The sequence below is a fragment of the Clarias gariepinus genome, chromosome 20 (genome assembly GCF_024256425.1).
Source record: "Clarias gariepinus isolate MV-2021 ecotype Netherlands chromosome 20, CGAR_prim_01v2, whole genome shotgun sequence".
NCBI classification, from domain to species: Eukaryota; Metazoa; Chordata; class Actinopteri; order Siluriformes; family Clariidae; genus Clarias; species Clarias gariepinus.
Genome location: NC_071119.1, coordinates 1,893,037 through 2,181,394, shown reverse-complemented (window position 1 = coordinate 2,181,394; position 288,358 = coordinate 1,893,037). Strand labels below are relative to the sequence as shown.

Below are 288,358 nucleotides of genomic sequence, written 5' to 3'. Positions count from 1 at the left end.
ATAAACTTTCAGCCAGTGTCTTCCTCTCAATTGCTTAAAAAAATATCTCAGATGAAACTCACATCTTGTCAATCTGATGTATTGCCAGGTTGTTTATTTAGAGAGGTTTTAGGCACAATTAGTCCCATTCTTTTAGCTATTGTAAACAGCTCTTTAATAAATGCGGCATTTCCTGAAAGTTTTAAACATGCTATTATTCAACCCTTATTGAAAGGCCCTCATCTTGACCCCGCAGTACATAACAACTATCGTCCTATTTCTAAACTTTCTGTCATCTTAAAGGTTTTGGAAAAAAGTTGTACTATCACAGTTTACTTCATACCTGGATACACATAATATTCTAGATCCGATCAATCTGGGTTTAGAGCACTGCATAGTACCGAGTCTGCATTGCTAAAGGTCACAAATGACATTCTGTTGTCCATTGATTCAGGATCTTCTGCTATCTTAATACTTCTGGACTTAAGTGCTGCATTTGATACGGTTGATTATAATATTCTTCTGAATCGACTTGAGTGTGTTATCGGGGTGCAGGGTTTATCCTTAGAGTGGTTTACCTTATACTTAAAGGGGAGAACTTTTTCTGTAAATATTGGATGTTTTACTTCTCCCGTTGCACCTATGCAGTGTGGTGTTCCACAGGGATCCATTCTTGGGCCTTTTTTGTTCTCCATTTATATGCTTCCTCTGGGTTCAATTCTTCGGAAACATAATATTAATTACCATTTTTACGCTGATGACCTCCAGTTATATTTTTCACTCAAATCGGGAAATGACTTTTCATTTGATCATCTTTTGTCATGTCTTAGTGAAGTCAAAACCTGCATGGCAAAAAAACTCTTTGCAATTTAATGAAAATAAAACCGAGGTGCTGCTATTGGGCCCTGCTGTTATTAATAACTCTACTCTATCAAAACACAGTTAGGTTCTCTAAGTAACAACCTAAACGACTACGTAAAGAATCTTGGAGTCCATCTTGATCCTTTTCTTCACTTTGACAATCATATAAATGCAGTTGCAAAGAGCAGTTTTTTCATCTCAGATCATTGGCTAAGGTGAAACACTTTTTATCCAGTAAAGACCTTGAAATTGTAATTCATCCAGATTCTTAACAGGTACTAAGAAAAGGGATCATATCACCCCAGTTCTTGCTTCATTGCACTGGCTTCCTATAAAATTCAGAGTTAATTTTAAGATTCTTCTTTTTGCATATAAGGCATTGCATAATTCTGCTCCAGACTATATCTGCAAACTTATCAAACCCTATGCAGCATCTAGGTCTTTAAGATCTAATGATCAGTTACTATTATCCGTCCCCCGTTCACGTTGTAAAACGAAGGGTGATTGGGCCTTTTCAGTAGTTGCCCCAAAACTCTGGAACAGTTTACCACTGCATATCAGAGTTTCTACATCATTGGATGTTTTTAAATCAAGCTTAAAGACACATTATTACTCATTAGCATTTGGGTGATGATGTGCATGTATTTTGCATAATAAATGTGTGTTTAATTGTTGTGTTGTGAATTTTCCTTTTATATTTGGTTTATTTTTTGCTGTTTATTTCTATTGTAAAGCACTTTGGATCAACTACGGTTGTGACTTGACTTGACTTGACTTGACTTCTTAGTTGTTCTGCTACTTTCCGGCCTATTTGGATCTTCCGTAGGTCCCCGAGAGTCCGCTCAAACTCGTTACTCTCCATCCCACTTCTGACACCAAATGTAGCCTTTTTACGCTAGAAAGATCTGGAGAGACGAGTGAGCTTAATTGCTGCCCAATGCAATGGCTGGGAGTACTTTATTTAACACAGCACTGTACAGCATGAGCAGCACATTCACACGAGAACCTACATCCAATTCAGCCTAAGCATGAACCGGAGCACATTCAACAGGTCACACCTTAATAGACACAAACATGGCCGAAACCACCAGCCCAAACAACCTTCCCCAACAGGGTGAACACATAGAGAACCCCCCCTTTCCGCACACATTTGTTAGTTTTTATAGTCTGGATGTTCATGCTACTCCGGGCTCATGGATCGTCAAGTCAGCCTCCCAGAGATAGTTCTGAAAACTGGGTGGGTGTCTTTACCCAGTTAATTCCCTCTTCAGTGATCACTTTTCTTGCAGCAGTGTGCTTCGGGTCATTGTCCTGGAAAAAACGGTAATGAATACCTAAGTTTTCCTTAATGTATGGGGCAGCGGTTCCTTTTATACTCGCCTCTTCGAAAAAAGACCTGTCCATTATTCCTTCAAAGATGGCAATAGGTCCTGGTCCAAGTCTAGAAATGGCTCCTCAAACATGAATTTTAACACGATGTTTCGGCTTGGGTTTGAACACTTGTCTCCCTGTTTTACGAAAAGACATCCAAAGCCACTGTAGTTTCATCAGTGAAAATGACATTGTGAAATTTTTCCTCTTCATCAAACCATGTTTGAGCTTGTTATCTCTGTATTTTTGTCACGGATCATGGGACAATGTAAAGTTTTCCTATATGTCCAACCAATGTTTTGCCTGATTCTCTGAATTGATCTCTCACTGATGTCCACTTCACTGTAACGCCACAATTGTTTTTTCACAGAGCTTGCAACCATTTCGTCATTTCGCCTAGTGATGGTTTCTATGGCTGCGACAACAGCTCTGTAAAATAAGTGCATAACATTAATTTACATATGTGACGTTTAAAGCTTAACAAACACATGACAATGTATACTTTGTAATAGTACAGTATCAGTATCAATTACAGTAGTAATTTTGCGAGGGTTGCGTTTGCGTGATGTCCGTTCTTTATAATGTCTTCTGATGGTGCTCAATGTTACGTCTACACCAACAGATTTCAGATGGCTGTATATTTCGCGACTGGGACTTCCAGCAGACTTTATTGTCCTGATGTCTTGAGAATGAAGCTTACTGATCTTGGTCATTTTAAAATGCCTCTACTGTACGTGTGGATGGACTGTATTTATTCAGGTTTTGTATGTCATAGTGATGTGGAAAGTGAAAATGGGTTGTGGATAATCTAGATTCCTCTATTTATTATAACGTTATTCTACCCTAAAAATCTGAACTAGGGTTTACTTAAAAAAAATTATGGCAACAAAGTGACACCTAACATATTTAAGTAAATTTTACTACTATAATAATGTAATGTAATGTAATGTAAGTAAGAAACATGGGATAAATTATTTAAATGTAAGACAAAATAGAAATTTAAATTGTAAATTAAATCATGTCAATATTTTAAACTAAACTAAATCATTTTAAAGAAAACAATTTTACCTTTACGGAAATTGCATGGCAGTAGAATTTAATCTTTTTAAATGAGTAAAATTTACAAAATTTCTTCAGTTGTGACATGGGAAGAAAATAATTATATAATTAAAATTCCCCCATTTTGTCTTAAATCAGCTTAATTTGACTCCAGAAGGCAGTTTGTAAATTTTATTATGCACTTGTCACTAATATTAATTTATCAATTGTTATTTAAGCCCAGTCCCACTTTTTACAGTGTAGTACTACAGTATTTACTAATGTTAAAATATTAAGGATGAAAATACTAATGTTAAAATAATATAATTATCATCTAGCTTAAACAGTAGAGCATGGTGCTGCCAAGGTCATGGGTTTGATTCCAAGGAAAAACAAGTACTTGTAAATAAAAACTTGTACCTTGAATACAGTGTTTGCTGCATTAGACAAAAGCATATACCAAATGAATACATAAATCTGAGTAATTTTTAAAAGAATTTTGATGTTTGGTCTAACCCTTTAAATACAAACTCAGCATTCATCATAGGATTTCCTGATACTGTAAAGGTGCAGAGTAATCTATGGAGTGTAGCCATCTCATGCCATGTTTTACAATGTTTTACTGATGCAAGATTATCGCTAAAGCAATTTAACGTAAGTTTAAAAATCTGTATAGGAAATGATGGTCATTTTTATCATCAATTATTTTTATTATTATTATTTTCTCTGTGATAATGAAGTCAACACTGGTTATTGAAGCAATTCTGATATTTTTCTGTTTCTCAAAATAATTCTTTATTTATTTTCTTGTAACTTTTATGCAGGAGGACAGACGAAGTAATGTCAGTTTGCACATTCTTAAAATCCTTGTCGTCCGTGCTGTCAAAGTGGAAAAACCGGTTGGTGTAACCATAATCCTTGAAGGAAAGGAAATTTTGCAAGAATGTAAATACTGCAAAGGCATGTTTACTGCTTATGGGAATGATTTATGCCCTTAACCTTGCATACGCCCGAGCATAGCGCTACACATTTGTGCTATTTCAGAAAGTTCTTTTAGAACTTGATGGGATTAAGCTATCACCAAAAGTGCAAGCTTTAAAGATGAAGTTATCATCTTAAAAAATTAGATATGGCTTGACTTAAAGTCCTTACATGTTCAGTGTTTACGTTTAGCTTAAAATCTTTTAATGCGTTAAGGTTTTAATGGCATACTTTTAAGTGCACTAGTCCAGAGTGCTGATTTGAATGTTGCAACTTCACTGCTTCAGAGGGCTATTAAGTTTTAAAGTTTATTCTACAGTTTAATGAATTTTCTTCTGTATTTTATTTCCAAATGAATGCTGTATTTTATTTATTTATTTATTTATTATTATCATTATTTTACAAATTTTTTTAAACAAGTATTTCAGGCCCTGGTGCCATACAGTTGTTCCTATGGATGCAAAATTTAGCTGAATGCACTTTTATTAAAAAGAACCTGTATCGAGACTGTGAATGTTATTTTTTCTTTCCAAAACATAAATTACCAATGTTTACATTATTATAGGGAGTAATATAAATTGATAGAACCAAGTAAGGGAAAATCTCACAAAACAAAATGATAGTAAGATTTACTTAATAATTTCATAAAATCAAGGTTCCTCCTAATGCAACAATAAATTAACTTTACTTGATTATTTTAAATAAATCTAACTTGTGCATTAAATATAATTATGTAACTTTTACTTGATTTCTTTTATTGTAAATTTAATTGTTAAGTAGATTTTACCTGACAATTACAGCTGAGTTTTACTTAATATTGGAACAATAAAATTTACTTAAAATCTATAGAGTAAATAAATATAGAATAAATAGAGTTACTGCATTATGTTTCAAGACATCCTTAATTTACAATTTTCTTCTAATTATATGTCCACAAATACTTTGACAACATACACTTATCAACTTATCCACATACACTTATAAACAGAAACTCTCTGTGCACGCACACACAATCTCTCCGCACGAAAACAACGCGAGTAGCCTATATACAGTACTGTACATGTATTTGTCTTTGGTGCATTTCTGGCCGAGAATGTCTGCATTTGTATCAATAAATTGTGCGTGATTAGCAGCCTTTTAAACAAAACGCTGCCCTTTGTAAAGTGGAAGTACGAGCCAAGGGTTTTCCGCACCACGATGGACAGCTTTATTTATTTATAAGATATGTTGGCATATTCACGAATCAGAACATTCGCATAGTTAACACTATCAGATTATAAGGTAGCCTACTATCAGGTAATTAAATTAATTTAACTTAAGACCATTTAAATCGAGGCAATGCCATCTTTTTAATTGTTTTGTCCCTGTTAAGACATTACAAAAACTAATATAAACTTACTATGAATTTCAAAGCACAAATTTGGGCATCTCATTTCATCATTATGAAAATAATATGAAGCACATATACACACGTTCATTATGAAATTGTAAAACAAAATATAATTTATGTTTGCTTCAACAGTGTTCAGCCGCGTTGTTACATACATAGCCACAAATACTTTTTATAAATTATTTATTCTTCTGATGATGGCAACACATTTTTACGTTTTAAATAAGATATGTTGGCAAATTCACGAATCAGGACATTCGTATAGTTAATACTATCAGATACCCTACTATCAGAAAATTAAATTAATTTCAATGTCATTTAAACCGAGGCATTGCCATGTCTTTCATTGATTTGTCCCTTGTAAGATATTACAAAAACTATACAGTATAAGAAACTTACTATGAATTTTAAAGCACGAATTTGGGCATCTCATTTCATCATTATGAAAATAATATGAAGCACATATACACACATCATGAAAGATCTACTGTAAAACAAAAATAAATCATGTTTGCTTCAGCATTGGATAAAATATTGTTTTAGGCTAACTAATTACAGTTTACACAATTCATCATTGTACTTGGTCCGGCTTTTAGATAAAGTCCCTTCATGCGCCATCTGGCGGATATTCAGTTGTAACGTTCAGATAAAACTATATTTATCCAAAGTTACACTAAAGGAGAGCTCTTTATCTTTGTGCCTGAGTGCTTTAAAAACCAGTGAGCAAGAATGATACACACAAGACCAATTCAACCAAACCAAAAGTGTATTATACAAAAAGGGAAACAAAAAGGTGCACCAAGCAAGAAAAACGACAAAGACAATAATATTTACAAAATATATACAATGAAAAATGGAGTGTAAGTGGATGTGTAAAATGTCTAAAGTCCAGGTTATTATATGTGTGAATAAAGGATATGGATCGGTCTCAACGGAAATGATGGGAAACCACCAGGAGGCCGATGACGGAGAGTGAGAACCGTAAAGAAGCAGTGTAGACGGCAGTAATCTAAATCAAGTGGAAATCCCACAAGGCATAGTCTTATTTGGTCTCCTTAAAACCTCCGATATACCCAATATGAAACAGCGTGCTGTAACTCCTTACTCCCTCCTCGAGTGCTTTGCCGGGCCGGCTTTTATTTCCGGGTCATGTGACCACGTGCGTCACTTTCTTCCTGTGCTAACCGGCATTGTAGTCTCGCGAGAGTAGGAGCGGGAACCAATACACATAATACATAGGCTCAAGTAAACCATTCGGAACATAATTATTAAATGCTGCAGCTTTCTTTACTTAATGCCGACTTATTTACATTAAAATAAAAATGCCCCTTATGTGGCTACATAGACCCCCCGCCCCCCCCCCAGCTTCCGGTGTATGAGGAGAGGTTTGTCTTAACACATCACAAAAAAACACATTATATTACAGGTTATGCGGGGGTTGCCCTATGACTGTGTAATTTATTGGCCCTTCTTATAATTTTTAATTGTTGCTGGTTCCCTCCACTTGGGCGCTGGTGTAGCAGAGAAACTTTGAGGTGCAGAGGAGAGTAAGAGCGTCGTAGGGCCAAACCAGTTCGCCTGGTAGTACCTGCGCTTTGTACCGCCGGGAAATGCTGGAACTGGCTTGTTTGACTTTCTGACGTCTTTGATGTTGTGAGTCTTCCTCCGCTGTATCTCATGGGGTTTGACAGAGAATACTTGCTGCTTGAGGATGATGTTCTTGATGTACTTGAGCAGGATGAGGTTTCTTCGGGACAGGAACAATGACAGACTCTTTAAAGCATTTGGGGATCACCGACTGATATAAACAGAGGCTGAATATCTCAGTGAACACAGGTGCTAGCTGGTCTGCGCAGGCTCTGAGGATACGACCTGAGATGCCGTCTGGTCCTGCTGCTTTCCTGGTGTTCACTCTCTTGAAGGCTCTCCTCACGTCATGCTCGGAGATAATGAACGTGCTTCCGATGTTGGCAGTGTCTTCCTGTCTGCAGCTGTTAGTGCCGCTAGCATTAGCCCCGCTAGCATTAGCATCGCTAGCGTCTTTAGCTGCAGCCTCGAAGCGAGCATAGAAAGTGTTCAGCTCGTCTGCCAGAGTTACGTCCGCGTTCATTATACCAGTTGTTGGTGTTTTATAGTCTGTTATTGTCCTTAGTCCCTGCCACAGGCTCCTAGAGTCACTCTGTTGGAGTTGTGACTCTAGTTTCCTCCCGTAGTGCTGCTTTGCCTCTTTCACCGGATGTTATATGACGCAGCCTTGTACGGGTCCATGTCCCCCGACACCAGTCCTGCGTTATAGGCTTCTGATTGGAAAATGTTCTGATAGTCTTTTTCTACACAGTATTATCCGCTAGTTTCCCAATGAATCCCACAACCGCTTCCGTAAACACGCTGATGTCATTATTGGAGCTGTTTCTGAACACGTCCCAGTCTGCGTCTTCAAGTACGTCCTGTACTTAAAGTGGGCCACCGATTGGTCCATCCAGCACGCAACCTCCCTCTGAACCGGATTTTCCTGTTTCAGCCTTTGTTTGTATTTTGGCATGAGGAAGATGGTGGCATGGTCAGATTTACCAAACGGTGGACGAGATTTTGTCTTGTAGCCATCCTTGACTGTAGTGTAGCAGTGGTCCAGTGTCCTTTCGCCCCTGGTGGGGCAGGTGATATGCTGGTGAAAGTTTGACGCTGCGTCCCGGTCTGGTGCTGTGTGAGTGCCTCATGCAGCTCGCATAAAGCGGTGTCCGTGTCCTCTTGTGGTGGAATATAAACTGCGCTGATTATGACCGATGTGAACTCCCGAGGTAGATAAAGAACAACACATGATGGACAGTAGTTCCAGGTTGGGTGTGCAGGAGCATGTAAGAGGAACAACGCTCGCACTGTTGCACCAGCTACTGTTCACCATTAAACACACGCCGCCTCCCCTTGACTTCCCCGAGTCCCGTGTCCTGTCCATGCGGTGAACCGAAAAGAACTCGGCTGACTGGATGGCGTGCAGCCATGGGTTCAGCCATGTCTTAGTGAAGCAGAGAAGATTCCAGTCCCGAATGTCGCTCTGGAACTTTACTCTGGTCCTGAGGTCATCGAGCTTGTTCTCCAGTGACTGGACGTTGGCGAGCAGGATGCTAGGCAGAGGTGTGCGGTGTGCACGGGCTCTTAGCCTGTTCCTGACGCCCGCTCGTTTCCCTCGGGCCCGCCGCTTCTCGTCACGTCCTTTGTTCTTCCTCTGCCAGGATCTCACTCAGCCAGCTCGGATCCGAAGTTAAAAACTTCAAATTGTGAGTACATTGTATACCAATAAAAACAAGAGTGTCTCTATCATACCTAAGGTACTTAATGGTGGTGATTTGACTGATTTTAAAATGCTAAAAACTAACTTAAATAACAAAAACAAAGAAAAGGTGGTTGGAGCAGTCGTGACGGCAGCCGACCTCACCGATGCCATCTTGGACAAAAAAATTCTTGTCCTAGTTCTTTGAACTACACAAAGCAGTGTCTTCCTACCTGGGAGTTTGTCCAGCATACTGTATATCAGATTGATGGACATAAGTCCTCATCTGTTAAATTTTTGAGGACAACAGTTTTTTCAGCCTAAATGTAATCGACAATATTTTTAAAAGTTTATTGTTCTTGTTTTAATTTTATTTTTAAGTAAATGAAACAGTAATAGCTAAAATAGTAAAATAGTTTAATGGATTAAATAGTTAAAATATTAAAAAGGGGAATGTTTAATGTTATGTGGGCATTATAAGATTTGTATTGAAAACTTTTAACAAAAAAGTGGCAGCTGGCAAGCCTAAAAATAGATACAGGATTATTTTTTATAGTCTAAATAAAAATGCTTTTCTAAACATGGGCTATTGTTGTTTACATCCTCCTTTTAATTTCCTACATAGTCTAATTAGCGCTTAACCGCACGCATGAAGATTTCTGGAGCGCGGGGGGAATTTTGTTGTACTAAATAATATTACATTATAATCAGGGCCTCTTACTTCTATTTATCCTGGGTTGTTGTTGTTTTAGTGTATGCACTTTACAATGTCAGACACATTCAAATGCAAATTATTCACCCTTCCTAGGTGTGAATCAGCTGTTATACAGCCTATACATTTAGAGAAACTGAAATGCACCCCTCCCCACTTTAAAAACCTCTTGGATCTGAGGCTCTTCTGAAGGCCTGCAGTGCTTCTGGATTCTAGATTCTAAAATTGACATTGTTACCGTTTTTAATCCCCGGAATGGAAGAAATTAAGATTTTCCTTATGATAATATAAATTGCATTGTTTTTAATCACTCTATACACAATAATTGTATTTAAAAAATATTAAAATTTTTATTTTATGAAAAAAAGACAAACTGGAATGGGGCTAAGAAACGTGCATCTCGGTTTATTAATTCTCGTGCCTAGTTTAGGTTTAGTATTCAGTGCGCACCGATTGCACATCTGTTATTTTACAACTATATTACTAAAAACTCAGAAGGACCTTTTATTTGGGGTAAAGTGACTGATGTGCCTAACTTTATTTAGCAGACCGTCCCTCTCCCAAGCACCGCAGCAATGAGCATTTATTTACATCTGAACTGAGTCGTTTACATAAATAACTGATCAATAGCTCATCATATCAATTTATACAATGTACTAATTATTAATGTACCTGTTTTACATGGAAACTTACAGGCTTGTTACTGAATGATTTACTCTATTGTTAATTGTTATATCTGTATTGTTGCTATTGTTTTTTACTTACATATTTTTTTATTTAATTTAAATGGGGTTTGGGCTCCGGGAAGTTGAGCTGTGATCCTCCTCTTTAGCCTCTTTAAATTTCCTACGTAGTCTAATCAGCGCTCAACGAATGCATAAAGTTTTCTTGAGAGTTTTCTGGCTATAAGTTAGTGTTACCTATGATATAAAGTCCAGATATAAAAGTATATATTTAATTCATGCAAACACAGTGAAACCTTGGATTGCGAATAACGCAGTTTGCAAATGTTCCGCAAGATTTTCTGCAAAGATGTTTAATAAATCTTGACTTGAAAAACGAGCAGGTCTTGGTTTACGAGTACCGAGTATCATGTATCACGCATGTGCTTCTTGTTTTTATGCCGAGCGTCACATGATCACAACTAAGTCAACAATTTTTCTCTCTCTTGCGCTGCAGAAGTGGGTAAGTGATGTTTTATTTTATAAAAGTGATAGCATTGTTAATTTTGCTGAATAAGGTAATAACCAATATTTAAAATAAAACAAACCAGGAAGTTGTTCAGTGTTCCATACATTAAAGTACTGTGTATAACTAAGTGCCCTAACAAACATATCTACAGTGTACAGACAAAGAGTGTGTGCGCTGGGGGGATTGAAGGTGAATGAGGATACTCATTTACAAGACAAAAGACGGTCAGAGGTGTGAATGCGCATTTCTTCAGGGTGTGTGTGTGTGTGTGTGTTTTGAGTCTGAATCTTTATAAATGTCAAATGTTTGAGAAAATGACAACAATTATTAAACACTTAATCATTTGCGTCTGTGCCATTTTGTGCTTAAGTGGCCCATATTTATTTTTTTCTTAGTTAAAAAAATGCTTTGGGTTTTAAGAACTTCATTAAAAGAACAAAGACGCTTTTAGGAGGAGTGGAATGTGACAAAGGTAAGGTGAGAAACCTCAATGGAGAAGGTACTGACTTCCGCCCACTACTGACTGTTAGATGGTGCTAAGATGGGTTTTTTCGACCGGCATGAAAATGTTTCTGTTAAAGCCAGCTCAGACAAACCTGACGAATGCAGGAGCACACACACACACACACACACTTGTGGCACTTTAGCCGTTAGTGCGTCAACGTTGTCTTGTAAATAGCTGATTAAACTATATGAACCCAGCTGTTCAAAAGAAATACTAATCATACACATGGTCTATTTTGTCCTCAAGTGAAATACATTAATACGTTAATAATTTACACTACGATAACATTAGTGCAGAAGGATCTAGAGACGTGACTTTGAGACGTTCACAGTATATTCGAACCGTAGACAGTGTTTATTTTGCATTACATAACATTAGTGCAGAAGTTTCTGAAGAGACTTGTCTCTTATACATCATGACTTTGAGACATTCACAGTATATTCGAACCATATTCAATTCAATTTTATTTGTATAGCGCTTTTAACAATTGTCATTGTCGCAAAGCAGCTTTACACAATACAAAAAAATTTAAGTCTGTATAGGGTCTTATATATAGGGTCTGTATAGGTATAGTCATACAGGGTCTGTATGGAATGTAAGTGTGCATGAATCAAGATGGCAGATTGTCCCTGGTGAGCAAGCCTAGGGCGACAGTGGCAAGGAAAAGCTCCCTGAGATGGTAATAGGAAGAAACCTTGAAAGGAACCAGACTCAACAAGAAACCCATCCTCATCTGGGTGAAACAGAGAGCAGGGATTGATCTGCATTCATACTGTGTGTTAGGTGGTAGGCAGTTCAGCTATAACAGTTGATGTTAATTGATGTAAATATGGAGTCCAGGTAGTTCTTGGAGTCAATTGACCATAGACAGTGTTTATTTTGCTGAGCATTACAAAACAGCCAAGTCCAATAAAACAGTGCTCTCTCTTACACATACATACACACACAAATAACACATGCAATCACATAAAACCAAATTAAACTACGGCAAAAAATATAAGCAGTGAAAAATACAGAAGTTCTCTGACGACTCTTAAGGATGATGACATCTCCGAGTACCAGTCTGTGGTGGATGACTTGGTTTTCTGGTGTGAGCGCAACCACCTTCAACTCAACATTGTTGAGTTGGTGGTCGACTTTGGGAAAGGTGGAACCCCCGTGACTTCTTTACCTGTTCAGGAAGAGACAGTGGACATCGTCTCTGAATACAAATACCTAGGAGTGCATCTGGATAACAAACTGGACTGGTCAGTTAACACAAGGCTCAGGTCTTTCAACATCTGTAATACCATTCTTTGGATGTTTTACAAATCTGTAGTGGTGAGTGTTGTCTTCTTTGCTGTGGTCTGCTGGGGCTGTAACATAAAAGCGGCAGACAGAGACAGACTGGACAAGGTCATTAGAAGGGCCGGATCTGTCCTCGGTTTGGATCTGGACTCTGTTGATGTCGTGGCAAGGAGGAGGATCCTGTCCAAAATACGCACAATCTTGAACAATCCTTCTCACCTGCTATACAGAGTTCTCACCGACCAGAGGAGCAACTTCAGCCAGAGACTAATTATGACCAGGTGTTCTACGGAGCGCCACAGGAGATCTTTTCTCCCTATGGCCATAAAATTATATAACTCTTCTCTGTAGCATTTTGACAGGGACTGTCAGTAGTTACTGGTTGATAACACTTTGACACTTATGTTCACACAACTCAATGTTCTAAGTGCAATATCTGATTATACAACACGTGTGCAATACTTCTTTTCACTTACACTACAGTTCTAGTGCAATATGTAACTTAATTATGTGCCATAGTAAATTCTATTCTGTTTTACTTTTACTTCTGTTTATTGTTATTTTTCTTCAATTTTTTTTGTTATTTTCCTGTCTAATATATATATATATATATATATATATAACTTTTCCTTGCTTTCTGGTAAATTAATCAGAGCAACTGTATAACCAACAGCAATTTCCCTCTGGGATTAATAAAAGTTCTTTGAATTTTAAATCTTTAATCCTGAATCCTGTAGGTGATTACTGTCCTTAAATTTAGTGTGTTTCAGCTGATCCAAGATCAGTCTCTCTTTTATTTATGGCTTTGATCATGTGACTTCTACAATGTAAATTTGATGTTAGATCAGTAACTAAAGATACACAGGAAGTAGCTTTAGCTGCAGGGTCTGAGAGATCACTGTGTGTGTGTGTGTGTGTTTCACACTAAGGTCACTAAGATCACTTCTTACCACAAGAACTTTCCATTTTTTATAATGTGTGTGTGTGTGTGTGTGTGTGTGTGTAATCATTCTCAGTTTCTCTGCTCCAACGAAACTGTTGATACAACCAAAGCACAGGAAGTGATCTGAAGTTCACTCACTGAGCTTCCTGTGTCTGAGAAGGAGGCGTTATGTGATGCATGATTCATCATAGTGTTGCACCTGCACTGGTTGATCTTTGACCTCTAGGCTCATAAATACAAGTGAAACATTTAAATTAAACGAATTCATAATCACAGTGCTAAAATTACAAACACTTATTGTCAGATTAATGTGCAAAAACAATATATATATATATATATATATATATATATATATATATATATATATAAAGTTATATAGCCTTTATAAGACTTTTATTTAAGTGCACTCATAATGATGACAAAACGTAAAATAAGGTGTGCTTTTCTGTAGTGTTTTGGATAAACTTGAGTGCTTCAGAAAATGAACCTTTTATATAAAATGTCTGCTTTTATACAGTAGGTGGACAACCAGAATGCCTATTACCGTCGCACTCACCGCCGTCGGAAAACGGCAGCAGCCAAAATAAATCAGTTGCATTTTAAAGTCATTCGTGAAATGACCGCCAGGTGGCGCAAAGTGACATTTTTTACTCTACGCAGTTTAAAATATAATTAAGTCAATAAAAAAGTCTTAACAATATGTTGTATAGAAGAAATACTACAGTGATTGTAATTTCCACATCTGAGAATTTTATACAACAAAAATGAAAAATCTGAACCAGATATATTGATATTTATTGTATAATAATGAGTCAAAAAACAAACATTGGTTAAATGTTGTTTTGACAGACGATCAAGTTCACTAGCTGATAATTTTATTTGTACAAAGAATGAACTGTTATATAGCCTATTCCTGTTTGTAACTGTTTATTGTTATGTTAAAAAATAAATTCAAAAATACATCAAACTTTAAATATAGAAATAACTGGTAAAATAGACTTTCAGAATAAAACATTACAATAACTCAAAAAAAAATGCACTAAAAATGCTGTGTTGTTTCTGTAAACACATCGTTGGGTGGTTTATGCTGGGTCAAAATTCTGGGTTATTTCGGGTACTTTAAACACATTGTTGTGTTGCTCATGTTGGGTCAGATGTAGTGAGTCATTTACAAATGAACACCTGGTTGGGTTATTTTGACCCAACAACTGGTTTATTCTTTATTCTCTGGCAGAGAGTGGCAGAACGGAGCACGCAGAGGCAGCGCGCCTGCACGGAGTGAAGGCGCCGCGAGAGCGCGAGGATCAAAGGGCGGACTTCCAGTGTCCTGTTTGAAGTCCCTGGACCGCGTCACATTGCCCTCGCATGCCACTCTGTCCTGCTCCACCGCATCACGTACTTCCCGGACTCAACTCCGCGCCTTGCCTTTATAATGCGGAGCCTGAGATCTTAAGGTTAATTATCGCCAGCCGGCCCAAATAGGCAGCTCCGTCCCTTTACATACCTGCCGCCTATCTAGGGAGCGTACGGAGTGAGCGAGAAGCGATAGTATATTTGGGCGCACGCCCATCATAGGCGCACGCTGTGACATATCGTGATCCACGTCTTTAACTTCGTAATCTACTCAGCGCTCAGCTGCAGGCATAAAGTAAAAAAAATGCGTTGGGGGAAAAACAGCAAGGAGACTCACCCTGACCATTTTAATAATTCACGTATACACAGAGTTTCGGTTCATTTTCTGACACGCTAAACGTGGGCCATTGTTGTTTATCTCCTCCTCTCCCACGCATAAAGTTTTCCCGAGCGCGGAGGAATTTTGTTGTAATATTTAATAATATCTATGCCGTTTAATCAGGGGCTCTTATTCCTATTTGTCCTGGGATGTTAGTGTTACTGTGTGTGCTTAACAATGGCAGGCAACGTTCAAATGCAAATTGTTCACCCTCCCCAGGTGTGAATCAGCTGTTCTCACCTATACATTTAGATAAATGAAATGCACCCCTCCACACTTTAAGACCTGGATTTTGAAGACCTGCAGTGATTCAGGCACCTTTTTAAATTTCTGCTAATTTTATCTTCTGGATTTTAGATTCTAAAATTGACATTATTACTGTTTTACTGGAATAGAAGAAATGGAGATTTTCTTTATCATAACATAAATTGTATTGGTTGTGATTACTCTATACACAATCATTTTCGTCATTGTGAGCGCACCTAAATAAAATTAGAGTCTTATAAAGGCTATGTAGCTTATATAGTTTTACTATATAGTTTTTGCACATTAATCTGACAATGTTTTAATTTTATGGTCGTTTATTTTCATTTATTTCAGTTAATAAATCTACTACAAATTTAAAGAACACAAAATATAAGATGACACAAGACCCTACACAAGACCCAGCTTTTCTAATTACACATAAAAATCTCTTTTTAAATTTGTTCTAGATTCTAAAATTGACATTATTACTGTTTTACTGGAATAGAAAAATGAAGATTTTCTTATCAGAACATAAATTGTATTGGTTGTAATCACTCTATACACAATAATTTTCTTGTATTTTTTAAATAAAATATTGAAAGTTAATATTTTATAGAAAATGAAAATAACAAAAAATATTCCATTTGTATTTCCCATCTCTAAAATAGATAAAAATTACGGGTTGTGTATAGAGTGATTAAAAACAATACAAGGCATGTTATAATGAGTAAACTTTCTATCTCTTCCATTCCAGCGTTTAAAAAACGGTAACAATTTCAATTTTAGAATCTGCAGGAGCTGAGTGGTCCGAGCACAACCTCTCGCAGGGGTGCTTTTCTCTGAATACGCTGTATTCGGGCTAAGAAACACGCATCTCGGTTTATTCATTTTACCTCCTTTTACATTTAGCCATTTGGTAGACGCTCTTATCCAGAGCCACTTAGATTTTTATTTGGGGTAAAGTGACTGACGTGCCTAACGTTTTTCAGCAAAGCCTACAGTATGTTTCAGTGAATAATCCACGACTTTTCATGAGTATGTAAGACCCTTTTGACACCTTTCTCTCTCTCACACACACACTCACACACAGCAGACACATTCAAATGCAAACAAATCACCCTCCCCAGGTGTGAATCAGCTGTTCTCACCTTTACACATTTGGAGAAACTATATAAAACAATATAAGGCTTGTTATGATAAGGAAACTTTCTATCTCTTCCATTCCAGTGATTAAAAAACGTCAATTTTGCAATCCACAGACGCTTATGGTCCGAGCACAACGTAATAATGTTTGTATGATAAAATGACTTGTGGCATGAATCTACACGAAGCTGAACTCAAACAGCAAAGAGAACATGGCGCGCGTGCGCTCTTTCCTGTTGAATTGAGAGATTTATAAGAGATTTATCTTTCCCAGAAATACGACAAACACACATCTATACGTGTTAAATAAGCGCTGTCGTTGCGGAGCTGTGCAAAACACACGCCGGTGTGAGCTGCTTTATTATATATTAACATATGTTTGCTTTGTAGTGGACCGCGCGCGCACAACCTCTCGCTGGCGAGCGTCTGAATACGACGTTTTTACGGGGTGGGGATAAGAAACACCGCACTGGCAGAACTAGACTAATGATTATGGATGCGTCGGGGAAAACAGCAAGGAAACTGACTGGCCATTTTAATAATTCATTGATAAGTTTACACACACAAACACACACTCACTCTCTCTCTCACACACACACACACACACACAGCAGACCAAATAGTCATTAGCACGTCCCTCCCCAAACAGCACAGCAATGAGATACATACATTTAAACAATTTATTTATACAGACGTACCTGTATGTGTGTGTGTATGTATGTGTGTGTGTGTATGTATGTGTATGTGATCCTGCTTCTGACGCGCTCAAGTTCACTGAAAACAATACAGAATAGCGCTCCCTGTTTACTTTCTTTATTTAACAAAATCATAAAGTTTTTTCGTCATTGTGAGCGCACCTAAATAAAATTAGAGTCTTATAAAGGCTGTGTAGCTTATATAGTTTTACTATATAGTTTTCACACATTAATCTGACAGTTTTAATTTTATGGTCGTTTAGTTTCATTTATTTCAGGTAATAAATCTACTACAAATTTAAAGAACACAAAATAAAAGATGACACAAGTGTCATGATCGGGGTGTTGTGGCAGGTGTTGATCGCCGTGGGCGGAAGGAGCAGGCATAGAGGCAAAGGGGTGGTGTAACCAAAAAAGAGTCTTTTTAATAATGAGTAAACACAAAGTATAAATAAAGATACAAACAAAGGAACAAACAAACTCAAACATACTTAACTTTGGGCTACCAGGGGCTCTCTGGCAAGACACAGACAGGGGAACAAACACACGCCCTGTGGCGAGACACAGGCAAAGGGAGACACGTAACACGCCCTGTGGCGAGACACAGGCAAAGGGAGACACGTAACACGCCCCTTTGGCGAGACACAGGCAAAGGGAAACACGTAACACGCCCCTTTGGCGAGACACAGGCAAAGGGAGACACGTAACACGCCCTGTGGCGAGACACAGGCAAAGGGAGACACAAAACACGTCCTGTGACGAGACACAGGCAGGGGGACAAACATAAAAGGACATAAACGAGGCGTGGAGCTGAAACTAGACACTAGAGAGAACGGGAGACACTAGAGAGAACGGGAGACACTAGAGACGAGAGACCAAGAGAGGGACTGGACGAGGGCTAAAGACATGGCAATCAGCTAGGCATGGCTTTTAGCTAAACATGGTTAAGCTAAGCTTAACCATGGCAGTCAGCTACACATACACCTAGCTAAGCATGTCTTTAGCCCCAACATGCACTAAGCTATACTTACCTAATAGCTTAAACACACTAGGGAATAGGGGCACAGAAACACAGACAAAGGATACCCAGTGGCTAGGCGAGGCAGCCCTCCAAGACTAAGCGAGGCGGCACTCACAAGCTAGTCGTTACTCCCCAGTCAGGAGGGACAGCACTCTAAAACTAGGCGCACTGGGACAATAGGGGGAGAGGAAACACAGGACAAGGGATACCCAGTGGCTAGGCCAGGCGACACGCAAAGGCTAGGCCAGGCGACACGCAAAGGCTAGGCCAGGCGACACTCAAAGGCTAGGCCAGGCGACACGCAAAGGCTAGGCCAGGCGACACTCAAAGGCTAGGCCAGGCGACACTCAAAGGCTAGGCCAGGCGACACTCAAAGGCTAGGCTCACTGGGCAACTAGGGAGGTAGGAAACACAGGACAGCTAGAGACACAGAGGGGCTATGGCTAGAAGCATGCTAGTACTGTAACTGTACTCTAACTCAACATAGACTTTAGCTAATCATGCTCCTAGCCACACACACACACCTAACTGCTTACCTGCTCTAGCTAACCACAAGAACACAGGAGGACAGGACTGAATCAGCTCCACAAACACACACACAAAACATACACAGAGACATTGCCAATAAGAGAGCCCACGTCAACACAACTAAAATCAAAGTACAAATTAAACAGATAACAAAACAAACCAAAATGCCCACCTAACTGACAGTGGTATTACCAAAAATGCTCGACCCAGTTTCCCAGTCTAAACAGCTATTTATAGATTGGTTGATGGCTACCTCGGTTCAGGTGTGCACTGCATCACCTGACCGAGGTGCCTGCTGGGAAACTGAGTCGGCCAACAAAAACTACAAAATAAAAACAGTGACCTCTAGTGGAGGACCCTTACAGTACCCCCCCCCCCCTTAAACCGCTCCTCCGGAGCGCTATTGGTGGTCCCAAGGCACTTCCCTGGTGTCCCTTCACCCGACCCCGACGGGCTAGCTCCCGTAGTCAACTGTGTGGCGGAGGCAGCACCGGATCGCTGTTGTAGGCCGGGCGGAGGGGGCAGCACTGTATTGCTCTGAGAAGTAGAGCCCCTGAAGACAGTGCTGTGTTGTCCCCCAATCCGGGCGGCCGATGCAGTACTGGCTTTTCCTCCGCCGTGCAGCGGTGGGTGCCCGACCTCGAAGCCGGGTGCTGGACGCTGTGCTGGGGTGTCGCTCCGAAGGCGGTGAGCCTTGAATAAGGGCTACTGGACGAAGGTGGGGGCCTCCACATGAGGCCTGCTGGTGTTTCTGGGACCTCCTCGAGGCGCTCGGCGGCTGCAGCGGTGGCCTCCCCGTGAGGCGCTCGGCGTGCTGCAGCGGTGGCCTCCCCGTGAGGCGCTCGGCGTGCTGCAGCGGTGGCCTCCCCGTGAGGCGCTCGGCGTGCTGCAGCGGTGGCCTCCCCGTGAGGCGCTCGGCGTGCTGCAGCGGTGGCCTCCCCGTGAGGCGCTCGGCGTGCTGCAGCGGTGGCCTCCCCGTGAGGCGCTCGGCGTGCTGCAGCGGTGGCCTCCCCGTGAGGCGCTCGGCGTGCTGCAGCGGTGGCCTCCCCGTGAGGCGCTCGGCGTGCTGCAGCTTTAAAGTCCCAGCCCCCTCTGCTATGCCTTGGTGGGTCGAGCATTCTGTCATGATCGGGGTGTTGTGGCAGGTGTTGAACGCCGTGGGCGGAAGGAGCAGGCAAATAAACATGGTTAAGCTAAGCTTAACCATGGCAGTCAGCTACACATACACCTAGCTAAGCATGTCTTTAGCCCCAACATGCACTAAGCTATACTTACCTAATAGCTTAAACACACTAGGGAATAGGGGCACAGAAACACAGACAAAGGATACCCAGTGGCTAGGCGAGGCAGCCCTCCAAGACTAAGCGAGGCGGCACTCACAAGCTAGTCGTTACTCCCCAGTCAGGAGGGACAGCACTCTAAAACTAGGCGCTTTGGGACAATAGGGGGAGAGGAAACACAGGACAAGGGATACCCAGTGGCTAGGCCAGGCGACACGCAAAGGCTAGGCCAGGGGACACTCAAAGGCTAGGCTAGGGGACACTCAAAGGCTAGGCTAGGGGACACTCAAAGGCTAGGCTAGGGGACACTCAAAGGCTAGGCTAGGGGACACTCAAAGGCTAGGCTAGGGGACACTCAAAGGCTAGGCTCACTGGGCAACTAGGGAGGTAGGAAACACAGGACAGCTAGAGACACAGAGGGGCTATGGCTAGAAGCATGCTAGTACTGTAACTGTACTCTAACTCAACATAGACTTTAGCTAATCATGCTCCTAGCCACACACACACCTAACTGCTTACCTGCTCTAGCTAACCACAAGAACACAGGAGGACAGGACTGAATCAGCTCCACAAACACACAAAACATACACAGAGACATTGCCAATAAGAGAGCCCACGTCAACACAACTAAAATCAAAGTACAAATTAAACAGATAACAAAACAAACCAAAATGCCCACCTAACTGACAGTGGTATTACCAAAAATGCTCGACCCAGTTTCCCAGTCTAAACAGCTATTTATAGATTGGTTGATGGCTACCTCGGTTCAGGTGTGCACTGCATCACCTGACCGAGGTGCCTGCTGGGAAACTGAGTCGGCCAACAAAAACTACAAAATAAAAACAGTGACCTCTAGTGGAGGACCCTTACAACAAGACCCTACACACGTAGTTTTTCTAATTACACATAAAATCTAAAGGCTCAGTGTGTTAACGTTTACGTTGCTTAAATTCAATCCTAAAAATATTTTTAAAATAATTGTAATTTTAAATTTGTACTGTAATGTTAATACTGTGATTATGAATTTGTTTGATTACAATGGTTCACTTGATTTTATCTGCAACTACATGCGACTATAGCCGAGCTGCGACTCATTAATCTTGGAGAGAATGAACTAAGGCCTGAGGAGTCAGTCTGTAGTTATATAGCGCCACTCAGCGGTAAAAGCCAGCAAACGCACAAACCCAAATGCAGTTGCCGTGCGCGGCGACGGTAAAAGTCGCATACTGCCTGTCCACCTACTGTATAAACTAATGGGAAATTAATTTTAGATTATGTAATTTGTATGAAATGTGAATATAGCATGCACTAAAGAGTCTGGAACGCAGAGTACAGGATGTGTCACACAGATACAATCTATTATACTATATACTAAGTGTATTATACCAAAGAATACCATTTAGTGCTCAGAGATTTATTAAAATAAAATAAATATATTGTTTTAACCACTACAGAGACATCAGAGCCAGGGGCAGGTATCAGAAGTTCTTTTCAAGATGAGGCTGTTGGACGCCTACATGAGTGCAGAGCACAAAAAAGTAATATTTTGAACATTGTGCAGGCTGACACAAAAATGTGTTTAAAGTACCCGAAATAACCCAGAATTTAGACCCAGCATGAACAACCCAACAATGTGTTTACAAAAACAACAGAGCATTTTTACTGTTTTCTTTGAGTTATTCTAATGTTTTATTCTTAAAGTCTATTTTTTCAGTTATTTTTATATTTAAAATTTGATGTCTTTAACTGTAACATTTTTTAAAATAATAACAATAAACAGATTTAAACACAGATAAGCATTCTTTCTACATTATTTAAATAAAAATAACAAATGACAAATGACAAATAAAATTGTCAGCTAGTAAACTGACATTGTACAGTAACTCATTATTGTACAGTAAATGTCAATAGCTCTGATTCTAAATTTACATGTTTGTCATAAATACAGGATCACTGTAGTATTTCTGGTATACAACATATTATGACTTTTTAAATCATTTAAGCTCTAATTACATTTTTACCAATAACTTTGAAAAAGGGATTTATTTTGGCCGCTGTCTTTTTGCAGTGGTGATGAGCACAGCGGTAATGGGCATTCTGGTTGACTACCTATTGTAGTGTGTTTTTTGTTGTTTGCTATGGAATGTATGTTGCTAGGTGATTTATAAACCCCCAGGATACATATATCTTCTGGTTACTATAAAACTTGATTAAATTGTGGCATGCACCTAAATCTCCTATTGCTCCTTGCTCACTCCAGAGTCCACTAGATAGGTGATCTCCCCTTGTGCAGGTGTGCATAATTATAATTGAATTACAAATGGTTTAGTCTCTCTCTCTCTCTTTTGATCTCGCACACACACACACACACACACACACACACTAAACTCTGAGAGTGTATATGCAGCCAAACAGGAAACCCGCATTGAGGCCCTGCAGCTCAGCATACCCACACACACACGTATACTGTACACACACACACACAAAGAATGGAACGTTCTTGTGGTTAGAAGCGGTCACTTCATGAACACAAAGAACTAAAACACCTTTGTGAGAAAAACACACACACACACACAAACATTTCCAATGACCTAAATTAATAAAAAAATAATATTTATTAAAATTAATAAAAATCAGTTAAATACAGATGACGCGACTTTAAAAACAGCTTTATACTGTAGAGTTTAAATCATGACATCCACTGTTCAGTCTGATCTGGAATCAGTTAATGGCTCATTAATTTACTGTGAAGTTTGAGTCCTAACACGGGTACAGAGAACAAGGACATATACAAACACTGTCAGTTAAAAGATGTTCCATTCGTTGTGCGTCTCCTGCGTGTCTATACAACTTACACAGTTTAAACGCAACCAATGAGCTGTTAGAGAGAAACGTTCCACTGAGGTGGACCAATCAGATTAAAGAACACACGCGCGCATGAAAGAGCTTCAGCAGCACGAGCCGCTCAGCACCAGTGTCTGAGATGGAGACATCAAGAGTCGCTCTCATCGCTCTCGTGTGTAAGTCACATTTCACTTTTACACACTTTATAAACTCTTCACACTTACTGTCAGCTTGTGTAGAAGTTTGTACACCCTCCTCAGTGTAATGTAAAGTGTGATGTGGTGTTACAGGTGTTGTGTTCTCCAGTCAAAAGAGGATCTCTGGAGCAGAAGTGGAGATGAGAGTCAGACGAGGAGACGACGTCACTCTCTACTCCGACTGTGTTTGGAAAAGTGGATTGAATCCAGTGTGGTTTAGAAACTGCTCACATCAGAATTGTTCTAGTGTCATATCGACTGCAGATATTATCCGTGGTGCTTTCCCACGCTACTCGTTTGTGTGGAATGCCTGTAACAGCGCACACGATCTGCTGATTAAAAACATCACAGAATCAGATCTGGGCCTGTACTACTGTGGTACACATGAGAAAAATTTCGCTAAGACTAATGACCAATTGTACTCTGATGTCTATCATTATGGAAACAGATTCACCCGACTCTCTTTACGTAGTAAGTTTGTCTAATAATTTTTTTATTTTGTACTTTTTGGCTAAAAAACTAATAGTTTTGGATAATTTTTTTTTTTTTTTTTGCTTTTTCAATCCAAGTCTGTTACAATTCCCCCCTTAACCCCATTCCACTAAGCGAATTGGCTACAGACCTCTCCCAACGTCTCTCAATCAAAAAAACGACTTTAAAGTCCTTTAGTCTCTACCAGTTTAGTTAATTTGTCAAGTGTTGCCCTAACTATAATATATATTTCTCTATATCCTAACTGTCAATATATTAAATAATTTAGTGTTTTGATCTACTGGTAAATTTTTAGCATTTCATTATGTTAATATTCCTTATTGTTACACTAACTGATACTAACTAATAATTAACAGGAAAAATATATTCACAATATCCAGAATAATATATTTTATTAATATATTAAAATAAATACATAAGAAATTGCTGATTTTTATATATTGAGAAATACATGTAAACATATTCAAATGTATAAATTAATACATTAATAAATATAAGCACTGGTATATGATTGTATTTACAATCACATTCCAGCCATTCGTGCTCAAATAATTATTTAATGCTGGAAACAAACAGCAAAATGAAAAGATGAGTATTATTAATAATGCAATTATTAATAATTATTATGAACAATAAAAAAAGCCTGATACAATATAATTTTATTTACAAAAACACTTGTAAAAAGATAAAAGTGATTGGCAAAGATGCACTCACGATGTTCTCTCTAAGTAAGGAAAAATAATATTAACACTTATAACAGTCACACGCAAAGCTGCACGTGATTACACCTGTGAGGAGTGATACAGGATTATCAATATAGCAAAATACATGTCAGTATTTACAGTAACATTAACATATTTGCATTGAGTTTAATCATGTGGCACTTTTAATATTCAGAAGACACTTAAAGGATTTGGGATCTTTATTTTTCATCTTCTCCTTTTCTGTCTTTCTTTTTTATCAACAATGATTCTCCTTTGACTGTGCTTTCTTCATTCATTATAATAATAATAATAATAATAATAATAATTATTATTATTATTATTAGTAAATAAATCTATTTCTGTTATTTTGGGACTTGATTCTGAGCATTGGCAGTGCGAGTGTATTCAGAAGCTGTTATACTGTATATTACACATAATATTGCGTGTGTCTTGTTGTATTCTCTCTTAATCAAATGTATTATCCCCTGAATGTTGTCTTTTTTTCAAAAAATTTATTTTAAATATTTTAGAAATAAAAATTATATGATAAATTTGTCATCAGACTTTATTAGAAGATTAACAGGAATTATAAAACCACAGACATTTTAGATTAAAACTACAGTATTTTATTGTGCAACATATAATATATCTTTCAATTGTGTTTAATCTTGACTGTTTTTCTTAAAATATCACTTTGTTAATTTTGTCATTACTTCCATCTGCATTTATTAAGAGAATTTTTGGCTGCTCAATGCTGCAAAAAAGTTAAGGAGGTGATAAAAACCAATAAGGACTCCATAAATGGGCATAAAATCAATAAGAAATCGATAACTGTGCAGGAATTAACAATGCGCCAATGTCGGGAAGGGGCAGACGAAATTTTTGATCATGCTCTAATTTTTTTCCTGACAATACCGACGCTGATGACCGCGTTAGAATTCAAACAGAGCCCAAAAGTTGCATTAGCCTATATTCAGGAAAATATTCGGCTCAGTTGAACGGGGGCCTAAGATAAAAAAAATATTTCTTAGAGTGTGTGTGTGTGCATAATATTATGGAAAAACATTTATTTTACTCCAGTTAAAAATTTAATAATAATTACTAAATTTAGTTATAATTAACATTTTTAATAACTTGTTATACCCTAAAATGTAATGCTTCGTATGTTTCTCAGAAGAATCCTGGGTTACTGTCTCTCCAAACACTCCGACCCAGTGTGTATCAGAGTGGAAGCTGGTGTTGAGTGTGTGTGCTGTGTGTGCTCTCCTCTCCCCTCTCCTCCATCTGTGTGTACTGCCTCTGCACACACACCACTAAAGGTACTCACACACTCGCTTTCATCAATAACAGTGTTAAACGCAGTGACAGACTTTTCCTTTTAATAAATCTTTAAAGACGTGTGAACATCTCATGCTGAAATTTTGTAAAATTTCATCCACAGCAGATATAAAACCTGATCAGGAAGGAAGTGACAAGAGACCGTGTGAAAGACGTGGCATGGTACACACATACACACACACACACACACGTGTAAATACTGCTCTCTGTACATCATAGGTCTAGCTTTTATCTTTTTATTCTCTGTAGGGTGAAGGTGAGGTTTGTTACGCATCACTGGACATCAAGAAGCTGAAGAAGGAAAGTAAGAAGAGAGTTCAGCCTTCTGACTTCAGCACGTATTCAGCAGTCAGAATTGAGAGAGAGAGAGCAGCTAAGGACGAGTGATTTTATTTGATAATTTCATATGCTTGCCAATCTTGCAAATAAATCATAATTTTATTAATAATTGTTTAGATTAGCAATTTATTTGGATGAAGAATAAATTTATTTAAAGTGTATTGATGGCAAAAATTATGTTACACTAAAAAACTCTCGCAAATAGTGTTTAGTAAAACTAGTATGGTGTTTAGTTACAAAATATATATACACACTTTTATTATTATTATTATTATTATTATTATTATCAGCATCAAACTGTTCGTGTAGGACTGTGGGCATGATGAAGGTGAGACATGGGCGCAGAGGGGATAAGGTGGCAAACGGTCTTTTAATTACAAGCCAAACCTGAACAAAGGAAGTTGGCTTTACTTTGGAGCGTGCTATAAACAGAACTCATAAAATACTTACATACAAAAACATACACAGACAAGGGACTACACAAACTAATATACAATACAGACAAGGGATACAAACCAGACAAGACAAGACATATCAAACAGGCTAGAGGACAAGGGGTTAAACACACTCAAGACAGGCTTGGCTAGGTCTACTAGCTGTTATGCACATTAACTGCTAAGCCAGATGGGACCTAAACAGACTAATTGCTAAACAGTCTAGTAGCCAGAGACCAAAGAGACAAACAGACTAGGTACACAGCAGACTAGGTATGAAACAGACTAAGAACTATAAAGGTTAGTGGCTAAACAGGTTAGTACCTAAACAGACTAGGAACTAAACATACTAGGAGACTGAACAAACTAAGATCTAAGCAGGTTAGTAGTGCACTGGTTAGTACTTATATAGACTAAGAACTAAACATCCAAGGGAGGTTACTTACACACGAGGGTAAATACACAAAGAGCTGAAATTAATGCTAGACCGAGTTTCCCAGAACAACCAGCTATTTATAAAGTAACTAATGAGCTACCTCGGTTCAGGTGAGCACCCGCATCACCTGACCGAGCTGCCTTCTGGGACACTCAGTCTACCAACAAAAACTACAAACCTAAAACAGTGCCCTCTAGTGGTGAACCCCCACAATTATACAGACTTTTAGTATGGCACTGCCTTCAGTAACCATACATAGGCAGTGCAATTGTGAGACACTGGGTCTCTGGGTTTATGTTTCAGGTTTACTAAATGATAAAGCTAACAGCCACAGTCCTAGCCACAGTTTTATGTTAATATTAATTTATACCATGTCTTTAAACAAACAAACTAACAACAACACCTTAAATTAAATCCTATCCAACAAGCCCTAAGGAAAAACCTGACCTCTACACTCTAGATGTGGCAGGTAGCCCTGAGAATGCAGTGGACAGTATTTTGTTATGTGTTAAAACAATGCCAGTCCATGTCCCAGCAATGATAAGACCTGGCCCAACAAGCCATGTTCTGTCTCAGTCATGCCTTGACTTGTCCCAGCAATTCACTGCTGTCGTAGGAATGACATTCTCTGTTTCAGCAATTCCATGTTTTGTCCCAGCAGTGCCATGCTCTGCCCAAGCCATGCTCCAGCACAGCCTGAGCCATGCCTTGCTCACCCTGAGCCTTAACCTGCCTTAATTGAAGTCAGTGAGGTGGCCTCAGACATCATGGCTCAAGAATAGCATGCCCTGTCCCAGCAATTCCATGCCTTGTCCGAACAAATCTAGCAATGCCAGATCATGTCAATAACATGAGCCATTTAATTCAATTTTATTTATATAACACTTTTAACAATGGTCATCACACCTGCTTCACAAAATAAAAAGAAAATTATATAAATGTGTATGAGCAAGTAAAAATGTGTATATATCATAATGATCAGAATGTCCCTGATAAGCAAGCCAAGGATGTTGGCGACGGTGGCAAGGAAAATCTCCTTGAGATGACAATATGAAGAAACCTTAAGAGGAACCAATAGGGAACCCATCCTCATTTGGGTGATGATAAATAACAGGTATTTATCTGCAGTCATACTGTTTGTTAGGATGCTAGAAGTTTAGTATAACAGAAGATGTCTAAGTTAACCAGGATGGCACCAGGGTGAGTCAGACAGGTGCAGAGGTCAAAGGGGGTCTGGATTAATGGGAGCTCGGGAGCAGTGTGAACCAAACCATCATGTAGCAGAATCCAGCTGGAGGTGGCACATAATTCATCCCATTACCTCATACTCCAGTACATATAAATGCACACTTTCATTTAAAGGGTGGGCCATTTATATAGATACACATTAATAAAATGGGAATGGTTGGTGATATTAACTTCTTGTTTGTGGCGCATTAGTATATGTGAGGGGGAAAACTTTTCAAGATGGGTGGTGACCATGGTGGCCATTTTGAAGTTGGCCATTTTGGATCCACCTTTTGTTTTTTTCAATAGGAAGAGGGTCATGTGACACATCAAACTTATTGGGAACTTCACAAGATAACAATGGGGTGCTTGGTTTTAATGTAACTTTATTCTTTCATGAGTTATTTACAAGTTTCTGACCACTTATAAAGCAGTTATGTTTTGTATTAAGGTGTTTTATTCATTCTATACAGGTGCTGTCACTCCAATCAATTAACATCCTCATTTAAGCTTCTTAATTTAAATTTCTTTTAATGTAGTGTAAAGACTCTTTGGTTCTTCTTGTGTATTTGCTAATGCTGAAAGCCAGAATCATAAAAAATAGCTTTGTGTTTATATTGATTTATATCAGATTAATTAATGATTTTTTTAAAGTTTTTTTTTTTTATGATTTCTTATTATGTATCGTTAATTAGCAAGTTTACAATATGTCCAGTGCCATCCGTGGTAATGAAACTAACTAAAATTAGCATATCTTCTCCTCCCATGGACCAATTGCAATGAAACCAAGCCTATATGTTAACCCAAGCTCAGCCAAATACACCTGTGAAAACCCCTTAAAAATTCAGTCAGTATTTTTTATGTGATGTGTGCACAGACAGACAGACAAACAAACAAAAAATCATGTTTGTAAAATCTTGATGTGTTCTATTACTCATCTTACGGCCCTCAAATTATTTTCTTTACTATCTTCAATGTCCAGACACACCAACTTTACAGGTTTATTTTATGTGTAGAAGATTCTTCTCTTCTCTTCTCTTCTCTTCTCTTCTCTTCTCTTCTCTTCTCTTCTCTTCTCTTCTATTAAGGTGGCACAGGAGCGTGGTGGCTAGCATTGTGGCTTTGCACCTCCAGGATCGATGATTTGTTTCCCGCCGCTGGTCTGTATGTGTTGAGTTTGCATGTGCTCCCTGTGCTTGGTGGATTTCCTCCCGGTCAGTTACCTCCCATTGTCCAAAAACATTGTACAACCCTGCCCAGGGTGTACCCCACCTCATGCCCAAAGTCTCCTAGGATAGAGTCCAGGCCTCTGGAAACCTGTACATGATAAGAGGCATAGACGATGAATGAGATATGACCATCCGGTTGTGATGAAATAGAGACTATACTGTATGTTACCTCAAACTTGGCCAAACACATCTGTCAAAACCCTATGAAAATTTGTTCAGTAGACAAAGTTCAGTAAACAGGCAAACATTCCAAAAGGCATCTTGATGTGTTCTATTACTCATATATAACATCTTATAAATTTTTTGAATATACAGACACGTCAAATTTACAGTTCTAAGAAACAGATCTAAAATCGGTTGGTGGTTGAAGTGTGTTTAATTCTCTTAATTTGTAAATAAGTCAGGATTGTGGCTTTTAATTAAGCCAGATGTCATCGTTACAGCTGTGCTGCTGTAACAGATCTACAGACTGTTGAGTCTTGAAAATTGTTGCTACCAATTCCATACTACAGGTGATTGTAAGTTGTAGTTTCAGCTGGTTGCTACGGTTAATATAATATTCTGGTTGTTGGTAAGGGTGTTTTTAAGTGGTGGCAAGGGTATTCCAGTTGTTTGCTAAGATGTTATAATACCATAGTCAATTCAATTCAATTCAATTTTATTTACAGTAGTTGATCAATTGGAATGGTTATTACCGTCGCGCTCACCGCCGCGTAAAAACGTCAGCGGCCAAAATAAATCAGTTGCATTTCAAAGTAATTCGTAAAATGGCCGCCAGGTGGCGCAAAGTGACATTTTCGCTCGTTGCCGTAAATACAACAGTGACCGTTATACAGCGTATCTCTGTATCGGTTTATTGTTATTTAAGTTCTGGATTATTTCAGGTACTTTAAACACATTGTTGGGTTGCTCATGTTGGCTCATATGAGATGTAGTTTACAAATGAACACCTGGTTGGGTTATTTTGACCCAACAACTGGTTTATTCATTATTCTTTCCTTTCTCCAAATATCAGCCTGCAGAATGTTTGAAATGTTACTGTGTATTGTGTTACAGGTGTAGTTTTTAGAGTTGTTTAGGCAGGAATGCGTGTGTATACAGCTCAAAACCTCCATCAGTTATTAAAGATAGCGGCTATTTAGAAAACATGCCCCAGTGATTTCTGAGCTTCAGGAAATCTCCCGGCGCTCTGCGCATAACACCGGGCCAACTCATGTCGGAAAGAATTTATAAACGGTTTCTAAACATGGGCTATTGTTTTTTTACTTATAATATTTGTTAATTTAATTTAAATGAGGTTTGGGCTCAGGACTTCGACTCGGCATCGTAATTCTCCTCTTTAATTTACTCCATAGTTTTAATCAGCGCTCAGCCGCATGCATGAAGTTTTCCAGAGCGCATCGGCAGAAGTAGACTAATGATTATGAACGCGTCGGGAAAACAGCAAGCAGACTGACTCTGACCATTTAAAAAAACGTTTGCGTTCATTTTCTGACGCGCTCAAGTTCACCAAAAACAATACAGAGCAGCGCAGCTTACAACACTTACAAAATCACAACACTTACAAAATCACAACGTTTTTTCGTTATTGTGAGTGCGCTTAAATAAAAGTTGAGTCTTATAAAGGCATGTAGTCTTATATAGTTTTATTATATAGTTTTTGCACATTAATCTGACACAGTTTTTTCAGCCTGTCACGGCGTGCGCCCAAATCAATATCGCTCCTCGCTCACTAGTTAGGTGGCCTCCCCTTCAGACATGCGAAGCAGCGGGACCGCAGAATTACACATGACTGGTGAGCTATCGTTGCTATCGTTGCCCGGGCTTGCACCCCGCGCTATAAAATACTCGGGGTTTGTTGGGTTAAAGTGGATTTTACTACGCGCTGTGTATGCAGCGCGCGTGCAACAACGCGGAAGTGCGGCATGCAAGCAGGGCAAATGGAACGCGCCCCGGGGACTTCAAAGGAGCGAGAAGTGGGAGGGGGGCGGTACGGCCATCCGCGGAGAGCAGAGTCAGCGCGAGCAGACGGATGGCCATTGCACTCACAGCGCGTAGTAAAATCCACTGTAACCCAACAAACCCCAATCATCACCAGCCGTGCCTTATTCTGTCATGTCATGTGGGCATTATAAGCTTTGTATTGAAAACTTCTAACTAAAAAGTGGCAGCTGGCACGCCTAAAAATAGACGCAGGTTATTTTTTTAATAGTCTAAATAAAAACCCTCCGATTTAATTTCCTATAGTCTAACCAGCGCTCAACCGCACGCATAGTTTTCCCGAGCGCGAGGAATTTTTTTGTGCTAAATAATGTTTATGCAGTATAAGAATTCCTATTAATCCTGGGTTGTTCTTTTAGTGTCACTATAGTGCTTTACAATGCCAGACAACATTTAAATACAAATTATTCACCCTCCCCAGGTGTGAATCGGCTGTTCTCCGTAGGCTCCCTGAATAGGCAGCAAATGGACGGAGCCGCCTATTTGTGCCGGCTGGCGATAATTAACGTTAATATGATCTCGGGCTTGCTCCGCGTGGAGGTTTGTCTGAGGTCTGGGAAGTACGTGATGTGATGGAGAATATAAAAAAAAGCATGTCAGTGGGGAGATGTGACGCCCAGGCGCTTTAAACAAGGACACTAGAATTCCGCCCTTTGATCTCCGCGCTGAGGACAGCGCGAGAAAGAGCTGCGCGAGCTCCCGCGGCATCTACACTCCCGCACCGTGCCCGCCCTCGCAGCCCCGCTGCCGAAGAGGAAAAGTGTGGTTAGGTTTTTGCGTCAGCGAGAACTCGCGCCGGCCATCGACAGCGGGAGAAGCGTCGTCACGAGGGAGCGTGCAGAAGTGCTGCCTCCGCGTGCTCAGTTCTGCCACTCCGTGCACCAACACTTAGCATCAGCTGTGTGCCCGCATGCCAGTGTGGCACAGCCCCTGGAACTGCACATGCACAACCGTTATCCCATTCTTTCCATTCTCCCTCCTTCAACACTTTCATTCCCCATTTTACCTAAATAAATTACCCTTTTCCCGTAAGACCTCGCCTCGTGTCCGTGCTTTATGGTGCCGCCCGTGCAACATGGGTCGAATCCGTTACAGATCATAACAGTCTACTGCATTTCATTCTTATAATAACGCAAAAACACAAGCGGGGCTGAAGGACCAACATCAGCTGACGCAGTAGAACGTCCTGACAATGTTATAATTTTTATGGTCATTTATTTTAGTTAATAAATCTACTATAAATTTAAAGAACACAAGATATAAGACGACACAAAACCCTACACGCGTCTTTTCTAATTACACGTGATAAATTTTAAAGGCTCACTGTGTTAACATTTATTGGATTAAATTTGATCCTAATAAGATTTAATTTAATTTAAATTCTACATTTGTATCGTCATTTTAGTTCTGTGATTATAAATTTGTTTAACTACAATGTTTTACTTGATTTTATCCGCTACTACCTGCAGTTCTAAAACTCTGTCTCATTAATCCAGCAGAGAATGAACTAAGGCATGAGGCGTCAGCCTGTAGTTATATAGCGCCACTCAACGGTAAAAGCCAGCAAACGCACAAAGCCAAACGGTACCGCCGAGCGCGGCGACGGTAGGACCTACATTCCGATTGATTAACCACTGTATATAGAGCTTTTAACAATGATCATTGTTTCAAAGCAGCTTCACAAACATGGAAAAAAAATGTAAAAAAGAAAATGTGTCTATATAATAATAAGATGAATGAATGAATGATGATTGAAATGTCTCTGATGAGCAGGCCAAGGGTGACGCGACAATGGCAAGGAAAAACTCCCTGAGATGGCAATAGGAAGAAACCTTGAGAGGAACCAGACTCAATCGGAGAACCCATCCTCATTTGGGTGATAACAGATAGAAATTATATAACATCATATGTGTTGTGCAGGTGAAAGTTCAATATAACAGAAGTTCTTTAAATTAACATAAAGTCCAGTTCAGCATAGGGATGAGTCAGTAGGTGCGAAGGGCAGATGAGGTTTGGATCTTTGGAAGCACAGGAGCAGCATGTGTAGCTCCAACCATCATAAAGCAGAATCCAGCTGGAGCTGGTCCTTCTCTGGATGCCTCAGAAACCTCGCAGGGTCCGCTTTTGTCTACTGAAGCTGGTACAATCTCCAGATGCCCCGGGATGGGTAGAAAAATACAGAACAGATGGAGAGAATAAGCATAATGCCATTCAGGATAGATGTACTGGAGTATGAGGTTATGGGATGAGTCACGCGTATGCCAGATTAAAGAGATGCGTCTTGAGTTTACTTTTGAATTGGGAAACTGTGTCAGCTCCCCGAACACTTTTTGGAAGGCTATTCCAAAGCTTTGGAACTAAATATGAAAATGCCCTACCCGCTTTTGTAGATTTTGAAATTCTGGGAACTACAAGAAGCCTGGAGTTTTGTGATCTTAAGGAACGTGGTGGATTGTAGCGTATCAGAAGACTGGTTAGGTATGTGGGAATTAAAAAGCCTTGTATGTAAGTAATACTATTTATTACTTAGTAGTTAATTCTAAACTGAACAGGTAGTCAGTGCAGGGATGATAATATTGGGGTTATATGATCATATTTTCTGAATCTAGTGTGAACCCTGGTGGCTGCATTTTGGACTAACTACAGCTTGTTTATTGAGGATGCAGGACAACCACCTAGTAATGCATTACAATAGTCTAGAGGTCATAAATGCATGAACTAGCTTTTCTCCATAAGATAGCTCCTACGTTTGGCAATATTTCTAAGATGGAAAAAGTTGTTTTTGTGATATATGAAATGTGATTTTCAAAGGACAAGTTACTGTCTAATATTATGCCCAGGTCTTTTACTGTCGAGCTGGTGGTAACAGTACATCCTTCTAAACACAGGCTGAATTGTAAAAGCTGTTGTGTGCTGGCTTTTGGGCCGATAAGTAATATCTCTGTCTTATCTGAATTTAGTTATTGGTCATACAATCTTTTTTGTCCTGGACATACTCAGTTAATCTAGACAACTTAGGTATTTTTTCTGGTTTTGTTGAGATATATAGTTGGGTATCATCAGCATAACAATGAAAACTAATCCCATGCCTTCTAATGATGTTACCCAAGGGAAGCATGTATATTGAGAACAGCAGAGGTCCTAAAACTGACCCTTGTGGCACCCCATATTTCACTGGCATTACATCAGACAGTACTCCATTTAGATCTACAAAATGGTATCGATCAGACAGGTATGATCTAAACCATTTTAATGCCAGTCCCTGAATACCTATATAATTTTGTAAGCAATCTATGAGAATATTATGATCTACAGTGTCGAATGCAGCACTAAGATCAAGTAAGACTAGAACTGAGGTGCAGCCTTGGTCCGAAGCTAAAAACAAGTCGTTTGCAATCTTAACTAGTGCAGGTTCTGTACTATGATGGGGCCTGAATCCTAACTAAAAGATTTTCAAGGATGTTGTTTTCCTGCAAGAATGTGCATATTCGAGCTGATACTACTTTTTCTAATATTTTTTATATAAACTGAAGCTTTGAAATAGGTTTGTAATTTGTTATTTCATTTTCGTCCAAAATAGATTTTTTAAAGAAGTGGCTTGATAACTGCCAACTTGAAAGGTTTAGGGACGTGACCTAGATATAATGAGGAATGAATAATGTTTAAAAGTGGCTCTCCAATCGTAAGCATCACTTCTATTAAAAATCTGGTTGGGATTGGGTCTAACAGGCACGTTGTTGATTTAAAGTAGCTGAGGTGATAAGTTTATACAGCTCATCCTGTCCTATGCCTGTAAAGCACTGAAAATCTAAATGTGAAGCTTTAGGCTGAACTGGATCGTGAGATGCTATTAGAGGTTAAACCTCCGTTATTTTCTTCCTAATACTATACCTTTTTTCATTAAAGAAGTCCATAAAGTCTTCACTTCTAAACTGTGATGGGATACTCTCTGTGGGCATCTTAGGTTTTGTTAGGTGAGCCACTGTACTAAATAAGAACCTGGGATTGTTTTGGTTTCTTGCTACCAGTTGGCTAGGATGCTCGGTCCTAGCAGTTTTTAGAGCTATAGCTGCTATAATGTAACTGTCTTTATACGCAATTCTAAAAACTTCTAATTCAATTTTCCCCCATTTTCGCTAGAGGTTATGGGTATCTCTCTGTAGGGCGCGAGTATGACTGTTGTACCATGGTGCAAGGGTTTTATCTCTGACATTTTTTAATCTGATGGAAGCAACAGTGTCTAATGTACTGGTAAAAATAGTGGCCATGCCCATGCCGGCGGATTACTTGTGAATCTGTCTTTAGTAGTCGGATTCATATTTCTAACAAATTGATGACGTGTGGAGACACAGCTAATCTGTTCTACGGGTAGAGGAACTCAGGATTTCCCGTACGGCGTAGATTGTTCCTTCCTCCATATCTAACGCCGGGCATGGTTCGTCTTCGGGACCAGGCTCTGTGGAAACAAGGAAAACGTCTCGGGTTACTTTGCTGTAACCCTGTTCCCTGAAAAAGCGGGAACGAGATGCTGCGCGAAAGCGCTATGGGAAACGATTTCTTTGCGACCGGTTGTGAAGCACGTGTGTGTCAAACACGCCAAATATTTTGGCATCTATAACCTCAGGCAGGTGACATCAACCGATGAGGTGCACCTGGAGGTTATAAATAGGCATGAACCGGAAACACCCTCACGTCAATTTTGTCTGAAGGATGTCCAGTCACGCATGCAGTGCTGCATTGTAGCGCAGCATCTCGTTCCCGCTTTTTCAGGGAACAGGGTTACAGCAAAGTAACCCGAGACGTTCCCTTTCAAAAGCTACACTCGATGCTGCGCGAAAGCGCTATGGGAACGAGAATACCCACTCCGCCGCACTGCAAGTGTCTGGACCCCCAGGGTTGTGTCGTGTGCGCACAGTACCCCCAAGGAGTCCTAGACCCCGCGAGCCTGGCATCCAACCATGACGCCTGACCGATGTCTTGCGGAAAGGCAGCCTGCCACATGCCATGTTTGGAAGCCCCTCTTGCCGGAGCAATAGATAAGGCAAGCTTCCTGGTCGAAAGGCCCTAATCACTAGAGGCGAAGTATGCCACGCGCCTCATAGACTAGAGCACTAGCATCTTTAACCCGACTCGTCTAATGGCGGCGGCCCTTGGGCCGCGGCCCCACGACATATGAAACCCTGCTCTAATTTACGGCCCTGGCTTAATGCAGAGGTGCGCTGTAAATTGAAGAGCATGAGCTGGACACAGCGAATGAAGACTTACTGCTCCGGAGCTAACGGCGGAGGACCGAAGGCTTCGACTGTGGGAGATAGTTGGGTAAGAATGCAGAACGGCTTTTTTTTTTTTTGCAGAAACTTCCAGCACTGTAACAGTTTGGCAGTGGACTGGGTCTACATGTTTTATGTCCTGGAATGTAAAAGATCCTGAAGGACAGAATTTGTCCTGTCCTCCTAGGCTAGGGCACTAGCATCTCCAACCCAACTCGTCTAATGGCGGCTGCCCTTCGGCCGTGCCCCCAAGACGTATGAAACCCTGCTCTGATTTACGCCACTGGCTAGTGCGGTGGTGTACTGTAAATCCTAAGGAGCATGAACTAGACGCAGTTAATGATGTCTTACTGCCCCGTAGCTGTAATGGCGGAGAACAGAAGCTTCGAAGACAACTGCAGAAGATAGTTGAGTGAGGATGCAGAATAGCTCTAGCTGGCCAATGGCAAAGCCTAAGCACAATAAAAAGGCTCATGAGGCCCGTAAATAAGCCTGCAACTAAGGGGTGCTTTCCACCAGCCCCATCAGTCAGTACGTAGGCGAGGAGCGGCTTCGTATGTTCTGAGTGCACTAGGGCAAAGCCTGAGGTCAACTTTCTTGCAGAAGCTCCAGAGCTGAAGCGGTTCGGCAGTGGACTGGGTCTGCATGTTGCGGTCGGATCTCACATGACACTCAATGTATGCTTTGTGTAGGAAAGACAACGCTTTCCGTGGCGTTGAGACTCGATCCTAAAGAAAACGAGGTGAGCTACGATGACATGTTGATGCCAAGGCGCTAGCTCCATGAAGAGGGTACGAAGCTCTCGGCGCGTAACCCTTGTTGCCTCTCAGTTGCTGGAGGTAGTATTTCAGGGCCAGAAATAGAGTCATCGTTTCGGAGCAATTAATGTGCCACACGAGAAGATGACCTCTCCAGCTCCCTTGGGCTGGGCGTCCATCTAAGGTCGCGCTCCGGCCCCTAAGGGAAAAACGTCTGCCGTTAGCACCTCGCAACGACAGCACGGACCTAGAGTGGGACCCAGAGTCAAGGACGAGGGTCTGAACCACATAGAAAGGGTACGAAGCTCCCGGCGCGTAACCCTTCTTGCTTCTGGGGATTGGCCCTTGGATGAAATCCCCCGGCACTAAGCCACCACTGAAACCACTCTGGGAGCGGTGACGTTACCACCTCGCCTAGCTTATACTCCTTTAGAGTATGCTTTAATGAGTTCAGCGCGCGCAGGAGACAGCTGTGCACGCGTTGCGCTCGGATTCCACATGACACTCAACCTTATACCTCGTGTAGGAAGGAGAACGCTTTATGGCGTTTATGGCTGACCCGCTGCCTGAAAAATCTTCTCCAACCAACGAAGATGTTAGTCTACACGCTTGGTAGGGAGGATGAGCTCCCAAGAGGATGAGCTCCAAGGGGAGAGATAGCCCGTGAGCGTCTCTCTGATCTGGGACATCATCATAAAGGACCGCGCTTCATCCATGACATTGGAACAAATCAAATGTCAATAGCACAAAAACACAGGATAAATATGGCTTATTCCATGAAAGAGTTAAATCATGGAGGTCGCCAGGAGGGGAGGGGCCATCATTGAGGCCCCTCCTCCTCCGGCTACCCGACAGACACCTGTCGGCTGACCGTGAGCGTTTGGGGGATTTATTTAATTAATTAAAAAAATTTTTACCGCGAATCGAGGTGTACGCGTTGGACCGCGCGTTACCACCTCTAACACAAACTAACACACCGGCTCATCACTAGAGGAGCGCTCTGGAGTGATAGTTTCCATCTCAGCAGGAGCAAGAGAGAAAGTTCTTCCCCCCTTCACCAGAAGCGCCGAAGCGCGCTGGAGAAGTGGCAGGTAAAAGACTCATAATCCGGCGAGAGAGCGAGAGAAAAGGGAAATCCTGTCTCGCGCACCTCGGCCAGATTGCATGCCAGAAATGCGCTGCGGGTCACGGCTTCACTTTAAGACGGCGAACCCGAGCGCTCGGGACTTTAATAGGGAGAAAATCACAATACTTACCTGCTCCCTGAAGCCCGAGATAGCGTGCTCCTCCCCCAAACACTCAAACAGAAACGCGAAGATCGCCCTCAGCGAGATATTCTTTTACACGGAGGGACGGACTCGTGTCTAACTTGGCCATCTTTCTGGTGAGTAGTAAGACACTTCTATTTTCGCTTTCTGTTAAAAATGCTTGCACACACGCACACACACAACATGGATCCTGAAGAGAAAATAATCTGAGGGTGTTTCCGGTTCATGCCTATTTATAACCTCCAGGTGCACCTCATCGGTTGACGTCACCTGCCTGAGGTTATAGATGCCAAAATATTTGGCGTGTTTGACACACACGTGCTTCACAACCGGTCACGAGGAATCGTTTCCCATAGCGCTTTCGCGTAGCATCAAGTGTAGCTTTTGAAAGGGAACAGGTGAGTGATAGGGTCTTAGGAGTGATACATGAAAGGTAGGTTGAATCTTGTAGGTGCGTGGTAAACTTAGCTTATAGGTGATGAGGTTGATCTGTGAATGGATGGTGAAGGGACCAATGAATCTGGGACTCTGCTTCTTGCAGGGCATTCGAAGACGGATGTCGCGAGTGTAGAGCCAGACTAGCTGTCCTGGATGAAAGGTTGGAGTATCTGCTCTCCTCAAATCGGCGACGATGCGTTGTCTTCAAAACTGCACGCTGTAGCGGTCGATGAGCTAAGTCCCAAACCCTTTCACTCTCCTGAAACCAGTAATTCACAGCTGGTACTTCAGATGGGGTTCCATTTCAAGGGAAGAGAGGAGGCTGATAGCCGAGTACGCATTGGAAGCGGGTGAGTCCTGTGGTGGGTTGGTGGAGTTCTGTGCATACTCGGCCCAGGCGATGAACTGGTTCCAGGAGTGCTGGCGATCGTGGCAGAAGGTACGGAGGTATCTGCCTATCTCCTGGATCTTACGTTTAGGTGATATCCAGAAGATAGGCTAATGGTCACACCTAGAAATTGGAAGAAGGCCTTTCAGAACTTGGAAACAAATTGAGGTCCTCGATCAGAGACAATGTCCTCAGGTATACCAAAAACCCCAAAAACCTGGTTAAACAGAATTTCGGCAGTTTATTTGGCTGAAGGGAGTCCTCGTAAAGCAACTAACCGGCACGACTAGGGAAATCAGTCAACTATGACTAGGATGCATGTGTGACCCTCAGAGCAGGGAAGATCAGTGACAAAGTCCACTCCTAGGTGTGACCAAGGATGCTGGGGAACTGGAAGGGGCAAGAGTTTTCCTGCTGGTAGGTGTCTGGAGGATTTGGTAGCGGCGCAGTCCCGGCATCCTCTCACATACCTTCTGACATGTTTGGCCATACTTTGGCCAACAGAAGCGTTCTTCTAGTAGTGAGAGGGTTTAATTGGTCCCAGGGTGACCAGTGCCCAGTGAGGTGTGTGTCTGATGGAGGAGGGCGTCTCGCTGTGAGGTAGGAACGAAAATCCGATTTGCCGGGCATTCAGGTGGATGGGGCTCAGTGATTGTGTCCTGCTGAATTTGCTCCTCCAATCCTCACTAAATCGGAGAGACAAACAAAGTGGATGGGAGAATGTTCTCAGGAGCTTCTTGTGTTTCATCCTATTCATGGAGACGGGAGAGAGCATCTGCTTTTATGTTCTTTGTCCCTGGTCTGTAAGAAATGGTAAAGTGGAACCTGGTGAAAAATAGCGCCCATCTGGCTTGCCGTGGGGTGAACCGTTTGGCCTCTCGTAGGTACTCCAGATTGCGGTGACTGGTTAAGACTATGAACGGATGTCGAGCCCCCTCCAACCAACGTCTCCATTCCTGCAGGGCGGCCACATGGAAGGTACTGAGGAGGAGTCCCTTGCTGCTGTGAGAGAACCCCTCCAACCCCAGATTGTGATGCATCTACCTCAATCAGGAAGGGCTTATTGGAATCTGGAAGAATGAGGATGGGAGAAGAGGTAAATGCCTTTTGGAGAGATTGCATGGCTTGGGTAGCGTCGGGGTTCCAGGAAATCATCTTGGGTTTACCTTTTAGGAGGTCTGTGAGTGGGGAGACAAGAGAACTGTAGCAACGAATGAACGTCCTATAGAAATTAGCGAACCCCAGGAAACGCTATAGTTGCTTGATGCTGTTAAGAACGTGCCAGGTTCGAATGGCTTCCACCTTCGTCTTGTCCATTTTGATGCCATTGTTACTAATGTGGTATCCCAAAAAATGGTAGAGGGTATAGAGGGCTGATGAAATGCTCATTTTTCGGCTTTCAGGAACAGCTGGTGGCAACAGAGTCTCCGACGAACCTCGGTTACATGTGGTGTTACAATTCGCTCTTGGAGTATACAAGAATTTCATCAATATACACCAAGACGAATTGGTTAAGCCGGGGCGAGAGGAAGGGGGTAACTATATTTAACAGTGATCTTGTTCAGGGCATGATAATCAATGCAGGGACGAAGGCTTTTTTTGACCACAAAGAAAAAGCTGGAAGCAGCAGGGGAGGTAGACTGTCAGGTATGTCCTAGGCGAAGGGCCTCCTCAATGTACTCTTTCATGGCTCGTTATTCAGGAATTGAAAGTGAATATATTTTTCCCTTGGGCACTGGTTCACCAGCAAGAAGGTCGAGCCAGCCTCCCCGCATGTGTAGGAGAGGGGTGATGTGACGGACCATACCCCTTTAGGAGGGGCTCCGGTGACACAGCAGATTTTAAATTGCGTGGAGTGGAGATGCAGGGGTATCATGAGTTGATGACACAAGGAGGCAGACTTGAAGTTGCCGGCTGACCTCGAATCCAGGAATACTGTAACAGAACCAAGCACAGGATTCAATTACAAAATTAGTGGTCAAGGGGGTCATGGTTTTACATAGGGAAGGAAGATTGCTCACCAGAGGATGAGGATGAAGTCGAGGACATGTCCCCTCTCGGCACAGTAAAGGCACAGCCCTTGGGTCAACCAGCGTTGTCTCTCAGCTGGAGTGAACCTGGAGAACGAGTGTTGGTCCACCTGCATTGGTTCTGGAGCGGATCTCACTTTGGAAGACCGGAAATCTGTGGGTGATCCTTGAACCACGGGTGCTTCCTCAGTGCATTCTCGCAGGCGGCCAGCCACTCGGTCATCCTGTGCCGCGAGTTGTAACCTGAGATGAGGGTTGAGTCCTTGACGAAATTTTGTCAATAATGCGGCTTTGTTCCATCAGTTTGGGGGCTGCCAAGGAACTGAAAGTCAAAACAGAGTCATTTATGTTGGTTTTACCTTGACTAAGTTTGAACAATTTCTCTCCAGAGGTGGACGCATCAGCCACTTGGGTAAAAACTTCCCGGAAGTAGTCGACAAAATCTTAGTAATTTTGTACCACACTGCCATTTTGCTGCCAAATGGCCTCGGCCCATTGCAGTGCTTTGTCTGTAAGGAGGGAAATGATGTAAGCGATTTTTGATCGATCGGTAGGAAATCTGAGCGGCTGCATTTCAAATGTAAGAGAGCACTGGAGCAGAAACCAGTTGCAGTTCTCCAGTTCGCCACCGTAATGCACTCATGATGGCAGAGTCGCTCCACCAGCTCGAGCACTGGTTCCGGGCCCGTTGGGTTGTATTATTGTGTAAACATCGATAGAAATTTGCGGAGTTCTGGAAGTGTTGGAGCTCACATCTGGATGATGGGGTTGACTGCCTTGATCTTGGCTGGGTCAATCTGGGTTACTGACGGGGAGATGAGTTAGTCCAGAAAGGAGGTGGATTGTTGGTTAAACTGACATTTCTTGGCTTTGCACGTGATTTTCTGAACACCAGCTTGAAGTCATAGTATTCGAAAGGGGGCTGAGAAAGACAATGGATCTTCTCTTTCTGAGGAGCTAGGTTTGTTCCTGAGGGAGGCAGAATGGAGATAGGAGAACAAACAGGTGGGCTCCATTTGAGGATGCTGTTCCTAGCCCAGTTGTTGTGGGGATTGTGCTTCTTGAGCCTTGGGAAACCAACTACAATTACTGGTGGCTGGGGGCTTTAGATAATCATGAGAAAGGTGGTTTCAGAATGATTACCAGAGAGCTGAGTGAAGCAAAGTGGTGAGTAATTGGTGGAAGTTTGCAGCCATCTAGTCAAAAACACTATAGCTGGCTAATTGAGTGGAATGGAATCTTGAGACAGCTGATGGTGAATGCTACTATTAAGTTTTGGTCGGCTCCAGAGACTATAAGGGTTTTTTTTGACATGGGATTGATTATCGTAGCTCAAGGTTATTGGGAACAGTGGGCGTGAATCTGGGAGAGGGTTGAGCGTGGGTCCCTCTTGTACTCCCAAAATTACCTGGGAAATAACCTTCTAATGCACGCTGCACACAGACCATCTATTATGGTTATGATGGTGATTCAGTTGTTTGCCAGAGTGTTGCCAAGTAATTACAGTGAATTATTTGATTATGAGTAACACGGTTTGTGAATGTTCCGCAATACGAGCAAAGATTTTTAATAAATTCTGAACATACAAGTTTAAAGTCTTGGTTTACGAGTACCGAGTATCATGTATCACGCAGAATGTGCATAGTCTAGTGTATACTGAAAAAAAACACTTTTTCACTCTCTTGTGCTGCGGAATTGTGGGTAATTATCTCCACTGCTGGGTCTTAGTGCGCGCCTCTCACTGGTATAATCAACATCCGTGCACATGTGTACTGTTTACTATAAAACTTTGACCATGTGTGTGTGTTAAAAATATTGTATTTATGTCTGTTTTATTTGTGTCTGTATGCTTGTGTACCGCGCGTGTGTAAAGCAAAAGCAAGTCTCATAATAAAGGTTAAAAATCCATTTTCTCTCTCTGTGGTCTATGTGTCTGTGTGTATGCGCGTGTCATTGGACGCACACAAACACACACACACACACACACACACACACACACACACACACACACACACACGCACACACACACCCACCTAACCCTCGTACTTTCGACTTCACAGATATATACAGACACACAAGGTGAAGTGCAGGTTAATTTGTTTTACTTTACAGTGATTCCGTTAGTGTGTTGCTCAATCAAGTGTCATTATAGAGCAAAAATAGTAAGGTATTCCAGTTGTTTGCAATGGTGTTGTCAAATGAGTACTATGGTACAGTATTCCAGTTTTTTGCAATGGTGTTGCTTAGGGGTTGCTATGGAATTCCAGTTGTGTTCTTGTGTACTGCTAAATAGTAACTAGAGTATTCCAGTTGTTTGCTAGGGTGTTGCCAAAAGGTTACTTTGGCATTCAAGTTGTTTGCTAAGGTGTTGACAAATGGTGGCTATGGTATTCCAGCTGGTTCCTCGGGTGTTGCTAAGCGGTGGCTAAGGTATTCCTGTTGGTTGCTTTGATTTTGCCAAGGAGTTACTATGGCATTCCAGTTGGTTGCTAAGGTGTTGTCTAGTGGTAGTCCAGTTGTTTACATGGGTTTGGCTAAATGGTTATTATGGTTTTTAATTTTTTTGCTAGGGTGTTGCTAAGTAGTGGGTGTAGTATTCCAGTTTGTTTCTAGGGTGTTTTGAAGTGGTTACTATGGCATTCCAGTTGTTTGCTAGTATGGTGCCAAATGGTAGCTATTGTATTTTAAATGGTTGCCAAGGTGTTTCAATATGGTGGCTATGGTATGCCAGTTGGTTGCTAGGGTGTTGCTAAGATGTAGCTATAGTTTTCCAGTTGGCTGGTAAGGGTCTGCTAGGCCATGACATTTCAGGTAGGTTCATTGCTATGACATTTCAGGTAGTTGTAAGTATGTGGCTAGGTGGTTGCTATGAAATGAAATGTTAGTTGACTGCTAGCATGTTAGCATGTTGGATTGCTAATATGACTAGTAAGCGAGTGGCTAAGGGGTTACTGGCTAAAAGAATGCTGTTTTATTTCTCTTTATGGTATCTGAATTAACACAACCTCATATCATGTAAAGCTTGAATGTACAACATTTATCTTATGTCCATTCACAATGGGAAAAAAGTACATAGTTTGAAGAGCTGCTATGTGGCAAACTATAATTTACATAGTTTGTCATCTGTGCCAAAACTATAAGCGCCTATTTATAATTACATTACCTTATGTAATTGGCTGTTCTGAGATTTGTGCTTCTATGTCAAAATTGTGACCCCAACTCTAATCCTAGGTACAAAATATTATTATTATTATTATTATTATTATTATTATTGAGTGCTTATCTTTATCTTTGCATATCTTATTTAGCGTAAAGCATCTCTGTTCAGGTCTTGTTGTGGTTCTTTCCTCTCTGTCTCTCTCACATGCACACACATGCACACAGTGTGAATTTATAAGCAGCAAAACAGGAAACCCACATTGAGATCCTCTCTCTCATCACACACACACACACACACACACACAAAGACACCCAGACACACATACCCCCCTCACACACACACACACACAAAGTAATGGAAACATTTGTGGTTAGAGATGGTCATCCAACAGACAAGACAGCAGGTTTAAGTTTCTGAGTAACCACACACACACACACACACACACACACACACACACACACACACATTTGTGAGTTTCATTTAACTAATATACTGTGTATATATAGTACACAGAATTTAAATAGTTACAATGTTGCTAAGGCTACGGCTAAACACAACCTTATCCTCATTAACCACAGAGTTTAACATTTTGGTAAATTTAATATTTTTTATTAATCATTTTTTAAATAAAAACTGTGATTTTTAGATAAGACAAATCCCACGGACACCAGCCAAACGTCCCCATTACGTAAATGATGTCAGGTCTTCTTGATACCTTTCATCTCACACACACAAACACACACACACAAACACACACAAACACACGCGCGCGCACACACACACACACACACACACACACACACACACACACACACACACACACACACACAGTTGGATTTAACTGCAGGTTAATACAGTTCAGGTCACTTCCTGTGAGCGTTAATTTACTGACCTGAAAACAGCTTCATACTGCAAAGTTTAAACCTGATCTGGAATCAGCTTACAGTTAATCATTCTACTGTCAAGTTTCTAGCATAAATACATTTGATAATTTTACGTCTTCATCGCATTTACACACCACGCATAAAAGATAAAAGCTGTCAGTTAACGCATGATAATAAGAAACAAAAGTGATCAGCTACTACACATCAAAGAGTAACCAAATAAGGTGTTTTTTCATCTTTCACTCGCCTAAACATCACAGTTTAACTGCAACCAATGAGCTGTTAGAGAGAAACGTTCCACTGAGGTGGACCAATCAGATTAAAGAACACACGCGCGCATGAAAGAGCTTCAGCAGCACGAGCCGCTCAGCACCAGTGTCTGAGATGGAGACATCAAGAGTCGCTCTCATCGCTCTCGTGTGTAAGTCACATTTCACTTTTACACACTTTATAAACTCTTTACACTTACTGTCAGCTTGTGTAGAAGTTTGTACACCCTCCTCAGTGTAATGTAAAGTGTGATGTGGTGTTACAGGTGTTGTGTTCTCCAGTCAGAAGAGGATCTCTGGAGCAGAAGTGGAGATGAGAGTCAGACGAGGAGACGACGTCACTCTCTACTGCAGATGTGTTTTGAATGTTGGATTAAACACAATCTGGTTTAGAAACTCCAAGACTGGAAATCAGTCTTGCTTTATGATCACGATAAGGGATATAATAAATAATACTTTTCCTCGTTACTCGTTTTTGCGTAATTCCATCACTAAATCTCACGATCTGCTGATTAAAAACGTCACAGAATCAGACCTGGGGCTGTACCACTGCGCTGTAGAGAAGAAAGACATTTCCGGTCACAGCTTTGATGTGCATAAGTGTCGAGCTCGAACATTTCAGCTTGGCCTTCTTGGTAAGTTTCTTAACTAGTTCTCAAATGTTAGATTAATACTATGCAGTGCAGTACGCAGGAAACAGAATTGAGCAATTTTTTCTCAATCACTCTTCTACTCCGACTTGTTCGTTCTTTTGTCACGTGACTCCCCTAGACGCTAGACTCGAAGATATGATGGTGAGCTACTCATTCTGCATTGTAATATTTTCATTACTGGAACTATAGCCAAAATTTGTGTATGTAGATGTTTTGGGGATCTGTTTATTGAAAATGCAAAATTTTATTTTATTTCTAATCAAAAGAACTAAATGAACCAAATCACTCAAAAATATTCGTTTATTTTAATAAAAGAGATTCAAAGAACCCAGTCACAAAAATTCAATTCAATTCAATTTATTTGTATAGCGCTTTTAACAAATTTCATTGTCGCAAAGCAGCTTCACACAATCAAAATAATTATTTAAGTCTGTATGGAATGTGAATTTGTATGAATCAAAATGGTCAGATAGTCCCTGATGATCAAGCCAAGGGCAACAATGGCAAGGAAAAACTCCCTGAGATGGTAATAGGAAGAAACCTTGAGAGGAACCAGACTTATCAGGGAACCCATCCTCATCTGGGTGAAACAGAAAGCAGGGATTGATCTGCATTCATATTGTGTGTTATGTGGCAACCAGTTCAGCTATAACGGATGATGTTAATTGATGTTAATATGGTTAAAATGATAAAAAAAATTCCCATCACTACTTTGTAGTGCCATTAAAACAGTTCTGGTCATTTGGGGTGTGACTCCACGTGGCCTCTGAGGGGTGCTGTGGTGTCTTGGACCAGGATGTTGGCAGCAGATAATTTAGGAGCTGTGTGTTGTAGCGACACCTTCGTAGATCTGACATTTTATTAATAATCTGGGTAGTTTGTCAGGTTACATTTTTTTACAGATTGCTGAACTGTTCAGCACCTTAGGAGCATCTGTAATGTATTTTTTGGGGGTCACATATCATTTATGAATCAAAAATGGAATCAGCACCATGGTCAGCAACTATCCTAATTTTATTTAGGACTGAAGCACTATGACATCAGCCCTATTATGTCATTGTGTGTGAAGGTCCCCATTGGACCCTGTTGTTTTTTTAAAGATTATTATTAGGGCCCAAGCACTATGACATCAGCCCATCACAGTGTTTGACAGGTTGGAATCAGCTGCCATTATGATTCTTGAGAGTCTAGGCTCTGGAAATAGCACAGGGCCTTCACAGGAGATTTTGCACATGTCATGGGGTCTACTCATCAGGAAGTCAGTTATTTTTGGTTGTTTGTACAATGCACCCAATATATAATTTATTATACTCCTAGGAAATTTATATTATTGTCACCAGACCAGAGCAGAGCATGATCTCAAGATGCTGGTGATGCAAAAAAAAAAAAAATAATAATATATATATTTTTTTTTAATATCTCAAATTCTCCAGTCAAAGGTAAACCTATGAAAAAAAGTGGCTTAAGCCTTTCTTAAAGGTCCTACACATTATATTTTTCATTAAATGTTAATATGATCTTTAGGGTCCTAATGAAAAGTTTGTATTATACGTTAATTAAAAATTCAAAAGGATTGTGTAAAAAAAACACTACTTTTACCTGGTAAAAACTAGCTCTGTTCTCAGCAACCTGTTTCAGTACATGCTAATTTAAATGCTCATGACCTCTGCTGAGCCCGCCCCCCCCCCCGTTCTGTGGGGCGTGACACGTAGGGTATAGCGACGGAAGTGTAGTCCAGTGCGGGCAATGCTTTGGACTGCATTACCCTCAAAGCATTGCCACAACGCAGTGCTTTGTGGGTAATGCAGTCCAAACTGGAAAACTACGGAATATGGAGCCCGAGTCTGTTTTCTTCAGTCGTTTTTGGTTTGATTTAAGTACGGAACCTACGCGGAAGTTTGTAATATCGCCTGACAACGCAGAAATTAAAAGAATGGACATGCATCGACTCGATTTGTCTTTCTCATCACTGCATGTGCATGAATTAACGGGCTGTTGCGCTGCCGCGAGCAACAACAAAAAAAAAAAGCGGAGAAACTTACTGAGAGAGATACGGACGCGATGTGTTTACTGATGTGTTTACATGACTTCTTAATCTTCGACAGACATCGTTATAAACCATCTAACGTTACAATGGTAAGCATAATATAGTTTTCCGACTACGTACACAGTTTGCAACTAGACAATCAGCTCAATGCATTGTTTATTATAAACGGGCGATTAGGGATTATATAGAGACGGATGTACACAGAGAAGAAGCCATAACCATGTTCTATGAGAGTATAAGTTAACTTACACTCCGCATTTATCGTGATTATTAGAAAAGGCGATCTGCAAAGAGTCATAGTAAAATAAATTACACTCACCGAGCCTGGTGAAGATGAAGCAGGAACACGAAGCGTTAGTACAGATCCGATTTTTAGGAGCAGCTTCCTAGTAAAACCTGCTTTATATTGACCCGCGTTTATAAAGCAGTCTGGTGAAAAATGATTATCGCAAACATGAACGCATTTAGGTAAATCAGCGGGGACGTTAGCTTTAAAAACTAAATTCAGCCACTGCGTCCTCAGTGGCTCAGATACCTAACCCTAGGTAGGTACCCTAGGTCACTAACCCTAGGTAGTGAATGACGACTGTTGTGTTCGCTATTACACCCAACTACTGTACACAACACTCGCTTAGGCGCCATTTTGCTCCAGCGGCGAAAAAACAATGGCCGACAGCGTCTTCTCACTCGGGGCGGGTCTTTGCTAAAACACCAGTGTCAATCAACTTGTGTAGGAACGCCCTCTTGTGGTGTGGCGTCACAAGGCAAGGCTTTTGCGATTGGCCTGATTTCAGAAGGGGGATGTTACTGTAATAAACGAAAAGAAAACCACTGGGCGGCTCTTTATCATCGTAGAGTGGTTGTGTACGCACTCTCCTAACACACAGTTTAGTCCAAACAGCTTAAAATAGTGCATGTAGTGCTGTATGACCCCTTTAAGTGTTTATAAAATCATACTGTAATTTTTTTTTCCAGCATCTGTGTTTTTTTGTTATTAACATGCTCAGAAAACACACCGTTCCGTGGTGCGCCCGGTCAGCAATGGCACAGGTGCTTGGGCCCGCTCATTGCTGCTTGCAACTATATTTGTAGTTTGAAGTCTACTGTAGCTCTCTCTCTCTCTCTCTCTCTCTCTCTCTCTCTCTTTCTCATCCCTTACATACACACACACAATATGAACAGTGTTTTTCATGAGTTTAGATGTCAAAGGTCAGCCAGTGTGGGAGTATGACACAACACGTCTCTTTCTCTCTCTCTGAGTCAAAGACACACAAAGAGCAGTGAGAGCACATGGGGTCACTTCCTGTGTGCTGTGGTTGTATCATTGGCTCATTGACAGCAGACAGACACACACACACAGACACACACACACACACACACACACACACACACACACACACACACACGCACTTAATAAAACCTCAAATAAAAATAGTGTGTGTGTTTCTGACAAAGATAAAAGTGAAATTAATCACATGACACCAAACAAGAAGGGGAATCAGCACCATTGACAGCAACTGTCCTTATTTTAATTAGGGCCCAAGCACTATGCCCAAGGCCCTATTATGTCATAGTGTGTCAAGGGCCCTACTGTTTTCCTAAAAAATATTATTAGAACCCAAGCACTATGACATCAGCATGATGACATCATAGCTATTATGTTATCGTCATCTTTATTACAGGGCTGATGTTTGATATTGTTGATGTCATAATGTGCGAGGGTCTTATTTTTTTCTAAGGATTATTATTTAGAAAAAAATAGGCATTTTGGGAGGTCTTGCCATGTTCAAAAAGTTATGACAATTAGCAAACAATTTGGAGTCTGAAGCCACTAGGATGCCTAAGAGTCTGGTCCCCGAGTAGCACACAGGTTCTTTACAGGAGATTTTGTTGCATAGCTCATACGTTCTTGCATGTGCATGCATGTGAGACACTTCTAGGTAATATTAAGCTAAACAATATTTACTATACATGTCATCGGCTCAACTAAAGGGACTTTGGTTTGTTTGCCAAAATGCACTCACTATAATTTAATCTACTCCTTCTAGGGGATTCATACCACCAAAGCTGGGCCCATGTGATCTCAAGACATTAAGGATTTTGGAAATAGTCTCGGGTTACTTTGCTGTAACCCTGATCCCTGCTCCGTGAAAACGTTATGAGAACGTTTCTTTGTTCCACCGGTTGTGAAGCACATGTGTGTCAAACACGCCAAAACTTAGGCTTATATAACCTCGTCAGGTGATGTCACCTGATGAGGTGCACCTGCAGGTTATAAATAGGACTGAACCAGAAACATACTCAGGTAAATTTTTGAACGCCAAGCATCTCGCAAGCGCAGCATCTCGTTCCCACTTTTTTAGGGAACAGGGTTACAGCAAAGTAACCCAAGACGTTTCCTTTCAAAAGCTACACTCTATGCTAGGTAAAAATGCTATGGAAATGAGAATACCAATGCCGCCGCACTGCAAGTGTCTGGACACCCAGGGTTGTGTAGTGTGTGCACAATAGCCAAAGAGGTCTCAGACATAACTTTGGGATGCTGACTCGAGGACCCGCGAGCCCGGAGTAGCATGGTCATCCAAACTATAAAATCTGACAAAATGTGTGCGGAGAGAACCAACCTGCCGCATCACACACTTGCTGAAAGGGGACATCTCTAGCTAGCGATATTGATGGGGCAATCCCCCTGGTCTGATGAGCCCTGATTCCTAAAGGTGAAATGTGACCATGCACCTCGTAGGCTAGGGCATTAGCATTTCTCACCCAATATGACAGTGTTTGTCTGGTGGCGACAGAGCTATCAGAGGAAATGCATAAAGACATAATCTGGGCCACGTATGGGCCATCGCATCCAGACCCAGGGGAGCTGAAGGAGTCAGAGAGTAGTAAAGGGGACATTGTGCTGTTTGAGGCAAAGAGGTCCACCTCTGCTACATAAAATCTCTCCCAGATTTAACTGACTACTTTGGGTTGGAGGTTCCATTCCTCACAGCTTGTCTCGGCATCAAGTCTGCTCCCACATTCATTTGCCCCGGAATGTAAATCACCCTGAGGTGGTGGAATGAGGACAGGAACTTGTCCTGCACCCAAAGCAGAACCTGGTGTGCTAGCTTGTTCAAGCAGCGCAAGTACAGACCACCCTGGCAATTTATGTACGAGACCACCGTAGTGTTGTCCACTCGCACTAGGACATGGTAGTCTCTCATCTGCTGAAGGAAGTATTTCAGGGCCAGATATAGAGCCATCATTTCGAGGCAATTGTTGTGCCATGCAAGAAGATGACCTCTCCAGATCCCTTGGGCTGGATGGCCATCTAAGACCGCACTCCAGACCTTAAGGGAAGCGTCTGTTGTTAGCATCTTGCCGGGGTCTGAACCACATAGAAAGGATACAAAGCCCCTGGCCATCATTCATATGGCCATAACCTTTATTTGCCTCTGGGGATTGGCCCTTAAATGAAATCCCCTGGTGCTTAGCCACAATTGAAAAGATCTCATGTGCAGAATGCCCAAGGGTATCACCGTGAATGCAGCTGCCATGAGACTTAAAAACACTGAAAGTAATGAACAGTCACTTTCTAGCTTAGCCTGATTTCCGGGCGAAGCGATCAAAATCCATATGACACCCAAATACGTTGTCCTCTGAACAGGAAAGAGAATGCCTCTCCTGGCATTGAGTCTCAATCCTAAAGAATCGAGGTGAGCTAGAAAGACATCTCGATGTCGAAGCGCTAGCTGCTTAGAATGAGCCAGAATCAGCCAGTCGTCTATGTAATTCAGGATACGGATGCCCTGGAATCATAGAACCAGGGCTGCATCCATGCATTTTATATATGTATGAGGGATGACAGGGCTAGGCCAAATGAAAGGACCCAATACTAGTAGGATTCACCCCTAAAGCAAACTTCAGGAACTTCCTGTGTTGTGGCAATATTTCGATATGAAAATATGTGTCCTTCAGGTCCATTGTCACAAACCAATTTGGACGCAACCCCCCGTCTCTCTTGGAAACCAAGAAATACTGACTGTAATAGCCTGACTCTCTGTCTGGCAGGGGAACATGCTCTATGGCCTCTTTTCCCAGCAAAGTCTGTAATTGCTGAGTGTAAATGAGCTCATGCCGATTTCATTGTAGTGGAGACCACGCCATTAAATCGCGGAGGATGATGTGCAAAATGAATCCTGTAGCCTTTCTCTACAGTGCTTTGTACCTAAAGAGACATACCTGGCAGTAGGTTCCCTTAGATGTTCAGCATCCTGAAACATGGCAGGAAGGAACCGAACACCTAACATTTTATTGGAGACCGCTGCTCCCCAAAACACCAGTGGTGGCGGAGATTGAACCATGGCCTCCTGAGGGTGCCAGGAAGGAGTCTATATTCCTTATTGGAATTTTTACGCGCCCCTCCCCGGGGGGAGACACTCCCATGGTCCTGGGCACATAAGCCTCAAGACTCCTTTGTAGAGGAGATGATGCTCCTCAGGTCCGGCCTCTTTGAGGTGGAATATGAAGCACGAAATTATCTCATTTGTTTATCAAGAAATAAACACACAAAAATGACAAATCACATATTTTCTTACTCTGTAGTGGACAGAGAAGCTGTTACAAATAAATATAATTTTAGATCTTCTCATGTTACAGCCTGCTGGAGCTAAATCTGTCAGAAACGCTTACCAGCACGTTATAGCGATGGAGTCACTAAGGGACCGTATAAAAAGTGCATGACCAAGACCCAATCGTTTGTTTACAGAAGAATACACAAGATTACAGAGGAATACCTCACAGGACGCTAAACATATTACACTGTTAGACTACAGTATGGATTTTCACTGTTAGGCTACAGTATGGACTTTCTTTCTTTATTTGTTTAATTGATTAATAATTATTTTAATATACATTTTAAAATAAATGATTACACAGACAATTCTTACAGAATATGAAACAGATAATTTGTTAAATGAGAGTTGGGGTGTTTTTTATTAGTAAAATAATAATAATAATTGTAAAGATAAGTATGAAAATGAATGCACTTTAGTACAGTCTATTATGAGTTGCAAAAAAATGACAATTAAATCAACAAAATTCAATAACCTTTTTGCTATTTAAATTAAAAATGTAAAACCAATTGTACTATAATGCACTCTATCCTTGCTAATAACTACAACCCTTCCATTTGCAATAATAAGTTTGATATTAATTCAGTTATGATTTTTTTACATAATTTTTGGGAAAAAAGAAAGGAAAAATTAAATTAAACTGAATGAGAAAAAGGTTGTAGTTATTAGCAATGATAGACTGAATTATAGTACAACTGGTTTTGCATGTGTAATCCACATAACGAAAAAACTATTACATTTTTTTTGTAATGTTATGCGCTAAAATGCCTCCCTGCCACGGATTGCCCCTCTACATAACCTCTATCGAATATTATATTAGAACATAAATTAATAGGTTTATGATTTACAAATTGCACCAAAGTAAATTGATTTTAAAATAAGCAATATAAAAAAGACATGTTGTATAAGGAAAAATATATAAATGATATATATTTTTCATATACGTGTATATTTTTTATATTGCTTGTTTATAATAAAAATCGTTTTTGTGTATTTTTTCATCATAAGCAATATTTATTTAGTGTAAACATTTTTGTATTACATTACAAACCCCTGCAAAAGAAATGTGCCACAAAATAATTGCATTATGTGTCTTAATTTTCATGTATTAATTTGTCACATGCCTAGGGTTGATTATAAGAGTAATAATATATTTGATAATACTAAAATAATATATTTAATAATAATAATAATATGAATTTTTGATTGTGATGTCCTAATATATTTGATAGAGATTTTGTGGGGGTGCAATAACTCCAACATTACCGCGATTCACCTCCATTGCTCAAATTTCCCCCTCTTGGTCGGCGACTGCGAGTGACGTCACCCCCCACACAATCCTGCCCAACAGTATAGACCTGCCCCTGACGCTGATTGACAGGTTTCTGTGTATTGTGTTGGAAATGCAATTACAAATGGATTAGCGATTGCGTTTGAATGGCTTGACGTGCAAAGCAGAGAAAGTGAAAAAGCGCACGTGGTCATTGATTTTACTATTTAAATATGACAGTCTCATGACTTGTAAGACATGGGAAATACAAATGCAAATGGACTTTTCTTTTTCATTTGAAATTTGGCAGTCAGTGTGCGTTCACGAAGGCGAAACAGCAAACGGTAATGTAAAGTTTGCAATTGTATTTAAATTATGGCACACTCTGTGCGTCCACATATGGGAAACGCAATTGCAAATGTAATTTGCAATTCCTTTTGAATATTGTCAGGGATATCGCTCCATACACTAGAGGCACTACGTGGCAAACACATCTGGGGGGAGGTGCGTGTGTGTGTTTAATATGATGTGATTGTTGGTTTCTGAAGTGTGTAAAAGACTTCAGTGTGACAACAGAACTCTCCGTTTACACTCCTCTCACACTGATGTACCTGAGAGAGAGAGAGAGAGAGAGAGAGAGAGAGGTATTAGTACAGCAGGTTAAAGACTAAATAAAGACGAGTGTGTGTGTATAAAGTACCTGAAAGTCATTTACAGTGAGCGGCTCTCCTCCTCTCTTTTCAGAACCTGAGGAGAAACAACAAAGAGCTCCATCATTTCATTTATTCATTTATTATTATTATTATTATTATTATTATTATTCAATATTTTTCTCTTTATTTTTAAAGGTGTTCTTCTTTGTTAGTGATGTACAAAGGATCAGTGATGAGAAGCTGAAAACAGTGAGACAGTGTTAGTGATTAGAGTGAGTGTGTGAGTACCTTTAGTGGTGTGTGTGCAGAGGCAGTACACACAGATGGAGGAGAGGAGTGAGGAGAGGAGAACACACACAGCACACACACTCAACACCAGAGTCCAGCTCATGTTTGGCTCTGATACACATGGGGTTGGGGTGATTGCAAAGACGGTGAAACATGAAGGATCCGTGTCTGACACACACACACACACACACACACACACACACACACAGACACACACACAGACACACACACACACAGACACACACACACACACGAAATACATTTACATTACATTACAATACATTACATAAAGGTAATTTAATAATCTACAGGCATTACTGTGTCAGCAAGGTATCTTCATCATGTGACACAACACTAAAACCATGAGAAGAGACAAAAGATGATCTTACCTTGCAGAGAGAGCCATGTTGATCGCTTTCCATAATGATAGACATCTCTGTAGTATTATGGCACTGCTATAGATTTTAAGTTTTCTCTCACGCAGAGCGCAGTAGTACAGGCCCTGGTCCGGTTCTGTCACCCTCTTAATCTGCAGAAAGCTAGACTTGCTAGAGTTATTCAACATAAACGAGTAACGCGGAAGAGCACCGTGCACCATAAATGGAGGAGCAGTACTGGAAGCAAGCTGATTCTCATGAGAACAGTTTCTAAACCACACCACTTCTAATCCACTTTCCCAAACGCAGTCACAGGAGAGAGTGACGTCGTCTCCTCGTCTGATTCTCATCAACTTTTCTTCTCCAGAGATCCTTTTCTGACTGGAGAACACAACACCTGTAACACCACATCACACTTTACATTACACTGAGGAGGGTGTACAAACTTCTACACACCCTCACACACCTACACCACATCACACTTTATATTACACTGAGGAGGGTGTACAAACTTCTACACAAGCTGACAGTAAGTGTGAAGAGTTTATAAAGTGTGTAAAAGTGAAATGTGACTTACACACGAGAGCGATGAGAGCGACTCTTGATGTCTCCATCTCAGACACTGGTGCTGAGCGGCTCGTGCTGCTGAAGCTCTTTCATGCACGCGTGTGTTCTTTAATCTGATTGGTCCACCTCAGTGGAACGTTTCTCTCTAACAGCTCATTGGTGATGGTTCAGTTATTACAGTTATAGAATAGAGACATGATGTAGACAGACCCTTTTACATGATTGGTCAAAGCCAATGGAACATTTTTTATCACTTTGGGCGTCTTGAATACGGGTTTGTGGTTAAGATACTATTTTCCCATTACAATCAAAAACACTACAGCAGTTTAAACCTGTCTGCAGTGTTTTATTATTTTTCCCTCTCATAACTTGATTAGGCTCAACAAGTTTTTTTTTTATCGTCTCAGGAAATATAACTAATATAACTTTAGGCAATGTAGTCAGTATAACTATCTGACTTTCGAAGTCATGTAAGCTTTAGATTACTTTTATATTTAAATCTAGATTTTTATAAAATCCATCATAAAATATATCAAAAATATCAGTCACATGGCAGAAATATATTTATTTATATGATATCAGATCAAATCAGTTTTATTTGTATAGCGATTTTAACAATAGTTATTATACAATGATATTGGATTAGAAGGTCATTTTTATTGCCGTGTGTCTGAGGATGTAACATACAGGGTGTAAAACAGATCTGAGATCAGTGACTGCAGGGGGTAAGTGTGTAGCCTGAGCTGTAGGGCCTCACTGTGGTTTCCTGTCTCATGGCACACACACACACACACACACACACACACACACACACACACACACACACACACACGTTTTACTAACATGTTGCCTGTTGTTTGTTCTGAAGAACCTTGGCCCTGTTAGCCTTGTTGAAGCCCCTGTTAGTTCTGATGAAAGCCCCGTTTGCTCTAACAACCCTGGATTATGATATTATAATAACCCTGTCTGCTGTCAACTGTCACCTCTGTTACTCTGTTGGAGGCCCTGTGTGCTCTAAAAACTACGAATACTTTGTTAACTTTGAACTTTCATGCCAATCTCAAAAACAATCTTTTAATTCCACAACCTGAAAACCCTTGAGATGCCTTCAGAGAGCCCAGCACCCTTTGATCCATTCCCTTCACCGCCTGAGTCACGTCCTGCACCATCTCCTGAATCGTGCCGGCCCTGTCTCAGCGATATAATCCACCCTTTCTGCCAAGTATACTGTAGCAGGTTTCCCTGGTTATGCTGCGGTTTTTGCCAGCAGGATTGGAGAGAGGTGGCCCACTGACACCACCTGGTTGCGAAGACATCATGCTCTCTCTGCCTGAGTTTGAGAATTTAATGCTTTGTGTTTAAAAATGTCATGCTTGCTTTAACCTTGTTCAGTCCAAGGGACTGCTTTTGTTACTTTATTTGTATCTTGTGTTGGTTAGCATTAACACTAGCCCTAGTTCCTAGCCATAGTCCTTGTATTCACATTTATTTATGTACATTGATGCGTTAAATAATGTTTAAATTCAACCTTAATACAACTCTGTATGCACTGGAATTCTGCCTCTCCTTGAAACACTCCATGACTGTTTTGATCACACTGACTGGCACATGTTCAAGGAGAACAGATCATTGGTGACTATTTACATAATCAAGTGCATTGATCATGTCAGAATAGATTAACTAACCTCACCTGTTTTCTTTTCTTACAGTTCATCTGGAGACACTCGGTTTAACCAAATTAAAGTATTTGTTTGTTAAACTAGATAATCTTAGAGAGGAATCTAAATTCAGTGTGTTTCAGCTGATCCACGGTCAGTTTCCCTGTTATTAATGCCTCAGATTATGTGACTTGTAAAGTCAATGTAACGCTGATATTAGATCAGTAACTAAAGAGACACAGGAAGTGGCTTTAGCTGGCAGGGGTTGAGAGATCACAGTAGATGCACAGAGGTGTGTGTGTGTGTGTTTTGGTTCTTTGTGCTCATGATGTGACCGCTACCACCCACAAAAAGTTTCCATCCTCTCTGTGTGTATGTGCGTATGTATGTATGTGCGTGTGTGTGTGTGTGTGGGTGAGTGTGTGCCTGTCTGTGTCCTGAGTGCAGGGCCGTACTGTGGGTTTCCTGTTATGTTGCTCACACACTTTTAGGGTTTAGGAAAACAGCAAAGATGCACAGCTTTAATAATCTGATGTGTAACTATTTTAATACGTAAGACTTGTGTGTGCAGAATGTGTGTGCAGAGTGTGTGTGTGTGTGTGGCCGGGGGGCTGGGGGGATGGTTGGGGTGCGGGGAGTGTGCGCATGCGCATGTGTGTGTGTGAGTTGTTTTGAACTTTCTGACTCCTATAGTCTTGCAGTGAGGGTATGGTCCAACAAGCAGTTACTTTATTTGAGTTTTTGTTGGTTCTGTAGATGTAACTAATTGTAAATACTAATTTATAATAAAGTTACATCACTATAGCGACTCTAAAAGCACTAGTGATTGAGATAAATGGTGTTTGTGTATCTCAATGGGCATCTCCTCAGGCAGGAACATCACCCCTGAGTTTACTGACCTGTCTGGTCCATCTTCTGCCCCAGCTTTTTTCCCCATAACCGAAGGCACAGATGTTAAACCTGCCCCTGCACCAAGTACCATAGGGGTAGTTTTTTCTCCCTCTCACCCCCAGAACATGAGGCTGTTAAAGAAATGTATTAAAAAGGATTCCTCACTTATGCACACTTCTAACAATTCATTATTGATGACCTCAGTGTACTCAACTGTCACTGATCCACAGGCCATAACTCCACTCCAGTACTTCTCTTTGCGTTCTAAGCTAATTACCACCGCACACATGAAACCAGACCAATATCCAATTTAAATAGACACCAAGAGCTGCAATATTTGCCAGACTATCTCCCAAGTGTGCCTTTGTTTTGTTTCTCTGGATGATTACTTTATGTGTACGAGCCTGTCTGTTTCTTAAATTCTAGAATTTAAGAATCATGTTCAATAAACTTGGCTTTGTATTTCAAATTTGAAATCTCTTGCTGCTGGATAACCTGGATAACCGGCTTGGCACTGTTTAACGGACTTTGACTTTTACTTTTGAGTTGAACTGGATATTTATTTTAAAGATAACCCAGCTATGACCCCATCTGACTTTTCTGTCACTGTCCTGAGTGTAGCCGTAGAAGTGAAAGGAAGGATCCAAGAGCAGAAAACAAAAGATAGTGTGCACTTACAATCTCTGTGAACGCGCGGAGGAGCTTCAGATGGTTCTGGGAGTGACGTCTGTAACCCAGACGTGCAGTAGCTCCACACATGCAGGAAATCCAAAACGCTAGGCAGTCTCGTGGTCGGTGCACAACGCGGAAGTCAAAAGCCGGTAATCCAAACGAGCAGTAATTCCAAATCTTTAGGCAGTCTCGTGGTCAGTGTACAACGCGGAAGTCAAAAGCCGGTGAACCAAACGTGCAGTAAGGACCAGGTCGATAACAAAATAGGGTCAATAACATGGTGAGCAAATAACAAAACAAACTCGGGAATATTGGCATGAACGGCAGAATAATCGTCCCGGGTTACTTTGCTGTAACCCTGTTCCCTGAAAAGGCGGGAACGAGATGCTGCGTGAAGACGCTATGGGAATATCTTTTCATGTTGCCGGTTGTGAAGCATGTGTGTACCAAACACGCCAAATTTTGGCTTATATACCCTCGGTCAGGTGACGTCATCTGATTAGATGCACCTGCAGGTTATAAATAGGAGTGAGCCGGCAACATTCCTCAGATTGATTGTCTGAACGGACGTCCGGTCACGTGGGCAGTGCGGCCTTGGGACGCAGCATCTCGTTCCCGCCTTTTCAGGGAACAGGGTTACAGCAAAGTAACCCGAGACGTTCCCTTTCAAAGGCTACACTCGATGCTGTGTGAAAACGCTATGGGAACCAGAGTACCAACGTTGCCGCACTGCAAGTGTCTGGACCCCGCATTGTGTAGCGTGTGCGCACAAGGCTAAGAGGTCTCAGAACTATGTCTGGGAAGCTGACTCAAGGACTCGTGAGCCCGGAGTGACAGGAACATCCAGACTATAAAATCTAATAAATGTGTGCGGAGAGGACCAGCCCACCACGTCACACACTTGTTGCAGGGGAATACCTCTTGCTAGTGCAATAGATAAAGCAATCCCCCTGGTTGAATGAGCCCTGATTCCTAGAGGCGAAGTGAGCCCACGCGCCTCATAGGAGAGAGCAATAGCATCTCTCACCCAATGTGCCATGGTCTGCGTAGTAGCGGCCGCCCCCCGGTTGCGGCCTCCATAGCATATAAAGAGCTGCTCTGATCTACGCCACTGGCAGGTGCGGTGGACGTAAATCCGAAGAGCACGTACTGGACATAATAGGTGAAGTTTCTCCTGCTCCGAAGCTGTAAAAGGCGGAGAAGAACAGAAGGCTTCAAGAACAACAGGGTGCATGTTTGAAAATGGAACTTTCGGAAGATAGTTCGGGTGAGGATGCAGAATGGGCCTGAAACAATTTGGCAGTGGACTGGGTCTACCTGCTTCGTCATGCACCAACTTTTGAAAACATTCCATTTGAGGGCATAAGCTTTCCTAGTGGAGGGAGCTCTAGCGGCTAGAATAGTGTCAATAACACTGGCTGGGAGACCAGCTTGACTTAGTTGGTCCCATTCAGGGGCCAAACGTGAAGGTTCCAAAGCTCGGGTCGGGGATGAAATATTGTCCCCTGCGCCTGAGACAGAAGATCCCTCCTCACTGGAATCATCCAAGGTGAGCCATCAAGGAGAGATATTAGATCCGAGAACCATACTCTGGCCGGCCAACGGGGCGCTATCAGTAAGAGGCGCAAACCGTGTTGACGGACCCTCGCCAGGACTCCCGGGAGCAGAGATATTGGCGGAAACGCATAAAGGCGTAAATTGGGCCACGTATGGGCCATCGCGTCCAGACCCAGGGGAGCTGGATGAGTCAGAGAGTAGTAGAGAGGACATTGTGCTGTCTCTTGGGAGGCAAAAAGGTCCACCTCTGCTGTAAAGAATCTTTCCCAGATTTGGCTGACTATGTCGGGGTGGAGTTTCCATTCCCCGTGTGTCACAGCTTGTCTGGACAGTAAATCTGCTCCCACATTCATGTGCCCTGGAATGTAAATCGCCCTGAGGGACAGGAACTTGTCCTGTGCCCAGAGCAGAACCTGATGCGCTAGCTCGTTCAAGCGGCACGAGTGCAGTCCGCCCTGGCGATTTATGTAGGAGACTACCGATGTATTGTCCACCCGCACTAGAACATGGTAGCCTCTCAGCTGCTGGAGGAAGTGCTGTAGGGCCAAAAATAGAGCCATCATTTCGAGGCAATTGATGTGCCATGCGAGAAGATGACCTCTCCAGCGCCCTTGAGCTGGACGGCCATCCAAGACCGCATCCCAGCCGGTAAGGGAAGCGTCTGTCCGACCTAGAGTGGGACCCAAGGTGAGAAACCGGGGTCTGAACCACATAGAAAGGGTACCACCGTGGATGCAGCTGCCATGAGGCCTAAACATTTTTGAAAGTGATAAATAGTCACTTCCTGGTCTAGTCTGATTTCCTTGAGGGCGCTGAGGATGGAGTCGACACGAGCGGGAGACAATTGTGCCCGCATAGTGATTGAATCCCATCTGACACCCAAGTATGTTGTCCTCTGAGCCGGAACGAGAACGCTTTTGGTAGCGTTGAGTCTCAATCCCAGCGAATGGAGATGAGCTAGGACGACATTGCGATGTCGGAGCGCTAGCTGCTGAGACTGGGCCAGGATTAGCCAGTCGTCTATGTAATTGAGAATACGGATGCCCTGGAGTCGCAAGGGAGCCAGGACAGCATCCATACATTTTGTATATGTGCGGGGTGACAGAGCTAGACCGAATGGAAGGACCCGATACTGGTAAGCTTCTCCCCCGAAAGCAAACCTCAGGAACTTCCTGTGTTCTGGCAAAACTTTTATGTGGAAGTATGCGTCCTTTAAATCTATCGGCACGAACCAATCTTCTGGTTGGATTTGCGAGACAATCATATTGATGGTTAACATCTTAAATCTGTACTTTTTGAGATAGCGGTTCAACCCGCGAAGATCCAAAATCGGACGCAGCCCCCCGCCTTTCTTGGGAACCAGAAAGTAACAACTGTAGTAGACTGACTCCCTGTCTGGAGGAGAAACCTGTTCTATGGCTCCCTTCTCCAGCAACGCCTGAAGTACTGAGTTTAGCAGATGCGCTCTCTTCGGTATCACAGAAGTGTAGACCACGCCGTTGAAACGGGGAGGGCGATGAGCAAACTGAATCCTGTAGCCTTTCTCTACAGTCTTTAGCACCCAGGGAGATATGCCTGGCAGTAGCTTCCACGCTGCCAGTTTCTCCGAAAGGGGTACAAGTTTTAGTGCGCGGGGGGTGTTAGTGGTTCGGCATCCTGAAATATAGCAGGATAAAACCGAGGCACTAACATATCTCTGGAGGTCGGTGAGGTCCGAAACACCAGAGGTGGCGAAAACTGAACACTGACCCCCCGGGGGTGTCCGGGGGGGCATGCTCTTATAGGAAAGAGCGTTGAGTGCCGTTCCCTGGGGGGGGGGATCACCAAGGAGGCTATGGAACGGCCGATTGCGCGGGCTGTCTGTAATTCATTGAATGCGTCATGATTCAGTGTGCCGCTCATGCTCAAATCTTTCAGCAGATCAGCCTGATACGCCTGCAAAACCGTCATGGTGTGCAAGGAAGCGCCGGCCTGACCTGCTGCTTGGAACGCTTTCCCTACCAGGGTAGAAGAAGTTCTACACGGCTTGGAGGGAAGTGTTGGTTTCTTTAATGAGGATGATGTTCCAGGAGAGAGATAGCCCGCAAGCGTCTCTTCTATCTGGGGCATCACCACATAACCTCGTGCTTTTGCATCAACGATGTTCAAATAAAACGAAGTCGATTGTACAAAAATACGGGAAGAAAAAGGATTTCTCCAAGAACGAGATAACTCGTTGTGGAGGTCATCAAAAAATGGGAGAGAGCGGTGTTTTGGCCCCATCTCCTGGCCACCCGACAGAAATCTGTCATCTAATTTAGATTGTTTTGGGTGAGCCTGCTCCTGTGGCCAGTCAATATGCAGTCGTTCGGCTGCACGCGTTATAACTTCGAGTAATTCCTCATATTCTCTCTCATCTTTTGAGGAGTGTTCTGAGGAAGCAACTTCCATTTCCACAGAAACAGGAGAACGAGTCTCTTCAACACACCCGCGAGAAGCACCGGAGTGCGCTCGTGAAGTGGAAGGAGAGACATCGGGATCGGGGGAGAGGGCGAGAGAAAGGAGGGACTCCGTCTCTCGCGCCTCGGCCAGATCTGCTTGTGATCCCCATGAGTGCAGCGCGGCTCGTGGTTCCCTAAAGAACGCGAGGCACGCGCGAAGCAGCTTCATGGGGAGAAGATCACAGTGCTCACACTCTCCATTAAGCCCTTCGAGAGCATGCTTCCCACCCAAACATTCAAAGCAGAATGTGTGCATATCGCCCTCCGAAAGGAAATTTTCACAAGGGGGGGGACATCTAACTCTTAACTCCGCCATATTATTTGGTGAGTTTTATGAGATTTAATTCTGCTTATTTTGTATTTTTGTTATGCTTTGCTGACACACACACGCACACAATGCGGTGAAGAAAAAGATCTGAGGAATGTTGCCGGCTCACTCCTATTTATAACCTGCAGGTGCACTTCATCAGATGACGTCACCTGACCGAGGTTATATAGGCCAAAATTTGGCGTGTTTGGTACACACATGCTTCACAACCAGAAACATGAAAAGATTTTCCCATAGCGTTTTCACGCAGCATCGAGTGTAGCCTTTGAAAGGGAACTGGCAGCGGGTGGGTGTCTTGCAGCGTCTTAAATAAGCGGATCTGATTAATCCAAATCGGCAACAGGTGAGCTTGCGCTGTGACTGAGGCAGCAAAAAACAAGAGGCGGCGCTGAGCTGGAACCGGAGTAATTCTGATTACTTTCGGAGGAGCTATGTTATGGCCGAAATCTGACGTACTGTGACATTTTCTACTCCTATGACCTCACAGTTCTCAACCTTCATTTTTTTCCATTGTTCATTTTCTCCTCATCTCTTGTGGTTAACAAACAGAGCATTTCATGGAAGGAAATTAATGTATAAATGTGTTCACTGTGGATGTGTTCACTGTCACTGTTCCCTGTATTTGATTTTTGTTATTTCTCTGCTGATTTCCCCTCGTTCTTCCCTTCTGAGTTTTTGGAACCCTCATCAATGTCAGTGACCTGTACATCTCTATGCCACAGGGAATTCCAGAGCCTCCTATAAGTATTTTATGCGGCCTATTTCATCTGTCTGATGAAATGTCTAAACTTTACCCTGCTCTTAAATCTGACATTGGGTTCACCCCCTACTCACCTGGTCATTCTTGCCCGTGACATGCTCTGGCCCTGATAAACCTAACAGATGGATCAGCTGACACGGTCAGTCATGCATCCAGGACCTTTAATATGCCTTTACCAACAAATCCTTCAGCAGGTTAGTCAGATAATCAGCAAACCTGTCCAATAACTGCAAGTACAGAGGTAAACACACACAGTAATTTGTGGAATATGCAGGGATGTACATAAAAGGAAATAATGCTTCATTTAAAAAAACAGGGAGAGCATTATATTTGACACAACACATATACACGCGCGCACACACACACACACACACACACACACGCACGCACGCAGATGATACATATCACTCTGGGTCATGATGCCTTTTTAACATTAGAAATAATTTTCTCATGTATTGCGCAGTAGTACAGGCCCTGATCTGACTCTGCCATGTTCTTAATCTGCAAATTGTGTGTGTTATTGGACTAAAGTATACAATATTTAGAAATTAGGATTATCTTTCTCTGAGCAATTTCTAAACCACATTGGATATAATTCACTTTCCCCAGTGCAGTCAGAGAAGAGAGTGACGTTGTTTCCTCGTCTGACTCTCATCTCCTCTTCTCTTTCATGCGCGCGTGTGTTCTTTAATCTGATTGGTCCAACTCAGTGGAACGTTTCTCTCTAACAGCTCATTGGTTGTGGTTAAACTGTGATGTTTAGCATTTAAAACAAAGTCTTTGATCTAGACAATCTTTTACATGATTGGTTAAAGTAAGTGGAACATTTCTTTTGTCACACTGCGGGTCGTGAATACAAGTCTGTGGTTAAGAAACTATTTTTCCATAACAAACAAAAAGCCATGACAGCAGTTTCAAACTGTCTGCAGTGTGATATAAAGATATTAAAAATAATATTTTCCATCTTTACTCAGGTTTCGGACAGACATTTTGTATCTCAGGAAATAGAACTTTTGAATTCTTGTAAATGTAAATTTGTAACAGTTAAAACTAAATACAGTATTTTAATTCCCGCAAAGAGTGCTTCTAACTTTTTTTCTGATCAAATTTATCAACAGTAAAATATCAGTCACATGACAGATCAGTAATATATTTACTCATATGATATAGGATTAAAAGGCTATTTTTACTGATCTGTGACTGGCAATGTAGCCTACGGAGAGTGAAATAGATACTGCAGAAAGTAAGTGTGCAGTCTGAACTCCAGGGCCTCACTGGGGTGGAACTTCAGGGACTCCTGTCCCATGGCACAGACAAACACACTCACTCACTTACACACTCACGCACACACACACACACCATCCCTCACCATCTCGCAGCATATGAATAAACTCTGGAGAGTCTTGAGTCTCCTTTTAGATTATTAAAATGTGTTTGCTTTTGTTAAATGGCACCATGTGGCTCTTAGCCAGAACCTTTAGCCCAGACAGTGATACAGTGGTTACCTAATCGTAATGTAGGTTCTACCGTCGCGGCGCTCGGCGGTACCGTTTGGCTTTGTGCGTTTGCTGGCTTTTACCGCGCTATACAACTACAGACTGACGCCTCATGCCTTAGTTCATTCTCTGCTGGATTAATGAGACACGGAGTTTTAGAACTGCACGTAGTAGCGGATAAAATCAAGTTAAACATTGTAGTTAAACAAATTCATAATCACAGAACTAAAATGACAGTACAAATGTAGAATTCAAATTAAATTAAATCTTATTAGGATCAAATTTAAACAAAATAAATGTTAACACAGTAAAAGCCTTTAGATTTTATCACGTGCAATTAGAAAAGACGCGTGTAGGGTTTTGTGTTGTGTTATATCTTGTGTTCTTTAAATTTACATTAGATTTATTAACTGGAATAAATGACCATAAAATTATAACATTGTCAGGACGTTCTACTGCGTCAGCTGATGTTGGTCATTCAGCCCCGCTTGTGTTTGTGCGTTATTATAAGAATGAAATGCAGTAGACTGTTATGATTTGTAACGGGTTCGACCCATGTTACCCAAACGACTCAGTTCAGGTGTAAGTAAATGGATAGAAAGTAAATGTCTGTGCTGTTTGGGGGAGGGACGTGCTAATGATTTGGTCGGCTCTGTGTGTGTGTGAGAGAGAGAGGGGGGTGTCTGAATGTATAGGTGAGAACAGCCGATTCACACCTGGGGAGGGTGAATAATTTGTATTTGAATGTTGTCTGGCATTGTAAAGCACTATAGTGACACTAAAAGAACAACCCAGGATCAATAGGAATTATTATACTGCATAAATATTTAGCACAAAAAAAATTCCTCGCGCTCAGGAGAACTATGCGTGCGGTTGAGCGCTGATTAGACTATATGAAATTAAAGCGGAGGGTTTTTATTTAGACTATAAAAAAATTAACCTGCTGTCACGAACGGGGTGTTATGGCAGGTGTTGAACGCCGTGGGCGGAAGGAGCAGGCATAGAGGCAGAGGGGTTGTGTAATCACAAAGAGTCTTTTAATGGTGGTACAACACAAAGTATAAATAAAGAGACAAACAAAGGAACAAACAAACTCAAACAATACTTAACTCTGTGCTCACAGGGGCTCTCTGGCAAGACACAGACAGAGGGAGACACATAACACGCCCTGTGGCGAGACACATAACACGCCCTGTGGCGAGACACATAACACGCCCTGTGGCGAGACACATAACACGCCCTGTGGCGAGACACATAACACGCCCTGTGGCGAGACACATAACACGCCCTGTGGCGAGACACATAACACGCCCTGTGGCGAGACACATAACACGCCCTGTGGCGAGACACATAACACGTAGTGTTAATTTCGTCACCTATTTTTAATTTAGTCTTAGTCTTAGTCTTGTGCCAAATGTCCTTGTTAGTTTTAGTCATATTTAGTCATTCACATATCTTTTTTTGTTAGTCAAGTTTTAGTCGACTAAAAGTCTCGTCATTTTAGTCTAGTTTTAGTCAAAAGAAAACTCAAGGTATCTTAGTCAAGTTTTAGTCGACTAAGGCCCAGTTTCACAGACGGAGCTTAGCTTAAGCCAGGACTAGGCATTAATTAAATTAAGATATTTAAGCAACTTTTGCAAAAATGCCTTATAAGAAAATATTACAGGTCTGCATCTTAACACAGAACATTGACACTGACACGTTTTAAAAATCGTCAGAGCAAGATATTTCCATCTGAGACAGAAAATAAAACTTTTTAAATAGCCAACTCAAAGTTTTTATTACAAATAAATGTTAATGAAAAAACATGCATTTACAGCACCCCCACTTTTCGCGCCCGTGATGTGAAGACCCACACATGCATGTGGCAAAATAAGTTAACATAAAATATATATAACCTGCTTAATGTGCTAAAACACCATAGCTAACTGTTTGATTTACAGCGTATATGCCTAAAATTTGCTTTTTGTCAGTACCATTGTACTTAAAATGCGACCAAATATCAAGCCTCTTCCTTCGACCTAGCATGTCGTCGTCGCTCGTCACTTGTGTTGAGTATGAGACCTGTAACTTGAGCCACAGCGCGAAGCCGCGAACTCTTTCTGAATATTTTAAAGCCGTAACAGCTGATGAAAAAGCAGATGCGATTGTAGACGAAAATGAAGAGAGATTTTATCTTAGTTTTTATTTTATGCAAAACATTTTCGTCTCGTCTTTTTTCGTCAACAATAATGCATGTTAATTTAGTCTTAGTCAGCGTTTTTGGACAGTGGTGCAGTCTTGTCATCGTCTCGTCTTAGTCATGAAAAAAAAGGTCGTTGACGAACATATTTCGTCTCGTCTCGTCTGACGAAATTAACACTAATAACACGCCCTGTGGCGAGACACATAACACGCCCTGTGGCGAGACACAGGCAGGGGGAGACACATAACACGCCCTGTGGCGAGACACAGGCAGGGGGAGACACATAACACGCCCTGTGGCGAGACACAGGCAGAGGGAGACACACGACACGCCCTGTGGCGAGACACAGGCAGAGGGAGACACACGACACGCCCTGTGGCGAGACACAGGCAGAGGGAGACACACGACACGCCCTGTGGCGAGACACAGGCAGAGGGAGACAAATGACATGTCCTGTGGCGAGACACAGGCAGGCGGACAAACAGATAACAGAACACACAGACTATGCGTGGAGCTGAGACTGGACAGTAGAGGGAGACACTAGAGAGAGGGGAGTCACTAGAGGGAGACACTAGAGAGAGGGGAGACACTAGAGGGAGACACGTAGAGATGCTAGAGGGAGACACGTAGAGACACTAGAGACGAGACGAGGGCTAAAGACATGGCAATCAGCTAGGCATGGCTTTTAGCTAAACATGGTTAAGCATTGCTTTTAGACACAGAGGGGCTATGGCTAGAAGCATGCTAGTTACTGTAACTCAACATAGATTTTAGCTAAACACGCTCCTAGCCAAACACACACCTAACTACTTACCTGACTCTAGCTAAACACACAAGAACACAGGAGGACAGGACTGAATCAGCTCTACTAACACAGACACACAAAACATACACAGAAACATTGCCAATAAGAGAGTCCAAGTCAACACAACTAAAATCAAAATAAACTAAACAAAGAACAAAAACAAGCTAAAACAAAATGCCCACACAAGTGACAGTGGTGATCCCAAAAATGCTCGACCCAGTTTCCCAGTCTAAACAGCTTTTTATAGATTGATTGATGGCTACCTCGGTTCAGGTGTGCACTCGCATCACCTGACCGAGGTGCCTGCTGGGAAACTGAGTCAGCCAACAAAAACTACAAAATAAAATCAGTGACCTCTAGTGGCCTCTAGTACCCCCCCCGTTAAACCGCTCCTCCGGAGCGCTATTGTTGGTCCCCGGGGCACTTCCCTGGTGTCCCGTGTCCTTTCACCCGACCCCGACGGGCTAGCTCCCGTAGTCGACTGTGTGGCGGAGGCAGCACCAGATCGCTGTTGTAGGCCGGGCGGAGGGGGCAGCACTGTATTGCTCTGAGAAGTAGAGCCCCTGAAGACAGTGCTGAGTTGTCCCCCAATCCGGGCGGCCGATGCAGTACTGGCTTTTCTTCCGCCGTGCAGCGGTGGGTGCCCGGCATCGAAGCCGGGTGCTGGATGCTGTGCTGGGGTGTCGCTCCGATGGCGGCGAACCTTGAATAAGGGTAACTGGACGAAGGTGGGGGGGGAAAGGTGGGGCCTCCACATGAGGCTCGAAGGATGCTGCAGCTGCGGCCGCCACGTGAGGCTCGAAGGATGCTGCAGCTGCGGCCGCCACGTGAGGCTCGAAGGATGCTGCAGCTGCGGCCGCCACGTGAGGCTCGAAGGATGCTGCAGCTGCGGCCGCCACGTGAGGCTCGAAGGATGCTGCAGCTGCGGCCGCCACGTGAGGCTCGAAGGATGCTGCAGCTGCGGCCGCCACGTGAGGCTCGAAGGATGCTGCAGCTGCGGCCGCCACGTGAGGCTCGAAGGATGCTGCAGCTGCGGCCGCCACGTGAGGCTCGAAGGATGCTGCAGCTGCGGCCGCCACGTGAGGCTCGAAGGATGCTGCAGCTGCGGCCGCCACGTGAGGCTCGAAGGATGCTGCAGCTGCGGCCGCCACGTGAGGCTCGAAGGATGCTGCTTTGAAGTCCCAGCCCCCTCTGCTATGCCTTGGGTGGTCGAGCATTCTGTCACGAACGGGGTTTTATGGCAGGTGTTGAACGCCGTGGGCGGAAGGAGCAGGCATAGAGGCATGTTCTAGTCATAGGACCGCATACAGCTAGGAGTAAAATTTTAGATCATACCGTAACTTTAGATGGCCTTTCTGTTCCATCAAATGCAACAGTGAAAGACCTTGGTGTGATTATTGATTCCAGCCTTTCATTTGAAGCACATGTAGATAATATTACCAGGATAGCATTCTTTCACCTCAGAAATATTGCCAGAATAAAAAATTTATTGTCGCTAAACGACGCAGAAAAACTAGTTCATGCTTTTATCACCTCTAGGTTGGACTATTGTAATGCCTTACTGTCTGGTTGTTCAGCTAGATGCATAAATAAGCTTCAGCTAGTCCAAAATGCAGCAGCGAGAGTCCTCACCAGAACCAGAAGATATGAGCACATCACCCCTATCTTATCTTCACTCCATTGGCTCCCTGTGAAATTTCGCATTGATTTTAAAATACTACTCTTGACATATAAAGCATTAAATGGTCTTGCGCCGCAGTACCTGAGCGAACTGCTAGTGTCTTACGATCCGCCACGCCTACTTCGATCAAAGGATGCAGGCTGCTTGTCAGTACCGCGTATTATGAAAAATACAGCTGGGGGCAGAGCTTTTTCTTACAAAGCCCCAAAGTTATGGAATAGTCTTCCAAATAGTGTTCGGGACTCAGACACAGTCTCAGTGTTTAAGTCCAGGCTAAAAACCTATTTATTTAGCCGAGCATTTTTATAAATAGATTTGCCATAGGTAAAGGAGCAGATCTGGGGGACTCATGGACGTAGAGTATTATGGTAAACTGGTATGTTTGGATGCTGTCTTCCTCACTCTCATTGATCACTCAGGTTTGCTGACGGTGAGGTGATTGTCTGCTTTACATGTCAGGAAGCCCTCATGTTTGTGTTTCCTTCTGGCTCCTCCCTTTTAGTTATGCTGTCATAGTTAGTCCTGCCGGAGTCTCTGCTTGCACGCTACAGTTAATATACATTCACATTATACATTGTGTGACTGTGACCATACCTAACTGCCATCTCTCCTCTTCTTCTCTTTCCCCCCCTCTTTCTTTTTCCTCTCTCCTCCTGTCCCCCCCTTTCACTCTTTCTCTCTCTCTCTGTCGAGCTACACATGTCGTTCCTGAGCTGCCAGTGATCCAGACTCCCTCTGCCCTCCGGACCTGTCTGACCCATCCTGGTGCCCCGCTTCTGGCTGAAGATCTCGTCACATGGATGCCCCGTGTGTCTCTCTGGGATGCGTCTGGTGTCTGGGAATGATTCTCTCTACCTAGAAAATGGTTCTGGCCTTGACTGGTGTTGGCAACTGTTTCTCTGGGGACTTGACAGTTCGATAGTTCATGACTGGAACTTCTTACAAGTCTACCTGGGTCTTCAATAACTACCTGGACTCCATATTAACATCAATTAACATCAGCTATTATAGCTGAACTGCCTCCCACCCTACACACTGTATAAATGCAGATCATTTACTGCTTTTTGTTTCTCCCAAATGAGGATGGGTTCCCTGTTGAGTCTGGTTCCTCTCAAGGTTTCTTCCTCTTACCATCTCAGGGAGTTTTTCCTTGCCACTGTCGCCCTCGGCTTGCTCACCAGGGACAAACTGACCATTTTGATTCATACAAATTCACATTTCATACAAACCTAAATAATTCTTTTGACTATGTAAAGCTGCTTTGCGGCAATGAAAATTGCTAAAAGCGCTATACAAATAAAATTGAATTGAATTGAATTGAATAGAGGGGTTGTGTAATCACAGAGTCTTTTAATGGTGGTTCAACACAAAGTATAAATAAACAGACAAACAAAGGAACAAACAAACTCAAACAATACTTAACTCTGTGCTCACAGGGGCTCTCTGGCAAGACACAGGCAGGGGAAGACACACGACACGCCCTGTGGCGAGACACAGGCAGGGGAAGACACACGACACGCCCTGTGGCGAGACACAGGCAGGGGGAGACACACGACACGCCCTGTGGCGAGACACAGGCAGGGGGAGACACACGACACGCCCTGTGGCGAGACACAGGCAGGGGGAGACACACGACACGCCCTGTGGCGAGACACAGGCAGGGGGAGACACACGACACGCCCTGTGGCGAGACACAGGCAGGGGGAGACACACGACACGCCCTGTGGCGAGACACAGGCAGGGGGAGACACACGACACGCCCTGTGGCGAGACACAGGCAGGGGGAGACACACGACACGCCCTGTGGCGAGACACAGGCAGGGGGAGACACACGACACGCCCTGTGGCGAGACACAGGCAGGGGGAGACACACGACACGCCCTGTGGCGAGACACAGGCAGGGGGAGACACACGACACGCCCTGTGGCGAGACACAGGCAGGGGGAGACACACGACACGCCCTGTGGCGAGACACAGGCAGGGGGAGACACACGACACGCCCTGTGGCGAGACACAGGCAGGGGGAGACACACGACACGCCCTGTGGCGAGACACAGGCAGGGGGAGACACACGACACGCCCTGTGGCGAGACACAGGCAGGGGGAGACACACGACACGCCCTGTGGCGAGACACAGGCAGGGGGAGACACACGACACGCCCTGTGGCGAGACACAGGCAGGGGGAGACACACGACACGCCCTGTGGCGAGACACAGGCAGGGGGAGACACACGACACGCCCTGTGGCGAGACACAGGCAGGGGGAGACACACGACACGCCCTGTGGCGAGACACAGGCAGGGGGAGACACACGACACGCCCTGTGGCGAGACACAGGCAGGGGGAGACACACGACACGCCCTGTGGCGAGACACAGGCAGGGGGAGACACACGACACGCCCTGTGGCGAGACACAGGCAGGGGGAGACACACGACACGCCCTGTGGCGAGACACAGGCAGGGGGAGACACACGACACGCCCTGTGGCGAGACACAGGCAGGGGGAGACACACGACACGCCCTGTGGCGAGACACAGGCAGGCGGACAAACAGATAACAGGACACACAGACTATGCGTGGAGCTGAGACTGGACACTAGAGGGAGACACTAGAGAGAGGGGAGACACTAGAGAGAGGGGAGACACTAGAGAGAGGGGAGACACTAGAGAGAGGGGAGACACTAGAGACGAGAGACGGGACGAGGGCTAAAGACATGGCAATCAGCTAGGCATGGCTTTTAGCTAAACATGGTTAAGCATTGCTTAACCATGGCAGGTAGCTACACATACACCTAGCTAAGCATGTCTTTAGCCCCAACATGCACTAAGCTACACTTACCTAATAGCTTAACACACACTAGGGAATGGGGGCACAGAAACACAGACAAGGGATACCCAGTGGCTAGGCTAGGGGACCCATCAAAGGCTAGGCTAGGGGACCCATCAAAGGCTAGGCTAGGGGACCCATCAAAGGCTAGGCTAGGGGACCCATCAAAGGCTAGGCTAGGGGACCCATCAAAGGCTAGGCTAGGGGACCCATCTAAGGCTAGGCTAGGGGACCCATCTAAGGCTAGGCTAGGGGACCCATCTAAGGCTAGGCTAGGGGACCCATCTAAGGCTAGGCTAGGGGACACATCTAAGGCTAGGCTAGGGGACACATCTAAGGCTAGGCTGAGGACACATCAAAAGCTAGGCACACTGGGCAACTAGGGAGGTAGGAAACACAGGACAGCTAGAGACACAGAGGGGCTATGGCTAGAAGCATGCTAGTTACTGTAACTTAACATAGATTTTAGCTAAACACGCTCCTAGCCAAACACACCCTAACTACTTACCTGACTCTAGCTAAACACACAAGAACACAGGAGGACAGGACTGAATCAGCTCCACTAACACAGACACACAAAACATACACAGAAACATTGCCAATAAGAGAGCCCAAGTCAACACAACTAAAATCAAAATAAACTAAACAAAGAACAAAAACAAACTAAAACAAAATGCCCACACAAGTGACAGTGGTGATCCCAAAAATGCTCGACCCAGTTTCCCAGTCTAAACAGCTTTTTATAGATTGATTGATGGCTACCTCGGTTCAGGTGTTGACCGAGGTGCCTGCTGGGAAACTGAGTCAGCCAACAAAAACTACAAAATAAAAACAGTGACCTCTAGTGGCGGACCCTTACACCTGCGTCTATTTTTAGGCGTGCCAGCTGCCACTTTTTAGTTAGAAGTTTTCAATACAAATCTTATAATGCCCACTTGACATGATGGAATAAGGCACGGCTGATGATGATTGGCGTTTGTTGGGTTACAGTGGATTTTACTACGCGGTGTGAGTGCAATGGCCATCCGTCCGCTCGCGCTGACTCTGCTCTCCGCGGATGGCCGTACCGCCCCCCTCCCGCCTCTCGCTCCTTTGAAGTCCCTGGCACACGTTCCATTTGCCCTGCTTGCATGCCGCACTTCCGCGTTGTTGCACGCGCGTTGCATACACAGCGTGTAGTAAAATCCACTGTTGTCAGATTAATGTGCAAAAACTATATAATACTACATGGCCTTTATAAGACTCAACTTTTATGAAAAAACTTAATGATTTTGTAAATGTATGAAAGCAAATAAGGTGCGCTGTTCTGTATTGTTTTTGGTGAACTTGAGCGCGTCAGAAAATGAACGCAAAGTTTTTTTTAAATGGTCAGAGTCAGTCTGCTTGCTGTTTTCCCGACGCGTTCATAATCATTAGTCTACTTCTGCCGGTACACAAAACTATGAAGTAAATTAAAGAGGAGAATCACGATGCCAAATCGAAGTCCTGAGCCCAAACCTCATTTAAATTAAATTAACAAATTTTATAAGTAAAAAACAATAGCCCACGTTTAGAAACCGTTTATAAATTCTTTCCGACATGAGTTGGCCCGGTGTTATGCGCAGAGCGCTGGGAGATTTCCTGAAGCTCCGAAATCACTGGGGCATGTTTTCTAAATAGACGTTATCTTTAATAACTGATGGAGGTTTTGAGTTGTATACACACACATTCCTGCCTAAACAACTCTTAAAACTACACCTGTGACACAATAACAGTAATATTTCGTACATTCTGCAGGCTGATATTTTAAGAAAAGAAAGAATAATGAATAAACCAGTTGTTAGGTCAAAATAACCCAACCAGGTGTTCATTTGTAAAAATCTCATATATGAGCCAACATGAGCAACTCAACAATGTGTTTAAAGTACCTAAAATAATCCAGAACTTAAATAACAATAAACAGATACAGAGATACGCTATATAACAGTCACTATTGTATTTACTGCAACGAGCGAAAATGTCACTTTGCGCCACCTGGCGGCCTTTTTTACGAATGACTTTGAAATGCAACTGATTTATTTTAGCCGAGTTCTAAGAAGTGCTCAAGGGTCATGGTCTGGTTGTAAAGGTGGCACCTAGGCATGCAGCTTGGATTTTAAATTGGTGTTATTTTGTTAATTGTCCTTACATTAATAATAATAACAATAATAATAATAATAATAATAATAATAATAATAGTAATAATGCTGTGGAAACGCATGCAGAGTTTGTACTCCTTACTTTCAGAAATATTCAGCTTTTACAGAGTGCTAAAGCTGCATTTTAAGAGCGGCTGTTGGGTGTTTTATAGCAAGCATAAATTAAACATGAATTGAGATTAGTAATCAGCACCATGGACAGCAACTGACTCTCTTAATGCAATCTGAAGACCAGTTCTTATGAACTTTACATTTACGAATGAACAAATCTGAACTCTATTGACAAAACTCCATCTTGAGATTTATTCTTTTGCAGTCTTATTCCTGTTGAAACAATTAATGCTACTATTTCTCCAGGACTGGAGATAAACTAAAGTGTGAGTTTAAGCACCAGATAGCATACACAGCTGCTTTATAATTCCACAGGCATTAACTTCAGTGCCAAATGAAGTTAAATTAACTGGTGCCGAAATCGTGCCTAATCCGATACTTTACAAAAGCCACAAAATGATAGTGGATGACTCAAAAATACATTTTATTGAACAAAAAATGTTATGCTTAAAATGAAACAATATATTAAAAGTTTAAAGTATATATGAAAATATAAGTAAGTTCCTCCACCTTCTCCTTAGTCAAATTAGTCTTCTTTGCAATGGTAAAAGAGGTCATTGTTGTAGTACTACTAGTACTAACTGGAAAACCATAATCATAAACAGAATCCATGTTACATTAGTATTTTACAGATACTTAGCATGGAGGCAATATTTGCATTTTCCAATTAACATTACATTAGCCTACTACTAACCTGCGGAAAGGCTGCTGTCGTCATCATAATCGGTGGACTCCTAGTTGGTATGACTGGGAATGGGGTCGTCCACACCGATAGTGCCAGCTGTTGTCCGCAAGCTGTCAAACACAGTGCATCCCTCTGCTTTTAACTTTATCCCTTGTGCTGTCAAATGTTTAATGAGATTTGACGTGTTTCCCTCTTTACATGCAACTGCTTAAAAACATTTACTGCATGTTGCGGTGTCAGAATCCTTTCTTGTGAAATATAGACACACTTTAGACACTTTAGGCATTTTAACGAAAGTCTCAAGATTTTTCTAATTAAGGAAATAATTTATTTTCCCGATCATTTATGACACCCGATGAATGCAGTATTTAACTGTGTCATCAACTGTGTCATCATAGCCCCAGAGAATAAATATTTAAATCGACAGTTCAGGCATTTAAGTGGCACCAAAATGAGGCACCGAAATCCGCGTTCTGTTTCGGTCCGGTACATACCGGTTATATAGGTACTACTCTTGACATATTAAATGGTCACAGTACCACACAGACACCACAGTATCTGACTGAACTGCTAGTGTCTTACGATTCGCCACGCACACTTCAATCAAAGGATGCAGGTTGCTTGTCAGTACCGCGTATTATGAAAACTACAGCTGGGGGCGGAGCTTTTTCTTACAAAGTCCCAAAGTTATGGAATAGCCTTCCAAACCTTCCAAATGTATTTAGCCAAGCATTTTTATAAATAGATTAGCCTTAGGTAAAGGAGCAGATCTGGGGGACTCATGGACGTAGAGTATTATGGTGAACTGGTATGTTTAGATGCTGTCCTCCCCACTCTCATTGATCACTCAGGTTTGTTGACGGTGAGGTGATTGGTTGCTGTACATCTCAGTTCCCCCTCATGTCTGTGTTTCCTTCTGGCTCTCCCTTTTAGTTATGCTGTTATAGTTAGTCCTGCCAGAGTCTCTGCTTGCACTTAATATACATTCACTTTATACATTGTTTGACTGTGACCAGACCTCACTTTTATCTCTCCTTCTCTTCTGCTCTCTACTCTCTCTCTCTCTCTCTTTCTCTCTCTTTCTCTTTTTTTCTTTCTCTCTTTTCTTCCTTCTACCTCTCTCTCTGGCGAGCTATACATGCCACTCCTGAGCTGCCAGTGACCCAGACCCCCTCTGCCCCCTGGACCTGTCTGACTTGTCCTGGTGTCCCGCTTCTGGTTGGAGATCTCGTCACATAGATGCCCCATGTGGTCTGCCTGGGATACCTGTGGTGACTGGGGACGGTTCCACTTTAGCATGAAGACAGTCCTGTTCTCTGCTAATGCAGACAGCTGTTCTTTGATGACTTGTGACTTCAGTTGCTCGATAGTTCAGGACTGGAATTTCTCACAAAGTATAACTGCAGATCAATCCATGCTATCCATTATCACCCAAATGAGGATGGGTTACCTGTTGAGTCTGGTTCCTCTTAAAGTTTCTTCCTATTACCATCTCAGGAAGTTTTTCCTTGCCAGTGTTGCCATCGTCCTTGATCTCCCTGGACAACAATCAGATCACTCCTTCACTCACTGGCCACAATCTTGCTAAAACTCTGGATTAAATGTCATTTTCTCCACACATTACTTATTTTACTTACTTATGTCAATTTATTCTTTACAATGTAAAAGGGCTGTTCAGTTTTTTCTTCTTTCAAAACTGAACTGCTGCAACTGACTCCTGGCAGGTCTGCTTCTGTCCACCATTTGTCCTCTGCAGCTGATCCAGAATGCAGCTGCACATCTTGTTTTCAATGTTTTCAGGGAGCTCTCTCTCTCTCTCTCTCTCTCTCTCTGTCTCTCTGCGCATGCGCAGTGTGGCAGGGAAGCGAGTGTGGCGTGTAGAGCGCGCGAGAGCGATTGTCGTTTTGCCAATTTTCTTCTTTTTTTGTGCATTTTTTCATTCGCCAATTATTACATCTTTTGGCTTTATATACTTTGTTGTGTGAGTGAGTGTGTAAGTGTGTGTGTGTGTGTAAATGTGTGAGAGTGTGTGTGTGTGTGTGTGTGTGTTGCTGGAGCATGGCGACTCCGGACACACAGCGGTATGAGAGTTTGACTCGCCGGCACGGTGTGCACGTGGTGTGCGCGGCGAGTTTAGAGGAGTGTGTGTTGGCGGTTGGTGATGTGGTGGGACATGAGATCATCGTCTCTGCTTCCCGAATGAACAGTGCTGTTGTTGTGTTTGTCAATAGTGTAGATAAAGCGATTAAAATTGTTAAAAACGGAATTACAGTTAATAACAAGCACATACTGGTCTATCCCCTGAGCTCCCCAGCTAAGAAAGTAGTCCTGTCTAATGTTCCCCCTTTTATATCTGACAGTGTGATAGCAGCAGAACTGTCCAGATACGGACGCCTGGTCTCCCCTATAAAGAAAATCCCCCTTGGCTGTAAATCCCCTCTGATAAAACACCTGGTATCTTTCAGGAGAGTTGTTTTTATGATTTTTAAAGAGGGTGTTGAAAAGCTAAACGTCATTTTCAAATTCAGAGTTGAAAACTTTATAACATATTCGCCTCCTCAGACACCGATATAAAATGTTTTAAATGTGGTGCAATAGGACATCTTGTCCGTGCCTGTCCTGAAAGACAGAGTGATCCTGATGCTCCGGGTCAAGACTCCACTGTGCCGGCCGTTCCCCCCGCGACCACGGCTCGGCCGCCCGCTGAGGGACCTGGAAATGCTGCCGAACCAGAGCCCAAAGTGAACGAATCCCAAGCCCAGCCTGCAATTCAAGAGTCAGCTGAAACAACATTGACACCAAAAGCAACATGCTCGACTAAACCGGACCAAGGGGAACCCAACGTGACCCAACCGGCACCGGCGAGGCCGAGCACGACTGATAAGGTCACAGAGGGCTCGGGTGCAGCGCTGGAGTCACCTGTCCTCTTGGTGATGGGTACAAAGGAGGAGGAAAAAAACTTCCCAAAAAAGACACAGAAACAGAATCAGACAGTGACGGTTACATATCAGACTCTGTGCTGATTCTCACCCCTGAGGAAGAAAGAATGCCAGTGGTTTACAGTGAGGAGTCCATACACAGCTTCTTAGAAAAGACAAAAGGAGGCTCAAAAATCAAACTGGAAGATCACTTCCCAAACAAGAGACAGTTCATTCACGACGTCAAATATTACAAAAAACACAAAGCCTTTATTGACCGGGAAATATTTAGACTAAAGAAATAGATCACTAAAATAAACAAAGAAGTCGCTGAGGAGGACTTCTTAAAGTGATTTTACCTCTCTGCTGGACACTGGTATGTTTTCTTTCTTATATATAAGACTGTTTTTTTATCTATACACCTTTTAATGAATGGAATAAACATTGCGAGCTTAATATTAATGGGGCAAGGACATATGAAAAAAGAGCTAAACTTTATGAACTATTAAAACAGAAACACATCGATGTGGCTCTACTGCAGGAGACACACAGCGACTCCCAAAACTCTGCGGACTGGTCAAAAGAGTGGGACGGGCTTGCAATTCTAAGCCACAATACACCACTGAGTGCTGGAGTCGCACTGCTCTTTGCTCTCAATTTTATACCGAACTCTTATACAGTAGAAGAACTTTTAAATGGGAGGATTTTAAAAGTGAGAACTTTTTATGAGAAGGAAGTCTTTGTTTTATTTGTGTGTACACTCCCACCAAGGCAGTAGAGAGGATGATGTTTTTAGACAAACTAAACAACGTCATTAATGACTGTAACTCTGCTGATATTTTAATTCTGGGTGGGATTTTAACTGCACAACCGACAATCTGGACAGAAACCACAAAGAACCTCACATGGCCTCCCGTAAACGCATGTGGGAGATGATGGAGGCCCAGGACTTAAGTGATATATGGAGAAAGTTAAACACAAAACAAAGACAGTACACCTGGGCCCATTCCATAGATAACACACTCTCTCTGGCTAGACTCGATAGATTTTATTGTTTTAAACATCAACTGTCTTATTTTACGAAATGTTTTATTACCCCAGTGGGCATCTCCGACCATAGCATGGTGCAGTGCACAGTCAGTAGGAAAAACCTAAAACCTAAGAGTGCCTACTGGCATTTTAATACTGTACTTTTAGAAGATGCCAATTTTATTGAGTCTTTTACTTATTTATGGACCAGTCTTAAATCACAAAAAGCTGATTTTAGCTCTCTACAGCAATGGTGGGACTTAGCTAAAGCACAAACAAAAGTTTTCTGTCAACAGTACACTCTCAATGTCACAAAAGATATTGTTAGATCAATGAGAGCTCTAGAGACCGAAATAGTGGAACTCCAGGGTTTGGAGACCACAGGAGATCGAGGAAATATTGAAACCCTCAAAAACTAAAAAACCATGATGAATGACCTGCTGGGCACTGCAGCACAGGGGGCGCTGGTCTGCTCACGTTTTAAACACGCTACGGAAATGGATGCTCCTTCCAAGTTCTTTTTTGGTCTGGAACAAAAAAAATGGACAGAAAAGAATCATACATGCTGTGCGATCAGAATCAGGGGATCTCGTATCAGAGCCCACTGAAATTCGCAAGCAGACAAACAGCTTCTACTCAAAGCTGTATAGTAGTGAGTGGTCGGAAGCACATGCAATGGAGGAGACCTTTTTAAAAAATCTGCCCAAGCTGTCAGAACAAACGGCCACAGACATGTCAACAGAACTGACACTGGCAGAGATTCAGGAGGCTCTCCAAGGTCTGAAGAACGGCAGGCGCTAGGTATAGACGGTCTCCCTTTAGAGTTCTACAAGACGTTTTGGTCAGTAATAGGACAGGATGTAGTAGAGGTGTTGCAGGACAGCGTGAAAGGAGGAAAGCTCCCGGTGAGCTGCAGGAGGGCTGTCCTGACCTTACTGCCAAAAAAGGGAGACCTGACGCACCTGGGAAACTGGCGCCCGGTATCACTGCTGTGCACTGACTACAAACTACTCTCAAAAGCATTAGCCTCAAGACTGACAAAGGTACTGGAGCAGATCATTCATCACGACCAGACGTACTGCGTGCCTGGTAGGTCTATCTTTGATAACATACATTTAATTCGCGATATTTTGGATGTCTCTAGACTTTTGGATTTAAAGACTGGTTTTATTTTGCTGGACCAGGAAAAGGCTTTTGACCGGGTTGAACACGAATATTTGTGGAAGGTGCTGGAAAGCTTTGGGTTCAACCCAGGTTTCACAGCCATGATCAAAACATTGTATAGTGACATTGAGAGTGTACTGAAGGTTAATGGTGGTTTATGTGTTCCTTTTAAAGTACACAGAGGCATTAGGCAGGGCTGCTCTCTATCAGGCATGCTATATTCCTTGGCAATCGAACCTCTTTTATGCAAACTGAGAGATCAGCTTTCTGGTTTTAATATACCTCATTTTAATATTTTAACCTGTCTTTCAGCTTATGCCGACGATCTAGCTGTAATGGTGAACACACAGACAGATGTGACTTTTTAAACTGACGTTTTAGAAGACTTTAAGATTTTATCATCGGCTAAAATCCACTGGAACAAAAGCGAAGCCATTTTAGTAGGAGAATGGGGAGGCGAGCAGCCCACACTACCAGGGAGTTTAACATGGAAAAAGAGCAGTTTTAAATAGTCGGGTGTCTACCTGGGTAGTGCTGAGTTTTTAAACAAAAACTGGGAGGGTATTGTTGAAGGCATAAAAGGCAGACTGAGCAGATGGAAGTGGTTGGCCCCAAAAATGTCTTACAGAGGACGAGTGCTGGTCATAAACAACCTAGCAGCATCGTCCCTGTGGCATAAACTGGCATGTATGGACCCACCACCAAACCTGCTAGCAAGCATACAGGCTCTACTGGTAGACTTCTTCTGGGACAAACTGCACTGGATTCCACAAAGCCTGCTTCACCTGCCTAAAGAGGTAGGAGGACAGGGCCTGGTGCAGCTAGCCAGCAGAACTGCAGCCTTCCGTCTGCAGTTCATCCAGAGACTCCTTACTGGAGCCAGTGACGAAGGATGGAGAGCAGCAGCCTTCACACTCCTACGCACGGTGGGAGGATTCAGACTGGACAGATCTCTGTTTTTAATGGACCCCACAGCACTGGAAATGACTGGATTACCAGTTTTTTATCAAAGACTTTTTAAAATTTGGAACTTTTTTAAAAAACAAGTCAAAGGAAACAGAACCTTACACTGGCTGCTGGAGGAGCCCCTAGACTGTGGAGGACATCTAGACATCTCTAGCGAAACCACCCCAGCACTATCCAAGACCCTGGTCTCCGCAGGGATCGTGACACTCCGGCAGCTGGTAAACATCACTGGAACAGACCTGTCTCGAGCAGAGGACTTGGCAGCACACATGGGACTCCGGTCTCAACGGGTCGCCAACCAACTCCTGCATCGATGGAGAACCACCCTAATGTCAGAGGAACGAGTTCAGCTGATGGAATATACAAGAAACGAGACCAGCTCTACAGAAGAGGAACCCTTTCCACAGCTGACCATAACTCCAGACCTAGAGGGATACGGCGGCCCCCTCCTGGAGCACAAGGGTAAGGACGAGATGAACTTTGAGACAGTGTCTGGTAAGGTTCTGTACAAAGCTTGTGTGAAGGTTTTAAACAAGAAAAAACTGAATGGGAGGGTGGACACCCCATGGCGCACTGAACTGGGTTTTAATAATGATATTAAACCAGAGTGGAGAGCACTGTATAAACCACCATTAACCAAAAAGTTTGCTGACCTCCAATGGAGGATTTTACACGGAATTGTCTCTGTGAACTCTTTTATCTCTATTTTAAATCCAGAAATAACACAAGAATGCCCCTTTTGTTCACAGAGAGAAACTGTTTTTCATGCTTTTATACATTGTTCCAGATTGTCGCCCTTGTTTAACCTTTTAAAATGCATTTTTTTACCACTGCATGTAGATTTTAATCACCAGTTTTTTATTCTTGGTTTTAAATATGTCCGGAGAAAGAGTTTTAGATGCCAGCTTATTAACTTTACCATTGGTCAAGCCAAAATGGCAATATATATAAGCAGAAAAAATAAGTTGGCACAAAGCACAGACTGTGACCCCCAAAAGATCTTCTTCAGACTTGTTAAATCAAGAATTTTAATTGATTTCAATTTCTACAAGAACATGAAGGACATAGACATGTTTAAAACAATATGGTGTTGTGGAGAGACCCTGTGTTCAGTAGAAGATAATGAACTAATCTTTACACCAAACTTAAACTGAAAAAAAAAAACAACAACAACAAAAAAAACACAATAACTATGTATGTTTAAAAGAATAAGTACAATGTCTAAAAATGTCTTATTTATTTATTTATTTATTTACACATTTTTAATCAATCTATCCTTATTCTATTTTTATACAACAAAATTTTTAAAATAAAGGATCGTAAAAGTCAAGTCTGCAGCTGATCCAGAATGCAGCTGCACATCTTGTTTTCAATGTTCTCAGGGAGCTCTCTCTCTCTCTCTCTCTCTTTCTCTCTCTCTCATAGATACAAAGTCTCACTTTGATTTACCTTAATTACTGATCTCAGGTCTGTTTTAATCTGTATACACTGACACAGAACTGGTTACAATGATCAAGGACCTGATTTAAACATTAGGTGGCGCTGGTGAGTGAACAGTGTTCTGGATTTGTTGCTGCCACAGAAGCACTGAGAGATCAGGAGTGATTTTAGGGGTCAAATGACAAACAATTCAGGTGTTAAACCTGGAGTAAAGAATAAACTTATGATGATGGACCAGGCATGACATAACACGTCTCTTTCTCTCTCTGACTCACACAGGAAGCTCAGTGAGAGAACATAAGGTCACTTCCTGTGCTGTGGTTGTATCACCAGTCTCATTGGAGCAGAGAAACTGAACATCACACACACACACACACACTGCTGCAAAGTAAAGCCTCACATAAGAGCAGACTGTGTGTGTGTGTTTCTGATGGAGATAAAAGTAAAACTAAAATAAGATGAGAACAGATTTGTCTTTAGTATTTATTACAAACACACACTGATCATCTACACACAGGTGTACATTAAAAAGCAAACGAGAAGCACACCAAAGTGTGTGTGTGTGTGTGTGTGTGTGTGTGTGTGTGTGTGTTTAATATGATGTGATTGTTGGTTTCTGAAGTGTGTAAAAGACTTCAGTGTGACAACAGAACTCTCCGTTTACACTCCTCTCACACTGATGTACCTGAGAGAGAGAGAGAGAGAGAGAGAGAGAGAGAGAGGTATTAGTACAGCAGGTTAAAGACTAAATAAAGACGAGTGTGTGTATAAAGTACCTGAAAGTCATTTACAGTGAGCGGCTCTCCTCCTCTCTTTTCAGAACCTGAGGAGAAACAACAAAGAGCTCCATCATTTCATTTATTCATTATTATTATTATTATTATTATTATGTCATGCCACGTCAAGCCACAGCCTCGCCATGATCACTGAAGCATTCCCGTTCCTTTTTCCCAACCACTCCTTCCAACTCACCACCTCACCTTCCGCTCTCTACACACCTGTCTCCTATCAGCAATCACCTCTTATGCTTATTTAAGCCACGCGCTGACACCACCACATCGCCAGTTTATTGTGTGCCTTCTCAGCCTCAATTTACCAGGGTTATCTCTCGTCTCAGCCTGCCAAGTATCGACCTCGCTTCGCCCTTTTGACTACGACTTCGCCTTTTCATTTTGGATTAGACACATTTGGAGATTTCCCGTTACTGACTGCCTACCTGCCACCGACCACGAATTAGGATCATGGACCTCTTCTCTTTTCTCAGGCTTCGACCCTCGCCCGCTCCAAGGCCCCCGATTTATCTTCTCCCCTCACCGGACTCACACTGCCATTTCGCGCCGGCTCTGCTCGTTCCTGCCTCCTGCCTTTAATGCTAATGTCACCTGCTGTTTAGCGATGTTTAGTCACGTAATTTAGTTTAAAGCTATTTCTTGTATTTTTAATCACACTTAAAACACCGAGGGTTATATGCGCGTGCTTAATCTGCGGTTCGGTTCTGGTTTCGGTCTGTTCTCATGAGTTGTGAAGCGAGAGGAACAAAGTATAAATATTGTTCATTTGATAAATTAAGTATCATGAATTTTAATTGAATCTATCTCTGTATTTTTCCACAGGAGTTTGTGAGTGAAAGTGTCCTGTCTGCGTCTGACTTCAGGAGTTTCCTGACCAACCGTCTCTAACGGTCATATTTAAAAGTCATAACGAACAGTTATAAAGTACAAAACGTTTCTGTTGGTGTTTAATTGTTTTTCTATGATTAATACTAATTTGTGGTGTTTTATGTTTTGTACATAATTTATATTTTGTACCTCAAGTTGCTGCTGGTGTAAAACACATTTTTTATTAAATATAAAATAATATCTCCGTTTTATCCCGTTTGTCTTATGATTCCTTCCTTTACAAAATTCTGTTAAACAGGGCTCTTCAACTCCAGCCAGTGTCCAGCAAAATCAGCCTGTCTATGTTTTGAAGATCTCTGCTGCTGATATTTTCACTTAAATTCGAAAAGATTTCCATAATTTTTGCATTGTAGTTGATCTTTGAATGAACTTAAATAAATTGAAAGAATTTCCATTCTATTTAATTGCTTTCTTTCAGCATTAAGCAATTCTGTCATGCCAACTAAATTTACTTAAGTTGGATCAACTTAATTTACCACTGAAAAATGTGTTGTATCAACGCTCTTCATTTATGTTAACAGTATTAAATTATGTTGGACGCAGCTGTAGTAAATAAGTTAAATGAACCTAATAAAATTAATTTGACTGAACCTAAAAACATTAGGTTGGGCCAACAAAATTGCTTAATGCTGAAAGAAAGCCATTTAATGGCAGAAATGTCCTTATTGTAATTTTTCTTATAAAATATCAAATGAAAGAAAGCATCACTAAACACACCTACCAAGAGATAATCGAGTAAGTGTGTTTCCATAGTTGTACACGTCGCTATAGGTCATGTTCTTTATTTTATTTCCATGCAGAGCGCAGTAGTACAGACCCAGATCTGATTATGTGACGTTCTTAAGTTCTGTGATGATCTTAATCTTGATCGTGTGCTTTGGTGGATGCATTAAACACAAACGAGTAAAAAAAAAAAAAAATGCTGCTCATAATATCTTTAGCTGATATGTTAAAGCGAGGATGATCCTTCTCTGAGCAGTTTCTAAACTACATCGGATATAATCCACTTTCCTCAACACAGTCGGAGTAGAGAGTGACGTCGTCTCCTCGTCTGACTCTCATCTCCACTTCTACTCCAGAGATCCTCTGGAGAACACAACACCTGTAACACCACATCACACTTTACATTACACTGAGAAGGGTGTACAAACTTCTACACAAGCTGACAGTAAGTGTGAAGAGTTTATAAAGTGTGTAAAAGTGAAATGTGACTTACACACGAGAGCGATGAGAGCGACTCTTGATGTCTCCATCTCAGACACTGGTGCTGAGCGGCTCGTGCTGCTGAAGCTCTTTCATGCGCGCGTGTGTTCTTTAATCTGATTGGTCCACCTCAGTAGGACGTTTCTCTCTAACAGCTTACAGGTTGCAGTTAAACTGTTGTTGATACACAATTCAGAGATGCACAACCCCAAACTATGACATTTTCATACCACGCCTTTGATGTAGCATGTGATTGGTCGAAGCCAGTGGAACATTTTTTGGGGGGTCGTGAGTACAGGCTTGTGGGTGAGAAAGATTTTTGAAACAAAAAGCCACTTCAGGGGTTCAAAACTTTCTGCAGTGCACTACTTATTTACAGTAGGAACAAAAAATATGCATTTTACTTTTACAATAGAATCAGGTTTAGCTGAGAACATTGTCTTTAAAAATGTTTTTTTTTTTTTTTACTTCTTATAGGCTTCAAGTTGATCAATTTCTGGAACGATAAATATGTTTTGTCTCTCTTGAAGTAGGCTTCTGGACAGTTTCCTTGTTTTACATACAAAAAATTTAAATTTAAAATTAATGTCAGATTAACGTAACAAGGTCAAGCACAGATCTGAGATCAGTCAGTGAAGGAGGCGAGTGTGCAACCTGAGGCCTGGGTTTCTTTTTTCAGTGAGACTGAACTTGCTTGTCTACGCCCACAACAAAAACTTATGCACTTACTGTACAGTTACACCATGTCAGAGGCTCATAACTGAAACTATAATTCAATTATCTATAGCATTGGAAACCCAGTGGTTAAAGTATCTGATTACTTATCAGGCTGCTGTGAGCTCAAATCCCCAATGCAGGTAGGTCCAGAATAAAGAAGTTGTATTTAGTCTCTAAAGAAACCTTGTCCAGCTAGAACAGCTTTCTGTTGTGGTTTACCTTTATTTCAAAATGTTACCTTTATTGTCATGTTATAAAGGGCAAGCTTGTTTTAAGTGCAGATGTAATCTTTAATATGCAAACACAAAAAAAAAAACAAAATCACAGCATAAACAGAGTAAATACAACAGCACAAAAATGCTACAGAACAAAAAGAACAAATGCAACACTTCCTAAACTGTGGAACTGAAATGTCAATGCAGAAACTGTAATAAACAACCATCTTAACATAACCTCTTTTTTAAAAAAAAAGGTATCTCTAAAAAAAGGTATCTTGCTGCCCTAAGTGCTATTTCAACTCTAGTAGTTTTCCTATAGATATTCACTGGGTTTTGATTTAGTTATTTTGCATTTACAGTCAGAGACCCCCTAGAACTGCTACATGTTGAAATACAGACCTAGATACATTAGGTGCCCTCTATTTCTGTCAGAAGTGCACATGCAAACAGTGAAACAACATATTGAGTATGTAGATAAAATCATGCAGACCAGCTTTCAGGGGGTCCAGGATAAATGATGTAAGTCCTACATTAAGTATTTTTATTTGATGTAGTCAGAAGTGTTCCAAACCTTGAACACCTCACTAAGTTTGCTCAGAACTCTAGTATACAATTTGAAAAATCTTCCGTTTTTAAGACAGGGCATTTGGTGGTTTGGTCAGGGTCCTATACTCATGGTTGATGGATCTGATTGTGTAAACACTCATGAAAGTTATTGAAAAATTTATGGGACCGATGCATCCAGGGTGGGTCATCCTTATCCTAAGAGCACATGTCAATCAAACACTGGACTAATCCTGCCTATTATCCTCAGTATGATATTGTATGATTTGGAGGATTTCTTTCTTGGTTCCTCAAATGTATCACCTGCAACATGTGTTGAGCTTCTTTTAAAAGCTGTGCAATTGGATGTTGTGCTGCTTGAGAGGGCACATGCTGCTTTACATTCATAACCAATCCCACCCCTTCTCTAAGGAACAGATTTCAATTGTGCTAGACTAGCTACATGATTCTTCTTAAATTCCTAGATGAATACAGGGTCCATAACATATCAAGTGAGAACCCAGATTTTGGCTCTGAGCCTCCTAATCCACCAACTGTTGCGTTCCACACAAATAGCAGCATGAGTCCAGATACATATTACAAATTATATGAATTTAATATCCTAGCACTATCACACTATGCAGATTAATCCAACCTTCCATGTCTCATGTGTAGAATCATGCTTGTCTAGTCTTTTTGGGACATCCACACAAGAATGGTCCTACTTATGAGACATGACAGGTTGATCTACATAGGAAGTACACCACCAGTTTTGCCCTCTTGAAGGTCTTAAAAGGTCCAAGAAACATAGTCCCAGTGTTTTGGACTTCAGCTGCAGTCAGAGGTCACTTATGGCTCATCGTAGATGCTGGCTTGTGCAAAAGGGTTAACTTTGGAGGTCTGCTTTGGATCCCATATGAATCCTTTCCTGAGCTCTGGTGCACTTTGTATTCCACTGCAGGAACCTCCTCTTGCTCTCCAAACATGGGTGGATGGTGACCAAACTGAAATAAAAAATTTTTATCATGCCCAGTCCCACAGGATATTTTGAGCATACTCCACCTATATCATATGTCATGGTTGAAAAATGCAGTGGGTTGCTCCTGCTAGTGTTGGTAGCTCCTGGGTTGACCACCTGCACTACCTTGAAAGGGTTCTGGACTACCTCTAAAAGATGACCCCAAGGAAGCGTCATCTGGGGCTGACCAAGACACAGTATCAGAGGCATTTCATTTAACAAGGCTTTATAAATCCCCTGGAGAAGAAGATAGAGGACAGATAGATAGACACCCACACCTAACCACAGCCCAGAAATAGGTGTGTGCCGGTGTCTGTTTGGGGGTTTGCATAATCTTACTGCTACTTTGTTTACTGGTTTACTGGTTTACCTGGTTTGCTGGGCTAAAGCCATGTTCCAACGGCTTAAGGAGGCCCACACTAGCTCTCCTGGGGAATAAGCACATTGACTAATAATAATGCATTTTATTTATGAGGCACTTTATATTTGAAAACAAATCCCAAAGTGCAAATTTTTTTTTAAGGTAATAAGTGGTTTAAGACCACATTTAAAAGCATCAACAGTCTGTGGCATCCTCAAATACTGTGGGAGAGCATTCCACAGTGGGAGATTCTTGCAGTTTATAGAGGAGCTAAAATACTATCTTGCCAGACATCATTTTGCACTTATAACAAACCATGTTCCACTACAGAGGACGGTAAGGGTTAAAAATACCAATGACATTAGTTCTGAGCAGATGTGGAGATGGGCACTGTGACAAAACCATGCTTCTTGCAGAGTCCCTGCTTAGTTGCTGAATGGAACAGAACTAATCTGCACTGCCAGACTTGTAACCTATTTTTTCTTGAGGGGTGTCTTTTCTGGCTGACCCTGCACTCTTACCCCAGCTTTCTAACAGGAATATGGTGGAAAAAAAACATTTCACTGTGCTGTAAGGTACATGTAACAAATAATTGAAACTCAGTCTTAAAATTGAAACAGGCGAAGAGAAAGGACCAACTAGCCTTCTGCATATAGGTGAGATTTTTATGGTTGATCTAAAATACAGTGCAACCTCAGATTGCGAGTAACCTGGATTGCAAGCATTCTGCAAGACGAGCAAATTATTATTATTATTTTTTTTTTACTTGAAAAATAAGCAAGTCTTGATATACGAGTACCAAAGTTAATCGAGTATCATGTGTCACACATGTGCTTCTTGTTTTGACACCTAGAGTCACATGATCACAAGAAGCATGTGCTTCTTGTTTTGACATCTAAGTCACATGAACACAATTAAGGCAATGGTTCTTCTCTCTCATGCTGTGAAATTGTGGGTAATCGTTTCCCATGCTTGGTCTCAGTGCGCGTGTTCTGTTCACTATAACCCTGTGACTATGTTTGTGCGCATACAGTAAAGTATCTTTTATTTTGTGTTTCTGTTTGTTTGTGTGTGTGTGGGTAGGATGACTTTCACACACACACAAACACACACACACAAACACACACACACACACACACACACACACACACACACACACACCAGTTTAAACGCGAGTGTTTAAAGTTTAAAGTAGAAAGTTGTCCTACACAGAATCCCCCATCCCCCCTTCCTCCTGTGTGTAAGTTTGCTTTATTTTTACTTTTACTTTATACTTTGCATTAATTATTTTTATGTGAATATTTTTGGGTTGTAAAATAAATCGTCTGAGTTTCCATTATTTCTTGTGGGGGAAATTCACCTTAATATAAAAGTATTTTGATATACAAGCACACTTCTGGAACGCCTTATGCTCACAATCCAAGGTTCCACTGTAGTTAAATAATTAGCATGCTTAGCATCTTCCAACTAGTGTTTTGGATTTGTGCTGTGCATTCTAATACACCCTGCATCACATAGCCCTGATTTCTCACTTTTACTTTAAATTAGTTTCTTAGGTGATTCAGTTTGAGATGTGAACAAAAGGTCCCACATGAGGTTTATTAGTTCAAAGGGGACACCATGTGGATAATGTAAGTAATATTGAAACTAAGTGGCATTCAAGTGCTTGTGTGAAACAGTAAGAATAAACTTTCAAGTAGAACATTAGTTGTCCTCTTGGCAAGGACACAAATAACAAAAAAATTTCTGCTTAATCACCCCAGTCTACACTGTAAACCCTAACCCAGTGCTCAATGTGTTTAAAGTAATTAAACATATTGAGCACTGTTAACTTAAATCATTACAATTAGTATTAATAGACCTTGATAAGTATTTAGAGCTGTTTGGTATTTTTGAGTTTATAGAAATAACACTTTTTTTTATTTCACACTGATATTTTAAGTACATAAGTAACAGTAACTGTCATTTTAAAGTTTTACCAAATTAAAATCTTACAGACGAGTGATTTTGTGTCTGACATCATCAGGGTAATAGGGCACTGATGGCTCAGTGGTACAGTAGGTGTTTTGCCTGCCATGCGAAAGGCCCTGGTTCTATTTCCGACAACTGAATGAAGTGCCTGTCCGAAGCCCAGATAAAATGGGAGGGTTGTGTCAGGAAGGGCATTTGGCGTAAAACCTGTGCCAAGCTTACGTGCGGACCGGAATGTCTGCTGTAGCGACCCATTGCTGGGAGCAGCCAAAAGACCAACAACAACTTATTTGGTTTGCAACAACTTTAAAAAAAAAAAAATAACAATTGCGATTAAATAGTATGAGTTAGGCTACTCAATAATGCAAGTAAAGAAAAATTAATATGAATAAGTCCAACAAACTCAAAAACTCATAGTTTCATATACTTAAAACTGGAAACATCATTGCTTTAAAAATTTTATGTAACTGAGTTTTGCCAACTTATTCGGGTTTAAAGTGTATATTTTAAGATCTGAGTATTTTTTAACCCAAACAAATGTTCAGAAAATTAACAAAGTCCCTCATTTGGAATGTCCCCTCTAAATACAATTGTAATTGATAGATCTCATATGGTTTATAGATCTCCTAGAACTTAACTGATTTTTTGTCCAATACACCTTTTCCCTTAATACACAGCTTCTCCACAGTCTGGCACAGAAATTAGTTCACATACATAGAATGAATCATTTGGAGAATTTATAAAGATAAATGATGGAGTGTCAAGTGTTTGCTCTGAATGACTGATCGAGGACGTAACCTAGGAAGGATAGTTGGAGATGTTTGGAAAGCCCATGCAAATGGCTGAGGCTCTGCCTGAAAGGGCACATCTGCGGTGAAAGACATAACACCATCTTAAACATGTAGTCAAACAATTTGCTAAAAATTATTTAAACCTGGGACTCCTGTGCTCTGGGGGGCCTCTGGATGTCTGGGGCCCGGGTCTCCGCCGTGTCTGCTCCATGCCTTGCGGGGTGGGACTGTGGTTCCCCACACACACTATTAAACATTTACATGGAGGAACCTTATAAACACAAGCGCGCTCACACACACAGGTGTGCACACAAACGTTCACACTGGTGTACAAACAGGTGCTCACACACACACTGTCTTTGCTGTTGCTTCAAAACAAAATGTTTATTTCAAAATATTTTTTTATTATGTGCGCGGCTCAACAGGTTTTAGGATTTATGATTTACTGCGAATCATACAGATGTTGGTTGTGGCTGCAATTTCTCTGCTGTTGTGTCCTTTGTTGTTTTCTTTTTTTTTTCTTCAGCAGGTACGGAAGCAGATTCTGACTATATTCTCTCCCACCCCCCCCCTTTTTTTTCTTTCTTTTTCCTTAAATGTTTGTTCTTTTGTCTATTTATTTATTTATTTTTATTTTTTTCTCTCTCTTCTCTTTTTTTGGTCTCCCGGTCTTGTCTGTCATAATATGGGAAACAAACAAACAAACAAACAAACAAACAAAAAGTTAATTAAAAGAAAAAATAAATAAAATAAAAAAAGACAAAATTAAAAAAAATTATAAAAAAATGGCTGTGAATGATGATAGCACAACTACATATACACTCTGTTATGTGTTATCTGTGTTACTGACAGGCCGGGAAAAAACACCATCTTAAACATGTAGTCAAACAATTTGCTAAAAATAATTTAAACCTGTCGCTCCAAAGCCACAATCCTTACTTAAGATAAAATGTCTAAATTATAATTAAAGAGATGTAATGTATAAGTACCTTTAGTGGTATGTGTGCAGAGGCAGTACACACAGATAGAGGAGAGAAAAGAGGTGAAACTAACACCATGCTCTGATACACATGGCTTACACACACTGCCAGAGCATTCTGTTAAAGAACAAAGATACACACAATGTAAAAAAACTTATTGTAATTTTTTTATCTATAAAATACCATCAAATGAAAGAAAGCATCACTAAACACACCTACCAAGAGAGAGTCGAGTAAGTCTGTTTCCATAGTTGTACACCTCGCTATAGGTTATGCCGCTGCTGTTGTTCTTTATTTTATTTCCACGCAGAGCGCAGTAGTACAGACCCAGATCTAATTCCACTGCCACATTTTCATCAGCATACTGTAACTCTTTTGTCTCGTGGACTCTGAGTCAGCCGTTTTAGAGCTCAATCGAGCGACTTTAACAAGCTGGGATTTGGGTTCAACACCAGGGACATGAGGTAGAGATGGGGTGTGGTCCTCCAAGATGGCGCCGAGTATGGCTGCCTCGTCGCGAGCTCCCTCAAGCAATAGTGGTTTTTGGTATCTAATTCTATTTTTATTTTATTTTATTACTAGTAACACGTTATGTCTTTTTGTTTACGACCGCCAAACATTACTGGATATAAGAGCAGGACTTTCTTACCGTTTTCCGGAGTTCAAGTTTTGGAACACAGATCCTCCATTCACAAATCCCCCATTCATCTCGTCCGAGACGCCTTTGTCCTGGATCCCTGGAACCTGCAAATGCCGGCGTAGAGGTAGAAGATCCGGCGTTTTTGGTTCGACTGAGACGGCGCAGTAACAGACCACCGCTCCCCAGCTTATTACTAGCAAACGTACAGTCTCTGGAGAACAAGCTTTGTGAACTTCGGGCACGAATCTCCTTCCAGCGGGAGACACGGGACTGCTGCGTGATCTGCCTTACAGAAACCTGGTTGTCGGACAAGATACCGGACTCCGCGATTCAGCTACCAGGATTCTCCGTGCACCGCGCAGACAGGTCGCGGGAGCTAACTGGGAAAAGCAAAGGCGGCGGCGTGTGCTTCATGATCAACAACTCCTGGTGTGATTATGCAAACGTGCACCCGATAAAGTCTTTTTGCTCACCGGACCTGGAGTTTCTGATGCTTATGTGCTGTCCATTTTGGCTACCGAGGAAATTTTCAGCAGTCATTATTACGGCTGTTTATATTCCCCCACAAGCCGACACTGACCGTGCACACGGGGAACTGTACAGCGCGATCAGCAGTCAGGAAACCGTGCACCCAGAGGCAGTGTTTATTACGACTGGAGACTTTAACAAAGCCAACTTAAGGAAAGTTTTACCAAAACTCCATCAACACATTCAGTTTAACACACGAGGAGAGCGGCTGCTCGACCACTGTTACACTTCCTTCCGGAATGCGTACAAAGCCCTCCCCCGCGCCCCTTTCGGCCAATCAGATCATCCCTCTATTCTGCTTCTGCCTGCCTATAGGCAGAAGCTGAAACAGGAAGCTCCAACCCTAAGGGCGGTGCACTGTTGGTCGGACCAATCAGATTCGATGTTACAGGACTGTTTTGATCACGTGGACTGGGAAATGTTTCGAATGGCTGCAGACAGCATTGATGAATACGCAGACTCAGTCTGTGGATTTATCAGGAAATGTGTAGATGACGTTGTTCCATCCAAAACAGTAAAAATTTATCCAAACCAGAAACCATGGATAAACAGTGATGTTCGCATGGCACTGGCTGCACGGAATTCTGCCTTTGCCTCTGCTAACACATTGGAATATAAACACGCCACCTATCAACTTCGGAAGACTATTAAGTCTGCGAAACGTGAGTACAGGGACAAAGTGGAACAACAATTTGATGATCCTAGAAGAATGTGGCAGGGACTGAATACAATTATGGACTTCAGAGAGAAAACCAGCACACCGCAGACCACGGCCTCTATGTGTGAGGATCTAAACGTATTTTACGCTAGATTCGACACAGGAAACAACACGAGACTGCCCAGCGAACGCATCATGGACACTTGACATATAAAGCATTAAATGGTCTCGCGCCGCAGTACCTGAGCGAACTGCTAGTGTCTTACGATCCGCCACGCCTACTTCGATCAAAGGATGCAGGCTGCTTGTCAGTACCGCGTATTATGAAAAATACAGCTGGGGGCAGAGCTTTTTCTTACAAAGCCCCAAAGTTATGGAATAGTCTTCCAAATAGTGTTCGGGACTCAGACACAGTCTCAGTGTTTAAGTCCAGGCTAAAAACCTATTTATTTAGCCGAGCATTTTTATAAATAGATTTGCCATAGGTAAAGGAGCAGATCTGGGGGACTCATGGACGTAGAGTATTATGGTAAACTGGTATGTTTGGATGCTGTCTTCCTCACTCACCATACCTAACTGCCATCTCTCCTCTTCTTCTCTTTCCCCCCCTCTTTCTTTTTCCTCTCTCCTCCTGTCCCCCCCTTTCACTCTTTCTCTCTCTCTCTGTCGAGCTACACATGTCGTTCCTGAGCTGCCAGTGATCCAGACTCCCTCTGCCCTCCGGACCTGTCTGACCCATCCTGGTGCCCCGCTTCTGGCTGAAGATCTCGTCACATGGATGCCCCGTGTGTCTCTCTGGGATGCGTCTGGTGTCTGGGAATGATTCTCTCTACCTAGAAAATGGTTCTGGCCTTGACTGGTGTTGGCAACTGTTTCTCTTGGGACTTGACAGTTCGATAGTTCATGACTGGAACTTCTTACAAGTCTACCTGGGTCTTCAATAACTACCTGGACTCCATATTAACATCAATTAACATCAGCTATTATAGCTGAACTGCCTCCCACCCTACACACTGTATAAATGCAGATCATTTACTGCTTTTTGTTTCACCCAAATGAGGATGGGTTCCCTGTTGAGTCTGGTTCCTCTCAAGGTTTCTTCCTCTTACCATCTCAGGGAGTTTTTCCTTGCCACTGTCGCCCTCGGCTTGCTCACCAGGGACAAACTGACCATTTTGATTCATACAAATTCACATTTCATACAAACCTAAATAATTCTTTTGACTATGTAAAGCTGCTTTGCGGCAATGAAAATTGCTAAAAGCGCTATACAAATAAAATTGAATTGAATTGAATTGAATTGGATGACGTAAGTGCGCACACGGTGTCTGAAGAGGATGTAAGGAAGTGCTTCAGACAGGTTAACGCACGCAAAGCCGCTGGTCCTGACGGAATCCCCGGCCGTGTCCTTAAATCATGCGCGGCTCAGCTGGCTGGAGTGTTCATGAACATCTTCAACATCTCCCTCTCTCTGTCTGTAGTCCCAGCCTGCTTCAAGATGGCCACCATCGTCCCTGTACCCAAATCCTCCACCATCACATCCCTGAACGACTGGCGACCAGTAGCCCTGAACCCCATCGTGAGCAAATGCTTCGAAAGGCTGGTCAGGAACTTCATCTGCTCTGCGCTGCCGGACTCACTGGACCCTCTACAATTTGCATACCGCCACAACAGGTCCACTGATGACGCCATAACCCTGACTCTACATACTGCCCTCACCCACCTGGAGAAAAAAGATACGTATGTGAGAATGCTGCTAGTAGATTATAGCTCTGCATTCAACACCATCGTTCCCTCAAAGCTGGACAGGAAACTACAAGATCTAGGATTGAGCAGCTCTCTCTGCAGCTGGGTTCTCAACTTCCTGTCCGACAGACGCCAGATGGTCAGACTGGGCAGTATCACCTCATCCCCCGTCACAATGAACACGGGTGCTCCACAAGGGTGTGTACTGAGTCCTCTACTGTACTCACTCTACACATACAACTGCACGGCCACTAGCAGCTCCAACATCGTTGTGAAGTTTGCGGACGACACAACAGTGGTGGGTCTTATCACCAACGGTGATGAGACGGCATACAGGGATGAGGTCAGTGCCCTGACACATTGGTGCCAGGAGAATCATCTCTCCCTCAATGTCGGAAAGACCAAAGAGTTGATAGTGGACTGCCGGAGGTGTAGGGGTGCACATTCCCCCATCATCATCAACGGCGCTGCTGTGAAGAGAGTGAGCAGCTTCCGCTTCCTGGGTGTCCAAATAGCAGAGGATCTCACATGGTCAGTTCATACTGACAAAACAGTGAAGAAGGCGCAGCAGCGACTCTTCTTTCTCAGGAGACTAAAAAGATTTGGCATGAGCCCCCGCATACTTAGGTCCTTCTACCGCTGTGCCATCGAGAGCATCCTCGCTGGATCCATCACGACCTGGTACGGCAACAGCACCGCCTACAACCGCAAAGCTCTGCAGAGAGTGGTGCGGTGTTCCGAAAGGATAATTGGAGGTGAGCTTCCCTCCCTCCAGGACATCTACAGGAAGCGGTGCCTGAGGAAAGCGAGGAGGATCATCAAAGACTCCAGCCACCCCAGTAACCACCTATTTAAACTGCTCCCGTCAGGCAGGAGGTATGGAAGCATCCGGTCCCGAACCAGCAGGCTGAGGGACAGCTTCTATCATCAGGCCATCAGACTACTGAACACTGACCAATAGGTCTCCACTTGTCACTTTCACAATGTCACTTTACAGTCACTAAGCCACTTTATGCACTCCACACTGCACATAATTGCCTTTTTGCACAACAATCATTGCGATCATTCCTTATACATTATACACAAGTAAACACTCCCACAATCGTGTGTGTATGGGTATATACATGTATGCATATGTGTGTATGTGCATATGTAGATATATGTATACATATGTCTGTGTGTATATATATACATAGACGTGTATATGTGTGTATATTCTGTATGTGTAGATGTGTATACTTATGCTCCCTTTTTTTTTTTTTTTTTTTTAAAATAACACTTGCACTATATTTTACTTCTGTATTATCCATATGCATATTTATTCTTATAATTGTACACCACTATTGCTTGTGTAGCTTGCACATAAGAATTTCACTCACGTGTACGGTACCAGTGTACCAGTACGTGATGTGACAATAAAAGCGACTTGACTTGACTTGACTAGAGTTTCCTTTAGTCTGGCTGGAAGTTAATGTGAGAACAGGGTTGAGCACACAACCCCGATTAAAACTGTTGGTAACAGGGTACGGCTCAGAAGGATCACTCAGGTGGCCTAATTGACCAGTCATTCCTTTGTGAAGGGCAAAGAGAAGGGACTCCAACACATCTCTGTATCGCTCCACATCACTGTGGCTTCTGCAATGTAAAGTTGATAGATCAGAAAATAAAGATGCACAGGAAGTGGTTTTAGCTGCCAGAGCCTGAGAGAACATGATATAGATTTCCTGTGTGCATGTACAGAGGTGTGTGTGTGTGTGTGTGTGTGTGTGTGTGTGTGTGTCGTGGCTGTCTGTTTCTAAGAAACTGAAAGATACTTTGGTTCTCTACATTCAAGTGCTGACCGTCTCTAACCGCACACGTTTCCATTCTCTCTCTCTCTCTCTCTCTCTCTCTCTCATGTGACACTTAATCACACAGTGATAAACACATTGGAAGCACCCGAAAGCTGTTTTACATGTGTTTAAACTGTGGGAGAAAAAAATGTATTATCCAGAGAAACCCTGCACATACAGGCAGGACTCGAACCTGAAGTGGTAAACTGTTTAGCAGTCAGGTGGTAGCTCCAGTTCCAGTTCCTGTAGACACCATCTGTTCTCTCTGTGTGTTTCTGAAGCTCTTCACTTAACAGCACCACGTCCTGGGTGATCCTGGGTCAATTTTAGCATTAACCAGTAGCAGAAATGAGATCTGTCTGTGTGTGTGTGTGTGTGTGTGTGTGTGTGTCCAGAGATTCAGGGCCTTACTGTGGGTTTTCTGTACTAAAGTTCAAACAATCTTGAGGTTTTAAACACAAAGGGGAGACCCTCGGCTTGTTTAATTTTCTTTTGATTCTGTAACGCTGCTTTGCAACAATTACCACTGTAAAAGTGATATATATATGAATATAACTGAATTGAGTTGAAGAGTATGATAGCTTAAATTAAACAATGTTATGGATGCTAATAACGGGTTCGACCGTTTGTGCAAGGGTGGCACCACAGACACACAAACACGAGACGAGGTCTTACGGGAAAAAGGGTAATTTTATTGAGGTGAAAATGGGAAGAAAAGAGTTAAAGGAGGGAGGCAGACTGGCACATGCTGAGGTGGAGCTCCTGCATGCTCCCATGACAATGACCTCTCTCATCGGCCCCTTCCTGCTATCTCTGGGCGCGGCCACAGACAGAAGTCTCTCCTAGACGTCCGTCGGCTGGGTGGCTTTGCCAGCTGAGATTAGGGGCCTTAAGGTAGTCCTTTCTGCGGCCTTTTAAAGGGCGGCATTCCCGTCTTCTCTTTAAAGTCTCTGGGGCTCTCAGCCACTCACTAAAACTCCACCGCAAGACTCTTAACTGTGCTTCTGGACCCTGAACTAAACTCCATTTATGTTCATTAATGTTACGTAATTATCAGCAGACGGCCCAACCTGAGCCTATGGACTGAGCAAGGAACGATGACGATTGAGGCGTACGCCCATCACAGAGCTTACTATTGTCTGTCCGTGAGTAAGACCTCAGCCTTGTTAGGTACTCAACCCAGTTTAATGGGTTCCACCCTTTGTGCACGGGTGGCACCACAGACACATGGACACAAGGTGAGGTCTTATGGAAAAAAGGGTAATTTTATTTAGGAGAAATGGGTTAGAAAAGGGTTAAAGAAGGGAGGATGGAAAGGAGGGGAAGGAAAAGACTGAAAGGTAGGCACATGCAGGTCCGGGAGCAGTGCCCAGCTGATATGCAGGCACATGGCTGGTGAAAGGCGGCGGTGGGCAGTAGCAGGATGGAGCACACAGACGTAGTGCTCCTGCACGCTCCCATGATGGTGACTCCTTCTGCTGAACACAAGCCAAGACCGTCCCTTCCCAGATCTCTCTGGGTGTGGCCACAGACGGGAGGCTCTCCAGGACGTCTGTTAGCTAGGTGCTTTCCCGGCTGGGATCAGGGGTCTTATCGCAGGCCTCGTAGCAGTCTTTTCCTCTTCGGTGGCGGGGATGTGAAGGCGGGCTTTGTACTGAAGTTAGGCACCACGGGAGCTCAAGCAGTTTTTTTCCACGCCGTCCTTCTCACAGAGATTAAACAGCTGCATTCTGGTCTCTTTTTAAAGTCTCTGGTGCATGTAACATCGCCCCACTCGCATACCACTTACTAACACTCCGCTGCGTGCCTCTTTGCTGTGCTTCCGGACTCAGGAATAAACTTTGCACTTTGTTTTTATAATGCAGAGTAAGACAGATGTTCATTAATGGTAATTATTGCCAACAGTAATGTTTGAGGCACATGGCCATCTGTCAGAGAGCTAACACATGGCAATCACACAAGATCCTAAAGAGAAATGTCATGAAACAGTTTGTAAGAGTTCCAGGTTGGAGCAGATAAGTCTAGCATCAAGAGTATCAAGAGCATCTGACCAGAAATAAGCAAAGAGGAACATGAAGCACAAGATGCAATTAAAACAAGTTTTGTAATGTTTATTTATAAAGATTTTTATAGACAATTTATCCAATGATGCAGCTGCTACTTCATATCTATTGACGCATCATCAGCATCTCCTCTGTGTCTCCTCAGTGTCTCCTCAGCATTTCTCAATTCTGACCTCTGAATATGTGCTGAAATCAGAGTCCTGAACCACCTGAATCTTCTTCTTCGTTGTTTTCCTCTTGAGGTTCTGGATCTCCAGTGAAGCGTAACAAACCTCATCTTCTACGACCTGTCGTGGGAAAAAACATTACTAGAATTCATTTGTTTCTGTAAAACTCACTAAAACACACCTGTACATACAGATGTTTAGACAGATTAGCCGTTCCTTGTGTGTGCCGTTACCTCATCGTGTCTCGGAGTCTTCCTTTCCTCACCTCCTGCTCTGATTTCTGCTGTAAATAAAACAATGTTCATCTTTAAGCCGCAGTCGAGCAATCTGTCTAAACCCACCGCCTTAATATAACTCCTACATGATCAATAGGGGGCGGAGTCTCCTGAACAGACAGGTGTCTCTGTTACAAACAAAAATGTATATTGTTTTTAATGCTGAGACAGTGTTAGTGATGAGAGCGAGTGTGTGAGTACCTTTAGTGGTGTGTGTGCAGAGGCAGTACACACAGATGGAGGAGAGGAGTGAGGAGAGGAGAACACACACAGCACACACACTCAACACCAGCGTCCAGCTCATGTTTGGCTCTGATACACACGGCTCACACACACCGGGGCAGGGTGCTGATGAGAAACACACACACACACACACACACACACACACACACATACACACAGGAGATGAATGAAATGAACAGTATTTGCTAGTTATACAAAAAACATTTCTTTTTATACAGAAATGCAACATAAATCAGGACAGCAGATGTAAATATTTTGAAACAAAACCACAGTTCTTTTAATTTGACAAACAGAATTAATTCCTGACTCTCTGTTACAGCTCTGCATTAGAAGTTTTTTCCATATTGCTATTCTTTTAATTTGAACATTTGAAAATAAAGTATTGTCAAATAATCACTGGAATTTATCGGCACGATTTACACACCTAGGACAAGACAGACAAGACCAGACGTAAAATTTAAAGGCGTCTCTGATCTTGGAAAAATTATCTTAATACTTCTGCATTTTATAAAATATATGTTTTACTTTTGACCAATATTCTTACCGAGTAGAGAGAGTCGAGTGGATTTGTTTCCATAACGATACACGTCACTGCTGATTATGGTGCCATTTTTATCCTTTGAAATGATTTTCTCCTGTATAGCGCAGTAGTACAGACCCTGATCTGACTCTGTCACGTTCTTAATCAACAGATTGTGTGTGCTAGTGGACTCATTAAACATAAGAGAGTAACGTGTAAAAGCACCGGCTCTTGTCTCAGTAACTTTCCAATCTGTAGTTGAGATCATTAATCGAGGATGATCTTTCTCTGAACAGTTTCTAAACCACACTGTATAAAATCCACTTTTCCAAACACAGTCGGAGTAGAGAGTGACGTCGTCTCCTCGTCTGACTCTCATCTCCACTTCTGCTCCAGAGATCCTCTTCTGACTGGAGAACACAACACCTGGAACACCACATCACACTTTACATTACACTGAGGAGGGTGTACAAACTTCTACACAAGCTGACAGTAAGTGTGAAGAGTTTATAAAGTGTGTAAAAGTGAAATGTGACTTACACACGAGAGCGATGAGAGCGACTCTTGATGTCTCCATCTCAGACACTGGTGCTGAGCGGCTCGTGCTGCTGAAGCTCTTTCATGCGCGCGTGTGTTCTTTAATCTGATTGGTCCACCTCAGTGGGACGTTTCTCTCTAACAGCTCATTGGTTGCGGTTGAACTGTGATGTTTAGTGTTTAAAATAAGGACATGACGGAGATATGATAGGTCAAAGCCAGTGGAAATTCTTTTTATCACCTTGGGGGTCTTGAAAAACAGGTTTGTGGTTAAGAAACTATTTTTCCATTACAAACAAAAAGCCACTACAGCAGTTTAAACCTGTCTGCAGTGTAATATTTAAATATTAAAAAGAATATTATTTTCATAAATTGATCAGGTTCGAATAGAAAATAGGAAATAGAAGTCACATGACTTGAATTCTTTTAATCAAGATTTTGATTTTATTATTAGCGAAATAACAGTCACATAACTGATCAGTAATTTATTTATATGAGGTAGCATTATAAGACCATTTCTTGTGTAAAACAGATCTGAGATCAGTGACTGCAGGAGGTAGGTGTGTATCCTGAGCTGCAGGGCTTCACTGTGGTTTTCCTGTTTTAGTGAGACTAAAGTTGCTCGCTCGTGCATGTACGTCTCTTCAATTCTCTTTAAATATTTTTATGTATATCTAGTTATCATTAGGGTTAGGGTAAGATCTGATCTCCTTTAGCTTTTATTCAGGATTTTATGAATACACAAATCTGACTGAGAATTGGTGGACACAGGAAAACCCAGGTGTGGACCAGGTGATGGACAAAAGCACAATAAGTAGGTGTTCACTGAGCAGGGTTTGTCAGACCAAGGCAATCCTGTTCTAGGCCTGATTCAGGAAGGGTGGGTGTACTATTTATACTTTTTTTTTTTCAATTTGAATATAATATTTAAATCAGGTCGGCTTGATCCCATTCTAGAGCTTTATTTGTGTAGTGTGCATAGTGTACAACAAATTTAAGGTCTAGGTGAAACTCTGTGCTGCAGGGCCTCACTGTGGTTTTCCTGTTTTTGTAACATATACACACAATGAGGGTCAAAAATAAATGCATTTATAAATGAGGTTTCATTGCAGGTCACAACTGAAACACATTGGTCACTGCAGTAATCAAATTACCACCTTTTACAGTAAACAGCTTCTTGTTTAAATCCAAATGATTACAAAGGGGTATTAAATAGCTTTAAGATTTAGAGGTAGATGCAGAGGAAAGGGTTAGATGACTCACTCTGGCAACCCCTAAAAGGGAATAGCTGAAAGACAAAGATAAAGAAGATGCACCACAGATCTGGTTGTTTCGCTGTACGCCCTCCCTCAGACACATTAAACTCTTGCAGTACAATTTTATATTGATGGTCTGGGCCATGGGGACGGATTCTCTTTGGACCATAACACGATTGTTGAAAAAGACAATGAGGGACCTGTCTTGCCTTTTGTTTGTGAAGGTGATGGCTCTTCCACTGTGACAGTTGTTGCTTTGTATCAGGGTCATACCTGTACACCCAAGTTTTATCACTGGAAATGATCCTTGACATGAAGGACAGGTCATCACTGGCACACTGACAGAGTTTGATGCGATGTTTCCTCTGCTGTTCTGAGTCAGCAGCCTGGAGATAAACTTGTCCGCCACACACAGTTAGGTTGAACTAGTCTTGCAAGTCTTCCTGACATCTTACCATCTTTCAGTGATGTTCTTCCACTCTTAAAGTTTGCGTGCCACTCAAAACACCTTGGTGGAAAAATGTGTGCAGGCATGTGATTGTGCATGCAACTTTGTGTTGCCATCTGTTGGCTTGTTACAAAACTAGCCTTGAAACGTTTGATATCACCTTGTACATGAGCTTCAAACACAGACTGTAAAAAAAGACCTGGATAAACCTTTAATGACATCACCCAGAGGTTTTCTGAAGAGCAGTTATGAAGCTCAGCTGTGGGAGCTCTGGTTGTTGCCAGCTTGGCAGGCTTGCTTTAGTACTTAAAACATGTACAAGCAAGTAGTAGATCATTTATTACTTTATATTATGTCTCATACAGAGTTCTCAGAAGAATCTTAGCCTCAGAAACTGAAATCTCAGACATGCCAAATGAACCCAACCTCATCACTGCACTGCCTTGATGCTGGATGTAACAGAATCTGACGGGACGTTCATGACCAACCCATTTCTCTTTCTCTCTCCCAGGAAAATCTGATTTCTCACGTTACTAAAATGCATAATACATACTTTAGTTTTGACTGAGCAATCTGATTGGATGAAAGGCATGGACAAGTGGTGATATACACTCTCCTAAAGGATTATTAGGAACACCTGTTAAATTTCTCATTAATGCAATTATCTGATCAACCAATCACATGGCGGGTGCTTCAATGCGTTTAGGGGTGTGGTCCTGGGGTGTGTTTCCCAAAAGCATCTTTAGGCAACTATGGTCGCAAGTTCCGTCGTTACCAACATAGTTCAACAATTCGGTGTTTCTCGAAACCATAGCTCAAACGAACATTCGCAAACCGCGTCGCAAACTTACGTGGTTGGAACTACAGCCTTCGACCTGTGGTTAGAAGCATAGTTCCTTGCCACGGCTGGGTGTGTTCTATTTACAGTTAACGACCCTAAGCCCAGTTTCTAAAATTTTTCCCAACCACTTTGAGCGATTTGGACAACTTAATGCTTTGGTGCTCAGATATTAGGTTATTCATTTTTCGGTTATTTTGATTACAATTTTACTTTGAAACGCTATAACAGCGATACCATCTGTCACGAACGGGGGGTTGTGGCAGGTGTTGAACGCCGTGGGCGGAAGGAGCGGGCATAGAGGCAGAGGGGTGGTGTAACTAAAAAGAGTCTTTTAATAAAGGTTAAACACAAAGTATAAATAAAGACAAAGGAACAAACTCAAACAATACTTAACTGTGTGCTAACAGGGGCTCTCTGGCAAGACACAGGCAGGGGGAGACACGTACCACGTCCTGTGGCGAGACACAGGCAGGGGGACAAACACATAACAGGACACAAACGATGCGTGGAGCTGAAACTGGACACACTAGAGAGACGGGAGACACTAGAGAGACGGGAGACACTAGAGAGACGGGAGACACTAGAGAGACGGGAGACACTAGAGAGACGGGAGACACTAGAGAGACGGGAGACACTAGAGAGACGGGAGACACTAGAGAGACGGGAGACACTAGAGAGACGGGAGACAAGAGACCAAGAGAGGGACGGGACGAGGGCTAAAGAGATGGCAATCAGCTAGGCATGGCTTTTAGCTAAACATGGTTAAGCAGTGCTTAACCATGGCAGTTAGCTACACATACACCTAGCTAAGCATGTCTTTAGCCCCAACATGCACTAAGCTACACTTACCTAATAGCTTAACACACACTAGGGAATGGGGGCACAGAAACATAGACAAAGGATACCCAGTGGCTAGGCGAGGCCGCCCTCCAAGACTAAGCGAGGCGGCACTAACAAGCTAGTCGGTACTCCAAAGGTAGGAGGGGCAGCACTCTAAAGCTAGGCGCACTGGGACACTGGGGGGGAGAGGAAACACAGGACAGCTAGAGACACAAAGGGGCTATGGCTAAAAGCATGCTAGTTACTGTAACTCAATATAGATCTTAGCTGAAAAAGGTTCCTAGCCAAACACACACCTAACTACTTACCTGCTCTAGCTAACCACAAGAACACAGGAGGACAGGACTGAATCAGCTCCACTAACACAGACACACACAAGATACACAGAAACATTGCCAATAAGAGAGCCCAAGTCAACACAACTAAAATCAAAGTACAAACTAAACAAATAACAAAACAGAACAAAACAAAATGCCCACACAAATGACAGCGGTGTTACCAAAAATGCTCGACCCAGTTTCCCAGTCTAAACAGCTATTTATAGATTGATTGATGGCCACCTCGGTTCAGGTGTGCACTGCCTCACCTGACCGAGGTGCCTGCTGGGAAACTGAGTCGGCCAACAAAAACTACAAAATAAAAACAGTGACCTCTAGTGGAGGACCCTTACACCATCGCAATTATTCTCCCTTCGAAGTGCCCTACGAAAGCATTATTTATGCCGGTTGGAACACAGCCTTGGTTTCGTTTGTGCGAAGAAAAGGAGTTTTTAAGTGAGTATCTTTGTTGTGCTCTCAGAAGTAGAAGTAGAATATGGACTATTCATAGGTTTAAAAAAATAAAAATTATATATATATATATATATATATATATATATATATATATATATATATATATATATATATCATCAGAAGTGTCATCTTCCCCATCCACAGCAGCACCAGAAAGAAAAAGCGGGAAATTTTCCTTGACTACAATGTTGTGAAGAATTGCAGTAACTACAATTACATAGCGGCTTTTGAAGGGGTTCAGTTTCAGGCCACCACTGGACTTGTTTGTTTGGTCACACTTGCAAAGTCCCTCCACTTGTTTCTGACTTCCTCTGGGCTTCTCTCATACGCATTTCCAGAAGCATTAATTTTTTGTGCGATTTCATTCCATTTTTTTTTTCAGAATTTGTACTGTAACTGTGTTTTTAAATTTGGAGAAAAGCAAGATTTGATTGTTTCCTACCTCCTCCAAAAGAACTGCAAGCTCTTTTGTAGTAAATTGTGGTTTTCGTGTCATTTTTTCACATCAACTTTCATTAAAAACATGGCTTTATGTAAAGGGACTTATATAGGAAATGATCTTGAGCAAAATAGGTAACAGGTGTTCACAACACAATCCCAGCATTTTCAAAACCCATAATTTATTTTTATTTTAATTGTACTTATGTATCAATACCAAATAAAAATGAGTTAAAATGAAATATAACTAACAGTTATAGACTTTGTTATTCGAAAAGAGCACATTTAAACTGTGTATGCCTATATATGTTTTATTGTACAAATAATTAATGTTGCGTTCGTGACATTATTACACCACTTCTACGTAACGTCACTGCAAAAGCGCATTGAATGGGAGCTGAAGAGAGAGAAAAAAAACACTTTACAGTAGGGGGCGATATGTGCTTATGGCACTACTCCGGCATTGTATCGAAGAAGAAGAAGAACGACAGATTAAACCAACATGGTTTTAACGATGGAAGTGCGACACAGGTACTATGGTGTTGGGAAACAGTCGTGACTAGTTAGTTATTTTCTTCAACGTTGCATCGTACAACGGTGGTTAAGCAAAGAGCTACATCGCACACATGCACACATGCATCTCTCAGCTAAAATCTCTCTTTCGGTTACCATCTCTCCAAACACCCCAACCTCGTGTGTATCAAGTCAAGTCAAGTCAAATTTATTTAAAGCACATTTAAAAACAACCAAAGCTGACCAAAGTGCTGTACAATGATAGAAATAAAATGACCAGAATTAAAGAGCATAAAATGAAAGCAAATTAAATTAAATATTACTATAATGATCAGTTAGTGACAATTAATAAAACAGAAATCAAATGAAATCATGCATAAATAATTTAATAAAAAATAAATAATCAATTTAAACTTAACTAAAAAGTAAAATAAAAAAATTAAAGAGAATAAAAGAGGGTCAAATGTCTTAACCAGGTGTAAAATCCAAGGAAAAGAAGTGAGCTTTCAGTATCAATTCAATTCAATTCAATTCAATTTTATTTGTATAGCGCTTTTAGCAATTTTCATTGCCGCAAAGCAGCTTTACACAATCAAAATTATTTAAGTTTGTATGAAATGTGAATTTGTATGAATCAAAATGGTCAGTTTGTCCCTGGTGAGCAAGCCGAGGGCGACAGTGGCAAGGAAAAACTCCCTGAGATGGTAAGAGGAAGAAACCTTGAGAGGAACCAGACTTAACAGGGAACCCATCCTCATCTGGGTGAAACAGAAAGCAGTAAATGATCTGCATTTATACAGTGTGTAGGGTGGGAGGCAGTTCAGCTATAATAGCTGATGTTAATTGATGTTAATATGGAGTCCAGGTAGTTATTGAAGACCCAGGTAGACTTGTAAGAAGTTCCAGTCATGAACTATCGAACTGTCAAGTCCCCAGAGAAACAGTTGCCAACACCAGTCAAGGCCAGAACCATTTTCTAGGTAGAGAGAATCATCCCCAGACACCAGACGCATCCCAGAGAGACACACGGGGCATCCATGTGACGAGATCTTCAGCCAGAAGCGGGGCACCAGGATGGGTCAGACAGGTCCGGAGGGCAGAGGGAGTCTGGATCACTGGCAGCTCAGGAACGACATGTGTAGCTCGACAGAGAGAGAGAGAAAGAGTGAAAGGGGGGGACAGGAGGAGAGAGGAAAAAGAAAGAGGGGGGGAAAGAGAAGAAGAGGAGAGATGGCAAGAAGATCAGTGTGCAGTGTGAGCTGGACGCTGGTGTTGAGTATGTGTGTGTGCACGTGTTTTTCAGATAAAACCTCTACTTCTGTTACTGTAAACACCACAACCCTGTGTGTATCAGAGTCGAGTGTGAGCTGGACACTGGTGTTGAGTGTGTGTGCTGTGTGTGTTCTCCTCTCCTCACTCCTCTCCTCCATCTGTGTGTACTGCCTCTGCACACACACCACTTAAGGTACTCACACACTTGCTCTCATCACTAACACTGTCTCACTGTTTTCAGCTTTTCATCACTGATAATAATAATAATAATAATAATAACAATAATAATAATAATGAATAAATGAAATGATGGAGCTCTTTGTTGTTTCTCCTCAGGTTCTGAAAAGAGAGGAGGAGAGCCGCTCACTGTAAATGACTTTCAGGTACTTTATACACACACACTCGTCTTTATTTAGTCTTTAACCTGCTGTACTAATACCTCTCTCTCTCTCTCTCTCTCTCTCTCTCTCAGGTACATCAGTGTGAGAGGAGTGTAAACGGAGAGTTCTGTTGTCACACTGAAGTCTTTTACACACTTCAGAAACCAACAATCACATCATATTAAACACACACACACACACACACACACACACACACACACACACACACACACACACACACACATATTTGTTAATGTACACCTGTGTGTGGATGATCAGTGTGTGTTTGTAATAAATACTAAAGGCAAATCTGTTCTCATTTTATTTTAATTTCACGTTTATCTCTGTCAGAAACACACACACACACATTCTGATCTTATGTGAGGTTTTATTCTGTGTGTGAATACTATAAAAATACTATGTGTGTGTGTGTGTGTGTGTGTGTGTGTGTGTGGTGTGTGTGGTGTGTGGGGTGTGTGGTGTGTGTGGTGTGTGGTGTGTGTGTGTGTGTGGTGTGTGGTGTGTGTGGTGTGTGTGGTGTGTGTGTGTGTGTTGATCTATTAGACTGATGATACATCCACAGCACAGGAAGTGATCTGAAGTTCTCTCACTGATCTTCCTGAGTCTGAGAAAGAGCCGTGTTGTGTCATGCATGATCCATCATCCTAATATTACCCACTACTCCAGGTGTTGCACCTGTATTGGTTGAACTTTGACCTCTAAAATCATCACTGCTCTCTCAGTGCTTCTGTAGCAGCAACAAATCCCAAACACTGTTCACTCATCAGCGCCACCTAATGTTTAAATCAGGTTTAGATCAGTCTAACCAGATATACAGATTATAACTGACCTGAGATCAGTGATTAAGGTACATCAGAGAGAGACTGTGTGTCCATGAGAGAGAGAGAGAGAGAGAGAGAGAGAGAGAGAGAGCTCCCTGGACAATAACCTGGACTACATCTGACTCCAGCAGACGTCTGAGTCTCAGACACTGCTGTACAGACCACTGCAATCTGCTCCAAGCAGCAGCAGATATCCTACCAGCATGCTTTAAGTACAACACCATCCCCCTCTGCAGCTAAGAAGTCTCTAATGTCTTGCCTTAACCCTTATCACCACATCACACTCGCACACACACCATCACTTACTGCTTTAACAGGTTTATCACGAGACACATCAAGACCCTGCTGCAGAGGATGGCTGAGGAGATCACAAGGGGGTCTCTTCTATCACCACCAGCATTGTTCACACACCTCTCACACACACCCTCATACACTCTTCTAGTATGCAAGTATGTAAACCATTTGGAATTCCATTTAGCTAAATTTAGAAGACGATAATGTGTTAATCTGCCTATTAACAGCACCTGTGAGACCTCAGCACATCTTCTTTTCTTGTTTTAATCTGTAATATTTCATTTAATTGTATTTTGTGTACAGGCCTAAATATCCCTTTTTTATTTATGGACAGTTGTATTATGTTTCCTCTCTTTTTAGAAGCGCTGCAATTTTCACTGGTTTGAAAACACACAACAAACTCCTTTTGTTTCTCTTTCATGAAGCTCAGCAAACCCACAGTGCAAAGAGATGAAAGAATAATAAATATCCAGTATCTGGAATTAGAGGCATTTTTTAAAGGCTACATTTAGCGATTAGCCTATATATTTGTGTTTGTTCCATTTTTGGGGAGTATGTCTGCATTTTTATCTACGCACACATTTATCAGCCTTTTGATCAAAACGTTACCTGTTGTAATGTGAAAGCACAGTGGGTTTATGTGGACATTTTACACTCGCTAAAAGGCCCCTTCACAACCACATTTTAGCCATTTACAGACAACGTGCATTGATTTTATGAGTGAAATAAAGCTGATCAGAACGACACTCACTTTCACTTTGCTAAAGGTAATGTTTATTTAGCGAGTATATATTTGTGTTTTGCTGCATTTCTGGGGATCTGTCATAATATACTCAGATCACAAGGACTGACTGTGTGCCCACTTTATTGTAGAGTAGCCACAGTCCCACAGTGTCTCTATTTGCCCAACTGTAGATTGTTGACTTTCTAAAGTCTTTGAAATCCCTTTGTAAAGCTTTACAACTTTATATCAATCAACAGAGATCCTCTAAAAGCTCTTGTTAGTTCACATGAGTCTATTCTTCTTTTGTGGAACTCAAAAAGTTTGAGTCATTTTTAATAGTCAAAATAGCTCTAGCACCCACCTCCAATAATTTATATGATTAATAATTCATATTATATATTTATATAATAATACTCTTAACTTAGATGAAGATCAGATAACATTGTACGACAAATTAATGCAGAAAACCATGAAATTCCAAAAAGTTCACATACTGGTTTGGTGAAAAAAAAAGAAGAAAAAAAAAAACTTTGCACTTGGTCCTACCCTTTTTTCATGAATGAGGGAAAATGTACTGATTCATGGTGTAATGTTTTTGTGGATGTTAATCTATATAATTAAAATGTTTGAACTCTAAATATTTGGAACTAAAAATATAAAGATGTTTGGTAAGAACTTTTTTACATTTGTATGTTAATATTGTTTTTATTTATTTGCATAGTTCATTCAAGTCATTTAATGCATTGGAGGTGCATTTAGCAACAAATCATTTCCCATTTGTTGATACAGAACAAACACGTGTAACAAAAGAATCTCTTTTGATATTTAACTGTCCACTTTATGAAAGGAAAAGTGAACCAGCACCGGACACAGTGTTATCTGATCTTTGTTTTTTTTTATTTTAAAAATCAGCAAGATAATGTGTTTATCTTATTCACCGGTATCCCTCTGTATCCCCAAAGGTGCCCATAAATGGCAGTTCCATATGGTGGCATACATAAAAAAAATTGCATGTACTATTCCCACCTGGCTACAGAAATTTAAGTATCTCAGTTCTTCACCCACTTGCGTCAGTATTTAAAAAAGAACCCAATATGATGTGTGAGTAAATTAAGCAATTTCCATGTAGGCCTTTGGCACGGTAACCAAAACCTAATATTAAATATATATTTTTCTGCCTTTAACAGGTCAATGCGTAGTTCAATTACATTATAAGCAAAACCTCAATCAAGAATTCTTGGGAAAGCGCTTGGAAGAATACTTTCTGAAATTCTTTTGCAAGTTAAATCTCTGGTAAACTCGTCAATGCTTCTTCCTTAAACTAAACTGTGTTACTCTGTTAATTTCATTCTCTGTTTTAACATTTTGTTTTTTTAGGACTGTGAATGTGACATACCCCAGATATCCATTGGGATTCTGATTGTGTTTTGCAGAAGACAGCATGGAACCTTTTACTTTTAGAACTTTTTTGAATTGTCAAAATTAAGTTTTGCATTAAACTGATGTTGATTGTTTTAAAAAGTCAACTTCAGTAAGTTTTAACTCAAAGATTGTGAAACAGTCATCGACAGTTTCTTTTATACAGCTGCACTGACATTGCATATATATTTTTTTCTTTTTACTCCTAAAAGTATTGTAGCGTTTTTACGCCGGTAAGGATTGTGGAGAGACGAGTGAGCTTATTTTGCTGCCCAATGCAAATGGCTGGGAGTATTTTATTTGCTCTGACACAACGGCACATTCAATAACAGTCACACAACACAAGACACACTTCTGATCCACACACACACACCCTGGCCGAAGCCACTACCCCAGACACCTTTCCCCAACACGGTGAACACATAACAGTCCCTCCCGCAAAGCATGATGGTCATTACTCAAACCCCACCCACGCCACACTGCCCCCACCCGAGCTGTGACCGTCCCCGGTCACCATGGCGAACTCAGTCTAGCAGGCGTGACGGTGGTCGGCGCTGGCGTTGTGAACGCCGGAGTCTTTTTGCGGGGGAAGGCGGGGCGCAGCCCTCTCCCTGAGGCGGACCGGCCTCCACAGAGCTCGATGTTCTGCTGACGTGGGGCTGGTAGGGAGCGAGCCGGTCCCGGTGGAGCACGACCAATCGCGAGCGCCCCGTTAACCGCACCCGGTAGACCACGTCGGAGAGCTGAGCAACGACCGTGCAGGGGCCCACCCAGTGCGACATAAGCTTAGGCGAGAGCCCCCTTTTTCTTCCGGGGGAATACACCCAAACCTGCTCCCCAGCAGCAAAGTCTCGCCCCCGGCTGTGAGTATCATACAAGCGGCGCTGCTTCACCCCGGCGTTCGCCAAGTGTCTACGCGCCAGCTCATGGACACGAAACAGTTTGTCTTTTAAAGAACAGAAGTAATCCATCCCCGGCTTCGCGGGTAAATCCACTTGTGGAGGAGGCCCGAACACAAGGTCCACGGGCGTGCGCAACTCGCGACCGAACATTAACGCAGCTGGCGTGAGCTGTGAGGACTCCTGCACCGCTGTGCGATAAGCCCAAAGCACGAGAGGCAAATGTTCGTCCCAGTCCTTTTGCCGGTCGCTGGTAAGCACGGCGAGTTGGGTGGTGAGCGTTCAATTAAAACGTTCCACAAGGCCGTCACTTTGCGGATGAAGGGGCGTGGTGCGGGTCTTTTTCACCCCGAGGCGCTCGCACACCGCTGCGAATACCTCCGCCTCGAAGTTACGCCCCTGGTCGCTGTGCAACTGCTCCGGGGCGCCGAATCGGCTGAACACCTCATCCACCAACACTCGGGCCGTGGTGGAAGCGCTCTGGTCAGGAACAGCAAACGCCTCCGGCCACTTGGTGAAATAATCCATGGCTACCAGCACATACCGGTTCCCGCGATCGGAGATGGGAAAAGGCCCAAGAATGTCCACGCCCATACGCTCCATGGGTGCCCCCACCCGAAAGTCTTGCAAAGGTGCTCGCGAGCGCTGGGTAGGGCCCTTCTTTGCCGTGCAGACGTCGCATCTGTGAACAAAGAGTTCACTATCAGTGTGACAGCCCGGCCAGTAGAAGTGGGCGCGCAACCGCTGCAGCGTTTTGATGACTCCGAAGTGTCCAGCACCCGCATGCCCGTGAATCATTCCCAACACCCGTGCCCGCAGAGTCCGCGGCACCAGCAGCTGAAAAGATTCGCCAGCGCCACACGGCCGTTCCCAGTGGCGGTAGAGTAAACCCCCCCGCAACGCTAGTCGATTAAACTGGTAGTGGAGAGCTTTTTCCTCTTGTCCCAAGTGAGCAACCGCGGCATAATCCGGTCTCTGGCCCGCGTTAACCCAACCCAGTACCCGTTGCAGCGCCGGATCCTTCTCCTGCTCGGCAATGAGCTGATCACGGTCCATCTGTGGCACAGGCGGAACGACTACAGGCGATGCTTTAGGCGACGCGGTAACTCGGCTGCACGCTGGCTCGGACGGCGGATTACCGACGGAGACTCCGGAGGATTGCGCAGGGAGAATGTTCCGATTCACGGGGGTCGGGGAGTGTTCGATGTCGCGACCACGCACGCGCTCTTCAACCCGCTCGCAGTGCCGACAACGCTCTTTGCTACACGGCCGGCGGGATAAAGCGTCCGCGTTACCATGCAGTTTTCCAGCTCGGTGCTGGACGGTAAAGTCGTAGTCCTGCAACCGCTCTAACCAGCGCGCCAACTGCCCCTCGGGCTCTTTAAAACTAAGTAGCCACACCAGCGAAGCATGATCGGTCCGCAGCGAGAAGGATTGCCCGTATAAATATGGCCTAAAATGTTTTAGAGCCGCGACGACCGCTAACAGCTCGCGCCGCATGACGCAGTAATTTTTCTCAGGTCCAGACATTGGCGGCTGAAGTAAGCGATAACACACTCTTTACCCTCGGACACCTGAGACAGGACAGCCCCCAGCCCTACATCGCTCGCGTCCGTGTCAAGGATAAACATACGAGACGCGTCAGGGTATCCGAGAACGGGCGACGTGACCAGAGCTTCCCGTAACCGAGTAAAAGCACGCGCGTGCGCTCTGTCCCAGCGGAACGGCTGATTCTTTTTCGTGAGGCCGTGCAGCGGACTGGCGATCGTGGCAAAATCCTTCACGAACCGGCGATAGTAAGAAGCTAACCCGAGGAAGGTGCGTAGCTGGGACACATTTAGCGGTTCAGGCCAATTCTGTACCGCCGCTATTTTTGTTGGATCGGTGGCAATCCCTTTAGCACTAATTACATGTCCTAGGAAGCCGGTCTCTCGCCGCTGCAGCTGACACTTTTTAGGGTTGAGTCGCAAATTCGCCCGCCGGATAGCCAGAAATACTTCCCGTAGGTTAGCTAGAGCGACCTCAAACTCCCTGCCGTGCACCAGTAAATCGTCCAGGTAAACGACACAACGGTTGCGAGGAATATCGGCTAATACCTTCTCCATCAACCGTTCGAACGTAGCTGGAGCGTTACATAGGCCGAACGGCATGCGCCGGAATTGCCATAGCCCTTGCCCGATCGAGAACGCAGTTTTAGGTCGCGCTTCCGGGGCGAGCTCTACTTGCCAGTACCCACTTCGCAGATCTAACGAGCTAAACCACGCCGAGCCCGCAACGTGTTCCAGCGCATCATCTATACGCGGCAACGGATAGGAATCTTTGCGCGTTACCTCGTTTAACCGCCGGTAATCGACACAAAACCGCCACGATTCGTCCTTTTTGCGCACCAACACAACCGGTGAAGACCACAGTCCGGACGCTGGCTCTATGACGCCCGAGTCGGCCATCTCACGTAGCTTTTGTTCGGCGATAGCTCGTTTAGCTAAGGGAAGACGTCTCGGATGTAACCGAACAGGAGCCGCGTTACCCGTATTAATCGTGTGCTGCACCAAATTGGTATGTGTGCATTCGCTCTCATCAGCCGCGAAAATGTCTGCGAACTCGTGTAGCAGGGATTTCACGGTGTCGGCCTGTGTCTGACTGAGCCCTACGCTGCTACGCTGCATAAGCTCGGCCATTATTCTCGTTCGGTCTGCTACCGGATGTTTACATGGCGCGCCCGCCGGAAGTTCCGCCCCCCTGGTGTGCTCCACTAACATGTCCGGCTGCGCTTTGGGCACTAGCAACCTGGCTAACCCAAAGCTACCACGCAACGTTCCGTCAACGAGATTAAGTACTGCACCCCACCTTCCCAAAATATCCAACCCCAAGATACAATCATCCTCAATGTCGGCCACCAAGAATGGATGAAAAAGAATGATTGCACCTACTTGTATGCGCACTGTGCGACAGGCCCGTATCTCTAGATAGCTCCCCGACACGGTGCGAATGCTCACGGCTGGGGCCGGCAGCATACAACCGCGATCGCCTTGTCCTAGTACTCCCCAGCGCAGCAGCGAAACTGTGGAGCCAGTGTCCACGAGCGCACGCAGTAAAACGTTGTCCAGGCCACAGTTAACGTAGACCCCCGAGCGATTTCCTGCACGTCCTGACCGGAGGTTGAACCCGGTAGTTGGGGAAACAAAGAAGGCTGTGGGAGCCGGCTTCACCTCGGCGCCCCCCGAAGCTAGTTTTAACGGCTGCTGGGGTACGTTGTCCTCAGGCCTGAGAACACTGCAGCGGTAATCCGGCGGTCCCTGGCCTTGGCGACGTAGCGGAATCTCGGAAGCTGGGTCGGGGCCTAGCCGCGACGGGTTGCCCTGTCCCCGGCTAGGTTCACCTACCGAGCGGCCCTGAGTCACGGGAGGTCGCTCGGCTCTTTCGCCGTGGCGTTCTGCCATGATGGGTTCGGCGCGCTCAGCCTCGCGCAGCGCCTCAGCCAAGGAGGCCGATGCCGCTAACCGGATGTGCTCGTGCAGCCGCCACGGCCGGATTCCCCGCAGGAACACACGGCGCGCTAGCTCCTCCTGCTGGACGGACCCGAACTCCGGGTAGCCTCTGCGCGCGAGAGACCTCAGGTCCATGGCGAACGCCCCCAGTGGCTCGGAGGCGCTCCGCACGCGGGTTGCCAGCTCCTCGCACGCGGCCTCCTTACGGTCACCTGCGCTGAACCGGAAACGGAGCGACTCCCGCAGCTTCGCCCAGTCCTTCCGCTCATCAGCCCGGAGGTCTTCCAACGCCCGCAGCGGGTCACCCTCCAACGAGAGGGCCACCCGGACGGCTGTTGTGTCAGAGCGAATTTTATTCGCTCTGACACAACGGCACATTTAATAACAGTCACACAACACAAGACACACTTCTGATCCACACACACACACCCTGGCCGAAGCCACTACCCCAGACACCTTTCCCCAACACGGTGAACACATAACAGTCCCTCCCGCAAAGCATGATGGTCATTACTCAAACCCCACCCACGCCACAGTATTATTACTATGTTTAAAAACTGTGTTTAGAATTTGATGTACTTACTATAGAGAATAAAACATGTTTTGTTAAAGTTGTATCAGTTTTTGCTTTTCGTCCCTACCTAATGTGGTACAGTTCAGCTTCTTGTAGTTTGGTTTCCTAATATGTTCCTAATAACATGAACACTAATAAAAAGTTACCAAAACTTATTAGTTTTAGTTAACAGTACTTTTGTATACTTTATTAATAAAAAAGTTTTCTTTTTTAAGATAATCCAACATAAAATGAATACATAACTTTACTTAGAGATTTTAAGGCAATCAGTTTCCTAATTTTTTTTTAAGTTAAGTCAACTTATTACATTTTACATTGCAGAGACAGTAATGAAGGCTGGTCAATCACCAGATTCCTGCTCTTTATCCCCTAATTTAAACAGCCTACCTAAGTAATTACTATGGTATTCCAATTGGTCGCTAGTGTGTTGCTACAGTAAGTGGTGGCTATGGTATTGGTGTTGGTTGCTAGGGTGATGCTATATGGTAATTATGGTATATTTGTAGTTTGGAATCCTGTTCTCGCTCTCTTTCTCTTTCTCTATTTATCTATCTATCTATCTATCTATCTCTCATCCCTCACATACACACACATTCTTTTTTAATGTACATTATTGTTCTACTCTGCACACAGATGGATCATGAATTACATAACACGTCTCTTTTTCTCTCTTTCTCTCTCTCTGACTCAAAGACACAGGAAGCTTAGTACAATAGAAAGGAAAGAAGTGAAGTGTGTGTGTGTGTGTGTGTGTGTGTGTGTGTGTGTGTGTGTGTGTGTGTGTTTAGTATGATGTGATTGTTGGTTTCTAAAGTGTGTAAAAGACTTCAGTGTGACAACAGAACTCTCCGTTTACACTCCTCTCACACTGATGTACCTGAGAGAGAGAGAGAGAGAGGGGTATTAGTATAGCAGGTTAAAAACTAAATAAAGATGAGTGTGTGTGTATAAAGTACGTAAGTCATTTACAGTGAGCGGCTCTCCTCCTCTCTTTTCAGAACCTGAGGAGAAACAACAAAGAGCTCCATCATTTCATTTATTCATTATTATTATTATTATTATTATTATTATTAGTGTGTATTATCATAAATTAAAATAGTATTATTATTAGACAGTGTTAGTGATGAGAGCGAGTGTGTGAGTACCTAGGGGTGTGGGTGCAGTGGCAGTACACACAGATGGGGGAGAGGATAACACACACAGCACACTCACTGAACTCTGGCATACAGCTCACACTGCACTCTGATACACACGGAGTCTGGGTGTTAGACATAACTGTAAGAGAGACAGTAACTGAAAGAGAGCTTTTATCTGAGATACACACACACACACACACACACACACACACACACACACACATTTTTTATGTCACCACATCGTCTAATTTTATCTGCATAATCTTCAAGATTTGTTGATTTAACAAAACATCAGTAAAGTGATAGAAGATAAAAAAAATCTTTAGACAAACTTACTGAGTAGAGAGAGTCGAATGGATCTGTTTCCGTAACGATACACATCAGTGCTGATGATGACGCCATCATTAACATCTGTAACCTCTCTCTTGTGTAGAGAGCAGTAGTAGATCCCCAGATCTGATTCTGTGACATTCTTTATCGGTAGACCATGTGCCTTGGTGGACTCATTCCACACAGATAAATAATAGGGAAAAACATCACAAACTAATATCTGACTTGACATCATTAAGTATGGGGGTAGAAACCTTTGTGATAATCATAGTGTTGAAGGGGTGGGTGGGGATAGTTAAATAAAGCAAAGCCGAGTTGGCGGACATGTGTGGTCGTCTTTATTTCTTTGGATTCATATGTCTCCGCTTTCTAAATGCAACCAAATGAACATGGTGTCAGAAGTTCAGCAACTTGCTGTAATCTGCGACAAAATAATGCCACAAGCGGTAGTTTAGCGCGCAAAGTTCGGCAGGAAAAGAGGACAGGCTGAAAATGTATAGAACTCCAAAGTGTTCAGAATTAAATGAATAAATAGGACATGATGAAATAAATAACTCTATGAATAAATAAGACACATTCATATAATATGAGAAAGATATTGTGAAATAATGGAACATATTTTGAAAAAAAGCTTATTATTGTGAAATATATTGCATTCTGCAAATTATTTTTTCCAATAACAGAGATTATTGCAGAGGCATTTTATTTAATTCATGCTGTTTTTATTTCAAATTAAGATTTATTTATTTCATCATGTCCTATTAATTTATTTAATTTTGAACACTTTGGAGTTCCATAAAATGCGGGTAGCGCGCATGAGGCAGACTGTCAACATGGCTCAGTTTCAAGTTTTACCACCAGAAAAGTTTACTTTTAAAGCTGATGAGTGGATTAAGAGATTTAAAAGATTTCGCACTGCGTCTGTATTAGAAACGCAAGCTAAAAAAATCAAGTGAATGCACTGATCTACACTATGGGTGAAGAAGCTGAAGATATCCTGGTTTCTTTACTCTTAAGCGCTGTGGAAGCGAGTGAGTATGGCGCTGTTAAAAGTAAACTAGAGGCTCACTTTGTAGCTCGAAGATATACAGTATAATTTTTGAGAGAGCTAAATTTAACCAGAGGCAAGCAGCAGTGTTCATGCAAAGAGAAGCGGCAAGACACAAGGCCGGCATCCAGTTAAGAAACCACAGAAGGGAAAACAAACACAATGTAAGACATGTGGTGATATTAGAGGACATAACTATTAACAATGCCAAATAACTATTAACAATTACAAAAGAGGCAGTATGCAATCATTGCAGAAAACAAGGTCACTATGCAAGGGTTTAAAAAACAAAAAAAAGCAGGGGAAGCTAATGTGGCTACAGTGACTGAAGACAGTGATGATGGGGTGGCATTCCTGGGTGCTCTGTCAGAAGACACCAAAGGCAGTGCATGGATAACAGAAATAAAAGTGGAAAATCACAAGGCATTGTTCAAAGCTGGAGCTGATGTCACAGCTATTCTGGCAACAGTCAGGGCAATTCGGAAAACTGTCAAAAGCAACTAAGATTTTGTATGGGTCAGGAGGGGCACTGCTAAAAGTTAAATGCAAGTTCAGAACCACCCTTTATAAGAATAACAGAAGCAGAAAAGATGATATTTATTTTGTGGACGGGCTGCACACACCATTGCTAGGAGGGCTAGCTGCCATGGCACTGAAGATCATAGCCAGACTGGACAGTATCAGCTTGGATTCTAAAGAAACAGTAACAAGTGAGTTCCCAAAGCATTTTGTGCTGCTGAAGCTCTTTAATGCATGAGTGTGTTCTTTAATCTGATTGGTCCACCTCAGTGGAACGTTGTGGATCAGTTATGATAGTTATAAAATAGAGACATGATGTAGACAGACCCTTTTACATGATTGGTCAAAGTCAGTGGAACATTTTTTTATCACCGTGGCCGTCTTGAATACAGGTAATGTAGTAATGTATTTTACTTTTCAAATGTTATTTGTCACATACACAGTCATACACAGTACAATATGCAGTAAATGCTTACAGTATACGACCGCCCATGACCTTAAACATTTAGAAACAATTAACAAGAAATAAGAAATAAATAGTTAAAACTATAAGAAAATAGAACAAAATATCAGAGAAATATATAAGAAATATAAAAACCTATATGTACAAAAGACAAAATAGCAGTTTAAGTGAAAATAAAAATGGAAATAAATGAAAATGTCCAGAAATGTCCAGAAGTGTGCAAATGTGCATGCGCAAATATACAATGTACTGTATGTGCAAATGTGCAATGTCCAGAAATGGAAATGTCCAGAAAGTGTGCAGATGTGCATGTATGTGCAAATGTGCAATGTCCATGAGTGTCCAGTTTACAGCATACGTGCTTGAGTGAACATATGTATTACAGCATATGTGCATCTGTGCATGAGTGAACAGATGAATGATGTCCATAAGTGTCCAACATTTATTTTGCGGTGTGCAAAAAACCCAGAGATGATTAGTCCGGTGTATTTGGTTGAGAGACTGTATTACCCTTGAGAAAGAAGCTCCTCCTCAGTCTCTCTGTATTGGCCTTCAGGGAGCGAAAACGTATTCCTGACAGCAATAGAGAGAACAGTCCATTGCTGGGGTTGCTAAGGTCCTTCACGATCTTCCTGGATTTGGCCCAGCATCACTTTCTGTAGAATAAGTGCAGGTCAGGTCGCTCAGCTGAACGCAGGTGCTGTTCCCGATCCAAGTTGTGATGTTTCCTGTCAGCATGCCCTCTATGGGGCAGGAGTAAAAGTTCCTGAGCACCTTGGAGGGCAGTCTAAAGTCTCTTAAGCACCTGAGGTGGTAGAGACACTGCCAGGCCTTTTTCACCACGGTGTTGATGTGACAGGACCATGACAGGTCCTACATGGTGTGAATGAGGTATCTAAAGCTGTTCACTCTCTCCACTGGGCTTTTTGTTGATGACTGGGGTCTGGTAGTTTTTCTCCTGCTTAGTGCTGAGGTCCACTATCAACTCTTTGCCTTTTGACAAAAACTTTGTCTTACTGACGTTTAGAACCAGGTTGTTCCTCTGGCACAAACCTCCTTCAGATAGGCAGACACATTGTTGTCAGAGATCAGGTCCACCACAACGGTGTCATCAGCAAACTTAATGATTGTGGTGGAGCTGGTAATGGCCACACAGTCATGCGTGTATGAAGAGTACTGCAGGGGGCTCAGAACACAACCCTAGGGGGCTTCAGTGCTGAGAGTGAGGGAGGCTAAGACATGACCGCCCATCCTTACTGCCTGTGGTCTGCCAGTTAGAAAATTAGGGATCAACTGACACAAAGATGAGTCCCAGGTGCTCCAGCTTGGTAGTGAGTGTGGAGGGAATTATGGTATTAAATGCTGAGCTGTAGTCAATGAAGAGCATTTTAACATAATTCCCCCTTTTAGTGTCCAGGTGGGTGAGTGATGTGTGGAGGAGGTGAGAGATGGCATCATCTGTAAAACGGTTTGGACAGTAGGCAAATTGTAGTGGATTAAGTGTGCCCGGTAGTGAAGAGATGATGAAGTCTCTGACCAGCCGAAAGTCAGGGCGAAAGTCATTGAGGCAAGGGGGATCACCGACTGAGATAAAGAGAGGTTGGATATCTCTGAACACAGGTGCTAGCTGGTCTGCACAGGCTCTGAGGACTTGACCTGAGATGCCGTCTGGTCCTGCTGCTTTCCTGGTGTTCACTCTTCTGAAGGCTCTTCTCACGTCATGCTTGGAAATGATGAACGTGTTTCCGGTGCTGGCAGTGTCTTCTTGTCTGCAGCCATTAGCACCACTAGCATTAGCACCACTAGCATTAGCATTGCTAGCGTCTTTAGCTGCAGCCTCGAAGCAAGCATAGAAGGTGTTTAGCTTGTCTGCCAGAGACACGTCTTTGTTTGTCATACCAGATGTCGGTGCTTTATAGTCCGTTATTGTCCTTAGTCCCTGCCACAGGCTCCTAGAGTCACTCCGTTGGAGCTGTGACTCTGGTTTTCTCCCGTAGCGCTGCTTAATTTCTTTCATATGATGCAGCCTTGTACGGATCCATGTCACCCGATGCAAGTCCCGCGTTGTAGGCAGCGGTGTGAGAACTTAGAGCCTTGAGGATGGTTTTATCCACCCACAGCTTCTGGTTGGGAAACGTTCTGATAGTCGTTTTTTCCACGGTATCATCCGCTAGTTTCCCGATGTATCCCACAACCGTTTCCGTGAACACGCTGATGTCATTGGAGCTGTTTCGGAACATGTCCCAGTCTGCATCATCAAGTGCGTCCTGTAATGCGGCCACTGATTGGTCCATCCAGCGTGCGACCTCCTTCTGAACCGAAACTTCCTGTTTGAGCCTTTGTTTGTATTTTGGCATGAGGGAAATGGCGGCGTGGTCGACGTGAGGGCGAGATTGTGCCTTGTAGCCATCCTTGACTGTTGTATTAAAATTATCCAGTGTCCTTTCACCCCGGGTGGGGCAGGTAAAGTGTTGATAAAAATTCAACACTGCGCGTTTGAGGTTGACATGGTGGAAATCACCCGCACAATAAGCGCAGCATCCTGGTGCTGTGTGAGTGCCTCATGCAGCTCGCATAAGGCAGTGTCCATGTCCGCTTGTGGTGAAATATAAATGGCGCTAATTATGACTGATGTAAACTGCAGAAGTGGATGAAATGGATGACATTTGATGGTCAGTAGTTCCAGGTTGGGTGTGCAGGAGCATGTACAGTGGTTACTCAAGCGGAATGTCTATGACTGCCGCGCACTCTGTAGAGGCCAAACAGCAACAGCCAAAATAAATCAGTCGCAATTCAAAGTAATTTGTGAAATGACCGCCAGGTGGCGCAAAGGGACATTTTGCAAAACAGCTCAAATTCAAATTCAAATTTTATTTGTCACATACACAAACATACACAGTACGAAATGTAGTGAAATGTATTATACGACTGCCATTGACCCTAAAAGAGAGTTAAATTTTACAAATAAGAAATAAATATGAATAAAAGAAATACGATAGAAAATTAAATTACAAAATTAAATTAAACTAGGAAAAATAGAACTAAAAATAAAAATAGAAATGTGCTATGAAAAAATAGAACTAAAAATAAAAATAGAAATAGGATGTACAAAAAAGAAATATACTGTGCAAATTGAAATATACTTTACGGTGTGTGCAAATATGCATGGAACAAAGTGTCTTAGTGCAGAGGTTATTAAAGTGTCTTTGTGCACTGGTCCAGGATGTAAACGTAAAACTGTAAAATGTAGTGTAGTTGTGAAGGTAGGTGTGCAAAGTTATTAAAGTGTCTTTGTGCAATGGTCCAGGATGTAACGTACGACATGTAGTGTATATATGAAGGAAGGTGAGCGTGTAATTGTCCATAGTGTTCATGGATGTAAGAAGATTGATAGATTTGACCAATTATGAAAATATTGTGTAGTTCTACATAGTGGTGTGGTTGTGGTTGAGAGACCTTATCGCCTGCGGGAAGAAGCTCCTCCTCAGTCTCTCTGTGTTGGCCTTCAAGGAGCGGAATCGCTTCCCAGACCGCAACAGAGTAAACAGTCCGTTATTGGGGTGTCTGAGGTCCTTCACGATCTTCCTGGCCTTGGTCAAGCACCGCTTGTTGTAGATCGAGTGCAGGTCAGGGAGCTCGATGCGGATGATGCGCTCAGCTGATCGCACCACCCTCTGTAGAGCTCGTCTGTCCTGCATGGTGCTGTTCCCGAACCAGGTCGTGATATTTCCCGTCAGGATGCTCTCGATGGTGCAGGAGTAGAAATTCCTGAGCACCTTGGAGGGCAGTCTAAAGTCTCTCAAGCGTCTGAGGTGGTAGAGACGCTGCCGGGCCTTTTTTACCACGGTGTTGATGTGACAGGACCATGCCAGGTCCTGCGTGATGTGAACACCGAGGTATCTGAAGCTGTCCACTCTCTCCACTGGGCTCCTGTTGATGACGGGGGTCTGGTAGTTCCTCACCTGCTTTGTACTAAAGTCCACTATCAGCTCCTTTGTCTTACTGACGTTCAGGAGGAGATTGTTCCTCTGGCACCAGTTCTCCAGATTTCCAACCTCCTCCAGGTAGGCCGTCTCATCATTGTTCGTGATCAGGCCCACCACAACAGTGTCGTCAGCAAACTTGATGATGGTGGTGGAGCTGGTAGTGGCCACGCAGTCGTGGGTGTACAGAGAGTACAGCAGGGGGCTCAGAACACAACCCTGGGGGGCTCCAGTGCTGAGAGTGAGAGGGGCTGAGACATGTCCGCCCATCCTTACTGCCTGTGGTCTGCCAGTTAGGAAGTTGGAGATCCACTGACACATAGATGAGCTGAGTCCCAGGTGCTCCAGCTTGGTGGTCAGTGTGGAGGGAATTATGGTATTAAATGCAGAACTGTAGTCGATGAAGAGCATTTTCACATAATTCCCCCTCCGAGTGTCCAGGTGAGTGAGAGATGTATGGAGGAGATGAGAGATTGCATCGTCCGTGGAACGGTTTGGACGATAAGCAAACTGTAGTGGGTCGAGTGTGTTTGGTAGTGAAGAGATGATGAAGTCTCTGACCAGGCGTTCAAAGCACTTCATCACTACTGAAGTGAGGGCTACAGGGCGATAATCATTGAGGGAAGCAGGATGAGGTTTCTTTGGGACAGGAATGATGATGGACTCTTTGAAGCATGTGGGGATCACCGACTGAGATAAAGAGATGTTGAATATCTCAGTGAACACAGGTGCTAGCTGGTCTGCGCAGGCTCTGAGGAGATGGCCTGAGATGCCGTCTGGTCCTGCTGCTTTCCTGGTGTTCACTCTCTTGAAGGCTCTCCTCACGTCATGCTCGGTGATGATGAACGCGCTTCCGGTGCTGGCAGTGACTTCCTGTCTGCAGCCGTTAGCGCCGCTAGCATTAGCATCGCTAGCGTCCTTGGCTGCAGCCTCGAAGCGAGCATAGAAAGTGTTCAGCTCATCTGCCAGAGACACGTCTGCGTTTATCATACCGGATGTTGGTGCTTTATAATCCGTTATTGTTCTCAATCCCTGCCACAGGCTCCTAGAGTCACTCTGTTGGAGTTGTGACTCTAGTTTTCTCCCGTAGCGCTGCTTCGCCTCTTTCACCGCCTTCCGGACGCTGTATGACGCAGCCTTGTATGGTTCCATGTCCCCCGACGCGAGTCCCGTGTTGTAGGCAGCGGTGCGAGATCTCAGAGCATCGCGGATGGTTTTATCCACCCACGGCTTCTGGTTGGGAAACGTTTTAATAGTCTTTTTTTCTACGGTATCGTCCGCTAATTTCCCGATGAATCCCACAACCGCTTCCGTAAACACGCTGACGTCACCATCGGAGCTGTTTCTGAACATGTCCCAGTCTGCGTCATCGAGTGCGTCCTGTAACGCGGCCACCGATTGGTCCGTCCAGCGCGCGACCTCCCTCTGAACCGGAACTTCCTGTTTCAGCCTTTGTTTGTATTTTGGCATGAGGAAGATGGCGGCGTGGTCGGATTTACCAAACGGTGGACAAGATTGTGCCTTGTAGCCGTCCTTGACCGTTGTATAGCAGTGGTCCAGTGTCCTTTCGCCCCTGGTGGGGCAAGTGATGTGCTGATAAAAGTTTGGCGCTGCACGTTTGAGGTTGGCACTATTAAAGTCCCCCGCCACAATAAGCGCAGCGTCCCGGTGTTGTGTTTGTTGCTGTGTGAGTGCCTCATGCAGCTCGCATAAGGCAGTGTCCGTGTCCGCTTGTGGTGGAATATAAACGGCGCTGATTATGACCGATGTAAACTCCCGAGGAAGGTAAAAAGGACGACACATGATGGACAGTAGTTCCAGGTTTGGTGTGCAGGAGCGTGTGAGAGGAACAACGCTCGCGCTGTTGCACCAGCTGCTGTTCACCATTAAACACACGCCGCCTCCCCTTGACTTCCCCGAGTCCCGCGTCCTGTCCATGCGGTGAACCGAGAAGAACTCGGCCGGCTGGATGGCATGGTCCGGCACCGCTGGGTTCAGCCATGTCTCGGTGAAGCAGAGGAGATTGCAGTCCCGAATGTCTCTCTGGAACTTTATCCTGGCCCTGAGGTCATCGAGCTTGTTTTCCAGTGACTGGACGTTGGCGAGCAGGATGCTAGGCAGAGGTGTGCGGTGTGCACGGGCTCTCAGCCTGTTCCTGACGCCGGCTCGTTTCCCTCGAGGCCGCCGCTTCGCGTCGCGTCCTTTGTTGTCCCTCAGGATCTCACTCGGCCAGCTCGGATCCGGAGTTAAAAACGTCGAATTGTGAGTACATTGTATACCAATAGAAACAAGAGTGTCTCTATCATAACTAATGTACCCCATGGTGGTAATTTTGCCGGTTTTAAAACGCTGTAAACTAACTTAAAGAACAAAAACAAAGAAAAGGTGGTCGGAGCAGTCGTGACGGCAGCCGACCTCACCGGCGCCATCTTGGAATCTTGGAAGCTGCAATTGATTTTGTTTAGACAGACTTTGTTTCTATCTGTCTATTGTTATTATTAAATAAAACAGCACAAACAACAGCTCAAGGGCTTTTAAAAACATTTTTATTTTGTTTAAAAATGTCAATTTTGGAGTCTGTGGTCCAAGCACAACGTAATAATCTTTGTATAATAAAATGACTCGTGACATGAATACATGAAGAGCTTTAATTATCAATAAATAAAGCTGCTCACATCGCACGCGCTTTCATTGCAGTGTTTAAACAGCAAGTATATGTAGCCTTTGTTTATGATAGAGGAATATTATGACTGAAATAAAGCTGCTCGTGTCGGCTCATATCGGGAGCATTTTGGTCAAAGGGGAGATTAGAAGGGGAAAAGTAAAAGTGTCTACGAACAACATAGCACAATGCATTTGTGTCAATGGCCGAAATGTGGTTGTGGATAAATCTTTTGGTGAATGTAAAAATGTTCGCGTGAATGCGCGCGCCGATATGAGAGATTTATAAGAGATTTCTCTTTTCCAGAAATATACCAAACACACATTTATACGTGTTAAATAAGCGCTGTCTTTGCGGCACTGTGCGAAATGCACACCGATGTGAGCCGCTGTATCTCAGTCATAATATACAAAAATGTTTTTGCTGTGTAGTGGACCGCGCGCGCACAACCTCTCGTGGGCGAGCCTCTGAATACGCCGTTTTAACGGGGGTGGGGATAAGAAACACCGCACCAGCAGAAGTAGACTAATGATTATAAATGCGTCGGGGAAAACAGCAAGGAAACGTCTCTAGGGTTACGTCCGTAACCCCAGTTCCCTGAGGGGGAACGAGACGCCGCGTCACGAAGTGACAGCTATGGGGATTGCTTTCAGAAATCGCGTCTTGAAGACATATCTAATCAACTTCATATATATGGCACGCGGAAGAGTATAAATAGGTGTCAGACAAACCTACTACAGCTTCCGAAAGCTCACAAGCGCCCAGGCGCATATAAGTATGGCAACGTGACGCGGCGTCTTGTTCCCCCTCAGGGAACTGGGGTTACGGACGTAACCCTAGAGACGTTCCCTTTCAGGGGAACTTCGAGCCGCGTCACGAAGTGACAGCTATGGGGACGAGAATGCCCACTCCGCCATGCTTATAGGTGCCTGGCCTGAGCCGAGAGCACCTGAGAGGACGGAGTTGGGTCGAGGTCGACAGCGTAAAATTTAACAAATGTGTGCGGGGTGGACCACCCGGCGGCGTCGCAGACCTCTTGAGGTGTCGCCCCCGCAGCCAGAGCCTTGGAGGCCGCCATACCTCTGGTGGAGTGCGCCCGGACTGAGAGCGGAGAGGCTTCACCAACTGCACCATAAGCCATGGAGATGGCCTCCACAATCCACCTACTGAGCGTATGCTTGGTCGCTGGTAAACCCCTCTTTTGGGGGCCGAAGCACACGAATAGCTGGTCAGACCGACTCCACGCTGAGGAGACGTGGACATAGTGACGGAGAGCTCTAACCGGGCAGATAAGGTTTAGCCTCTCCTGTTCCGGCGTCAGGAAGGGTGGAGGACTGAAGGCCTTGAGCACCACTGGCCTGGTCACTCTAGTAGGGACCTTGGGAATATATCCAGGTCTTGGATGTAGAAATGCCTTGACTAGCCCATTGCGGAAATGGCGGCCACATAAACCTTTAAAGTAAACGGGGCTGACCCAGCAGAGAACTGCTCCTGCAGGAAGTCCAGTACGGTCCCGACAGGGCACTGAGCGGGATCCAACAGCCGGTTCCTGCACCATGAGGTGAAAACCCCCCATTTGGCAGTGTACAATTTTCTCGTGGACGGGGCTCAAGAGCTAAGTATGGTGCTGACTACTTCCTGGGAAAAGCCAGCGTCTATGAGGTGCGCCCCTTCAGAGGCCACGCCCATAGATTCCACAGCTCGGGTCTTGGATGGAGAATTGATCCATGAGCTTGGGACAATAGATTCCTCCTGATCGGCAACTGGAGAGGCTGTCCGTCCAGGAGAGACACTAAGTCTGAGAACCATATCCGGGTGGGACTCCCCTTGACTTCCCCAAGTTCTATGTCCTGTCCATGCAGTGAACTGAGGAGCACTTGGCCAGCTGGATGGCATGGTCCGGCACCGCTGGGTTTAGCCATGTCTCAGTGAAGCAGAGAAGATTGCAGTCCCGGTTATCTCTCTGAAACTTTACCCTGGCCCTGAGGTCATCGAGCTTGTTTTCCAGTGACTGGACGTTGGCAAGCAGGATGCTAGGCAGAGGTGTGCGGGAGCTCTCAGCCTGTTCCTGATGCCGGCTCGTTTTTCAATTCAATTCAATTCAATTCAATTTTATTTATATAGCGCTTTTAACAATGGTCATTGTCCCAAAGCAGCTTCACAAAAAAAAAAAATTAAAGATTTTTTTTTTTTTTTTTTTTTAGAAAAGAAAAGAAAATATTTGGAAGTGTGTATGTGTATGTTTCCCTCAGGGCCGCCGCTTTGCGTCGCGTCCTTTGTTCTGCCTCAGGATCTCACTCGGAAACAAGAGTGTCTCTATCATTCTTAATGCACTCAATGGTGATGAATTTGCCTGTTTAAAGTTACTGAAAATTAACTTAAAAGACAAAAACAAAGAAACATAGGTCCGAGCAGTCGTGACAGCAGCCATCTCAGAACTGATTCAGATCAAATAAATTTTATTTGTATAGCACTTTTAACAATCGTCATTACACAACAGTATTGGATTAAACAGCCATTTTTATTGCTGTGTGGCTGAGGATGTAAAATACAAGGTGTAAAACAAAAGATCTGATATCAGAGACTGCAGGGGGTAAGTGAGTTGGCCTGAGCTGCAGGGCCTCACTGTGATGTCTCATAGCACACACACACACACACACACACACACACACACACACACACACACACACACACACACACACACAGGGTTAAAGAGAAATATACAGCTTTATTTTATTCATTTTACTGACGTTCACTAGCTGCAGGTCACTGCACCATTTTGCGGCTTGTTTTCAGAGTTTGTCCCTCTTAGCACTGTTAGTGCAGTTAGCCCTGCTGGCACTGTTTGCCTGTTTGATATGTTTGTTCTGAAGAATTTTTGCCCTGTTAGCCTTGTTGAAGCCCCCATTAGTTCTGATGAAAACCCTGTTTGCTCTGATAACCTTGGATTATGATATAATTCTCCTGTCTGCCCTGTCACTTCTGTTACTCTGTTGAAGGCTCTACTGTACATGCTCTGAAAACCATGAACGCTATGAGAACTTTGACAGTTTGACTGCCACTACCTGATTGTGGAGTCATCACACTTTCTCTGCCTCCTAAGTTTGAGAATTTAATGCTTTTTCCGCCTTATGGGTTTGAAGTCTTTGGGTCTGCTACACCTCTAATATTTAAGGACCTGGGGCCTCATGTATTAACGCTGCGTACGCACAAAAACTTTGCTTACACCAGTTTTCACGCTCATGGTCGGATTAACTAACAGTGAAATTAACGTGAGAATGTGCGTTCTTCCACGCCAACTTCATGTCTGGCATACGTGTATTTCTTGTGTGTGTTTGTTTTATTTCCGTTGGCGACTCCTAGAGGCAATTATGTTAAATTGCACACTACAAAGTATCTTTGCACCAACACATGTTAAAAACATTGCTATTAATTTATAATTGATAAAATGGGTTAAGTGACACAATATTTTTCTACTAATTATGTGATTTAGAACATATAAAAGCATTTGCAAATGTATACAACCCTTATTCTATGGCAATGGCAGTGTTGGCCTTATTAGAGGACATTGTCAGTCGCAGAATCCAAAGGGAATGCGTTTTTAGGGATCACAGTGATTTTCTGGGCCACGATGATGACTGGCTTATTAGCCATTTCAGATTTCCAAGAGCTATCCTCTTGGAGCTCTGTGCTGAGTTAGGTCCAAATTTGGAAAGAGAGACAGCGAGGAGCCACGCATTACCAACGCTTGGTTTCCTGGCAACTGGTTCTTTCCAGAGGGAACTGGGAGACCGCTCGGGGTTAAGCCAGTCGTCTTTGAGCCGTGCAATTCCAGCTGTATGGGACGGGATCATCCGCATGTCTAGCAGGTAGCCTATATAAGGTTTCCATACCATGCAGTTGACCAGCCAAACATTAAAGCGCAATTTGCAGCGATCGCCGGTTTTCCTAATGTAATCGGAGCGATCGACTGCACGCACATTGCTATAAAGGCGCCATCTGAAGACGAATTTGCATATGTGAATCGGTAACATTTCCAATTAATAAATGTGCAAATAATATGTGATGCTCAAATGCGCCTAACAAATATTGTGGCAAGGTGGCCTGGAACAACCCATGGTTCATTCGTCCTCACAAACAGCATGGTTGGGATGAGGCTCCAGGGTGGCAGGGTGCGCGATGGGTGGCTTCTTGGTGAGTGATGTATTTAAAGATATTATTCCAGCTAAGTTTTTTTTTATTTTGTTATTAATTCCGGAGGACAAACTTGCAAAAAACACAGTTTTTCTCCGGTCTACCTCCGATAAGAGCACCTCCAATTCACATTCTGTGAAGTTTCTCTTCTTGCTTGTTTTTGCCATTGCTTTTTCATTTGGTTTTGCCAAAGTGGAGTCATTAACATATTTATACAGAGGAGGAGGCAGGGAGGGGTTTTGCGCTCGTGCACGTGCGCTCAATTTCCCGTTAATTCGGATGTACAAAAAGAATATGCATGGGATTCCGCGTACGCAGTGTTTCATACATCAGTTTTTTTTACTGCGTACGCACATTTACAGCTTTGTCCGTACGCAATGTTTTAGTATGAATACAACGCAAGTCTTTGTACATGAGGCCCCTGGTGTCTGCTACACCTTTAAGATTTAAGGACTTGTGTTTAAAAAGTTCATGCTTGCTTAACCCTTGTTCAGCCCAAGGGACTAAGGGACTAGTTTTGTTACTTTGTTGTGTTGGTTATTATTAGTGTTTGCACTATCCCTAGTTCCTAGCCAAAGTCCCTGTATTTAAATTTATGTCATTTAATCAATTAAATAATAATTAAAGACAACTTTAATAAAATTTTGTCTGCACTGGAATCCTGCTTCTCCTCCAAATGTGACACACCCCATGACTTTTTTAGTCACACCGACTGGTACATGTGCAGAAAGGACAGACTATTAGTGACTAGTTACGTCAGCAAGTGCATTGATCATGTCAGAATGGTTTTTGGGCCGATGAGTAATATCTGTCTTGTCTGAGTTTAGTAAAAGAAAGTTATCGGTCATCCAATCTTTTATGTCCTGGACACACTCGGTTAATCTAGACAACTTAGGTATTTTGTCTGGTTTTGTTGAGATGTATAATTGTGTATCATCAGCATAACAATGGAAACTAATCCCATGTCTTCTAATGATGTTACCCAAGGGAAGCATGTATACTGAGAACAGCAGAGGTCCTAAAACTGACCCTTGTGGGACCCCATATTTCACTGGCATTACACCAGACAGTTCTTCATTTAGATCTACAAAATGGTATCGATCAGACAGGTATGATCTAAACTATTTTAATGCCTGTCCCTGAATACCCATGTGATTTTGTAAGCGATCTATGAGAATATTATGATCTATGGTGTCAAATGCAGCACTAAGATCAAGCAAGACTAGTATTGAGATGCAGCCTTGGTCTGAAGCTAAAAACAAGTCGTTTGTAATCTTAACTAGTGCAGTTTCTGTACTATGATGGGGCCTGAAACCTGACGGAAATTCTTCAAGGATGTTGTTTTCCTGCAAGAATGTGCATACACTACTTTTTTCTAAAAATTTTTATATAAAGGGGAGGTTTAAAATTGGTCTATAATTTGTTATTTTATTTGCGTCCAAATAAGATTTTTTAAGAAGCGGCTTAATAACTGCCAACTTGAAAGGTTTAGGGACGTGACCTAGATATAATGAGGAATTAATAATGTTTAAAAGTGGCTCTCCAATCGTATGCATCACTTCTTTCTAAAATCTGGTTGGGATTGGGTCTAACAGGCACGTTGTTGAATTAGCTGAGGTGATAAGTTTATAAAACTCTCCCTGTCCTACACCTGTAAAGCACTGAAAAACTAAATGTAAAACTTTAGGCTGAACTAGATCATGAGATGCTATTAGAGGTTGAACCTCCGTTATTTTCTTCCTTATGCTATTGATTTTTTTCATTAAAGAAGTCCATAAAGTCTTCACTACTAATATGTTGTGGAGTACTCTCTACAGGCATATTAGGTTTTGTTAGGTGAGCCACTGTACTAAATAAGAACTTGGGATTGTTTTGTTTTTTTGCTATCACTTGACTAAGATGCTCGGTCCTAGCAGTTTTTAGAGCCTGTCTATAGCTGCACATACTGTCTTTAAACGCAATTCGAGAAACTCCTAATTTAGTTTTTATCCATTTTTGCTCAAGGTTAAGGGTTGCTCTCTTTAGGGCGCGAGTATGACTATTGTACCAAGGAGCAAGTGTTTTATCTCTAACTTTATTATCTAACTTTTTTTAATCTGATGGGAGCAACAGTGTCTAATGTACTGGTAACAATAGTGGCCATGCTGCTAGTCACTTCATCTAGATCATCTGCATTTAGGGGTCTAATAACTAATTGGGATAAATCCGGCAGATTACTTGTGAATAGTCTTTAGTAGTCGGATTCATATTTCTAACAAATCGATAATGTTGGAAGACACAGCTAATCTGTTCTATGGGTAGAGTATATATCAGGAGGTGATGATCTGTGATACCATCACTTTGAGGTAAAATCTCTATATTAGAGACATCTATACCATGGGATATAATTAAATCTAGCGTATGATTACAGCGGTGAGCTGCTCCATTTATATTTTGTTTAACCCCAAAGGAATTTTGGATATTTTTAAATATCCTTAATAAAAAAATATTTAAGGAAATAGGATTAAGTATTGGATAAACAGTAAGCAAAAACAAGGTCTGTAGCATGGTGGTCTGAAGGCCTTAAGTAGGGTTGCCTGGAGGACCAATCATCTGGGAGCAGGCGGGACTAACAAAGGACAGGCAGAGCAACAGCCAATAGATTTCTGGCAATGGCAGAAGTGGGCGGAACCTGCAAAGACAAGGAAGACACAAGCCCAATCCCCCCCACCAGCAGAGACATAGCAGAAATAAAGCAAGCATCACCAGACACACAAAACAAACAAATCCAATATCGTAACAAAGAAGAACATGGATGCACAGCTTTAATAATAAGATGTGTAACAAATTTAATACATAAAACATCAGACTTGTTTGAGCAGTTTCAGTGTTTATATATGTATAAGTGTGTGTATGTGTCTGTGAGTGGGTATGCTTTGGTGTGTGTGTGTGTGTGTGTGTGTGTGTGTGTGTGTGACATGTTTTAAACTTACTGAGCCCCATAGTCTCACAGTGAGGACATAATCCAACAAGCAGTTACTTTATTTAGAGGTTTTGTTGGTTCTGTAGATGTTATTATTTGTAAATACTAATTTAGAATGAAGTAACATCAGTTTAAAGTTGTTGAATCATGATACCCAAACCTAGATGGAAGATGAATAGAACACTCTCCTCAATAAGGTCTAGTGATTGAGTTAAATGGTGTTTGTGTAACACCATAGGTGTCTTCTCAGACAGGAACATCACCCCTGAATTTACTGGTTTCTCTGGTCCATCTTCTGCCTCAGCTTTTTTCCCATAACTAAAGTCACAGATGTTGCCCTTCATAGGCCTTTTGCCTGTGCCATTAACTTGCCCCTGCCCCAGATCACCAAGTATCCTATGGGTAGTTTTTGCTCCCCGTCACCCCAGAACACAAAGTTGTTAAAAAAAAATGACAAAGTGTGCCTTTGTCTTGTTTCACCGGATAATTCCTTTCTGCGTATGACCCTGTCTGTTTCCCGGATTCTGTCTCTCCCTTTTGCTCTTTGCGTTACTACATTTGTCTTAAACGACCTCTGTACTTGACCTCACTTGAATCATGTTTTATAAATTGACCTTGTATTTCTAACTTAAAATATCTCGCTACTAACTTGGTAACAGCTTCGCACTGTTTAATAGACTTTGACTTTTGGGTGTCGTTTGGCCCAATGGAGCTCCAACTGATGTTGGAGTCCAAGAAACGGGGAGAACATCAAATAACAGCTCACTCACTCACTCACACACAGACACACACACGCGCGTGTTTTCCTTTTTGCAGTCTTATTCCTGTTAATATTTATTAAAACAATTAAAGCTACTATTTTTCCTGCACTGAAAATAGACAGAATTGTAAGTTTAAGCACCAGATATTATACACAGCTGATTTAAAATTCAACAGGCATTAACTTCAATGCCACTCAAGCTGGACATAAGTAAAAGAAAAAATAATTATATATTTTTATGGTACAGTAGGTACTCAATCGGAATGTTGATTTTACCACCGCAACGCACAGTGGCAGCATTTGGGTTTGTGTGTTTGCTGGTTTTTACCGCTGAGTGGCGCTATATAACTATAGACTGATGCCTCAGGCCGCCGACTCCGGCGGACTAACTGTTGGGCCAACGGTACCTAACCACCAGTTCTTGGTGTTCGAACATCGAAGGCTGTAAACCGTGGCATACCTCAAATGGGCTAAGGTTCATGGCAGATGAGACGTGGAGGTTGAGTGATAGCTCTGCCCAGATGAGATAGCGGGCCCAGGAGCGCTGGCGAACGGCGACGAAGCATCTCAGGTAGCACTCCAGTTGTTGGTTGGTCCTCTCCGTCTGACCGTTAGTCTGGGGGTGGTATCCGGAGGATAGACTGCAGGTTGAATCGATCAGATGGCAGAAGGCCCTCCAGAACCGGGCAGTGAACTGGGGCCCCCTGTCCGAGACAATGTCCTTCGGGAACCCATGCAGGCGGACTACGTGTTTTAGTATTAGCTTGGCTGTTTTCTTGGGTGACGGGAGTTCGGCGAGGGCCACCAGGTGCACCGCCTTGGAAAACCGATCGACGATAGTCAGAACGGTGTTCTTTCCCTCGGAGGCTGGCAGGCCCATGATAAAGTCTATGGCTATGTGCGTCCAGGGCCGGCGAGGGACAGGGAAATTATAATGTTCAAAAAATAGGGCCCACCATGCCTGTCTGGGATTGAGTTGTTTTATATTCCGGATAGTGATTAGATTTTGGTGATCGGTCCAGACGATGAACAGCTCCCTGGCACCCTGGAGCTAGTGACGCCATTCCTCCAAAGCCCACTTTATGGGCAGCAGCTCGCTACTCTGTATCGCTGCTGAGTGGGGTCAAATTTTTTGGAGAAGAAACTATGTGGGTGTAGTTTCTGATCTGGACCTTGCTGGGAGAGAATGGCCCTGGTGCCCACATTTGAGGCGTCCCACCACAATGAATGGTTTACTTGCATCTGGATGGAGAAGAATTGGTGCGGTGGTGAATCGGTGACAGAGTTCGTGGAAGGCAGAGATGGCTGCAGGGTTAAGGGTAAAGTGGTGAGATGAGGGTTGGGTCAAGGCGGTCAAGGGCGCTGCAACTGTACTGTAGTCCCGGATAAAGCGACGATAGAAATTCGCAAACCCGAGAAACCGTTGAAGCTGCTTGAGGGTCTTGGGTAGGGGCCAATGACGCACAGCCAGCGGTGTCAAAAGTATTCACATTTATTACCTGAGTAGAAGTATGGATACTAGGGTTTAGAAAGACTTCTTTAGAAGTTGAAGTATCAACTCAAGCTTTTTACTCAAGTAAAAGTGTAAAAAGTACTGGTTTCAAAACTACTTAAAGTGTAAAAGTAAAAGTAACGTCAGGGGGAAAACAGCATTAGGGATAAAAGCTTAGGCTGTGCCACGGGCCTATATACTGCAGTAACACCTCATTAAAAAAAAAGAAAAATGTGTTGTTTTTTTGTTGTATTTTTTAACGGCCATAGTAATTTGGGATACTGTATATGGCAATTGAAAAATAATGCATTTTAGTACAATGCAAATACATTAAAGAACCATATATGTGTACTACTGAGCATTAACATGTTTCATGGAGAAGAAGATATGATAACTAGTTGCCTATAAGTATTTTAATGGTGCAAAAAGTCAAACTTCAGAGGCATGTCATCGGTAACCTTTATTGGAATGTAAATGTACATCCAAACTTAGCTGCAGCTGTGAGGGAAACATACAAGAAAATTAGTGTACCCAGGGCAGGCTTAGTAACAATTACCCTTGTATGGTTGTCTACAATAAACATTAGTGCTGTCAGAATGAATGATTAATTCAAGTGATTAATCAATATATATATATATATCATTCCTGTTACCTTCCTGGTGCTGTTACCTTCCTCGCTGGTGCTTGGTTGTGACATTTCGCTCGAATCTTGAGTCTCTATCACGGACATCTTCGTCTACTTATCACAACCTTATACCCCTATCTCACCTATGCGGTTTGACTTACGGTGAGATGCGATGTTAGGCACCGTGAGCTGCCGCAATTGCCTGCCGACGTTCCGCTAATGTTCTGCGAAGTTCTGCAAGGTCTGGAAGCTTCCACGAGGACCGCCAAAAAAATTAAAACGTTGAATTTTTCATGCGAAAAGATGGAAATGTAATCACAGCGCAAAAACTTGCGGTGAATCATGATGAACCCTACTTACGGCCACTGCGCGAAACCATGTAGGTGATATAGGGATATAACACCGCATCTCACAGCGAGTCAAACCGAATAGGTGAGATAGGGGTATTATCAACCGAAAATGCTATTTTATTCAAACGTCCTTGCTGGAGTGTGTGACGTGACGTACCAACCAATAGGGTGTCGGAATGGTATGTTTATACTTCTCATCCAACCACAATCAAATTCGCTCCATCCGGATGGCGCGATTTATCCGGATCTTTTTTTGTTTGTTTTTTGAATGACAAGCTGAAATAAAATAGGAGTAACAAGGCTATTTTTAAAATGTAAGGACTAGAAAGTACAGATAATTGCGTGAAAATGTAAGGAGTAGAAGTAAAAAGTCGGCTGAAAAATAATTACTTCAGTAAAGTATAGATACCCAAAATTTCTTCTTAAGTAAGGAAACGAAGTATTTGTACTTCGTTACTTGACACCTCTGCGCACAGCTTCCAGTTTCTGCAGGTCCATGGCCACACCCTGGGACGAGATGACAAAACCCAGGAATGTAGTGGAGCGCTCGTGAAAAGCGCATTTCTCCAACGTACAATACAGCTGATGGGCAAGCAATCTCTTGAGGACCGCCCTGACATGTTCGACGTGCTCGTCGACTGCGCGTAAGTAGATGAGTATATTGTCCAGATAAACAAACACCCACCGGCCTAACATGTTTTGGAGGACATCGTTAAAAAATTGTTGGAAGGCGGCAGGTGTATTGCAGAGTCCGAATGGAATGACTAAACTTTCATAGTGTCCCGTGGGGGTAATGAAGGTCGTCTTCCACTAATCACAATTTCTGATGCGCACCAAGTTGTAGGTGCTCCGAAGGTCCAACTTGGTAAAAATGGTGGCACCAGAGAGGGCGTCCAAGGTTGAGTTACTAAGAGGCAAGGGGTCTCGATTATTGATGCTGATGTTGTTGAGCTCCCGATAGTCGACACATGAGCGAAGTTCGGCACCTTTTTTCTTCACGAAGAAGAACCCCGCAGCGGTGAGTGAGGAGAAGGGCCGGATGGTGCCTTGGCGAAGGGCATTAGATACATACTCCTCCATCGCCTGCATCTCAACTACGCGATTTATTATTAGAACTCTCTTACAATGAGTTTACACAATTAAACTTGTGTTCTAGCAACACACACTCCATCAGAAAGAAAACCCAAAGTGGTGAGTACTCAAAAAATACCTGGTGAGGCGTCAGAAACGGCATGGGCAGACTCAGTGACTGAGCGATGTGAAGCGCCATCTTGTCTCCTTTTATGCCTCCTGAAACGCGACTGTACTACTCCCGGGACCTAGCGCCGGTCGCGGAGGGGGTGTGTATGACAGGTCCCTGGCTGTGAGTCTAAAGAGGTGCTACCCCCAGGGATGCCCTCCACATTTGGTCTGTTACTATTGAAACTAAGGGCTAGCTATTGGGTTGGGGAATAGGGAGAGGGTGCCGGACCACCACCTGTTTTTTTTGTTCCACCTTTTTTTAGTGGCTGTTTTAAACAATGAAACACATTGATTTTCCAGTGTCTTTAAAAGAAAATGAATATATAAAAAAGGATACCATTTTGTAAGATGTTCTTGTACTTCACTTTTACTTGTTTCCATGTTCGCATGGGTCCACTGCTGGCTCTGACATTAAAACTGACAAAAAGAGCAATTAATACAAATAGGATTTGATATATATATATATGTATATATATAGTAGCGTTTTTCACTGCTACGAAGGAACTTGGAGAGACGAGTGAGCTTCCTTGCTGCCCAATGCAAATGGCTGGGAGTATTTTATTCAGCACGGCACGATAGTCACATAAACAGCACATTAACCAATCACACACGATCAACAGAACACACTTCTAACACACACACACACACACACACACCTGGCCGAAGCCACCAACCCAAACACCCTTCCCCAACAGGGTGAACACTCAACAACCCCTCCTGCAGAGCATGATGGTTACTAGTCGAAACCCCGCCCACGCCACACTGCCCCCAACCGAGCTGTGACCATCCCCGGTCACGATGGCGAACTCAGTCCGGTAGACTTTATCAGAGAGCTGGGCAATTACCGTACAGGGGGCCACCCAGTGAGACATAAGCTTAGGCGAGATCCCCCTTTTCCTTCCGGGGGAATACACCCAAACCTGCTCCCCAGTAGCAAAGTCTCGCCCTCGGCTGTGAGTATCATACACGTGGCGCTGCTTAACACCGGCGTCCGCCAAGTGTCTACGCGCCAACTCATGGACACGGAACAGTTTGTCTTTGAGGGAACAAAAATAATCCAACCCAGCGCACCGAACATTAACGCAGCTGGCGTCAGCTGTGATGACTCCTGCACTGCTGTGCGATAGGACCAAAGCACGAGAGGCAAATGGTCGTCCCAATCCTTCTGCCAGTCGCTGGTCAGCACGGCGAGTTGGGTGGTGAGCGTCCGATTGAAACGCTCCATGAGACCATCACTTTGTGGATGAAGGGACGTGGTGCGGGTCTTTTTCACCCCGAGGCGCTCGCACACCGCCGCAAACACTTCCGCCGTGAAGTTACGCCCCTGATCGCTGTGTAACTGCTCCGGGGCGCCGAATGGGCGGCACCAGCAGCTGAAAAGATTCGCCAGCACCGCACAGCCGTTCCCAGTGGCGGTAGAGTAAACCCCCCCGCAACGCTAGTCGGTTAAACTGCGAGTGGAGAGCTTTTTCCTCTGGTCCCAGGTGAGCAACCGTGGCATAATCCGGTCTCTGGCCCGCGTTAACCCAACCTAGTACCCGCTGCTGCGCCGGATCCTTCTTCTGCTCGACAATTAGCTGATCACAGTCCATCTGTGGCACAGGCGAAACGACTACAGGCGATGGTTTAGGCGACGCAGTAACTCGGCTGCACGCCGGCTCGGACGGCTGATTACCCATGGGGGCTCCGGAGGACTGCGCAGGGAGAATGTTCAGATTCACGGGGTTCAGAGAGTGTTCGATGCCGCAACCACCCACGCGCTCTTCAACCCGCTCGCAGTACTGACAACGCTCTTTGCTACACGGCCGGCGGGATAAAGCATCGGCGTTAGCATGCAGTTTTCCCGCTCGGTGCTGAACGGTAAAATTATAATCCTGCAACCGCTCGAGCCAGCGCGCTAACTGTTCCTCGCAGCAAGAAGGATTGCCCGTATAAATACGGCCTAAAATGTTTAAGGGCCGCGACGACCGCTAGGACAGCCCCTAGCCCTACATCGCTTGCGTCCGTGCAGCGGACTGGCGATCGTGGCAAAATCCTTCACGAACCGGCGATAGTACGAGGCTAACCCGAGAAAGGTGCGTAGCTGCGACACATTTAACAGTTCAGGCCAATTCTGTACCGCAGCAATTTTGGCTGGATTGGTGGCAATCCCTTGAGCGCTAATCACGTGTCCCAGAAATACGGTCTCTTGCCGCAACAGCTGGCACTTTTTCAGATTGAGCCGCAAATTCGCCCGCCGGATAGCTAGAAATATCTCCCGTAGGTTAGCTAGCGCTACCTCAAACTCCTTGCCGTGCACCAATAAATCGTCTAAGTAAACGACACAACGGTTGCGAGGAATATCTGCCAACACTTTCTCCATCAACCGTTCAAATGTCGCTGGAGCGTTACAGAGGCCGAATGGCATGCGTCAAAATTGCCATAGCCCTTGCCCGATCGAAACGCGGTTTTAGGTCATGCTTCCGGGGCGAGCTCTACTTGCCAATACCCGCTACGCAAATTCAACGTAGCGGGCAAAATTGCCATAGCCCATGCCCGATCGAAAACGCGGTTTTAGGTCATGCTTCCGGGGCGAGCTCTACTTGCCAATACCCACTATGCAAATTCAACGAGCTAAACCACGCCGAGCCCGCAACGTGTACCAGCACATCATCTATTCGCGGTAACGGATAAGAATCTTTGCGCGTCACCTCGTTTAACCGCCGGTAGTTCACACACAACCCCCACGATTCATCCTTTTTACGCACAAGTACAACCGGTGAAGACGGTCCGGACGCTGGTTCTATGACGCCCGAGTCCACGAGCGCCCGTAGCGAAACGTTGTCCAGGCCACAGTTCACGTAGAGCCCCGCGCGATTTCCTATACGTCCTGACCGGAAGTTGAACCCGGCAGTTGGGGAAACAAAGACGGCCGTGGGAGGCGGCTTCCCCTCGGCGCCCCCCGAAGCTAGTTTAACGGCTGCTGGGGTATGTTGTCCTCAGGCCTGAGAACGTTGCAGCGGTAGTCCGGCAGTCCCTGGCCTCGGCGTCGTCGTGAAATCTCGGAGCTGAGTCGAGGCCTAGCCGCGATGGGTAGCCCTGTCCCCGGCTAGGTTCACCTACCGAGCGTCCCCGAGCCACGGGATTACATTATTCAGGGCAGATGGCAGACAGCGTGTGTGGCGTCGTGTGGGTAAGCGCTTTGCTGAAGTCAATTTTGTGGATCAAGTGGCCCATGGTGGTGGTGGGGTTATGGTATGGGCAGGCATCTGTTATGGACGAAGAACACAGGTACATTTTATTGATGGCATTTTGAATGCACAGAGATACCGTGATGAGATCCTGAGGCCCATTGTTGTGCCATACATCCATGAACATCACCTCATGTTTCAGCAAGATAATGCATGGCCCCATGTTGCAAGGATCTGTACACAGTTCTTGGAAGCTGAAAATGTCCCAGTTCTTGCATGGCCTGCATACTCACCGGACATGTCACCCGTTGAGCACGTTTGGGATGTGCTTGACCGGCGTATACGACAGCGTGTACCAGTTCCCACTAATATCCAACAACTTCGCACAGCCATTGAAGAGGAGTGGACCAACATTCCACAGGCCACAATTGACAATCTGGTAAACTCTATGCGAAGAAGATGTGTTGCACTGCATGAGGCAAATGGTGGTCACTCCAGATACTGACCGGTTCTAAGTCCCCAGACTCCTAATAAAGCAAAAAACTGCACATTCCAGGGTGGCCTTTTATTGTGGGCAGTATAAGGTGCACCTGTGCACTACTCATGATGTCAGATCAGCATCTTGATGTGGCACACCTGTGAGGTGGGATGGATTATCTCAGCAAAGCAGAAGTGCTCACTATCACACATTTAGACTGATTTGTGAACAATGTTTGAGAGAAATGGTAATATTGTGTATCTGGAATGAATTTTAGATCTTTACGTCCATCTTATGAAAAATCGGAGCAGAAACAAAGGTGTTGCGTTTATTTTTTTGTTCAGTATATATATACACGCATACACATATAAATAAAATAACATATCAAGGAACATGTAACAGGGGCAGCTCTCACACATTTAATTTGTTCGCTACTTTTTGCCAGCCCTCTCTCGTGGCTTTTGCAGCATTTGCCTTTAGTAAAGTTTGAAATTCTCCATAACCATCCAATAAAAGCTCTTGCTCCACTTGAGAAAAAAATTGAGCCGCTCTTTTGCCATTCGTCAACTAATCGAAGGGATTGTGATCGGTGTTTCTACTGTCGATGCATATCACCTTTTAAACAAACGCACGGACGCGCAATAATCCTAGACATCTTAATCCAGCCATACTAATCATCAACAACAGGTGTGCTCGAAGAACTAGCCACATCATGTGTCAATTCATTTTGGATGTGTCAAGCGACGTATGATGAACTCCTGGTTACACTGATCAAGGTCCTGATTTGAACATTAGATGGCGTTGGTGAGTAAACAGTGTTTGGGATTTGTTGCTGCTACTGAAGCACCAAGAGAGCAGGATTGATTTCAGAGATCAAATGTCACACAATGCAGGTGTAACACCTGGAGTAAAGGATAAAATTATGATGGATCAGGCGTGACATAACACGTCTGTTTCTCTCTGTTTTTCTCTCTGACTCAAAGACACAGGAAGCTCAGTGAGCGAACATAAGGTCACTTCCTGTGCTGTGGTTGTATCATGCTGCAAAGCCTCACATAATACCAGACAGCCTCACATAATACCAGACAGTGTGTTTTTGACAGAGATGAAAGTGAAGTTAAAATGAGATGAGAAAAGATGTGTCCTTAGTATTTATTACAAACACACACTGATCATCTACACACACATATACATTAACAAGCAAACAAGTGTAGCATGTCAAGTTTGTATGTGTGTGTGTGTGTGTGTGTGTGTGTGTGTGTGTGTGTATGTGTGTCTGTGTGTGTTTAGTACGATGTGATTGTTGGTTTCTGAAGTGTGTAAAAGACTTCAGTGTGACAACAGAACTCTCCGTTTACACTCCTCTCACACTGATGTACCTAAGAAAGAGAGAGAGAGAGAGAGAGAGAAAAATATTAGTACAGCAGGTTATACCCCTATCTCACCTATGCAGTTTGACTCACGGTGAGATGCGGAGTTAGGCATCGTGAGTCGCCGCGATTGCCCGCCGGCATTCTGCTGGCGTTCCGCGGAGTTCTGTAAGGACCGCAAGCTTCCGCAAGTACCGGCAAAAAAATTACACGTTTAATTATTTTTTTTTCAAAATAACACCACATCACACTTTACATTACACAGAAGAGGGTGTACAAACTTCTACACAAGCTGACAGTAAGTGTGGAGAGTTTATAAAGTGTGTAAAAGTGAAATGTGACTTACACACGAGAGCGATGAGAGCGACTCTTGATGTCTCCATCTCAGACACTGGTGCTGAGCGGCTCGTGCTGCTGAAGCTCTTTCATGCACGCGTGTGTTCTTTAATCTGATTGGTCCACCTCAGTGGAACGTTTCTCTCTAACAGCTCATTGGTGGCGTTTAAACTGTGATGTTTGAGTGAGAGAGAGATGAACAAACCTCACTGTCTTTTTTGACAGTTTTTAACAAACCACAACAGTTTTTCTGTTTCTTCCTCCACTTTGATGTTTCTTACACCTCGTTGGTCAGATGGTCAGGTGTTTTGTCTGAAAATACTCGGTTTAGCCGAATTACTGTAATTGTTTGTTAGACTCATAAGATACAATAATCTAAAAGAGGAATTTAAATTCAGTGTGTTTAAGCTGATCCAAGGTCAGTGTCTCGGTTATTCATGGCTTTGATCATGTGACTTCTACAATGTAAAGCTGTTAAAACATGTTTAATTTTTCATGCGGAAAGAAGCGTACTCACAGCGCCAAAAACTCGCGGTGAATCATGATGAACCGTACTTATAGCCACCGCGCGAAACCACGTAGGTGAGATAGGGGTATTAAAGACTAAATAAAGATGAGTGTGTGTATAAAGTACCTGAAAGTCATTTACAGTGAGCGGCTCTCCTCCTCTCTTTTCAGAACCTGAGAAGAAACAACAAAGAGCTCCATCATTTTATTTATTTATTTATTTATTTATTTATTATTATTATTATAATTATTATTATTAAAGATGTTCTTTATTAGTGACATACAAAGGATCAGTGATGAGAAGCTAAAAACAGTGAGACAGTGTTAGTGATGAGAGCGAGTGTGTGAGTACCTTTAGTGGTGTGTGTGCAGAGGCAGTACACACAGATGGAGGAGAGGAGTGAGGACAGGAGGACACACACAGCACACACACTCAACACCGGCATCCAGCTCACACTCGGCTCTGATACACACGGCTCACACACACTCCAAGAGGCTTCTGCTGGGAAACAGACACACACACGCACACATACACACACACTTTGAACCATTTTTTATGTATTTTCATAATTTCAGACTGACAATGCCAACAGGATTTTTTTTTGACTAAAAGTTTAAAAATAAAAGAATTATCAGACAAACTTACTACGTAAAGAGAGTCGGGTGAATCTGTTTCCATAATGATAGACATCGGAGTACAATTGGTCCTTCTTTGTAAAATTTTTCTCATGTGTACCACAGTAGTACAGGCCCAGATCTGATTCTGTGATGTTTTTAATCAGCAGATCGTGTGCGCTGTTACAGGCATTCCACACAAACGAGTAGCGTGGAAAAGCACCACGGATAATATCTGCAGCCGATATGACACTAGAACATTTCTGATGTGAGCAGTTTCTAAACCACACTGGATTCAATCCACTTTTCCAAACACAGTCGGAGTAGAGAGTGACGTCGTCTCCTCGTCTGACTCTCATCTCCACTTCTGCTCCAGAGATCCTCTTCTGACTGGAGAACACAACACCTGTAACACCACATCACACTTTACATTACACTGAGGAGGGTGTACAAACTTCTACACAAGCTGACAGTAAGTGTGAAGAGTTTATAAAGTGTGTAAAAGTAAAATGTGACTTACACACGAGAGCGATGAGAGCGACTCTTGATGTCTCCATCTCAGACACTGGTGCTGAGCGGCTCGTGCTGCTGAAGCTCTTTCATGCGCGTGTGTTCTTTAATCTGATTGGTCCACCTCAGTGGAACGTTTCTCTCTAACAGCTCATTGGTGGCGTTTAAACTGTGATGTTTAAGCGAGTTAGAGATGAACAAACCTCACTGTCTTCTAACAGTTTTTCTGTTTCTTTCTCCACTTTGATGTTTCTTACACCTCGTTGGTCAGAAGGTCAGGTGTTTTGTCTGAAAATACTCAGTTTAGCCGAATTACTGTAATTGTTTGTTAGACTCATAAGGTTAAATAATCTAAGAGAGGAATTTAAATTCAGTGTGTTTCAGCTGATCCAAGATCAGTGTCTCTGTTATTAATGGCTTTGATCATGTGACTTCTACAATGTAAAGCTGATGTTAGATCAGTAACTAAAGATACACAGGAAGTGGCTTTAGCTGCCAGGGTCTGAGAGATCATGACATAGATTTCCTATGTGCATGTGCAGTGTGTACGTGTGTGGGTGTCCTGAGTGCAGGGCCTCACTGTGGGTTTCCTGTTTTGTTGCTCACACACTTAGACTCATGGTTTAAGAGAAGAGCAAAGATGCACAGCTTTAATAATTTGACGTGTTTACTAACTGTTTTAGTAAGTCATGTCACTTGTTTATATAATGCTAGTGTTTGTAAACATATAAGACGTGTGTGTGTATGTGTGTGTGTTTATGACATATTGTAGCGTTTTACCACCGGAAAGGATGTTAGAGAAACGAGTGAGTTTATTTGCTGCCCAATGCAATGGCTGGGAGTACTTTATTTTACACACAGTGTGTATAGCATGAGCAGCACATTCACACAAAAACCTGCAACCAATTCAGCCTCAGCATGAACCAGCGCACATTCAACAGGTCACACCCACACACAAACAGGGCCAAAGCCACTACCCCAAACACCCTTCCCCAACAGGGTGAACACACAGAACCCCCCGCAAGGCATGCTGGTCGTCAGCCGCCGCTCCGCCCACGCCATAATATTTTGTACTTTTTGACCCCCATAGTTTCACTGTCAGGGTAAAATCCCACAAGCAATTAATTTGTTACTTTAGTTTATACAAAAGTTACTCTATTTGAAGCTTTTGTTGGTTTGTAGATGTAACTAATTGTAAATACTAACTACTAAATAATGCACATGCCTACATCATGGATGGATGGATGGATAGGTGAATAGATGAACAAACAGACAGACAGACAGACAGACAGACAGACAGACAGACAGACAGATAGATAGATAGATAGATAGATAGATAGATAGATAGATAGATAGATAGATAGATAGATAGATCACTGGAAGCACAGGAGCAGCAGGTGTACTGTAGCTCCAACTATCATAAAGCAGAATCCAGCTGGACCTGGTCCTTCTCTGGATGCCTCAGGAACCTCGCAGGGTTGCCCTTTGTCTACTGACGCTGGCACAATCTCCAGATGCCTCGGGATGGGTAGAAAAATAGAGAACAGAAGGAGAGAATTAGCGTAGTTGCCATTCAGGATAGATGTACTGGAGTATGAGATTATGGGATGAGTATGTATGTGTTGATGTCTCTGATTATTGATGGAATGGTGTTCCATTCCTGAGAAGCTTTGACAGAGAAAACTGACTGACTAAAAGCACTTTTTCTTTGGATGTTCTGAGACTGACAAATTCACTAAGAGGATATGGGGCCATCCCATGTAAGATTTTATATGTCTGACTTTATATTGTACCAACTTAGAAGACTGTGTTTTGATAAAATGGAGCAATGAGTATATTGTTTTGGTTTCTTTTCAAGTCCTTTGATTGTCTGCTTGTATAAGGACTGTAAAGTTGTCAAGATGGTAAAATCAGTCTGGGACCAGCTTATTAAACAATAAGTAAAATGAGAAAAAATCATTGAGTGCATGAATGTTTTGGCGGCCTGGACAGAGATGGAATTTCTGATAAATCAAAGGTTAGCTAGGTTAAATTTAACTTTTTTACAAGTTTGTCCAGGTGGATGCCCAAGTATTTGAATTCTTGGACAATTTGTATTTTTTCTCCTGACACTATAATGTCTGCATCTTTGACTACTTTATGTGATTTAGTGAAACACAAACCTACAGTTTTGGAAACATTAGGTTATAGACAGCATTTATTTAACCAGTTTGTGGCTTTACCCATTGCATTTGTGAGTTTAACAGCTACTTCGGTTTTTGAAGACCCGTGTTGTCATGCACACTCGGTCCGTGACCGGCACTAGGACGCGAAAGTTAAGCAGTCGCAAACCAGGAAGCATAAAAGGAGTAAACAAACCATAGCACATCGCTCAGTCATTGAGTTTGCCCATGCCATTTCGGAATCGTTCGTCAAATCATGAGTACTCACTTTCTTGGCTTTGCTTTCTGATTGAGTGTGGGTCAAATGGGGAGCAAGGGAAAGACACGGGTTAGATTGTGTCTTTCCCTTGCTCCTCATTTGTGAGAGTCCTTAGACTAAATAGCGTGATTATCCTGCCTACTAGTGTTCTTCCGCGTTTGGGTTTACCATTCATGCAACAAAGGGCTTACCGCTTAAGCTACGTCTTCTGGTCACCTAAGGTTAGTTCTTGACAGAATGACAGAGCCATCCACACGAACCCCCCTCCCCTCCTTCTGATGTATTTCTGGCACTTCCAGATAAATGGGATGGCACGGACGGGAAGTGTAGTGTGTTTTTGACATTGCTTGATCTGGTGTTCGAGTTCAATTCCACCAAGTACTCCACTGATCGGCTATGCATCACTCTCCTGGTTTCGTTGCTATCCAGGCAGGCAGCTAAGTGGGCCATGGCAGTTCTATGGGCAGATACAGACACCGGCCACTCCTACAACGAATTCACCTGCCAACTTAAACTCACTTTCGAACACCCAGCAGGCGAGGTGGAAATCTTTAATATTTTCAGCTGGTCCCAGACTATCTTTGGGTTACCTCTTGCCTCACTGATTATGGACAGAAAAAATTTGCCCTAGATTTTCTTATAGTTCTTACAGTATTCCTTAGCATAACAAAATGCTGTTTGTCATGGGACAGTTATGTCTTAATGGCCCTCTTTAATGCAAGATCACGCTCTTTCATTTTTTTTTTTAGGACATCTATTGTTATTCATGGGAGGCTACTTCTTTTTTTTTCCTGTGTGTAAACCTACAGGTAACTTCTTTAATAATACACTGTAGTTTACTTAAAAGTATATATATATGAAAGTATATATACATATATATTGTCACGGCGTGCGTCTGTGATAGGCGTGCGCCCAAATTTATATCGCTCCTCACTCACTACAAAGCTCACTAGCTGGTGCGTGAAGGAGTAGGCCCACGGAATTAAGCACGGCTGGTGAGCTATTGCCGCTAATGATCCCCGACTTCTCCCTGCGCTATAAAACACAGCGGGGAGAGTAGCTCACGGTCTGACTGTTGGGAAGCTGGACTTTTGTTACACGGTGGATTTTATGAAAGACAGTGGCACAGGAGCGGGGCAATGTGATGCGCCCCTGAGACTTTAAAAGCGGAATGCAGCTGTTTGATCTCCACGAGAGAACGGCGCGTGAACGAGCTGCGTGAGTTCCTGCAGCACCTTCACTTCTGCGTAGAGCCTGTCTTCGCATCCCCGCCACCTAAAGGGAAATGGCTGCCGAGAGGACTGCGTTAGGGCCCCTGATCCCAGCCGGGAAAGCCGCCCAGCCAACGGACGTCCAGGAGAGACTCCTGCCTGTGGCCAGGCCCAGAGAGAGCTGGGAGGGGCCGGTCTAGGCACGCGTTCAGCGGGAGAGGTCGCCGTCACCGGCAGCGTGCAGGAGCGCTACCTCTGCGTGCTCCAAAGCTGCCACTCTGCCTGCCACCAGCGCTCACCAGCCTGTGCCCGCAGGCCAGAGGGGCACTGCCAACCAGACCAGCACGTGCATCATCATTACAAGCTTTTCTTCCCCTTTTATTCCGTCCTTCCTCCTTTAACCCTTTTTTTCCCCTCATTTTTCTAAATAAATTACCCTTTTTTCTTATAAGACCTCGCCTCGTGTCCGTGTTTCATGGTGTCGCCTGTGCACTTAGGGTCGAACCCGTTACAAAATATATATATATATACATATATATATATATATATTGTCCCCTGCACCTGAGACAGAAGATCCCTCCTCACTGGAATCACCCATGGTGAGCGGTCGAGGAGAGATATTAGGTCAGAGAACCACACTCTGGTCACCAACAGGGCGCTATCAATAAGAGGCGCAAACGCTGTTGACGGACCCTCGCCAGGACTCCCGGGAGCAGAGCTATCGGAGAAAGCACATAAAGGTGTAATTTGGGCCACATATGGGCCAGAGAGTACACTGAAAAAAAGGGATAAGGGGGGTTGTATACATTACAAATGTGCAGCTTATATATGTTACATAATCGATTTATGTTCTCCTTCTAATCATGTATCAGTCTTTTAAAATTCCTTCAATTTAGGCGGATGTGGAATCAACAAATGTCAGTCATGTTAACAACACTGAAAATAGTTATATTTTGTCTGGAAACTCCGCCCCCATCGACTGAAAACTGGAGGGAAAGCTACAGCAGTGGATTATCGCATGCCCGCCATCTTTTCATTCGCACGCTTATTTCTACTGTTCTCTCCGAGGTGAAGGTAATTAAAACAGAAAAATAAAGAAAAAAAAACTGTCAGACTGAAAGGTAGTTATACTCAGAATATATAAATAGTTAGCTGGGGGTTATCACTGTAAATAGTGAATTTGAATGCTATATAACAGTCATTGTTAACGCTGATGTTAGCTTCCCTAACGTACAATTTAGCTAATCACGGTATAATTTTATGGGCCACTATATCTTGTGTTTTCGAAGGTTTTGAGAAGTAACATAGCTAGAGCTACCGTATATTGTAACCCAAGTTTAGACTGCAATAAGTAGAGTAACTTATCACTAGCTAGCGCGGGGAATGTGTGCATGGTTAAAAGACAAAATATAGCACAAACATGTCAGGACATGTGTAATGCAAACTTTTACCACACAGTTTAAAAATGTGTTGCGGTGTGATAAAATTAAATAGTAACATAACATAAACAGGCCGTTTGAAATTGTGGGCCGTTACTGTAAGTAGTTAACTGTTCCGCATTTTATTATGAATGGCTTAATAACCACTTTCCAACAACATGGCCGGCTACTTTCGTGGACTTTCACTATATATATAAATGAATGTGGAATTATTTGAGAACATAGTGGTGCTAGTGTCTTATGCTTTTCTAGGAATTCCGGTTCTGACCAGGTGTTGTGTAGAAGTTGGTTCTTCCATCAAGATACGTTTCCTTAGTCCCACCTCCGTGAAAATGGCGCAGGGAGTGTGTATTTAGGGTAAGGCTCGGCCGCAATAGGTTTAGCGTGTACCACCGAGCTTCTACGGAGCGCGGTAAATGGAATCTCCCTGCGCTGTTTTCACGGGCGTGGGGATAAGAAAACGTATCTTGATGGGAGAACCAACTTCTACACAACACCGGTTCTAAATAAGTTTGGACCAGAAGCATTTCTTTGTCACTTTGGCAACAGTGAGTAACAAGAAGTTGTTTACTGTCCGTGTGTGGCCGAATCAGCTTGATAGATAATAGGTCTGCCTTGACCAATAATTGTGTGTGGCAATACACACACACTTATTGCTACTAAAGTAGTTAATTTTAAATGTAATGTTTTATTGCATAGGTATTTGGTGTTTGTCCTGTGGACGACTGAACTCCACTTTGTTGTGAGGGGTTTGTTTACAAAAGCTCTGTAGTGGTGAGTATTCAGATGCATTTGTTGGTGTACTTGACATGTCTAAACGTATCTCTACATAATAAACTTGTAACTGACTGTATTCAGGTGATAATAAAGAATAAGGAATGTTTAGAATGATTTATTTACTCTGAGGATGTTTTACATTGACTGACCCAGCACCCTTTGTGTGTTTTCTCTTTTTCCCCCAGTCAATGTGGAAGTGTAAAGGGTGCTCAACTGTAGTTGCAAGTAGGTCTGAAGTACTTAACCATTACAAACGCAAACATCCATATTTTGGTCGCACCAGCCGATATCCATGTGCATATTCTGAATGCCCGTGCACATTTAAGACATGGAATGCTTTGATAGTACATCACAGTAGGGTGCATTCCACACAGACTCAAAAACAGTTAGCAATATTTAGTTGTCACTTATGTCCATGCAAGAATCTAGCTAATGAAAGAGAGTATTTTGTTCATATAAATTTACATCGGAAAAGAAATGAAAATGTGTCTTGCATGTTTGTTGGCTGTTCTTTTGAAACCTGTATTTATGGAACTTTTAAATCTCATAAGAGTCGTCAACACACACCTTACAGCCTAACTGATTTTAAACCTGGTATTGTGAGAACAACTACAGTAGCATTTCCACCATTAGATGAGTCAGAATTTGCAGAAGGCCAGGACAAGGAGTGTGTAGAACAGGAAGCGCCCAGTACATCCCTAGATTGGAGAGGTCAACACAAGGAACTCCCAGATCTAATTGAGAAGCAGCTTGCAGTAGCCTTATTGAGGTTGGAATGTTTAATCCACGTGCCAGGTACAGCTGTTGACGAATTTTTGCAAGAACCTAACTACTTGCTATGCTCTTTATCAATCCTATTATCTAAAGGTATTGTTAGTGATATTCTTCACTGTCACAATGTCCAAGTTGATGAATCTGTAGTTACAGAAATCACTACAGCAGTTTGCTCGTCTAACCTGATTTCAAAGGCAATTGCCAAAGGTGGTCCTCTTAGCAGCTCCTATCAACGTAAACAATATTACACAGAGCAATTCTGTGTTGTGGAACCAGTTACCTACATACTTGATCATAAATACAAGCGCACCTTTCAGTATGTCCTGATCTTAAAATCCCTGCAGCAAATTTTAAATAGCAAAACAATTGTTGATAAGGTTAATGAAAATCACAGAGGACAGCAGGATACTAAAATTGACTCATCCTATGAATTAAGGGGACCTGAAGATGGTTTGCATTATAAAGAAAGTAGCTTTTTGAATGGCAAAGAGTTAAGAATAACATTGCGTCTTTACATTGATGATTTTGAGACCTGCAATCCCCTAGGCACTTCACGGAAGAAACATAAGCTTTGTGGTGTTTATTGGACACTGGGTAATTTGCCACCAGGTTCTCACTCATCTTTATCATCTATTTATCTTGCAGTACTTTGCAAAAGTGATGATGTAAAAGTGTACGGTTATGACAAAGTTTTAGAACCTCTCCTGCAAGATCTTCAAATACTGGAGGATCATAGTGTTTATGTGTCTTTAGTAGGTACATTTCTTAAAGGAACAGTGCAGTGTGTTGTGGCTGATAACTTGGGAGCACACAGTATTGCTGGTTTTAATGTGAATTTTTCAGGTGATTTCTTCTGCCGGTTTTGCATTGCAAAAAGATGTGATATTGGCTTTCACTGTGTTGCATCTGGTGCTTTCAGCCTGAGATCTAAAGAGGTCCATGCAGATCATGTAAGAGCAGCTATTGAGAATAATGCCCATTGTTTTGGAGTTAAGCAAGAATGTGTTCTTACCAAGGATTTGTCTTATTTTGATGTTTTTTCTGGTTTTCCTCCTGATGTTGCTCATGATATATTCGAGGGTATTGTGCCAGTTGAGCTGGCCTACTGCTTGGTATCACTAATATCAAAGAAATTATTTACATTAAATGACCTCAATCAGGCTATATTATCTTTCCCATATAAATGGTCAGACAAAACAAATAAACCACGTCGTGCCACAAGAGTTTATTTGGTCGAAAAACTATTGGGGGCAATGCCCATGAAAATTGGAGTTTGCTGAGGTTTCTACCATTTTTGATTGGACATTTTGTGCCAGAGAAAGCGCCAGCATGGCTTGTGTTGATGGATTTAAAAGATATTGTTGAGTTAGTGGTTGCTCCAGTGCATAATGATGAATCCATTTTGTATCTTGAAAGCAAAATAATTGAGCACAGACAGAGGTACCAAGAACTGTTCCCTGATGCCAGGCTTTTACCTAAGCACCACTATCTTGAACACTATCCTCAGATGATAAGGTTTTTTGGCCCTCTGGTGATACTATGGACAATGCGATTTGAAGCAAAACATAGTTTCTTTAAGCAGATTGTAAAACACACCAGCTGCTTTAAGAACATACCTCTGACATTGGCTTCAAAACATCAGCTGTTGATCGCTTTCCACATAAACTCATCATCTTATGGTAAATCAAGCCTAGATGTATCTAATGTATCCACAGTCCCACTTGATGTTTTAAAAGAGGAGGTGGTTCAGGCTGTTAGGTCAAAATACCCCAACACATCTGAAGTGCACTTGGCTAAGGCTGCCTTAAGTAATGGCATAGCCTACAGCAAAGATATGGTGGTTGCTTATGGATCAGTAGGTGGACTACCAGAATTTGCTGAAATCAAACATGTGTGTGTTATAAGTGAGAAGTTGTTCCTCATTGTGCAAATGCTGTGTGGGTGGTACACTGAACATTACAGAGCTTTTGAACTAAGCTCATCACCAGCAAGAGAATTAAAGCTTGTGGCAGTCACTGAACTCAGTGACAGCTATCCATTGGCTGATTATATGGTTGGAGCAAACCGCATGGTGACCTTAAAAAGGCATATCCTGGTAAAAGGTTAGTTTACCATGAGACTTAAGATTAACAGCTCAACAACAACTATGGCTGAATTCTAATTCTTTCTGATTGTGAGTATGTACAGTATATGGCAAAAATGTCTTTACTAAGTACTATGCAAGATCCAATTTATTTCCTTCTCCATCCTCTTTACAGAGATATAGAAGAATGAATTCCCCAGTGATTCTCAAAGCACTGCTGAGTGACAACAGCAGCCAAAGGTTGACTTTTAAAAATGGACTTTCTAGATCTGTTATTGAACTTGTTAATGAGGTGCAAAGACAGTGCGGCCTTAAGTCTAACTTCAAACTTCAGTTTATGGATGCACTATTTGGAAATGAGTTTATGAACCTCACCTCAATGGATGAAGTACAAGATAGAGGAACAATCAGAGTAATCCCCATTGCTGAACCTTTAACTCCTCTGTCTGATGATGGTCCTTCCACGTCCTCATCTGCTGTGCTGTGCTGCTGTCCTTTTGTTGCAAGAACTGTTTTGTTTGTCGTGTTATTGTGCTGTTACACATTTTGGTCGAGTCATCTTAGAGTTAAAACAAAATATGCTGCTGATTTCAACTTTATAGTGTAAGACGTGATTGACCTAGATAGGTTTACCCTATCTATAGATAGACACCCAGTAGTGTTTTTTTTCTTTATATGTTGCGTGTACTTTTTTCATACTAAACCACTGTTGTTTTAATATATGGTAAATAAATACACATAATGACAGCTGGGATCGGCTCCAACCCCTGATACCCTGAACAGGATAAGCAGTTCAGATAGTGGATGAATGGATGAAAATATTAGATTAACAAGAAAGTCATGTTTGTTTAACATAAATTTTTAAAAAATATTTAGCTTAAATCTTGTTGTTTATATTAACATAAAAAAACATGTATGTTTAGTTAATAAAAACTTAGTACATTTATCAAACATTAATCATTTGAAGCATACATAACTTTAATATGTGCAACCGATGTACAAATTTTTTTCATATAAATCCAACAGATTTTTTTTTTCAGTGTAGTAGAGGGGAAGTCTCTTGGGAGGCAAAGAGGTCCACCTCTGCTGCAATGAATCTTTCCCAGGGTTGTGTTCTGAGCCCCCTGCTGTACTCTCTGTACACCTCTGACTGCGTGGCCACTACCAACTCCACCACCGTCATCAAGTTTGCTGACGACACTGTCATGGTGGGCCTGATCACCAACAACGATGAGACGGCCTACCTGGAGGAGGTTGGAAATCTGGAGAACTGGTGCCAGAGAAACAATCTCCTCCTGAACGTCAGCAAGACAAAGGAGCTGATAGTGGACTTCAGTACAAAGCAGGTAAGGAACTACCAGACCCCCATCATCAACAGGAGTCCAGTGGAGAGAGTGGACAGCTTCAGATACCTTGGTGTTCACATCACGCAGGACCTGACATGGTCCTGTCACATCAACACCGTGGTAAAAAAGGCCCGGCAGCGTCTGTACCACCTCAGACGCTTGAGAGACTTTAGACTGCCCTCCAAGGTGGTCAGAAATTTCTACTCCTGCACCATAGAGAGCATCCTGACGGGAAACATCACGACCTGGTTCGGGAACAGCACCATGCAGGACAGACGAGCTCTACAGAGGGTGGTGCGATCAGCTGAGCGCATCATTCGCACCGAGCTCCCTGACCTGCACTCAATCTACACCAAGCGGTGCTGGACCAAGGCCAGGAAGGTCGTGAAGAACCTCAGCCAGACCCAACAATGGACTGTTCACTCTGTTGCGGTCCGGGAAGCGATTCCGCTCCCTGAGGGCCAACACAGAGAGACTGAGGAGGAGCTTCTTCCCGCAGGCGATAAGGTCTCTCAACCACACCACTATGCAAAACTAACACAATATTTTCACAATTCTCACAATCAATCAATCAATCTTTATACATCCATGGACACTATGGACAACTCCACGCACATCACATCTACACTCCATGTTTACGTTTACATTCTGGACCATTGCACAAAGACACTTTAATAACCATTGCACAAAGTCACTTTTTCTATGCATATTTGCACACCATTATAGTTCTATGTGTACAGTATTACTATTTTCAGGTTCTATTTTTTCTAGTTAAATTTTATTTTATTTTATTTTTTTTATTTTATTTCTTCTATTGATATTTATTACTTATTATAAGTTTTAATTCTCTTTTTAAGGTCACTGGCGGTTGTGTAAGCATTTCACTACATTTCGTACTGTGTATAACTGTGTATGTGACAAATAAAATTTGAATTTGATTTTTGATTTGAAATAAAGAAATGCAAGAAATACAGTTAAGTACAGTAAAGTACAAGAAATGCTACAAATAAATATACTGCATGATGTAAAATTTAACAAATAGCCTAGATACATATAATAAATATCTAATCATGTACTTCTGTTCTCCCCAGGATCACTTGGGTCCAAGAGAGGTCAGGTGTGTGATGGCAGCATGTCCTTGTGACCTGGGGAGACCAGGAATGGCTGCCAAACGTTCCTATCAAGAAGACAACATTCCTATAAGAGAGATGCTTGTGTCCTTGTTTGCCTTCCCCAGTAAAAAAAAAAATACACTTTAGTGTATTACAAATATATTGAAATCCTCGAAAGTACATTGCAAATATACTAACAAAAAATTGTACCATCAGTTAATATATAAAAAGTATACTAACATCATGCTTTTACCAAATTTTGTAATTAAATTTTTAATATACTTAAAAATAATTGTATTATAGTACACTTTTCAAAAATATATTATTGGAAAATATACTTTAAGTGAAAGATTGGTCTAATTTCCAAAGTATACTTATTTAAACTTGTTTTTCAATGTATTTTTGGTATATTTTTTAAAAATATGCTCGAAATAATCATTGTACAAACGTACAGAAAGTATACATTAGAAAACATTTTTTAATATTCGGTAGTCTCAGTATATTATCAGTTAAACTTAAATGTACTTATATTTAGTGCACTACTCTCTCGTGCTTTTAAATCTCTCTCTCTCGCACGCGCGATGTTAAACTCGTTTTTGTGCGCTGAAAATCATTTTTTCCTGTTCAAGATCATTTAAGTTTGCACTCTCTCACTCTTCTGTGCGCTCACAGAATAAAGTGACACTGCAGCAGTGTGATATCTTTGTATCTATTCCAGCAACCCATAGACTAGTATTCGGCGCCCCACCAGACAATCAGAGATTGTAGGCGGGCAGATTCGGAAAGTCCGCTCTCTGATTGGCTCCTCAGTCCTCCACTTCTAGTTTAAATTAACGGCTGGAAGCTGCAACATCGCGTGCGTTAGTTCGTATTGTTATTATTTTATTTTCATTGGCATAAGGTACATTTAACGGTTTTTATTAGGTAATTTGTACTTAAGTACATACTTTAAACTATAGAATGTATTGTCTAATGTGTTGTTGCTAAATCTCATGTATTTTGCTTGTGGTATAATGGCTCCGTAGCTCTCGGCCTGTTTTCAGTCTCTGTGTAACAGCTAGAATCAACACACCAGGTTTAAACTAATACTGTACCCGTACACTCTAATACTGACGTCTGTCTGTGTTCACACACCAGGTTTAAACTAATACTGTACTTGTATACTCTAATACTGATGTCTGTCTGTGTCCACGCACCGGCTTTAAACTAACACTGTACCTGTATACTCTAATACTGACGTCTCTCTGTGTCCACGCACCGGCTTTAAACTAACACTGTACCCGTACACTCTAATACTGACGTCTCTCTGTGTCCACGCACCGGCTTTAAACTAACACTGTACCTGTATACTCTAATACTGACGTTTCTCTGTGTCCACGCACCGGCTTTAAACTAACACTGTACCTGTACACTCTAATACTGACGTCTCTCTGTGTCCACGCACCGGCTTTAAACTAACACTGTACCTGTACACTCTAATACTGACGTCTCTCTGTGTCCACGCACCGGCTTTAAACTAACACTGTACCCGTATACTCTAATACTGACGTCTCTCTGTGTCCACGCACCGGGTTTAAACTAACACTGTACCCGTACACTCTAATACTGACGTCTGTCTGTGTCCACGCACCGGCTTTAAACTAACACTGTACCCGTACACTCTTATACCGACGTCTGTCTGTGTCCACGCACCGGCTTTAAACTAACACTGTACCCGTACACTCTAATACCGACGTCTGTCTGTGTCCACGCACCGGCTTTAAACTAACACTGTACCCGTACACTCTAATACCGACGTCTGTCTGTGTCCACGCACCGGCTTTAAACTAACACTGTACCCGTACACTCTAATACCGACGTCTGTCTGTGTCCACGCACCGGGTTTAAACTAACACTGTACCCGTACACTCTAATACCGACGTCTGTCTGTGTCCACGCACCGGGTTTAAACTAACACTGTACCCGTACACTCTAATACTGACGTCTGTCTGTGTCCACGCACCGGGTTTAAACTAACACTGTACCCGTACACTCTAATACTGACGTCTCTCTGTGTCCACGCACCGGCTTTAAACTAACACTGTACCCGTACACTCTAATACTGACGTCTCTCTGTGTCCACGCACCGGCTTTAAACTAACACTGTACCCGTATACTCTAATACTGACGTCTCTCTGTGTCCACGCACCGGCTTTAAACTAACACTGTACCCGTATACTCTAATACTGACGTCTCTCTGTGTCCACGCACCGGCTTTAAACTAACACTGTACCCGTATACTCTAATACTGACGTCTCTCTGTGTCCACGCACCGGCTTTAAACTAACACTGTACGCGTATACTCTAATACTGACGTCTCTCTGTGTCCACGCACCGGCTTTAAACTAACACTGTACCCGTATACTCTAATACTGACGTCTCTCTGTGTCCACGCACCGGCTTTAAACTAACACTGTACCCGTATACTCTAATACTGACGTCTCTCTGTGTCCACGCACCGGCTTTAAACTAACACTGTACCCGTATACTCTAATACTGACGTCTCTCTGTGTCCACGCACCGGCTTTAAACTAACACTGTACCCGTATACTCTAATACTGACGTCTCTCTGTGTCCACGCACCGGCTTTAAACTAACACTGTACCCGTATACTCTAATACTGACGTCTCTCTGTGTCCACGCACCGGCTTTAAACTAACACTGTACCCGTATACTCTAATACTGACGTCTCTCTGTGTCCACGCACCGGCTTTAAACTAACACTGTTCCCGTATACTCTAATACTGACGTCTCTCTGTGTCCACGCACCGGCTTTAAACTAACACTGTTCCCGTATACTCTAATACTGACGTCTCTCTGTGTCCACGCACCGGCTTTAAACTAACACTGTACCCGTATACTCTAATACTGACGTCTCTCTGTGTCCACGCACCGGCTTTAAACTAACACTGTACCCGTATACTCTAATACTGACGTCTCTCTGTGTCCACGCACCGGCTTTAAACTAACACTGTACCCGTATACTCTAATACTGACGTCTCTCTGTGTCCACGCACCGGCTTTAAACTAACACTGTACCCGTATACTCTAATACTGACGTCTCTCTGTGTCCACGCACCGGCTTTAAACTAACACTGTACCCGTATACTCTAATACTGACGTCTCTCTGTGTCCACGCACCGGCTTTAAACTAACACTGTACCCGTATACTCTAATACTGACGTCTCTCTGTGTCCACGCACCGGCTTTAAACTAACACTGTACCCGTATACTCTAATACTGACGTCTCTCTGTGTCCACGCACCGGCTTTAAACTAACACTGTACCCGTATACTCTAATACTGACGTCTCTCTGTGTCCACGCACCGGCTTTAAACTAACACTGTACCCGTATACTCTAATACTGACGTCTCTCTGTGTCCACGCACCGGCTTTAAACTAACACTGTACCCGTATACTCTAATACTGACGTCTCTCTGTGTCCACGCACCGGCTTTAAACTAACACTGTACCCGTACACTCTAATACTGACGTCTCTCTGTGTCCACGCACCGGCTTTAAACTAACACTGTACCCGTACACTCTAATACTGACGTCTCTCTGTGTCCACGCACCGGCTTTAAACTAACACTGTACCCGTACACTCTAATACTGACGTCTCTCTGTGTCCACGCACCGGCTTTAAACTAACACTGTACCCGTACACTCTAATACTGACGTCTCTCTGTGTCCACGCACCGGCTTTAAACTAACACTGTACCCGTACACTCTAATACTGACGTCTCTCTGTGTCCACGCACCGGCTTTAAACTAACACTGTACCCGTACACTCTAATACTGACGTCTCTCTGTGTCCACGCACCGGCTTTAAACTAACACTGTACCCGTACACTCTAATACTGACGTCTCTCTGTGTCCACGCACCGGCTTTAAACTAACACTGTACCCGTACACTCTAATACTGACGTCTCTCTGTGTCCACGCACCGGCTTTAAACTAACACTGTACCCGTACACTCTAATACTGACGTCTCTCTGTGTCCACGCACCGGCTTTAAACTAACACTGTACCCGTACACTCTAATACTGACGTCTGTCTGTGTCCACGCACCGGCTTTAAACTAACACTGTACCCGTACACTCTAATACTGACGTCTCTCTGTGTCCACGCACCGGCTTTAAACTAACACTGTACCCGTATACTCTAATACTGACGTCTCTCTGTGTCCACGCACCGGCTTTAAACTAACACTGTACCCGTATACTCTAATACTGACGTCTCTCTGTGTCCACGCACCGGCTTTAAACTAACACTGTACCCGTATACTCTAATACTGACGTCTCTCTGTGTCCACGCACCGGCTTTAAACTAACACTGTACGCGTATACTCTAATACTGACGTCTCTCTGTGTCCACGCACCGGCTTTAAACTAACACTGTACCCGTATACTCTAATACTGACGTCTCTCTGTGTCCACGCACCGGCTTTAAACTAACACTGTACCCGTATACTCTAATACTGACGTCTCTCTGTGTCCACGCACCGGCTTTAAACTAACACTGTACCCGTATACTCTAATACTGACGTCTCTCTGTGTCCACGCACCGGCTTTAAACTAACACTGTACCCGTATACTCTAATACTGACGTCTCTCTGTGTCCACGCACCGGCTTTAAACTAACACTGTACCCGTATACTCTAATACTGACGTCTCTCTGTGTCCACGCACCGGCTTTAAACTAACACTGTACCCGTATACTCTAATACTGACGTCTCTCTGTGTCCACGCACCGGCTTTAAACTAACACTGTTCCCGTATACTCTAATACTGACGTCTCTCTGTGTCCACGCACCGGCTTTAAACTAACACTGTTCCCGTATACTCTAATACTGACGTCTCTCTGTGTCCACGCACCGGCTTTAAACTAACACTGTACCCGTATACTCTAATACTGACGTCTCTCTGTGTCCACGCACCGGCTTTAAACTAACACTGTACCCGTATACTCTAATACTGACGTCTCTCTGTGTCCACGCACCGGCTTTAAACTAACACTGTACCCGTATACTCTAATACTGACGTCTCTCTGTGTCCACGCACCGGCTTTAAACTAACACTGTACCCGTATACTCTAATACTGACGTCTCTCTGTGTCCACGCACCGGCTTTAAACTAACACTGTACCCGTATACTCTAATACTGACGTCTCTCTGTGTCCACGCACCGGCTTTAAACTAACACTGTACCCGTATACTCTAATACTGACGTCTCTCTGTGTCCACGCACCGGCTTTAAACTAACACTGTACCCGTATACTCTAATACTGACGTCTCTCTGTGTCCACGCACCGGCTTTAAACTAACACTGTACCCGTATACTCTAATACTGACGTCTCTCTGTGTCCACGCACCGGCTTTAAACTAACACTGTACCCGTATACTCTAATACTGACGTCTCTCTGTGTCCACGCACCGGCTTTAAACTAACACTGTACCCGTATACTCTAATACTGACGTCTCTCTGTGTCCACGCACCGGCTTTAAACTAACACTGTACCCGTACACTCTAATACTGACGTCTCTCTGTGTCCACGCACCGGCTTTAAACTAACACTGTACCCGTACACTCTAATACTGACGTCTCTCTGTGTCCACGCACCGGCTTTAAACTAACACTGTACCCGTACACTCTAATACTGACGTCTCTCTGTGTCCACGCACCGGCTTTAAACTAACACTGTACCCGTACACTCTAATACTGACGTCTCTCTGTGTCCACGCACCGGCTTTAAACTAACACTGTACCCGTACACTCTAATACTGACGTCTCTCTGTGTCCACGCACCGGCTTTAAACTAACACTGTACCCGTACACTCTAATACTGACGTCTCTCTGTGTCCACGCACCGGCTTTAAACTAACACTGTACCCGTACACTCTAATACTGACGTCTCTCTGTGTCCACGCACCGGCTTTAAACTAACACTGTACCCGTACACTCTAATACTGACGTCTCTCTGTGTCCACGCACCGGCTTTAAACTAACACTGTACCCGTACACTCTAATACTGACGTCTCTCTGTGTCCACGCACCGGCTTTAAACTAACACTGTACCCGTACACTCTAATACTGACGTCTCTCTGTGTCCACGCACCGGCTTTAAACTAACACTGTACCCGTACACTCTAATACTGACGTCTCTCTGTGTCCACGCACCGGCTTTAAACTAACACTGTACCCGTACACTCTAATACTGACGTCTGTCTGTGTCCACGCACCGGCTTTAAACTAACACTGTACCCGTACACTCTAATACTGACGTCTGTCTGTGTCCACGCACCGGCTTTAAACTAACACTGTACCCGTACACTCTAATACTGACGTCTGTCTGTGTCCACGCACCGGCTTTAAACTAACACTGTACCCGTACACTCTAATACTGACGTCTGTCTGTGTCCACGCACCGGCTTTAAACTAACACTGTACCCGTACACTCTAATACTGACGTCTGTCTGTGTCCACGCACCGGCTTTAAACTAACACTGTACCCGTACACTCTAATACTGACGTCTGTCTGTGTCCACGCACCGGCTTTAAACTAATACTGTACCCGATACTCTAATACTGACGTCTGTCTGTGTCCACGCACCGGCTTTAAACTAATACTGTACCCGTATACTCTAATACTGACGTCTGTCTGTGTCCACGCACCGGGTTTAAACTAATACTGTACCCGTATACTCTAATACTGACGTCTGTCTGTGTCCACGCACCGGGTTTAAACTAATACTGTACCCGTATACTCTAATACTGACGTCTGTCTGTGTCCACGCACCGGGTTTAAACTAATACTGTACCCGTATACTCTAATACTGACGTCTGTCTGTGTCCACGCACCGGGTTTAAACTAATACTGTACCCGTATACTCTAATACTGACGTCTGTCTGTGTCCACGCACCGGGTTTAAACTAACACTGTACCCGTACACTCTAATACTGACGTCTGTCTGTGTCCACGCACCGGGTTTAAACTAACACTGTACCCGTACACTCTTATACCGACGTCTGTCTGTGTCCACGCACCGGCTTTAAACTAACACTGTACCCGTACACTCTAATACCGACGTCTGTCTGTGTCCACGCACCGGCTTTAAACTAACACTGTACCCGTACACTCTAATACCGACGTCTGTCTGTGTCCACGCACCGGCTTTAAACTAACACTGTACCCGTACACTCTAATACCGACGTCTGTCTGTGTCCACGCACCGGGTTTAAACTAACACTGTACCCGTACACTCTAATACCGACGTCTGTCTGTGTCCACGCACCGGGTTTAAACTAACACTGTACCCGTACACTCTAATACCGACGTCTGTCTGTGTCCACGCACCGGGTTTAAACTAACACTGTACCCGTACACTCTAATACTGACGTCTCTCTGTGTCCACGCACCGGGTTTAAACTAACACTGTACCCGTACACTCTAATACTGACGTCTCTCTGTGTCCACGCACCGGCTTTAAACTAACACTGTACCCGTATACTCTAATACTGACGTCTCTCTGTGTCCACGCACCGGCTTTAAACTAACACTGTACCCGTATACTCTAATACTGACGTCTCTCTGTGTCCACGCACCGGCTTTAAACTAACACTGTACCCGTATACTCTAATACTGACGTCTCTCTGTGTCCACGCACCGGCTTTAAACTAACACTGTACGCGTATACTCTAATACTGACGTCTCTCTGTGTCCACGCACCGGCTTTAAACTAACACTGTACCCGTATACTCTAATACTGACGTCTCTCTGTGTCCACGCACCGGCTTTAAACTAACACTGTACCCGTATACTCTAATACTGACGTCTCTCTGTGTCCACGCACCGGCTTTAAACTAACACTGTACCCGTATACTCTAATACTGACATCTCTCTGTGTCCACGCACCGGCTTTAAACTAACACTGTACCCGTATACTCTAATACTGACGTCTCTCTGTGTCCACGCACCGGCTTTAAACTAACACTGTACCCGTATACTCTAATACTGACGTCTCTCTGTGTCCACGCACCGGCTTTAAACTAACACTGTACCCGTATACTCTAATACTGACGTCTCTCTGTGTCCACGCACCGGCTTTAAACTAACACTGTTCCCGTATACTCTAATACTGACGTCTCTCTGTGTCCACGCACCGGCTTTAAACTAACACTGTTCCCGTATACTCTAATACTGACGTCTCTCTGTGTCCACGCACCGGCTTTAAACTAACACTGTACCCGTATACTCTAATACTGACGTCTCTCTGTGTCCACGCACCGGCTTTAAACTAACACTGTACCCGTATACTCTAATACTGACGTCTCTCTGTGTCCACGCACCGGCTTTAAACTAACACTGTACCCGTATACTCTAATACTGACGTCTCTCTGTGTCCACGCACCGGCTTTAAACTAACACTGTACCCGTATACTCTAATACTGACGTCTCTCTGTGTCCACGCACCGGCTTTAAACTAACACTGTACCCGTATACTCTAATACTGACGTCTCTCTGTGTCCACGCACCGGCTTTAAACTAACACTGTACCCGTATACTCTAATACTGACGTCTCTCTGTGTCCACGCACCGGCTTTAAACTAACACTGTACCCGTATACTCTAATACTGACGTCTCTCTGTGTCCACGCACCGGCTTTAAACTAACACTGTACCCGTATACTCTAATACTGACGTCTCTCTGTGTCCACGCACCGGCTTTAAACTAACACTGTACCCGTATACTCTAATACTGACGTCTCTCTGTGTCCACGCACCGGCTTTAAACTAACACTGTACCCGTATACTCTAATACTGACGTCTCTCTGTGTCCACGCACCGGCTTTAAACTAACACTGTACCCGTACACTCTAATACTGACGTCTCTCTGTGTCCACGCACCGGCTTTAAACTAACACTGTACCCGTACACTCTAATACTGACGTCTCTCTGTGTCCACGCACCGGCTTTAAACTAACACTGTACCCGTACACTCTAATACTGACGTCTCTCTGTGTCCACGCACCGGCTTTAAACTAACACTGTACCCGTACACTCTAATACTGACGTCTCTCTGTGTCCACGCACCGGCTTTAAACTAACACTGTACCCGTACACTCTAATACTGACGTCTCTCTGTGTCCACGCACCGGCTTTAAACTAACACTGTACCCGTACACTCTAATACTGACGTCTCTCTGTGTCCACGCACCGGCTTTAAACTAACACTGTACCCGTACACTCTAATACTGACGTCTCTCTGTGTCCACGCACCGGCTTTAAACTAACACTGTACCCGTACACTCTAATACTGACGTCTCTCTGTGTCCACGCACCGGCTTTAAACTAACACTGTACCCGTACACTCTAATACTGACGTCTCTCTGTGTCCACGCACCGGCTTTAAACTAACACTGTACCCGTACACTCTAATACTGACGTCTCTCTGTGTCCACGCACCGGCTTTAAACTAACACTGTACCCGTACACTCTAATACTGACGTCTCTCTGTGTCCACGCACCGGCTTTAAACTAACACTGTACCCGTACACTCTAATACTGACGTCTGTCTGTGTCCACGCACCGGCTTTAAACTAACACTGTACCCGTACACTCTAATACTGACGTCTGTCTGTGTCCACGCACCGGCTTTAAACTAACACTGTACCCGTACACTCTAATACTGACGTCTGTCTGTGTCCACGCACCGGCTTTAAACTAACACTGTACCCGTACACTCTAATACTGACGTCTGTCTGTGTCCACGCACCGGCTTTAAACTAACACTGTACCCGTACACTCTAATACTGACGTCTGTCTGTGTCCACGCACCGGCTTTAAACTAACACTGTACCCGTACACTCTAATACTGACGTCTGTCTGTGTCCACGCACCGGCTTTAAACTAATACTGTACCCGTACACTCTAATACTGACGTCTGTCTGTGTCCACGCACCGGCTTTAAACTAATACTGTACCCGATACTCTAATACTGACGTCTGTCTGTGTCCACGCACCGGCTTTAAACTAATACTGTACCCGTATACTCTAATACTGACGTCTGCCTGTGTCCACGCACCGGGTTTAAACTAATACTGTACCCGTATACTCTAATACTGACGTCTGTCTGTGTCCACGCACCGGGTTTAAACTAATACTGTACCCGTATACTCTAATACTGACGTCTGTCTGTGTCCACGCACCGGGTTTAAACTAATACTGTACCTGTATACTCTAATACTAATGTCTGTCTGTGTCCACCCACCAGGTTTAAACTAATACTGTACCTGTATACTCTAACTTTATACTCTAATACTGATGTCTGTCTGTGTCCACACACCAGGTTTAAACTAATACTGTACCTGTATACTCTAATACTAATGTCTGTCTGTGTCCACACACCAGGTTTAAACTAATACTTTACCTGTATACTCTAATACTAATGTCTGTCTGTGTCCACACACCTTGTGCAAATTAAATCTGTTGAACTCATGAATAAAACCTCCCTCATAATTACTGTACTAATGTAATGTGTTTCAAAAACATGTTATAGTGTAGAAAATACATTCAGCATTTGTAAATTATCCTAAACACCTTTAGTGTACTGGTAATACATTTGCAATACTGTAATATAGAAGGTTTTATGTACTGTATGATACAATAAAGTATATTTGTATTAACCACAAAGTGTACTTATTTAGTATTTGTAATTGACAAGAAGTATAACAGCTACTGCTGTAATAAAAATATATACTCATAGTATATTAATCATAAATTTGTAACACAGTAAAAATAGCTGTAATGTACTTATAATATATTAAATATATACTTAAATTGTATTAATTACTGTCAGGTATGTACGTTAGTACAAACACAGGCATATACTTTAAGTGTACTAAGTATACTTAAAGTTGTTCCACTTTAGCATACAAAAGTATACTTAATACACTTCAAATTGTACTTTTATACAATTTAATTACAACTTAAATACACTTAGTACAAAATTAGTTGTTCCAAAATAGCAAACTTTAAGTATACTAGTCATTAGCCTGACTGCAAGTACATTTAAGTATGCTTTGGCATGCTAGGATTTAATATACTTAGCATACTTTTTTTTTTACTAGGGTTACCTTGTTGAGTTTAGCTTTTCAAACTAAGCTGATGTGCTGAAACTATTGAACCTGAAACCTCACCATGCGTCATTGTTTTGTGTTTAACATGTTTTGTGTGTTTATACTGTATTTTAAAAAAAATAAATGTATACTGTAAAATCCGAGATGAGTGAGTGATTTGAAACAGACAGAATATTGTTTAGAGTGCAAAATGTTTTATTAAAATATTCAAATGAAATATAATTCAAGCAAGGGCTGTAACATAAAAGTAGCTGTCAAAAATAAGAAAAATGTAAACATTAAAATGTATCGTAATTTCTATATTAATTGTACTTGCACAGCAAGAGGGTGTGTTACTAAAATTAGGACAATGGCACTATAAAATTAAACAGTTTTAAATGAACTTCTCAGTATATAAAGTATATTGTCAAGTGCATTTGCAAAATCCGTCAAGCACCATAATGAAACTGGCTCTCATGAAGGCCATCCCAGGAGGGCGAGACCAAAACCTACCTCTGCTGCAAACGAGAAGTTCGTTTGAAACCACAGTGAGCACCTCTGTTAATCTAAATCACAGGCTGGCTGGCAAAGGGGGCCATAGCGCATGTTCCCCTCCCAGACGAAGCCATCCGGCGCCAACACGTCGCCCTAGCTCACCTATCTTTTTCTTTAGGGCGGAGTTTTAACGCCCAAAAGCGTTCTCCTTCCTGCACGAGATATGAGCTTGAGTGTCATGCGGAATCCGAGCGCAATGCCGGCACAGCTGTTTCCTGCGTGCGCCGAATTCCCTACAGCACTCCAAAAGAGTATAAGCTAGGCCAGGTGGTAACATTACTGCTCCCAGAGTGGTTTCTGCGGTGGCTAAGTGCCTGGGGATTTCATCCAAGGGCCAATCCCCAGAGGTAATAAGGGTTACGCGCCGGGAGCTTCGTACCCTTTTTTATGTGGTTCAGACCCTCGTCCTTGACCCTGGGTCCCACTCTAGGTCCGTCCTGTCCTCGCAAGTTGCTAACGGCAGACGTTTTTCCCTTAGGGGCCGGAGTGCGGCCTTAAATGGCCGCCCAGCCCAAGGGATCTGGAGAGGTCATCTGCTTGTGTGGCACATCAATTGCCCCGAAACGATGACTCTATTTCTGGCCCTGAAATACTCCCTCCAGCAGTCAGGAGGTTAACATGTCCTATGGCGAAACATGCAGACCCAGTCCACTGCCGAACCGCTTCAGTGCTGGAGCTTCTGCAAGAAAGTTGACCTCAGGCTTTTGTCCTAGTGCCCTAGTGCACTCAGAACATACGTAGCCGCTCCTCGCCTACGTCCTGACTGATGGGGCTGGTGGAAAGCACCCCTTAGTTGCAGGCTTATCCAGCCTTTCTATTGTGCTTAGGCTTTGCCATTGGCTAGCTAGAGCTATTCTGCATCCTCACCCAACTATCTTCTGCAGTTGTCTTCGAAGATTCTGTTCTCCGCCGTTACAGTTACGGGGCAGTAAGACTTCATTAACTGTGTCTAGTTCATGCTCCTTAGGATTTACAGTACACCACCGCACTAGCCAGTAGCGTAAATCAGAGCAGATTTCATATCTCTTGGGGCCGCAGCCGGAGGGCAGCCGCCATTAGACGAGTCGGGTTAGAGATGCTAGTGCCCTAGCCTAGGAGGACAGGAGAAATTCTGTCCCTCGGGATCCTTTACATTCCAGCCCAACTATCTTCCACAGTCGAAGCCTTCTGTCCTCCGCCGTTAGCTCCGGAGCAGTAAAGACTTCATTCGCTGTGTCCAGCTCATGCTCTTCAATTTACAGCGCACCTCTGCATTAAGCCAGGGCCGTAAATTAGAGCAGGGTTTTATACGTCTTAGGGCCGCGGCCGAAGGGCAGCTGCTATTACACGAGTCGGGCTATAAATACTAGTGCCCAAGCCTAGGAGGCGCGTTGCACACTTCGCCTCTAGTGATTAGGGCCCATTCGACCAGGAAGCTTGCCTCATCAACTGCTCTGGCAAGAGGGGCTTCCAGTACGTCATGCGGCAGGTTACCTTTCCGCAAGACATCTGTCAGGCTTCATGGTTGGATGCCAGGCTCACTGGGCCTCGAGTCAGAATCCCAGAATGATGTCTAAGACTCCTTGGGGGTACTGTGCGCACACTACACAACCCCGGGGGTCCAGACACTTGCAGTGCGGCGGAGTGGGTATTCTCGTTCCCATAGCGCTTTCGCGCAGCATCGAGTGTAGCTTTTGAAAGGGAACGTCTCGGGTTACTTTGCTGTAACCCTCTTCCCTGAAAAAGCGGGAACGAGATGCTGCGCTACAATTCCGCACTGCATGCGTGACTGGACATCCTTCAGACAAAATTGACCTGAGGGTGTTTCCGGTTTATGCCTATTTATAACCTCCAGGTGCACCTCATCGGTTGACGTCACCTGCCTGAGGTTATACATGCCAAAATATTTGGCGTGTTTGACACACGCGTGCTTCACAACCGGTCACGAGGAATCGTTTCCCATAGCGCTTTCTCTGGGTCCCACTCTAAGTTCGTCTTGTCGCCGCAGATGCTAACGACAGACGCTTCCCTCATGGGCTGGGGTGCGGTCTTAAATGACCGTCCAGCCCAAGGGAGCTGGAGAGGCCATCTTTTTGCGCGGCACATCAATTGCCTCAAAATCATGGCTCTATTTCAGACCCTAAAGCCCTTCTTCCAGCAGTTGAGACTACCATGTCCTAGTGCGGGTGGACAACACTATGGCAGTCTCATATATTAATCGCCAGGGCGGACTGTGCTCGCGCCGCTAAATAGCTAGCACACCAGATTCCTGTCCCTCAGGGCGATTTACATTCTGGGAAAATTTTATGTAGCGTAGGTGGACCTCTTTGCCTCGCAAGATCAGCAAATGTCCCCTTTACTACTCTCTGACTCTAAGTCAAGCTGGTCTTTCAGCCAGCGTAATTAAGACTATTCTAAGTACTAGGACTGCCTCCCCTCAAATAGAATGTATTTGAAAGTTGGTGCATGACGAAGCAGGTAGACCCAGTCCACTGCCGAATTGTTTCAGTGCTGGAGTTTCTGCAGAAAAAATTTGTCCTCTGGCTTGTGCCCCTTGTTGAACCACTAGAGTCAGCGCCTCAGGTTTCTGACCCTTAAGATGGTTTTTCTAAATGGTGTTACCTCTCTAAGAGGATCGGACAGCTATTGCCCTCTCCTATGAGGCGCGTGGGCTCACTTCACCTCTAGGAATCAGGGCTCATTCAACCAGGGGAATCGCCTCATCAATTGCACTAGCAAGAGGTATTCCCTTGCAGCAAGTATGTGACGCAGAGGGTTGGTCCTCTCCGCACACATTTGCCAACATGCATTCTATTGTTTTAAAGCCTTCTGTCCTCCGCCTTTACAGCTTCGGAGCAGGAGAGACATCACTTACTGTGTCCAGTACGTGCTCTTCAGATTTACGTCCACCGCATTAGCCAGTGGCGTAAGTCAGAGCAGCTTTTACAGGTTTTAAAGCCGCAAGCTGCGTGAGAGATGCTATTGCCCTCTCCTATGAGGCGCGTGGGTTCACTTCGCCTCTAGGAATCAGGGTTCATTCAACCAGGGGAATCGCCTCATCAATTGCACTAGCAAGAGGTATTCCTTTGCAGCAAGTCTGTGATGCGGAGGGTTGGTCCTCTCCGCACACATTTGCCAATATGCATCCTATTGTTTTGAAGCCTTCTGTCCTCCGCCTTTACAGCTTCGGAGCAGGAGAGACTTCACTTACTGTGTCCAGTACGTGCTCTTCAGATTTACGTCCACCGCATTAGCCAGTGGCGTAAGTCAGAGCAGTTTTTACATGTTTTGAAGCCGCAAGCTGCGTGAGAGATGCTATTGCCCTCTCCTATGAGGCGCGTGGGTTCACTTCGCCTCTAGGAATCTGGGTTCATTCAACCAGGGGAATCGCCTCATTAATTGCACTAGCAAGAGGTATTCCTTTGCAGCAAGTCTGTGATGCGGAGGGTTGGTCCTCTCCGCACACATTTGCCAATATGCATCCTATTGTTTTGAAGCCTTCTGTCCTCCGCCTTTACAGCTTCGGAGCAGGAGAGACTTCACTTACTGTGTCCAGTACGTGCTCTTCAGATTTACGTCCACCGCATTAGCCAGTGGCGTAAGTCAGAGCAGCTTTTACATGTTTTGAAGCCGCAAGCGGCGTGAGAGATGCTATTGCCCTCTCCTATGAGGCGCGTGGGCTCACTTCGCCTCTAGGAATCAGGGTTCATTCAACCAGGGGAATCGCCTCATCAATTGCACTAGCAAGAGGTATTCCCTTGCAGCAAGTCTGGGACGCGGAGGGTTGGTCCTCTCCGCACACATTTTCCAATATGCATCCTATTGTTTTGAAGCCTTCTGTCCTCCGCCTTTACAGCTTCGGAGCAGGAAAGACTTCACTTACTTTGTCCAGTACGTGCTCTTCAGATTTACGTCCACCGCATCAGCTACTGGCGTAAGTCAAAGCAGCTTTTACATGGTCTGGGGCCGCAACGGGGGGTGGCCCCCACTACACTGGGCTATTGCCCTCTCCTATGAGGCGCGTGGGCTCACTTCGCCTCTAGGAATCAGGGCTCATTCAACCAGGAGGATCGCCTCATCTATTGCACTAGCAAGAGGTATTCCCCTGCAGCAAGTGTGTGACACGGAGGGTTGTCCTCTCCGCACACATTTATTACATTTATAGTTCGGATGTTCATGCTACTCCGGGCCCACGGGTCCTCGAGTCAGCTACCCAGACATAGTTCTGAGACCTTCTCGGCCTTGTGCACACACGCTACACAACCTTGGAGTCCAGACACTTGCAGTGCGGCGGCGTTGGCACTCGCCCATAGCGTTTTCACGCAGCATCGAGTGTAGCCTTTGAAAGGGAACGTCTCGGGTTACTTTGCTGTAACCTTGTTCCCTGAAAAGGCGGGAACGAGATGCTGCGTCCCAATGCCGCACTGGCTATGTGACCGGACGTCCGTTCAGACAAATCAATCTGAGGAATGTTTCCGGTTCACTCCTATTTATAACCTGCAGGTGCGTCCTATCAGATGACGTCACCTGACCGAGGTTATAAAAGCCAAAAATTTGGCGTGTTTGGTACACATGGGCTTCACAACCGGCAACATGACAAGATGTTCCCATAGCGTTTTCACGCAGCATCTCAACAGGGTTACAGCAAAGTAACCCGAGACGTTTCATTGCTGTTTTTCCCGAAGCATTCATAATCATTACTCTACTTCTGCCGCATGCGCTCTGGAAAACTTTACGCGCGCTGATGCAGGATCACATACACAAATACACACACACACACAGACACACACGCATACATACACACACACATACAGGTACGTCTGTATGAATAAATTGTTTAAATGTATGTATCTCATTGCTGTGCTGTTTGGCAGTAAGAGTAAAATCTTTCCGTGCCACGGGCATATGCCACTCCACATGTCACTGCTACGTGCGCATGGCACTGGCAGCTGCCACTCCACATGTCACCGTTCCGTGCGCATGGCACTCCACATGTCACCTCTACGTGCGCATGACACTGGCAGCTGCCACTCCACATGTCACCGCTACGTGTGCATGGCACTCCACATGTTACCGCTACGTGCGCATGGCACTGGCAGCTGCCACTCCACATGTCACCGCTACGTGCGCATGGCACTCCACATGTTACCGCTACGTGCGCATGCCACTCCACATGTCACCGCTACGTGCGCATGCCACTCTACATGTTACCGCTACGTGCGCATGCCACTCCACATGTTACCGCTACGTGCGCATGCCACTCCACATGTTACCGCTGTGTGCGCATGGCACTCCACATGTCACCGCTGTGTGCGCATGCCACTCCACATGTTACCGCTACGTGCGCATGGCACTGGCAGCTGCCACTCCACATGTCACCGCTACGTGCGCATGGCACTCCACATGTCACCGCTACGTGCGCATGGCACTCCACATTTTACCGCTACGTGCGCATGCCACTCCACATGTTACCGCTACGTGCGCATGCCACTCCACATGTTACCGCTGTGTGCGCATGGCACTCCACATGTCACCGCTACGTGCGCATGCCGCTCCACATGTTACCGCTACGTGCGTATGCCACTCGACATGTTACCGCTACGTGCGCATGCCACTCCACATGTTACCGCTGTGTGCGCATGGCACTCCACATGTTACCGCTGTGTGCGCATGCCACTCCACATGTTACCGCTGTGTGCGCATGCCACTCCACATGTTACCACTGTGTGCGCATGGCACTCCACATGTTACCACTGTGTGCGCATGCCACTCCACATGTTACCACTGTGTGCACATAGCATTCATAATCATTACTCTACTTCTGCCGCATGCGCTCTGGAAAACTTTACGCGCGCTGATGCAGGATCACATACACAAATACACACACACACACAGACACACACGCATACATACACACACACATACAGGTACGTCTGTATGAATAAATTGTTTAAATGTATGTATCTCATTGCTGTGCTGTTTGGCAGTAAGAGTAAAATCTTTCCGTGCCACGGGCATATGCCACTCCACATGTCACTGCTACGTGCGCATGGCACTGGCAGCTGCCACTCCACATGTCACCGTTCCGTGCGCATGGCACTCCACATGTCACCTCTACGTGCGCATGACACTGGCAGCTGCCACTCCACATGTCACCGCTACGTGCGCATGGCACTCCACATGTTACCGCTACGTGCGCATGGCACTGGCAGCTGCCACTCCACATGTCACCGCTACGTGCGCATGGCACTCCACATGTTACCGCTACGTGCGCATGCCACTCCACATGTCACCGCTACGTGCGCATGCCACTCTACATGTTACCGCTACGTGCGCATGCCACTCCACATGTTACCGCTACGTGCGCATGCCACTCCACATGTTACCGCTGTGTGCGCATGGCACTCCACATGTCACCGCTGTGTGCGCATGCCACTCCACATGTTACCGCTACGTGCGCATGGCACTGGCAGCTGCCACTCCACATGTCACCGCTACGTGCGCATGGCACTCCACATGTCACCGCTACGTGCGCATGGCACTCCACATTTTACCGCTACGTGCGCATGCCACTCCACATGTTACCGCTACGTGCGCATGCCACTCCACATGTTACCGCTGTGTGCGCATGGCACTCCACATGTCACCGCTACGTGCGCATGCCGCTCCACATGTTACCGCTACGTGCGTATGCCACTCGACATGTTACCGCTACGTGCGCATGCCACTCCACATGTTACCGCTGTGTGCGCATGGCACTCCACATGTTACCGCTGTGTGCGCATGCCACTCCACATGTTACCGCTGTGTGCGCATGCCACTCCACATGTTACCACTGTGTGCGCATGGCACTCCACATGTTACCACTGTGTGCGCATGCCACTCCACATGTTACCACTGTGTGCACATGGCACTCCACATGTTACCACTGTGTGCGCATGGCACTGGCAGCTGCCACTCCACATGAGCATGACACTCGATCTTTCATTGTTATATGCGCATGGCAACCAACCCGGCACAGCCATGCACGCATTTCTCACGACCCGACACGGCCATAGGAACCTGTCACTCGACATGGTGTCTTCACATATTGGCTATCATTCGACCTGTCACCACTACGTGCGACTGTCACTACTTAAAGCTTGGTTTATACTCGCAGAGGTGCGCGCGGCGAAAATGACTGCGTGGTGGGTCAGTTTGCATGGTGGTGGGCACGGTATCTTTTGTAACTTCAGAGGTTAGCAGAGAATTAGCAGGGATGCGCTTTCAGAGGACTTGTAAATTACCCAATATTGTCGGAGATTATATAAAAACATCCGTTTTTCTATGTATTTTTGTCGAGATGGGAATTCACACGCATGTTATCTTTGACATTTGTTTATGTCCTTGAGTATTGTTTGTTTTTGGTCACATTTCAATACATTGTTTTATGTAGTTACACCAACTATTTGCAAATCTGCATAACGTTTAAATTGTTTCTCACCGATTTGTCTGTTCATACTTTAAGCACCAGTGTTTGATCAAATTTTACAAATTCAGAGGCCTATAGCGACCCCATTTCCTACACCGTTTATTTGTACACTAGTCACTTGATCTGGTATTCTCTGTATGCACCTGTCACAGCATTCTGTCAAATTACTATTAAACAACCAAAGGAGATCAAGAAAATTAAAATTGTCATTAATATTAAGACTACTGTCAAGGCTAAATTAAGCAATATGTTTCAATCTAAACTGTAATACTATATTGCTTTTAATATATAGTAACAGCAACCTGACAGAAATAAAGTGAAAAGAAACACTATATATATAGTATATATATATAAATAATCACACCAATCACTTCCTTTAATAAGACCTCTACAATGTTCCCTATTTACATTTCTTTGATCAAAAATAAATGACATTTACTTAATTTATGCATTAACATGCAAATAAATAAATACTTAACAATTTTTACATACATTCTTGAATGTCAGTGAAATTATTTAACTTCAACCACTGGGAATTTAAAAAGAAGTTGGGGACAGGGCCTAGAGTTTTGTTTTTGTTTTTAAACAGTGGGCCTCCTCCTCTTGGTCCGAAATGTATACTGTACTGAGTAAAGTTGTTGTGTGCCTCCATTATCACACAGGACAACATTTCTGGTTAAAACCATTTTGGGTTTGAACATTTTACGCTTTAAAAAAGAAACAGGACACATGTTCTACTCCAGAACAGTGTTTGATTGTAAAGCCATTTCTGCCTGGAATCTGTGAAATCCCTCTGTCATGTGCAGAATTATGAATGTAAGCTTTAAAAGAAGGAGACAGTTATGAGCAGTATGCACAGTGCATTTATTGATATTGTCTCATGTCCTGTATCAAAGTTTCTGTATATCTACCTCAGGGGTCAAAACTTCAAGAATGTAGGTCGTGCTTTCCAGGGAAACTCTAGGCAATTGTGTAACCGTGTATATCCTTTTAATGATCCTGTCTGTCTGTATACAGTATATATATATTTATATACAGCAAATTAAACAAACACAAACTTATTCAAAGTATATACATTTGTAGACAAGGCAAATAATATAAATGAATATGAATCTACCTGTTCTTCGTCAAAAAAACAAAACTTTTCACTGAGTTTCATTTTCAACTTTGGAAAAAATGTGGGATTTTTGAATAAAAACATCCTGTTGGATCTTATTGTGCCATTTTCCAAGCCTTTGTGTAAGTTCTGAAATGTTATATACAAACTGGATTCCAAAAAAGTTGGGACACTATACAAATCGTGAATAAAAACTGAATGCAATGATGTGGAGGTGCCAACTTCTAATATTTTATTCAGAATAGAACATAAATCACGGAACAAAAGTTTAAACTGAGAAAATGTATCATTTTATGGGAAAAATATGTTGATTCAAAATTTCATGGTGTCAACAAATCTCAAAAAAGTTGGGACAAGGCCATTTTCACCACTGTGTGGCATCTCCCCTTCTTCTTACAACACTCAGACATCTGGGGCCTGAGGAGACCAGTTTCTCAAGTTTAGAAATAGGAATGCTCTTCCATTCTTGTCTAATACAGGCCTCTAACTGTTTAATCGTCTTGGGCCTTCTTTGTCGCACCTTCCTCTTTATGATGCGCCAAATGTTCTCTATAGGTGAAAGATCTAGACTGCAGACTGGCCATTTCAGTACCCGGATCCTTCTCCTATGCAGCCATGATGTTGTGATTGATGCAGAATGTGGTCTGGTATCCTGCAGCCTTTTTGAATCATTGATTGCATGTTCAAGTTTTATTTTAATTTTGCTCAGCATACCAGGGCCGGTTCTAGACCAGACCATTTGGGGGAGCAGTCAGAAATGTGAAGGGGCATCATGTGTACACGTCATGATCGAGCACTCTTTTTTTCCCCCTGTGCTTATAGTAACAGTATTGTCTTTGCTGAATTGTGTTGTTAGCTGCGTCCAAAGCCTGAAGAAGTGGATTGCACTTTGTCAGGCCTCTACCTTCAGACCTGTCCAACTTGGGTGTCCCACTTGAAGACTAAGCTCCTGCTGGTATAGCTCTTAAGGTCACTGAGGCACGCAAACCCCCTGACCACAATAAGGTGGCAATCCCTTAGGGGGAAACTAAAAACTAAAAATTAAATAAATGAAACAAAATAAAATAAAATATCCTTAATCCAGATTTTATTAATCAACAACATAACATTTATCTTAGCTGGATGGTCTAATTCTCAAAAACGTTTAACCTAAGGTAAGACTTAAGACAGTATAAAATATAACTTACTACTATAGGGGCCAAAATAGAACTTTATTCAAATAAAAGTAAATACATAAATAAATTGTATAATTAAAAAATTACAATTGTAGCTCTACAGCAAAAAAAAAAAAAAAAAATACAAAAAAAAATTATACTTTAAATAAAACATTTATAATAAATAAAATAAAAATAAAAAACAATAATAAACTAAAGTAAAATCAACACTGTCATCTGCTGGAGCTTTCCAATGTTCAAAATTTACAAAGGCACACTTCTTGCCTTCTTTCTTGAGGCAAAGTCGTAAATGAGCTCTTCATATGATAAAGCCTTTGCTAATTCAGAGTTGATGCTGACAGTTGCCAGACCACTCATGCGCTCTTGTGCCATAGATGAGCGCAAGTACGTTTTGATGAGCTTCATTTAAAAAAGAATCACTCAGCAGAGGTAACAGTTACAGGGAGCGTCGCTGAATCATATTAAGAAATATGCGTTAGTCGTGAAATTATTACCGACATTAAAACACATTATTAACGTCGACAGAATAAAATAATAATATAAATTTTCACAGGATTATTAACGTACCTGAAAGTGTAAACATATAAAAACCCCATCTTTGCTGTTAATAAACAGAGACCTTTCTGACGGACAACGTGTGTTGTCCGTCAGAAAAGCTTACCAAAAGCACAGCGGACGGACCGAGCAACTCGCTTCTTCTACTACGCAACTTTAGAAAAACTTTACACACAATGAGTCCCGTAACCGGCTTATACAGCTGTCATGTGACCAACTTATTTAACCGTGAGGAGTCCAGTGGCGTATACAGACGTGAATAGTCGCGTCGAGACCGATGACAGACGGACATATCAGTGGCAGCTGCTGTACTGGTAGCGTGCAAGTGACAGCTGCCAGTGCAATGCGCAAGTAGCGGTGACATGTGGAGTGGGAGCTGCCAGTGCCATGCGCGCACAGCGGTGACATGTGGAATAACAGCTGCCAGTGACATGCGCGCACAGCGGTGACATGTGGAGTGGCATATGCCCGTGGCACGGAAAGATTTTACTCCCTCTTGGAGAACGAGCGCGGTGCGCCTCGCGGGGTCTCCTCCGAGAAGGCGGAAGTGTTCTAGTGCAGCGGCGGGAGCGCGTCACTAACCGTGGAACGAAGAGCTTGAATTGGCGTCTTTTGCCAGGTAAGGGGAAGATCCAGCCGCGTGGGCGAACAAATCCAAATGCACAACAATGAATGCAGAAATTTACCCAAAATACTGACTGTTCAGTGCATCCACTTAAGCACAGGTTATCTTGAGGCAGACTTCTCACGAGTCATACTTTAAACATTTCTCAATATATCTGTTGACATTCAACATAAACAACATTAGCCACTAACATCCAACAATATTTCTAACACACTCTTGAACCTTGCTAACAAAATATTTCGATGCAACAGGCACACGTTACAGCATATTTACCTGATAAAACGAAAAATTTAATTCCAAAAAGTTCACATACTGTTTTTATCATGTACTATAATAAATTATATATAAAAAATTCTTGGGAAAGCGCTTGGAAGAATACTTTCTGAAATTCTTTTGCAAGTTAAATCTCTGGTAAACTTGTCAATGCTTCTTCCTTAAACTAAACTGTGTTACTGTGTTAATTTCATTCTCTGTTTTAACATTTTGTTTTTTTTTAGGACTGTGAATGTGACATACCCCAGATATCCATTGGGATTCTGATTGTGTTTTGCAGAAGACAGCATGGAACCTTTTATTTTTAGAACTTTTTTGATTTGTCAAAATTAAGTTTTGCTTTAAGCTGATTTTGATTGTTTTAAAAAGTCAACTTCAGTAAGTTTCAACTCAAAGATTGTGAAACAGTCATCAACAGTTTATTTTATATAGCTGCACTGACATTGCATATATATATATATTTTATATACCTAAAAGTATTATTACAATGTTTAAAAACTGTGTTTAGAATTTAATGTACTTACTATAGAGAATAAAACATGTTTTGTTACAGTTGTATCAGTTTTTGCTTTTCGTCCCTACCTAATGTGGTACAGTTCAGCTTTTTGCAGTTTGGTTTCCTAATATGTTCCTGATAACATGAACACCAATAAGAAGTTACCAAAACTTATTAGTTCTAGTTAACAGTACTTTTGTATACTTTATTAATTAAAAAGTTATCTTTTTTTAAGATAATCCAACATAAAATGAATACATAATTTTACATAGAGATGTTAAGGCAATCCGTTTCCTCACTTTTTTAAGTAAAGTCAACTTATTACATTTTACATTGCAGAGACAGTAATGAAGGCTGGTCAATCACCGGATTCCTGCTCTTTATCCCCTAATTTAAACAGCCCACCTAAGGAATTACTATGGAATTCCGCGGTACATTGCTCAGTCATTGCGTTCGCCCATGTTGTGTCTGACGCTTCACCAGCCGTTTCGTGAGTACCCACTTTCTTGGATTTCATTCCAGATTGAGAGTGTGTCAATAGGACGCGGGTTAAATTGTGTTTTTCCTTTGCTCCCCATATGAGAGTCCTTAAAACAAACGCGTGGTTATCCTGCCTACTCGTGTTGTTTCCGCATTTGGGTTCACCATCCACGCTACAAAGGGCGAACCGCTAACGCTACGTCTTCTGGTCTACTCGGGTTAGTTCTTGACAGAATGACGAGCACCAGCGGAACACGCGCACCTCTGCAATGTGGTGAACCAGCATGCCGGGCTAATTGATAAGCTAATCAGAAAGATCGTGACTCCAAGACGTCGCGGCCTTGCGCCGTGAGGTGGCGGCGCTTCAGCAGGAAAATGCGGCCCTCCGCAAGGCTTTCACTAGCGCGGCTAGCTGGCCTAACGTCGCGGCGGCCGCAGTACCGCAACCCTCCCCCACCTTCTGATGTTTTTCTCTCCTTACCTGATAAATGGAATGGCACGGATAGGAGGTGTAGTGTTTTTCTAACTGCACCAGATCTGGTGTTCGAGTTTCGCGGTTCTTATTTGTGAAGAAGAAAGGGGGCGAACTTTGCCCGTGTGTCGACTATCGGGGGCTCAATAAGATCACCATTAAGAATCAACACCCGTTGCCGCTCACCAACTCAGCCCTGGTTGTCCTCTTTGGTTCCATCGTGTTCGCAAAGTTGGACCTCCGGAGCGCCTACAATTTGGTGCGTATCAGAGAGGGCGATGAGTTGAAGACGGCTTTCATCACTCCCACCGGACATTATGAGAGCATGGTCATCCCATTTGGACTCTGTAATGCACGCTCAGCCTTCCAACAATTTATCAATGATGTTCTGAGAGACATGCTAGGCCAATGGGTGTTCTATTCACGTAACACCGAAGAACATATCCAACACGTCTGGGCTGTTCTCAAGAAATTGCTCGCCCACCAACTGTACTGTAAGTTAGAGAAATGTGCTTTTCAGAAGCACTCCACCACGTTCCTGGGTTTTGTTATCTTGCCCCAGGGTGTGGCCATGGACCCGCGGAAGCTAGAGGTTGTGCGTCATTGGCCTCTACCCAAGACCCTTAAGCAGCTTCAACGGTTTCTCGGGTTTGCGAACTTCTGTCGTCGCTTTATCCGAGGCTACAGTACAGTTGCGGCACCTCTAACCACCCTGACTCGGCCATCATCTCATCCATTTCAACTTAACCCAGCCACCATCTCTGCATTGTGAGGACTTTGTCACTGCTTTACCACCGCTTCCATTCTTCTCCATCCAAATGTCAGCAAACCATTCGTTGTGGAGGTTAACGCGTCGGACGTGGGAGCTGGCGCTGTCCTCTCTAAACGAGGCCCAGAGCAGAAGCTACACCCCTGTAGCTTCTTCTCAAAGAAATTTGACCCCACTCAGCAGCGATACGGGGTAGGGGACTGTGAGCTGTTGGGCATAAAGTGGACCATGGAGGAATGTCGTCACTGTCTTCAGGGGTCCAGCAAGCTGTTCATTGTCTGGACCGATCATACCCCATGCCTGTTATCCCACCATACCAGATCATCGCACCCCTCCACTGGGACTTAGAGACTAGGGTTCGCCAGGATAAGCGGTAGGTCAGATCTGCCAAATGCCTAAATGTAAAATGTACTCACACACTCGCTCTCACTCACTCCATAGATGATGTAGTGAAGGGTTTTAATTGAGATGTATGGAATATTGGATGAATCCTGAGCGCCGCAGGCAGCTGGAGCCGGTAGGTGACAGGGTTGATCCGTAGGGTGATGCAGTATGTGCAGATAAACCTGGGTGAAAGTTTTCGGGATTCGGTGTGCAGACGCAGGTTTTTTGTTGCCATACCTTGTCACCCACTTTATATAACTGTCCCGGAAGGTGTTGACAGCAATGCTGGGCGACGTAGCTGGTGTTGGCACGTTGGATGCAAGGCTGGCCTCGTTCCACAGCCACCAACACCTACAGACCAACTGTTGGGCCGATGGTACATCAACCTCAGGTTCTTAATGGTCAAACATCGGAGGTTGGAAAGCATGGCATAACTTAAATGGGCTCCCCGATCCCTGAGAGACGGTGGGATGAGGGGAGCAGTGCTGGAGGATCGGAGGGAACTAGGTGCAGTATGTGGTGTGATTAGAGCAGAGAGGTAAGTGGGTGCCGGACCATTTTTAGCTTTGTAGGCAAGCTTCAGCGTTTTGAATTTGATGCGGGCAGCTATAGGAAGCCAGTGCAGAGAGCGGAAGAGTGGTGTCGTGTGGGAGAACTTGGGAAGGTTAAAAACGAGACATGCTGCTGCATTCTGAATCAGTTGCAGAGAACGAATCGTGACCAGAGGCAGGCCTGCCAGGAGTGAGTTGCAGGAGTCCAGTCTTGAATTAACAAGAGACTGAACAAGCACCTGAGTAGTCTGTGAAGAAAGAAATTGGCGAATTCTTCCCATATTGTAAAGAAGAAATCTACAAGAGCGAGTAGGGTTAGCGATGTGTGGGGAAAATGACAGATGATTGTACACGGTCACCCCAAGATTGCGGGCGGTGGTTGAAGGAGTGATTTGGTTGTTGTCCAGGGATATCACAAGGTCTTGACATGGGGATGAGTCACAAGGGATAAACAACAATTCGGTTTTACTGAGATTGAGCAGCCATCCAGGATGAGATGTCTGCCAGACATGCTGAGATCCGGGTGGAAACCTGAGTGTCAGAGGGAGGAAAGGAGAAAGTAAGTTGGGTGTCATATGCATAACAATGGTATGAAAATCCATGCGACCGGGTATAGAGGGAGAACAGAAGAGGACCAAGTACTGAGCCCTGTGGGACACCAGTAGATCCCCTCCATGTTACCTCATATGACCTATCTGACATTAGTTAAATTACCCAATTAACCTATCACAAGTCACTTTAAATATGTCACTTTCAAGCATATTTGCACACCCTCTGGACGTTCTGTTACCTGGATGCACAAGTCACTTTAAACACTATATGTGGCATTTATGTTTATATTCAATTTATATTCCACTTCATTCCCACAAAATTCCATAAACTCTATATCTCTGTATTGCACAACTGTTTCTTTCTTTTTTTTTTTTACACTTTTTCATTTTTCATAAATGTTTCTTATATTGTGTACTGTATAGTGTTATTTTATTCTTACTTAGTCAAATTTACCTTCTGTTTTCCTTTATATTTATTTTCTATTCATTGTCTATATTTTAAGGTCACGGGCATTTCACTGCATATCGTGCTGTGTATGACTGTGTATGTGACAAATAAAATTTAAATTTGAATCTGTGAGTACCTTTAGTGGTGTGTGTGCAGTGGCAGTACACACAGATGGGAAAAAGGAGAACACACACAGCATACACACTGAACTCTGGCACACAGCTCACACTGCACTCTGATACACACGGGGTCTGGGTGTTTGGAGAGACAGTATCTGAAAGAGAGCTTTTATCTAAGCGATATATACACACGCACATTTTTTATGTCACCACATCGTCTAATTTCATCTGCATAATCTTCAAGATTTGGTGATTTAACAAAACATCAGTAAAGTGATAGAAAAAAAATTAAATAAAACTTTAGACAAACTTATTGAGTAGAGAGAGTCGAATTAATCTGTTTCCGTAACGATACACATCAGTGCTGATGATAAGGCCGTCTTTAACATCTGTAACCTCTCTCTTGTGTAGAGAGCAGAAGTAGATCCCCAGATCTAAAGCTGTGACTTTCTTTATCAGTAGATCATGTGCCTTGGTGGACTCATTCCACACAGATGAATATCGGGGAAAAAGATCATGAACTAATATCTGACTTGACATCATTAAGTATGGGGCATTAATATGGGACGAAAATGTGTGGTTGTCTCTAATCTTTTAAATACATATGTCTCCGCTATATAAATGCGGCCAACTGAACTTGGTGTCAGAAGTTCAACAACTTGCTGTAATACAGTAGGTAGACAACCAGAATGCCTATTACCGTCCCGCTCACCGCCGTGGGAAAACGGCAGCAGCCAAAATAAATCAGTTGCATTTTAAAGTCATTCGTTAAATGACCACCAGGTGCGCAAAGTGACATTTTTCACTCTATGCTGTTTTAAATATAATTAAGTCATAAAGTCTTAACAATATGTTGTATTGTAGAAATACTACAGTGATTGTAATTTCATACTTTATACAACACAAATGAAAAATCTGATCCAGAGATATTGATATGTATTGTATAATAATGAGTCAAAAAAACAAACATTGGTTAAATGCTGTTTAGACAGATGATCAAGTTCACTAGCTGATAATTTTATTTGTACAAAGAATGAACTGTTATATAGCCTATTCCTGTTTGTATCAGTTTATTGTTATTTTAAAAAATAAATGTAAAAATACATCAAACTTTAAATATAAAAATAACTGGTAAAATAGACTTTCAGAATAAAACATTACAATAACTAAAAAAGACGCACTAAAAATGCTGTGTTGTTTCTGTAAACACATCGTTGGGTGGTTTATGCTGGGTCAAAATTCTGGGTTATTTCGGGTACTTTAAACACATTGTTGTGTTGCTCATTTTGGGTCATATAAGATGTAGTGAGTCATTTACAAATGAACACCTGGTTGGGTTATTTTGACCCAACAACTGGTTTATTCATTATTCTCTGGTTTCTCCAAACGGCAGCCTGCAAAATGTTTAAAATATTACTGTTCTTGTGTCACAATTGTAGTTTTCGGAGATTTGAGCTTCAGGAAATCTCCTAGCACTCTGCGCATAACACCAGCCCAACGCAGACTCAGAAAGAATTTCTAAACGTGGGCTATTGTTGTTTACTTACAGTATTTGTTGATTTAATTTAAATGAGGTTTGGGCTCGGGATTTTGATTTGGTATCTGTAACAGGTTCGAGCCTATTTGCACGGGAGGCACCATAAAGCACAGACACGAATCAAGGTCTTACAGGAAAAGGGATAATTTATTTAGGTAAAATAAGGTAGGAAATGGGTTAAAGGAGGAAGGATGGAAAGAAAGCAGAAAGGATGAAGTGCCGGCCTGAATAGGGAGCCTACGGAGTGATCGAGGAGCGATAGTAGATTGGGGTGCCCGCCCATCACGTGCGCACGCCGTGACATACTGTTCGTGACAGCTGCTCGCATAAAGGTAAAAATTGCTTGGGGGGAAAAACAGCAAGCAGACTGACTGACCATTTTAATAATTCATTGATAAATTAGTGATTCCTTTGATTTCGGCTGTAGTGATGAAGCTAATCTTGTATTCTCGTCGTCTCCGCAGCAGTGAATGCGCACATAATTTACTTTCCATACGAATTAGATGATCTAAAATGTAAGTTTAAAAGCAGATATTTCGCTTTCTATAAGTATATATTTTTCACGTCTGTGAGGCGAGTATACGCGGTGTTTCGGTTCATTATCTGACGCACTCAAGTTCACTGAAAACAATACAGAATAGCGCCCCCTGTTTACTTTAATTATTTTACAAAACCATAAAGTTTTTTCGTCATTGTGACGCCTAAAATAGATCCAGGATTATTTTATATAGTCTAAATAAAACTGCTTTTCTAAACGTGGGCTATTGTTGTTTATCTCCTCCTCTTTAATGTCCTACAAAGTCTAATCAGCGCTTACCCACACGCATAAAGTTTTCCCACACACAGAGGAATTTTGTTGTAATATTTAATAATATTTATGCCGTATAATCAGGGGCTCTTATTCCTATTTGTCCTGGGATGTTGTTCTTTTAGTGTTACTGTGTATGCTTTACAATAGCAGACAACATTCAAATGCAAGTTATTCAGCCTCCCCAGGTGTAAATCAGCTGTTCTCACCTATACATTCAGATAAACTGAAATGCACCCCTCCCCACTTTAAGACCTGGATTCTGAAGACCTGCAGTGATTCGGGCCTCTTTGAATTTTTTTGCAAATTTCATCTTCTGGATTCTAGATTCTAAAATTGACAATATTACTGTTTTACTGGAATAGAAGAAATGGAGATTTTCCTTATCATAACATAAATTGTATTGGTTGTAATCACTCTATACACCATTATTTTCTTTGGCATTTTTTATAAAATATTGAAAGTTAATTTAAATTTTTTTTTAAATTAAATAAAAAACAAAAAAACGATTCCATTTGTATTTTCCATCTCTCTTCCATCATAAAAATCACGGGTTGTGTATAGAGTGATTAAAAGTAATACAAGTCATGTTATAATGAGGAAACTTTATATCTCTTCTATTCCAGTGATTAAAAAACGGTAACAATGTCAATTTTAGAATCCGCAGGAGCTCAGTGGTCCGAGCACAACCTCTCGTGGGCGCGCTTTTCTCTGTATACGCTGTGTTCACGGGGGTGGGGCTAAGAAACACACATCTCGGTTTATTCATTTTACCCCCTTTTATTTGGTGTAAAGTGACTAATGTCCCTAACTTTTTTCAGCAGAGCTTATGTTTCACTGAATAATCCTCTTAACACACACAGACACAAACACACACACAAAGAAAGCAGACCAAACGTCAGCACGTCCTCCCCCAAACAGCACAGCAATGAGCATTTACTTCTATCTAAACTGAGTCGTTCACATAAATCACTGATCAATAGCTCATGATACATACATTTAAACAATTTATTAATACAGATGTACCTGTATTACATGGAAAGTTACAGGCTTGTTACTGAATGATTTACTCCGATAAAGAGCCATATAAGAACTGTGGAAGCGGACACACCTAAAAATAAATGCAGGATTATTTTTTATTGTCTAAATAAAAAGGCTTTTATAAATGTGGGCTATTGTTATCTACTTCAAATATTTGTTAATTTAGTTTAAATTAGGGTTGGGCTCGGGATGTTGAGCGTTGTGATCCTGCGCTTTAATTTACGTAGTCTAATCAGCGCTCAACCGCACGCATGAAGTTTTCCAGACGCACCGGCAGAAGTAGACTAATGATTATGAATGCTTCGGGAAACCACCAGTAAACACGTTCTGACCATTTTAATAATTATTTAATAATTTAGTGATTTATTTGGTTTCGGCTGTGCTAAAGGTGATCATGTCAACTTGTCGTTTCTGCACAAGTGGACGCGCCTATAATTTCCTTTTCATACGAATTACATAATCTAAAAAATATTTTTTCATTATTTTATATAAAAGCAGATATTTCGCTTTCTATAAGTATATATTTTTCACGTCTGTGAGGCGAGTATACACAGTGTTTCGGTTCATTTTCTGACGCGCTCAAGTTCACAGAAATCAAGACAGAAGAGCGCACCCTGTTTACTTTAATTATTTAACAAAATCATAAGGTTTTTTCATCATTGTAAGCGCACCTAATAAAAGTAGAGTCTTATAAAGGCTTTGTAGCTTATAGAGTTTTACTATATAGTTTTTGCATATTAATCTGACAATGTTTTAATTTTATGGTCATTAAGTTCATTTATTTCAGTTAATAAATCTACTACAAATTTAAAGAACACAAAATATAAGATAACACAAAAACCTACACTGTAGTTTACATAATAAAATCTAAAGGCTCACTGTGTTAACATTTACGTTGCTTAAATTCGATCCTAAAAATATTAAATTTAGTTTGAATTATAAATTTGTACTGTAATGTTACTACTGTGATAATAAATTTGAATATGTTTCGCTTGATTTTATCTGCAACTACGTGCGGCTCTAGACGAGCTGCGGCTCATTAATCCTGGAGAGAACGAACTGATGCCTGAGGAGTCAGTCTATAGTTATATAGCGCCACTCAGCGGTAAAAGCCAGCAAACGCACAAACCCAAATCCTGTCGCCATACGCCGCGGCGGTAAAAGTAGCATACCGCTTGTCCACCTACTGTATGATGTTTCAGAGGATCAATTTAGTTGCATATCCCCAAGCTTTTCTTTACACCATGTGACTCGATCCCACTTTCCAGTTCTCAGGTCTACAATGGTCTTGTGAAACTTTTTAAATGATGATGCCCCAGCGTTTAGGGTGAGTTTTGTGTTGGTCTGATTCCATAATCAGTGGGGCATTCAGTACTGAGTTAACTGGGAAGGTTGCAGCCCAGAGGAAGGCTCTTGGGTTCCAAGTTAAAACATTCTGTCATATCAGATTTCCACAGGTACAATGCATATGGTTTAGGTACGTTAGGATTCTTTCCTGGAAGGGTGGATAATGTAAGAGCACAGGTGCCTTCAAAGACTTTCACAACACCTTTGGACAGGTAACTGACAAGAACACACAACACTTGATACTCAAACTTGTTTATAAAACTTCATACACCAAAATAATTCCTGTGCAACTTTTCGATAAATTTCATGTGACTTAAGATTTAAATTGCATGTAAAAGAAAGATGTGTTGAGTAAAAGCAAAGCTGAAAATCGGAAAATGATACCAAAGACAATAACAATAATAAAGTTTATCTTTTAAAAGTGTATTCATTGTGTTTCCATCAGAGTATAACTATAAGCAAAAATATAACAATAAGGTCATTTAATATTAATGAAGTTTTAATGGTTTAATACCTTCACTACTGTAATTCATATTCAAAAACAGTAAATCAGACAATAGCAATAAAACCATGAAGCACGAACAGCAATCATGTATAATTCATCTGACTCTCTGTGAAAACTGTCACTAAAGATGTACAAACAGTTTAATAAAATAATAAACTGTATGATGTAATATAAATTTGAGAATTCATTAGCGCCTCCTCAGCAGTTCTCAGTTCTGACCTCTGAATACGTGCTGAACTCAGAGTGCTGAACCGTCATCTTCCTCTTCATCTTCTTCTTCTCGAGGTTCTGGATGTCCAGTGAGGCGTAACAGACCTCACCTTCTCCAACCTCATTATGTCCCCGAGTCGTCCTTTTGTCTCTTCCTGTTACATCAGCTTTCACTTTTGCTGTGGATGAAATTAAGTCGTTTTAAAGTACAAAAGAAACTGTTCGTTAAAGATTATTTAAAGCTGTCAGTCTGAAGCCACGTCCACATATTTAAAAATATTCACGGTGAAAGAAGACAAAATTCCTGTTGTACTGAATGCTGAGACAGTGTTACATTTAGGCATTTGTCAGATGCTCTTATCCAGAGCGACTTACTTTTTTTTTTTTTTTTTTCATTACACATCTGAGCAGTTGAGGGTTAAGGGCCTTGCTCAAGAGCCCAACAGTGGCAACTTGGTGGTTGTGGGGTTTGAACCTGGGATCCTCCGAACCGTAGTCCAATGCCTTAACCACTGAGCTACCCCTGACCCACAGGGGTTAGTGATGAGAGCGAGTGTGTGAGTACCTTTAGTGGTGTGTGTGCAGAGGCAGTACACACAGATGGAGGAGAGGAGTGAGGAGAGGAGAACACACACAGCACACACACTCAACACCAGCGTCCAGCTCACACTCGGCTCTGATACACACGGGGTTGTGGCGTTTGGGGATACAGTAACTGAAAAAGAGCTTTTATCTGAATAACACATGCGCGCACACACACACACACACACACGCATACATATAAACACACACACACGCATACATACATACACACACACACGCACACATTTTTTATATAACCACAGCATCCAATTTTATCTGCATAATGTTTAAGATTTGTTTATTTAACAAAACATCAGTAAAGTGATACAAATAAAAAACAAATCTTTAGACAAACTTACTGAGCAGAGAGAGTCGAATGGATCTGTTTCCGTAACGATACACATCAGTGCTGCTGATGACGCCGCCTTTCTCATCTGTAACCTCTCTGTTGTGTATAGAGCAGTAGTAGATCCCCAGATCTGATTCTGTGACATTCTTTATCAGTAGATCATGTGCCTTGGTGGACTCATTCCACACAAATGAATAACGGGGAAAAACATCACGAACTAATCCCTGAAATGACATCATTAAACGAGGTTGATGCTGATGTGAGCAGTTTCTAAACCACACTGTATTTAATCCACTTTTCCAAACGCAGTCGGAGTAGAGAGTGACGTCGTCTCCTCGTCTGACTCTCATCTCCACTTCTTCTCCAGAGATCCTCTTCTGACTGGAGAACACAACACCTGTAACACCACATCACACTTTACATTACACTGAGGAGGGTGTACAAACTTCTACACAAGCTGACAGTAAGTGTGAAGAGTTTATAAAGTGTGTAAAAGTGAAATGTGACTTACACACGAGAGCGATGAGAGCGACTCTTGATGTCTCCATCTCAGACACTGGTGCTGAGCGGCTCGTGCTGCTGAAGCTCTTTCATGCGCGCGTGTGTTCTTTAATCTGATTGGTCCACCTCAGTGGGACGTTTCTCTCTAACAGCTCATTGGTGATGGTTCAGTTATTACAGTTATAGACTAGAGACATGATGTAGACAGACCCTTTTACATGATTGGTCAAAGCCAATGGAACATTTTTATCACTTTGGGCGTCTTGTATGTGGTTAAGATACTATTTTTCCATTACAAACAAACAACACTACAGCAGTTTAAACCTGTCTGCAGTGTTTTATTATTTTTCCCTCTAATAACTTGATCAGGCTTAGCAAGTTTTTTTATCGTCTCAGGAAATATAACAAATATAACTCTAGGTAATGTAGTCAATATAACTATCTGACTTTCGAAGTCATGTAAGCTTCAGATTTTTTTATATTTAAATCTAGATTTTGATAAAAATCCATCATAAAATATATTAAAAATATCAGTCACATGGCAAAAATATATTTATTCATATATCAGTTAAAATCAGTTTTATTTGTATAGCGATTTTAACAATAGTTATTATACAATGATATTGGATTAGAAGGTCATTTTTATTGCCGTGTGTCTGAGGATGTAACATACAGGGTGTAAAACAGATCTGAGATCAGTGACTGCAGGGGGTAAGTGTGTAGCCTGAGCTGTAGGGCCTCACTGTGGTTTCCTGTCTCATGGCACACACACACACACACACACACACACACGTTTTACTAACATGTTCACTAGCAGTTCACTACATGGTTTTGCGCCTTGTTTTCAGAGTTTGTCCCTCTTAGCACTGTTAGTGCAGTTAGCCCTGCTGGCACTGTTTGCCTGTTAGATATGTTTGTTCTAAAGAACCTTGGCCCTGTTAGCGTTTTTGAAGCCCCTGTGAGTTCTGATAAAGCCCCGTTTGCTCTAATACCCCTGGATTATGATATTATAATAACCCTGTCTGCTGTCAACTGTCACCTCTGTTACTCTGTTGGAGGCCCTGTGTGCTCTGAAAACTATGAATACTTTCTGAACTTTAAACTTTCATGCTAGCCTTAAAAACAATCTTTTAATTCCACACAGCCTGAAAACCCTTGAGATGCCTTCAGAGAACCCAGCACCCTTTGATCCATTTCCTTCACCGCCTGAGTCACGTCCTGCACCATCTCCTGAATCGTGCCGGCCCTGTCTCAGCGATATAATCCACCCTTTCTGCCAAGTATAGCAGGTTTCCCTGGCACCGAGGTTATGCTGTGGTTTTTGCCAGCAGGATTGGAGAGAGGTGGCCCAGTGAGACCACCTGGTTGCGGAGACATCATGCTCTCTCTGCCTGAGTTTGAGAATTTAATGCTTTGTGTTTAAAAATGTCATCCCTGCTTTAACCTTGTTTAGTCTAAGGGACTGGTTTTGTTACTTTATTTGTATCTTGTGTTGGTTAGCATTAACACTAGCCCTAGTTCCTAGCCATAGTCCCTGTATTCACATTTATGTATGTACATTAATGCATTAAATAATGTTTAAATTCAACCTTAATACAACTCTGTATGCACTGGAATTCTGCCTCTCCTTGAGACACTCCATGACTGTTTTGATCACACTGACTGGCACATGTTCAGGGAGAACAGATCATTAGTGACTATTTACATCATCAAGTGCATTGATCATGTCAGAATAGATTAACTAACCTCACCTGTTTTCTTTTCTTACAGCTCATCGGTCAGAACAACAGATGTTTTGTCTGGAGACACTCGGTTTAACCAAAAGAAAATATTTGTTTGTAAAACTAGATAATCTAAGAGAGGAATTTAAATTCAGTGTGTTTCAGCTGATCCATGGTCAGTTTCCCTGTTATTAATGCCTCTGATTATGTGACCTGTAAAGTAAATGTAACGCTGATATTAGATCAGTAACTAAAGAGACACAGGAAGTGGCTTTAGCTGGCAGGGGTTGAGAGATCACAGTAGATGCACAGAGGTGTGTTGCACATGATGTGACTGCTACCAACCACAAGAACTTTCCATTCTCTGTGTGTGTGTGTGTGTGTATATGCGTATGTATGTGCGTGTGTGTGTGTGGGTGAGTGTGTGCCTGTCTGTGTCCTGAGTGCAGGGCCGTACTGTGGGTTTCCTGTTATGTTGCTCACACACTTTAAGGGTTTAGGAAAACAGCAAAGATGCACAGCTTTAATAATCTGATGTGTAAATATTTTAATACGTAAGACTTGTGTGTGCAGAGTGTGTGTGTGTGTGTGTGGCGGGGAGGGGGTTGGGGTGGGGGGGTTTGTGCGCATGCGTGTGTGTGTGTGTGAGTTGTTTTGAACTTTCTGACTCCTATAGTCTTGCAGTGAGGCTGTGGTCCAACAAGCAGTTACTTTATTTGAGTTTTTGTTGGTTCTGTAGATGTATACTAATTGTAAATACTAATTTATAATAAAGTTACATCACAAATTTACCCTGCTTAAATCTGACATTGGGTTCACCCCCTACTCACCTGGTTCTTTCTTGCCTGTGACATGCTCTGGCCCTAATAAACCCAACAGATGGATCAGCTAACACGGTCAGTCATCCATCCAGGACCCTCAATATGCCTTTACCAACAAATCCTTCAGCAGGTTAGTCAGATAATCAGCAAACCTGTCCAATAACTGCAAGTACAGAGGTAAACACACACAGTAATTTGTGGAATATGCAGGGATGTACATAAAAGGAAATGATGCTTGATTTAAAAAAACAGGGAGAGCATTATATTTGACACAACACATATACACGCACGCACACACACATGCGCGCACGCAGATATAGAGAGAGTCGAGTGGATCTGTTTCCATAATGATACATATCACTCTGGGTCATGATGCCTTTTTAACATTAGAAATAATTTTCTCCCTCCTCTTCTCTTTTATGCGCGCGTGTGTTCTTTAATCTGATTGGTCCAACTCAGTGGAACGTTTCTTTCTAACAGATCATTGGTTGTGGTTAAACTGTGATGTTTAGCATTTAAAACAAAGTCTTTGATCTAGACAATCTTCTACATGATTGGTTAAAGTAAGTGGAACATTTCTTTTGTCACACTGCGGGTTGTGAATACAAGTCTGTGGTTAAAAAACAATTTTTCCATTACAAACAAAAAGCCATGACGGCAGTTTCAAACTGTCTGCAGTGTGATATAAAGATATTTAAAATAATATTTTCCATATTTACTCTGGTTTAGAATAGAAATTTTGTATCTCAGGAAATACACCGTGTTCCAAATTATTACGCAAATGATATCTTTCTCTGATTTTTATAATTAATCAATGCAAATACTGTAACAGTCATTATAATTATAAAGTCAACCATTAGGGTATAATAAAAATTTTATTGAACTAACCTCCTAATGATAACAATATATTTAAAAAAAAATTAAAAACTGAAAACACACTGTTCCAAATTATTATGCACAACAGAGTTAGAACATTTTATAGGTCGTAAAAAACTGAAAATAGGCTTTCGTTGAATTTGCAGCTTTAAGAGGTCATATTTACTGAAATCAAAGCTATTTAAATCAAAAACATCCTAAAAGGGCATGTTACATCTTAACATAGGACCCCTTCTTTGATATCACCTTCCCAATTCTTGCACCCATTGAACTTGTGAGTTTTTGGACAGTTTCTCAGCTCCTTCCGGAGCTGCTGTTTTGATGTGAACCGGCCTCCTATCCTAGATTTTTTGCTTTAGGATGCTCCAAAGGTTCTCAATGGGGTTGAGGTCAGGGGAGGATGGTGGCCACACAATGATTTTTTTATCTTTTATGCCCATAGCAGGCAATGGCACAGAGGTATTCTTTGCAGAATGAGATGGTGCATTGTCATGCATGAAGATGATTTTGCTACGAATGGCACGGTTCTTCTTTTTGTACCATGGAAGAAGGTCAAAAACTCTATATACTTTACCGAGGTCATTTTCACACCTTTAAGGACCCTCAAGGGGCCTACCAGCTCTCTCCCTATGATTCCGGCCCAAAACTTGACTCACCAAATTGTTGACGTTGCAGCCTTGTTAAACATGGTGGCCTTCCACCAACCATCCACTACTCCATCCATCTGGACCATTCAGGGTTGCATGACACTCATCAGTAAACAAAACTAGTCTTCATGTATGCCTGGGCCCACTGCAACCGTTTCTGCTTGTGAGCATTGGTTAAAAATGGCCGAATAGTGGGTTTATGCACAACTGCAAGCCTTTAAAGGATCCTACACCTTGAGGTTCGCGGGACTCCAGAGGCACCAGCAGCTTCAAATACCTGTTTGCTGCTTTGTAATGGCATTTCAGCAGCTGCTTTCTTAATCCGATGAATTTGTCTGGCAGAAACCTTCCTCATTCTGCCTTTATCTGCATGAACCCGTCTGTGCTCTGAATCAGTCACGAATGTCTTCACAGTACGACGATCACGCTAAGTTTATATTAAGTTTTCATGAAATATCTAATGTTTTCATACCTCGTCCAAGGCATTGCACTATTTGACGCTTTTCGGCAACAGAGAGATCCTTTTTCTTTCTCATATTTGTTAAAATCTGTGGCCTGCATAATAATGTGGAACAACCTTTTTCAGTACTTTTCCTCTAATTGGGCTCATCTGGCAAACTAAAATTATGACAGGTGTCTGAGATTAATTTCAATGATCCTAGAGCTCTGAGACACAATACCATTGATGAGTTTAATTTAAAAACCAAACATTTAATGTTTATGACATTTAAATCCAATTTGCATAATAATTTGGAACGCAGTGTAGAACTTTTGAATTCTTGTAAATGTAGATTTGTAACAGTTAAAACTAAATACAGTATTTTCTTTCCCCCAAAGAGTGCTTCTGAGTTAGCTTTTTCTGATCAAATTCATCAACAGTAAAATATCAGTCACATGACAGATCAGTAATATATTTACTCATATGATATAGGATTAAAAGGCTATTTCTATTGATCTGTGACTGGCGATGTAGCCTACAACGGGTGAAATAGATGCTGCAGAAAGTAAGTGTGCAGTCTGAACTCCAGGGCCTCACTGGGATGGAACTTCAGGGACTCCTGTCCCATGGCACAGACAAACACACTCACTCACTTACACACTTACTCACACACACACGCACACACACACACCATTCACCCTCACCATCTCGCAGCATATGAATAAACTATGGAGAGTCTTGAGTCTCCTTTCAGATTATTAAATTGTGTTTGCTTTTGTTAAATGGCACCATGTGGCTCTTAGCCAGAACCTTCAGTCCAGACAGTGATAGCACAGAGAGCTGCCCAGCTGACAGGTTTCAATTGCAGTAAGCTTCGAGAAATGGCCAACACATAGAGCAGAAGAAACAAGATTTAAAATGAAGATCACAGCAACTTTGTAGATATTCCTATATGTAGATCTCTTCATCATAAGCAAACTAGAAGTGAAAAATAAACGTGAAGAGGAACCAGACTCAGATGGAAGCTGTACAATGCACAGCATGTGAGTCAGCACCACAGACTATACCCAAGTATGGTGCAGGAAATAGTGCTTTGTTATTTTCTATATACGGTCAATAGTAGAGGGACTGATGATTCATGAAAAGTGAAGGAGCTTAAAGAAGTGCTCAAGGGTGATGGTCTGGTTGGAAAGGTGGCATCTAGGCATGCAGCTTGGATTTTAAATTGGTATTATTTTGTTAATTGTCCTTACATTACTAATAATAACAATAATAATGATAATAATTATAATAGTAATAATGCTGTGGAAACACATGCAGAGTTTGTACTCCTTACTTTCAGAAATATTTAGCTTTTACAGAGTACTAAAGCTGCATCTTAGGAGCGTCTGTTGGGTGATTTATAGCAAGCATAAATTAGACATGAATTGAGATTAGTAATCAGCACCATGGACAGCAATCTGAAGACCAGTTCTCATAAACTTTACATTTATGAATTAACAAATCTGAACTCTATTAACAAAACTCCATCTTGAGATTTTTTCTTTTGCAGTCGTATTCCTGTTAAAACAATTAAAACTACTATTTCTCCAGGACTGAAGATAAACAGAAGTGTGAGTTTAAGCACCAGATAGTATACACAGCTGCTTTATAATTCCACAGGCATTAACTTCAGTGTCATTTAAGCTAGACAAAAAAAAAAAGAGTATAAAGTGCTCTTCTTGCTCCATCCTCTCTTATTGCTAATGACTTCACTATTTTTTAGGATGGACAATTAGCAGCAATTCACCCGACCTTGACTTCCACTCCAAACCCTACAACAGAACTTCAGGATCCTCCCTCTCCTCCCTAACAGAATTTTTCACCCTAACAACTTGTGAGATTCAGCATGTCATCACATTTTCCAGTCCCACTACCTGTTTATCAGACCCAATCTCTTCTACAATGCTTTAGTCTCACAAGACCTCCTTCCCTTCATCACAACCATCATCAATTATTTCATATCATCTGGTCATCTTCCTGCATTTAAAAACGTCAGGGTTACTCTCATCCTCAAGAAACTGATCTCATCCTCTGATCACATTGTAACTTTAAATGGCCTTTCTGTTCCATCAAGTGCAAAAGTAAAAGACCTCGATGTGATTATAGATTCCAGCCTTTCATTTGAAGCTCATGTAGATAATGTTATCAGGATAGCATTCTTTCACCTAAGAAATATATAGTCACTAAATTATGCAGAATGTCATGAATGGGTTGTCGGCATGAGGCGAAGACGGGGAATTTTTTAATGATATCTTAAATTAGAATCCAAAATCTTCTCTCAGAGCACCAAGTAAACTTTAATATCACCATTGACTCCAAACATCACAACCATATGTTTTACTACAACTAATGCTAGACAACTCTCTGAACTTAAGTCAGGCTATTTATACAGATTGAACTAATGCATCACCTCGGTTCAGGTGCGTGCTCCCCTCACCTGACCGAGGTGCATTATGGGAAATTAAGTCCAACTGAACTGCAAAACTGCAACAAAACATAAACATAGCTCTTGGGCGTTAGGCGCCCTTTAGGGGTTAACCCTTACACAGAAAGAACTAGTTCATGCTAGGTGCATGAAGAAGCTTCAGTTAGTCCAGAATGCAGCAGTGAAAGTCCTCACTAGAACCAGAAGATACGAGCACATCACACCTAGGGTTGGGTATCGTTTGTTTTTTTTTCGATACCGGTGCCAAAATCGTGCCTGAACCGATACTTTACAAAAGCCACAAAATAATAGTGGATGACTCAAGAATAAATTTTAATTAAACAAAAAATTGAATGCTTTAAATTGAACAATATATTAAAAGTTTAAAGTATATATGAAAATATAAGTAAGTTCCTCCACCTTCTCCTTAGTCAAATTAGTCTTCTTTGCAATGGTAAAGGAGGTCATTGTTGTAGTACTACTAGTACTAGCTGGAAAACCATAATTATAAACAGAATCCATGTTACATTAGTATTTTACAAATATTAAGCATGGAGGCAATATTTGCATTTTGCAATTAACATTACATTAGCCTACTACTAACCCGCGCAAAGGCTGCTGTCGTCATCATAATCAGTGGACTCCCAGTTGTTATGACTGGAAATGGGGTCGTCCACACCGATAGTGCCTGCTGTTGCTAGCAAGCTGTCAAACACAGTGCATTCCTCTGCTTTTAACTTTATTCCTTGTGCTCTCAAATGTTTCATTAGATTTGACGTGTTTCCCCCTTTACACGCAACTGCTTAAAAACATTTGCTGCATGTCGCGGTGTTGGAATCCTTTCTTGTGAAATATAGACACACACTTTCGACCGTTTAGTTTAAGGCATTTTAATGAAAGTTGTTTAATATAGCAAGGTAAGACCACCTGCTGTCATCAGAGCAAGTGTAACGTTAGTTGCTGCATTCACACGCAATTTGGAAGGTCTTTCATTTCCTGATAATTTGTGCTTTTAATCTAATCCAATAAATTTTTTATCTACAAAAATAAAATGGACAGTAACATTACTGCAACAATGTTTTGAATTTGTATTATCAAAGCTTTCCAAAGTTCTCAAGATTTTTCTAATTAAGGAAATAATTTATTTTCCGATTATTTATGACACCCCATGAATGCAGTATTTAACTGTGTCATCAACTGTGTCATCATAGCCCCAGAGAATAAATATTTAAATCGACAGTTCAGGCATTTAAGTGGCACCAAAATGAGGCACCGAAATCCACGTTCTGTTTCGGTCCGGTACATACCGGTTACTGTATATAGATACTACTCTTGACATATTAAATGGTCACGCGCCACAGTATCTGAGTGAACTGCTAGTCTCTCACGATTCACCACGCCTATTTCAATCAAAGGATGCAGGTTGCTTGTCAGTACCGCCTATTATGAAAACTACAGCTGGGGGCAGAGCTTTTTCTTACAAAGCCCCAAAGTTATGGAATAGTCTTCCAAATACACAGTCTCAGTAGTTAAGTCTAGTCTTAAAACCTATTTATTTAGCCAAGCATTTTTATAAATAGATTAGCCATAGGTAAAGGAGCAGATCTGGGGGACTCATGGACGTAGAGTATTATGGTGAACTGGTATGTTTGGATGCTGTCTTCCTCACTCTCATTGATCACTCAGGTTTGTTGACAGTGAGGTGATTGGTTGCTTTACATCTCAGTTCCCCCTCATGTCTGTGTTTCCTTCTGGCTCCTCCCTTTTAGTTTGGCTATCATAGTTTGGCTATCTCTGCTTGCACTCTGCACTTAATATACATTCTCTTTATACATTATGTGACTGTGACAAGACCTCACTGTTATCTCTCCTTCTCTTCTTCTCTTTACTCTCTCTCTCTCTTTCTCTCTTTTTTCTTTCTCTCTTTTCTTCCCTCTACCTCTCTCTCTGGCAAGCTATACATGCGACTCCTGAGCTGCCAGTGACCCAGACCCCCTCTGCCCCCTGGACCTGTCTGACTTGTCCTGGTGTCCCGCTTCTGGTTGGAGATCTCGTCACATAGATGCCCCATGTGGTCTGCCTGGGATACCTGTGGTAACTGGGGACGGTTCCACTTTAGCATGAAGACAGTCCTGTTCTTGGCTAATGCAGACAGCTGTTCTTTAACGACTTGTGACTTCAGCTGCTTGATAGTTTAGGACTGGAATTTATCACAAAGTATAACTGCAGATCAATCCATGCTATCCATTATCACCCAAATGGGGATGGGTTACCTGTTGAGTCTGGTTCGTCTTAAAGTTTAATTTAAGTTTAAGTTTTAATCCTCTTATTACCATCTCAGGGAGTTTTTCCTTGCCAGTGTTGCCATCGTCCTTGATCTCCCTGGACAACAATCAGATCACTCCTTCACTCACTGCCCACAATCTTGTTATAACTCTGGATAATTAAATGTCATTTTCCCCACACATTGCTTATTTTACTCACGTATGTCAATGTATTCTTTACAATGTAAAAGGGTTGTTCAGTTTTTTTCTTTTTTCAAAACTGAACTGCTGCAACTGACTTCTGGCAGGTCTGCTTCTGTCCACCATTTGTCCTCTGCAGCTGATCCAGAATGCAGCTGCACATCTCGTTTTCAACCTCCCCAGGGAGCTCTCTGTCTCTCTCTCTCTGTCTCTCTCTCTCTGTCTCTCTCTCTCTGTCTCTCTCTCTCTCTCTCTCACAGATACAAAGTCTCACTTTGATATTCCTTAATTACTGATCTCAGGTCTGTTCTAATCTGTATACACTGATTGTGTAGAACTGGTTACACTGATCAAGGACCTGATTTAAACATTAGGTGGCGCTGGTGAGTGAACAGTGTTCTGAATTTGTTGCTGCCACAGAAGCACTGAGAGAGCAGGAGTGATTTTAGGGGTCAAATGACAAACGATTCAGGTGTAAAACCTAAAGTAAAGAATAAACTTATGATGATGGACCGGGCATGACATAACACGTCTCTTTCTCTCTCTGACTCACACAGGAAGCTCAGTGAGAGAACATAAGGTCACTTCCTGTGCTGTGGTTGTATCACCAGTCTTATTGGAACAGAGAAACTGAACATCACACTCACACACACACTGTTGCAAAGTAAAACCTCACATAAGAGCAGACAGTGTGTGTGTGTGTTCCTGATGGAGATAAAAGATTTGTCTTTAGTATTTATTAAAGATTTGTCTTTAGTATTTTTATCACACACTGATCATCTACACACAGATGTACATTAAAAAGCAAACAAGAGAAGCACACTAAAGTGTGTGTGTGTGTGTGTGTGTGTGTGTGTGTGTGTGTGTGTGTGTGTGTGTGTGTGTTTAATATGATGTGATTGTTGGTTTCTGAAGTGTGTAAAAGACTTCAGTGTGACAACAGAACTCTCCGTTTACACTCCTCTCACACTGATGTACCTGAGAGAGAGAGAGAGAGAGAGAGAGAGAGAGAGAGGTATTAGTACAGCAGGTTAAAGACTAAATAAAGACGAGTGTGTGTGTATAAAGTACCTGAAAGTCATTTACAGTGAGCGGCTCTCCTCCTCTCTTTTCAGAACCTGAGGAGAAACAACAAAGAGCTCCATCATTTCATTTATTCATTATTATTATTATTATTATTATTATTATTATTGTTATTATTATTATTATTATTATTATTATTAGTGATGAAAAGTTGAAATCAGTGAGACAGTGTCAGTGATTACACTGGAAAAAATGAACATGGCTACTTGTTACATGTACTAAAATGTAATTTGTATAATAATAATAATTTCATGTTTCCAAGATGAACATGAATAAATTATGTTGTATTTACATGAAATTCAACAACTTAACATTTATTAGATTTAATCATGTTGATATAAACCAAAGAGATCTTGTCACTATGAAAACCGGAAATATCAGAGCAAACATCGCGAGAAGACATCGCGAGAAGAGAACACAGCGTGTTGAGAAGACAAACGTTTGGCGCGCGTGTGGAAAAGGTAAGCAGGAATTAATTCCCGTCTTTCTAAATAGAAACGAAATACTGAACATAAATGTCACCTGCTGTTTAGCGATGTTTAGTCACGTTATTTTGGTTTAAGCTTGTATTTTTAATCACACTTAAAATACCGAGGGTTATATGCGCGTGCTTAATCTGCGGTTCGGTTCTGGTTTCGGTCTGTTCTCATGAGTTGTGAAGCGAGAGGAACAAAGTATAAATATTGTTTATTTGATAAATTAAGTATTATGAATTTTAATTGAATCTATCTCTGTATTTATTCACAGGAGTTTGTGAGTGAAAGTGTCCTGTCTGCATCTGACTTCAGGAGTTTCCTGACCAACCGTCTCTAACGGTCATATTTAAGTCATAACGGACAGTTATAAAGTACAAAACGTTTAAGTTGGTGTTTAATTGTTTTTCTATGATTAATACTTATTTGTGGTGTTTTATGTTTTGTACATCTTTTCAAAGTGAGACCTCATTTGTAAGTTGCTGCTGGTGTAAAACACGTTTTTTTATTAAATATAAAATAAAAATCTCAGTTTTATCCTGTTTGTCTTATAATTCCTTCCTTTACAGAATTCTGTTGACCAGGGCTCTTTAACTCCAGCCAGTGTCCAGCAAAGTCTTTAATTCACCAACACCTAAATCCACCCACTGTAGCTGGTATTAAATTAGCTGGCCTGTCTATGTTTTGAAGATCTCTGCTGCTAATATTTTCAGTAAAAAAGAAAAGTGCCGCTCATAATATCTTTAACTGATATGTTAAAGTGAGGATGATCTTTTTCTGAGCAGTTTCTAAACCACATCGGATATAATCCACTTTCCTCAACACAGTCGGAGTAGAGAGTGACGTCGTCTCCTCGTCTGACTCTCATCTCCACTTCTGCTCCAGAGATCCTCTTCTGACTGTACAAACTTCTACACACCCTCACACACCTACACCACATCACACTTTACATTACACTGAGGAGGGTGTACAAACTTCTACACAACCTGTGTGTGTATGTTTGGATTTCAGACAGTTTTTTATACTTTCTGACCCCCATAGTCTCACTGTGAGGGTAAAATCTCACAAGCAGATACAGATGTCACCATTAAAAACGCATGTTCCGGGAAAAGGGATCCCGCGACTTGCCGCAGCTGCACGCAGCAAGCTGTAAAAAAATGCCCTTCATTTCGATGCGAGCCAAGTTATTCAAGTCATAATTAGAGAATATATAGAGAGATAAGTAATATAGATAGAGCATAATACTGTATGACTGTCCATACAGTAAATAAAAAGAAAAGTCTCAAATCTAACTATTAAGTCTCATTCAATTGCTATCATTGTAAGGAATCGCCACTAGAGGGTACTGTTTTTTTTAGAGGGTACTCCTACCTCCGAACCGGGTGACGTCAGCCGATCGCATCTTTTTGAACTGCTTGCTCACGCACCATTAGGGGCGGAGTAACACACTCGGAGGAAAGCGCTAGCCGGTCCTTCCACGTGCGCGAGCTCACAGACGCCCCTGATTGGCCGTAGAGCCGTGATTAATGTGGGAGCGCAAGTACCTCTCATCCCTCCCCTCTGAGAGACCTCGGCCAATCAGCTCTCTCTGTGCCTCCGGCTGTGAGAGGAAAACAGCACCACCCGGGGTCCGAACCAGCGATCTCTGGATGATAGGGTGAGCACTTTACCACTGCGCCACTCGGAGACCTGAAACATTAACACCTTTAACGTCTTCAAGTGAATAAAGAGTTACTGCATTATGTTTCAAGACATCCTTAATTTACATTTTTCTCCTAATTATATTGTTAGGGGGTGCTGTGTGGAGGGAGTGCCGCACCAAGACATGTTTCCAGCTGACACAGGGTTGTTGTGAGGGCTTATGACAGACACGGGAAGACATTTCCGTTTGGAGATAGCAGGGGATTATTAATTAATAAACTTAAAAGGAAACCAACACAAAATAAACAGAGCTCCGCCATCTACGCGAGAACGGACGGGATTCTGGAAACTAAAACAAAAAACTAAAAAACTAAAGATGCTCTCGGGGCTTATGCCCTTACTGAGGATTTATAGTAGGAAGAGAGAGAGTAGAGTTTGTGCTTTGTGCGCTTTAACCTGAGAGAGCGCGCTAAACTGATGCCTGTCTGTCTCCCTCACTTTCTCGCCGGTGTCTTAGACAGACAGAGGCTTGGGCTTTGCCTGTGTCTTCTTCAGCGCGCTTTGTCTTTGGCCCTGACACCTTTTACCGGTGCGACCGAATGATCACACGAAGTGTCGCGGTATCACGACCCGGCCCGTTCTAATCTGTCGTTACATACATATCTACAAATACTTTAACAACATACACTTATCATGAATTGCAATTTATACACACTAAAAAACGCTGGGTTGTTTTTTTCTACCCAAACGCTGGGTTGCCACTGTTGGGTAATTTTTCTGGGTTTTTTACAGAAAGTTGGGTAGTTTTTGTGTAACCCAGCTGCTGGGTTAAAGTTTGCTTGGCCCCTCCCCCAAAGTTCATCGGTGTGTTCAGCAGCTGTGTCAGCTTCTTGTCTCTCTTCAGCTCCCACACCGCTAATGACGGGTTATCCTCTTTGGGCATTTGAGGAAAAATGACGTTAAATACAAGGTCTGTATACACATGTTCACTCACCTCAAGTCACATATTACTGAACATTTATTACTGTTACCATGTTAAGGTTACACACAAACTTTCAGGCTGCTCTGAGGTATGATAATTTAGCTGACAATAGCTGCTACAGTAGTTAGCCGAAGAACCCCACCTGTGTATGAAAGAAACGGATAAGATGTCTTCGCTTTTTAGCTTTCCCTGTAAAATGTTTGCAGGATGTACGAAGATAGTGAAGTGATCTTCACCATCACTTCACCTTCACCATGAACGCTAAACTGTGAACTGTAGTGCTAGCATGACACTAGCATTTAGTTAAGTTGTTAGCATTAGCAACCACTTTAACTTTAGAACTTTATTAATCTCACTGCTTGAGACAATACAATTCTGGGGTGATACAAAACACTGACCCTTTCACAAATATGCAGACCTGCTAACCCTTCCGTTTTTCACTAGCTAGTAATTTACTCCACGGTCAAATTTCTCCTGTGTTTCTCTCGAGTTATAACAATATTTTACACCTTTCCCCCTTTGGCGAGTATGCAAATGTATTACCAGTAATTGCATGTAAGCTAACCAGGTAGCCCTCTTTAACCAAAGTTGCTTGTGACTCAGGCTAAATTAACTCTCAGTTAGCGTGCCAGCTGAACAGATAACTACTACATGGAAGTTTTAATATTTTGGTTATATACACCAGCTATGCCATTTTTTTTCCGGTAATTAGCTTAAAATCAATGCAGACCACAAGATCAACTCGTCTTACATAAAGAGCTGTATCCTACAAGCTATGATTATTTTGCTGTTTTAATTTTGGTAGTAGCTGTCTCCATGTTTTTGTTTCTGGTTATCTATCTTAATGGACAGCTTTGTCATTTTTTATTTAGTATCAATCCTATTACACACTAAATTAATAGTCTTATTCAGTTTAATCTTTGCTTTTCAACAAATGTTTTACTTTCTTTCATTTCTTTCTTTCTAAGGTTGGAACCAACATGGTGGAATACCTCCAGCAGGCTGAAGTGTCAAGGCCGTACCCCTACATCCTGACGTTGGGAGATAATGACCAGCGTTGCTCTCAGGCATTCGTCATTCTGGTGGGACAGGCTCTGGAGCAATGCACACTACTTGGGGCGGTTCATGTGTGCTTCAAGGCAGTTTATATTTTTGACATTAACTATCCAAAGCAGTGTGCTCCTGTAGGGGACTTTTTGTAATGTTGCTATGAAATAGCAAGGCCTACTTGAAAAGTCATAGACAGTGTTTGTATGTTAAAACAGCACCAGGGCTGGATAGTTTTGTTCTGCAGAAAAGATATCTAATGTCACAAAGAGATCCTGCTCTGTAGAAGCTGCCTCAGCCTATTTGTGTTATTACTCCATTCTGCCCTTGTGAGTAATAGTATAGTAATGATGTCGCTGTTGATTATCTGTTCTTGTGCTAAAAAATAAATGTTTTTTCCAAGAACATTTAATAGGATGTTGTTTATTGCATATATGTATGGTTTGCAAAACATGAAAGTTTTTTTGTAATAGACCAGTATATCAAAGTAATTTAACTGTTTAATAGACATGGGTATTTTTTTTTACAGATTCACTGTAAAACATGAAAATAATTATAATAACCTATTTGTGAGGTAGAATTAACTCAACATTCCAGTTAAAATGAACCAACATCTGGGTAGAACATTTGACCAATTTATGTGGTAGAATTAACCCAGCATTAAAGTTAAATATGACCCAGCATTTGGGTTGACTAGTAAACCCATTTTGCTGGGTTAAATTAACTCAGCAAAATTAATTAGTTTAATCGTTTGAAATGCCTCAATTCTGCCAATTCCCCCATCCGCGAAATCGGTTTGATAACTTCACACCTACATCAAAGGTAAGAAGAGGGATTACAGTAACTGAGCGTGCTGTTGCGTTGTGTATACTGTACAACAGGCGTTTTTCAGCCTTTTGATAAAAACGCTGCTTTTTGTAAAGTAAAAGTACGAGCCGCAGGTTTCCCCATGGTGACTAACAGCTTTATTTCAGTCATAAATTCACAATCACATTCCAGCTATTATTTCCAGCCATGGTCAAATAATGGATAAAATAATTATTTAATGCTGGACACAAACAGCTAAATACATGATTATTATTATTATTCTAAAAAGCCCGAAGCACTTTGTGTTCATAAAAGAATATTTACTTAATATGATAATACACTCACCTAAAGGATTATTAGGAACACCTGTTCAATTTCTCATTAATGCAATTATCTAATCAATCAATCACATGGCAGTTGCTTCAATGCATTTAGGGGTGTGGTCCTGGTCAAAACAATCTCCCTCATATAAAAAGTTGGGGATGTAAGAAAAAACTTGGTGGTTAAAATAATTAAACAGGGTGCTGTACCAACTTTCAGAGGTGGATGTTCTCGGAACAGGGTATTAGGACCTAGGTTGAACAGGTGAAGGCCTATTACAGGGTCACATGGTCAGTAAAGAAATTAAATAGCCTGTCTTCGAGGTAAAGTCTCCATTTGTCCACTACCTGGGCTACAGTACAGCCAAACACACTTTTTATAAGGTGGAATAGTTCTGTTCTGCTTTTCTTAAGGTTCTCCTTTGACTCTCTGTTGTGGGCCTGGGAGTTATCCTCACTCATCACTGGCATTTGTGTGCATCTGAAATAGCTGGTTGAGATCAGGTTTAACCACAACTGGTGGGTTTTGATAGGTTTGTTTTAAGGAGTTCACTCGACAGTGCACTGTTTTCCTTTTTTTTTTTAATCTTCGGATGGTTCAACGGGGCAGTGATGTCCGTGAAATGAAGAAATAAATTTGTAGTAATAGCCGGCGTGAACCAGGAAGCATTGCTAAGCTTTTAGATCTTGAAGTGGAGGATATTTAGCCATGGCCCAGGTCTTTTCCAGGTTGGCTTGGGTAAGTCTTTGTAGCACCGCATTTAGATGTTTAGTGTGCTGCTCCATGGAGTGTGAGGAAACGATACGTCAGTGTCTCTGTTATTCATGGCTTTGATCATGTGACTTTTACAAAGTAAAGCTGATGTTACATCAGTAACTAAAGATAGACAGGAAGTGGCTTTAGCTGCCAGGGTCTGAGAGATCAAAGTAAAGATTTCCTGTGTGTGTGTGTGTGTGTGTGTGTGTGTGTGTGTGTGTGTGTGTGCGTGTGTGTGTGGTGTGTGTGTGTGTGTGTGTGTGTCCATAGTTTCAATTTAGTTTTTCATATAAACAAAAATATAACAATAACGTCATTTAATACAAATGAAGTTTTAAAGGTTTATTAACTTCACTACTGTAATTCATATTCAAAAACAGTAAATCAGACAATAGCAATAAAACCATGAAGCACGAACAGCAATCATTTATAATTCATCTGACTCTCTGTGGAAACTGTCACTAAAGATGTACAAACAGTTTAATAAAATAATAAACTGTATGATGTAATATAAATTTAAGAAATTCATTAGCGCCTCCTCAGCAGTTCTCAGTTCTGACCTCTGAATACGTGCTGAACTCAGAGTGCTGAACCGTCATCTTCCTCTTCATCTTCTTCTTCTCGAGGTTCTGGATGTCCAGTGAGGCGTAACAGACCTCACCTTCTCCAACCTCATTATGTCCCAGAGTCGTCCTTTTGTCTCTTCCTGTTAGATCAGCTTTCACTTTTGCTGTGGATGAAATTAAGTCGTTTTAAAGTACAAAAGAAACTGTTTGTCAAAGATTATTTAAAGCTGTCTGTCTGAAGCCACGCCCTTATATTTAATAATATTCACGGTGAAAGAACACAAAATTCCTGTTGTACTGAATGCTGAGACAGTGTTAGTGATGAGAGCGAGTGTGTGAGTACCTTTAGTGGTGTGTGTGCAGAGGCAGTACACACAGATGGAGGAGAGGAGTGAGGAGAGGAGAACACACACAGCACACACACTCAACACCAGCGTCCAGCTCACACTCGGCTCTGATACACACGGGGTCGTGGTGTTTGGAGAGACAGTAACTGAAAAAGAGCTTTTATCTAATAACACATGCGCGCACACACACACACACACACACACACACACACAATTTTAAGAATGATAATAAAGCTGCATTACCTTTACAAAACGTGAGACTAAAAAAAAAAGGAAAGAATAATCAGACAAACTTACCGAGTAGAGAGAGTCGAGTGGATCTGTTTCCATAATGATACACATCAGTGCTGATGATCACGCCATCATTTGTTTTTGAAATCTTTTTCTCCAACGTAGCACAGTAGTACAGGCCCAAATCTGTCTCTGTCACATTCTTAATCCGGAGATTGTAGGTACTGGTCAAGTTAATAAACACAAACGAGTAACGTGGATAAGAATCAATCATCATATATGAATAGGAAATCATGAAACTTGGTTGATGCTGATGTGAGCAGTTTCTAAACCACACTGAATAAAATCCACTTTTCCAAACACAGTCGGAGTAGAGAGTGACGTCGTCTCCTCGTCTGACTCTCATCTCCACTTCTGCTCCAGAGATCCTCTTCTGACTGGAGAACACAACACCTGTAACACCACATCACACTTTACATTACACTGAGGAGGGTGTACAAACTTCTACACAAGCTGACAGTAAGTGTGAAGAGTTTATAAAGTGTGTAAAAGTAAAATGTGACTTACACACGAGAGCGATGAGAGCGACTCTTGATGTCTCCATCTCAGACACTGGTGCTGAGCGGCTCGTGCTGCTGAAGCTCTTTCATGCGCGCGTGTGTTCTTTAATCTGATTGGTCCACCTCAGTGGAACGTTTCTCTCTAACAGCTCATTGGTTGCGGTTGAACTGTGATGTTTAGTGTTTAAAATAAGGACATGATGGAGATATGATAGGTCAAAGCCAGTGGAAATTCTTTTTATCACCTTGGGGGTCTTGAACACAGGTTTGTGGTTAAGAAACTATTTTTTTTTCCATTACAAACAAAAAGCCACTACAGCAGCTTAAACCTGTCTGCAGTGTAAAATTTAAATATTAATTAGAATATTTTTCTTTATGAATTGATCAGGTTCAAATAGGAAATGGGAAATAGAAGTCACCTGACTTGAATTCTTTTAATCAAGATTTTAATTTTATTATTAGCGAAATAACAGTCACATAACTGATCAGTAATTTATTCATATGAAGTAGAATTTTAGGACCATTTCTTGTGTAAAACAGATCTGAGATCAGTGACTGCAGGAGGTAGGTGTGTATCCTGAGCTGCAGGGCTTCACTGTGGTTTTCCTGTTTTAGTGAGACTAAAGTTGCTCGCTCGTGCATGTACGTCTCTTTAATTCTCCTTAAATATTGTTTTCATATATATCTAGTTCTCGTTAGGGTTAGGGTAAGATCTGAAGCTCCTTTGGCTTTTATTCAGGATTTTGTGAATACACAAATCTGACTGAGAATTGGTGGACACAGGAAAACCCAGGAGTGGACCAGGTGATGGACAAAAGCACAATAAGTAGATGTTCACTGAGCAGGGCTTTTCAGACCACAGCAATCCTGTTCTAGACCTGAGTCAGGAAGGGTGCATGTCCTTTTATCTTTTTTTTTTTTCAATTTAAATATAATATTTAAATCAGATCGGCTTGATCCTATTCTAGAGCTCTAGAGCACTAGTGTGCATAGTGTACAACAAATTTAAGCTATAGGTGGAAGTCTGTGCTGCAGGGCCTCACTGTGGTTTTCCTGTTTTCGTAACTACTGTCGTAGCCAAATGTTTTGAGAATGACACAAATATTAGTTTTCACAAAGTTTGCTGCTAAACTGCTTTTAGATCTTTGTTTCAGTTGTTTCTGTGATGTACTGAAATATAATTACAAGCACTTTATACGTTTCAAAGGCTTTTATTGACAATTACATGACATTTATGCAAGGAGTCAGTATTTGCAGTGTTGGCCCTTCTTTTTCAGGACCTCTGCAATTTGACTGGGCATGCTCTCAATTAACTTATGGGCCAAATCCTGATTGATAGCAACCCATTCTTTCATAACCAGTTCTTAGAGTTTGTCAGAATTAGTGGGGTTTTTTTTGTCCACCCACCTCTTGAGGATTGACCACAAGTTCTCAATGGGATTAAGATCCGGGGAGTTTCCAGGCTTTGGACCCAAAATTTCAATGTTTTGGTCCCCGAGCCACTTAGTTATCACTTTTGCCTTATGGCACGGTGCTCCATCATGCTGGAAAATGCATTGTTCTTCACCAAACTGTTGTTGGATTGTTGGAAGAAGTTGCTGTTGGAGGGTGTTTTGGTACCATTCTTTATTCAAGGCTGTGTTTTTGGGCAAAATTGTGAGTGAGCCCACTCCCTTGGATAAGAAGCAACCCCACACATAAATGGTCTCAGGATGCTCTACTGTTGGCGTGACACAGGACTGATGGTAGCGCTCACCTTTTCTTCTCTGGACAAACCTTTTTCCAGATGCCCCAAACAATCAAAAAGAGACGTTATCGGAGAATATAACTTTGCCCCAGTCCTCAGCAGTCCATTCACCATACTTTCTGCAGAAGATCAATCTGTCCTTGATGTGTTTTTTGGAGAGAAGTGGCTTCTTTGCTGCCCTTCTTGACACCAGGCCATCTTCCAAAAGTCTTCGCCTCACTGTGCGTGCAGATGCGCTCACACCTGCCTGCTGCCATTCCTGAGCAAGCTTTGCACTGGTGGCACTCCGATCCCGCAGCTGAACCCTCTTTAGGAGACGATCCTGGCACTTGCTGGACTTTCTTGGACGCCCTAAAGCCTTTTTAACAAGAATTGAACCTATTTCCTTAAAGTTCTTGATGATCCTATAAATTGTTGATTTAGGTGCAATCTTAGTAGCCTCAATATCCTTGCCTGTGAAGCCATTTTTATGCAATGCAATGATGGCTAAACGCGTTTCTTTGCAGGTCTTCATGGTTAACAATGGAAGAACAATGATTTCAAGCATCACCCTCCTTTTAACATGTCAACTCTGCCATTCTAACCCAATCAGCCTGACATAATGATCTCCAGACTTGTGCTCGTCAACAGTCTCACCTGAGTTAACAAGACGATTACTGAAATGATCTCAGCAGGTCCTTTAATGACAGCAATGAAATGCAGTGGAAAGGTTTTTTGGGGATTAAGTTAATTTTCATGGCAAAGAAGGACTATGCAATTCATCTGGTCACTCTTCATAACATTCTGGAGCAAATGCATTATATATAAATGCTATTATAAAAACTTAAGCAGCAACTTTTCCAATTTCCAATATTTATGTAATTCTCAAAACATTTGACCATGACTGTACACACGCTGAGGGTAAAAAATAAATGCAGAGTTTTATTTAACTGATATGTCCACTAGCTGCAGGTCACAATACCATTTTGTGGTACACAATTGAGGGATGGAAGACCTTCAGGCTCCACTCGAATCATTAGATTGCTGTGTGGTACCTGGTGGTTCTGAGAAGATAGGGGAGAAAAAAGTATATGTAGGTTGTGAGCATAGTAAGATCTTCTCCATGATCAGGTCATCCATGGCACACTGACAGAGTTTGATGCAATGCTCTGCTCTGATTGGCTGCTCTTCTGAGACATCAGCCTGGAGATGACACTTAGGCCATGATCATCCCAAATTTGATGCCTTCTGTATGACACACTGACAACAGAAATAATGTTGTGGATTGTTCCTGGGTTTTCTAAAGAGCAGTTTTAAAGTTCAGCTGTGGGAGCTACCAAGTTGCCAGCTTGGCAGGCTTGCTTTTGAACTAAAAACATATTAGCAATTAGTAGATCATTTACTACTTTATATTATGTCTCATACAGAATTCTCAGAGGAATCTTAGCCTTAGAAACTAAAATCTCAGAGATGCCAAATGAACGCAACCTGATCACTGCACTGCTTTGATGCTGGATGTAACAGAAACTGATGGCAGGTTCATGATCATCCCAAACTTGGTGCCTTCACTAATCCACATTTCTCTTTCTCTCTCCCAGGGAAATCTGATTTCTCACGTTACTAAGTTACATAATACATACTTTAGTTCTGACTGAGCAATCTGATTGGACAAGAGGCATCTACAAGTGGTGATATAGAGCATCATAGCATTGGGACATTGTATTCACAGGTTCATCACAGATGTTATAATATTAGTTAATTACACTAACTGTACGTCGCAGCATGGGTGACATTAGCCTGCAGTACTGAGGAGAGAGCAGCTGCCTCACAAAACCCACATACACAATCAGTCACAGAAGCACTTTCAGCAAGAACACACATCTAATAACGTTATGTCGTCTTAAACAACATGCTGTCTCTGCAGTAATCACTTCTAAGTCATTATGAATTGCCTCTAAACCATAGATGTTTTTTTTTTTTTTTTTATAGCTACAAAGCTAACTAGCTTTAACACAAAGCTGAATCTCAAATCCCGCTCTAACCCCTGATCAAGGGCACTACTTGGTGTGTGGAACAAGGGATTGTACACCAAACATAGTGCACTAGCTTTCTAATTAACACTTTAACTGTCAGTCACCATCTTCACTAGTTGTGGTTACTTTGTTCCACCAGACGCGGAAAGAAAATAACGTCAAATAAAGAAAGAAATCATAATCTGTTAATAATAAATTATGTTTGTGGGAGTTTAAAAAGCAATTTCACTCTCCAGGTCATGCTGTTGGACTTGCTGTTTTAGCTGTGATATCTTTAGTACTCAGGCTGCACAACTGCTCATATAGCCATGTAACATACAGTACATCACAACAGCACAACCCTAAGTGTGATATTGCTTAAATATATAACTGCTTCCTGCCAGAATTTCAAATAAAAATCTGGACACACAACTGATATCACTGTAGTGTTTTATTTTTTTAAAGGGAGTTTTAACAGTTCTGTCAATTCCAGTCTTATATTTACTTTGAAAAAATAATAAACCTATAATCAAAAAATAAAAATCACAAAGCACAAGCAGCAAATATAACTTTGTGCACATCTAAATATTTAAATTTCGCTTCATGCTTTATGTTCAATACTGGTAAAACATTTTATTTTATGATGCAATTTAAAGTAAAAGTCATAGATGCCTCCTCAGAAGTTCTCGGTTTTTTCATATCTGACCTCAGAATACATGCTGAAATCAGACTGCTGGGCTCCTTTCTTCCTTTTTATCTTCTTCTTCTCAAGGTTCTTGATGTCCAATGAGGCATAACAAACCCCATCATCTCCAACCTGCAGAGAAAAAGATGATTTTTGTAAATGTTTTATAAACTAAAAAGTTCACTTTTTAACTCCATGGTTGTTCCTGATTTTTGTTTCATTCTACATTATAAAACAATGCTGAGGGCTTCCAATCTATGAAATAATCTCTCTTGAACAGTTGATATTTAGATGTATTCTATATCTGATGCTTACATTCTGTAAAGCTTCATAACGGCTCTAATCTGAGGTGCTGTTTGTTAATTGGTGATTGCTGAGGCTCTTTAAATCTGCAACAGGGGTAAGTTTTGGTCTTGATTTCCTAAGAAGGTCTTTATGAGAGACATTTTCATTATGGAGCTTGATGGGTTCTAAAAATGCACTTGATGCAATACCGTTCTTGTAAAAACTATTCCAGAAAGGCTGACCTTCATGTCTTAAAGTAACAGCTGACTTAGTGTTAGTGTTATTGTTACATAATTACCTAACTTCATATGCGTTATTTTATAGTTTTGAAATCTCCAGTATTGCTGTAGAATGTAGAAAATAAAGCAAAAAACCAATAGCAAAAAAAATTTGCAAGCGATCCCAAACTTTTGAACTGTAGTGTATATTCGTAACAAACCTCATTGTGTCTCAAAGTTGTCCTTTTTTTCGTTCCTGCAGGTTCAGTTTTAATTTCTGTTGTGAGGGAAAAAGTGTCATTTAAAGTTTTTTTTTTTTTTTTGCCTTCAGCAAATGCAGGTTTAATTAATATTTTACTGAATGCTAAATCAGTGTTATCAGTGTTAGTGATGAGAGCGAGTGTGTGAGTACCTTTAGTGGTGTGTGTGCAGAGGCAGTACACACAGATGGAGGAGAGGAATGAGGACAGGAGGACACACACAGCACACACACTCAACACCAGCTCCCAGCTCACACTCGGCTCTGATACACACGGCTCACACACACTGGGGCAGGATTCTGCTTACAACACAGATATTTTACAGCAAGAACTACACTGACAGAAAATCCAGCTCAATAGAAGAGAAGAGAAGCCTACCTTGTACAGAAAGTCGATTGACTCTGTTTCCATAATGATACACATCGAGGCGGTTCAAGATGTCCTTGTTATTACCTGAAAACTTTTGCTCAGTCAGAGCGCAGTAGTACAGTCCCTGATCTGACTCAGTAATGTTCTTTATAAGCAGATCATATGCGTTAGTAGATTTGTTTAACAGAAATGAATAGCGTGTCAAATCACCACCCAGTAGTTCACCATTTACCAAATCAGCAAGTGAGATCATTATTCGAGGATGATCTTTCTCTGAGCAGTTTCTAAACCAGACTGTAATAAATCCACTATCAGAAACACAGTCGGAGTAAAGAGTGACGTCGTCTCCTCGTCTGACTCTCATCTCCACTTCTGCTCCAGAGATCCTCTTCTGACTGGAGAACACAACACCTGTAACACCACATCACACTTTACATTACACTGAGGAGGGTGTACAAACTTCTACACAAGCTGACAGTAAGTGTGAAGAGTTTATAAAGTGTGTAAAAGTGAAATGTGACTTACACACGAGAGCGATGAGAGCGACTCTTGATGTCTCCATCTCAGACACTGGTGCTGAGCGGCTCGTGCTGCTGAAGCTCTTTCATGCGCGCGTGTGTTCTTTAATCTGATTGGTCCACCTCAGTGGAACGTTTCTCTCCAACAGCTCACAGGTTGCGGTTAAACTGTTGTTGATACACAATTCAGAGATGCACAACCCCAAACTATGACATTTTCATACTAGGCCTTTGATGTAGCATGTGATTGGTCGAAGCTAGTGGAACATTTCTGGGGGGGTCGTGAGTACAGGCTTGTGGGTGAGAAAGATTTTCAAAACAAAAAACCACCACATGGGTTCAAAACTGTCTGCAGTGCACTATTCATTTACAGTAGGAACAAAAAATACGCATTTTACTTTTACAATGGAATCAGGTTTAGCTCAGAACATTATTGTCTTGTAAGCTTCAAGTTGGTAAATTTCCCGAATTATAAATATGTTTTGTCTCATTTAAAGTGGCCTCTGGATAGTTTCCTTGTTTTACATACTAAAAATGTAAATAAAAAAATAATGTCAAAATCACGTAACAAGGTCAAGCACAGATCTAAGATCAGTCAGTGAAGGAGGCGAGTGTGCAACCTGAGGCCTGGGTTTCTTTTTTCAGTGAGACTGAACTTGCTCGTCTACGCCCACAACAAAAACTTATGCACTTACTGTACAGTTACACCATGTCAGAGGCTCATAACTGCAACTATAATTCAATTATCTATAGCATTGGAAACTCAGTGGTTAAAGTATCTGATTACTTATCAGGCTGTTGTGAGCTCAAATCCCCAATGCAGGTAGGTCCAGAATAAATAAGTTGTATTTAGTCTCTAAAGAAACCTTGTCCAGTTATAACAGCTTCCTGTTGTGGTTTACCGTTACCTTCATGGTCATGTTATAGAGGGCAAGCTTGTTTTAAGTGCAGATGTAATCTTTAATATGCAAACACAAACAAAACCAAAACCACAGCATAAACAGAATAAATACAAAAGCACAAAAATGCTACAGAACAAACAGAACAAATGCAACACTTCCTAAACTGTGGAACTGAAATGTCAATGCAGAAACTGTAATAAACAACCATCTTAACATAACCTCTTTAAAAAAAAAGTTACCTCTTGCTGCCCTAAGCGCTATTTCTACTCTAGTAGTTTTCCTTTAGGTATTCACTGGGTTTTGATTGAGTTCTTTTGCCTTTACAGTCAGAGACCCCCTAGAACTGCTACATGTGTTAATACAGACCTGGATACATTAGGTGGCCCCAAGTGTACATGCAAACAATGAAACAACACATTGAGTATTTAGATAAAATCATGCAGACCATAAATGATGAATAAGTGAGTCCCACATTAAGTATTTAATTTGATGTAGTCAGAAGTGTTCCATACCATGAACACCTCACTAAGTTTGCTTACAACTCCAGTATACCATTTAAAAAATCTTCTGTTTTCAAGACAAGGGTACTTTAGTGGGTTGGTCAGGGTCCTATACTCATGGTTGATGGATCTGATTCTGTAATCACTTATGAAAGTTATTGAAAAATGTATGGGATCAATGCATTCAGGGTGGGTCATCCTTATCTTAAGGGCACATGTCAGTCAAACACTGGACTAATCCTACCCAATTACCCTCAGTATGATATTTTATGATCTGGAGGATTTCTTTTTTTGGATGCTCAAATGTATCACCTGCAACATGTGTTGAGCTTATTTTAAAAGCTGTGCAATTGGCTGTTGTGCTGCTTGGGAGTGCACATGCTGCTTTACATTCATAACCAATCCCACCCCTTCTCTAAGGAACAGATTTTTGTGCTAGACTAGCTACATGATTCTTCTTAAATTCGTATATGAATACTGGGGCCATAACGTATCAGGTCAGAACATAGATTTTGGCTCAGAGCTTCCTAATCCACCAACTGTTGGTTCCACCCAAATAGCAGCATAAGTCCAAATACATGTTACAAATTATATGTATTTAATATCGTGGCACTATCGCACTATGGAGATTAATCCAACCTTCCATGTCTTGTGTGTAGAATTATGCTTGTGTAGCCTTTTTGGGACATCTACACAAGAATGGTCCTACTTATGAGGCATGGAAGATTGATCTACATAGGAAGTACACCACCAGTTTTGCCCTCCTGAAGGTCTTAGAAGGTCCAAGAAACATAGTCCCAGTGTTTTGGACTTCAGCTGCAGTCAGTCGTCACTTATGGCTTGTCGTAGATGCTGGCTTGTGAAAAAGTGTTAACTTTAGAGGTCTGCTTTGTATCTCCTATGGATCCTTTCCTGAGCGCTGGTGCACTATGTATTCCACTGCAGGAACCTCCTCTTGCTCTTCAAACATGGGTGGATGGTAACAAAACTGGAATTAAAATTCTATCATGCCTAGTCTCACAGGATATTTTAAGCATACTCCACCTATATCATATGTCATGATTGAAAAATGCAGTCGCCTGCCTGGATAATGATGGAATATACTCAAGCTCCTAGGTTGACCACCTGCACCACCTTAATAGGGTTCTGGACTAGCTTTGAAAGATGACCCCAAGGAAGAATCATCTGGGGCTGACCAAGGCACAGTATCAGAGGCATTTCATTGATCAAGGCTTTATAAATCCCCTGGAGAATCAGATAGAGAACATCCACACCCAACCACAGCCCAACACTAAGAATTAGGTGTGTGCAGGTGTCTGTTTGTGGGTTTGCATGAGCCTACTGCTACTTTGTGCAAACTCGATCTGGTTTACTAGGCCAAAGCCATGGAGCACATGTTCCAATGGCTAAAGGAGGCCCACACTAGCTCTCTTGGGGAACAAGCGCATTGACTAATAATAATGTATTTTATTTATAAGGCACTTTAAATTCGAAAACAAATCCCATAGTGCTATTTTTTAAAGGTAATTTTAAGGACCACATTTAAAAGCAGTGGGCGATTCTTGCAGTTCATAGAGGAGCTAAAATACTACCTTGCCAGCCATCATTTTGCATTTATAACAAACCATGCTCCTCTACAGAGGATGGTAAGGGTTAAAGATATCAATGCCATTAGTTCTGAGAGGATGTGGAGGTGGGCACTGTGACAAAACCATGCTTCTTGCAGAGTCCCTGCTTAGTTGCTGAATGGACAGCACTAATCTGCACTGGCAGACTTTTAACCTATTCTTCTTGAGGGGTGTGTTTGCTGGCTGACCCTGCACTCTTACCCCAACTTTCTAACAGAAATATGGTGGGGGAAAAAAACATTTGACTGTACTGTAAAGTACATGTAACAAATAATTGAAACTCAGTCTTAAAATTGAAACAGGCAAAGAATAACGACCAACTAGCCTTCTGCATATAGGTGAAATTTTTATAGTTGATCCAAAATACAGTGCAACCTCTGATTGCGAGTAACCCAGATTGCAAGCATTCTGCTAGACGAGAAAACAATTTCAAAATTTTGACTTGAAAAACGAGCAAGTCCTGATATACGAGTACCAAAGATAATCTAGTATCATGTGGCATGCTTCTTGTTTTGAAACCTAGAGGCACATGATCACAAGAAGCATGTGCTTCTTGTTTTGACACCTAGAGTCACATGATCACATTTGAGACAATGGTTCTTCTCTCTCGCGCTGTGGAATTGTGGGTAATCATCTCCCATGCTTGGTCTCAGTGCGCGTGCGTCACTCGTATAGTGAACATCCGTGCACTGCGTGTTCTGTTCACTATAACCCTGTGACCAAGTGTGTGCGCATAAAGTATCTTTTATTTTGTGTTTGTGTGTCTGTGTGTAATTCATCCTACACACACACACACACACACACACACACACACACACCCTGTTACGCCCTGGTCTAGGTCGGGCCGTAACAGGAGTAAAAAGAAAAAAAAGAGGTGAGACCAAAGGTGCGGTTTCTTAGTGTTTATTTACAAAAAGGTAAATAAGCAAATCCCAAAAAGGTGACTGTAAGCTTCAGAAGCCGACAAGGCCAAAACAATAAACAAAATTCCCCTTTACCTGGTACCAAAGTGAAACAACTAACCTGCACAGAAAATAAAGAAACAGAAATACTAAATTCTTGCCTTACCCCCTAACTAACCACAAAACAAGAAAAACCAAGTGCAAACAAAATGGTCTTAAATCCTTACTAAGCCACTGAATAAAGAATTAAATACAAATATATACAAAAGTATTTACAAACCAAACAAACACTGAAGCGTTGTCAAGACAAGCAAAAAGGTCATGCACGGAATAGGTGAACAAAACCAAGCAATCGTCAAAAGGGTAAGGCTAAGCATAGTCAGGAACGTAGCAAGGGGTCATACACCGAATAACATTTAGCATCAATTATGGGATAAACAGTAAGTAAACACGGTTTGTATCACTCTCGTCTGAAGGCCTTAAGTAGGCCTCTGGGTCTCCTGTTGAACCAATCATCTGGGAGGAGGCGGGACCCACAGAGGACAGGCAGAGCATTAACCAACAGATTTCAGGCAATGGCAGAAGTGGGCAGAACCTGCAAGAACAAAGAAGAGACACCCCCAATCCCACCACCTGAGACATAGCAGAGACAAAGCAAGCATAACCAGACACACAAAAAAAAAACAAATAAATCCAATATCGTAACACACTCACACACACACACCAGTTTTAACGCGAGTGATTAAAGTTTATAGTGTAAAATAGAAAGTTGTCTTACACAGAACCCCCCATCCCCCCCTTCCTTCTCTCCTCTCTACAGCCACAATTATTTTTAAAGGTGTGTGTAAGTTTGCGTTATTTTTACTTTTACTTTATCTTTTGTTTGAATTATTTTTATGTGAATATTTTTGGGTTGTGGAATGAATTGTTGGAGTTTCTATTATTTCTTGTGGGGGAAATTCACCTTAATATACAAGCGTTTTTATATACAAGCACACTTCTGGACCGCCTTACGCTCACAATCCAAGGTTCCACTGCAGTTAAATAATTAGCATGCTTAGCATCTTCCAACTAGTGTTTTGGATTTGTGCTGTGCATTCTAACACACCCTGCATCACATAGCCCTGATTTCTCACTTTTACTTTAAATTAGTTTCTTAGGTGATTCAGTGTGAGATGTGAACAAAAACTGTCACATGGGGTTTATTAGTTCAAAGGGGACAACATGTGGATAATGGAAGTAATATTGAAATTAAGTGGAATTCTAGGGGCTGGCAAAGTGAGAAGAAACTTTCAAGTAAAACTTTAAGAGACCAATGCAACTAGGGTGAGTTGTCCCCTTGGTAAGAACACAAATTAAATTCAATTTTATTTTATTTGTATAGCGCTTTTAACAATTGACATTGTTGCAAAGCAGCTTCACACAATCAAAATAATTATTTAAGTTTGTATAAAATGTGAATGTGTATGAATCAAAATGATTTCCGATCAGCAAGCCGAGGACGACGGCAACAGTGGCAAGGAAAAACTCCCTGAGATGGTAATAGGAAGAAACCTTGAGAGGAACCAGACTCAACAGGGAACCCATCCTCATTTGGGTGAAAATGGATAGCAGGAATTGATCTGCATAATACTATGTGAGACTGGAAGTTCAGTATAACAGGAGAGGTGTTAAATTAAATGGAGTCCAGTTTGTTCCTGTAGGCTCAGGTGGACTGTAGGAAATTCCAGTCCTGAACTACTGAGCGACTGAAGTCACAGGTCTTCAGAGAACAGCTGTCTGCATCAGTCGAGGACAGGACTGTCTTCGTGGAAAAGTAAAAGCATCCCCAGTCACCACCCGCATCCCAGGCAGACCACACGGGCCTCCATGCGACGAGATCTCCAACCAGAAGCAGGACTCCGGATAAGTTAGACAGGTCCAAAGGGCAGAGGAGGTCTGGATCACTGGCAGGTCAGGAGCGACATGTATAGCTTGACAGAGAGATAGGTAGAGGAAAAAGGAGAGAGGGAGAGAGAGAGGAGAAAGCAGAAGAGAAGAGAGCAAGAGAGATGGAAAGATGGCAGTTAGGTATGGTCACAGTTGAACAATGTATAATGTGAATGTATATTTAGTGTAGTGTGCAAGCAGGGATAAATATGACAGCATAACTAAAAGGGAGAACCAGAAGGAAACACAGACATGAGGGCTCCTGAGATGTAAAGCAACCAATTACCTCAACTTCAACAAACCTGATCAATGAGAGTGGGGAAGACAGCATCTAAACATACCAGTTCACCTAATACTCTATGTCCATGGTTCCCAAGATCTGCTCCTTTACCCAAGTTGTTTACTGTATTTGGCTATTCCATACCTTTGGGGCTTTGTAAGAAAAAGCTCTGTCCTCTGCTGTAGTTTTTAATAATATGTGGTACTGACAAGCAGCCTGCATCCTTTGATCAAAGTAGGCGTGGCGGATTGTAAAACACTAGCAGTTCACTCAGACACTGCGGATCGAGACCATTTAATGCTTTATACGTCAATAGTAGTATTTTAAAATCGATGCGAAATTTCACAGGAAGCCTATGCAATGTGAATAAGATAGGGGTGATGTGCTCGTATCTTCTGGTTCAGGTAAGGACTGTCGCTGCTGCATTCTGGACTAGCTGAAGCTTGTTTATGCACCTAGCTGAACAACCAGAAAGTAAGGCGTTACAATAATCCAACCTAGAGGTAATAAAAGCATAAACTAGTTGCTCTGCATCATTTGGTGACATTATATTTCTTATCCTGGCAATATTTCTGAGGTGAAAGAATGCTTTTCTGGTAATATTATCTACATGTGCTTTAAATGAAAGGCTGGAATCTATAATTACACCAAGGTCTTTAACTGTTGCACTTGATGGAATGGAAAGGCCATTTAAAATGATAGTGTGATCAGAAAGAACTTCTGTCTTATCAGGATTAAACAGAAGGAAATTAATTAACATCTAATCTTTTATGTCCTGCACACATTGCTCAACTTTAGGAAACTGTTTTTTCTCACCTGGTTTTGCTGAAATGTATAATTGTGTGTCATCAGCATAACAGTGAAAACTAATACCATGTTTACGAATTATGTTACCCAGAGGAAGCATGTAAAGAGAAAAAGCAGTGGTCCTAAAACTGAACTCTGTGGAACACCAAACTCCACTTGAAAACATGAGGAATGGTCACCATCTAAATCTACAAATTGATAACGATCAGTCAAATAGAATCTAAGCCATAAGAGGGCCATTCCCTTAAATCCTACTACATTTTCTCATCTGTGAAGAAAAATCCCATGATCAATAGTGTCAAAAGCTGCACTGAGGTGAGGTGTTACTCGACCTCAGTGCAGCTTTTGACACTATTGATCATTTACAAGAACAGTTAATTACTTTCAACAGGGGTTCTGTTATTAGTGGAACTAGCTGTTAGAGAAAATGTGTCGGTATAGGTTCTAATTCACAGGTTGACGATTTTGAAGAGGAGATGAGTGAAATTAGTTTTCTCGCTTCAAGGGGAGTAACGTATTCTAGGTTCTAATGTGATGTGATTCATTTATCATCTGTATCACTTAAATTGTCTGATTTCAAAGCCTGAATTTATGCCTAATATTTATGATTTTGTTATTGAAAAGTTCATGATATCCTCACTACTGTATGTTAATACAGGTAACGAACAAATAACAAACAAATTTCTGCTTAATCACCTCAGTCTATACTGTAAACCCTAATGCTTAAAGTAATTAAACTTATTGAGCACTGTTAAATAATTACAATTAGTTTACATTTAGTAACTGTCACCTTAAAGTTCCACCCACTTAAAATCTTTTAGACTAGCGATTTTGTGTCTGACATCATCAGAGCAATAGGGCACTGGTGGCGCAGGTGTTTCGCCTGCCATGCAAAAGGCCCAGGTTCTATTCCTGACCACTGGATGAAGCGCCTGTCCCAAGCCCAGATAAAATGGGAGGGTTGTGTCAGGAAGGGAATCTGGCGTAAAACCTGTGCCAAGTTTGTGTGCGGACCAGATTGTCTGCTGTAGCGACCCATTGCCAGGAGCAGCTGAAACACCAACAATAATTTATTTGATTTGCAACAACTTAAAAAAAAATTATAATAATTGCAATTAAATAGTATGAGTTAGGCTACTCAATAATGCAAGTAAAAAACTATACAAAATTAGATACAAAAAAAGAAAAATACATTTGGAATCTTCGTCTACATTTTCTGTTGCATGTATAGAATTAGTTTCAGCTGAAACTCATGATCAATAGTGTTGGGGTACTTATGTAGTGATAATTAGTTTTTGCCAAATCACTAAAACTAACAATGGACTATGAGAGGTGGTTGGAAGGTGTTATTCATTTATTTATTTTCTACAAGGGCACTAACTACACAGGCCAAACTGTTACCTTCTTGTAATGTTATAAAAATTCTAAATATAAACAAACAAAATACAGCTTTTTTTTTCTCAGAGGTAAACGGAAAAGTGAAGCTGTTCAGCTATTTAGTGTCACTATGTCATAAACAGTGAAACAACGTTGACTCATCGCTGTGCTTGTTGTAACTGAAAAAAATGCTGCAACTGCTTCAAAGTCTTTCCACTCCGTGACCGCTGAAATCCGACACGACACTACGTTAGGCTACGTCTTAACTCATTTGCATACAGACGGTGATTAAATGTTTACTGAGGGCTCAGGGGAGGTGTGTGTGTGTGTGTGTGTGTGTGTGCATGGGCGTACTTCTTGTACTTTTAAAACAATTCTAAATATAAACAAACTAAATACAGCTTAATACACCGCGGCCAAGTGAACCACGTTCCCGCCGATTAGGCGTGGTCCGTTGCCTAGCAACACTGAACGAAAAGAGGCATAATCGTGGTGTTTGCTTTGGTTAGGACATAGCATAGTTTATTATCTGCTGTGGTAGATCTGATTTATTCAAATTCAATATTGTTTTAGCGATAATTTCATGGAAGTGAGTTCAGAACTAAATCGCTGCTCCTGCTCCATCCGAGACGTTCAGAAGCTTCAAATAGAATGAACAAACTAATAAATTTTCTTAAAATGTTATAAAATTAAGTAGAGCCTTCCTTTTTGTTATAGTACGAAGCCCCTAGATGGACAAAGGAGGAGAAAAAATGGCAGAAAAATGTCATGCCAAAAACTTTGGGTTATAATGCAAAACATGACTTGTTTTTTCTCCTGCCGTTTTTTTCCCTCTTTCTTTGTCCCCTTAGAGACTCTGTAGTAGGTTTTCTCAGTTGAATATGAAAAAAAATATACTGCTGATTATCAACGAGGGAATGAGTGGCGCATTGTCCAAGTGCAAGTTGATCTTGGAGCTAAACTATTTGCTTTGGGTGGAAGCGCCATCTAGCGATCATTGTGTGACAGCAGCAGCTTCCTATTTAAAACAATAGGCGGTCAAATGACAGCTGAACCGCGTTATAAGTAGGTGACACTGGCGCGGCGCTAAGATAAGTGTTTAACTTAATCTTTTGTCCAATACACCTTTCCCCTTAATACACAGCTTCTCCACAGTCTGGCACAGAAATGACTCCACATACATAGAATGAATCATTTGGAGAATTTATAAAGATAAATGGTGAGGTGTTAAGTGTTTGCTCTGAATGACTGATCGAGGACGTGACCTAGGAAGGATAGTTGGAGATGTTTGGAAAGCCCATGCAGATGTCTGAGGCTCTGCCTGAGAAGGCACATAAGATCTTACAATATTGCCCTTATACGACAACAAGGTGACACAATCTGTGATTATTATTTCTTGATTTATTTGTTTTCATTATTTTGTAATGTAGGACAATAAGGTATTATGATATACACAAACCTTTATTAGCTTTAACAATTTCTTTGGTATAATTAATCTGCAAATTATTACAATGATTTAAACAATAAATAATAAGAGCACAAAGTTTAGGCACCAAGCATTTAAATTACACACATCAGATGGTCACGAATTATAATTTTTTGTTCTATGTTAAAGAATGTTAAGTGTTAAAAACAATGCAAAAAAAAATAATGCACACATGGTTAATAAATAATTCAAAAATCAGGTAATAAATGAGATACAAAATGAAGTAACACCTTCTCAACATCTCTCAGTTATGACCTCTGAATAGGTACTAAAGTCAAAGTGCTGAGGTCGCTTTTTCTTTTTTGTCTTCTTCTGGAATGGCTGGATGTCCAAAGAGACATAAAACACATCAGAGCTTCCAGGCTGCAGTGGATAAAAAACACATCTGAGTGTTAGTGTTAGTGTTGTAAATGATGACAGTGTATAAGTATATAGTGCAGACAGTAGTGTTCTTTATTATCACCTCATCACGTGTCAGAGTCATCGTTTTGTCACAACCTGTGAGATCATCTTTAACATCTGTGGTGAAAGACATAACACCATCTTAAACATGTAGTCAAACAATTTGCCAAAAATTTTTTTAAACCTGTTGGTCTAAAGCCACGCTCCTTATTTAAGCTAAAATGTCTAAATTATAATTAAAGAGGTTTAGTGTGTGAGTACCTTTAGTGGTGTGTGTGCAGAGGCAGTACACACAGATAGAGGAGAGAAAAGAGGAGAGGAGAACACACACAGCACACACACTGAACACCAGCTTCAAACTAACACCGTGCTCTGATACACACGGCTTACACACACTGCCAGAGCATTCTGTTAAAGAACAAAGATACACACAATGTAAAAAAACTTATTGTAATTTTTTTATCTATAAAATACCATTAAATGAAAGAAAGCATCACTAAACACACCTACCAAGAGAGAGTCGAGTAAGTCTGTTTCCATAGTAGTACACCTCGCTATAGGTTATGCCGCTGCTGTTGTTCTTTATTTTATTTCCATGCAGAGCGCAGTAGTACAGACCCAGATCTGATTCTGTGACGTTCTTAATCAACAGATCGTGTGCTTTGGTGGACGCATTAAACACAAACGAGTGAAAAAGAAAAGTGCCGCTCATAATATCTTTAGCTGATATGTTAAAGCGAGGATGATCTTTCTCTGAACAGTTTCTAAACCACATCGGATATAATCCACTTTCCTCAACACAGTCGGAGTAGAGAGTGACGTCGTCTCCTCGTCTGACTCTCATCTCCACTTCTGCTCCAGAGATCCTCTTCTGACTGGAGAACACAACACCTGTAACACCACATCACACTTTACATTACACTGAGGAGGGTGTACAAACTTCTACACACCCTCACACACCTGTAACACCCCATCACACTTTACATTACACTGAGGAGGGTGTACAAACTTCTACACACCCTCACACACCTGTAACACCCCATCACACTTTACATTACACTGAGGAGGGTGTACAAACTTCTACACAAGCTGACAGTAAGTGTGAAGAGTTTATAAAGTGTGTAAAAGTGAAATGTGACTTACACACGAGAGCGATGAGAGCGACTCTTGATGTCTCCATCTCAGACACTGGTGCTGAGCGGCTCGTGCTGCTGAAGCTCTTTCATGCGCGCGTGGGTTCTTGAATCTGATTGGTCCACCTCAGTGGAACGTTTCTCTCTAACAGCTCATTGGCGGTTAAACTGTGATGCTTCATGATTTCAAATGAACCCTTTGATGTAGACAAAATCTTCCACATGATTGGGCAGAGCCAGTGGAACATTTATGTTTGTCACCTTGGGGGTCGTAAAGACAGGTTTGTGGCTAAGACATGAATTTTCCGTTAAAAACAAAAAGCAACTACAGCAGTTTAAATCTTTCTGCAGTGTAATACTTCATAATTTAAAATGCAATATATTCTCTCATATGATGTAAAATTGCTGAGTCATGGTCAATACTGTACCTGACTCTGTCCCAAGTGTCTGAGGAATAAACGTTTAAAAGTGTATAAGTGAGTGAGCTGATGTCTCAGGGCCTGACTGTGGGTTTCCTGTTTCAGAAGTTGTTTTCAGAAGACAGCTCGTCCATGTGCATCTGTTCAGCTCATTTTTCAGTGTATTGTTTGTATACTGTCCTGTTGACTACTGCACTGTTAGCTGATGTATATTTTGCTAGATCTTGCAGCCCAGTTCCACTGTTTCTCGTTTATTCTGTTGAAGTTAAGGCATGGACGGATTCTTAGAAATCACAGTATCTAATAATAAGGTCATTATCATGACATTTACATTTATATTTTGGCATTTGACAGACACTTATATTCAGTGCTTATAATTTTCCATCTTTAGAGAGATCCTTATGCCTTATAAGATTTGGATCTTATAAGGACACTTTTGAGTCCATTGTTGATGCACAGCATAAGTGAAATGGAAAATTCATCATAAAATTCCTCCAGTGCCATATGCCTCCTGAAAAAATGCAGCTAAGCGGCTTCTGTGAAACCCCGAAGACTGCAAATCATAACAATCTTATAAACGCCTGTAATGGGTTCGACCCTTGGTGGCATGGGTGGCACCACAGACACACAGACACGAGACAAGAAAAAAAGATAATTTTATTGAGGGAAAAAGGAAAAGGAAAGGGTTAAAAGAGGGAGGCAGCCTGGACTTTGATTTTAAAATGCAGAGAACACCAGAGGTCCATTAATGTTAATTATTGCCACCTGGCCCGACCTGGCGGCCCTGCCCCCTTTGCACACCTGCAAAAGAGGTTGCCACCTACATAGGGAGCCTATGTAGGGAGCCAACGGAGTGAGCGAGGAGCGATACTGTCACGCCATGACAACGCTATAGTATGTAGAGGACAATCACAGGCATGACTGAGACACTGTCAGAGAGCTAACACATGGCAATCACACAAGATCCTAAAGAGAAATGGCATAAAACAGTTTGCAAAAGGTCCAGGTTGGAGCACGTGAGTGCAGCACCAAGAGTTTCAAGAGTATCTGTCCAGAAATAAGCAAGAGGAACATGAAGCACAAGCACGAGTTTTGTAATGTTTATTAATGAAAATTTTAATAGACAGTCAATCTAATGATGCAATCTAATCTATTCATATCTATTGACGTATCTTCAGCATCTCCTCTGTGTCTTCTCAGTGTCTCCTCAGCATTTCCTTAGCAACTCCCTAGTGTTTCCTCAGCGACTCTCAGTTATGACCTCTAAATACGTGCTGAAATCTTTTTCTTCTTTTTTGTTTTCTTCTTGAGGTTCTGGATCTCCAGTGAGGTGTAACAAACCTCATCTTCTCCGTCCTGCAGTGGTAAAAAACATTATTAGAATTCATTTGTTCCCTTTCAAAGGCTACACTCGATGCTGCGTGAAAACGCAACATCTTTTCGTGTTGCCGGTTGTGAAGCATGTGTGTATCAAATTTGTACCAACAATTTGCATGTGTGTACCAAATTTTGCCCTTTATAACCTCGGTCAGGTGACATTATCTGATGAGACGCACCTGCAGGTTAGAAATAGGAGTAAACCGAAAACATTCCTCAGATCTTGTGTCTTCATGACAGCCTAGTTGTGTTATGCGTGTCTATGTTTGATTAAAGTGGCTCGCATTCCTGGGGCTTACACGTGAATCTGGCAGGTGTGCGTGAGACGGATTCCCCTCCTTTCTCTCGCACCCTTGCAGAGTCGGGAAATTCCTCTGTCCGCTCTCAAGCGTGCCCTGGTGCTTCTTGTGAATGGGCAGGGATAGAAATACTCTCTCGCTTCCGCTGAGATGAAAATAGCCTCCAAGCACTTGACATTAGAAGGCAGGTTCTGTCGGGTGGCCGGGGGGGCAGAGCCTCAACGACACTCTCTCCCTTTTCTTAGCAATCTCCATGATGAGTTAACCCTTTCATGGAGTAAGCTGTATTCATCCCGTGTTTTCGTGCCATCAACTTATTTATTTATTTAAATATAGTTAATGTGGAAGCGCGGGGTTATATGATGACGCCCAGATAGAAGAGATGGTTCCAGGCTATCTTTCTCCTGGGACATAATTTTCCCTGAAAAGCTAACACTTCCTTTCAAGCTGTGTAGACTTTCATCTTACCTGGAGGGAAAAGATTTTCAGGCAGCAGGTCAGGTTGGTGCTCCATTGTACACCATGGTGGTTTCGCAGGCCTACCAGGCTGACCTGCTGAGAGACCTGAGCACTGGCGGGGTTCTTGAAGATAGGGCGTTCTGGAATTACGCCGGGCCACAGACTTGTCCCTTCGTGCAACAAAGCAGACGGCTCGTGCTATCAGCCTTTTTATGGCGACGATCGTTTCTGCGGAGAGACACTTGTGGCTGAATCTCAGGAGCATCAAGGATAAGGATCATGCATTCCTCCTTAATGCTCCCATCTCGCCTTCCGGCCTGTTTGGCAATGTCGTTAGTTTGGTCACCACTAGGCCCATGAGGCAATTATCTGAACAAGCCTTCGGGAAAATTCCTTCCCCGCCGTGCTCAAGAGTCGGGACTGTCAGCCATGTTTCCTGTCATGTTTCAGGATGCTGAACATCTAACATCCCCCCCGTTTAACCCAGCTGCCAAGACTTTTGCCCCTTTCAGAGAAACTGTCAGCGTGGAAGCTACTGCCAAGTATATCTCCTTGGGTACTAAGCAGTGTAGAGAGGAGCTACAGGATTCAGTTCTCACATCACACACCGCATTTCAACGGCGGGGTCTCCACTTCCGTTAAACCGGAAAGGGCGCATCTGCTGACAGAAGGTGCTGAGAAAAGGGGCCATAGAACATGTTCCCCTACCAGACAGAGAGTCAGTCGGTATTTTTTGGTTCCCAAGAGGAACGGGGGGCTGTGTCCAATTTTTACATTTTCACAATCCTACCAAGCGATTGATTTGTGACAATTGATGTGAAGGATGCTTACTTTTATATAGAAATATTCGCACAACACAGGAGGTTTCTGAGGTTTGCTTTTGGGGGCGAAGCTTACCAGTATCGGGTCCTTCCATTTGGTCTAGCTCTCTCACCCTCACGACTGGCTGGCCCAGTCTCAGTAGCTAGCGCTTCGACATCAGGATGTCGTCCTAGCTCATCTTTGTTTCTTAGGAGTTTGTTTTTCTCCCGCTCGTGTCAAATCCATTTTCAACACCCTCAAGGAAATCAAGCTAGACCAGAAAGTGACTGTTTATCACTTTCAGAGATCTTAGCTTTCATGGCAGCTGCATCCACGGTGATACCTTTGGGCCTTCTGCACATGAGAGCATCTCAGTTGTGGCTCGAACCAGGGGATTTCACTCGAGGGCTAATCCCCAATAAGGGTTACGCGCAAGGGGCTTCGTACCCTTTCTATGTCGTTCAGACCCCAGTTTCTGACTCTGGGTCCCACTCTAAGTCCGTCTTGTCGTCGCAAAATGCTAACGACAGATGCTTCCCTCACAGGCTGGGGTGCGGTCTTAGATGACCGTCCAGCCCAAGGGAGCTGGAGAGGTCATCTTCCCGCGCGGCACATCAATTGCTTTGAAATGATGGCTCTATTTCTGTCCCTAAAGCATTTCCTCCAGCAGTTGAGAGGCTACCATGTCCTAGTGCAGGTGGACAACACTACAGTCTCATATATTAATCGCCAGGGCGGACTGCGCTCGTGCCGCCTGAATGAGCTAGCGCACCAGGTTCTGCTTTGGGCACAGGACAAGTTCCTGTCCCTCAGGGCGATTTACCTTCCAGGGCATATGAATGTGGGAGCAGATGTGCTGTCCATTTAAGTTCTGACACACGGTGAATGCTATGCTGGTAATATTATCTACATGAGCTTCAAATGAAAGGCTGGAATCTATAATCACACCGAGGTCTTTACTGTTGCACTTGATGGAACAGAAAGGCCATCTAAAGTTACAGAGTGATCTAGAATCTTACTTCTAGCTGTATGCGGTCCTATGACTAGAACTTCTGTCTTATCTGGATTCAGCAGAAGAAAGTTAATTAGCATCCAATTTCCCATGTCCTGCACACATTGCTCAATGTAGTAAGCTGGTTTATCTCATTAGCTTTTGCTAAGACATATAACTGTGTGTCGTCAGCATAACAGGGAAAACTAATACCATGCTTACAGATTATGTTGCCCAGAGGAAGCATGTAAAGGGAAAAAAGCAGTGGGCCAAAAACTGAACCCTGTGGAACACCAAACTCCACTAGTGAACATTCAGAATAATCACCATTTAAGTCTCCATACTGATACCGATAGGTCAAATAGGATCTGAGCCAGGGGAGGGCTGTACCCTTAGTTCCTACTACATTTTCTAATCTGTGAAGAGAATACTATGATCAATGGTGTCAAAAAATGCACTGAGGTCGAGTAATACAAGCATGGTTACACAACCCTGATCAGAGGCCAATAGGAGGTCATTTACTACTTTAACGAGTGCTGTCTCTGTGCAGTAATGAGGCCTAAATCCTGACTGATACAGTTTATGTATGCCATTTCTATGTAGATATGAGCATAGCTACTATCTTTTCCAGAGTCTTAGAGATAAAGGGGAGGTTTGATATTGGCCTGTAATTGCACAGCTGACAGGGGTCAAGGTCAGTTTTCTTAATAATCAGTTTAATAACTGCTAATTTAAAAGATTTTGGAACATACCCAATGCTGAGTGAAGAATAAATTATTCTCAACAGGGGTTCTGTTATTGCTGGTACTAATTGTTTAAGAAAATGTGTCGGTACAGGATCTAATGTACAGGTTGATTAATTTGCAGAAGAGATGAGTGAAATTAGTTAATTCTCTTCAAGGGGAGTAAAGTATTCTAAGTTCCGATCTGACATGGCTAGTTTAACATCTGCATAACTTACATTGTTTGATTTCAAAGCCTCAATTTTATACAAAGTTGGTAACTGATGTGAATGTATTGTTTAGTACGATAGCGCGGGGCTGTGCGTACGTTATTACTATGACACACTTGAATTGAGACAAGATAGTGATCTGATATAACTTCAGACAATGGACTTGTAAATAAATTTCTTATACTTAATCCGAAGAATATTATTAAATCTAAAATGTGACCTGCTTTATGAGTGGGTCCTACTACACACTGATTTACTCCCACTGAGTCCAGTATGGACATAAATGCTTTACGCACAGGGTCTTCTGGATTCTCAAAAGGAATATTAAAATATCCAGCAATTAACGCCTTGTCTACAAAAATGACAAGGTTTGAGAGGAAATCTGCAAATTCACTACAAAATTCAGAGTACGGCCCTGGAGGTCTGTAAATGACAATTAGTGGAATCAACTGAGCTGACTTAATATTTGTAGCTACACTTGTTATGTTACTATAGAGAACTTCAAACGCATGTAGTAACAATGCGGTTACCACTCTCTGACTCTTTCAGCTCCCCTGGGTCTGGACACCTTGGCCAGTATGTGGCTTAGAATATGCCTTTAGCTTTGCTCCCGGGAGTCTTGGCGAGGGTCGTCAACAGGGTTTGGCCTCTTACTGATAGTGCCCCATGAGTGGACCAGAGTTTGGTTCTTAGATCTAATATCTCTCCTTGACGGCTCACCGTCGGTGATTCCAGTGAGGAGGGATCTTCTGTCTCAGGCGCAGGGGACAATATTTTATCCTTGGCCCGAGCTTTGGAACCTTCACATTTGGCTCCTGAACGGGACCAACTAAGTCAAACTGGTCTTCTAGCCAGCGTAATTGACACTATTCTTAGTGCTAGGGCTCCCTCCACTAGGAGAGCTTATGCCCAAAAAGGCAATGTATTTGAAAGTTGGTGCATGACGAAGCAGGTAGACCCAGTCCACTGCCGAATTGTTTCAGTGCTGGAGTTTCTGCAGGATATGTTGTCCTCGGGCTTGTGCCCTAGTACTCTCAGGACGTACGTAGCCGCTATTTCAGTCTGCCACGTTCTGATTGATTGGGTTACTGTGAGAAAGCACCCTTTAGTTTAGATTTATCTATCATGCTCGAAGGTCTAATTAACACCTCTTTCGAACCACTAGTGTCAGTGCCTGTCAGGTTTCTGACCCTTAAGATGTTTTTTTTGATGGCCATTATCTCTCTGAAGAGGAGAGCACGCATTGTCAGTCTCCCCACCTTGCCTAGACTTTGCCCCTGGGCTAGTCAGGACCATTTTGCATCCTCACCAGAACTATCTTTCGAAAGTTCCATTCTCAATCATGCACCCTGTTGTTCTTAAAGCCTTCTGTCCTCCGCCTTTTACAGCTCCGGAGCAGGAGAAACTTCACTTACTGTGTCCAGTACGTGCTCTTCAGATTTACGTCCACTGCACCAGCCAGTGGCGTAAGTCAGAGCCTCTTTTGATATGCTATGGAGGCCGCAACCAGGGGGTGGCCACTACTACACAGACCCTGTCACACTGGGTGAGCGATGCTATTGCCCTCTTCTATGAGGCGCGTGGGCTCACTTCGCCTCTAGGAATTAGCACCAGGGGGATCGCCTCATCTATTGCGCTGGCAAGAGGTATTTCCCTGCAGCAAGTGTGTGACGCGGCAGGTTGTTCCTCTCACACACATTTGTTAGATTTTATAGTTTAGATGTTCATGCTACTCCAGGCTCGCAGGTCCTCGAGTCAGCCTTCCAGAGGTAGGTCTGAGATCCCCTTGTCTATTGTGCGCACACGCAACACAAGCCTGGAGGTCCAGACACTTGCAGTGCGGCGGCGTTGGTATTCTCGTTCCTATAGCATTTTCACGCAGCATCGAGTGTAGCCTATGAAAGGGAACGTCTCGGGTTACTTTGCTGTATCCCTGTTCCCTGAACAGGCGGGAACGAGTACTGCGCTCCAATGCCGCACTGTCTGCGTGACCGGACGTCCCTTCAGACAAAATCGATCTGAGCAATGTTTCCGGTTTACTCCTATTTATAACCTGCAGGTGCGTCTCATCAGATGACGTTACCTGGCCGAGGTTATATAAGCCAAAATTTGGTGATTTTCCTATAGCGTTTTCACGCAGCATCTTGTTACCGGCTTTTCAAGGAACAGGGTAACAGCAAAGTAACCCAAGACGTTTCTGTAAAACTCCTAAAACACATCTGTACATTCAGATGTTTAGACAGATTATTCATTCCTTGTGTGTGTCGTTACCTCATCTTGTCTCTGAGTCTTCCTTTACTCACTTCCTGCTCTGCTTTCTCTTGTAAATTCACTCCATTGTGTCCATCAGAGTCCATTGTTGACACACAGCTTAAATGAAATGGAAAATTCCCCATAAAATTCCCCAGTGCCATAAGCATCTTCAGTGAAAACCTGAGGTCAACTGAGGTCAAGCTTAAGTAATTGAGAGGACCGCGGAGAACAGAAAATGGGCAGAACTCCCTTAGGCAACTCACGGGTACCGGACACGATTAATACTGTGGAATACAAATCCTACAATCACTCCTGCTCATGGTGCTGAAGCTTTATCATGTGCTTGTGTGATTTTTAACCTGAACGGTCGACATCACTGGAATGTTTTTCTCTTGCTCTAACTCTAATAGCTCATTGGTTGCAGTTAAATGTGTGACATTAATATGAATAGGAGATGGAGAAACGTTTCTGGTCTTTACAGTCAGGTGTTGTGAGTAAGTGGGAGAGGGAGTGGTTAATGTGATTATATTAAATGTAGTTATTTAAGACATTGAAGAACATTTAAGTGAGTCTATGTGGCTCGGTGTGTGTTCAGCTATTCCAAGATCAGTGTATCTGTTATACATGGCTTTGCTCATATGACTTCTACCATGATCAGTAACTAAAGATACACAGGAAGTGGCTTTAACTGTCAGGGCCTGAGACAACATGAGATAGATTTCCTGTGTGTATGTACAGAGGTGTGTGTGTGTGTGTGTGTGTGTGTGTGTGTGTGTGTGTGTGTGTGTGTGTGTGTGTGTTTTGTAGTTCAGTGGTTCTCAGAAACTGCAAAGTGCTGATTGAACTTTAGAAGAGAAATTAGGAGATTGTTGCGAGTCTCCGCTGCCGCTTCTTCATAATTTCTTTTGTCTCGTGGACTCTGAGTCAGCTGTTTTAGAGCGACTTTAACAAGCTGGGATTTGGGGTCAACACCAGGAACATGAGGTAGAGTTTCCTATAGTCTGGCTGGAAGTTAATGTGAGAACAGGGTTGAGCACACAACCCCGATTAAAACTGTTGGTTACAGGGTACGGCTCAGAAGGATCACTCAGGTGGCTTAATTGACCAGTCATTCCTTTGTGAAGGGCAAAGAGAACTGACTCCAACACATCTCTGTATCGCTCCACATCACTGTGGCTTCTGCAATGTAAAGCTGATAGATCAGAAAATAAAGATTCACAGGAAGTGGTTTTAGCTGCCAGAGCCTGAGAGAACATGATATAGATTTCCTGTGTGCATGTACAGAGGTGTGTGTGTGTGTGTGTGTGTGTGTGTGTGTGTGTGTGTGTGTGTGTGTGTGTGTGTGTGTGTCGTGGCTGTCTGTTTCTAAGAAACTGAAAGATACTTTGGTTCTTTACATTCAAGAGCTGACCGTCTCTAACCACACACGTTTCCATCCCGCCCCCCCCCCTGAACCTGAAGTGGTAAATTGTTTAGCAGTCAGGTGGTAGCTCCAGTTCCAGTTCCTGTAGACACCATCTGTTCTCTCTGTGTGTTTCTGAAGCTCTTCACTCACCAGCACCACATCATCTAGTTTAAAATTAGACCCTGGATCAGTTTTACAGAAATGAGATCAACAATTACAGTGTGTGTGTGTGTGTGTGTGTGTGTGTGTGTGTGTGTGTGTGTGTGTGTGTGTGTGTGCTGAGCTGCAGGGCCTTACTGTGGGTTTCCTCTGTTAAAGTTCAAACATTCTTGAGGTTTTAAACACATAGGAGAGATCACCACTTTAAGATGTGAACTTTTCTTCTCTTCTTTTTTTCTTCTCTTCTTTAATCTCTCTCTCTCTCTCTCTCTTTCTCTTTGTGACACTCATTTTCTCTCCCTGTCTCTCACTACACCTGTCTCTCCTGAGCTGCCAGTGATCCAGACCCCCTCTGCCCTCTGACTCGTCTTGGTGTCCCGCTCCTGGTTGAAGATCTCGTCACATGGACGCCCCGTGTGGTCTGTCTGGGATGCGTCTGGTGACTGGGAACGTTTTTACTTTCCTTTACGGTCCTGTACTCTGTTCTGATGCAGACAGCTATTCTCTGAGGACTTGTGACTTCAGTCACTCGATAGTTCTGGACTGGAGTTTCTTACAGTCTACCTGAGCCTCCTAACACACAGTATGAGTGCAGATCAATCCCTGCTCTCTGTTTTCACCCAGATGAGGATGGGTTCCCTGTTGAGTCTGGTTCCTCTCAAGGTTTCTTCCTATTACTATCTCAGGCTTGTTCAATTTTCTTCACAGGCATGACTGGGACACTGTCAGAGAGCTAACACATGGCAATCACACTAGATCCTAAAGAGAAATGTCAAAAAACCGATTGCAAAAGTCCAGGTTGGAGCAGATAAGTCTAGCATCAGTATCAGGAGCATCTGACCAGAAATAAGCAAGAGGAACATGAAGCACAAGATACAATTCAAACAAGTTTTGTAATGTTTATTAATGAAGATTTTAATAGACAGTTCATCTAATGATGCATCTGTGACTTCATATCTATTCACGTACGCCAGCATCTCCTCTGTGTCTCCTCTGTGTCTCCTCAGCGTCTCTCAGTTCTGACCTCTGAATATGTGCTGAAATCAGAATCCTGTACGGTCTGAATCTTCTTCTTCTTCTTCTTTGTCGTCTTCTTCTTGAGGTTCTGGATCTCCAGTGATGCGTAACAAACCTCATCTTCTCCGACCTGCAGCAGGAAAAACATTATTAGAATTAATTTGTTTCTGTAAAACTCCTAAAACACACCTGTACATACAGATGTTTAGACAGATTAGCCGTTCCTTGTGTGTGTCGTTACCTCATCGTGTCTCGGAGTCTTCCTTTCCTCACCTCCTGCTCTGATTTCTGCTGTAAATAAAACAATGTTCATCTTTAAGCCGCAGTCGAGCAATCTGTCTAAACCCACTGCCTTAATATAACTCCTACATGATCAATAGGGGGGCGGAGCCTCCTGAACAGACAGGTGTCTCTGTTACAAACAAAAATTTATATTGTTTTTAATGCTGAGACAGTGTTAGTGATGAGAGCGAGTGTGTGAGTACCTTTAGTGGTGTGTGTGCAGAGGTAGTACACACAGATGGAGGAGAGGAGTGAGGAGAGGAGAACACACACAGCACACACACTCAACACCAGCGTCCAGCTCATGTTTGGCTCTGATACACACGGCTCACACACACCGGGGCAGGGTGCTGATGAGAAACACACACACACACACACACACACACACACACACACACACACACACACACACACACACACACAAAGGAGATGAATGAAATGAACAGTATTTGCTAGTTATACAAAAAACATTTCTTTTTATACAGAAATGCAACATAAATCAGGACAGCAGATGTAAATAGTTTGAAACAAAATCACAGTTCTTTTGATTTGGAAACAGAATTAATTTCTGACTCTCTGTTACAGCTCTGCATTAGAACTTCTTCTCCTATTGCTATTCTTTTAATTTGAACATATAAAAATAAAGTATTGTCAAATAATTACTGGAATTTATAGGCACGATTTACACACCTAGGACAAGACAGACAAGACCAGACGTAAAATTTTAACCAAAGGGTCTTGGATCTTAAAAAAAAAAAGGCTTAATGCATTTAATAAAATATATGTTTTACTTTTGACCAACAGTTGGAAAATAAATAAATTATTAAATATTCTTACCGAGTAGAGAGAGTCGAGTGGATTTGTTTCCATAACGATACACGTCACTGCTGATTATGGTGCCATTTTTATCCTTTGAAATGATTTTTTCATGTATAGCGCAGTAGTACAGACCCTGATCTGACTCTGTCACGTTCTTAATCAACAGACTATGTGTGCTGGTGGACTCATTAAACATAAGAGAGTAACGTGTGAAAGCACCGGCTCTTGTCTCAGTAACTCTCCAATCTGTAGTTGAGATCATTAATCGAGGATGATCTTTCTCTGAACAGTTTCTAAACCACACTGTATTTAATCCACTTTTCCAAACACAGTCGGAGTAGAGAGTGACGTCGTCTCCTCGTCTGACTCTCATCTCCACTTCTGCTCCAGAGATCCTCTTCTGACTGGAGAACACAACACCTGTAACACCACATCACACTTTACATTACACTGAGGAGGGTGTACAAACTTCTACACACCCTCACACACCTACACCACATCACACATTACATTACACTGAAGAGGGTGTACAAACTTCTACACAAGCTGACAGTAAGTGTGAAGAGTTTATAAAGTGTGTAAAAGTGAAATGTGACTTACACACGAGAGCGATGAGAGCGACTCTTGATGTCTCCATCTCAGACACTGGTGCTGAGCGGCTCGTGCTGCTGAAGCTCTTTCATGCGCGCGTGTGTTCTTTAATCTGATTGGTCCACCTCAGTGGGACGTTTCTCTCCTGCTCTCTATTGGCTTATTGCTTGCGGTTAAAGTATCATGTGAAGACGAGCGGAAGGTGAACAAACCCTCGTCTGTGTTTTTTTTCTTAGGTTTGACACGATTATGACGGTGAGACTTTAGTATATATATATATACAGTATATACAGATATAAATGGTCACATGGGGTTCAGCAAGAAAATTAAATTGTATGTTACACAATATTCATCTTCGTTTTGTTTGTTTTTTTCTTTTTAAATAAGCAATAAGTGAATGCACCCTGATTTTTTTTTCCACTGACCTTGACATTTCAGCCTCTATGAAATAAAGCTGATCCTAAATGAGTTGCAAAGGGTCGACAGGAAGCCTTCTAAAGTGCGAAGCTTCCTGTGTGTGTGTGTGTGTGTGTGTGTGTGTGTGTGTGTGTGTGTGTTCACATGTGTGCTTCTCTAAGTTGACCATATTCAACCGCAAATGTTTCTGTGTGTGTCAGACTCAGAGCGTGTACTGGTTTACATCCTTACTGGCTGACCTTTGACCTTTACTAAAAACAGGTTTTTATCACTTAACCAGCACTACCTAAAGTAACTAAAGAAAGTCAGCGTCTGTGTGTGTGTGTGTGTGTGTGTGTGTGTGTGTGTGTGTGTGTGTGTGTCTAACACTCTCTGGGTTACATAATACTTGTATTTACTTTCACATAATGCAAGTGTGTGAGAGTGTGTATTGGACTCATCAAGCTCCCAGTAAAATCTCAAAAGTGGAATCTTTATTAGGACAAATTACAGGTTCACATAACCTAAAGCAAAAGGGCCAAAAGTTCATTCATTCGTATTATTTTCCCCAGGCAGAAAGGTTCAGGTCAGACTTCTGTTCTTAGCGCAACTGTGAGCTTCAATGCTGGAGGACAGATGAACCCCTAATGCAGCTGTTATTTTATATCCATTGACCTTTCCTCAGCATCTCCTCACCGCCTCTTCACCGTCTCCACAGTATCTCAGCATTTTCTCACTATCTCCTTAACATCTCCTTGGTATCTCCGCACCGTCTCCTTACTGCCTTCCCAGCGTCTCTTCAGCGTCTCCTCCACATCTTCTCCACATCTCCTCTGTGTCTCCTCAGCATCTTTCAGTTCTGACCCCTGAATATGTGCTGAAATCAGAATCCTGTACGGTCTGAATCTTCTTCTTCTTCTTCTTTGTCGTCTTCTTCTTGAGGTTCTGGATCTCCAGTGATGCGTAACAAACCTCATCTTCTCCGACCTGCAGCAGGAAAAAAACCCTGAACTGAATTCATTTGTTTCTGTAAAACTCCTAAAACACACCTGTACATACAGATGTTTAGACAGATTAGCCGTTCCTTGTGTGTGTCGTTACCTCATCGTGTCTCGGAGTCTTCCTTTCCTCACCTCCTGCTCTGATTCCTGCTGTAAATAAAACAATGTTCATCTTTAAGCCGCAGTCGAGCAATCTGTCTAAACCCACTGCCTTAATATAACTCCTACATGATCAATAGGGGGGCGGAGCCTCCCGAACAGACAGGTGTCTCTGTTACCAAATTTCTATTGTTTTTAATCCTGAGACAGTGTTAGTGATGAGAGTGAGTGTGTGAGTACCTTTAGTGGTGTGTGTGCAGAGGTAGTACACACAGATGGAGGAGAGGAGTGAGGAGAGGAGAACACACACAGCACACACACTCAACACCAGCGTCCAGCTCACACTCGGCTCTGATTCACACGGCTCACACACACTGGGGCAGGGTGCTGATGAGAAACACACACACACACACACACCTTCTGAAACTGCAGGTGATATATATTATTATTATTATTTGTGATCCAAGATGCTGCTAGTAGATTCTCCAGTTCAGTTCAAGACCTGGACAGGTGTAATCGCCAGGTGGGGACGTGACCAGGAGACATGTCCCTCCCCCTTCAGTGTGTGAAAAAAGGAAGTTGAACCTCCCTAATAAAGCAACATCCTTTAATGAAGATTCAAGCTCATGAAAGCCGTATCCAGTGCATTATCACACTCGGCCAGGAGGAGGCAGCGTTTAAAAGACTCTAGGGACGAAAGGAACGAAGAACAGTACAGCAGAACCACGGCATACAAAGTCAATCCATTCTGGAGGCGAGTTCTTAAGGTGAAATGTTGCATTGTGAAACGCATTTTCCCCCAGGAAATAATGTAAATGCAGATAATCCGTTCCAGCCAATATTACCAATATTACCAATTTCCATCACCCGGACATACGTGCGACTTAGCTCGGTTTGTTGAAGATGCTTTGTATGCTTTGTATATATAGATTTATGAGGTTGTTTCTGCATATATATCTGCGAAGAGTCATCCAGGTGAGGTTATTTGGAAGTTGAGTCATGTCAACTGGACTTCTCTCTTGTTCAGTTTCATCTAAGTAGCTTCTTCAGTCTAAGATAAGTTGGAAAAGTTCCTATAAAGCTATACATTGACTTCAGGTGTTTAGTCCAAATAAAAACCCTGAATCTGAATAAAAACCCATCGAGGCAAAACATTTCATTTGATTTAAAATGGCATTAACATTATGTTTTGTTTTATTATCATATGAATACCTTAAAATACAGATGTGCAAGTTATAGCAACTACAGTGCTAGGAAAAGTATTTCATTCTGTCCTAAATTTATTTTTTATTTTTTTTTTTGCATATTTGTCACACATTAAAGATTCAGATCATCAAACAAATTTCATATTATAATATTACATAAATAAAGATACCCTGAGTAAACACAAAATGCATTTTGATTTGATGATTTGATTAAATAAGGAAATCAAAAGCAGGACAATGAGCTGAAAATACACCAGCAAGTCCACCTCAATATGGCTCAAAAAATACCAAATTAAGGTTTTAGATTTGGTGAGTCAAACTCCAGACTTATCCGACTGAGATGCTCTGGCATGACTTTAAAGATGTTAAACCCTCCAATGTGGGTGAATTAAAACAATTCAAGAGTGGGCCAGAATTCCTCCAGTGATGTGAGAGACTCATTGTCAGTTCTTGCAAACGCTTGATTGCAGTTGAAGGTTTGCACAAACAGTTATTAGGTTTCACTTTACTTTTACACTTCACTATACTTTTTCACACTGGGCCGGGTAGGTTTGGACAGCTTTTTCCTCTTTATAAATCAAATCAACTTTTAAAAACTGCATTTTGTATTTACTCATATTATCTTAATGTAATATTAAAATTTATTTAATAATCTTGAAGTGTGACAAATATGCAAAAAAAATTCAGGAGGGAGTAAATACTTTTTCTCGTCACTGTGATAATAACTGTTGTGTATAGTGGTAAAGTAATTGAGGCACAATAGCACAAAGTATTATAGAGTATAGCAACATGGAATTTACACAGCGCTGTACAGGAATATTACAGGTGTTTGTTCGGCTCACTCTTCACAGCTGGAAAATATTTAGAGTCTCCATGAGCTGAAACTGAGACGAGACAATGACACGAGCAGTGCCACTAATTTGAGGTCTCAAGCCCCGTTTAGAGGACCACAACATCAGTACGATGACCTCCTGCTTTTCATAAAACATCAGTGTAACATCATTGTGTAAAACTATGAGGCGATCTTACCAAATAAAGAGAGTCGAGTGGATCTGTTCCCGTAACGATACACGTCATTGGTGATTATGATGCCGTTTTTATCCTTTGAAATAACTCTCTCCTGTATAGCGCAGTAGTACAGGCCCTGATCTGTCTCTGTCACGTTCTTAATCAGCAGACTGTGTGTGTTAGTGGACGCATTAAACACAAATGAGTAACGCGGAAAAACACCAGTTTGTGTCTCAATAAATCTCAAATCTGTATCTAATATCATAAAGTGAGGATGATCTTTCTCTGAACAGTTTCTAAACCACACTGAATATAATCCACTTTTCCAAACACAGTCGGAGTAGAGAGTGACGTCGTCTCCTCGTCTGACTCTCATCTCCACTTCTGCTCCAGAGATCCTCTTCTGACTGGAGAACACAACACCTGTAACACCACATCACACTTTACATTACACTGAGGAGGGTGTACAAACTTTTACACACCCTCACACACCTACACCACATCACACTTTACATTACACTGAGGAGGGTGTACAAACTTCTACACACCCTCACACACCTACACCACATCACACTTTACATTACACTGAGGAGGGTGTACAAACTTTTACACACCCTCACACACCTACACCACATCACACTTTACATTACACTGAGGAGGGTGTACAAACTTTTACACACCCTCACACACCTACACCACATCACACTTTACATTACACTGAGGAGGGTGTACAAACTTCTACACAAGCTGACAGTAAGTGTGAAGAGTTTATAAAGTGTGTAAAAGTGAAATGTGACTTACACACGAGAGCGATGAGAGCGACTCTTGATGTCTCCATCTCAGACACTGGTGCTGAGCGGCTCGTGCTGCTGAAGCTCTTTCATGTGCGCGTGTGTTCTTTAATCTGATTGGTCCACCTCAGTGGAACGTTTTCTCCTGCTCTCTATTGGCTTATTGCTTGCGGTTAAAGTGTCATGTTTAGTGAGCGGAAGGTGAACAAACCCTCGTCTGTGTTTTTTTTCTTAGGTTTGACACGATTATGACGGTGAGACTTTAGTATATATATATATACAGTATATACAGGTATAAATGGTCACATGGGGTTCAGCAAGAAAATAAAATTGTATGTTACACAATATTCATCTTCGTTTTGTTAGTTTTTTTCTTTTTAAATAAGCAATAAGTGAATGCACCCTGATTTTTTTTTTCCACTGACCTTGACATTTCAGCCTCTATGAAATAAAGCTGATCCTAAATGAGTTGCAAAGGGTCGACAGGAAGCGTTCTAAAGTGCGAAGCTTCCTGTGTGTTCGCGTGTGTGCGTGTGTGCTTGTCTAAGTTGACCATATTCAACCACAAATGTTTCTGTGTGTGTCAGACTCAGAGTGTGTACTGGTTTACATACTTACTGGCTGACCTTTGACCTTTACTAAAATTAGGTTTTTATCACTTAACCAGCACTATCTAAAAGAAAGAAAGAAAGTCAGCGTCTGTGTGTGTGTGGTGTGTGTGTGTGTGTGTGTGTGTGTCTAACACTCTCTGGGTTACATAATACTTGTATTTACTTTCACATAATGCATGTGTGTGAGAGTGTGTATTGGACTCATCAAGCTCCCAGTAAAATCTTTTTATCAAAAAAAGTGAAATCTTTATTAGGACAAATTACAGGATCACATAACCTAAAGCAACAGTGGACACAGGGGTCAAAAGTTCATTCATTCGTATTATTTTCCCCAGGCAGAAAGGTTCAGGTCAGACTTCTGTTCTTAGCGCAACTGTGAGCTGCAATGCTGGAGGACAGATGAACCCCTGATGCAGCTGTTATTTTATATCCATTGACCTTTCCTCAGCATCTCCTCACCGCCTCGTCACCGTCTCCTCAGTATCTCAGCATTTTCTCAGTATCTCCTTAACATCTCCTCTGTATCTCCTTGGTATCTCCGCACCGTCTCCTTACTGCCTTCCCAGCGTCTCTTCAGCATCTCCTCCACATATTCTCCACATCTCCTCACAGTCTCCTCAGCATCTCCTCTGTGTCTCCTCTGTGTCTCCTCTGTGTCTCCTCACAGTCTCCTCAGCATCTCTCAGTTCTGACCCCTGAATATGTGCTGAAATCAGAATCCTGTACGGTCTGAACCTTCTTCTTCTTCTTCTTTGTCGTCTTCTTCTTGAGGTTCTGGATCTCCAGTGATGCGTAACAAACCTCATCTTCTCCGACCTGCAGCAGGAAAAAAACCCTGAACTGAATTCATTTGTTTCTGTAAAACTCCTAAAACACACCTGTACATACAGATGTTTAGACAGATTAGCCGTTCCTTGTGTGTGCCGTTACCTCATCGTGTCTCGGAGTCTTCCTTTCCTCACCTCCTGCTCTGATTTCTGCTGTAAATAAAACAATGTTCATCTTTAAGCCGCAGTCGAGCAATCTGTCTAAACCCACTGCCTTAATATAACTCCTACACGATCAATAAGGGGGCGGAGCCTCCTGAACAGACAGGTGTCTCTGTTACCAAATTTCTATTGTTTTTAATCCTGAGACAGTGTTAGTGATGAGAGTGAGTGTGTGAGTACCTTTAGTGGTGTGTGTGCAGAGGCAGTACACACAGATGGAGGAGAGGAGTGAAGAGAGGAGAACACACACAGCACACACACTCAACACCAGCGTCCAGCTCACACTCGGCTCTGATTCACACGGCTCACACACACTGGGGCAGGGTGCTGATGAGAAACACACACACACACACACACACCTTCTGAAACTGCAGGTGATATATATTATTATTATTTGTGATCCAAGATGCTGCTAGTAGATTCTCCAGTTCAGTTCAAGACCTGGACAGGTGTAATCGCCAGGTGGGGACGTGACCAGGAGACATGTCCCTCCCCCTTCAGTGTGTGAAAAAAGGAAGTTGAACCTCCCTAATAAAGCAACATCCTTTAATGAAGATTCAAGCTCATGAAAGCCGTATCCAGTGCATTATCACACTCGGCCAGGAGGAGGCAGCGTTTAAAAGACTCTAGGGACGAAAGGAACGAAGAACAGTACAGCAGAACCACGGCATACAAAGTCAATCCATTCTGGAGGCGAGTTCTTAAGGTGAAATGTTGCATTGTGAAACGCATTTTCCCCCAGGAAATAATGTAAATGCAGATAATCCGTTCCAGACAATATTACCAATATTACCAATTTCCATCACCCGGACATACGTGCGACTTAGCTCGGTTTGTTTGCTCGTATGTAGAAGATGCTTTGTATGCTTTGTATATATGTATTTATGAGGTTGTTTCTGTATATATATCTGCGAAGAGTCATCCAGGTGAGGTTATTTGGAAGCTAAGTCATGTCAACTGGACTTCTCTCTTGTTCAGTTTCATCTAAGTAGCTTCTTCAGTCTAAGATAAGTTGGAAAAGTTCCTATAAAGCTATACATTGACTTCAGGTGTTTAGTCCAAATAAAAACCCTGAATCTGAATAAAAACCCATCGAGGCAAAACATTTCATTTGATTTAAAATGGCATTAACATTATGTTTTTTTTTTTATTATCATATGAATACCTTAAAATACAGATGTGCATTACAAGTTATAGCTACAGTGCTAGGAAAAGTATTTCATTCTGTCCTAAAATTTTTTTTTTTTTTTGCATATTTGTCACACATAAAAGATTCAGATCATCAAACAAATTTCATATTATAATATTACATAAATAAAGATACCCTGAGTAAACACAAAATGCATTTTGATTTGATGATTTGATTAAATAAGGAAATCAAAAGCAGGACAATGAGCTGAAAATACACCAGCAAGTCCACCTCAATATGGCTCAAAAAATACCAAATTAAGGTTTTAGATTTGGTGAGTCAAACTCCAGACTTATCCGACTGAGATGCTCTGGCATGACTTTAAAGATGTTAAACCTCCAATGTGGGTGAATTAAAACAATTCAAGAGTGGGCCAGAATTCCTCCAGTGATGTGAGAGACTCATTGTCAGTTCTTGCAAACGCTTGATTGCAGTTGTTGCTCCAAGGTTGGCACAAACAGTTATTAGGTTTCACTTTACTTTTACACTTCACTATACTTTTTCACACTGGGCCGGGTATAAAAATCAAATCATCATTTTAAAACTGCATTTTGTCCCACACGGAAAAAAACTATATAAAACATATATGTTTTAATATAGGTTTGATATAGGTTTTTAATATATGTGACATATATAAAATTGGCCGTTTTCCTATATTATATGTACATATATGTACATATATGCGTACATATATGCGTGCGTGCATATATGCGTGCATATATGTACCCATAGACATATATGTGACATATATAAAATTGGCCGTTTTCCTATATTATATGTACATATATGTGTACATATATACGTGCATATATGTACCTATGTGCATATATGCACCTATATTTTTACCTAGATATTAGTAAAATTATTAAAATCCATAGCTGTTAGACAACATAAATAAAAGGCCAAAATGTAGAAATTTAATTATTTTTATTTTTTTAAGAACAATCAAATAGTAAAAGAACAAAAATAAGACAAAAAAACTCAACAGGAAGAAAACATATATATATTTTGAGGACCTTCTCAGCTCCGTGAGCTTTGAATTGATAGATGTGCCTGTCTGCCCTCGGGTGGCTGCCGGCCACTTCTTCAATGTAGCATCTAGAAAAGACAAAAATAATAAGACAGTATAATAATAATAAATGATTATTTATTAAAACGTTTATAAACATCTGTAAACTCCATAAGGCATTAGCTTAGCCACCGGGAAATATCATGTTTGTGCTACATGCAGAAAGGCAGCATGTTAGCATGATTTACCTAAACTATGTAAATGGCATTGAAAGCCAATGTGTCACACAAGCTGACAAGAGCTAGCTGAAGTGAGGAAAATATTTACTAATATTAGTTTAATATTATCAGAATAAGAGTTATATAAGACTTAATAACTTACCCAGTGTCCCCCCCTGGATTCTCTCTTCAAAATGCTCCCCGTTCGTCGTCAGGGCCACACAGTCTTCTTCTGAGGTAAATGTAAACTCCTCCCACTTTCCAGAACATTCTGAAGAGTTTCCTTGTCCGGGGGCGTGGCCTAGTATGTAAATTAGCCGGACTGATTTCCGTGTGATTGGCGTGTGGGCGTGTCCTGCCTCGGGTCATTAGCAGATAATGTGACAGAAATTCTAAAATGTGTTTTTTATTTAGTTAGTTCTTAGTTATTGCCTTGATAATAGAAAATATGAGCGCATCATGTATGACAGTTGCCAAAGTGAGATATGAGCTAAAATGACCAGATCCTGCCATGAGCTATATAGGAGACATATCTTGTATGTACATATAGGGCTTATATGTGGATATAAAGAAGCAATACAGGAGACCTATATGGCCTGTATATGCACATATATGCACCTCAATTTTGTCTATATGCAGCATATATATTATCATATATATGCATATATACTGCATATAGGCTTCATGTATGCGCATATATCCCCATATAGGTAAGGATAAATGCGCATATATACTGCATATAGGTGAAGATATATGCGCATATATCCTCATATAGGTCAGGATATATGTGCATATATACTGCATATAGGTGAAGATATATGCGCATATATCCTCATATAGGTCAGGATATATGTGCATATATACTGCATATAGGTGAAGATATATGTGCATATATCCTCATATAGGTGAGGATATATGTGCATATATACTGCATATAGGTTTCATATATGCGCATATATCCTCATATAGGTTCTTTCCATGTGGGGTATTTACTCATATTATCTTTATGTAATATTAAAATTTATTTAATGATCTTAAAGTGTGACAAATATGAAAAAAAAAATTCAGGAGGGAGTAAATACTTTTTCTCGTCACTGTGATAATAACTGTTGTGTATAGTGGTAAAGTAATTGAGGCACAATAGCACAAAGTATTATAGAGTATAGCAACATGGAATTTACACAGCGCTGTACAGGAATATCACAGGTGTTTGTTCGGCTCACTCTTCACAGCTGGAAAATATTTTGAGTCTCCATGAGCTGAAACTGAGACGAGACAATGACACGAGCAGTGCCACTAAATTGAGGTCTCAAGCCCCGTTTAGAGGACCACAACATCAGTATGATGACCTCCTGCTTTTCATAAAACATCAGCGTAACATCATTGTGTAAAATTATGAGGCGATCTTACCAAATAAAGAGAGTCGAGTGGATCTGTTCCCGTAATGATACACGTCATTGGTGATTATGATGCCGTCTTTATCCTTTGAAATAACTCTCTCATGTATAGCGCAGTAGTACAGGCCCTGATCTGTCTCTGTCACGTTCTTAATCAGCAGACTGTGTGTGTTAGTGGACTCATTAAACACAAATGAGTAACGCGGAAAAACACCAGTGCGTATCTCAATAAGTCTTAAATCTGTATCTAATATCATAAAGTGAGGATGATCTTTCTCTGAACAGTTTCTAAACCACACTGAAATTAATCCACTTTTCCAAACACAGTCGGAGTAGAGAGTGACGTCGTCTCCTCGTCTGACTCTCATCTCCACTTCTGCTCCAGAGATCCTCTTCTGACTGGAGAACACAACACCTGTAACACCACATCACACTTTACATTACACAGAAGAGGGTGTACAAACTTCTACACAAGCTGACAGTAAGTGTGAAGAGTTTATAAAGTGTGTAAAAGTGAAATGTGACTTACACACGAGAGCGATGAGAGCGACTCTTGATGTCTCCATCTCAGACACTGGTGCTGAGCGGCTCGTGCTGCTGAAGCTCTTTCATGCGCGGGTGTGTTCTGTAATCTGATTGGTCCACCTTAGTGGAACGTTTTCTCCTGCTTGCGGTTAAAGTGTCATGTTTAGACAAGCGGAAGGTGAACAGACCCTCGTCTGTGTTTAAAAAACTTGTGTTACACAATATTCATCTTGGGCTGTTTTTTCGTTTTTTTCCACTGACCGTGACATTTCAGTCTTGACGATGATCCTAAATTGGCTTCAAAGGGTCGACAGGAAGTGCCCTAAAACGCAAGGCTTCCTGTTTGTGCGTGTGTGTGAAACGTGCTCCGAGACTGCGAGTGTGTACAGGTTTACGTCCTTACTGGCTGACCTTTGACCGTTTCTAGAATCAGTTCTATGTTTTTAACCAGCACTACATACTTCCTTTAACACCACAGACATTTCTTTAAGGATTGACATAATACATTAGGGTTTTTCTCCGTCTTATTCTGTTTTGAATTGAATCAGATGAAGAAATGCATTAAACATTGACTCTTCTATTAGAAAATGTACAGACTGTTACAAAGTGCTGACACTGGAGACTCAAATTTCACACACTCGCCTTTTGACTGTCTTTTGCTTTACAGCTGTGCTATCATTTTAATAATTTTTTTATTTATGTCCAGAGTTACATTCATTTTTTTGTATTGATGAAAACATCAGACCACTGCGTAAAGTCTTCTCCAGCACGTCCCAGAGATTAAGATCTGGACTCTGTGGTGGCCGATCCATGTGCAAAATGATGTCTCATTCTCCCTGAACAATTTGATCCTGGCATTGTCATCTTAGAATATGTCCGTGTCATCAGAAAACCTCCATAGATGTGATAACCTGAAGATTCAGTACATTCAGGTGGTCAGCTGACTTTATTTTATTTCCACATGACGTTGCTGAGTCTAGACCTGAGTAACTGATCAACCCCAGATCATAACACTGTCTCCAGAGGCTCGTACAGTGGACACTATGTATGATGCTTCAAGTTCTTCCCTTCTTACCCTGTCACACCCATCGCTCTGGAAAAGGCTCAATCTGGACTCATCAGGTCACATGACCTTTTCCATTGCTCAGTCCAGTCTTTTTTTCCAAAGTCCAGTCTTTATGATCCCCTAGCAAACTGAAGTCTTTTTTCTGATAAGTCTCAATAACAAGTGGTTTTCTTATGGACACACAGCTGTTTAGTCCCAGTCCTCCTATCACACTCATTAAGGATGTTTTTCCTACCACATTTATTACTGGAAGATGATGGGTCACTGCTATCCTTCCAGTGTTTAATAATGCATTTTCAGTTCTTTGACCAATGTCAGTAGTTTCAGTAATCTCCCTAGTTGTTTTCTTTGCTTGATGCAGGACAGTTATTTAACCCTTCTGAAACAAAGTAACATCTTTACCACGAACACAGGATGTGTCTTCTGACATGGTTGTGTGAGAAATGAGAAGCTCCTCGCTGCATCAGTCAGAGTTAAGTACAGTAACTTGTCACAGATGAACCATATGCAGAACTTGGTCTCACATGGTCCTGCCACATATAGATGCGTTCTTTTTTTCCCAGTAAATAAATAACCAAGTTTGTTGTTTCTTGTCTAAATGGGATCTCTTTATTGTCTTTGCAAAGAGATTTCCAAGTGGTTAAAAAAAAAAAGACAAACGTTCAGTCAAACCTCCAGTGATTTAAGGCATTACCGAACATTATTAAGTGTGTTTCAGCTGATCTGAGATCAGCATCTCTGTTGTTAACGACTTTGTTCATGTAACTTCTACAATGTAAAGCTGATGCACAGGAAGTGGTTTTAGTTACATGGGCCTGAGTGAATGTACAGAGGTGGGGGGGGGGATGGGGGGTTGTATGTGTATGTGTATGTGTGAGCTACGGCCTGAGCTGTAGGGCCTCACTGTGGTTTTCCTTTCTTGTTGCTGACACAATCAGCTTTAAAGTGGGGGGCAAGAGATGCACTGCTTTGTGTGTGTTGTGGTCTTTAATAAGTGTTTGTCTGTGCACACACTTCGGGTGTTCAGTAAATGTGTTTTGAACTCACGGAATCTCTTATCCTGTCAAGTGGCCTAAAGCCTGAAAACCTACAGCTAGACACAAGCACATTCATTCACATGACCCGATTACTTCTCATTATACATCTAAGCAGATAGTTTGTGACATGGTACAAACCTGTGACCGTTAGAGCAGTAGGCTGATGCCATAACCACTAAGCTACCCCTGGCTACAGTTAGGCCTGGAGCCTACCCCAGGAGACTTAAGGCATGAGGCGAGAAACATGCTGGACAGGGTGCCAATCCATTGCAGGGCGCACATACACACACACACTTACATGCTCTTTCACGGGGCTGAAAGCATTCTTTAGAAATGTTGGCCCATATTGATAGGATAGCATCTTGCAGTTGATGGAGATTTGTGGGATGCACATCCAGGGCACGAAGCTCCTGTTCCACCACATCCCAAAGATGCTCTATTGGGTTGAGATCTGGTGACTGTGGGGGCCATTTTAGTACAGTGAATTCATTGTCATGTTCAAGAAACCAATTTAAAATGATTCGAGCTTTGTGACATGGTGCATTATCCTGCTGGAAGTAGCCATCAGAGGATGGGTACATGGTGGTCATAAAGGGATGGACATGGTCAGAAACAATGCTCAGGTAGCCCGTGGCATTTAAACGATGCCTAATTGGCACTAAGGGGCCTAAAGTGTGCCAAGACAACATCCCCCACACCATTACACCACCACCAGCCTGCACAGTGGTAACAAGGCATGATGGATCCGTGTTCTCATTCTGTTTACGCCAAATTCTGACTCTACCATTTGAATGTCTCAACAGAAATCGAGACTCATCAGACCAGGCAACATTTTTCCAGTCTTCAACTGTCCAGTTTTGGTGAGCTCGTGCAAATTGTAGCCCCTTTTTCATATTTTTAGTGGAGATGAGTGGTATCCGGTGGGGTCTTCTGCTGTTGTAGACCATCTGAATCAAGGTTGTGCGTGTTGTGGCAGATTGTGAAATACTCAGACCGGCCTGTCTGGCACCAACAACCATGCAACAAGTTTGGAGTTCAGGAGATTGTCTTGACCAGGACCACACCCCTAAATGCATTGAAGCAACTGCCATGTGATTGGTTGATTGAATAATTGCATTAATGAGAAATTAAACAGGTGTTCCTAATAATCCTTTAGGTGAGTGTATAAACCCTGTGTCTGATCACCTCCAACAAATAACACACATACATGAAAATTCATCTAACCAGCCTGTATACTGAGATGGTTTTGGAGGAAACCATATAACCCATAGGAAACAGTCAGAAAGAACTTTACATAGATGGTAACCTGAACACTAAATCAAAGCAGAGATGTTGGAGCTGCTCGATTCAATACCTTCTGTCTGGGAGTCACTGCATTATGGTACAGCAGGCTGATTGAAGATCTCAGTATCTGAATGATGTGTTTACAGTGTCATGCCACATTCTATCCTTTTTGTGTTTTAGCACTTTTTATAAACTTTAAAACACGCTCAGGGGCACTTAAATTGTGTTCATGTTTATGTCTTTAAAATTTTAAATGTGTATGTTTATTGTCATTTTTTTATTAACTCACTATAAGGTGGCATAGTGGCATAGTGGTTAGCAATGTCACCCTAAACCTCCATGGTCCTTCTCGGGTTTTGTGCATGGAGTTTGTATGTTCTTCCTGTGCTTGTTGGGTTTCCTCCCACAGTCCAAAGATTTGGCATGCCCAAATAATGTGTGTTATTTTTAAAGTTCTGGATGTCCCTCGAGGTGTAACAAACCTCATCTTCTCCAACCTGCAGCAAAAAAACAACAACAGGATTTTCAAAAGCTACAATGTTAAGTTCAAACAACTGTTTCATATTTTTGTCAGAAATTTTAGATGATTCTTCAGCTGGACCTCTGTAACGTTAACCCATTGTGTCTCTGAGCCGTCCTTTTGTACTTTTACAGCTGGTATAAGAGCTTAAATTGGAAATGGGAAAAAAATTAACCATGACATGCTTGTCATGGGTTCAATGCCCGTAAAACATTCCAAGTTCTTAGATTCAGGAAAAATTATGAAATGGGGTGCTGCTCCTCCCAACCAGTGAAGTGACTCTTCCAAGATTTAACTACCAGAAGTTCACAAGAACTGATATGATTTTGTTTGGCAGAGTCTTTTAACATTTGCCACAGTATACACCTTAAGTCTTTCATGAAATCTTTATGAAAGTTCTGAAAGATCATCACCTCAGTGATAAATTGGAATCTTAAATAACAAAGGCTACAACAGGGGGAGGACATTTGTTGACAAAAAAATAAATAAACTTTAGACTGAAAAAAATATTTAATATAATTAAATATTTTGTGAATATACTGTGTTGCATAAAGGATCAGCTAAAGGTTTAACAAAGAAACCATGGAGATGACTTTGGACTGCATTAACACAAAGTTTTGCTATGATGGCTACTATGACTGCAGTCGCTCTGATAGTTTTAGGACTGACATTGCCATGAACAGTGTTGCACCCAAATCTCTATCAATAAACAGTTTGAACTTAAAAGAATTTCCTGTCATTTGGACATTTAACCCTATAGCACATGGGCTATTTTCATAGTGTCCAGGATCACCAAATGCAACTTGGTTCCCCTTTAAATCTGGTTCTCCTCAAAAACTCTTAAGAAGTTTTACCTTTAATTTCTCACTTCTGGATTGCTTATTATTTTAAATGTATTCTTCTTTTTATTTATTTATGCCAGAACGCCCCAATGCTTTCTGGAGGACTTAGTAAATGCAGTTACATGGAAGAGTATTGCCAGGGAAAGAATTAATCTCAGAATCATAGCCTATTTGAGAGGCCAAACTGCCGACTTTTGTGTTCCTAAAGACCTTTTTAGACATGTATCAAATAAAGGGAATTTGACAAAAAGATTGGTTTGGCCCATCAAAAGAATTGGAAATTCCACCAAGGACATTGGGGGTTTGTTGTGATTGAACTAAAAAAGAATGACTTAATGCCAGGTTCTGGCCTGGAAAGGTGATGGAGTAAAGCTTGTGACTTCTATGGTTCTCTCATATGTGGCCTGGTGAGGTTGGAAATGAAGTTTCTTGGTTTATAAAGTCGCCTGTGGCCCCAGGGTTATTAGTTGAATAAGACATGATCTGAGTGCAATATTTGAACATGAACATGAATGTTTAATTTAATATATGATTTTAAAAAAAACAGGGTGTTTCCATTGGCATGGTTTGGGCCTTCAGTGGATCAATGCAAAGTCAAGAACTTGTTTTTCGCAGGAAATGAAGTAGTCATGTTCGCCGTCTCTCTTCTCTGCTTCTGTCAGTCGAGTTTGAGTCAATGACAGAACAAATAGCCCCCCTTGTAAAAATGGCCAAGTTGATCAGGGAATCCAGAGACACTTAGTTATTATGGCATGCCAGTTCTGTGAGACCCTCCAAGTTCAGACTGTGAAGAAAATCAGCTCTGGGCACCGGCTCATCTCTTCCTCTGCCAGCGGCTAGTGTTTGAAATTCTAGAACATTCCAAGCAGCATTTTTTCCCCTCTGTGTCATGATGAGAACATGCTCTCCAATTCCTTCCGTTGCATCCCAGCATCCCAGGTGGTGGTTGAATAATCTGTCAGATCAGAGAGTCTGAGATGCAGATGGATGGTTAGCATTTAAAAAAAAATTAAAGTAGCACACAGACAAATTTAAGATGTAAGAAGAAAGCTGATATACAAATATGATGGAGCTTCTCTATTTCGCTCTCTAACAGCTCGTGGGTGGATTTGGAATTTGGATGCACAATATTTGTGATTGGTCAAAGGCAGTGGAACAGTAACACCTTAGTGGTCATCTAAATCTAAATTTATTTTGTCTTATATAAAAAAGTTTTATATTTCTTGTATATTTTTTGGAAATTTTTATATTTTGGTCTAACATCTTATAGTTAAACTATTTATTTATTTCTTGCTTCTTTTTATTTTTCTCTTATTTCTTGGCAATTGTTCTGTTTTGTTTTTTTTAATTAAGGTCACAGGCGGTCATGTAAGCATTCCACTACAAATCGTACTGTGTATGACTGTGTATGTGACAAATAAAATTTGAATTTGGTCAGCTCATGACTGCTGTTTTTTTGCAAAAAAAAAATTTCCACTGAAAACAAATACCTTCCAAATATTTGTTTTTGCAGTACATATATGGGATTAAAAAAATTAATGACATAACCTGAACGCGGATTTTTTTTTTTAAACTTATGTTGGTAACATAATTACATCAGATTTGTAGATGAAGGACAACATAATATGTTTTATTTCTTAAAGAGTAAGTCTGATATATTTTTTGTAATAAAATCTAAGTATAGTGAAATGTGACCTTCAGGACAGAGACGTGACATTCAGGTGTGACTGAGACTGCAGGGTGTCACTGTGGGTTTCCTGTCCCTGAGTGTTTGTGTGTTTGTGCGTTGGTGTGTGTTTCTCAGAAACCGAAAGGTGCCAAGGTTCACTGTGTCAATGAAGTGTAACCACATATGTTTCCATGACTTGTGTGTGTGTGTGTGTGTGTGTGTGTGTGTGTGTGTGTGTGTGTGTGTGTGTGTGTGTACAAAGTACACAATTATTCACTTTGTTACCTTTCACCTCTTAACAAATCGTACAGTTTGTGTGTGTGTGTGTGTGTGTGTTTCTGAAAAAAAGTTCTCCAGGTAATAGATTGTTCTTTTTTTAATAATTAAATCTTCAAATATTCAAAACATTCAGTTCTCTTGCATGCCAGTTTCATCGATTTTGTACAACTTGTTTAGCAAGTTTCAAAAAGTTACAATTAAATGGTACAGTTTTTTTTTGTATAAAATCTAACAATCATTCCTGTAAAAATTGTGTGAACTTAATTTAACATTTATAACCCTTAAAAAATGCAACTGGTGAAAAAGTGAGAAACATAAACATAAATCACAAATAAATGAATACATTTCTAATAATAACATGCTAATAATTTTTTTTTTGTCTGGTTGTAAACCCACTGCACAGTGCAGACACATTAGTTACCTTAAAGTTAAATTTACTAAACAGTTAAAGTAGCAATAAACATCAAAATTTCACAAAACAATTCTGAACTCATACTCTGGGTTCGTACTCTGTGGGATCTTTAGGAGTCGTGTCAAAAACCTGCAACAGAAAAGGTCCCCAAACTGAACCTTTTTTCTTTTTTCGTTTTTTTCCAATGAACCCTTAAAGAATCTTTAACTTGTCTTTTTCTTTCCTTGACAGCAGTTTAGGCCCCAAGTCAGTACGGGGACCCCAAGGGCCAACAAACATTTTTACTATTAACAGAATGAAAGTAGTTTAACATTTTTTTTTTTTGGTACTATGTAGCCAAACAGTGAAAAAAATTAAAATAAACCATGGAGGTGGTGGACAGTCCTGTTAGCCTTATCTCCAATTATTCCGCTTAAGAATCGCCTCAACTAACTACCTTTTCAGGGGTTGAACACCAGATAGTGTTAAATGAAAACCTGGGCTGCTATGTGGGTGTACGATCCCTTGCCCTTTTTCAGGAGATCGAAAAAAGATTTGGGATTCAGCCTCGTGTTAGAAGCTAGTTAGCTTTGTAGGTTGTGTTACCCATGAATAAATCAGTGAGGTGAGTCATGAACCCAGCAGCGTGTTGGTGGAAGCAGTAATGAAGGATGGAAACACAACACAGATGGTTCAAAGGCGAGTCAAAGCAACTTAGAGACAATTACTAAGAAGACAGCATGTTATTTAAAAAGACATAACAATATCAGATGTGTGTTCTTGCTGAAAGTGCTTCTATTGCTGTTTTGAATTGGTCTCTCCTCTTTCAGGGATTTTAGTGTTATGCAGTACCAGATCACCCATTATTATTTATAACTTATGGTGATGATAGAACGTATTGGTTAGATAGGCCCCCTGAACTTTTTTAATAGTGCATGAATTAATTGTATATACCGCTCATGATTTTCTTCTTCATACCTGGAACCTGTCAACATTTCTGTAGTAAGGTTCTGTATAGAACTTTAAGGTTTTCTCCCAGTGAACCACACAAAGAACCATTTACAGTAGGGTTCCATAAACCCTTTGAAAGTTTATTCCTGTTCACATAAAAGCACAGGCCATTATAGGTATGTATTTATACTTTTAAAAAGATTAAGACTTTATTTTACTTAAGTCATACTCATGTATTTAAGAAAATAACATCACACTAACATACCACTTCCTCTCATAGCAATATCACATCCTTAATGGTGGAACTCAAATAGTGCAATCAAGTCACAGAGAAAGATTAGCCTTCTGTAAAATAGACTTTACAACAATTACTAATGAAATTATTTATAAGCTACTGTAAGCAAATACAGTATTTTAAAGTCCTAATTCTAGACATTCTTGCCGTAACAACTCAAACTCACAGCTTCTGTAAACCCCCTTGTGGATGTTCTCGTTTTGAGTCTTTATCCTTCTCCTTATCTTTCTTTTTCTTGAACAGATTCTTGAGCTTTAAAGATTTCTTGCTTTTTTCTCCACTTGATACTGCTGGTGAAAGACTTTCAGATTTTGCAGAACTGCTGCCAGCACCATCACTGCTCACAAGACTTTGGGAGGAGGTGGAGAGTGAAGCAGGATTGCTGAGGTCTCCAGGATTGGTTACATTTGGAGGGTTCTTATAAGACTTCTCTAAAATTCCATCATACACTAGATGGCTAAGGGGATCTGAGGGTGGGGTCCAAACCACTAGGGAGTCCACAGTAAGGTCAGGTGGGCTAAAGCAGCCTGGATCTGGAACTACAAACTCATCCCTGGATATCTTTGTCCTGTCAGTCTCCACAGGCATGTCTAACATATCTTTCTGGACATTATCTATGCTGTCCAGCCTGAACAGTCTTTGTCTCTCTGTGACAACATCACGCTCACCTCTAGACAGCTTCATTGGTATAGCATTGTCCCTTCTCTCTCTTAAAGACATAGTTCTCTGGTTTTCCACCGAAACACCCAACTTATCACGTGCCTTTTTCTTAAAAGTGCTATCTATGGAAACACCTCTAAAAAGCTTTCCCTTGTCCATGGACATGCCTACTTCATCTCTGAGCACATTTCTGTAAAAGTGTTCTTTGGGCAATCCTTTATTATCTTTTACCTTTATATTTTGTGCATCAAATGAGCTTAAGTCATCATGTTCATCTTTCAAAAGGCTTGTGGATAAAGAGTCTAGGTGTTTATCTTTTAGCAGGATATGTCCCTTTAGAGTGTCTTCTCTAAGTAATAATCTTGAAGCAGTGTCTATATCTACATCAAAATCTTTACCTGCATCTTCACTTCGGATATGTCTCACACATTCTTCTTCTGGTATCATTTTTGACAAGCTCTCTCCTGATGGATTCTTCTTTTCTTTAAACATCTTTCGTCGCAAACTGCCAACATTTACCTCAGGATCTTCCATGTATCTTATTCCAAGACAAGGATCTATGGGGGAATCCAATTTCTCCCTGGTGGCCAGTCTAACAGAAGAATAACTAGAATCTATTGGTAAACTCCTAGGAATCTTCTTGAAATCAATATTAACTTCGGGTTCCTTTGTATAAACAGGACTCACCAAAGCTTCTGCAGACACAAGTTCCTCTCTTGATATCTTTCTGGTGGGAGTTTCGACTGGATTTTCTTCAAATGAAACCCTTCTAGAAACACCCTTTGGAGGATACCCGAGTTCCTCTCGCGATATCTTGCGCAAGGGCCTGCTCTCTTGTCCATCAAGTGGAATCTTACTTGTAATACTATCTGAAAAAAGGTCCAAGTTGTCACGGTATAATTTTCGAGATGAAGTATCCAATCCAGGGGTGGAGAACTTTATTCCAACTGTGGGTCCAATGGAATCAGGATCAGAAACTGTTTCTGGAGACTCTCTATAATAAACATAAACAGATTTTGGAATATATTGATAATGTTTTACAATAAAAAAAACATAGAAATGCAGACCATGTAAAATCATCCAAAAGAAGGACTTATTGTCTCAGAATGGCGGGGACAATAATTCCCTCTCCTTCCTCCTCGACATACCGAGAGAGTGGAGGCCGAATCGGGATTAGAAGATCAGGGTCAGGTGATAAAATCACAGGTTGCTGGACAATGTGACTGGTTCGACGAGAATGGACCAATGCTCGAGGAGAAAGCTTGAGTGGAGTAACTGTGACTGCAGATAAGACAAATATAAGATTTGGTGGATGAGATTTGACAGTTTGGAGTTTTCCATCAAATTTACATTTACAGCGTTTGAAAGATACCTTTATCCATATTGACTTACAGAAGTGCATTCAATTTGCATTCATAAATAATATCTTGTTTATATAACTGAACAGTTTCTAGGTAATGGAAAGAATTAATGAATCAAGGGCAGTTGGTTATACCGGGACTGTCCAATGGATACCATGCTCACCTGGAAGTTTTTGTGGCATCATGGATGGCATGGAATCCTCCATGTCAACAGGCACCTGGTAGGAGTTCATGGAGGCTCTTGACAGGACCATCCAGTTGGGGTCTGGGTACAAGGTGGCTGTAAGGCTGGGCAGTCCAGCATTGTTTATTATGGCAAATCCACAAAGCAATTCGATCTGCTGCCACCTGTGCAGGCGTTCTTGCAAGCATGCGGTCACCTCAGATAGAGCGTTTCTATAGCCAAAGACATCAAGGAATTTCTTGTTTATCATTATTATTACAATCCCCTAAAATCTTTTTGCCAACAGAAAATAATCATTTTATTTCAGTTATAAATACAAAGACATAAGCATTCCCTCTTCTTACTTGGCCTGTAAGATTTTGTGATCCACTTGATCTAAAGAGGAACTATGTGCGACATGGAGAGTACCAAGTACAGAACTTCTCTTCTTTTTAATTCTCTCTGCCTAGAGAGTCCACCAAACAAGAAAACAGCAACAAATACATGCAAACACCAAGGCATTAGGTCTGAGAACTTAGCAAGAATGTGTCACAACAAAACTTAAACATGAAAATAAGATCTACCAATCCAACCCCACAGTCATTTCTTAACTTGTAAGGAACAGTCTAAATGCTAGAATATAATCTCAATAGTTTTTGGTACCTCGTCTTTGGCAGTGGCCAGCTGCTGTTCAGCACTCTGCTTTTTGACGTTGTAATACTGCATCTCCACCTCATGTGTGAGCTGCAACCAAAGCTGTAAAGACTCTGTCACTGACCAGCTACCTTGCATGTCCTGTTCCGCCTTCTTCAGCGCCCCTCGAATCTGGGTGCGACACACATGCATCATGGACTCCTACGTGGGACCCAAAGTGACATCCTACTCACTCCCTAAAACATCATATATAAATTGGGAGTTGCACAAGAAAACCTCTGCTGAAGTTTGAAAAAGGACAACAACCGATGTGCTCATTGTCCTAGTAGCCATAAGTGGCCCAAAGTGGCTATTTATAGCTAGACATTCTCAACTTACTCAGTGGTAATTATACTTAACTAAACATTTACTTGTTCAAGTTCTTCCTCTGCATATCTCAGACGACTTAATTCACTGACAGCGCCCTTGCGAAGCTCATGGAGACGGTTGGCCTCGTCTTGAGCTCCCTGGATCTCATCCCTCATCTTTTCCTCTAAAAACTTCTTCTCCACTGCTACTGTACGCTTCTCCTCCTGAGCCAACTCCAGCCTGTTTAAAAAAGCGAATAATACTATTAACCTGTACATTATACTGTTTGATCTTTAAAAGGTGCTCACAAACTGATCAGAGAGATTCTCAGTCACTGGAAGCATTTTTTGCGTCTAGAAACAGTATATTAACCATGATAAATGTTAAAGTACTACAAGTATCAAAACAAAAACCTGGCCCGGATCAAGAGTGTATCTACTGCACCTTATTCCCCAGGGTAGGTGATGGTGAAACACTAGCATAGACAATGATGACTCACTGCTCCTGTAGGTCTCTAAGGCTCTTCTCAGCTCTATGTAGGCTTTCCAGATCCTTCATCATTTTGGAAATGTGCTCCTTAGATGCTTTGTTCTGCACCTGAGCAAACCAGCAGCCACCCAACCCCATTACTACTGACACAATGAGCAGCAGGTCCTTCATCCAGTTGTGTGGTGGTCCTGAAGACAAGAAAACGACAAAGATATAACCTGACGCACATCCAGCCAGCTGGATATTCTCACAGCCCAACTGTTTCTCAATTTTAGTACAGTACTGTGGTCAATATCTAATTTTTTCTGATCTATTATATCTAAAACATTAGTAAAGAAAAAGAGAACAAAGACCAAAATTCTAAGAAAGTATTCACTAAGTGTTGCAGCGGAAGTGTGTGACTTGCTAAAGTTAGAAGGGGCTGGATATTCCAAAATGTGTTCAGAGCTATATTTGTAAATCATATTAAAATAGCTGAGGGTATTAATGGCAAGAACAGCTACTCATACCTTAAGTCATATTTAATGACGATGATGTGATGCCAAAGATGAGCCAGCTCCCCTAGCCCCTACTCCACACTACTATGCTATACCTCTGGCCATCACCCAGGAAATGAGATGTTGAGTTAATTACTAGAAATCTTAACCACAGGTGAATCTGGGTCCTATGTGGTTGATCTTGGTGCTTTTATAAGGTTGAGGTGTTTTTGGGATTTCTGTGAGGTTGATATTGCTATTTACACTGATCAGCCACAACACTACCAGCACTGCCAGGTGAAATGAAAAGCATTGTTTATCAACTATATTCCAGTAAAATGGTGGCAGGGTCATGGGCACCCAAGGCTCATCTATACTCACAGGGATCAAAGTTTAGCCCATCCAGTCCGATCCCACAGAAAAGTCAACATTTTTGCTGAAAAAAGTCAGTCGACTTTTTTTTTTTTTTTACAGTCGACACCCCATTGCACAACAGCCTTCTGCGAATGTGCCCAACAAGCAAAGAGTTCAAAGTTCTTGATCTTGATCAATCCTTCAAACTCCCCAAATCTCATTCAGATCCTTAGTGTTTAAAGTAGATCTTGATATTTCAATTAGTTTGACATTGTTGGTTTTTTGAGGTTGAGGCTGATTTTGGTGCTTCTCTGTGGTCAATCTTGGTGTTTCCTTGAGGTTGACTAATCTTGGTATTTCTCTGAGGTTGGGGCTGCTCTTGCTGTTTTTATAAACTTCATGCTGGGATTTAATGCAACCACAGGGGTGCGCAATCCAGTGTCTTCTTGTTCAAGTCCCAAGTCTGGATGAATGCAGAAGGTTGTATGCAAATCAATGATGCGAATCACAAATATCACTTCCATACCGGATCGGTCACAGCTATGGTTAAAAAACAACTGCCACAAGTGCAGTTGACCTACAGGGTGCCGGTGGAAATTGGGCTGCTGTTGGTCGAAAAAGGAGAGGAGGAAGGCGTGTTCGAAAGCAAAGAGAGAAAAGGAAAGGCAAGAGTTTAGGAGTGATAGTAGGAACTTTGAATGTTGGGACTATGACAGGAAAGGCAAGAGAGTTAGTTGATATGATGCAGAGAAGAAAGATGGATATACTGTGTGTCCAGGAGACCAGGTGGAAAGGTAGCAAGGCTAGAAGCTTAGGATCAGGGTTTAAATTGTTTTACCATGGTGTAGATAGGAAAAGAAATGTAGTAGGAGTTATTCTGAAAGAGGAGTTTGTTAGGAATGTTCTAGAGGTGAAAACATTATCAGATAGGGTGATGGGACTGAAGCTGGAAATTGAAGGGGTAATTTTCAATGTTGTTAGTGGGTATGCCCCACAGGTAGGATGTGAGTTAGAAGAGAAGGAGAAATTCTGGAGTGAGTTAGATGAAGTGATGCAGAGCATCCCCAGAGGTGAAAGAGTGGTGATTGGTGCAGACTTCAATGGACATGTTGGGAAAGGCAACAGAGGTGATGAAACTGTGATGGACAGATGGTGGTGGATTTTTCCAAAGAGGATGGAAATGGCAGTAGTAAATACTTTCTTCCAGAAGAGGCAGGAACATAGGGTGACATATAAGAGTGGATGCAGAAGCACTCAGGTCGACTACATCTTGTGTTGGCGATGTAATCTGAAGGAGATCAGTGACTGCAAAGTGTTGGTAGGGGAGAGTGTAGCCAGACAACATAAAATGGTGGTGTGTAAAATAACCCTGGTGGTGAGGAAGGTGAAGAGGACAAAGGCAGAGCAGAGGACAAAGTGGTAAAAGCTGAGAAAGGAAGAATGTAGTCTTCAGGGAGGAGGTGGTCAGAGGTATGCGTGGTCAGAAGGTGCTTTAAGTTGACTGGAAAATTATAGTCAATGTGATCAGGGAGACAGTTAGGTGGGTACTTGGTGTATCACCAGGAAAGGGAAAAGTGGGCAAGGAGACTTGGTGGTGGAATGAGGAAGTCCAGGAGTGTATACAGGGAAAGAGGCTAGCTAAGAAGAAGTGGGACACTGAGAGGACTGAAGAGAGTAGACAGGAGTACAGGGAGATGCAGAGTAAGGTGAAAGTAGAGGTGGCAAAGGCCAAACAAAGAGCATATGAGGACTTGTATGCTAGGGTAGACAGTAAGGAGGGAGAGGGGGATCTGTACAGGTTAGCAAGGCAGAGAGATAGAGATGGGAAGGATGTGCTGCAGGTTAGAGTGATTAAAGATAGAGATGGAAATGTACTGACAGATGCCAGGAGGGTGATGGGAAGATGGAAGGAGTACTTTAAAGAGTTGGTGAATGAGGAAAACGAAAGAAAATGAGTAGAAGATGTGACTTTTGTGAAACTGGAAGTAGCAAATATTAGTAAAAGTGAGGTGAGAAGGGCGTTGAAGAAATGAAGAGTGGAAACGCTGTTGGTCCTGATGACACCTGATGTGGAGGTATGAAAGTGCTTAGGAGAGGTGTCAGAAGAGTTTCTGACTAGTTTGTTTTACAAGATCTTGGAGAGTGAGAGGATTCCAGAGGAATGGAAAAGAAGTGTATCAGTGCTGATTTTTGAGAACAAGGGAGATGTGCAGAGCTGTGGCAATTATAGAGGCATAAAGCTAATAAGCCATACAATCAAGCTGTGGAAAAGAGTAGTGAAGGCTAGGTTACGGGCAGAGGTGAGCATTTGTGAGCAGTAATATGGTTTCATTCCTAGAAAGAGTACATCAGATGCAGTATTTGCTTTGAGGATGCTGGTGGAGAAGTACAGTGAGGGTTATAAGGAGTTGTGTACATTGTGTCTTTGTAGGAGTGATAAGGATAGATAGGATCAAGAATGAGTTCATCAGAGGCACAACCCTTGTTAGATATTTTGGAGATAAAGTCAGAGAGGCCAGATTGAGGTGGTTTGGACATGTTCAGAGGAGAGATTTTAAATATATCGGTGGAAGGACGCTGAGGTTGAAACTGCCAGGCAGCAGGTCTAGAGGAAGCCCAAAAAGGAAATTTATGGATGTAATAAGAGAGGACATGAAGGTACTTGGTGTGAGAGAAGAGGATGCAAAGCATAGGGTTAGATGGAGGCAGATGATTCGCTGTGGCGACCCCTGAAAGGGAACAGCTGAAAGACAAAGAAGAAGATTCATACTGGGATTTCTATAAGGTTGACCAGAGTCTTTTCCTGTGTGTTTGATTTTGATCTTGTTGTTTCCATGATCTTGAGCTGATCTTGGTGTTCCTGTGGGGTTTAACCTTATGTTTCTATGAGATTAAGTTAAAATTAATTGTGCTGTTTCTGTAAGGTTGACCTTAGTGAGTTTTTTCTTTTTTTTTTAAGATTATATCTTGGTATTTCTAAGTGGTTGATCAGTCTTAGTGGTTCTTTGAGTTTGATCATGATGTTTGTTTCTTGAGCTGATATCGGTGATCCTGTGATATTGATTTTGTCATTTCTATGAGGTTGAATCTGATATTGGTGCTTCTATGAGGTCAGTCTTAGTGTTTCTATGAGGTTGGTCTTGCTTTTTTTATCAATACATTCAAGTTGCTTTAAGTTGTACTCATCTACAGCTGCTTAGGGGTTTTATCATGTATCAGAATCATGACATATTGTGAGTGAGTAAATAAACATATATACACACGTGTAGGTGGTCCAAAGAGCACAACATCTAGTGCTTTGAGCTTCAGCTTGTGTTTGTGTTGCTGGTCCTGGATCTTTAGGTAGGTGCTCATGAATGATGGCTCATTGGACGCAATCCTAGAGAAAGTCATTCAAAACAAAAATCATGTACATATCCACGTAATAATAAAATCCAACAGCCACGATACTACACAATACTGTATCTGAAGAACCCTTGAGGAACGCGTTTCTTTCCAGGATTAAAGCATGCTTCTGATTGGTTGCTCTCACCTAGGCAGTGTGTTTCCATTGACGCGCAACTCCTTAAAGCTCTTCTCGTATTGCGGCAGCTCCACAAACTCTCGCAGCCAGCGCAGCACGTCCTCCTGGGTCCAGTTATGAACTACGAGAGCAAGAAAAGCACACCATATTAACTGTCCTGCAACTTCAATGTCACGATTTGCTGCAAACACACAGAAACACACCTTCTGAGGACTTCCAGCCTCTCCAAAGCTCCTCCACGGTGATGTGCTGGTCCTCTCTGTGCAGTTTACTGTGTTTATTTGTCTGCTGCTGCTGTTGCATGTCCTCAATGATAAACTACAAGCATGGGACACACACATACACAGAAAGAAAGCAAGAGAGAGAGAGAGAGAGAGAGAGAGAGAGAGCAGGTTACTTCATACCATATCAGCTGCACATATACACAGCAGCAATCACAAGGACAAATACTTTATGATGCTATTTCATGGATAATAGCGTCATTGCCACCGTCACTTGCACACACACTCAAAGCAGCACGTATAAGAGCTGTGACGCCGATAACTTTTTGTCATTCCTTTTTAGATTAAACTAAAGCAGATTTAACAAGTGTGTGTGTGTGTGTGTGTGTGTGTGTGTGTGTGTGTGTGTGTGTGTGTGTGTGTGTGTGTTTGTCTGTATATCGGTCTTGGAATGTGTTCTGGGCTGTAACTGGAGACACCATGAGACTCCATCTTAGGCACGTCCTTAATCTGCCCCAGACACCTGATCCCCACATACACACACACACACACACACACACACACACACACACACACACATACATACACAAACAGTGTCACACTGACCTACAGCTTCAGTGCAATCATAATCAGCTCCCTAAATCCCTATATATACCAGATGTTGGTAACAACCCATTCAATCCACACATGCGAAGAAATCAAACCATAGATGTCGAAGTGAATGAAGTTAATAATGTAATAATGTTAAATGACACAGGGAAAAAGTACTGAAGAGGCTTACTGAAATTTATTTCATACATTATACAAAAGCCTTAGTTGGTAATGAGACCTTCAAGACACCTGTATGGAGAAACTAGTTGCAATTAGTTGAAAATAGTTTTGGCCCATTCTTCTTCACATTTTGAAGATTCTATGGGTCTCTTTTATGAACTATATGAATCTTTAGTTCTTTCATAGATTTTCAGTTGGATTCAAGTCAGATGATTGGCTGGGCCATTCCAGTAGCTTTATGTTCTTCCTCTGAAACCAACTGAGAGTTTCCTTGGCTGTGTGTTTGGGATAAGTGTCTGACTGAAAAGTCCACCCTCGTTTCAACTTCATCATAGTGGAAGATGGCAGCAGATTTGAATCCAGAATCTTTCCATTCATCCGTCCTTTAATTGTATGAAGTTTGCTAAAACCGTATGCTGAAAAAACAGCACCAAACAGACTCCAAACTTCTGTTGTTGTTTTTGGGGTAATGTGCAGTGCCATTTGTTATGGTATCCAAAAAGTGAAATTTAAACTATACATACTAGATAAATAGTCTCATCTGACCACAATATGTTCTCTCAGTATTTTAGCAAACTTTAAACGCTTGAGTGATTACTTATCGTTTGTTTTCTTTGAAACAATTGTACCTGCTCTTTAGAGGTATTTCTGAAGCTCTCCACAAGTGGTCCTTGGCTCTTGAGCAACACTTCTTATAATTTCACTCATTAGTTAGAAATCTTGCGGAGAGCACCTGGTCATTTCCAGTTTATGGTGAAATGATGTTCTTTCCACTTCCAGATTATGGCCCCTCAGTGGAACATTCAGAAGTTTTGAAATCCTTCTGTAACAAATGCAATCAGTATGTTTTGCGAAAATAAAGTTGCAACGGTCTTGAGAGAGCTGTTTGCTTTTACCTATCAAGAGATCAGTTGGGACTGAACCAGATCATATTAATTTGCAGGGGGCAGGATTGCTTCTAATTACTGATTGATTTTAGTTGGTGTCTTGGTTTTCCACGCCTTTCTTCATGTGCTCAATACTTTTCCCATGTGTCATTTTACATTTTTACACATAATTTATGGACATCTATGGTTAGATTTTTTGATTGTTACCAACATCCGGTGAAAATTGAATCTCAGTAGGACATTATATATATATAGTATTTTTCAGTATAACCATCTCTCTCTCTCTCTCTTTCTCTCTCTTCAGATGTTTACCTCCACACTCTCCTCCACCTCAATCCCTCCGTCCTGATCGTCATCCATCTCCTGGTGGATGTGCCGCAGCGCCTCCAGACTGTAACGATCTGCCTCAGTCACGCAAGGAGGACTCACCTGCTGACACACATCTGGGGTCCGAGGTTACAGACGAGGGTCAATAAGCAGCAACCATTGCTGATAAACACTTTATCCTGATTAAGGTTATAGAGGATCGGGGGAACGAGGTGGGAATACATCACAGGACAACACCTTACCACCATTCTCATTCACTTTTACATCAACCAGGGGTATTTAAGACACGCCCCTGAATTGCCATATTTAGTTTTTAATCCCGCCATAGTTAACCTGCATCTCAAATCACTTCTGTCTATCATTAAGTCAAGCTGTGAAATGATCTATTAGGGGCAGGGGACTACTGATTGCAAGGTTTCAGGTTCAAACCCCAGCATCACCAAGTTGCTGGGCTCTTAACCCTCCCCAGACATGTTAATACATTACTATTACACTTCTACACTCACAACGCTCACCTGTTACGGTCTGAGACTCCTTCTGTCCAGGTTCAGGAGAACTAACGCTAAAGCCACAGCTGATCAGAAGCAGCACTGGAACATGGAGTCTGAGCATCATCATCTTCTTCTTCATCAGTTCTTCATCCACAAATGGTCAGCTCTCAATTTAATATCCTGAGAAACTTCTGAGAAGTTCAACCACCAGTCCGGGATCTGCTTTACTTATTATTATTATTATTATTATAACGAATACTAATCTTAGCACTTTAAAACTCGAAATATTCTCTAAAACAGACTTTTAAAAAAGACTTTTTAAGCAGCTCTGACGTCACATTCGGTAAAAATAGACACTCCAGAGCGCACGAGCTGCCGATCCTGATAGATTACATGTATAAGATTTAGAACTCTTCTCCACAGTGTGGTGGAGCTTTAGAATCAAACAGCGCTGAGACTAAAGACAGACAGAACTCTTCATAAATAACCGTTACTAACTTCAAAGGGAAAAGCGCGCGCGGAAAGAATTAAAGCAAAAACTATAAATAAAACAAATAACGGCCGCTGGGGTGTGTGTGTGTGTGTGTGTGTTAATTCGTTCCCGTGGAGAGCTCCGTTATTCCTCTCTCCGTGTGACCCTGGTAGAATCCCCCGGTGTGTGTGTGTGTGTGTGTGTGTGTGACCGACATGAGCTGATTCTCTCTCGGTGTGTTTGCTGTACACCCCTTCCCACCCCACAACACACACACACACACACACACACACGCGCGCGCGCGCGTCTCCTTAACGTAACTTCCTCAGTCCGAATCCGGGCACGCGCTCTGATCAACAGGCACGCGCAGCGGCCGCCGGGAGCGCGCTCTAATCACCGGGCACGCGGGCACTCTGATCAAACTTTTTAATCCTTTTTTTTTTTTTTTTTTTAAATCTGTTTAAAACCTACACACACACACACACACACACACACACACACATTAAACTTTTTCTAATTACAATAGTGTTTTAGGACTAATTGCAATAGCTCCACACACACTCACTATGTTTTTATTTGTGTCTCTCTCTCTCTCTCTCTCTCTCTCTCACACACACACACACACACACACACTGTTACTGTTCAAACAGCTCCTAAAGATATACCAAAATATAATTTTGCCTTGAAACACACACACACACACACACACACACACACACTTAAAAAATGTCTTTCCAACTAATTATGTGCATTAGCTCTGAGTCTCTCTCCCTCTCTCTCTCTCACACACACACACACATTGTGTATTTTGTAAGACTTGTACTTGTACACACACACACACACACACTCAGGATTAAATTTAGAACCCTATCATATTAACTAAGTCCGAGACTCATGATCTTAAGAGGAGCAGAAACACCGGCTCAGATTTCGCCTCAACAACTCGGTCTAACCTGGTAACACACAACAGGTGTGTGTATGAGTGTGTATGTGTGTGTAGAGAGTGCTGTTAGCGTTAACCTTTGACCCTGTGAGTATGCACAAGTGACAGGTGTCTGTCAGCTGCACCATGCTCTGAAATCTCTTTAATGTTTATACTGGAAGTGATCAGGGGAAGAACACCAGGGCCGAGTTCCATTCCGAAGTGCACTTCACAGCGTGCTCCCTACTCCCTGCTTCATGTGCAGGGACTGATGGTGGAGGGAACTTCAACCCCCGACAAAACTCCACCTTTCAGAACACTCTGCAAAGTCACCAGTGCTGACGTCACTTCCTCCGTGCGTTACCATGGTAACATAACCACTACACAGTGTGTTCAGCCATGTTAAATGTGATTCCAAACCGCAGGGATCGAAAAAATGTCCAGTTTAAAGGGGAACTGCGAATGGTGTAGGGAACAGGTAAACAACAGGTGTTCACTTCACCGGAAAAGGGAATAAAAAAAAATGTCCCATCAGTCATTGCGTCTCGCTGGAGCTCGAACAAGGATTTATTATTATCATTATTATTGAGGACGGCATCATATTAAAGGACACAAATTGTAAAGGTACCCAACTATATTAAATTGAATCTAACTTTTAATTAGAGTAACAGTCAGGCAAATAAAACACAAGAACAATCTTCATCTGTTAAGTATTTTATTGCTCCACTGACGTCGACTCGACCCCTCTTCCACTCGCACGAGGGGATAAAGCGACAGAACCGCCCCCAAAGTGGATCCGAAAATTAAAACACAGCCCCTTCTTTCTTTTTTGACGCTGATATTGACGTGTATTGCATCCGTTACATTTATTTATTTTCAGTGAGGCTACACGTGCACTAGCCCTCCGGAGCGTTAGCACTCGTAACCTCCTGAGTGGAAAGAGCACAAACAGTCTGGAATCTTGGCTTACAGCACGCACACACACACACACACACACACAGTACACACATTTAAGACCGATCCAAGGCGACAGGTTTTGGACACGTCTGTTTGAGCTCGGCGAGAAGTGGCAATGTTTTGGCAAACTGCGTTTTTATATTTTTAGGAGAACTGTTTCGCTCATGGTGGATCGTTAAGGCAAGCACAGTGGACAAAGTGAGGAAATAATTCTCGTTAAATAGAAAAAAAATTCAGCACGACCTTGATGAAGGTCATTCAGTCTCTTTTAATCTACTCGTAGTCGATTAGGTTCGCGTCCAGGAGCTACGTAGCAAATTTAACTAGCTGACAAATAATAATAATTTTTTTTTTTTTTTTTAAACACACATACAGGTAAGTCTCCTCCTCTGACCACACCCAGCTCTTTGGACTTGTGTCCCGATTGGGTTTAAGATGCACCTGGGACTTCCTGTCATCTATAAAGGATGTATAGAAAGGCTGCTGTGCCTTGTTCTTAGGCTCCACCCCTTGAAGTCTGTATGTAGATGTTTTGAAAGTAAATGTGGGTTTAAAAAAAAAATAAAACAGAAAAAGTGGGGGAAAAAAAATCACCACCTAGCTCCATAACGAGTTTTGGTTGTGGACAAAGTTAGCGAGACACCTTGCTAATCGGCTGCTTGACGCTCCTTCGGAAGACTAATCACCGCTAACTAGCAACAGGTACAAAGTTAGAGGTATAAAACGGTAGATTTGAAATGTTTCGCTGCACATTTACACTTTATACGCTACAACAGGAGAAGCGCATTTCCTTTTAAAAGTGCCGGACAGGCAGAATGACGTCTCCGATAAGTTCCATGGGCATCTTGGGGAGGGATTAGTGGACAAGGCGTGTCAGGAACCCTACTCAACCACAGCTGGACCAAATAACACTGAAATAAACGAGTCATGACCTTTAGAAACATTGACCTTTAGGTTCGGTACGAGTTTGAGAGTGGTGATGAGATACGAGATTGGGGCGGCCACTAGTAAGAGGGTGTAGAGTTCACGTAGGCACAAAGGGCTCGTTTCAGCTGCCAGAAAAAACAAACAAACAGTGAGTCAATAAAGAGTAAGAAAGTGCAGAGGTTCTGGACACATAGCTGAACATAAGGTGGCACACACACACAGACCGAAGAGCACATGGACGGACAAGAACATGACAGAAAAACAAAGATTAAAACAAGAGCAGGAGGCTCGGTCTAAAGCGCGTCTATAGACTAACCTAAGACTTATAAAGGCAGAGACTGAACCGGAGTCTACACACATTAGACATGACGGTTTTCACTGGGAATTCCCGTCTCCATTCACACACCATCACGCTGTTCGTTTGCAATTCAAACAAACTTCTGGTTTAAAGATTAAACGCTGGGATTCGGGCGACTGTGAAACGTGGTTAAGTACAAGTACAGGTATTTGATGTACTATGTAGCAAAGTGAAAGTAAAAAGTATCATCTAATAAAAGTATGAAGTATGTACTTAAGTACAGTAACAGAGGTACATGTACAGCAGTACCTCAAGATAAAAACATGAATTTCCGCCTTAAGAACTGGATAAAAACACGTCTGCATCAGTGAAAAGTCAAATGTGGGTGCATTTTTTGGCAGGATATAGCACCAGGAGTCTCGAAAATGTTATCAAGGATGGTAGCGAGAAGAAAAGAGAGCTGCTTTTAGTTTGGTTTGTAAAGCCGGTCGGTGCCGGGAGGAATCATAAATTAAGGTTAGGTGAGCTTTAATGTCTAGATATTTTACTTCATTTACGTGTCTTTTCTAAATGTTTTGATGGTTTTTATATGCAAAAATATGATTTTAGTGTTGGAAACTGGAAACATTTGTAATATTTTGGGGCGGCTGGAACGGATTATTTGCGTTTACATTATTTCCTATGGGACAATGCGTTTCACAATATGAAATTTCACCTTAAGAACTCGCCTCCGGATTAATTAACAGATTAAACCTGTATGCAGAGATACCGCTGTACCCAGTTATCTCCCACCTCTGCTAGACAATAATAAAAAACGAATAAAAGCAAAACCGCTCAAGTTGGTGGAACGTTTTCTGCTATTATAATCTGTTCAAATTCGCAAACTGTTATCATGGTTCTGCTGCAAGATTCCGAATTAAATCTTCACAGTTTTACACTTGCAATGATCTGAGCCGCATCTGTTCCAATTTTTAAAAAAAATAAAAAATACAGAATCCAAAACACTTTTGCGTTCTCACTAAAGCAAGCTTGGTGTTCATCGACTTCGAGTGTCTGTTCAGGTCTCAGTCTGTCCCCCCCAAAAAAACTCTCCAGACACAAAACATTTCTTCCCTTATTCAGAACGCCTCTCAGGAAGCCGTCTCCAGGCTGAGGTAAACGTTCAGGGGAAAGTCGATCGTGTAGACGAGGGTTTATAAATACACTAACAGACGCCCCTGGACTCGCGCAGCGTCTGTGTGGACCAGATCAGGGACGGACGGACGTCTCTTTACTCGTGTCCTGGAAGCTCCGATACTATCGTGACCTCGTTTCGCTTGAGGTCTAAGTGCATTACTCAAGCGGATTTGTGAAGGGGAGGCAACAAAACAATTTATAACACAGGGCGGGTTGTAACTCGATGGCAGGACGAGCAAGTTAAAGCTTTTGTGTTAAAAAAATGAAAATAACGAGTAAAGCCACCATCTCCCAAAACTCTCTCACACACTCGCGCGCACACACACACACACACACACACAATAATACTTAAAAAAAAAAAAAAAAAAACAGGGAAATTTTTGCACAATGTAAAAACAGTATTAAAAAAATAAAATTAGAAATTAAAAACGCTGGTACAAGTCGAGAAAGGTTTAAGGCAGTCGCCGAGGAGGATTAAAAGGCAGCTATGACGAAGAGCTCATGAGAGTAAATCCACATGAACCCTTCTACTTTTTTTTGTTTTGTTTTTTTTTTCTTTTTTATACTTCCGAGCACAAATGCTCGTGAAAAAATATACAAAACAATTTGGTAACAAAAGGTTACTAAAAATGTTATAAAACTGAGAGAGGAAAAAAAAAGTGAAAAATGTACCTTTAGCTAAAGCTTATAAAATTATACATCAATAAAAAATAATAATAATAATAATAACAATAACAACAATAATAATATTCCTTGGTCCTTGGTTGAAAACTATATTCCTATGTGATAAGGTTTAGTTTTTTTTCTTCTCCTTCCGCGGAGGAACGGGAGCGTTTTCTTCACCTGTGAATAGTTTTGTCTCATTTCAGTTCCGTGAAAGAATAAAAAAATTTAAAAAAAAAAAACGTAAAAGCAGAGAGCCGTCTCGGAGTTTCATCCTATTGCGCAACATCGTTGTCCTTTATAAGAGAATCCGACAGGTGGCGCTGCTGTCCCTTTAACAAGGTTGGGACACGGACATGGCCGAGGACGATGAGGACGATGAAGAGACGCCGGTGGCGGTCGCGTATCCGGGCTGACTGTCGATCCTGGACTGCAGCACGAGGCCGGACGAAGACGACGATGATGAAGACAAAGAGGAGGACGATGAGGAGGAGGACGGTGAAGAGGCGGAGCCTGAGCGCAGGATGGCTCCGGCGGCACTGCAGTGTGGGCGGGGCCCCGGCTCGGGCGTGTATGTGAAGGTGAGCGCCGTGGAATAGATGATGCCGTCGTTGCGCACCAGCGTGACGGGAACCTGGACGGGCTGGCGAACCCAGCGCCACCCCTCACGGAACGCCGAGATATCGGGAACCACGCAGAGGACGCTCTCGCCGCACCTACACACACACACAAAGACACACAGATCCTCAGACACACAGACAGTCGGGGTGTGTGTGATGTGTACGCGGGTACGGACTCACCTGTACATGGTGTCGGCTTCCACGTCACCAAACCACACCCTGAGGTTCGGAGTAAAGTTCTGTCCCGTCAGCTCCAGCATGGCCACGTCACCGCCACCGTTCAGCTACACACACACACACACACACACACACACACCAAAACATTATCATCAGATGTTTCTGTTTAACAAAATATTTAAATTAGATTTGTTATAGTGTGTGTGTGTGTTACCTGTAAACTCTCCACCACAGGTACAGGTGTGACGGGGTGTGTGACTGGACCCATGCCCTCGTAGAACGTGTACTCGGCTTTATCCGTACTGATGATCGTCCACGACGCGCCGTCGTTAATCATCTCTTTATTCGTCTCTTTGGGGCACGGCGTCGCCTGGAATTATGCAAATTGCAACAATGAGGGGTGTGGCCTCGCAGGTAAAGAGGCGTGGCCTGAGTAATTCCCAGTGTCAAAAAGGGTGTGGCCTGTCAGCAAAGAAGGCGTGGCATATGTATTTGTCAGTTACAGAGAAAGAGACGTGGCCTGTGTACCTGTCAGTCAGAGAAAAAAAGGGCCGTGGCCCAAGTACCTGTCAGTCAAGAGAAAAAAAAAGGAGGTGTGGTCCATGTACCTGTCAGTCAGAAACAAAAAAAAGGGTGTGGCCCAAGTACCTGTCAGTCAGAGACTAAAAAAGGGGGTGTGGCCCATGTACCTGTCAGTCAGAAAAAAAGGAGGTGTGGCCCATGTACTTGTAAGTCAGTGAAAAAAAATGAGTATGGCCCGTGTACCTGTCTGTCAGAAACAAAAAAAAGGGTGTGGCCCACGTACCTGTCAGTCAGAGACTAAAAAAAGGGTGTGGCCCAAGTACCTGTCAGTCAGAGACTAAAAAAGGGGGTGTGGCCCATGTACCTGTCAGTCAGAAAAAAAGGGGGTGTGGCCCATGTACTTGTAAGTCAGTGAAAAAAAATGAGTGTGGCCCGTGTACCTGTCAGTCAGAAACAAAAAAAAGGGTGTGGCCCACGTACCTGTCAGTCAGAAACAAAAAAAAAAGGGTGTGGCCCACGTACCTGCCCGTCTGAGAGAATAAAAAGGGGTGTGGCCTGTGTACCTGTCAGTCAAAAACAAAAAAGGGGTGTGGCCCAAGTACCTGTCAGTCAAGAGAAAAAAAAGGAGGTGTGGCCCATGTACCTGTCAGTCAAGAAAAAAAAGGGGTGTGACCTGTGTACCTGTCAGTCAGCGAGAAAAAAAGCGGTGTGGCCCGTGTACCTGTTAGTCTCAGCAATTAGCACACAGCTACACTAATAAGTGTGTGTGTGCGTGTGTGCGTGCGTGCACACCTCACCTGGAACTGAATGATACGCTCCTGAGACAGACACAGGTACATGCGCTCAGTATCTTTCAGGTAAAACGCACACTTGTGTAGCTGAGACACAGGATCGTCTGCATCCATTAATGCCGTCTGCTTATCCACCTTACGGATGACCTACACACACACACACACACACACACACACACAAATAATTAAACTATTTAAACAACGCCAACACTTTATAATTACAGGATATTACACAATAATGATTTCTTTTAATAAAGTGTGTTTTTTCTCTCACCAGACGCGGTAAAGCCATGCCCGTGACAGAACACACCAGTTTCACCGTCTGACCGTAGTGGATATATCCATCTCTGACCGTAAACTCCTCTCCCTCAGACTCATCGTCATCCACTGCAGAGAGAGAGAAAGAAAAATGAAACACTGGGCAAAATAACAAAAGAAAGGAAGTGTTTGTGTGAGAGAGTGAGAGACACTGACGCAGGTGGATGTAGAACGCGCCCCACTGCTGAGAGCTGGCGTGGAAGTTTCCTCCCTCCACATGGAGGTACCGAGTGCTGACCGTCTGAGAGCGCAAGCGGTTAAACAGAGCCACTTTAGTGCCTGACGCTATACACACTGAGACAGAGGGAGAGAGAGAGGGTTATAAAGTGACACACACACACACACACACAACCCTGTATGAGAGGAGAACAGCAGAGAAGTGAGGACTCACGGTCTGCGTTCTTCAGAGACTGTTTCTTCTTGGAAGGCTTGGAGATGACTTTGATGCGCTTGCTGAGGAACACGCCGATCTCTGCACTGTTCCCGTAGAACATCTTCACCGTCAGCATGAAGTGCTTCCTCTTATCCGAGTCTGAGATGTACAGAGTCTTAGCTGTGCAGAAGTTCTATAGAGGAGGAAAAGAGGAGGAAAGGAAGGAAAAAGAGAGAGAGAGAGAAGGAAAGGGGGACAAAGTTTAACCTTTAATGTTTTTTTTTATAGTTTAGAATTATAGTTAGGGTGTTTAAGTGTGTGTCCATGTGTGTGCCTGTGTGTGTGTGTTTGCTGCACCACCTTGCCCTCCAGGTTGAGCTGCTGCATTTCCTGATCGCTGTTCCCGATGCCGATGAAGGCGCAGGGCTGTGCCTCCTGCTCCGAGCAGCCCTCTCTCTCCATCTGCTCCTTTTTCTTCTTCCAGCCGCAGCCCATCAGGTACACACACGGGGGCGGGCAGAAGAACCTCCACACACACACACAAACACACAGTCTATCACACACCTGGGTCACTTCTCTGGGAAAGACCAATGCAGGACCACTGCAACTAATCAGAGCGCAGGCCCCGCCCCCTGAAGACCATCAGCAGATCAAAGACTCACCTCTTCTCGTTGCCGTAGGATTTCTGTGCGACTTTTGCGTGTAGAATAAGCACGGTCTGATCTCCTCTCTCCTTCAGGTAATTACGCATCGCCTCTCTGTGGGGGAAAAACAAACTCAATACAGAGAATAAGGAGAACAAGAGGAGAGCGAAAGGAGAAGGGAGAGAAGGGTAATGAGGCACAAAGAAAAGGAGAGAGAGAGAGAGAGAGAGAGAGGGGACACAGATGAGGAAGAGAGGAGAAGAACGAGGACCTGAAAGAGACTGAACAAAGTGTAAAATGATTCTAATCACTACAGAGGTACCTGGTCAGGCGCTTTGGCTGAGGGAGCTCCCCAAATTTCCTGTTAAAAAAAAGAATAAATAAATAAATCAGGAGAAATAATTACAACCATAACTCCAGAGCCCAGTGTCAGTGATCCGCGCATGCGCAGTGTGCGTCCAGCTGGTTGACAGTTTGGAGAAATATAATAATAATAATAATAAACCAACAACACGGTTAAAGCGCTAACACACGCGTCACAGTGGCGGTGTGTGTGATGTTAGACATGATGACGAGGATGATGAAGATTAACGGTATAAACACAGCTCGCGAGCTCAGAGTTGAGAGTTAGCTAAAGTCGCTTTTTTTCTGCGTAACGCCGCGCGCGCGCGATCTTCAAACAGGACCGTCCTCAGGGTTATAAATAGAGCACGCGACATGAGGAGAGTGAAGCGCGTCTTCGAGAAACATCTGCGGTGAAGAAATGTGGGCGAAACTTGCCTGGTTAGCATGACGGCTAGCTCAGCTAAAGGGGCACAGCTACAACAATACGGCGCGAGGCGCGCGATAAAAAGCGCGTCGGCGGACACGAATGAGTAACCCGCTCTCCCGACAACCGGCTGCGCGGTTAACGCCGACTTTAACGTCTCCCTGAGCCTGTTCTTGATGGTAATTTCATCGCTTACCCCGTCACAACAGGCGCCATCTTCCTGCAACTCTCTAATAAAGTGTGAAATGTCGCGAGATTTCCTGCCAGACGGAGTGAAACCCCAGGCGTGGGAAAAGCAGCCCCCCCCCCCCGAACTCTCGCGATAGTTCAGATGTTCTCACAATAGAACACAGTTCAAGTCGGTGCCTCGTGTTATCGCGAGGTTTCATTTTCTCCGACAGCGTGAGAAGGAGGAAGGCGGTGGAGGAAAGAGCGAGGGGGAGGGGGGTCTCGCGCGCTCTCTCTCACAGGCGTGGGAAAGTTCCTGTAGTCTCGCGAGAACACAGATTCTACTGTAGATCGCCGTACGGTGTTATCGCGAGATCTTGTCAATGCGGGCAAAACACCAAGAAGAACCGTGTGAAAATTCACACACACACACACACACACGCGCGCGCGCGCCTCCTGAAGTCATATTTCACACTTATAAATTCGTAATTAATGCCTGCCAGGCAGGTTGTGTGGGAAAAATACACATACTGTGTATATCATAAAGAGAAAAAAACCCAAATATAAATAAAATATGAAATAGATGTAAAACAATACAATTAGATTCAAGATTCAAAGATTTAAATAACTTTATTAATCCCAGAGGGAAATTGCTTAAATTAAATTAAATTAAATTAAATTAAATTAAATTAAAGTTTTAACAAATTTGATGACTTTAAGGGTACCTTGACATATGAATTGAATCTGTTGTAAAGTTCTCAAGGTTGAAATTTCGTATAGTGAAACGAGTCTTCCCATAAGAAATAATGTAAATACAGATAATCCGTTCCAGCCTCCCAAAAATATTACCAATTACCAACACTATAGTCATATTTTTGTATATTAAGAAAAGACATGTAAATTAAGTAAAATATGAAATAAATAGACATTAAACCTCACTTAACCTTAATTTATGATTCCTCTTGACACCGGCTGCTTTAAAAAGCAAACCGAAAGCGGCTCCCTTTCCGTCTTGCTACCGTCCTTAATAACATTCCCGCGACCAATAGTGTTTTGTCTTCACTAAATCTTGCACAAAATGCAAAAAAAAAAGAAGAAAAAAATCACTTCATCGGCTTTCCTCAGACGCAAACAAGTTTTAAACAGCTGCCGGATGTACAGTATGTGCAAATTAGCGTTTAGTTTAGTTCAGTTGTTTGCTCGTGTGTCGAAAAAGCCTTCGTAGGCTGAGGCAAATTTCTTGATAAATTTTAGTTCTTAAGGCTAAAAAATTTTTAAGCCTCATTTTCAAGTTTATATGCTGAGGTACTGCTGTATATGAATGTAAATGTTTTATTATTATACATTCCGACATATATACATTATTTTATACGTATATATAAAATGATAATTAATAGTCAATAGTAGACAATGATGTTTAGGACAATAGTTGTTATGTACGTGTGACAAATAATACATTTAAATAAAAAAAACATTAAAACAAAGTGAAGCAATATTAAAAATAAACAGTATATAAATATTGGGGAATGTAAGATTAAAATATTAGACATTTAACACTTAAGACAGTGTTAATGCCTTTTTTAAAATCTATTGTTTGTTTTAAAAGATAATATTTTAACATAGATAATAAGATACAAGAATATAAAAAAGGGATTAAAATATTTTCTAGTGGACGTCTTTAAAAATATGCTTTTTGATGTGAAATTTATACATTTTACATTCATTATAATTAGTAATCATCTGTATTAATTAGTGTTAATTAGCATTTAGCAATTAATTAATCTTTTAAATAGAAGTTACAGACTTAATTTTAAACCACATTTGAACATGAATTCACGTTGTTATAAACATAAAAATTAATCAGCAGTTTATGCATTTATACACTTAACTAAACTGTAATTACAGTTACAACAAATTTTACGACTATTTTAAATAGAGACTATCAGACTTAAGAGAGAAATGACAAATAAACAGAATTCAGTACCAACACTAGGTGGCAGAGTTTCCTATTTCATTTAATTAGCAAGGCTTTCTATAAGACCAACCATTCAGGAGGCCTGGAGTCTATTTCAGGGACCTCAGGCACAATGCATTTTAAAAACTGGATGGGGTGCCAATATACAGTGCATCCGGAAAGTATTCACAGCGCATCACTTTTTCCACATTTTGTTATGTCACAGCCTTATTCAAAAATGGATTAAATTCATTTTTTTCTCAGAATTCTACACACAACACCCCATAATGACAACATGAAAAAAGTTTACTTGAGATTTTTGCTCATTAATTTTTTTTTTATTGAGAAAGCACATGTACATAAGTATTCACAGCCTTTGCCATGAAGCTCAAAATTGAGTTCAGACGCATCATGTTTCCCCTAATCATCCTGTTTCCCCTGATCATCCTTGAGATGTTTCTGCAGCTTAATTGGAGTCCACCTGTGGTAAATTCAGTTGGTTGGACATGATTTGGAAAGGCACACATCTGTCTATATAAGGTCCCACAGTTGACAGTTCATGTCAGAGCACAAACCAAGCATGAAGTCAAAGGAATTGTCTGTAGACCTCCGAGACAGGATTGTCCAGGCACAAATCTGGGGAAGGTTATAGAATAATCTCTGCTGTTTAAAGGTCCCAATGAGCACAGTGGCCTCCATCATCCATAAGTGGAAGAAGTTCGAAACCACCAGGACTCTTCCTAGAGCTGGCCGGCCATCTAAACTGAGCGATCGGGGGGAAGGACCTTATTCAGGGAGGTGACCAAGAACCCGATGTTCACACTGTCAGAGCTCCAGAGGTCGAGAAAGAGGAGAACCTTTCAGAAGAACAACCATCTCTGCAGCAATCCACCAATCAGACCTATATGGTCAAGTGGCCAGACGGAAGCCACTCCTTAGTAAAAGGCACATGGCAGCTCGCCTGGAGTTTGCCAAAAGGCACCTGAAAAAAACTAAATTCTCAGGTCTGATGAGACTCTCTGTCAAGTGGCAAAAAAGATAAATGCTAGTGGCAAAAAAATGCTAGATATTAACGTTCTATACAACCAGTCTAACAGGACACACCTGGGCATCAAAAGACACCTGTCATTCACATGTTCCAATATTTATGATCACTGGGGAAAAAAATGTATGTTCAAACATACAATGTTACAAGCTGTGCAACACGTCAAGACATAATTATTCGAAAATGAAACCTTTTTTTAATTTTAATTTTAATGTATCATCTCATATTCATCATATCTAATGAAAAGGTTTTTTATTATTCATTTTAATAGATAATATAAAAAAAAATATTAATACAGATATCTTTTCCCGTGAAATTCTTTATAGAATATATTTTTGAAAGCTGTTTCCCAATTATATGCAGTTTGATTATTTGTATTTTAAATTAATTAGAATTAATAAAATTATTATATTTTTATATTGTTATATTTATATAATATTTTATAATAATAAAAATTTGTTATCATTTCCCGTAACTTGACGCGGCCTACGAACTTCCCGTTTAATGTAAAAGCTTTACATAAATGCTTGTTAATGGATATGAGTCAGTCACACACACACGCTTATGTGCTAAAACGCCAGGACAAGATAATCGCTGAAATGATAATGTTACATCACACAGTGAGTCGTTTATCTGCAGCCTTTATCTTTATGTGACATCCATCTCGCCGGCACATTCTGTCCTTACGTTTCTATTCTTCCTCTTCTGTGGCCGCTGATAAAGACATAAAGTGTGAGTACGTGTGTACGTGTGTATGTGTGTGTGTAAACGACAAACAGCAAGGAGTGAACAATTATGAATGATTAACTTGCTCCGGTTGAGTCACAATTCTCAGCGTAGTTTGGTTTAAATGACTAATGTCATGTGACTCCTGATGTCCGTCTCGTCCTTCTTAACAGCAGGTTTAAGGATTTAAGAAAAATTAAGAATTTAATTTAGGCTTCTTAGTATTTCAAGATGAACATAAGTTAATCATTTGAGTTCATACTAATGCTATGACTACAGTGAAAATCCATTACAGGTGGTTTTAAGCTGTATATAAAATGTTAATTATTTAAATCATTTTATTTTAACAAATGTCACTTTCTACATGAACTTGTACGGGAAGAAAAAATGGAGATTTAATTTTAAACACACTGTTTAATAAAGAATCTTGAATATTCTCTAAAAAAAAAACCTCTTCCATTGTGGTGACTGAAACTATTAGAGATTTGGTGTGTGCACGTGGACAACTAGCTAACAGCTAAAAAATACACAACTTTATTAACATTGTATACATGAGTAAAACACATAATAAACACTTTAGAAACCTGACCTCTATTCAACTTCCTCTAAAATAGATTTTATTTTTATAGCTCAGTGCTTGCTCTGCTTTAGGCATTAACTACAGCTACTCTGGACTGCCTGGCGACCGATGTGTGTCAAATAATTGAACCTCAAAAATCAACTCAGAACAGATAAAGATAACAGATACAGATAACAGTCATTTTAATAGTCAGCTTTATTATCTTTTACCATCAAAATCATTCCTTCATTGCTCTGGTGTCCTGCGTCACATGGTGTTTTAAGAAGTCTTAAAATATGCAACATTAAAAGTCGTGCAGATCTAATGGACACTTCCAACATTTATTGGCAAGGCAAGTTTATTTAGCACATTTCATACACAATGGTAATTCAAAGTGCTTTACATAAAAGAGAGGAAAATTTGAAAAAGAAATAGAAAACAATAGCCCTCAAAATTTTTAAATTATTTAAATTTGATATAAAATAAAAATAAAAACAGTTCGTAATGACGCTTTTAAAACTACTATTGCTATATTTCTGCAAAATACTTTTTTAAAATGAGGTTGCATTCTTTATTTTTATTAGGCAAAGTTTTAATCTTTTACAAAGATTTGTATATAAATATTTCTCATTTTAATGTGCAAACTTTATTGTGCTCAAGAATATTTTTTCTACAGTATTATGTGAAAGATGCTGGAAGAAAATAAAGCGAAAATTAGGCAGTTTTAAACTCACTGAGTAAGAGCAGCCAAAAAGGAGTTAGGGTTGTGAGCAGAGGCACTGACCATTAACTGAATGAGAACAGCACACACCTGTAGTCCAAAACTAGAATAATCCAGGAGAATTGAAACAAAGCCGTAGTCGAAAGCAGAGAATCAAAGCCTGTAGAGCAGTCAGCGTAGCAAACGAGTTTAATCCGAGAGGCAAGAGCGTAATCCCGGGGAGCAGAAAAAAGATTTAACAACATGAAAAACAGGCAGATATACCTTGACAAAAGGCACGAGACAATAGAAAATTAGCATGCAATAATTCGGCAAGGGTTCGCTGTCTGAGGGAGAGTTATATAGAGTAGTGGTAATGAGGCGCAGGTGTGCGCGAGCATGAGTGACTGAGGCGGCAAAACGGAAGCAGCGGAATGGAGTGTGGAAGGGAGTTGCGGGAGATCATGACTTGTCCCGAGAAGCGGGCATTACCTGCTGTACCGTGACAGTGTCCCCCCCCCCCCCTTTAATGGACTGTGTACTAGTTGTGAGACATGAAAGGTCGGGTTGATGCGGCGCATAGTGAGTGGTAGGGAAAGCCTGACGGAGACAGGATTGATTACCTTGGTGATTGTGAATGGTCCGATGAATCTGGGTGACAATTCGCTGGAGGTTGTCTTAATGGGGATATTTCGGGGGATAGCATCACTCTCTGACCCACTCGGTATCTGGGGGCTGTTGTGCGGCCTCTGTCTGCTTGCTTCTTGAAAGTGCTAACGGTGTGTAGGAGATGAGTTCTGGTCTGGGACCAAATCCTCCTACAGCGGCGTACAAAAGAACTTGTTGAAGGTACCATCACCTTCTTTTCTTGTGCTGGGAACGGGGTGGCTGATAGCCAAAGCAGCACTGAAAGGGGGAGAGACCTGTGCAGGAGGTCGGTTATGAGTTGTGTGCATACAGGGAAGCGCCTTGCTCCATGTAGTCACATCACGAGATACCATACACCTCAGCGCTTTCTCTAATTTTTGGTTGAGTCTCTCTGTCTGCCTGTTCGACTGGGGATGATGGCCAGAAAATAGGCTGGGTGTCGCTCCAATCGATTTGCAGAAGTCCCTTCAGAACTCAGCTGAGAATTGGGGCCCACGGTCAGAGACAATGTCAGTTGGGAGGCCATGCAGACGGAAAACGTGAAGAATCATCAATTCCGCTGTTTCCTTGGCTGATGGAAGCTTAGGCAAGAGGATAAAATGAGCAGACTTGGAGAAGCGATCCACCACGGTCAAGATGCAAGTTGGGGAATTAGATGGCAAATTAGAGTTGGGGAGACCAGTAACAAAATCCAGAGCGATATGTGACCACGGCCGACAGGGAACAAGGAGGGGTCTCAAGAGGCCGGTAGGGGGTTTATTGCTTGACTTGCAGGTGTCACAGGCTGCCACAAACCTCATGACATCATCCTTCATAGAGGGCCAGCAGAATCGTTGCTGGAGTAGGTATAGGGTGCGCCCCCCCCGCCCCCCCTGGGTGGCAGGCAACCCGAGAGCTATGTCCCCATTCCAACACTTGAGGTGGCACAAAGGCTGGGACAAAAAGACAATTGGGGGAAATGTTGCTAGGGCCTGGTTCCTGATTGAGTGCCCTCTTAACCTGCCTCTTGACATTCAGGAGTGCGGCTGCTACTAGGCAGCGAAAGGGCAGGATTGACTCACTCGTCGTGGTTGTTGAGGTGTGGAGAACTGTCGAGACAGGGCGTCAGGTTCTGCATTTTTGGAGCCTGATTTGAGGTACTCTAAGTTTTTGTGGTCAGTCCAGACCAAAAATGGGGAAGCAGTACCCTTCAGCCAGTGTCTCCACTCCTCTAGAGCAAGCTTTACTGCCAATAGTTTCCGATCTCCTATGTCATAATTTTTCTCTGCTGAGGTGAGACGGCGGGAGAAGTAAGAGCAGTGGTGTAGCTTTTCGTCTTTGGGTGATCGTTGCGATAAGATAGCCCCGACTCCGGACTCGGAGGCATCTACCTCCACCACAAACTGAAGGGAAGGATTTGGGATTGTTAGAATGGGCACAGAAGTGAATCGGTGCTTGAGGTCAGAGAATGCGTTCTCGGCCTGTTTGTTCCAGCGGAAGGGGACTCTTGTGGAGGTTAGCGCGGTGAGGGGAGCTGCCACTGAACTATAATTCCTGATAAAATGCCTGTAGAAATTGGCAAACCCCAGGAATCTTTGGAGGTCCTGCCTTGAGTTGGGAGTCGGCCAGTTTGTGATGGCCGTTAGCTTGGACAACTTTATCTGTAGGGTAGAGGGAGCAATAATGAACCCAAGAAAGGCCACAGAGCTGCAGTGAAATTCACATTTCTCTGCTTTTACGTAGAGTTTGTTCTTAAAGAGTCTTTGCAGGACCTGTCTGACGTGCTGCTTATGCTCTTCCAAGGAACAAGAGAATACTAGGATATCGTCTAGATAAACAAAGACAGAGATGTTTAAAAAGTCTCTCAGGACATCATTAATGAGGGCCTGGAAAACGGCAGGGGCATTAGTCAGTCCAAAAGGAACTACCAGGTACTCATAGTGGCCCGTTGGCGTATTAAAAGCGGTCGTCCATTTGTCCATTATTAAGTACAGACGTCCCTTAGGGGGGGTAGATCCTGGAAGGAGATCTATGGAGCAATTGTAGGGTCTGTGCGGTGGTGGAGAAAGAGCTTTACTGAACACTTGTCGGAGGTTGCTGTATGGTCGGACATTGGAAAGATCAGAGAGCTCAATAACCTCCTTAGTAACAGAGATCGAAGAGAGGGTTCTAGCAGAGTGAAGGCACGAGGAGAGACAGGCAGGGCTCCAATCAAAGATAGTGTTCTTGGCCCAGTCAATGTTGCGGTTATGTCTGATTAGCCATGTGGTGTCAAGGACGACAGGGGCATGAGAATCCTCCATGATAAGGAAGGAGATGGTTTCAATGTGATTGCCAGAGATTCTAAGAGTGACTGGAGGTGTACGGCGAGTGATGGATGGAAGGAAACTTTCGTCGAGGGCCTGGACAGATAGGGGGTTATCTGGGGGTAAATAAGGGATGTTCAATTTCCTGGCTGGGAGGTTTGTTTAAGAAGGGCCCTCCAAGGCTCCCAGTTTCAATGTGGTCCCTCTCCTTTTAACGGGCATTGGAGGCAGAAATGGCCTGTTTGTCCACAGTAGAAGCAGGCCTGTCTATCCCGCCGACGTTGGCATTCCTCGGGAGAGATTCAGGCTTGGTCAACCTGCATAGGCTTGACAGGTAAATCAGCGGTTTGTGGAAGGGACATTGGTTTGGTCCTTACCAGGGGTGGTGTGCGTTCTCTGCGCCTGAGTCGGAGGCGTGCATCGATGTGACCCGCTAAATACATGAGCTCATTTACGCCAGAAGGGAGCTCTTGAGAGACCAGCTCATTCTTGACGGTTTCGCTTAGTCCGTGAAAAAAAACATCAAACATGGCACACTCATTCCATCCACAGGAGGCTGTCAGGGTGCGAAATTTAATGGCATAATCATAAGCAGAACGTGTTCCCTGACGGAATCTTAGCATCTGCCCAGCTGCTTCCCGGCCTGAAAGGGAGTGGTCAAAGACCCTCCTCATTTCATTGGTGAACGCATTGTAGTTGGTGCAGCATGGATCACCAGCGTTCCACAGCGCTGTTCCCCACTTACGTGCTTTTCCAGAGAGGAGGGTAATAATATAAGCTATTTTAGAACATTTTGTGGGAAATGTTGAAGCCTGTAATTCTAGAGAAAGGGAACATTGCGAGAGGAAAGATCGGCAGGTGCCAGGTTCTCCATTGTACGACTGAGGGGGGGGGGGGTGCGTCAGGCGAGGCGGGGAAGAGGTAGTGGAGCTGGAACAAGTGGAGTTGGAGTCTGCAGTCGTTCGATACGAGAAGTAAGCGCACTGAGGGTGTCCACCATAGGCCTTAGATTATGATTAATCTGCTGAATCTCCTCTTGGTGTGTGCCGAGGAGGGTGCCCTGTGCCTCGACGGTGGTCCTAAGTTGTCCTAACTCTGCTGGGTCCATGCTGGCCAAATTATTCTGTCATGCGCAGTGGTCCTAAGTTGTCCTAACTCTGCTGGGTCCATGCTGGCCAAATTATTCTGTCATGCACTGAGGAGGAGCTTCTTCCCGCAGGCGATACGGTCTCGGTCTAATGGTCTAAACCATTTTTTGCACATTATACACCTATGGACATTTGTTTTTTGCACTCATTCTGGACATTCATGGACACTTATGGGCATTGCACATTTGCACATGCATGCACATTTACACATATGTCTATTTAAATTTTGCATATAAACATATTCATGCATATTTGTACACTCTTTGGACATTTCCATTTAAATCTTATTTCATTTCCACACTAAAGTTTACTATATTTTTCTATATTTGTATCGTATCCTCAATAGGTATATTTTCCTAAGGTTTTTTTTCTATATTTAATATTAATATATTTATATAAATGTAATATATTTTATTTGCTATTAGAAATCTTTTTTAAAGTCACAGTCGTTTAAGCATTTCACTGCATATCATATTGTGTGTGACTGCGTATGACTGTTTATGTGACAAATTTAAATTTGAATTTGAATAATAATATATTGTGTCACATTATTGAAATAAATTATAAGACATTTCATCTGATCTATGCTATGATTTCTAAAAGAATCCTCTGATGTGGCAGGTTCCTAGGACCTACTGGTCTCAATG

General features: G+C 42.3%; 8 protein-coding genes and 2 long non-coding RNA genes across 15 annotated transcripts; 1 reads left to right on the top strand and 9 right to left on the bottom strand.

The window, feature by feature from the left end:
- Window positions 1-54,974: 54,974 nt before the first annotated feature.
- LOC128508354 (uncharacterized) lies at window positions 54,975-55,496 on the bottom strand. The gene is made up of 3 exons (XR_008355901.1): window positions 55,408-55,496; window positions 55,167-55,213; window positions 54,975-55,077 (listed from the first exon to the last, which is right to left on the bottom strand). It is a non-coding gene; the product is annotated as an uncharacterized LOC128508354 (long non-coding RNA).
- Window positions 55,497-92,766: 37,270 nt separating this feature from the next.
- LOC128508750 (uncharacterized) lies at window positions 92,767-227,638 on the bottom strand. Of its 4 annotated transcripts, none has more exons than XM_053480221.1 (5): window positions 227,539-227,638; window positions 226,906-227,286; window positions 226,657-226,803; window positions 226,457-226,512; window positions 225,994-226,378 (listed from the first exon to the last, which is right to left on the bottom strand). In XM_053480221.1, exons 1-5 carry the CDS (start codon window positions 227,573-227,575, stop codon window positions 226,343-226,345), a joined length of 657 nt encoding a protein of 218 aa, XP_053336196.1. In that variant the 5' UTR covers window positions 227,576-227,638; the 3' UTR covers window positions 225,994-226,342. The 4 variants fall into 4 exon arrangements, with proteins under 4 accessions (XP_053336197.1, XP_053336196.1, XP_053336195.1 ...); XM_053480220.1 differs by having other exon boundaries at window positions 225,994-226,356; XM_053480222.1 differs by lacking the exons at window positions 225,994-226,378; window positions 226,457-226,512 and adding an exon at window positions 92,767-92,824 and having other exon boundaries at window positions 226,580-226,803.
- Window positions 109,359-109,848, top strand: LOC128508752 (uncharacterized). The gene is made up of 3 exons (XR_008355946.1): window positions 109,359-109,462; window positions 109,606-109,652; window positions 109,742-109,848. It is a non-coding gene; the product is annotated as an uncharacterized LOC128508752 (long non-coding RNA).
- LOC128508748 (uncharacterized) lies at window positions 202,145-210,189 on the bottom strand. 2 transcript variants are annotated; one of them, XM_053480217.1, is made up of 5 exons: window positions 210,117-210,189; window positions 209,616-210,002; window positions 209,315-209,482; window positions 202,367-202,413; window positions 202,145-202,273 (listed from the first exon to the last, which is right to left on the bottom strand). In XM_053480217.1, exons 1-5 carry the CDS (start codon window positions 210,151-210,153, stop codon window positions 202,181-202,183), a joined length of 732 nt encoding a protein of 243 aa, XP_053336192.1. In that variant the 5' UTR covers window positions 210,154-210,189; the 3' UTR covers window positions 202,145-202,180. The 2 variants fall into 2 exon arrangements, with proteins under 2 accessions (XP_053336192.1, XP_053336191.1); XM_053480216.1 differs by lacking the exons at window positions 202,145-202,273; window positions 202,367-202,413 and adding an exon at window positions 208,944-209,135.
- Window positions 214,916-216,262, bottom strand: LOC128508213 (uncharacterized). Its single transcript, XM_053479437.1, has 5 exons — window positions 216,190-216,262; window positions 215,674-216,075; window positions 215,448-215,594; window positions 215,257-215,312; window positions 214,916-214,963 (listed from the first exon to the last, which is right to left on the bottom strand). The coding sequence occupies exons 1-5, from the start codon at window positions 216,224-216,226 to the stop codon at window positions 214,916-214,918; spliced, it is 690 nt and encodes a 229-aa protein (XP_053335412.1). The 5' UTR covers window positions 216,227-216,262.
- A 10,008-nt stretch (window positions 227,639-237,646) lies between the features above and the next one.
- On the bottom strand, window positions 237,647-239,418 carry LOC128508212 (uncharacterized). Its single transcript, XM_053479436.1, has 5 exons — window positions 239,362-239,418; window positions 238,780-239,181; window positions 238,146-238,292; window positions 237,902-237,951; window positions 237,647-237,790 (listed from the first exon to the last, which is right to left on the bottom strand). The coding sequence occupies exons 1-5, from the start codon at window positions 239,396-239,398 to the stop codon at window positions 237,647-237,649; spliced, it is 780 nt and encodes a 259-aa protein (XP_053335411.1). The 5' UTR covers window positions 239,399-239,418.
- A 1,148-nt stretch (window positions 239,419-240,566) lies between these two features.
- LOC128508749 (uncharacterized) lies at window positions 240,567-243,919 on the bottom strand. 2 transcript variants are annotated; one of them, XM_053480218.1, is made up of 5 exons: window positions 243,863-243,919; window positions 243,083-243,484; window positions 241,089-241,235; window positions 240,850-240,899; window positions 240,567-240,735 (listed from the first exon to the last, which is right to left on the bottom strand). In XM_053480218.1, exons 1-5 carry the CDS (start codon window positions 243,897-243,899, stop codon window positions 240,592-240,594), a joined length of 780 nt encoding a protein of 259 aa, XP_053336193.1. In that variant the 5' UTR covers window positions 243,900-243,919; the 3' UTR covers window positions 240,567-240,591. The 2 variants fall into 2 exon arrangements, with proteins under 2 accessions (XP_053336193.1, XP_053336194.1); XM_053480219.1 differs by having other exon boundaries at window positions 240,850-240,896.
- Window positions 243,920-245,135: 1,216 nt separating this feature from the next.
- On the bottom strand, window positions 245,136-249,851 carry LOC128508211 (uncharacterized). The gene is made up of 5 exons (XM_053479435.1): window positions 249,795-249,851; window positions 249,279-249,680; window positions 245,633-245,779; window positions 245,394-245,443; window positions 245,136-245,279 (listed from the first exon to the last, which is right to left on the bottom strand). Exons 1-5 carry the CDS (start codon window positions 249,829-249,831, stop codon window positions 245,136-245,138), a joined length of 780 nt encoding a protein of 259 aa, XP_053335410.1. The 5' UTR covers window positions 249,832-249,851.
- Window positions 249,852-257,541: 7,690 nt separating this feature from the next.
- On the bottom strand, window positions 257,542-269,477 carry stim2a (tromal interaction molecule 2a). Its single transcript, XM_053480378.1, has 12 exons — window positions 268,874-269,477; window positions 268,344-268,474; window positions 266,356-266,470; window positions 266,162-266,273; window positions 265,893-266,008; window positions 261,810-261,987; window positions 261,373-261,550; window positions 260,972-261,133; window positions 260,674-260,774; window positions 260,309-260,541; window positions 259,933-260,065; window positions 257,542-259,778 (listed from the first exon to the last, which is right to left on the bottom strand). The coding sequence occupies exons 1-12, from the start codon at window positions 268,986-268,988 to the stop codon at window positions 258,287-258,289; spliced, it is 3,066 nt and encodes a 1,021-aa protein (XP_053336353.1). The 5' UTR covers window positions 268,989-269,477; the 3' UTR covers window positions 257,542-258,286.
- A 1,464-nt stretch (window positions 269,478-270,941) lies between these two features.
- On the bottom strand, window positions 270,942-278,732 carry rbpja (recombination signal binding protein for immunoglobulin kappa J region a). Its single transcript, XM_053480233.1, has 11 exons — window positions 278,675-278,732; window positions 278,032-278,070; window positions 277,728-277,823; window positions 277,426-277,591; window positions 277,084-277,258; window positions 276,849-276,986; window positions 276,649-276,761; window positions 276,381-276,521; window positions 275,276-275,431; window positions 275,065-275,168; window positions 270,942-274,980 (listed from the first exon to the last, which is right to left on the bottom strand). The coding sequence occupies exons 1-11, from the start codon at window positions 278,692-278,694 to the stop codon at window positions 274,599-274,601; spliced, it is 1,530 nt and encodes a 509-aa protein (XP_053336208.1). The 5' UTR covers window positions 278,695-278,732; the 3' UTR covers window positions 270,942-274,598.
- Window positions 278,733-288,358: the final 9,626 nt, after the last annotated feature.

Coding starts and splice junctions, on each gene's coding strand:
- stim2a (XM_053480378.1), bottom strand. CDS start 268,988: ATGAAGAAGAAGATGATGATGCTCAGACTCCATGTTCCAGTGCTGCTT. Junction 266,009..266,161: donor AATGGAAACACACTGCCTAG/GTGAGAGCAACC, acceptor GACTTTCTCTAG/GATTGCGTCCAATGAGCCAT. Junction 261,134..261,372: donor CAGAGGAAGAACTTGAACAA/GTAAATGTTTAG, acceptor TGTCGCACCCAG/ATTCGAGGGGCGCTGAAGAA.
- LOC128508213 (XM_053479437.1), bottom strand. CDS start 216,226: ATGGAGACATCAAGAGTCGCTCTCATCGCTCTCGTGT. Junction 216,076..216,189: donor CGCTCTCATCGCTCTCGTGT/GTAAGTCACATT, acceptor GTGGTGTTACAG/GTGTTGTGTTCTCCAGTCAG. Junction 215,595..215,673: donor CAATCGACTTTCTGTACAAG/GTAGGCTTCTCT, acceptor TGTTGTAAGCAG/AATCCTGCCCCAGTGTGTGT.
- LOC128508750 (XM_053480220.1), bottom strand. CDS start 227,575: ATGGAGACATCAAGAGTCGCTCTCATCGCTCTCGTGT. Junction 227,287..227,538: donor CGCTCTCATCGCTCTCGTGT/GTAAGTCACATT, acceptor GTGGTGTTACAG/GTGTTGTGTTCTCCAGTCAG. Junction 226,804..226,905: donor ACTTACTCGACTCTCTCTTG/GTAGGTGTGTTT, acceptor GTTCTTTAACAG/AATGCTCTGGCAGTGTGTGT.
- LOC128508212 (XM_053479436.1), bottom strand. CDS start 239,398: ATGGAGACATCAAGAGTCGCTCTCATCGCTCTCGTGT. Junction 239,182..239,361: donor CGCTCTCATCGCTCTCGTGT/GTAAGTCACATT, acceptor GTGGTGTTACAG/GTGTTGTGTTCTCCAGTCAG. Junction 237,952..238,145: donor CTGCACACACACCACTAAAG/GTACTCACACAC, acceptor TTTTATTTACAG/CAGAAATCAGAGCAGGAGGT.
- rbpja (XM_053480233.1), bottom strand. CDS start 278,694: ATGGCGCCTGTTGTGACGGG. Junction 278,071..278,674: donor ATGGCGCCTGTTGTGACGGG/GTAAGCGATGAA, acceptor TTTTTTTAACAG/GAAATTTGGGGAGCTCCCTC. Junction 275,432..276,380: donor AGCGTATCATTCAGTTCCAG/GTGAGGTGTGCA, acceptor GCATAATTCCAG/GCGACGCCGTGCCCCAAAGA.
- LOC128508749 (XM_053480218.1), bottom strand. CDS start 243,899: ATGGAGACATCAAGAGTCGCTCTCATCGCTCTCGTGT. Junction 241,236..243,082: donor CACTCGACTCTCTTTATTTG/GTAAGATCGCCT, acceptor GTTTCTCATCAG/CACCCTGCCCCAGTGTGTGT. Junction 240,900..241,088: donor CTGCACACACACCACTAAAG/GTACTCACACAC, acceptor TTTTATTTACAG/CAGGAATCAGAGCAGGAGGT.
- LOC128508211 (XM_053479435.1), bottom strand. CDS start 249,831: ATGGAGACATCAAGAGTCGCTCTCATCGCTCTCGTGT. Junction 245,444..245,632: donor CTGCACACACACCACTAAAG/GTACTCACACAC, acceptor TTTTATTTACAG/CAGAAATCAGAGCAGGAGGT. Junction 245,280..245,393: donor AGACTCCGAGACACGATGAG/GTAACGGCACAC, acceptor TTCCTGCTGCAG/GTCGGAGAAGATGAGGTTTG.
- LOC128508748 (XM_053480216.1), bottom strand. CDS start 210,153: ATGGAGACATCAAGAGTCGCTCTCATCGCTCTCGTGT. Junction 210,003..210,116: donor CGCTCTCATCGCTCTCGTGT/GTAAGTCACATT, acceptor GTGGTGTTACAG/GTGTTGTGTTCTCCAGTCAG. Junction 209,483..209,615: donor CACTCGACTCTCTCTACTCG/GTAAGTTTGTCT, acceptor ATGTGTTATTAG/ATAAAAGCTCTTTTTCAGTT.